Source organism: Zosterops lateralis (assembly GCF_965231275.1).
Source record: "Zosterops lateralis genome assembly, chromosome: 13".
Lineage (NCBI taxonomy): Eukaryota > Metazoa > Chordata > Aves > Passeriformes > Zosteropidae > Zosterops > Zosterops lateralis.
The window spans coordinates 8,367,642-8,634,259 of record NC_139773.1 but is presented as its reverse complement, the minus strand read 5'-3'; the positions used below and the strand labels follow the sequence as shown (position 1 = coordinate 8,634,259).

General features: G+C 42.1%; 6 protein-coding genes and 1 long non-coding RNA gene across 23 annotated transcripts; all 7 read right to left on the bottom strand.

Annotated features, from left to right (window-relative positions):
• Window positions 1-18,067: 18,067 nt before the first annotated feature.
• Window positions 18,068-21,646, bottom strand: BCL2L10 (BCL2 like 10). The gene is made up of 2 exons (XM_083871316.1): window positions 21,235-21,646; window positions 18,068-19,242 (listed from the first exon to the last, which is right to left on the bottom strand). Exons 1-2 carry the CDS (start codon window positions 21,634-21,636, stop codon window positions 19,105-19,107), a joined length of 540 nt encoding a protein of 179 aa, XP_083727442.1. The 5' UTR covers window positions 21,637-21,646; the 3' UTR covers window positions 18,068-19,104.
• A 1,962-nt stretch (window positions 21,647-23,608) lies between these two features.
• Window positions 23,609-45,413, bottom strand: GNB5 (G protein subunit beta 5). Of its 3 annotated transcripts, none has more exons than XM_083871213.1 (11): window positions 44,644-44,813; window positions 41,108-41,244; window positions 39,543-39,584; window positions 38,720-38,796; window positions 37,077-37,209; window positions 33,406-33,549; window positions 30,278-30,369; window positions 30,108-30,156; window positions 27,521-27,617; window positions 26,376-26,542; window positions 23,609-26,048 (listed from the first exon to the last, which is right to left on the bottom strand). In XM_083871213.1, exons 2-11 carry the CDS (start codon window positions 41,198-41,200, stop codon window positions 26,037-26,039), a joined length of 906 nt encoding a protein of 301 aa, XP_083727339.1. In that variant the 5' UTR covers window positions 41,201-41,244; window positions 44,644-44,813; the 3' UTR covers window positions 23,609-26,036. The 3 variants fall into 3 exon arrangements, with proteins under 3 accessions (XP_083727339.1, XP_083727337.1, XP_083727338.1); XM_083871211.1 differs by lacking the exon at window positions 44,644-44,813 and adding an exon at window positions 45,195-45,413 and having other exon boundaries at window positions 23,610-26,048; XM_083871212.1 differs by having other exon boundaries at window positions 23,610-26,048; window positions 44,650-44,813.
• Window positions 45,414-53,738: 8,325 nt separating this feature from the next.
• On the bottom strand, window positions 53,739-87,353 carry MYO5C (myosin VC). Its single transcript, XM_083871053.1, has 41 exons — window positions 87,286-87,353; window positions 84,456-84,566; window positions 83,457-83,622; window positions 83,027-83,171; window positions 82,462-82,618; window positions 81,779-81,922; window positions 80,795-80,876; window positions 80,104-80,211; window positions 79,476-79,582; window positions 78,580-78,845; window positions 78,078-78,159; window positions 77,611-77,751; window positions 76,819-76,944; window positions 76,105-76,188; window positions 75,093-75,227; window positions 74,659-74,756; window positions 73,097-73,183; window positions 72,900-73,011; window positions 71,780-71,991; window positions 70,983-71,148; window positions 70,458-70,604; window positions 69,741-69,905; window positions 69,421-69,514; window positions 68,776-68,839; window positions 67,433-67,613; window positions 66,773-66,866; window positions 65,882-65,945; window positions 65,715-65,795; window positions 65,145-65,325; window positions 64,205-64,298; window positions 63,373-63,424; window positions 63,013-63,178; window positions 62,673-62,760; window positions 61,885-61,980; window positions 60,770-60,924; window positions 59,571-59,660; window positions 58,200-58,350; window positions 57,512-57,794; window positions 56,318-56,492; window positions 55,716-55,796; window positions 53,739-55,457 (listed from the first exon to the last, which is right to left on the bottom strand). The coding sequence occupies exons 1-41, from the start codon at window positions 87,310-87,312 to the stop codon at window positions 55,305-55,307; spliced, it is 5,211 nt and encodes a 1,736-aa protein (XP_083727179.1). The 5' UTR covers window positions 87,313-87,353; the 3' UTR covers window positions 53,739-55,304.
• Window positions 87,354-88,148: 795 nt separating this feature from the next.
• On the bottom strand, window positions 88,149-184,945 carry MYO5A (myosin VA). Of its 12 annotated transcripts, none has more exons than XM_083871041.1 (41): window positions 184,889-184,945; window positions 165,511-165,621; window positions 164,278-164,449; window positions 160,170-160,314; window positions 143,621-143,777; window positions 139,527-139,670; window positions 138,667-138,748; window positions 137,108-137,215; window positions 136,540-136,646; window positions 133,941-134,206; window positions 133,303-133,384; window positions 130,731-130,871; window positions 129,876-130,001; window positions 127,812-127,895; window positions 124,187-124,348; window positions 123,588-123,685; window positions 122,867-122,953; window positions 122,669-122,777; window positions 121,678-121,889; window positions 120,651-120,807; window positions 116,927-117,166; window positions 116,144-116,392; window positions 114,959-115,052; window positions 113,435-113,583; window positions 112,592-112,705; window positions 110,361-110,507; window positions 109,563-109,616; window positions 108,620-108,847; window positions 105,916-106,016; window positions 105,300-105,380; window positions 103,197-103,395; window positions 101,562-101,636; window positions 99,662-99,755; window positions 98,464-98,610; window positions 97,913-98,067; window positions 96,643-96,732; window positions 95,816-95,966; window positions 94,708-94,990; window positions 93,745-93,919; window positions 92,338-92,418; window positions 88,149-91,480 (listed from the first exon to the last, which is right to left on the bottom strand). In XM_083871041.1, the coding sequence occupies exons 1-41, from the start codon at window positions 184,913-184,915 to the stop codon at window positions 91,328-91,330; spliced, it is 5,637 nt and encodes a 1,878-aa protein (XP_083727167.1). In that variant the 5' UTR covers window positions 184,916-184,945; the 3' UTR covers window positions 88,149-91,327. The 12 variants fall into 12 exon arrangements, with proteins under 12 accessions (XP_083727167.1, XP_083727171.1, XP_083727172.1 ...); XM_083871045.1 differs by having other exon boundaries at window positions 110,361-110,504; XM_083871046.1 differs by lacking the exon at window positions 101,562-101,636.
• A 3,147-nt stretch (window positions 184,946-188,092) lies between these two features.
• ARPP19 (cAMP regulated phosphoprotein 19) lies at window positions 188,093-199,677 on the bottom strand. The gene is made up of 3 exons (XM_083871054.1): window positions 199,523-199,677; window positions 194,692-194,814; window positions 188,093-191,355 (listed from the first exon to the last, which is right to left on the bottom strand). The coding sequence occupies exons 1-3, from the start codon at window positions 199,565-199,567 to the stop codon at window positions 191,185-191,187; spliced, it is 339 nt and encodes a 112-aa protein (XP_083727180.1). The 5' UTR covers window positions 199,568-199,677; the 3' UTR covers window positions 188,093-191,184.
• A 2,791-nt stretch (window positions 199,678-202,468) lies between these two features.
• On the bottom strand, window positions 202,469-250,634 carry ATOSA (atos homolog A). 4 transcript variants are annotated; one of them, XM_083870748.1, is made up of 13 exons: window positions 250,550-250,624; window positions 248,481-248,684; window positions 220,556-220,740; window positions 219,517-219,719; window positions 218,929-219,054; window positions 216,811-218,662; window positions 216,036-216,152; window positions 215,012-215,085; window positions 214,122-214,230; window positions 213,272-213,430; window positions 211,391-211,459; window positions 210,337-210,536; window positions 202,469-204,986 (listed from the first exon to the last, which is right to left on the bottom strand). In XM_083870748.1, the coding sequence occupies exons 4-13, from the start codon at window positions 219,684-219,686 to the stop codon at window positions 204,833-204,835; spliced, it is 3,030 nt and encodes a 1,009-aa protein (XP_083726874.1). In that variant the 5' UTR covers window positions 219,687-219,719; window positions 220,556-220,740; window positions 248,481-248,684; window positions 250,550-250,624; the 3' UTR covers window positions 202,469-204,832. The 4 variants fall into 4 exon arrangements, with proteins under 4 accessions (XP_083726874.1, XP_083726873.1, XP_083726872.1 ...); XM_083870747.1 differs by having other exon boundaries at window positions 248,536-248,684; XM_083870746.1 differs by lacking the exon at window positions 248,481-248,684 and having other exon boundaries at window positions 250,550-250,634.
• On the bottom strand, window positions 236,206-238,747 carry LOC310914548. The gene is made up of 2 exons (XR_014591047.1): window positions 238,638-238,747; window positions 236,206-236,936 (listed from the first exon to the last, which is right to left on the bottom strand). It is a non-coding gene; the product is annotated as an uncharacterized lncRNA (long non-coding RNA).
• Window positions 250,635-266,618: the final 15,984 nt, after the last annotated feature.

Below are 266,618 nucleotides of genomic sequence, written 5' to 3'. Positions count from 1 at the left end.
GCCCCATTATTTTGCTTTGCTTGGAAGAACCCGACACTGAAGTACCCTTCATCTCCCCTTTCATTAACTTCTAAAATACATGTTGCACCTGAACTAACTGAGGACACCCCAATGGCATGGAGAGTGGATGTGTGTCCTGCCCTAGCTCCAGCTGCTGAGGGACTCATCCAAGAGAAAACTGACCAGCCAGTATTTTGAAGGATTAAACAGGACAGTGCTAGAGGCAAATCACCATGACCCAGAGCCAAGGGGCTTGATTAATTTAGCTCTACTCCCTTAAACAGTTTATTTTGCTAATCAAGAAAGATTTGGAGAAAATAGATCTGGTCACAGTAACTTGCTATGGTGCTGACACAGGATGCTCACATTTAGTACAGCTCTTACTTGGTATTGCATTTTGACTGAGAACCAGAATGACACAAAAGGTCACATAGCACATAAAAACAGCAGCAAAACCTGGCCAACTCATAGCTCTGGAAACCATATCTAAGCCATGAACCAGCATCAGGGAGACACTTTGTCAGACAAGAATTTTTTCTTCTCTCTTTGAAATGTCACATATTTAATCAATGAACTGGATGAAACAACCATAATTAACACAAAATCCAGGTCCTGACTCTAGAACTGGACAGGCAGTAAATGTTATAGGAAAACTAGTCAGACACAGAACTGAATTTTAAAGGAAATACTATTTTCTAAGTCTATGGTAAGATGATTAGATGCTCCTCTCTCAAGTGAGAAGCCACAAACCCTGTGAAGTAAAAGGTACCTTGAAACCACCACCAGACCTATCAGCGAGCCCCTTTCCTGAAGGAGATCTACAGGCCCACAACATACACACTAAAACACCCTTTGGTGGGATACAGTCAAACCCCACTGGTGTTGGCAGCTGGACAGCTGAGCCATGGGCTGCAGCTCTCATGCAGTAATATTCCCTGATTAGCTAAAGCAGCTTTGAGACTTTACTCCTCAAAACAGCTTCAGTTATCCCAGAGGAGCAAGGAGGCAAGAAAGGTCAATCACTGCCTAAGCAAGACTTGGACACCTCTGGGAGTCCTTTCCTTCTCTTTGTGACAAATAAGGATGACCAAAGCTGGACAAGAAACCAGTGCTATTCACCAGCAGAGCTCAGAAATAGCTGCCCTTGGACTTCTTTTTTGTTTGGTAGTTATCTCCATGTTATCTCTTTGAGAAGTCTCTAGGACACTTCAGAGGCTTCAGATAAGATTATGGGCAGTTATGAGGGGAAGAAAGAATTAATCTCGTGGTATCTTTTTGGACAAACAATCCAAGGCAAACAAGGTTTAGCAACACCTCTGGGATCACAGGGTTTAAGGTCCCCATAGCACATCCTGATGCTGTAAACTCAAAACAGTTTCCTGGTGTGGCAATGTCTTATCTGCTCCGACCTCTTGCTCCTGCTGGCCAAGCCAGCCAGCCAACCTTTTCATGGCAACCTACCCATGAATTGCTGCAGGGATAATGTGATTTCTTCTCCTTTTGCCCTTTTTTTGAGATGTGAGCAGCCATCAGCTGGTGTACCTGGGACTCTGTGTGTCCCCAACACAACCAACACAAGGCCTCCCTGACCCTCTGTGACCCTCATGCTCTGCAGGACCCCAATACAGCTGCTCACCAGCAGACCACTGAAGGAGTCAAGTTCTCTGTCTGAAAGGAAACATCTCCTGCAGAGGAGCTGCTATTCCCAGCATCCCCTTTTATTTGCTTTACTGACACTACAGCCCACACTACACACCTGGTAACACCAAGGCAAAAATAAAAAGAAGGTAAAATTTTTGTGCCCACACAACAGGACCTTTATATAGCCCAGGGGATGAGGTTTTTCACTCCCTTCCTATTTTCCACTTAGGGAGTAAACAGGAAAACCAACCTGGCCTGGCAGCTAACTTGGGAGCACACAGTGTTTTTCTGTGTGCCTCCCCGTGATGCTCCCCACCCTCTCCTGCTGTGCCATGGTCAGCAGGATGACACTAGGTTCAACACCCTATGTCCCCTAAGTTTCCCTTGGAGGGAAACAACAATCTGTGGCCACTCCTGAGCAGGAATGGGGACATGTGGGGCTGGTCTGTGTCTCTGCTGGTGGTGGGCAAAGCAAAGGCAGGAGTGTGGGCACTGCACCACAGCTGCTGGCAGGGTGGGCATTGTCACCTGCCTGTGCCACTGGGAATGTTCTCCTGTGCCCTTCCCTTAGGGCAGTGTGCCCCAACACGCTGGGACCTCACTCTGCCACAGCACAGGGGGCTGGGGTAGAGCTCTGGAGGTCAGGCTGGGGAGCTGGAGGACACGGGCATAGTTCAATTTACACAGGAACAGACATCTGGAAACAGAAAGAGAGAAAAAAATAACCAGCAGTGCCAGCAACAAATGAATCCCTAACTGTGGCAAGTCCTCAGACCCTAAGCAGGCCTCTGACCCACTCAGCAAGACAGCCTTTGTGAAAGCAGTGAGCCCAGTGGTAGCAATATAATGACTTAAGTCATGGTCACAAAGCTGGAACAACCAAGAGGGGGAAGTTTCTTCAAATACCAAAAAGGAAAGTTGCATAACCACTGCCCAGATCCTTCGAGCTGGGCCTGATGTCCCCCTCAAAAATTAGGGTAACTTCCCCTTGCATCAGTTTCCACTGAATGTGTGGTACAGAACAAACCATGGGCTGTGGACCCCATCCACAGGGTGCACTGGGATGAAGGCTGTGGAAGGAGGGTGTCCACCCTGCCACAGCTCAACAGCCTCCAAGAAGTTGCCCATCCTTAAGGGAGTGGAAAAGCAGCTTGAAAACCATTGTCTGCAAGGCTCATCACTGCAGCCAGCTTTGAAGCTGCTTCACTGAGAGGGCCAAAGCTGGGGGATGCCTCCTGTGGGTGCACTGCTGCCTGATGTGAGGCTGGCCAAGGCACTGTGCTTTACCTCTCCCAGGCCTCTCCTCTTGGGCCACTTGGGATAGCAGCAGGAAAGCTTCAAGAGGCTTTGTCAACAAAGCTACAGTGAGTTTAGGTCTGGTTATTTCCATCCCCTTTCAAAAGGGCCAGCAAAAAGCAGAACCGAGGCACAGGCACAAGAGCTCACTGCATACACACAGGTGTTTGCCCAGTGCACAGACGTCTGTGAGAGCAATGCTGTTACCCCTAAGCAGCTGGACACAGTCTCGATTATGAAATTAAAAGGCCACTCTGGTCAGTGTTGCTCATTCTCAGGCACCGTTCATGTGCATGAATCACTGTCCTTCCCTTTGACTCATTTATCACTCCAAAATCAATAATGGCCACATAAGTTTTTCATGTATCAGCCATTAGTGTGACCTTGTGTCTATCTCTGCAGAGGGTATGAAATAAAAGCATTTGAGATCAAAGCAATTGGCACTGAATTTACGCAGCCCTGGAGTCAGCAGAGCCAGCTGATTTACAGCCGCTGAGCTCATACCGCGGTTGTTTTGGTTCCCCAGAGCCCCGAGCAGTTACAAAGCCCTTGTTGTCCTCTTGGGACACAGCAAACAGGAGGGGACTGCTCCGAAAGGATGTTCTTTAGGATTTGTTTATTTCCTTTAGGATGGGGACTACTTTCTTGTCCAGGAGCAAGTGTCTGCCATGCCCTCAGGGATGAGCAAATGTGTCTTCTTCCCCAAGCTCTCCTTCCCATTCACTCTGGTGGGATCACAGCCAGAGCTGCTGTGTCTCCCTCCCATGGCACCTGCCCTGCTGCCACCCTTCACCTGAGCCTTCAGCACTCTACTGCTGCAGAACAAGCACTTCACAGAGCAAAACTTGCTGGAGAACCACGGTCACTGGGAAAGGGGACCAGAAGGACCAAAGCCACTCACCAGGGATGGGGCATGGTAAAAGCCTTTTGCAACCCTTGGACCACAGGCTGAAACCTCCTCCAGCTGATAAGGCAGCCACAGGAACCAGAATACCTACATGTTTTCTGAATGCATTTATTTCTTTTGGGACTAAGACACCAAGAGCCAGGCAGTGCTGCTGGCCAATTACCATCACTATTGATCACTTCTGCATCCAGCTTTCTGGGTCAGGCCTGCTCTAATTTTCATAGAGGCAGGCAAAAGGCCAGTGACCCAGGAAACCACAGTGCTCAGAAATGCCTCTGGGGCACAGTGACAGGTCAACCAGGTCCACAAAATCCAAATGCCTTCCAAATGCTGTGTGCCAGAGGCAGATACACTACTGTCCCACATGGCCCACAGATGAGTCCACACCAAACCCCTCATCAGCCCGTCACAGCCCTCCTAATTATCTCTGCCTAATGCTGCAGCAGAGGCCACAGAAATATTTGCCCAAGGAAAGAAAGTGGTTTATTTTTCAGAAAAAAAAACATGGATCTTTGAGCTAAGTGTGGACATGGGAAGGTAGGTTAGGACACTGCAATGTGAAGCTCCTGTAATAGCAGGAGAAATACAACTTGGACTTCAACAGTTTCAAGACTTCCGAAAACCTGAAATCAGAAATAATCATGCCTACTGGAGACAGCCCTTAATCAGGGATAGTTTAGGTTTTAATTTAAAATCACCTCCTGTTCACATTTCCCCAGCTTTGCATGCAGGGACTGTATCAAATGGCAGCTATCCAAAGCCTCTCTCATGAATGTCGTGGTCCTGGCACAGGGGCTGGCTGAGCTTTGCAGGCTGATTTCATCCACCATTCAGCCATGCTCCCTACAACACTGGGATCTACCTGCCAGGCACAAACCACCCTTCACCACTCCAAAGGCACCCAGCAGGCATCCTCCCTTCGTGCCCTCCCTCTTAGGTGAGGTATCAACCCACTGTGCCCCTCCACCTCCCTCCCTCCCCACCTGACACCAGTGGGTGTTTTTACTGGAAACACTGTGGCACTCAGCCCTGTCACACCGGAATAGTTGTGGCCAGGCTGCGGCCAGGCTGTGGCTGGGTGCTGCTCTCATTACTCAGTCTCTACTGGCTGTTTCTCCCCAGTGACATCCACCCCTTCTTGTTCCTCCATGCAGTTACTGCTTTCCAGGGCAGCTATGTCAGGATGACATATCATGTGTCACACACAGGCACAGCCCTTTTGGCTTTGCCTGGAGCATCTCCCCTTCCACAGTTTGGGGAAGACAGACACAGACTGCTGAGCCCAGCCTGCCATTCCCAGAGCAATCCCACTCTACACGCAATTCAGGTTTGCTGCACATATGCAGCCTATGGCAGATTTGGTACTCAAAGGCACACACCTCTCCAGCTGAGCAAGCAAACAGCCCTGCCCCACTGCTTTGTCCTGCTCTCCTTGCAGCAGGAGCTCCCTCAAAGCCTTCAGCAGCCTAAAAGCAAATGTCCCAACAGCCCCTGTGGCACCATGATGCAGTTCTGGGGGTTTTTGGTCCTTGATAGGCATCAGCTCACAGAAGTAAACATACCCAAGCTGCAGTAGCAAAAATTCCCCAAAGATTATAGGGGATTTTATTCAAGGGTGATTCTGGTTTAATCTTGCAGCTGGGCTTGCTATAAACCTTTGGACTAGACCACGTACAAATAACTCCACCTGCCTGGCTGCCTACATTAGGATTTTGTTATAAAAAATGTCACTTTGACATTTATAATAAAACGTGCAAGTTGAATGCTGAAGGATGGCACAGGGCCAGTGCTGGGCAGCCATGGGGGAGGACAGGCTTCCCCTGCCTGTGCCCGTGCAGGTCACCCTGGAACAGGCAGCCCCTGCCCACTCTGCTGGCACACAGGTGTGGTGGCACTGGAGGGGAGGATGCCCACGTGGCTAACACATAATTGTTCTGCCCATGACATGCTCCATTATGTCCAAAACAGGCACAAGCACAGCCCATGGTGCTGCAGCCAGGCTCCTGCCTTGTCCCAGCAACAAGCACAGCACCTCCAGCAACACTGACCAAATGAGGAAACGTGGCTTATGTTTTCCTCCCTTATGCTGCTTTTTGCTTTTTTTCCTCTGCCTTTTGAAATTGCAGATGGGAAGAGTAAATATTGGAAGGTTATCCTTTGTATCTCATGATCAGATCACAAGCTAGCATGTGACTCGGGAGGGAAAAACAAGTCTTTCCAGCAGATGTCAAGGCAGCGAGCCGGCTCTGCTGACTGCTGTACCTTGGTGTCTGCAGCCAAAGTCAATTCCTGGTGCATCCTTGAGGTACAGAACCTCGTGATTCATCAGGATTTTATTCTAATTAAAGAAAACCCAGATGACTTTCATTTTGGGTTTGCCTATTTAGCAACTCTGTTAATGCAATGTGCAGGTAAGGATAAATAGCAGCTTTCAGCCACTGTTTTGTAAACAGGCTCCAGCCCAGGAAGAGCAAGAGCAGTTTGGAGCCACTCTGTAAGTCATGTGCTGGGGGACTAAGCAAAAACCTCCCACTGAGCAAAGGGACTGGTCAAACAGGAGCCCAGGTCTGACAGCCTGCAAAATGGCCTGTGATGTCTCTGAAGGCCGGGATGGGCATGAGGAAGCCGTTGCTCAGGGAAGCATCTCTCCGTAAGGGATAGGTCTGGTGGTAGGTAAGCCCGCTGCCCTCCCTGACAGCATATGGGGTTTGCCCACTCCCAAAGACTGGAGCTGGGTGCTGCTGGTGTCCCAGCACACACAGGACCGGGGGCAGCTGGGGGCCCTTCCCCACATGAGCACCAGGGTGATAAGTGCTGATCACATCTCACAGCAGTGGCCCCACCACGGCCCCGTCACATGATGGGTCAGCAGTTCGTGGGAAGTCAAAGGCTGAAAGCTTAAAAAAACCCAAGTTACTTTTGCCAAGTCCTTCCCCACAGGAAATAAAAATTGGAGCTGAGCTTTAGCAATTTGGATTTGACCAGACTTATCTCGCCTGGGGCCTGGGGTGAGTTTGTCTCACCGAGCTCCTGACCAAGCATCCAGCCACAAAACCTGGCAGGGAAAGGACATGGGGAAGGGCAGGAAGGGTAGAGACATGCAGGTGACAAGCAAAGGGGGTGGCTGTAGCACTCCTGGAGCCCCACATCAGGACTACTTTGCATGGAGAAGAAAGTCTCTCATGGACTTGCCCATCCCCTTGAGGCTGATGCAAAGAGCCAGCGCACCAGATATTCCCACGGTCGCTGTCCCCATGCCCCGGCTCAGCCAGAAAAGCTGCTCCCAGTGTATGGGACCGGGCAGTGGAACAAGAAAAGGCTTTTGCCCTTCCTTTGCCCAGGCTCCATGGACAATCAGAAGCTATTTTTAATCTAGTTCTTTCTTTTCCCCTGCAGAGGCGCTTGAATGGCTTTCCCCTCGCACACGGAAGCGCAGGGAGCACGGACGTCGTCTCTCATTGTGATGGGAAAGGTTATCGGGTACGAAACAAAAGTGAAATCATCCGCTGGCATTCCTGGGACCAAAATAGCTGCCTGCTTCCAGCACTGACGTTATCACAGAGGAAGGAAGGCTCCGGATACAGGCTGTCCCGCTCCAGGGCTCACGTACAGACCCTGCAGCCAGCCAGCACCAGGGCTGCTGTGAGCAGAAGCAAAATGAGATGTTGTTGCCACAGCAGATTAAAGATAACTTAGTGCATGAGGTCCCAAAGTTGCCATCACTGCCAAGCAGCCACAGAGCCTCACGCGAGCAACACTCAGCAACAGCCCAGCAAAGAAGCTCATTTGCCTCACGTTAATGTTCAGGGCTAGAGTCCTCCTGGGGACAGCACGGAGTGGGGACAGCTGTGGCACATGGACACTCCTAACAGGGGACTCTGAGCTGCTGGCCCCACTGCTGGCAGCCTGGGGGCTGTGGTGCCCTGCCTGCAGAACTGGGTTTGCAACAGGGACATGGTCAGCAAAGGCAAGGCTTGGATACCAGTTCACTAAAAGCATCTTTACTGTTCCACTTATCTTGGCTTTTTTGTTATTGTTTTTTCCTCTAGCACAGATAGATTAAATCCAAGAACCAGAATAGACACAAAGCCAAGTGTATCTATCAGGCCTCTTTGAACAAAGGCACTTAGGTGTTTCTCAACTGAGACTTGTCACAAAACAGTGGCTTTCTGAAAGCAGAGGTTGCTGTCACTCCAGGTCTCTGGCATGGGGCAGCCCAGGGTCACCCTGAGCCAGCAGGATATCCCTGTCTGACTGCAGCGCTGCCCCTGTCTCCTCCTTGCCTCCTGCCTTATTGCAGCCACTCCCATCCAGACATCTGCAAGAAATGCCAGGAAAGTACTGAAGTCTGGTGGAACCCTGATGTCACTGCTTCCAGGAATCTCCTGTCCCTCATGCTACAGGAAACACAACCAACTGGAAAGTCCTTGTTTCAATTTCTCTTCTCCAGGCAGGACTGGGCAGGCATGGCCCCAGGCTGGCCAATCTCTAGCAGCACGCTGTGGAAGGGAGCTGGAAAGGAGGATTGCAGGGAGACACCAACACCAGTTGCTGCTCTCAGTCCTGCTCACCATCTGAAACTAAGCCAAAAGCCTGGGGAAGGGCCACAGGGGCAGGCCAGGAGAGCTGTGGGTGCTTTGCAGATGGAAAAGGCAGCAGCACCCAAGAGATCCTGCAGAGCCCAGGGGAGATGGGAGTGGCTGACAGGTGGCTGGAGCTACAGCATCCACCAGGATGTGGGGAGAGCAGGATTTGGAGAATACAAATGTGCTGAGCAGCCTTCTGTGAAGCCCTTGGGACTTCCAGCCTGGCAGAGGAGCTCCTGTACTGGGCATCTGGGCTCAGAGGTAAACCTCCTCCAAAGCCTCAGAGCTTAAATACCTCTGTGTGAGAGCACTGTCAGGATCAGGAGCAAGGGGTGAGTCATGGCAGTGCTGAAGCTGAGAACCAAGGAACATGGAAACTAGGGGTAAATTTTGCTTCCTTAACACACAGTAGAAGATTTACCAGAACTGTCCAAGGCGTTTTCCCAATAAGCTGAGAACTCCACTGCCTGCCAAACCCAGATTCTTCTCAGAGATTTAAGACTCTTTCTCATTTGAATTGCAGTAATGAACTAATACTTTGAGTGCCTCCAGCTGCCAGCAGCTGCCTTAGACTTAATTGCACCCAGGAGCCTTTCCCAGGAGCTGCAGCAGGACTTTCCAGCCCAGCCCAGGCAGCAGGAGCAGCCCACGGATACTGCAGAAGCTGGTTCATGCAGACCCAAGCATGTCAGGAAACACGAGCCAGTGCTGTCCATGTGGACTCTGGCTGGGATGGCAGAGCCACCAGCACAGGCTCCAGCATGGCTTTCCTGGCTTTGTTGACGGGTAAAGCTTTATCACTGTTAAAACACCGCTTGTTGCTGTGACTTTTCCCCCCCTTCTTAAATGTCAACTTGAAAAGAAAAATTCGGGAAAGGTCACTTACCAGAGAGACTGGCACAGCTCCAGTCACTTGGATAAACATGTGTAGGGTCAGCTGCTGCAAGAGGGGATTTAAAACCAGTTATTTACCTGGTTGAACAAGTGTTGTGTTTCTGCAGAAGAGCGAGACTTTATGTACCTTCCAGGAGGCAATCAATCTCCTCACCAGCCATCCATTGCTGCTGGGATTGTTAACCATTTGGGACACCCAGGTAGAGATGCTTAGCTCAGGATACCAAATTTCCTATTTAAGGGGGCAAGGCCACCCAGGAAAGCCAGGCTTATGCTGAAGAACAGGGACACTGCTAGCCTGACGCTATGGAGAGTTACTCAGCAATTTCACTGGACCCCTTCCTCAGGTGGAACCTCTTGGGCTGCTTTGGCATGGGGCTGGTCACCCTTGGTGCTTCAGGCCAGTTGAGCCATTAATTCTGGGCTGGAAGCAAAGTGCCAGAGACCCCACTAGTGAGGAGCAGTATTATCCATACATGCATGCACACAGAGCAGATCTGAAGCAAGGAGCACTGGGTCCCATCCTTATGGCAGCATGAGACCTGGTACTCCCTTCCCTTCTGCTTTGCCAGGTGGTAAAAAAGGGTAACAGCAACATCCCTGAAAACTACATCTCCATCAGAAACTCCCCCAGCTACCCAAAGGCACAGGTGAGCAGGGGCTGCTTTCGCAATGCAGTCAGCAGGTGTGCTGATAAGGAGCAGTCCCTACAGGCACAGCCCCGTGATGCCCTTTATCTGCTGCCTCTGCACTTCACCTCAGCAGGCACTTCTGCCTCTCACCTGGTGAGTTTCTACCCCACTGCTGAATATGCTGACTGCAGCCAAGGATTTGACTAAAATAATAAACCACTTGTCTTCCTGTCCCAGCCTTCCCTATGGCTTCTCAACAAGGGAAACTTCACAATTCTGTTGAAAAAAATCTGTTGATTTTTGTCCTCGTTTATAAGCAGTATGCTATTTTTGACTTGCCCAGAGTGCTCCATAGCTCAGTAGTCTCCAAACAGAGACCAGAGCACTTCCCATGACTCCATCAGCCAGAGGAGTCTGCTGCAAACTAGGTTTCCAAACCACCAGCAGCTGAACACACTTGGCTGATCAAGGTCCTGCCTGAGAGGGGCACCGTCTCCTTCCCCTCAGCAGCTTCTCACTGCCCAGCATTCTTCCTGCACCCAACACTTCTACAAGGGTCTGGATGAGACCATCACCTCCACAAGCTGGGAAAGCTGGAGTCACTCCAGAGGATGGCACCAACCCCGCAGCAGGCAGGGAATGGCTTTGCAAGTGCCTGCTTCATGGTCAACCCTTGTGGCCAGGCTTGCTGAGCAACTTCCCGGCAGCAGCCCCAGTTTCAGTGGGGAGGAGAGTGTGCTCCTGCCAGACCTTCAGCAGCCCCAGCTCATTCTTCAGAGAGATCAAGCCATGCTGCATGCTGGGCCAGACCAAGAGATTTGGCATAAGAACTCTTCCCACAGCAAAACAGGCACTCAGTCTGTGATCAAGTTTAGCTCAGTTGACAGTGCTTACTCCCAAATAAAAGCTGAGCACACAGCCTGACAGCTCCTAGGCTGCGGGCACCTGAAGGCTTATGTTGACCTTGTAAGGAAACCAGTGCCAGCCAGGGACCCCACGTCAGCCCCATCCCAAACACCCAGCGCTGCTGGAACACAACAACTCATTGCTGTGAGCAGCGCACAGCTCTGTGGCCTCCAGCAGCCACGCGAAGGGGACGCGGCCGCAGCCCTGCAAGGTCAAAGGCATCAGGGCTCTGCTCAGTTGGAAACCACCACCATGAGGCTTTCAGAAGTTCAGCTAGACAGAAGAACTGTCAGCAGTAGGAAAAGGGCAGCTGCTGGTCCTGCCAGTAAAAGCAAAAAAAAAGGAGAAATCAGCCCACCACGGCTTCCGATCGGATGTGACAGCGCTGTCTGAGGTCCTCAGCAAACCAAGGCTGTGTTGCAAGAGCAGCAGGAGACCCAGGAGCTCCCAAGCGAGGGGAAGCGGAGAGCTCCAGGGGTGTGGGGAGTCACCTAAAGCACTCCTGAATCTGCACGAACCCACAGGCAGCTCTCTGTGCCTGTTCACACACACCTTGGGAGGCAGCCCCAGTCCTGGTTACATGTGTGCCACAGCCCTGTGAATGCTCATGGCCCGTCCTGGCAGCCTTCCCTGAGCAAGGGGTGGGTTTTTCCAAGAAAACCAGAGACAGATTGTTCCGTATAGCTGGGGAAACTAAGAGCCTCCAGCATCCCTGTGCTGGCCAGGGAAGATGGCTGCAGGCAGCCTGTTCCCAAACAGAGAAAAGCATTCCCACCAGGGCCCCCACGCCCTTGGAATAATTCAGTTTTTGTGGAATCCAGTCACTTTAAAAAAAAAGGAAAAACAACACAGAAAACCCTTCCGCAGGCCTGCAGCAATATTTTGTCTGTAAATAATCTAGAGAGCAAGGTCACATTCTCAAGCGAGCACAGTGTGGGGAGGGTGAGCAGGGGGCAGAGGGGGATGCAGAACAGGGAATGCACAGCCCCCAGCCCCAGGCACAGCCAGGCTGGGGACCAGGGGAGAGCAGGAAAAGGGAACGGGGGAGGAGGCAGAGCAGAAAAGGGCTCTAGGGGTAAGAGGCAAGATGATTTCACCTTTCTTTCACCAGCTGTCCCTGAAGCAGGGACAAATGCCACCTCCATCCTCCCACACTTCAGCACACCTCACCACTGGCAGGATGGCGAGTGGCACAGAGCTGTGCAGGGGTCAGCCTGTCCTGCTGCTGCTTCGTGGGGACAGTGGCAGCACCTCTACGTGGGCATGAGCTGCCCTGCTCACCAGGGAGCATCCTGCACCACTGCTGCACGGCTGCAATGATGGAACCATGAGCAGCCCCAGAGAAGCTGTGGTGTCCTGCCCCATCCCCTGCAGGGATGGCACAGATGTGCCAACCCTGACACCCCTGGCACTCACTGAGTTTGTGCCAAAGGCTTTTCTGGATTGCTGCTGGAACAGGCTCTCGGTGGCAGCTCCAGCAGGGCCACCAGCACTGCCCACAGCTGCTGGCCAGGCCACAGCACCCAGGCAAAGGGCAGCTACCCCGGAGCACGGGGTGTGGCTTGGTGGTGCCAGCTCGGGCACTTCAAAGCCCTTTGCCAGCCGTGCAGGAAGAGGAACAGGAGCACTCTGGGAAACCACCCACAGCCTGGATCCAGCACAGAGCAGATGGCAGAACAAACAGCGCCGGGATTTCTGTTTCACATAATCTTTTGCCCTGCTCACTCCCACGCTTAACCTTTTCTTCCCATGGAGCAGGACTTTGCTTGGAAAAAGCGACCAGGAAACCTGGAAGGGTTTCAGAGTGGCAGGTGTTCTGCTCTGAACATCACAAAGGACAATACACAAGACCCCAGATGATTTTTTCTTTTCTTTAAAAACAGACACAGGCAAGATTTGTGCTGTTCTGTATCTTTTCCAAAGGAGTTTATGAGTAAATATTTTTCCTTTTTCTAGATGAAGAGAAGGGTGATGCTGTGGTGGCAGAGAGCTGCCTATAGGATTGGCAGTGAGAACATTTAAGGATGGCAAGTTCTTCATGCCAAAGCCACGAGTGACCTGTGCTGAGCAGCAGCCCTGGCAGGAGGGGTGCTCAGGCTGGGACTGCCAGTCAGGCACTGCAGGAGTATGTCCTTCAGGGCATGTAGGTGTTTGGGGGAAAAAAAAAAAAAAAAGAAAAGAAAAAAAAGGGGAAATATTCAAACTTTGCACATTTTATTGACTATTCAGAGCCAGAAAGCTCTGTGGTTTCTGTGGAGTTTTGGGATGGAAACCACTTGCTGACTGGCTGACTACAGAAGGCTTCCACAGCAGGCAGTGGCTGTAGAACAGCCCCACACCCCTGTCACAGGACACTATCACAGCCTGTCACAGCCCAGTGATGCTCCTTTGCATGGGACTGTGTGAGGATCCAGCACAGCCCAGGCAGAAATCCAGCCCCTCCTCAGCAGCCCTGGCACCTGCCTAGAAACACCACCAATCCAGCTTGGGTATGAAATGCTCAGGGAACCTCATCACTTGAAGGCTCCTAGTATAATTAGGTTCCACATTTAAATCTCTGCTGGATATCAGGAAACAAGCATTTGCCTTGCCTGTCAAGCACCATCAGCTTCCAGCTGCCACTGATTACACCAGCACTGTTTTACAAGGTTACTTTACACGCGAGTGGTGAAATTTGTTCTTGCTCATGCAGCAGAATCATTAGAGAGTCATCTCACCACCACCCACCCAGTGCACCACCTGTATGGGCTTGTGCTTGGCACCAAGAGACAGCCATGCCCATGCTGCCAGGGGCAGCACAACTCTGGGTGCATCCCAGCAGGGCCATGCTTCCAGCAGGCAGGAAGTGCTCTGGGAGCACATCCTCTATTTAAGGAGAGGGGGGAAAGCCCCAGGCTGGTGGGGACACAAAGCAGCCATGGGCAGCCAGAGGAGCAAGAAGGTCCAGCCTGTGTGCCAGGAGGTTGGGTGATGAGAGATTTTGCTGGCAGATCCCAGAGAGACAGGAGTTACCACTGTCTGTCCCACACCAACTCGTCACCAGAGCCACATACAGGCTCTGCCTGTATTTTAGGAGTTCCCAATGAGCTCATCATAAAACTTCCTAATTAACGTTTCAAAATTAATTACAACAGCCTGGGATTCTCCTGAAGACAATAATAGCTACAAGGAAGAAGCCAACCAGCCATTAGCAAGCACACTACAAACAGTGCTCTCTCCCCAGCCTTTGATGAAGCCAAGTGGTTTTGCCCTTTTACTATTATGCATTGCAAATTAAAAGTGCCAGCAAGAAGTCCTGGCTTTGGTGTCAGGCTGCAGAGCTCCAGCTGCCATGTCCAGTCCCCCCGAGGTGCAATGCAGCACAGAAATCTCCCCTGTGCTTAGACTGAACCAGGCCACCGTTCCCCACACAGCCTCTTAAAAGGGTTTAAGCCACATTTGATAACAAAAAAAGACAGTACCAGATGGTGCAAGCAGGGTGTGGGGTTCCTGCTGTTACTCACCATGTGCTGAGCTGTTCAGAGACAAACAAAAGAGCAGGTTGGGTCAAACACAGGAACTCCCTCAAGTGAACTGTACTCACAGGTCAGAATCATTAAAGGGATTAAATCAAGAAAAGCACAAACTTTCTGCAATGCCTACAGTGGCTCTCTGCACACAGGCTTTTCCAATGCCTGCACTGCAGTCTCTTACTACAGACCTCCAGATTCACTCATCCCCATGGCCAGCATGGCCCCAACTGAATTAAAGCACTCATTTTAACAGGTTTAATTCTTAACTGAAAGAAATGTGCAGCACACACCAGCTTGGGTGAACATCCAGAAACCATGAGATTGCCACTGGGCAAGTATCAGCTCCAGGCTGTAGTGCTAGAAACTTACCACAGGCTGGGCAGAAAGACACAGCCTGTTTGAAAAGAGACTCTGACAAGGAAAGCCAGGTCCTCTCTTCCACCTCTCATTTGAATTAAACAAATAGACCAAGCCCAGGTAGAGAAAAAAATCCAACAAATTGATCTTGTTAGTTCAGCAGAGTTGATTTTTAGACTTCCTGCATTTGACTTCAAGTAAACCAGGATTTTATGTTTTTATTTTTAACTCTGTTCTCATTTAAAAACTTCAGTTAGTGACAGGAAAATTGTTAAGTTTGAAGATAACATTTAAAAGTGTTCCTAATAATGGCAGCATTTAAGAAGGAATTGCACTGACACTTTTTAAACCTGAAAGCAAGTAATTTCCCAGCTGTGCCTGCTCTCCCCACACAGCACTCTGTCCTGGCAAGGACAACCCAGCTCGAGTCCGGTACAGAAAGCAGCCGGAGAAACAGAAGTGAAACTCAGAAATTTGTTTTCATTATCTAAACAGAATGAGCACAAGAAGTGAAATTATGTGAATAAATGCTATGCACTTGACCTTTTTTCTTTCCAGTGATTCAGTGGGGGTTTTTTTGGCCATCCTATTGCTAAGTCATTTGTAACAGGGCTCTCCTGTCCTGTCCTCCAGGCTTGGGTACCACCCTGCAGAGTGCATGGGCAGAAAAGGACACAGCACCAGCACCAATTCCTCCTGTGAGACGTGCCAGACCAGATTTTTTGCATACCACAGTGAAGCAAGCTCACTAACTGCCATGTAACCATCCTGCAACTCACGTTGAGCTCTAACAGTGCCTAATTTTTTCCAAGTCAAAAAGAAACCCACTGGCCAATTCAGTGCTCTTAAGAAGACTGATGAGTAAATTGCTTTTTCCTTTAATGAGCAGCTGGGCTGCTGCAACAGCACTGCAACCTTGGCCCGTGGTTACAATGGATGCCCATTCAGAAGGGAACTGTGTAGGGAGCAGGTGCAGCACCAGATCATACTGACAGCTCCAGTGAAACAATTGTGAGTCTCCAATACAAACTGGGAACACAGCCTTCCCCATCCCTCAGCCCTGCAAAGGTCTTCATACACAGCACAGCAGGAAAGACTCAAAACTGGTATGAGCAGCCAGGGGATGGAAGAGCCCAGCCAGCACCTTCACTCCTCTTCTCTTCCCTCAAATGCAAGATCCTGCCAGCACTTGGTTGCGCCCCTCCAGAACCTGCAGGAATTGCCATGTGCTGATCTTCAGACAGGATGAGCCTGCTGCATCCACCACAGGCCTGGGAAGCACAACAGTGCTGGAGAGCCAAAAGGTGCTGTGAGGATTAGACACAGCCTTGTACTAAAACACCACCTACTCCCCTTCTGCATTTAAATGAAGGAACAGCAGCATCTTGCTTCCCTTTTCTGAGGCAGAAAAGCAGATGAGCAGCAGTTTTCAATTGAGAAACACATTATTTCATTGAGACAAACTGTCAGGCTGAAACTGAAATAGATTTTTTTTAAAAAGTCAGAAGTAATGCAAATGTAAGTTAGTCTGAACTGCCCTGAAATCAATGGGGCTCCAGTGATTTAAGTGCTGCTCTTCAATCCTACATTCCCATGTCAGGAGAGAGCAGCTTGGGGAGCATGGCTCTGGCTAGGACAGGCAGCCACTCCCTTGTGCCAGGTTCCAGCAGCCTGAGGACCGAGCACAGGCTCCCAGAAGAGACCAGAGCAGCTTGGCACCAGGCAGTATTGCCACTCACTGCAGATTTGCACTGCAGCCTTCTGACTCAGCCATGCAGCTTTCCTGGCTCTTAGAGAGTCCACTACCAGCTTCTCCCAGGCCAAGAAAGACTGACAGATGCTCTTCAAGCTGCACATTGGAAAGGGTCAGGTTTACACCAAAAGCTGATGTGACTTTGTTAAAGGGTATTTCCAGGCTGAGTTTGTTGGGGTTTTTTCACACTTTTCCAGAGCACACTGTAAAAGCCAGCATAAATATCCTCTCTGCTATTGTTTTTGTGGGGCCTGCGAGATCAGATTACACTGAAAATCAAGATACAGATATTTTATCTTTGTTCTGTTTGGCACAGGAGACATTTGACCTCTGTTTAGAGCATTTATTGCCCTGTCTTTCCCCATGCTTTACATCATATATTCCCCTAAGCATCCCACACTTTAGAAACTACTCTCAGTTCCCCCAGGACCAGCCAGCTCACTCCCACTGTAGACAAAGTTTCGGGCACTGCAGCCTCCTGGACAACTGCAGGCAGATGCTCAGAGCACTCAGCTGCCATACAGGCACCATCCCTGCAGGAACTTGAGAGAGGAACCGAGCACAGTCCTGCAACATGGACTCCTAATCCTTTTGCTGAGAGGAGTCAAGCTGGAGTTTAGAGAACTGGAAGTTGGAGAACAAGCAGACGTTTATTCAGAGCCAGCAGCATGAGGGGGAGGACCACCAGCTCCTTCCTGCCCCCGTGGGACTTACCATCCCTGAATGCCCCTTTTTGTCCTCCTCCCCACATCTGTGGCCAGCCAGCACAACGCTGCTCTGTCCAGTGTGAGGCTGTGGCCACTGCACGCCTGCCTCAGGGCCCAGTGGCCAGCAGAAGGAGAAGCAGGGTGGCCACAGTGATGCTGACCTGGCTGCCAGGCTGAGCTTTCCCAAGAGGAAGTCACTTGGGTGCTCTTCCCACCAAGGGGGACCCTCTCAAGGGGCAGAGCTGTGGGCCCACAGGCAGCCAGGGAGGGAGGCTGAACATCAGATCTGCAGCATTTAACAGGCATGAGAGACCCCAGCTTGGAGACAGGGCCATGGGACCATCTTTTAAAAGAGTAAAGCCCAACAGCCTCAAAGGTTACAGCTGCTCAGTAGGACTAATCCAAGAAGGTTGAACTCCACCAACACATTGCATAGATGTCATCATAACATGTATCAGAAACTCCAGTTTCAGTAAAAAAGCATCTATGTGTGAGAGGCAGCAGCAAGTCTTGGCAGAGAAGAAACAAGAGCTCTGTCACTCTACAAGCAGGAGCAGCTCTTGGAGGAGCCTGACTGCACCCACCTATGTTGGTAAACTTTGGAAAGCTTTGGCCTACAAAAGCGCCAGGTTGCTTCCAGTCACAATAGTGAAGATGGACCTTTTGGAGGGGATTTTCCCCTCAGGTTGTGTTAGCTCTACTTTGAACTGCAGGACTGCTTTGAAGACTGGTATCAAACTGCTCTGTTGCTGCACAAGTCCTTGTCTCAGGTCAAAGCATCAGCAATACAGTGAATATAAACTGATGCATTCAGGTAACCACCATAACACTCACTGTCTGAGCAGCAGCACCCATCCAATCTAATAATCAGAAAGGTTTTTTAAAATAAAAATACTCAACATTTATTTACCTTTGAAGTCACCATAGTAAATTGTACACGCTGTGAGTAACCCAGGAACATTATTAAAAAGCTACCAGAAACATAAGGCAATTTGTACAACCATTGAAAGAAATACACAGCATTTTGAAAACAGAGTGAAATATTACTCAAACAAGACAACGTTTGATACGTACAAGAGTGACAAGAACCAGCATTAAGTTTTAAACAAAAATAAAGATGTCATGGCTACAAGTATTATACAGTGATAAATACTTCAAAAATATATTAAGATATATGGAAATTCTCACTTTGTAAGGGAAATCCAGAGAAATTCCAGCCTTCACTGGATTTCAATATACCAATTAAGGTTTAATATTTAAATTCTTTTCCTTTCAGTAGGAACCAGTACTGCAGCCATTACTGTCCTGTATCAATACTTACCTTCTTGTAGTGTAATGAATTCAGCCTTATGTTACATTAAGCCCTAATGCTTCTTGCATCACAGGCACCAATTGCTTTAAATCAACAAATGAGTTGCCTTTTGAATACAAGTGCTGTGCACCACGTTTGAAGCCATAAACCACGTTAGATCACAGTCAATGTTTGCCCACTTTACAGCATTAATGAACGCGGGTTCCATGACTTGCCTCCACGTAAATAAGACGTCTTGAACAGAGGGTTTAGTAGCAAGCCCACCATAATGTTTTCCTAGCATAACATCAAGCACTCAGAAGTTACAGTACATGAACCATGCTAAAGTTTAGGTTACACCTTCAAAAAAGAAAGTCCAGAGGATGTTTGGAGACAACAGGTTTTGAACATGCACAAACAGTGCTCTAGTACACATTTGTTTGTGTCGTTACTGGGTAGCGAGTGAAGCAGTTTATAGCCAAGGATTTGGTGAGGCAGTTTTCTGAGCCAGTTTAAAAATATAGACTTCTTCTTAGAGGGTCTGTTCTATAGAAAATAAAGTGAAATCTGGTAAATTGTCAGTTTTGAGAGTACTTTCCTGGGGCACGATCCGCTGGCGGGCCTACCGCACCAGGAGGAACGCCAATCCCGCCATGCCGATGCCGATGCCCGCCGCGGCCGCCACGATGGCGTTGCCGATGGTGCTGCTCTGCTCTGCTGCCTCTGAGCCGTGCCTGCCGAAGAACCGACAGAAGCCATCCTGCAACAGCAACAGAAAGGACATTGAGTCGCTTAGCTGGCAGTTAAATGGATTTCTTTAGCCTTTGAGCACAGTTTCATCCTCCTCCAGCTCAGCCTCTGTCAGCTGCAGTTCTCTAGTTCAGTCATGGGAGTCTAAACCCACTGCCTTGGGCATAGGCAAAAACATTTTGTGAGAGCCTTTGCACAAGGCAACTGGAAGGAGTAAGCTACAAGTGTTTGTACACTTTGCTCAACAGGCAATTGGACACTTCCTATTGAGATGCTTGGTGTGTCATTACATATTTTTGCCCTTTTAGGCAAGTTTTTGATGGAAGTTGCCAGCATTGTTCTTCCTAATTTAAGTTTCAGAAAGCATCTAAAACACAGGATATGGAAATTTCCACTTTTAAGACAGGAGCCCAAAGGCAGTCCCACCTCAGTGGATGAGGGACTGATTACACACTCTCTTGGAAGGGCCGGGTGGACACTGCTCAGAGCTGACCTATGACAGAGCAAAGCTGGCAGCTGCTCTCCCAGATCATTGTGATAATCAGAAGTGGCAGCAATACAACTCCAGATGGTTGTGTTTGAACTCTGCTCCGCAGATGTCTATGTAAACAAGTTATACTCTTAATTTCTTCCGGAACTTTGTTCTTTACACTTTGATTTGTGCGAACAGGCAATGTGATTTTGCCGATTTTGCCAAGTGACAGTGTATATTGCAGCCAACCACCACACTCTTCTGAGTGCCCAGATGGACCAGTGACCACTGGAAAACCAAGTTCATTTTGGTCTCTGGAAAAGTTAACAAAACCAGTGGCTACTTCCCCTCCTTTCTATTTTTAGTGCTTATTTGTACTGACATAAAGTATTCCACTAGGACTGGAAATAGGAAACGTGCAGTTCTGTGGGATAGCTAACATTTTGTTTAGAAACATAGGCAGAGCTGCACTGATGCCTTAAAAGCTGCACCTTCAAGTGTGCATCTCAAAGGGCAAAATACCCACATCACCTTCCTCCCCAGGCCCGACCTGACCGGCTTGGGGATAGGCAGGAACAAGAGCCGCAGGTCTGGAGGGCGGGTGCCTTAATACACAGGTGTACTTAATAACAGGCACAGCTTTGTGCTCACACCTGGGACAGACCTGTGCCAGCCTGCTCGCAAAATCCACCGGCTGTGGACCCGAGGCTGAATGGCAAACCTCGTCCCCTCACCCTGGAGCATCAGGAGGCTGCAGCATCCCAACGGGACCACAGGCGGGCACCGAGAGGGATCTGGGCACCCGCAGGCTCCCCAATGGCCCAGTGCGCTCCCACCGCATTGGGATGGCCAGAGCAGTCCATGGGGACACACCGCATGTGGGATGGCCAGAGCAGCCCCTGGGGACACACCGCGTGTGGGATGGCCAGAGCAATCCATGGGGACACACCGCATGTGGGATGGCCAGGGCAGCCCCTGGGGACACACCGCGTGTGGGATGGCCAGGGCAGCCCCTGGGGACACACCGCGTGTGGGATGGCCAGGGCAGCCCCTGGGGACACACCGCGTGTGGGATGGCCAGGGCAGTGCACGGGGACACACCGCGTGTGGGATGGCCAGCAATCCATGGGGACACACCGCGTGTGGCATAGCCAGAGCAGTCCATGGGGACACACCGCGTGTGGGATGGCCAGAGCAGTCCATGGGGACACACCGCGTGTGGGATGGCCAGAGCAGTCCATGGGGACACACCGCGTGTGGGATGGCCAGGGCAGACCCCGGGGACACACCGCGTGTGGGATGGCCAGGGCAGACCCCGGGGACACACCGCGTGTGGGATGGCCAGGGCAGACCCCGGGGACGCTCCGCGCGGTGCCGCGCACGCCCATCACCAGCAGCCACACGGGCACGTCTCCCCTCAGGACGAGCCGCCGCACAGAGCCGGGGGCTGCCCTGCCCCGCTCCCCGGGGAGGGGCCGAGGCTCCCGGCTCCCGCCCCAGGCCGCTCCCCGCCGCCCGGTCCCCGCTCACCCATCCGCCGTGCGCCTCCAGCCACTCGCCGCGCTCCTCGGCCAGGTATGTGGCCAGGTGTGCGGCCAGGCAGCGCGGCCCGTCGCCGCAGCCCCGCTCGGCCAGCGCTGCCGCCAGCGTGCCGGCGAACACCACCAGCGCCAGCAGCCGGCCCCAGTTGAGGCCGCCGTCGGCCTCCAGCTGCGCCGCCACCTTTCCCAGCAGCGCGGCCGCCTCCCGCGGCTCGGCCCGCGCCAGCGGCGCGCAGGAGCGGAAGAAGGGCCGCTCCTGCCGCTCCAGCTCGGCCGCCGCCCTCCGCAGCGCGGCCGCCGTGGGGCTGGGGGGCAGCGCGGCGCCGCCGCCGCGGTGCTGGAAGTAATCCTCCAGCAGCAGCGCCGTCTCCTCCTTCAGCGAGCGCGGCATGGCGGCTGCCCACGGCGGCGGCCCCGCAGCAGCAGCTGCCGCCGACTAAGAGGCGGGGCGGCCCCTCCGCCCGGCCCGGCCCGGCCCAGCCCGGCCCGCCCCGGGCGCCCCCTCCTCCGGGGCGGGGCCAGACCGCCGGGCGGGCCCGTTCCCATCGGGAATGGGCGGTCTGCATCCCTGGAAAGGCGTGTGGGGGTGATTCCTGCCGGCCTTGCTGCAGTTTGCCTCAAATGCTCAGTTACCGGGTGCTGACTCCCAGATACTTGCTTTGATTCCTTTTGGGTTTTGTTTTTCTTCCATATCAGTGGCCCGCCCGAACCTGTATTCGGTGCATCAAAAGAGATGTAGGTTTTCCAGGTTCGCTGGGTGAGTGCAGTGTGTATTTACCCAGCTAATGCAGTGGCCTTTGCCTTTTGATGAGCATATAGGCAAAATACAGGATTAGGGCCTTCATGGTGCAGAGGTGGGGCCCGTCACGGTGCTGGTGTGAAGGAAAGGGCTGAGCAGAGCCCTGGGCAGGGGTGCCAAGGACGCCTCCCTTGAGCCCCTCTGTGCCCTGGCTGCCCGAGCACCGCCAGCTGGTTCCCGGCCCATCGAGACTCCCCAAATAGCGCCTCAAGCCCGGTGCAGGCCCGGCACAGGGCACACCTGCTCGGTGCCCTTTGCAGGTGAGGTGCTGCTGGTGGCTGTGCCCGCCCTGTCCCAGCACAGCCCTGGCACCACAGCACACTCTCACCTCTCGTCCCACAGCCGGCTCAAGGTGCCCAACGCGCCAGCACAGGACTGCTTGGCTTCACTCCATCTATCTTGAGATACAGCTGTCTGCATTTTAACATCTCCATTAGAAAATCTAAAAATAGGTGGTTGGAATCAATCCCGTTGCAATTTCTCAGATCGCTATCAAGAATTGGCTTGATCCCTTAGAGTCCCTCCTAAGGCAAACTTTAGTTCTACATCCCCGTATTTGGCTTTTGTTTTGTTTTGAAGCAGGGAAATACAGTCTGTTTATGTGCTAGAGCAGTGGCTGGAATGAGATCTTTACTTTTCACAAGAGCTTTACGTACATGCTTTAAAAACTATTTTTCCTTATGATTGTTAATCCTGGAGCAGGAATTTCCTATTGCATTCCTCACAGCAGGAGTGCAAGAGGGAGAGGCTGCTCTTTCTCTAGCAATATCCTTTTCCACCCTTCCTGTTTATATAGCATTTTTGTTCAACAGGACAGAGCCGTCCGGCCTCAGCTACAGCTCCCTTCTCTCCACACGTTTATGGAATAGAGGTGTAAAACCCTGGGTTTTCCAAAGCCTTCCTGGACAGCCTTTAGTGAGTAAAAAATACAATGGGTACTTCAGTGTCCTGTTCTTGTAAGTGTCATTTATCTGATGGGAAGTTGAGACCCATCCTGGTTCATGTTTTCACCATTACCTCAGGAACAAAGAGGTGATTTTCACAGGTGGAAGGCCATGCACCCCCACACTCAAGTCCAAAGGCAGTGGCCCTGAAGTGCAAAACCCACAGCAGTTCTCCATGCAGGAACTGAAGTGCAAGATGCAATGTCAGACTTATTCTCACTGGATTTGGGTACTTATGTCACTCAGAACAAGCTGGCTCAGCACTTTCCCCAGGCCCTCAGAAGAGGGGAAATGAAACAATGCACCTAAATTAAGAAGGTGCTTTTTTCAGTGACGAAACTGAGCACTTCCACCAGCCACCTTCAGGCTGACCATAAAACCTACACCGCAGCTGGCTACAGCTCAGTTCTCTCCTGACAAGGCAGAAAGCTGAACCTCCAGGTGATCTGCACATCTGGTTTACCCAAAAAGTCACCGCCTGGGCCCTCAAAAGAATTTCAGTGGCCAGCTTTTCACTGGAATGCTGCTGCAACACAAGGAGCTCCCACAAGACATATACTGTGCATTTTCCAATTCTTCCTGGGTATGGCAATAAGGCTCTGGAAACAAAACATTACATTAGCTGCAATCCTTCTGAGCGAGACAACAATCTGAATTCTGGCCTCCTGAATGCAGGGGGAACTGAGATGGCATTTCAGGTACTTTTATGGACTGCTCACTTTCATTTGCTGTGGTTCACCTTGGGTATTTCCAGAAGATATTCCAGAAGCAATTTTCTGGTAGATCTGGATTTTACCCAAGATTTTTGCAGGAGAAATCATTTAAGAAGCTGTGTGGTACAAAAAGTGAATGTCAAAAAAAAAAAAAAAAAAAAAAAAAAAAAAAAAAAAAAAAGCCAAATAGCTACTATTACAAATACCTACACAATGGGAAGAACTACCACATACATGTTCTCAATATGTAAAATACAATTTATTGTATTTAGGCTGTTCATAAGTATCAACACAATGTATTATGTTTGAAACAAACATCTCGCCAATAAATACTATCTAAACATTCATATTAATCTTTTGATCAAATGTGTACAGTGTATTGACTCAATATTGCACAGTGAGTTCTATATGACATTTCCATAGTGCATTCAGTTTGTTACAGGGATAGTTTTGCCACAAATATTTGCAAAGCATCAGAGTTGACTTTTCCAAGTGAAAACAGCTGACCTATATTCCATTAGGGATGGAAGGCTGGTATAAATATCAGTGTCTTAGGTTAACTGGTTATGGATTCACAGAACCTAATGTTTTCATGGATGAGGAGACTTTATTTCTAATATGATCTTTATATAATTGTAAAAAAAATACCACTTGCAAATAGAATGAGGATGTTATCATTAAACTCCAGTGACCAGTGAGCTTGTAAACAGGTTCATTCCAGTAAGCTTGTTTGTTCTTGTTCCAATCTAAATATAAATCATATATATGATATATTCAGAGCTGTACCTCACCCCCCTGCCTTTCAAAGGCCAGGCTGTGCAAGCCCCCAGCATTACTCCAGCTCTTTGCTCCCCATGTGCCTGTGCTCAGGTGAGACTCATTACCTGTTCATATGAGCACACCTGACACTCTCTAGTCCCAATAGTTTTCAATGCATGAATACAGAGAGAATCTCACAACGGTTCTATCATTAATTGTAGCTCATCTTTATCTGATTAAATCTTGATTCTAGAGCATCATGTCTATGTGGGGTGGTCCTGCCAGTCCGTATGGCATTCCCATGCTCACAGAGAGGGCTGGGTGTGCCAGCAATGAGGCCAGCTGTCCTGCTCTCCTGAAAATCAGTGACTCCTGGATCAGATGGACTCATGTGCTCTGGCCAGCATAGTTTATCAAACACTGGCAGGACTGTGGCTCACAGCAGATTTTCAACAGCTCACTGTTACTCACTCTCAAGCCCATCTATGACAAAACCATATCCATGGCAGTGGGAGATGACTGTGAGAGTAAGGACTGTATGATTTGACCTGTATTTGCATGAACTTACAACTGCTCTGACATTGCAGAAGGACCTTAAGATGGGCATATACTGCTTTAATATACATTTAAGCTACATTGCCTTGCCAAAGTTGTATAAACTGCTCAAAATGCAAAGAAGAATCAAGGTCATAGAATGACTATGACTGACTTGGAAAAGATTTGACCATCAGTATAATGGTGCTTAATGCTTAGCGTGTAGTATCCCTTAGTGCTTAGCATGTAGTATTTCTTTAAGTAAAAGAAAATTCACTCACCAAGTGATACAATTAAAAATTTCTAAGAAACTACTGGTTAAGTATTACCTCATGATTATGTAAATCATGTTTATATCCCTCCTCTTTGCTGTTTATCAGTATGTATATATTTAGATTCTTTATATTCAGGTAACAGAGATGAAATACTTACTTCTATCTAAAAAGACAGTAGGAAAAAACAGGGATTGAAGGGATTTCTTTTCTGTACAAAAAATACATTTTTATGACAGCAGCCAGTACCTTCACAGTAGGTCCTTTGCTCCTCTACTTTCCACCAAGGTTCAGTCATCCATAACATCATCATAAAGTATCAGAATTGTTTCTCTTTCCATTTTTCAATACCGAAATTCAATATGCTACTACGGAATGTTTCCAAAGCCTTTTGCTATATCCCGACAAAATCAGGACTTTTTTCTTTAAAAATGAACTAAATTCATGCAAATAAATACATAATGTGCACTGAAATACTCAATTCTATGATACAGGTGACTTTGGAGAAAAGTCCCTTTATAAATAATGAAACTAATTCTAATAAAATAATATAGTTTCAAAAAAAAATGAAAACATTTCATTTTACTACAAGTTGATGTTTGCTATGTGTTCAAGCAGACTACATTTTCTACCTAGTTGTGTTAATCTGTGGGTTGAGTGTCACTCTTTTGGACTGTAGTGAATATTTGATTTTGAGGAGTGGCGTCTTTATGCAGTTTTTGTAGTCCAGGGTTTCAGTCTTCATTTGATTGTGCATACGGGATCTCAGGTTATGCCCAGATCTGTAGAAAGAGAGAGAGCCAAACACTTCTTATGACACTGACTCTCCTATCAAACCTTAAATTAACATTGGTAAGGGGATCACATTAGCGGTACAGAGTATCAGCAGCAATGATATCTTGTAACCCAACAGCAAGATCGAATTTAGCACTTTGATTCTGCTAGCACTTTGTGGGGGATTTTTATTTGCCTTTGCTTTTCGTGTTTTACAGTTTTATACCCTCCTTAGTTCCTCTAGAGCAGTTCTCCTCCAACAACCCTTCCTCCTCACCCCTTTTATTCACCAGTTGAAGAAAGAAGCAGCCGAAGCAGGCTCTCCCGGCACTTACCCGGAGAGTGTGGTCCCAGGAGCCCGAGCAGAAGGCGGTGCCGTCGGGAGAGACCCGCAAGGTGCTGACACGGTTCTCATGTCCGAACAGAATGGACACACGGGACCCCTTCAGCACATCCCAGACATTGATGGTGTAATCGTTATAGCCCGCGAACAGCAGGCGACCTGCAGAGAGAAGGTTTTACACAGTAAGGGCTGAACCTGCCTTGACTGCAGCGGGGCCTCCTGCAGGACATTGATCGCCCACCCTGTGACCACCCTCAGGCCAGCTGTGCTCCCGTGGGACAGCCCTGCCTGCTGCTGTCCCTGCTAAAGGCTGCCACAATTACAGCTGATTAGTCAGAAGCATTGTACATTTTAGTTAAATTACATAGAATGTGTTCAGTCATTAGAGATGGGGGATGACTTCAAATTGTGACACACCGAAGAGCACTTTAACAGCTATTGCAGGGTAATAATGCTTTACACAGACCTTACACAAGAAGTTGAATACAAATGCTTGAATGATTAACAGACAATTTGGTAAGTGATTCACTGCCAACGGGACAAGCTGTGGTGCTTGTGACCATGACAGAGACGTTTGCCTCAGTTCCAGGAGGAGGGCAGTCCACCACCCACTCACCCCCACCCTGGGTGACTGGGGAGCTCTGCATTTGTGCTGAGACAGAAGAGACAAGTCTCGAGCTTATGGCTCAGGATCTGTAATGAAAAGTGGTAATGTCTCTTTCTTCGTACCCCTGTGATATACTTTTACTATTAATCATTTGTTACCCTTTTAAGAACTATTTATGTAAGTGCACTTAATAGTTAGCAACATTTCATGTTGCCTTTGAAATGTTTTTCATTATTATTGTGAAACTCTAGCCCAGCTGTAGTTAATGGCAAAATATTTCCTGCCTTCAGCAGGGCCAGGAAAATACTTTTCATCACTACAACGAAGCAATAGTCAGCTAGGTTATTTGAAGAGTAATTATTTTTGCAGAGACAAAAAAATAAAAGCTTCCATACATTAAATGTTTCTTTGGGTACTTATTACATTCTTGATAACTTTCAAGAATGAATATTTTATCAAATTAAACTGAAAAATTTTACAGCTCCCCTCAAATCTCAACATTAAGATAATCTCCAAAGTTCAAGTCTCACCACTGAGAGAGAAGTCCACACTGGATGCTCCAAAAATGATGCTCTCTTTGGAATAAATTGCTACTTCTCTGTCTGCACGAAGGTCATATAAACGACACTAGGATTAAAACAAAACCAACACACATGCCTCAGTGAATGCTGGAAGCACTGGCTGAAATATTTGGAAAAAATGGGAGTGGGAAGTCAGGCTAACAGACATCACAGGAAGCGGCTGCTTGGCTTTTTTCCTTCTGCTTCTTTCTGCTTCCTCCTTTCCTTCTGCTTCTGGCTGCTGTAACTGGGATCCTCTAACAGGGCTCTAAGCAACACAAGGCTGTTTTGTATACATTGCAGGAAGAACTTTCTTTTTCAAGCCACTTCTCTAAGTCTCCTGCCTATCCTAGAAAGACATGAGTGGTGGGCTTTGGGCCACAGTACCCACTAGAGTCCCCACACCCTCCTGCTTTCCCTTTGTGGTTTCCTACTTATCAGGGCATCCTGCTGCTGGGGAGGTGCATGTAGAGACAATCTTTTAAACAACAGTTTAGCCACAGCTGGAGCCTGGGAGATGAGATCAAATCTCTAATCACTATTGAGAGCACAGACCATGTGGCACAGAGGAGCCTAGATGGTAGTCCTGGCTCTGAGTAAGGCAGGAGAGCAAACAGTCCCTGCCCTTCTGTGAGGCCTCTCTGTTTGAAAAACCTTCGTGAAAATAATTCAAGTGAAATAATACATTTTAATGCAGATCTCTGGTTTTCATTTCTCATGGAAAATTCCAAATCACCTCTAACAACCTATACTTCCTGTTTTTATCATTTGCCAGCAAAATTTGGCTTGTTTGACATGGAAATCATGTATCAGACTTCACTGCCATGCAGAAAGACAGTCTGTTAACCCTGAAATGAAAATGCACTTTTGAAACTATGTGAACTGAAACCCCTCCTCAATAAGTTAAGCTTAAGCAAACACTCACCAGATGGGATTGCTAATATTAAGACTTTACTATTGAAAAATGGCTGGTATTCAAGTCTGCACATAAAGAAGGGGCTGTTTCATTTGCAGGGCAGTGGGGAGCTGCCAGGTATGTGCAGTCCAGGTCTCCTAGTGATCCACACAGATTAATAATTTCATCAGATTGTCCTGACAGGGAGCTGGGGTCACTGCAGATGACAGCACTGTCATCAGAGCATGCTTTTATGGATTACTTCCAGTCAGGATTATCTGTTCCTCAGAATCCCTAAGTAAATAAATCAGGTCAAGGATACCACTCCGTAACCCAGCAAAAACAAACTTCTTCATTTAAAGAATCAGGTAGATGCAAACTGCCAAAACCTCTGTCAAAAGTACAGAGGTGGAATTTCCCAATCTTCTGCTTGAGTCAGGGGTGTCAAGATTGGTTAAAAAAGAAAAAACATTATTAAGAACCTGTGATACTGGGCGTTAAAAGAGAGTGTTTTCACTGGAATTTAATGATAGACAATTCCTCTGTATCACTCCCTCAGCATCTCAAGAGCTCACAGTACTGCATGTATGGAGAGAGCCACTGGGCTCACCACAGGGCTAGAGGTATTAACTTCTAATTGCAGCTTTCAAAACATAAAATCAGGGTTCACTCTCTCCAAAGAGCCTTGGAATATCTCCACATCCAATGAAGACAAAAGGAATGTTTCTGTGGAGTTTAGCTAGCACTGGAGTAGACTCAAAACATGCTCTGAGGGCAGAGTACTTTAGATAAAGTCTTTCAGGTGACTCAGTGTGATGTTTGAATAAAGAGAAGAAATAAGGTGCCAGGTGCCTCCCCATCATCTCCTCTCATGCTACACTGAACTGCCAGCTCAGGCCCTGCAGGGCTGTGGTGGGGCAGAGCCTGGTTCCCCATGGGACACACCAGCTGCAGGGAGAGACATCAGCCCTGAGCATCACTCAGGGGGAGAGGGCAGCAGGAAGTAAATGGCATTTTGTATACATTGTGCTGATCAAATTTACCTGCCAATGCATTCTGAGCCCCTCCTAGCAGATTGCTCATGGATAAGATCCATTAAGGGCCATGTGTGATCTGGAATGACCTGGATGCAGTGACTCACTGCAGTGAAGAGTGTTGGCAGTGAGTCAGAGCCCATAGAGAAGTCTGTGGCCAAGACCACCCTGGGGCTGCAGAGCCCAGCTACCCACATCTGCCCTGCTCTGCCCTGAGTTCATGGCCCCTCTACTTTCTGGGACATGCTACTCCTCCTGACACAAGCTGCAGCATTTCAGATGGTTCCTCCCATGCTGTGACCAAGAGCTATGTGAAGCCAAGTATCTTCCAGTAACACAACTAATTTTAGTCATGAAACTTTAGACATAGAGAATCTGAAATGAATATTTGGACAGTACCTCTTGTAGAGCAGTTTGCAGAAGTCACCTACAGTGTTATGTGATTTTTCCTAGAACATTATATATGGTATTTAATATCTTATCTTACAGGATTAGTATTTCTGCAAATTTGGTGTCACAGGCCCAGTTTAGTAACTAAAAGTCCTCTGTGGATGTGACCTAGTCTTCTAGGAAAACCTGACTTGGAAAGCAACAGAATTTTCTTAAATTAGTTGCTGAATTAACATACCGTGGCATCATCTGAACCAGAGGCAAAAGCATCTCCACTTGGATAATATCTGTGCACAAGTGAAAGAAGACCAGAACACATTACATTACTTGGATGAGGTCAGACTTCAGAAATAGAATTAGCACATTGCTCAACACTGCAATCGTGTCCTCTCCCAGAAACACACTGACCTGACACTGTTGATATCTGAATCGTGGGTTTCAAATGACTGCACACACTGACCAGACCGCATGTCCCAAACCATGGCTTTCTTGTCACATCCCTAGGAAGAAAAAAAAATTCATTTCAGTTGTGCAAATGGTGACATTCACCCCTCATGTGCCTGGTATTTGTCATCAAGCCCACTACATTCAAAGGCTCTGAACATCACAGCTCTGAGAGGATTTAACCAGCCAAGCAGCCCCAGTTGTGGCTGCAGTGGTACCCTCAGCTGTGCAGTTGCAGGTGGGATCAGAACTCCTCATGAAGGCTGGACCTGCCCTGCACTCACAGCCCTGCTCTGCTTGTGCTGCTGCCCTACCTCTGTCTGCAGCCTCACCACACCACAGATCTGCATAACTGACCTGTTCCCTAACCACTTAACATGATCAATATAAAAAATAATACCCAGCATTTGACATTTTATAACTAATTCTTTTCATATACTGAAAGAGAAAATTAAATCAGTGCATCCAGAGAGTTTCTTTCCCAGCCTCCTACCAGGGTTAACCCCTGTCAGGGCTCTGCACCCACTTGCTTGATGGTGTGGGTTGGGATGAGAAAAACAGCATAGCAGCACTTCATCTCATCCTCAAGCTAAAACCTGCTGTTCCAAGCTGTGCTCTGAAAGGATCATTTAACAGTCAATGCTCAGCACCCTGAATTTTTTGGGCAAGAGGCTTGGCCCACATAGTCTACACTGTCCTTTGGGCAAGAACCATCTCACACACGTGGGGCCACGCTCTCAGCTGCAATGTCTCACTGCTGTCACAGTTGTAGTGACAGGAAAAAGAACACGGACTTTGCTTTGAAGAGTGATGGCAGATTTTAATAAACTTGCCCCTGCTGAGGAGCAGGCAGGCTGAGCTGCAGGGGCTCAGCCTCTCTGAGGCTGTGTGGAAAGAACAGGGCAGGCCAGGTGGCTGCTGCTTCTGCTGAGCCAGAGTGCCCTGCCCACCAGACCATGCCACACGTTATTTATTTTAATCAAATATGGTAGCTAATTAAATTAAACAGGCTCTTCACAAGTCACATATTTCTCTCTCTTTTTAAAAAAATTATGTTGTTAAAATGAAATCCTAGTGTTTTTAGTAAAGATGTCATTATTTAAAAGATGTAATGCTCCTTGGCACCAGTTTGTGGTTTCTGCACTGGGGAAACCAAACAGGATAGTGAATATTTTGGATCCAGCATATTTCCCTCTTAAGCCCCACCATAGCCCAAGCCCAGTCCTTCACATTGCTTCCATGTGCACTGTTCTTACTGACCCCTCTGGGAGTTTGGGGGGCAAGACCAATCTGACAAGCTGCTGCTTTGACTCCTAAGATTTTGAAGGAGAAAACAGCCACCACCTGTGGAGAGATGGGCTCCCTGAGTGATACCCAACTCAGCTGAGGAGCCTTGCTCAGAGGGCACTGAGCACAACAGCCTGGGACACAGTGCTGAGCTTACCCAGGAGGGCTGGAATTTTCAGTTCAGTTGTTAAATGTAACAGCACCCAGCCTACATGCTGTTGTACTGACATTGCTTATTCCAGCTCAAGGTTACTGTACCCACAGAGGCACAGTATTCAGGGAATCTCTCTATGCCACCATATCTTCACCATACCTCCACTGTTCTGCCTATACCTGCACTGACATGATGGAAGACAGGTCTTCACTGCAGTGGTGTTTTGCATGTGATGAATTAAGAGAATGCCTGTAAGCACAGACATGCCCAAGCTGCTCTATCAACAAAAGTATGACATATTGTCTTAGCAGTACCAGAGCTGCTTGCGATTCCTTGCCCTATAATAAGCTGAGCTGTTCCCAGGGAGAATGAATCTATCCTTTCTGGGAAGCAAGCTTGGTGACAGGAAAACCCGAGAGAAGTAATGCACTTGGATGGAATTAGCTTTCAGTCACGCTTCAGAGCAGCTGTGCTACCAGCAGTCAAACTGGGCCAGTGTGCTGGACTCTGCTCCTGATGTGCCAGCCAAATTTAAAAGATAGAGAGTTGTAACAGAAGAGGTCCAGGTTTGTTGTGTAGGCATACAGCCATGACTCTGAGCACCCCTAACCCATGGTTGGCACCCTCTGGCACAATTTGATGATGGCATCATCAAATACAGGATCAACCATGGGCCAGTGCTGGTGGGGCTCAGAAACCAGCAAAGTTTCTGGTACCTTCAGCAAAGTTACAGGTAGCAACCAGCCTCTCAACTCCTGCCAGCTCTCATCTGCACACTCACTTTCTAATGTGGGAAAGACTAAGATCATCTTGAAAAGGAGTGGAGCCCCATCCCACTCACCTTTATGCTTGGCCTGCCTCACGGCCAGATTGTGTGCCAATGGCTCAGCTGCCTGGGAACAGTGACCCCTCAGCAGCAGGACATGATTTGGAAGATGCCCTGGGTACTTTCCCAGACCAGTCTAGTCCAGTGAGATTTGTGTGCTCCTCTGCGCCAGGACAGGGAGCAGAGTGTTTGACTGATGAAGGGGCTTTAAATGCCTCTGGTACCACTGGAAGGCACTGAGGACTCAGCAACAGCTGAAGATGTGGCCACACCTCATCTTCCTGCTCCAACTTGCACTGGTTAGCCAGTGTCCAAGTTGCCCCTTGACTCTCAGGACACAGTGGCACGCACGTTATTTGCAACTGCACTTCAATACCCTGAACACAACCTGATGCCTGTCACACCCCATCTGGCTCCAGAGAGCTGGGCACAGGGAAAGGGCAAAGTGTGGGGAGTCCTCTGCTGTTCCAGGCTTCTACCCACAGGGACTCACACCTCCACTGTGGCAGGAGCCCACTGCTCTAACTCTGAGCCTTCCCCTTCCTGGCAGAGGCGTTGTTTTGATCTCGAGCTGGATTGCTTTCATGTGGGGTGGAACTTGCTAAGTAAGCAGAACTGCAGTCAGACTGGCTGGGTGGGTTTGACCCCACAGTCAGGGGTTTAATTTGCTCCAGCTTGGAAAATGTGCTTGCAATGAGTGGATTGCACTGGGGCATCCAACATATATTCCAGCACTCTCTCAATAACATTGTGAGCCTCCTATTTTGCTGCCTTTTCACTTCCATATTCCTTAGTTTTACGTTATGAGAAGAAGCTCCTGCTTACCCCAGAGACAAACGTATTTCCTGTTTCAGAAGGGGCCAGGTCCAGGCACAAGACATCAGCTCCATGACCGTGGAAACTCTGTAGAAGTTGCCCACTCTCAACATCCCATAGAGCACAAGTTCCATCTCCACTTGCTGTCAGGATCTATAGGATGTGGAAAGAAGAGTCATAATACAAGAATCAGCAGATGACCTTCAGGTCACAAAGAAACAACTGACATCCTACACCAAAGGACAGCTTTAATTTAATGAAATACTATGCAATAAATCAAAGTCGTAAGCCCAGTGTGAACCTAATTGCAGTTTATGGGTTTTATTTTTAAGGAAAAAAGGTAGAGTGGAAAGGAGAGTTTTATGGACACCACTATACCTACACCATGTTTCAATAATGGTCTCTTTTGTGTGGTGGGGTTTGCACAACTGACAGCAGTAAGGATCTGCTGGCATTTTCACAGTTTCTAAAAAGGAGGCAGAACAATACTGCTATTCCTGTCTGCCCTTGTGTTTTACTCTATCCATATTTAGGCTGCTGAAATTCAACCCAGGTAAATGGATAAACTCTTGGAGTTAAGTATACCTGTTTAACTCTCCAATTTTTTTTTTCTTTCTGCTTGAAATAGTGATGTTAAACCAAATTAATTTGGCTTAAGACATGGATTTTCTGAAAGGGAAGTAAGCCTGTCTAGACAGTTGTTTGATAAGTCCATCAGCTCCCACTTGTCCTAAACCATTTGTGTGTGAAAGGGCTGGAACATACACTGACTGAACATAGCTCAAAGCTTCCCATCTGCTACAGTACTTGTAGAAAGCACATGTGATCAGAGCTTGTTATTGTGGCTAAATCCTGATGATGCTCAATTGTTCAAAATTTCCCCTTGGCACCCGAAACTGTTATGCAATCACAAATTCTGTAGGTTGAAAGAGTCCCTGTGCACTGGTGTGGAAGGAAGCAAGGGTGAACGTAGGAGGGCTCTCAGTTTTGTACATGGGTTTTTCTCATGGTTGGTGAGGAAACTCAAGTGATCCCAGTGGGTAGTTACAAGTGAAAAACAAAATTCTCTTCAAGAAGAAAATGATCACACAGTCACGAAACCATTCACAGAGTCACATAAAGGTTAAACACTGAACATGTTTGACAGATGCTCCAAAAATTCTTCCCGTAAACAGAGGTCTGCAAAGCTGCAGAACAGACTGTTCTGAATTCTGGAGCAGAGAGATGGTAATGCTCTCAGATGACAATAGCAGAAGAAAGTCCTGACTTGTCTTCCCGGCCAGCTTTTGAGCCTGGATCAATGAACTTCCCTGTTCTCGGGAATATTTGCACTTGGCTGAGGAATAAAGAGGTTCAGCTCTGAGGATTTGCTCCTGTAACACTATGTAAGGGAATATGAAGGGGAATAGGAGTGGCTAAAGGTGTAAGGGAAGGGTCTGTTGGCAACCCAGAGCTCCAGCTAATGCTTCAAGGGAAACGTTATGGACTCAACTTCAAGGTTGCTCCTCAGCCCTGCCACACTTGGGAGCATGGCTGCCTGCCCTATGCAAAACACTTGAGATCCCAATTAACTGCTGCTATTAATATACATGGAGCATTGTCACGTGGGGAGCATTATCACACCACAGAGCTGCAGATACCTAATTTAGGAAGTGAGGCTCCCTGGCTCTCTGCACACTGAGGCAGGGAAGACTCTCTCAAGCAGGACTGGTTTGGGGCACTGAGAACAAGGTGGGTGGGTAACCCAGCCCTGCAGCTCAGGGCTCATGTGGGAACATAATGAGGAGCAAGGGTGGGACCCCCTTTATCAACACCCACACAGCCTGGGAATGACTCTAATCCACGATGAGCCACCCCCAGATCTCCTCTCTTTCCACTGCACTGCCCAAAGCCCATGAGCACAATAAACCCTAAACTCTACTCAGTCTTCCACACCTCTGTGGGAAAAGTGAGCTGTAGTTTAAGACAGCAGTCAGGGCAGAGCTGCAGCCCTGGCAGCACCTAGCAGTGGGCTGGGGGGACACCTCCACCTCATGCTAGAGCTGCTGCTCCAGGATGCCACCACATCCCTCCTGATGCAAACAGGGAGAGCAAAGCTGCTCTGCACACAGCTGGGAAAGCTCCTGCACAACGTACTTGTTGCATTGTGCACCCTCAGAGTTACTGAATAGTTTTGATTCGGAACAGTTTTAATTCTGAGGCCTTTACGTAAATGAAAAAAAGATAATCTGTGATTCTCTAGGATCTGCTACATAACAGAGTCCTAAGAGAAGCTTGGCCAACCTGTTGCTTGTATTTGTTTGAATAATAACATGCAGTGCCATAAGTGATCACTTATAAGCCTAGCAATCACAAGAAAACTTCTTTTTAAAGACTTCAGAAAAATTTCTGACTCCCTAAATATAAAGCACCTTAATCCACCGTGATAAGACAACAATAGTAATACATGACCTTCAATATCAATGCAGTTTGTGTATTTAATATGGAAGAAAAGGACCCAACTTTTCTTTCCTTTTTATTATGAAAAATAAATTGCTATTTTTCCTGTCATATGATTTGATCATTTAGGTATACACAAGGAAAGAGAAAACTAGGTTTATATCTCATCAAAAACATTCCACTTAATTTAGACTGCTCTAATTCCACACAGCTCCTGCACAGGAAGGTCAGGGCTAAGCAAGCCTGAGTGCTGGGTACCTCCACCACTTGTTTCCATGGCAATGGACTTAAATTAGCACCTCAGAGTCATTACAGAAACCAGAGAGCGACAAACAACAACATACTCTCGGCTTCACATGTCCTGAAATAGCAGCAATGAGAGCTGATATTTCCTTCAGAAGAGCTCCAAATATCTGGAAGAAGGGGACATGGTATTCCCTTTCCAGCAGCTCTACTGACATTGAGAGCTATAAAAATGCTCCATTCTGCCACTTATTTTGCTGCAGAGCTGCACTGAGAGGAACTTTAATTAAATTCAGAAACCAGAGAGGACAAGGGGATTATCCTGGCTCCTTTCATCATCTTCCATGTTCCTAGAGAAAGAGATCTTTGAGATATTCAATAGAAAGGAAGGCTGGCTTGGTCTCAGAAGATCTGCATTCAGTTCCTGCCTTTGCCATCACCTTGTGGGCCTCTGTGCTCCACCCCACTGCCTGTGAGATGGGAACAGCATCACTCCCTTCCCTCCAGGGAACACAGCACTGCATGAACAGACAACAGGTATGGCCCTGTGGGGCGATCCTCAAGCTCCATTGTATCACTTGGTACAAATAAAAAACACTCTGAATGAAAGCAAAAGCAAATTTTGCCGGATGTCCGGGACAAAGCAGGCAAACAACACAGTCACCACCAGCTGGCACAGCACCCAACCCAGTCCTGGCTGAACAGTGGTTTTAACTATTTACAATAGTCTGGACTCCTAAAAGCACAGAGAACATACAGGTACCAGCGAGCTCCCTCTGCAGAAGCCACAGGCCTTTGCAGGGACACGGGCTGTGACAAGCATTTCCTTACATCAGCTTTTGCAGCACCTTCATGGCCCCCTGCAAGGGTGTTCCAGCAGCTCCTGCAGGGGCAGGACACAGCCCTGGGTGCCCCAGGAGCAAGGAAGGACATATGCACTGCCCCTGAGTGCAGCTCGTGTTAGGTGATGGTGAGCAGTGGGTAGGGAACACATTTACCTGCATGTCTGAGTTAGTGAAGCTGCAGGCAGACAAGTAGTTTGTGTGCATTGCAACAGATTTCTTCTTTGCAGCCATATTTTCATTTTTTTCAAATGTCAGAGGGTACACAGAACACTTGTTGTCCAGGCCACTGAAGAGAGCAATAATAGCAGTAACAGAGAGAGGAAAACTGGTTAAAACTGCAACGACAAAAGGCGAGTGGTGATAAGGACACCACCTGTCAGTGCTGTGCTGCCAAACCCTTACAAGTACCGACTTCCCTGTATTGTGCAGTGTGGGATCTCCCTGTGCAGGGAAGCCCCAGCTGCCTCACCAGCCTGGCTGCTTTACAGAACTTGAACAGCTGCGCCTCAGTATTTTTCACCCTTATCGAGTTTATAAATGGCACTGAATGAAACCTCACGAAAGTATAAACTGGGAGGTGACAGCAGCCACCTCAGGGTTAATGTTTCACACACAGCCAAACTGCCATTTTTCTGCTGACATCTGTCATTGCAAAGATCACTATTTCAGCATCATTATACACCTACCTTAACAAATGTGACCTAGCTCCTATAGCAAAAGCAGCATAGCAAGTAGTGGGTGTGAAGACAAAACCTTTAGAAGAATTTGGAAAAAAGGCAACAGAAGCACTGACCTCTGTAGCTGCTGTTCTTCTTCTGGATAGTTGCACCAGTTAAGCTGTGTCAGACCCAGGACTCATTTCTAAAGGGTAGGACTCACATCTGACCCTTTCCTAGAGCTGCAGTAGATCAGTCCTGCCCTGGTCCCTGGGATCATGGTACACCACTAGTTGCTGGTTCTGTGCCTTACATTATGTGCAGGGCAATTAACTGACAGCACAACAGAAATACAGAATTAGGTGCAATGTATATGTGCACTCCCTGTCTCTGCTACAAGTGTAAAGACAGAGCTTGCTTGCCATTCTTCAAGTTCCAGTCAAAAACACAGTTTCCAGACTCCTTTCGACACACAATTACAGATTCTGCTTCTCTGCCTCTGTCTACTGCTTTCTAGGTTTGAAGCTGCACACTGAAGTCTCCTTTTGTTTCTTTCTCTAACCCCAAGTTTGCTTTGTCTGTCTGATCCACCCAGTCCTTTCATACAAGATGTTTTGCCAACACTGCATCTCTTTGTTTTTTCCCCTATAGAAACTTATTTTTTTTTTAACCTTAGCCCTCAGAAAACTTGTAGAAGATTATCAAGGATAGGGTTACCTCTCCCCATCCCATCTTACCAGGATCTATTCACATACTGGTAACATTAATGATGAACCTCTTTGACATTAAAAAATGAGCGCAAAGTAAAAACACAATTAAAACCTCTTTCTCTTAGAAAATATATCCAACATAGACAACCACACTAGAACAGGGAAGTTGCATGCATGCAGAATTCCTAACCCATGATATAAATGCTGAAAGAGGACTATTTTCCACACTTACACAACAAATGTTATTGCACTGAAGTCAGTGGAGATAATATGTACCAGCCATTATGGAAATAGAATCAGCGGCACTGAATGTAGACCTTCCACCCACAATCACAGCACACATACTTCTGTCAGCTTCTGAAGCCACCAGGACAACACTGCAACAAATCCAACTTCTCTGTGTAAGCTGCTGTGGAAACTGGGAACTTACCCACAGGCAATGGCACATCCAGATGGGGCATATGCACACGCCATCACCCAGGTACAGGGCATCGTCACCGCGTGTTCCTGAAACACAGCATCCGTCAGATGGGGCCTCACTGCTCTCTAACCCATGCAAGGTAAACACTGGGGTAGTAAGTTCAGTATTTCTGTGGGACATCCTTAGGGTCACTGCAAGGGGTAGATGTTTCCCCCAGCCATAACTCACATGTAAGTCAACAACCCTGACTGCAGAAGGCAGCAGAGCAGCAGGATGGCCGGTCCTTCTCTGACACTTTACATCTTATTTGTGAGCCCCAAACTGATCACAGAGCATGTTTTATTGGGTCATCCAGTGCTGTGAAAGGTCCCCACTGCTGCACACATAAAAGTGTGTGAAAAACAAGTAGTGTTTCCTCATCTGTGTGGTGCAGGGTGCCATGAGGCAGCCCAGGCAGCGCTTGGAGGAGCAGTGGCACCATTTCACAGTGAACACCACAGCTGAAGGATCCCCAGTGATCACACACAGCACCTGGTACAGGGGTGTCCAGGGAAAGTTCCCTGGTTTTGCTGGCTGGGCTTTGCCTCCCTTGCTAGCAGAGGTTGGTCAGACCCTCCCATTGGAGATCACGACAAATCCCAGTGCTCTCACAGGGACTTTGCTCAGAAACAGGTCAAGGGATGTGACTTGCCTTGGGCTCTTTTTTAGGGGTGGTAGTGGAAATCTGCATTTTATCCCATTATCCCACTGCCTCCAGTGACACCTGTGAGCTCTTCACCTCATCACACTATCATTTGCTCCAGGCATAGAATTTTGCTGAAGTTTCACTTACTTTGTTGGTAGTGAAGGAATCCCAGACGATCACCTTCCCATCCTAAATGAAAACACAGAGAAACTGAGGCCTTCCAGAGATGTGGCTGCAACCCTGCTTCCCAGCTTGGAGAAAACTCTGCTGCTCATTTCCTCTCCCCAGTCTGTTATGTCCTTTTGTCTCCATCTTAACAACAGCACAGTGGTCACAGTGAAGCACCAAGGAGACACTTCTCAGTAGTGCTGTTGTATCTACCACAAGAGAAGTGTATCTCTTCTTCACTGAGACAACTCATGTTTGATTAAAAGACCAATTTTTTTTTTAGTTTTCTTTTCTTCCCTCTTGATGGCTTCAGGAGTACTCCTCTCACCTGCAGCACGTGCCATGGACAGGGCCACCTCCTCAGGAACCTGCCACCTGTAAGCCCTCACTTGCCTCACTTGACTGTTTATGGATATTGCACTGTTTATTTATCTTCCCTTTCCAGTCTGATCCTGCTTTTCCCTTTACATGTCACTACACTTACTTCACCTTCAATTATCCATTATACAACCAGCTAAACAGCCATCATAGAACCTTGTACAGAGAGCAGCACAATCACTTGGTGTACTCCAGCTAAACTCATGCCAGCTACTTTGCCTTATGCACATGATATTGTTATCTTCCCTGTATCATGAAAGTGAGATGTTTATTACTGAGTAACAACTGCTTCTGCACCTGGACTTACACAGTTCTTAAAATAAAAGTAAAAAGTGCATTTCAACCTGTCTGTTCAGTTTCTGATCTGTACACTAACATTTTAACCTTTTTAAAAATGTGACATTAAATATTTAAATTACTCTCTTTGTTGAGATCACCATGAATGGTAAAAACTCACAGTAAGTGAAGGTGGTTTGCAATGCAGATTGTCTATTTTTATCCCTCAAGTGAGACCCCTGACAGATTTCATGTAGGTCAATGAACAGCTGTGAGATGCAAGGAGCTCACTCACTGCCATACTGGGCTCAGGAAGAACCAGGGGATCTAGAAAGTAATTATCTCATTACCTCCTCCAGCTTATGAGACTGGTCTTGAGCAGGTGTTAGGACTGTTTCTCAAAATGCCCAACTAAATGCAGTAATTTTGGCAAGATGTCTGAGGCTTTCAAGGTCGTATCAATCATACAGACTGAAGAAGAAATTTTTGTACATAGAAATCTCTAAAAGAATCAACATTTCTTCTCTTTTCCTGATTATTTTCCCTGAACACATAACATAAAATTTTGCTAAGTATTTAATCTGTAAAGAACAAGGAAATAGATGTAGCCTCACATGAGTCTATTTTTTTATTGTAGGAGGGGAATATGGGAAAATCCATGTATGACTGGAAAATAAGTATTTAGGGTATTAGCTACAAGAGGTGTATCAATGATTAAAAGGTTAGATTTACACTCTCTGAAATACATTCCCAATGAACTTCTTTCAGGACACCTTGAAAACACTTACAGAAGTCCCAGGTATCATCTGCTAAGAGTGGCACACAGCATGACCAGAAGATCTGTACAGTGCTCAGCAGCACCTTTGAAAAACATCTGCCCAGCAGCATACCTGGGAAGAGCTCACAATTCTTCTCTTGTCTTTGCACCAGTCCATACAGAGAACTTTGTTTCCATGGCCTTTCAGGGTCCTCCTGGTCTTCATCACAAACTGTCCCAGTGCCTCCACACGCTCTGCCACCTGGTGAACTGCAAACAGCTGATGGTTAGAGATCCCTTCATCAAAGCTCTGCCCTGGCAAATATCTGTTTCTGAGTAATGCTCCTGGAGGGATTAATCCATGAAGTTTGAGTCCATGGTGCAAGCCAATGAGCTCTGCTTCAGAGCTGGCAGGTGGCTAACACCAAGGTGGGCGGCACAGGAACATATTCACCACATAAAGACAAGGATGAATTCACTCAGGGTTGAATTGCAGGGATGCAGCAGCTGAAGCTCTTGCGGCCATCTCACCCAAGTACAACTGGAAAACAGATTACCCCTTTGCCCCCCTTTACTGGGAAATCCTCAGGCCTGAGGGTGACAAACAGCTGTTCTGGATGTGAGACTCCCAGCTGTCAGCACTGTGGTGGTGCAGGGGGATACAGGTACTGGCCACTGGCACTGGTGACTCTGCTGTGCCATCCCTTCTGGTGGCCAGGACACAGCTCTGGGTGAGCAGGAAGCTGGACAGTGGAGTGCACTACCCAACTTTTCAACAGCAACTATGGACATCAAGGACTTCATGGGATGCCCCTTCTAAAAAAGAGGGAAATGGAGGGCAGGCAAGCAACTTTCCTGAGCACCATCCTCTGGTAAAGATGTCAGTTCTTCCATATTTCTTTTAATAGCAGTACTTTCAGCTGATATTCTTAAAAACCTGACAAATTTACATTTCTCTTTGTGCTGACTTTGACATAAAATTCATGCAGCTGACACAACTAAAAGGCCTTTCATAAAACCCTGATGCCTCAAGCTGGAGTCACCTCCAGAGAAAGTGTCATCTGAGGAAACCTATTTGCTCTGCTCCAGCACGTTCATCCAGTGTGGAGCTGAGTAGGGCTGTGATGTATCTTGGCACCCAGGGGCAGCTCTTCACACAGACTTACTTCAAGTCCCACAGCAGAGTAGAGATCCTGAGGCTGGAGACTTGGCACCAGAACTAAAAATTACTCTGTCTAGAGAAGAGCTGAGAGGATCCAGCACTTCCTGTGTTGTGTTGTCCACATCAAAACCTAAGATGATCCAGCTGCTGTTGGCTGTGGGGACAATGTTTGACTCAAATTTCTGAAATAATTGGAGAAGATCAAGTGCTTTAATGAGCTGGAAGAGGAAATCCTGAGTTTTTCACTGCCCTGCTGGAGACTGAGCTCCACATCCCCCATGGCAGGTGGTGCTTTGGAGCTGCCTTGCTACTTCACCCTTCATCACTTTTCTGGGGCTGGAAAAAAGCTCACAGGCTGGGAAGGGCTGTGACAGTGAGAGCAGGCATCCTGAACTTACAGATCATTTCCTGGCACAGGGTCAGTGAAGCAATTTCTGCCCAAGGCAGAGACTGATTTCTAGTGGATTACCTTTTCAACAGCTGTCTTCCAAAGCCACCAGCCCCACAGGCTGTGCCAGAATAATGCTGTCAGCTGAAAACTCTGCTCAGCCAGTCTCCCTGAGTGAGGGGACAAGCGCTGTCCACCATTCCTCAGGATTTGTCCATAAGTCAGAAGCAAGTTTCTGAGAAAGTACCAAATAAACCCACTGAGGAAAAGATACATTTCCTCTACTACTGCTCATAGAAACCTGACAAATGATCCAATCAAAAGACATGAAAACACAGGACAGGAGGTTATTATGGCAGCTGGAAAGAGGCTTGTGTCCAGAATATATCTGAAAAAAACAAATGTTTCACAGACAATAGACAAACTGTTTCCATTATGTCAATGCAGCTGAGACTATGTGAAATTGTCTGGTTTAGCCTCACTGATTCTCTGAGGACACTTATCTCCAACCACAGCCATAATAATCCTGCTCCCGCCCAGCACAGATTGGAGAGTCAGATAGTTCTTTCTAAGCATTCACCAATATGGTTCAAAGATAGTCAAAAATCATGCACTCAGACAAGCAGATCAGCTAAAGCCAGTAAATAGCTTGAGTAGTTTTACAGAGGTCCAGATAAAACTGCCTATTTATCCTAAAAATATTGTTTGGCCTGAACAGGAGGTGTGGAATTGATGCAGATACTCCTGGGTCTTTGATCTTTTCTGTGTTGGGCCTAATGGTCTCCCTGGCCTTAAAAATTCATGGATCAAGCAGAACAAGCTTACACTACATCTAAAATTTTAAGCTCTTGAATTGACTCCTTAAATTTATAAGACTGCAAATCAAAGGCGTGTTTGGCATTTCCTTTTTCTGTGCACATTTTTGAGAGCTGCTGTTCAGAATCAATTGAACAAATAAGGGCAATCCTATTTCAGCCAGCTGTTTGTTTTGGGAACCACAGAGGAAAAGTCATGATCCAAGCAAAAAAAAAATGCAAAAGATACAATTTTAGATTAGGGAAAAGAAAAAAAAAAAAACCCAAACCAACCAACCAAGCAAAAACCAAAAGTGATGCCTTATTCTGAAACTTACAAACTCCACAGAAACAGTACTTGGGAATAATTTAAGTGCAAAAAAGCTCTGATATAGAATCAATGATATAAAATATCATAAGGGAGCATTGTTCTACAGCAGCATAACACTTTTGTCCTAGAAATGCTCTAATGGCTTTGCAAACACAGCTTTCCAATGGAAATTTACAGATTTTACATGACAAAGAATATCCCGTGACTATCAATGGCACACACAGTTACAGTACCACTGCAACCTTAGGTAAAACTTTGTGAGCAAAAATGGGTTTAAGAATATGCTTAAGAGGTCTGTTAAACAAAGACCCTGCCACTTCTGATACGGAAATGATGCTACAGGAATATGGTGAGTTATGGGAATGTTTCTGTAATGAGGACATCTCTGTTTGTTTAACAATTCCAAGTAACAGGACATTCATATAACGTGACTGTCTAACTTAGACAAGAAGATGCTCTATCTATTCCAGAATATAAATATTTTATTGTAATCCTTCCCAACCTGGAAAGCAAAAGTGTTGTTCAGTCTCTCATTCTTACAAAGCACTAAGAACTAAGTCACTGGATACAAGCTCAGATTCCTTTTCAATGCTTAAGGCATGAAAACACATGAAAGAAAAGTTTTAATGACCCACTAATATTACTAATAGAGTGAGCTACATGATTTCAGATGGAAACAGTAACTGACATGCTAAAAAAAAAAAATAAAAAAAAAAAAAAAAAGCAAAAAAGCAAAAAAGCACCTTCAATGTATCATTGTACTTCTGAAATGAAATAATGATAATATAAGGATTTTTTACATCTCAGAACTTGTGAATACCTATTTGAAAAGCTCCATTAACATAAGGTGAGCTCCTTTTTCCTGACTGGGGAGGGGGACAGGGGGCGGGCCGGGCTGAGCTCTGTCCATCCCATCCCTGTTGGGTTATCCTGGATCCTGAGGCCGCAGCTGACAGCGGTGAGTTACACACTGACAGCTCCAGCACTGACTCACCCGCACCTCTGAATCAGCACCGCATCCCTGCAACTTGTTTCCCCGGCGGAAGGGGGGCAGAGGAGCTGCTTTTGGAAACGATGCTCCTTTTCAAGCCCTTCCACACCTCGGCTGAAATCCCGGCCTCATGAAAGCAGATCCCCATCAACTTCCCCACGGCTGGGGTTCATCCTGGCTGCTGACACTACACGCAAAGGCTGCGGGGGAACCCCGGGCTGTACCGGGGGTATTTCAGGGTCCCCGCCCGGCTCTCAGCCCCGCCGGAGGCAGCGCGGCCCCGCCGGGCCGGGCCGGAGCTCTGCGGGCCGGGGATGCTGCGGGGCCCTGCCCTGCCCACGGCCCTGCCCCGCACCCGGGAGCCCTGGGCACGGCACGGCAGTGTCCGGCCCGGGACAGGGCAGTGTCCAGCCCACGACAGGGCAGTGTCCGGCCCGGGGCACGGCGCTGTCCAGCCCGGGGCAGCGCTCCCCGCCCCGGCTCCGCTCCCGGCCAGGCCCGGCCCCGCTCCCGGCCCTGAGGCCGCCCTGTCCGCCCGGCCCGGCCCCACTCACGCTCCACGTCGTGCAGCTTGGCCCGCTCCTCCTCCAGCTTGCCCTTCAGGCTCTCGGCCTCGCTCTTCAGCGACGCCAGGGTCTCGTTCTCGTGCAGCCCCTCGGTTGCCATCTTTGCAAAGGAAGCGGGGAGAGCGGGGATGAGCTCGGGAGGGAGGAGGAGTTTGCCAGCCCGGCTCCCGGGGATGCTGCCGCGGCTCCTGCTGCCTCAGCAACGGCGCCGGGGCCGGCCCGGGCTCCCCCTCCCTCCCGCTGACGTCCAGGCCAGTCCTGAGCACGCACACCGCGGGGACCGGCATCCCCATCGTGCCTCCTGCAGCATCCCGGGGCCGGCTGCTCCAGCATCCCCTGCCCAGCTGCTCCAGCATCCCCTGTCCTGCCCTCTTCAGCATCCCCTATCCAGCCTGCTCCAGCATCCCCTGCCCAGCCTGCTCCAGCATCTCCTGTCCTGCCTGCTCCAGCATCCCCCGTCCAGCTGCTCCAGCATCCCCTGTCCTGCTCTCTCCAGCATCCCCTGCCCAGCCTGCTCCAGCATCTCCTGTCCTGCCTTCTTCATCATCCCCTGTCCATCTGCTCCAGCATCCCCTGCCCTGCCTCCTCCACCATCCCATCCTGCCCTCTCCACCATCCCCTGCCCAGCCTGCTCTGGCACCCCAGTGGTCTCCAGGCTGGCACCTGCCTCACCTCCTGCCTCGCTCCTACACAAATCCTCTTCACAGCCCAAGGCTTCATTACCCCAGAAACACATGCCAGTGGCTTTTTCTGCTGCATATCTAAACTTGTTTGTACAAGTTGCACAATGTGGGGGAAAGAAAGGGGAAAAAAAAAACAAAAAAACATCGGTCACCCCAATGGCATTTTAAAATATCAGACTGGGAAGACAGATCTTGTCCAGGCTCACTAAGTCCCATCTTAGCTCCTATGGGTAGGGGGTACTGGGAGAATCAGCTATGCAGGTCTCTGGCTCAGTTCCTGTGCCAGCAGGACAGATGCAGTGGTGAAAACTCTTCTTTCTACTATGCTTTGAATTCCTGATTTTTAAATTTGGTGTTTATAAGGGTTCCTTTCCTTTTTGTTTCTCTCCTTTAGACAAGCTACACCTTGTACCCCTTGTATATCCTGCTCTCAGATGTGCACATTAGAGTCTCTGGCGTTCCTATCTTGTAATAGAGCAGTTTCCAAAATCCCAAAGAGGGAATGGCCCTCCACCTCGGCGTGGTATGAGCCCAGGGGCTCGGCTCTTTGGGTTCTACTCGTATGAATGTATGCTGGACACAGGGAGCAGCTGATGCTTCCAAAGAAAGAACCCTGGGACACAGCTTTTTGCTCTCTGGGAGTTCCTTGAAAATGTCCCCTTTTTGTTACAAAATTGTCCTTGATCTACAAGGAGTAACTCTGTGCATATTGACTCCCATTGTCTCCCTTTAGCCAGAAAACAGACAATCCAGTGGCTATTGTTCAACCTGGGGATGTGCCAAGATTGGAGAGGGAGATAAGAAAATGCTTGTTTGCAGCTGTTGTTTGGACTCTGGGCACATCCTGGACAAAATATGTATCTCAGAGAAAATAAAAGTCCCTTCCCACTCTGGGTTTAGAAGGAGTGTTGCTGTCTGGGATGCACAGGCTCTGGAGCTGAACTCAGGTCCTGGTCTGCTCATGTCCACAAGGTCCCTTTTAGTCAATGGCTCTGCAGGCAGAACCCAGGTTACTGCCCCAGAATCAAATCCAGTGGGTCTATTTCCAGTCTTCTCACTGTCCACAGAACCTAGTGTGACCTAACCCAAGCCTGGTGGCCACACAGGCAACACTGAACTCATTGATCCAGTTATGTTCAGAATCACAGAAGAAAATGTAGGCAGTATAAGCTATGGGTTCACACACTGCTGGATAAAGGAACATCCTTCAAAGCCCTCCAGAGAAATCAGCACATTGGAAATGCCTTCCAGCATAGACTGTGCCAAGGAAATAAAAACTGAGTATTTTTAAAGTGATACCAGATGAACAGGAAAAAAATCCCTGAGAAACCCAAAGATCTTTTAGCAGGAAAGTGACAGAAAGCTTCTTCCCATGCATTATCTTCAGGTCTGAAAAATTAAACCTACTTATATTAAACTCAGTAATGCAGCTGTGTCCTGGGGGACTAGCAGAGGGAGAGTCTGAAGAAGAAAGTTCATTTTTTGCAGGATTCTAATCTATAATAAATGCCTTATTTCTGACACCTGGTAAGCGTGGAAAGGACCAGAAGTTAAGTCCAACAAAAGGTGTAGGAAATTTCTTTGCCTTGATAGGAACTCCTCAGCTCTCAGGAATTTGGCATAGATAACACCTATGTGTCAGACAGTCAGCATAGTTCTAACAGTGAAAAATCCAGTTTCTTGCCTTACTGATGTGAACAGTCTCACTGCCTTGTGGAATGGGATTAAAAAGTCTACAAAGAAGAGCACAGAAGGTGAGAGTCTTTGGGAACTGTACATGTGCAGGCTGATACATGATACTAATCCTGAGATATTGGGGTCAGCAGAGCCTTGAGGGGACAGGGAAGCCTCTACTGAACAGACTGAGCTGTACAAGGATGTGATATATTGTGTGTATTTCATTGGTTTGAAAAAATATTTTAAAAAAGGTATTTAGTTCATCTGACCAACTCCTGCTAACTGCCCATGCTGTCATTAGCTAACCATGCAAAAATACAGGTTAGAGTAAGGCCAGTTGAGAGCTTTAAATAAAATGAACTAGGGCTGAAATAATTTAGATGATAGCATAGTACTCCATCAACAAGTGCCACACATGGCAGATACACCAGATTGCAGTGATGAGTGATGGGCATCCATGAAAGAAAGTTGGTCCTGCTCTGGTGATAAGAACACTGGGGGAAATGAAGGCTCTAACAGTGTATAACAAATCACTGCCTACCTCAAAAGTCAGGCCTTTAAAGTAAGTTTCCTTTCTCACTAATTCACCAGCTAATCTCCTTTCAAATTGTAAGCTAATTTTATGGTGAACCTAACCAGCAAACCTTGAGTTTCTACTCATTAGCACCAAACTCCAAAGCAGGCAAACCCCTTAGAGGAAGAAGATTATTTTGTCTAAAAGGCAAACAATTAAAGTAGGATGATGTCAACACTGGGAATCAGCAATTTCTAATTTTGTTATCCCTCAACATATGTTGTTTTTGGGGAAATCATCAAGACTGGCTGATGAAAATGCATGTGTGCATCTGCTGGACTGAAATTGGGAGTTGCATGGGCACACTGGGGAGCTGCAGAAAGATCAGCCAGTTAGACACCACAATATGGATGTGCATCCACAAACACAACTGTGGCAAAAGATATATTGATTTAAGCCAAAGCATACCCACAGCTCTGAAAAAGACAATTTAAAAGTCAAGGATAGAATTTCCCTACTCGTGTGTATTTCTGTGCTCGTGCAAAGCGCTCTCTGTGTGCTGAATATTTGCTTTTAAATCATTTAGAAAATATGAAGCAAGCTAAAGCCAGATGTACCAGAAAGCCCCAGACCCCCCTGCAGTGCCAATAGGAAGCCTAACAGGCTGTTAGGTACTGACTCAATTCTTCCTGAAGTCTCAGTCTGCTTCCACCTACCAGCTGTTCCAGCTGCTAAGAGTCTGACGTCCATACTGCCAATAACAGGGAGAAAGTTGCAGGAACTGTAAATAACAAACAGCCAGTTTCCTGCAATTCCAGCATGCATTTATCAAGTCATGCAAAAATTTACTGAATAAATAGCCAAGAAGGCCGTTGGCCAAGAAGGACCTGAACAAAGCAGCAATTTCAAAGTCAGGAGAAGCAAATAAACCAAGAAGGGACTGTCTTTTGTCTTGAGTCATTACATCTAAATTTCCTCCTAAACAAAGTAATGCATGAGAATATGCTGTATCAGCCAGTAAATTGTACACATGTACCACCTACACCTCCAAATCAGTGCTCTCATCTGCCTGTACAACAGTGTTGTGTAAACACAGCTTGCTAAGCCTTTTAGCATTTCTTCAGAGATCATTTCTCAAATAGAACAAACTGTTGGACCCTACTCAGTCATGGCAGAGAACACTTCTGGGGAGGAAACAGTGATGGATGTCTTCTCCAACTGATAATGCACAATGGTTTAGGAAGATAAAATAAAACTACTGCAAGCTGGACTGCAAAATTCCAAAGTTTATAAAAGGAGTTTTGGAGGCCAGCTCTTCAATAGCCACAGAGGTTCATGACCTTAGCTGTGTGTTTCACCTAAAAAAACCCCACTGTGACATCCCTGGAACAGAGCTGAACCAGGAGAGTGGTGTATCACCTCACCACTAATTGCTGGAGCTTAGAAAGCCTCCAACAGAAGACATTGCAGAGCTCTGCAACTTTTCCTCACCTTATCCTCATTGTAGCATCTTCAGCTCTCACCCAAGTACTGCACATAGCCCAGGAGACAACCTGGTCATGAAATGTGGGCACAATGGAGTTGTGACAGACTAGGTGAATGTCATGTCCCCTGTCTCTAGTGAATGACTGTTGTGATGATTTAATCTTTTGTTGTTGTTCTTTCAAAGGCAAGTGGGAAACACTCAAGATCACAGGCCAAGCAGAGCACACATGTATCTCAGAGAAGAGATGGGCACCTAACTTTTGCACAGCAGGTGTGGTACCCTAGGGTAAAAAGCTCGTCGCCATTTTCCAATCAAGAATCATAAAAAGTATCCTTGAACCCTGGGACCACCTCCCTTGTAGGTTTGTGGGAACAGCAGGTGCCTGCAGAGGTGTTTGTTTGACAGCCTATGGGCCTAGCAATGTCTATTTACTGTGCAGAAAAATCCAACTTCCGAGAGCACTGGCACATTCCCCTGTTTCTGCAGCCTGCCCACACTGGCTGATGAAGTCAGTGACGTACCATCTCCACACACAGCGAGCAGTAGCTGCGTTGTTCTGATTTGACAGAGACAGGCCTGAGGGGCTTCTCTTTGGAGCACTTGTCGCAGGGACCAAACACGATGGCTAAAAAGGTCTGGTCCATCTTGGTGGGTCACGAGAGCTGAAAGAGAAGGAGGAGGAAAGCATTCCAGTCCAGCACAAAGCTCCCACCACTGCAGTGCCAGCTCAGGCAGCCCAGGCTGTATATAGACATCTGTAGGCTGGATAATCTCTGTGTGTGACTAATCTCTCGAGCTGGATGAACTGTCACTATATACAAGACAGTCACATGCTCTGCAGAGTCTTTTTTTATGAAGAAAATCATAAAGAAAAACATATATTTAAACACACCATTATAACTGTGCTGTGCATATGGGTTCACTACTTGTGGGAAAGTACTTTTAATTTGTACTTAGCCACTGCCAGCAGGCAATAACCAGAAATCTGCAGCAACAGCTGGACTTCTGAGAAACCTGCACTGATCAATAAATTTTATTTTTCCACTGCATTATAAAGCAGTCATTATTATGCATTATTTTTAAAGCTGAAAAGATGACCTAGGATTTGGTCAGCAGCAGCTCCAAAATATTGTGACCATTATGCTGTTTGAGCAGAAATTGATGCTTCAAGCACACTGACAGCTGGGTCATTACAAATCCACTTTTGTTCTCAAGCCAGGCATCTCTAAGATCAAAGCACTATCACCAACAGAGTATTAGAAACTACTTGAGAGTCAGACAAACAAATGAGAATAATATTGCAGTGTCATTTTCCTCTGTACATTTTTCATAGGGAAAATGGGACCTTCCACCTCTTCTAAAAATGGAAGTTTTAAACATTATTTAGACTTGTACATAAAAAAATGAATTTGTGGTAAACAATCAAAAGTAGTCATTGCAAGAGAGATTTAAATGGAACAAAAGAAATTCAATGACCTATGACATTTTAGAATTTCTCTAGCTGGACATTATATAAAAATCAAACCAAACTTTACTCTGTGTGCTTGTCTCCATCCTGCTGTTAATTCTTATGAATTTCAGGGGACTATTTGAAAAGAAAGAAAATAAACTCAGAAATCCTGCCCACTCTTAAGTCAATAAAAGTTTTACTGTTGTTTCCAGGGTATGCATGACTTCATCCCGAAACATGTGGGAAGAAATCTGTCCTGGAAAGAACTGCACTGTAATAATTTAAAATTTGCATGGAGATTTCAGTCAACAGCCAAAGAGGTTTATATTCCACTTGATGAAAAGCAGCAAATACAGCCTGAAGCTTTTAATGTTTTGTTTTTTTTTTTTTTTTTTTTTGCAAATGTGAACCCGAGAGCAGAAGCTGCCACCCTTTCCAGGGAGCTCCTCTGTGTAGGGATTGCTCAGTGCTTTAAAATGACTGCAGTGCCTGGGCTCAGTTCTGGATCCTTAAAACTGGGCATTGACAACTGAATAACCTGTTATTCCAAGGTTTTCAGAATGAGTGGCTCCCTGAGGAACCACTGATCTTATTTGAACAAAATGTCATCAGTAGTTCCAGACACTTCTGACAAGGATCTATTAGGCCTGGAATAAATACTCTGGGCAGAATTAATCTTTGATAAAATATGAGAATTTGGTGGAGTAATGTACAGGAGGAATCATTCCTGCTATCAGTATTTTACTTCAGATGAGACTATGACACATTACAAAATTCTGCTACAAGAGAAGTCATCAAAAGTTCTGAATAATTAAAAAGCAGTATTACTCCTGAGATAGTATACAAATCCATCACTATGACAATTTTGCAAAGATACTTAAAGCAAAAAGTTCTAAAACCATTACAATTCCCAGCACTATAGCCTGAAATTTAAACCTTACTAGGTTTTTAAAGTTACACTAAAAATTTAAAAATGGTGAATCATTAAGAAATTAATGACTAGTGTTATTACAGAGAAATTCTGCACAATAAATCTTGTAAAATAAAAGAAAATAACCCACCTTTTCAGTGAGCAAGAACCTGGAGATTCTCAAGATGACTAAGTAAGCCCTGAGCAGCTGCTAATGTAGAAAGACAACCTTCCTATTAATTCTACTTAAAGGTATTTAAAGCTCAGCCTCTCCAGTTGCATCACCTCAGATCAGTTACATACTGGGGATTACAGATGATAACAACTTTATTTTAACTGCCCTCTTTTAGAGTATAGAATAAAGAACAGAAATCATTAGGGAAGCCAGACCTTACCTGCCTATTCCATACAGCAGGTTTTTTATAAACAAATATTTGCCTGTTAACAAATATTAAAGTTGAAATTTACTGGAGAGATGACTGACAACTGATTTTTTTCAACTATCAATTTGGTATTCTGACAAACAGCACAGCCAATATTAAGTTTATCTCATATTTTTAAAAAAATTTACGAGTCTTAACAAACTGATCACTGTCCATCTGGTTGTTCCTTGGTTATACTTTTACACTTCTCTTGTTCTAAGACAATAAATTTAAAGTCAATAGGATTAAAAAATGCTGATTTTTTGGCAGTCTTTGAAAAAATTTTGGGGAAATTTATGAAAACATGTCTGAAAAATTTAACAAGTGCTGAAGGTTGCATCTACTATTAAGACTCTATGGAAGGCACTGAATTCATGCCATTAGATTTTGCATTTGGTAGCCAAGGGGATCTGAGGTAAAATGAGGGAAAAAAGACAGGACTAAGTCTCAGCCCAGCAGAGATGTGGGTAAAAGTAACCAGTCCTAATGATTTTTTGTTAGGATATTATGGGAGCACAGGATGAAAAGGACCACCTGGGCTCCTGAGCTCTATTCCCAGAAACTGCAGGAGTCACATCTCTAAACACATCCAAAAATGCCCAAAGCATTTTACAGATCTCTCCATAAGCCACTTCAGTGCTTTCTCACTGCAGTAAGGATCACCATTCAACACTTTCCCATTTGAATGAAGTACCTTTCTCCTTTAGCATCATTCTAGGAAAGCTAACCTCAGTAATACCTTCTTCATGTATCAGCCTTCACTAAAACTGCTCCTTATACTCAGAAGAGTAACAGAGAACAAAAAGAATTTTGCACTTAAATTCTGGCTGAAGGCATTAACGTCAGCAAAAGCAAGATAAGTTTCCGAGAGCATACAGTAAGCTGGATAATTTTAAACTCTGTTTTAAAAATACACTTTGTTGTTTGCATACAGAGCATTAATAGCACACTCCATACAAAGCTCTCAAACTAACGAAGCATCAAATTGTCAGAACAGTTTTCCTTGATCAACAGTTTTTGTCATAACAGCACACACACACCTTGGCACTTCTCTGTGATGTGGATGTCAGGGTGGGCTGTGATTTTCAGCCCAGGTAACAGACACACAGCTCCAGAAAAAAAAAAAAAAAAAAAAAGGGCTGTGCACAACTTGCAGCAACAAAAGTTGCTTCAATTAAACTATTTCCAGAAATTCATGAGGAGCCAAGGACAGCACACAATGCTGACAGGAAGATACACAATGTTAGAGCAAAGCAACTAAATTAAATAAATGTTTATGGCGCAATACAAGACTGGCAGCGCTCACAAATGTTCACATAGTTCCAAGTAACTGCTTTCAAATGATTCCATACTGAAAAGGTAACCATTGCATCACACAAAGAACTACAAATTGATTTAAAACTACTTTATTTAATATGTTAAAATACTAGTCTACCTACATGTGTGATCTTTTGTACAGCTTTTATTGTTATTGAACAAAACATAAAATGTTTCCTTCATATATTTCGACTATATCTCTGTGGATATCATGAGGAATATGACACTGTACATGGTAAGCACCAAGAACACTAAATAGCAAGAATGATTCCCTCTTTATACTTACAGATTGTCTGTGAAATTAAACAAGATGTACTAACACTGTAGTAATAACAATAATACTAAATCAAATAAATTGTTCCTTAAATTAATTCAATTCTTTATAATCCTTTAACTATTTCAGAGCTTTAGTACTTGATTTTAATAACTATGGCTAACAGAGTAGCTAGAAACCCAGCATTAGTTACCTATTTAAGGATAGTCACCCTTGTGGTGAGGTGAATGCTATTTCCCCTGTTGTTCTGACACTAAATAAAGTTACTGTTTTACTCCCTGACCACAGGGAGAAGGCTGAACAAAGCAGAAAAGAGACCATTTCTGCATTTAAGGATCCTGCAGCTGAACTTATGTAAGTAAACGTGAAATGTAAGGAATTAAATTGGTTTATCATTAACACCAGACCACAGCTGCTGCATCTGCTCCCATTCAGTCTCTGGACTGGAGGAGGGAAACCAGCAAAATGAGAAGGCAGAAAGGTGATGTGTGCATGCCCAGTGTATATTCTGAAATATTTTGCCCTGTGAATAGAACCAAACCAGGAGAGGACTCCTGTTTTTCAGAGAATCAAGCTTGTAATTCAAACCTGGATCATAGCATGAATTTTATATCTACCTTTTCTATTACAATAACTGGTATTAAAGCCAAACTTGTCACTGTAGAAAACAAAACTGACACCTGCATTAAATCCAAACTTGCCACTGTAGAAAACAAAACTGAAACCTGTCTCCAAGAAGAGCACCTGAGCCTTTGCTCTGGCCAAAGAGCTGTGTAGAGTGCCTGAATCGCAATGCAAGCACTCAGAGAGCCAGCCAGCCTGCCTACAAAAAGACATTGTATGTTTGTAACAGCCATTCTCTTAGATTGATCTCAGTTCCCCTGTTCACAGAAAAGGTGAAAGCCACTCTCAAACAGATCCAGTATATCAAGGCAAAGAAGAGAATTGCCTTGGGAAGAAAAAAATCCCCTCCCATTACGGGAAGTGAAGGCAAGGAAAATTGTAAAGCAGTAACATCTATCACCTGCCAGTCTTCCCCTCTGACTGCTGTGACAGGGCAGCAATGCAAACTCCTCAGATAAATGCTTTTCTTGTCAGGTTTGGACTAAAAACTGTATGGTAAGCTTTGTGTCCAGGTGATGACATAAAAGTTATTGTTGTAGGACTGAAATGAAGGAAGAAGAGATAGAAAAGGGAGAAGGAAGTAACAAGTCACAATTACTCTACTGTTCAAGTCTTGAAGAACAAGTTTTTAACAGCTTAATTCACTGCACACTCTCATACTATCCACCAGCTGGTGAAATGAACCATGAAAATCTGCTGTCTTTATAGAGTCTCTGAGGAAATACCAATTCACTGGTTTTGTTAAACCCTCGTGAGAAAGCCAAGTTTGAAGCTGCTGGGGACTTGTATCAGTTCCAAAGCATGTGGAGAGGGGGTGAAAGGAAACGTCACTTGAAAGAGATGCTTGGTATCAAGCATCAGCTGTGGAACATCCTCACGGTTGTTTAGCATAGCCTGAAATCAGAACAGAAAGAGTGTGAAAACAATGAATTAAGAATCAAAGCAAAGCCAGTACATTGCTCTCTTCCCATTGCAAATCTTGCTTTTCCATGATGTTAAGCAGATTTGTTCGCATCACTTTCAAGTGTCTAGAAGATGAGCAACTCAGTAATAATGTGATGTAAAGGTCAAGTACAAGTATAAAACATCAAAACTCGTGTGTATGAGGTATCCTGTAAGTTGACTATTAGAAATAGCAGTTGCAGCTCTTACCTGGACTTTGCGAACAAATGATGGAGTCACTCTTTTCTCAAAGTCATCTATCGGAGTGTATGAGTTCAGGATCTTAACTATCTGCTCAAATTACAAAAGACTATTTTAGTGTGTCATAAAAAGGGAGAAGACAAAAAGAAGAAAGCATTATTATGACATTCTTACTGATATTTAATTAAAGCTTCAGTAAAACGTTTTACAGTAAAGAGAGAATTTTGACTTGTCACCTACTGAGTTGTTACATATATGATGATTGCTATGATTCATTTCCAGAGGTGTCAGGAGGATCAAGGAGGTGTAAAAAAAACTGAATTGATTAAGGGAAACAATTAAAAACCTCCTGTGACATACTAAAAAAAACACATTGTGGAGCAAAACTGTGGGATACAACAAAGCAGAGAAGCATTCACCATGGGAGCAGTGAAAATGCTCAAAACAATCAGGAATAATGAGTTAAAATTCCAATTTAACAAGTGATGATGTGAAATGCTGAGGATGCGACTTTTATGAAATGGAAGTCCAATAGCTTTTTGCAACAAATTATTTTAGATAGCTAAGATTCTGCAATCACTGCTGCCAGAAGAAAACAGATGGTTCATTACCTGTACAGTAGAAAGAGATGTGCAGTGCTCACATATTTCCTTGGCATCATCATCTGTGATCTTTTTAACCTGAAGGAGCCAGGCTGCTTGAGACAGGGGCTCCAAAGTTTCTTTGGCATTGCTGCTTTGAAGATTCTTGTCCTTAAGCCATTCTTCCAAGTAGCTGATATTACATCTGGGTTAAACCATGAACAAAGAACAGAAATGTCAGATTCCCCTTGACAAGCAAGCTACTTTGAAGACTGCTAAAGAAGAAATACTCTTCTACTGCTGTATTCAAATTAATACATGTTAAGTTAAACACAATACTTGCAGTTCATAAAAATGAAACAATCAATAGCTTATTGAACTATAAATTAAATCCTTTGAATACTTCAATTTTTGTCTTCATTTACTATTTCTTAAAGCTTGGCTAATAGAAAGTGAGTTTAGCTGTTGTTTCCAGAAAATTACTAATACATACTGGAAATTGTCTATTGCACTGTACAGCATTAAAACATTAATTTACAACTGAGCATGTACAGGAAATGAGAACAATCTTTGCTGTTACAAAGCAGGGCCAGGCTTATAATTTATGGTTATAAGATTTCCTCTAATAATGTTCCCAGATGGGCCAAGATTTTACTGATTTTCCTTCATCTGAGTCTACAGACTGATTCATGGAAAACAAATGAACTATTTCTTCTGCAAAACAGTTAGGAGCACGCAAACAGAGAGGAGCATGTTTCCTTGATGCTTGCAACAAGAGAGATGATGCTCAATCTACATCTCCAAGGCTCTGTCTCAGTGCCTGTCTTGTCACAGAGCACGAAACATGCAAGTCAGCTTCTGTATCTCTGCCAGCCCTGGGACACTGCACCTGTTCACTACAGTAAGGAAGAATTAAAAATACTGATGGTCACATCACAGATGAGCTAGCATGGAAAGAATCCTAACCATGTCTGACTTTAAGCTTCAGACTGTAATTTTCTCTGCCTTTTCCTCCACTAGTGTTTCCATGGAAAGAACAATTTACAGTTGTTATGTTGAGAAAGCTCAGCCCAAAATACGAGGATTTGCTTTTCCAAAGAATTAAAAACGATTGGCTACTTCCAGTGGAACGTCGCAGAATATCCAGTGACTTAGAGGTAAAGGACATTCCATACAAGTGTTAAAAATTCATTCTCAAGCTCGTTGAAGCTTTACTGGCTTTACCTTATCTGCATTCCTTTTCTACAGGAGCACATGTCCTTGCGGAGGAAGAGACTGTTGAGGGTGACAGCTCCAATCAGAAAGAAAAGCTGCTTCACAGCCTGCTTTAGGAGCTCAGAGTCCAAGCCATTCTGACACATAGTGCTATAAAAATAGCTGAGCTGCTGCAGGATAGAGGTCATGGTGTAGGTATCCGTGTCATCTATGCTGGAAGAACGTTTACGGAACCCCGTAGGTTTCAAGCCAGAAATTCCTTGAAGACTTTCATATTCCAGCATGCCTGGTACTGAAATACAACAGACAATAACTGATAAAATCAAAATTCCCGAGGCTCCTTTCAGTTACATTAATTATTGAACAAAACTGCTTTCAGGATATTTTAGATGTTAATTGATACGAGAAAAATAAGCCACTGACAAAGGCTTCCAGAGCATGTAAGTTTTAAAAAGCCTTTTATTTTTGTATGATGTTGCTCAGATTCACAGCATTATCCTACACTAGGAAGTTTTGAGGAAAAAGTCTGGGAATATATGATTCAGTGAAATTTTATGTGCAGAAATACACATGCAAGAACACCTATCTATAAGTATCAGGAGAAAGGAGTGTGTCCCACCCTCTGCCTCCCTGTATAAGCTTTTTTCATGCACTTCACAAGCTACATTTAGGTCCTCTTGGACTGCTGTTGTCTTACCAATTATGTGCTGAATGTTGTTCTCCATTACAATAATGAATTGATGATATATTCGAATGGCCAAATCACTGAGAATTTGTCTGTATTCTGAGAGATCAAAATGCTTCAAACAGTTCTTATTCTGACGTGGAGTGTTATACTTCATGAACTCCTGCAAATGAGTTGTAAATGTAATTAGAAATCACATAGTGTGGTAATTATGAATTGTTACTGCAATGTGTTGGAGTTACTCATTCCATCTCTGGCTGAACACAGTCTCAGAATGAGTTAAAGCTACAGTCAATTTCAATGGATGCTTCCTGTACTTAATTTTCCAGTTTATGCTGACATTTGCTCTGCTCCTTTAAAATTTAAATTATATTAAAGTTTAAAATTATCCAGCCAAAGGAAAGACATGCATAGATGTCAATGAACTTTGGAGCAACTCCTAGATCTCTTAAACAGCAAACTCTCCCTGTTCTCCTCTCATCTCCCACCCCCCCGCCAAAAAAAAAAAAAAACACAAAAAACCCCTCATGAAATAAAAAGCCAATGATGTAGTTGTTTCAGCTATGATGGGAAACAAAAAAATCTACATTGTATTGTTGCAAAGGGATATTATTTTTGGATTTTTCATTAGCAAAGTTCTGACTTCAAAAGTCTACTCCAAATCCTAACCTGTGTGAGGTGTTTAATATCCATTAGGATGTAGATTAAAAGTAAATTCTGGATTCAGAGCTTTCCCTACTGCTGCAACCCCAATTACAGAGGGTTGGCAATGAAGTGTAGTGGGTTTAGGTTCTGTGTGACCTCGGTGTGGCCAGGAGATGGAACACCTCTAACCCAGTTCAGGCCACCCAAGTAATAACATCTCGTTAAAAACACAATGAGAGTTTCCAACTGAAAAGAATTAAAAGGAACTTCTGTCTTGGGATGAGATTTAGCTTAAGCAAGTAAGTGAAATAAGGGAAAAATCTGAACAGTTTATTGTTTTGCTTCTTCCCAGAGGTTTTCTTCTATTTTGGTAGCAGTAGGTGTTTGAATGGCCCTAATTATAAAATAGTAAAGCTGTTTGATATATACATAGCCTGATATCTGAAGTCCAGCTTGAATTAAACTCATGTAGAAAGATTCAAATTAAGCAGCAGTTTCCATGTCATGGCTTTAACCTACTTTAGCACTATGACGTTTCCTTCATTTCCCTTGATCCATTAATTTTATACTGTCTTATTATTTGTATAAGACACATAACACCACTGCAGAGTAATGTGAATATATAAATACCTGGAAGGAACACTGGTGAGCTGGTGAATAGTTATTAATTAATGCTATTTTAAATTCCAATTAAAATCTGCCAAAAGTAATGAAATTATTTTATGAAATCAATCCTACCTCTTCCCCGCTGTACTGCTTCAAACAGTTAAGAAAATGATATGTATTGGAAAGCCAGAAGGACAACATCTCAAAGTCTTCTGAATGTTCCTGAAAATGGTAAGCAAAGCAGTCTTATTATGTATTGTCTGATGAAGTTAATTCAATAATTAAACTTAAGATCATTACAGCGTTGGTAGAAGAGAGCCTATCTATAGCACAAGGGACAGAGAGCATCTGTAAGGTGCTGAACAAATCCCGCTCTGTTTTCAGGCTAACACATAGCAAAGATCCTCCTTTTGTTTGGTAAATACTGCTTAAGTATTCTTATGTGACAGGCAGGCTAAATAATAAGCCTGAACAAATAGTTTTACAATTCTATGGATATGTGGTGTACTGGAGGGCTTCCTGCAAAGAAGTGTGAACAACACCTGCATTCACACACTGAACTACATATAAACACAGTTCTAACTGTCTATCTCTTGTTTTTATTAGCTGAGTAAACACAAGCTTCTCTGATGGATAAACTGCTATAAATTTCTTTGTGTACAAACTTATAGTCATTCTCTGTACAACATGTTCAACTGTATAATCCACAGCTCATTCCTGCCTGTGCTTCCTCCCTGTGTCTGGTGTTTCATTCCATTATAAATCCATAATAAAGCATTCACAGGGCTGAATTTGTTATGTATACAGCATAGCAATTTTTGTTTATAATTAAATTTTGTACACTGGCTGGCAATTTGATTTTAAACGTTTGGGTTCTAGTGCTGCAGTACAGATGACATGTTGAATTACACCAGTAGCCAAGCAGTGCAAAAACCTCTTCACTACCAGCTTGCTGCCAGACCTACCAGCCTTCATTTCTGTCCCTCTGACCTTTACCAGTGCTGAAAGCACAGGTGCACTTCACCTAATTAGCTACTCATTGTAAAATGTAAAATACTTTAAATGGTCTCATCAACAACATCTTGAGTTAAAATAATTTATGTTAATGCATTCTGTGGATTCTGTGTTCAGCACAGCAGAACCTCACCTGGAAACTTTGCAGGGATGCTACTACAAACCTCAAAAGGAGTGTCACTAATGATTATCATTCCCTTCTTAGGAACATCAGCAAATGGAAGCTTTGGCATTCCCCAGGTACCACATATACATCTTGTAAACCTTGTGTTAAAAATCAAAAGGTAGAGTACAGTACAATCCAACACAGCTCCTACCTTAACAACCTGTTTGATGCCATCAATTGTTGCACTCATGAAAGACTTCAACATGTCAGCATCGTTCAGGTAATCTGCATACCTCACACACATGAACAGGATGTGAGCTGGAAGGCCAGGTATCATATTAACTACAACTCCACGTGGCTTTAAATCTGCACAGAGGAGAGTAATCTGGTTTATTATGTAAAAATCCAATTTTCAACATATCATTCCCAAAAAGACAAGCACCATGCTGTTCCTTTCTGCAGTGACCAGTCACTCGATTACTGATTTACTGGTGAAACATTTGTTTCTGAAATCTTCTGTAACAGTAATGCTCACATATGAGTATTCACTATATTTTCCTGAGGAGTAGGAAAGTATTGTAGTGATTTCCAAGGTCCAGCATGGGCTATGCCAGGCAAGACAACTTCAAAAAGCAAATTGCATTTAACTACCCACTGGATGCCCCACCAAATTCCAGCATTGTTTAAGGCCACACCTTTGTTCACAAAAATATAAACATTCACAAGTGAGAAGGAGGTGAGAAGAAAAGGTAGGTGTTGTTAATTTAATAATGGTACAAATGTACATGGAAAATTTGTCAAATTCACTATTAACTGTAAGCTAATGAGGAAAGCTGGTTTGGCAGCAAGACAGACACTGTAAAGTAGCTCAGATGAAGGACAAAATCCTTCTACAAGAGAAACATGAAGTACAGCTCCTTTCAGTGAAGGGAAGATATGGGAAGCACAGACAGGAGAGTAATCATCACACATGGATGTAAGCACTGTGACTTACAGACTTAGTAGATGACCAAGAAGAAAGTAAATTCAAGTCCCTGGTGTGCTCTTGAGATTTACAGCTTTAGAGGTGGATAAATAGTAAGAAAAATAGCAGAGTCAGCATTATGTAGAGTCAGAGAAATTAGTTTTATACAGATAAAGCATTTCTACACTTGAAATGTCTGGCAGTGGAAAGAGAGCAATACAGAGATTTCAAATTGTACTGGTGGTAAGAGAACAGGGAAAAGGCAACTCTGAATGTAAGTGAAATATGGTGCCTTGTAGGCTTTGTTACGGTGTTCCGAATACTGTTGATGACTTATAAAATTCCCAGTTTTACTAAAATACCGAGGATCAGATTTTGAATGATCCTTTCTTCATCCTCTTTTTTGTACTCCATCATTCCAATGTACTCTTTGGGCACAGTGGGTGCATGGGCTTCAGCTGTCGAACACAAAAAACACTGTTAACTTCCAGGTTAATGGTTAAGCTAATGGTCATGTTAGAAAAAACTATTGGAGAAAAGCAGTTTTCTCTGTAATTAAGAGAGTACAGGCCCTGTCCACACTAATGTTCTTATGTTATGGCTCCAAGCATTATGAGTTAAGTAACATTTGTATTATTTATGAACAGCTTCACTGGGGTCAGTGGGATTACTTGCTGTAATAAGAAAAATAAACAGCAAGGTTGTACCTCTACATTAGACAACTTTGCAATGTTTCTGAGAGTATCCTGTAGTGAAGAACTACTTTGTCTATTAGAGCTTTGTCCAGACTAACTTCACATCAGGAATCATCTGCCACTTGAAGGCTCTCATGAGGAGCTCCTTGTCAGATGCAGAGCTCACACTGCTGGCTCAGAGAGAGTTTGTGTGAGGGTGTGCAGTAACTACCATTGCCAGCACCCTGTCCCTCTGCCTTCATCTTTATCACACAGACCAGGTCCCCTATGTGCCTATAATTTAGCTGAGGGAAAAAAGGCTCATTTTTCTGAGTTACTAAATTTCTAACTCTACCCTAAACTCCACCATTTAAAAAAAATATATAAACATATATATTAAAAATGTATGTTTTCTTCAAACAGACACTGAGCATTCAAATCTATTAAACAAAATAAACCACATCATAATATCTTACCTTTTTCAATAGTCTTGGTCAGAGTTTTGATCTGATCTTCTAATTTTTTTATTATTCTGTCTTTCATGTCTAGCTTTTCTTCAAGATCCTGTAATAATCAAAGTCAGTGAGTTCAGAGTAAACACAATCAAAAAATGTTTTCTACTGCTCCATGTTATTGCCACAATGAAAATGCACTATGATGTACTTTTACTTATATTTGCTGGAAGAAACACCTTCATATCTCTTTTTTCCCTCAGTTAGTTGAAGAAACATCCTATCCATACCATGAAATTGTAATTTCATTCTTTATATCCTGCATTTCAGGTACAGTTTCTTAATGACAATTTCATTTCCTCACCATGTTTTCCACAGCAAGTCGAGTTGTCACTTGCTTTATCTTGCTTTGTACTTCATCCTGGTCTTCATCTTGCATCAAACCATTGCTCAGCCCCTCAATTCCTTGGATTGTGTCCTTCAGACTCTCTTTTTCTTTTATGTCTACTTCATTCTGGGCCTCAGTAGATCTAAAAATAGATATGAAGTCTTGTCTCTTCATCTTTTGTGAAAGCACAGTTGGACCATACTTGTCCATTGGTTATTAACTGTACAAAACACTCCAAGGCAAATCTTAAGTGGAATGTAATACCATTAAGAGTTTAAGTGACTCTATTACCACAGCTTAGAGTGACTATATTTCTTATATTAGAAAAAAAATTACCGTCTTTGTGTCCTATCCCGCTCCAGCTCATAGTGCAGCCGATTTGACATCTCTTCCATTTTTTTTCAATAATAAATGGCAACAAAACCCAAAACAAAACAGAAACAACAAAATCAAAGGTATTTACTGCTCAGTATTAGTATTTAATAAATCCTTCTTACACTCATAATTTTGTTTCATCTAATGAAATTGAATGACCTGCCAGATAATGTACCAGAGAAATATGCAACTACTCCATACCACACAGAAAATTACATGGGATGAAGAATTTTGATACTACTGACTTCTTGCACTTGGCAGTAAAACTGCTCATAAATTTTAAATCAGTTGCCTAGGAAGACACTGCAGTTAGAGACACTCCAAATTCTCAGCAGAGTATGTTTTTCTAAACTGAGAAGAATTTTTCCCTCTGTCTTCCACCCTGAGTTCTGCAGCATTCTCTTAAAGTCCACCTCACAGAGTATGAGCCTTAACTTCCAGATGATCTCTCCTTTTTACAACTTTTTCCAAAGGACATATTCCGTTCCACATATTCTTAGGAGAGGCCTATGGAATACATTTGGGGACTTCCAAACCATAGAACTGAATGACCTCAAAAAAAGTTTAAAAAGCACGTTTTTGTACGTATCTTATTCTTTAAGAAGAGTTATTAATCTATACAACACATTTTTTTCATTGCATTTCTTCCATTTAATTAGTAAGAAAGTAAGTAATAAGGCAATGAAGTTGTCATGGAATATTATTAATTCAGCTTTTAAAAGTTCAGTTCCAGGGAATTCATCAAGTTCATCTCAAACAGCTGAAAGACTGGGGACCACAGTGGGACCATTACCTTTCAACTTCATGGTCTGCTCTTGAAGACGGTTTTCAAGATCTAATTTTTGATTTTCAAGTTCAGCAACTTGCTGCTTAAGATCTGGGATCACCTTTTGGAGAAAAAGGAGATTTGTGTATTTCAGCACCTTCTCTCTTTTCAAATCCCTGCAGTAGTTCCTAAGTCACCCCACGACCCCCAACTGCCAATAGTCCAAACCAGAGAGAGGCTCTGGGGGGTACTGCTGCTTCTTGCCTGACTTGTTTAACTTTTCTGGAGGCACCTGCTGCTGGCCACTCTTGAAAACTAAATACTGAGCTAATCAAATTGTTGGACTGGCCCACTACTACCATTGTTCTGTTCCAGTTTAAAGGAAATTACACTATGGCTTTAATTTCCCCAGTTCAATTAACAGCGAAAAAAAAACCCTTAACATTCCATAAAACAATTTAAAAAATCATATCATAAATAACTTTTCCTTTTATTTTCAATTTATGTAGCTGTGTTTTGAAAACACGTCTCCGAATACTTTTCAGAAAAATTATATGGCATGTGCTATCTTTTGGAACAACATCAGCTCCTTGTGTCAGACAGTTTTGCACAGCACCACTTGTCAGGCTCTCCAGCCGTGCCTGTAGCTGGTTTTGGAATGTGTAGCTGCCCTCTGCTGGGGAGAGCCTCAGAACTCTGAGGAGGCTTCTGAGAAAAATCCAGAAATCAGGTTTATGCAAATGAAAAGGCAAAAAGCCCCTGTGAGGCTGTCCCAGCAAGCTGGACACTGAGACAATAAATACAGCTGTCTCCTTACACACTGCCCCAGCAGGCAGGGAAAGAGCCCTTATGGATGTGTCATCTTACATGGCCCCATTTGTGTGAGCCTTGAGATTTCAAAGACATAACCACAATATTTTGAATGCCACAAACATATCTGGGTTGTACTTCTACACCTGGACCTTACCAGATTTTCTGAAGTTAGCCTGCTAACTTCAAGCCGAATGCCATCATTTATGTCATTTTCCTCTCGGAATAATTTCTGTAGATGATTAATATCTTGACTAAGATGTTCAACTTTAAAGTTCAAACCTTCAATCTCCTTCTCATATATTTCTTTCTGAGACTGGAAATGGCTTTCCAATACTCTGTTAAAACAAAAGGGAGAAAGAATGTGGCAGATGTAGAACGACCTTGATTAAATGGGTCAAATTTAATAGAAAGTGAAAACAAAGTACTGTGATTAACACAGAGATATTCCATTACATCACCTGTGCATTAAAGGAGTTGAAAGTTATGCATGATATCTCAGAGGAAGCACATTTCCCTGACTGACACATACACACTTATCTCACTGGCTTGGTAGAAGTTTATTCAACTGATTTTAATCTGCTCAGCTCATCATATAAAGTAGTGTTTGTTCATTTCCTTAACAGAATTTCAGCATTACACTGTAAAATCTGCTAGCCACTGATCTTTCCATTTATCTTCTAGGTCACAGCTTGGAGTTATGGAAGCAGTGAAGAACTGAACTAACCTTGTGGCTTTTTTCAAGCCCTCATAAGCAAACCACAGTTCTCCATCCTCATTTAAGTGTTCCAGATCCTCTGTAGAGAGTCTAGAATGCAAGGCAGAACAATCAGTGTGCAGATGACCATAATGCATTCTTTAAGCTTTTTTGAAGATGCCTTAGAACAAAATTACCTGCTTCTTACATCTTCAAAATCATAACTTTCAAGAAGCTGCTTTGTAACTTCTGACATCTTTTCTGGAAAAAAACCCCACAAAGTTTATAAAATTCATTATTTTCTCTGCATGTTTCATTATAAAGATCAAACCATCCTCTTCCAAAATCTACAACGTTCTTTCCAGGTACTCAGTAAATAGATCTGATTTACCACGGGAATACCATGAGAGATTCAGTTCTACTTTGGGACACGTAGGAGCATTAGGCTGATGTATCACCAATACTGGTTTTTTTATAAACTTTCAACGCTAACTTCCATCTTTCTAGTCTGAATCTGGGCAGCTCCTAGAACTGGACAGATGATCCATCATCTTGTGCTAGGTTACTACATTAAATGCTGCAAATACAGGTTTGCCCTATGACGTTATCATTAAATAAAGTTCACAATAGTAGTGCTTCTTAAGTGCTTCTTAAGCCTCATTGTTTCCAAAGAGAACCCAACTCAGCAAGTTATTTAATCATATTTGACATTATTGGACTTAGGACAAAGGAGAGAGTGAATGAAAACTAGACAATGTATTGTTTACACATATTTGGGTCACTTGTTTAACTCTAAGTGAAGGTTCAATCATTAGTATTTATTTCTAACCACAAAGGAGAAATGTCTGAATTGAGAGTTTTCTCAAAGGGGTACCCCAGAACTCAGTATTCAGTGACCACTTTGTAAAACTGTGTATATATATATGTGTGTGTGTATATATATATATGTACGGGATGGGAAAGAGAACTGAGATTTTGTCATAGCTGACACCCAAGAGATCAGTTTAGAGTGGCCTGGCTCACACTGCAGTTAGGAATTCTCTGCACTATCTGGTGTGTAGCTTACCCCTCACTGGTGTGTAGCTTACCCCTCAACTCTCGCTTCTGTGACTGGGCCTGCTTCTCAACATCCAATTTTTGTGTCTGGAGCAGCTCGATTTCCTTTTGCAACTCGGGTATTTTCTGAATCAAACAGAAATCATATACTGAGACAAGGAGTAGATGACATGGGCTGAGTATCAGTTAAATCATAATTATAGTTAAGAACAAGTTAATATGGTGAAAAGCTTAAAATGCATTGTGTTTAAAGCATCTGGTTCTCAGGCATCAGAGCAGAACAGTAATGTGAGGTACTGAAAAGTATATGTTTGTGCCATGGAACTGACTCAGAGAACAAAAATGTGACTTTACACTAATTGAAGGTTCAGTTTATAAACGACATATATGAAAAATCCCCATAGAAACTAATACTTTCTCAGGAAAAAGGAAGGAAAAAAGATGTTTATATTTAGATTTATAAATATTCAAGCACAATTACTCTTGAAAATGTGCATTTATTCCTATGAGCAGTAACTTGCACTGTCTACTAGAGTGAAAACAATGCAATATAGTGATGTATTAGATACAGCTTCTTCTAAAAATGCACTGGAAATAAAGAAATTAGTGAAAATAATCTATAAACAAAACATGCACATTCTCCACTTGCTTTATTTAGCAAAGACTCCAAAATTAAATGTGTCATGCTTCACCTGTGCTTGTTTTGTAAGCTGTCCTACTTCCATTTTTAAGCCGTCCTGAGTGATAATTTCTTGCTGAATTTGTTGCTGTAGCTGAGCTTTTTCTTCTTGCAGAACCTTAATTTCTCCCTTGAGCAATTCAATCTCCTTTTCATAGTCCTGCTTCTGGTTCTGGAAATTTTTCTCAAGTATGCTAAAGAACACAACAAAAAGGTAATTTTATTCGCCTACATTTGTAAGTGAAAAAGTGGCCAAGTTGCAGAACACTTAAATGAGCCATAATTACTTGAAAATGCTGTCCTACATCCTCAGAACCCACCCACATAATGGATGATAATAGGAGTGGAACATCTCTGTATTTCCTTACAGATAATATAATGACACTAGGATGGAATTCAAGGCAAAACTGATTTTTTTCCACTCAAGGCCCATTCTCTAACTCTGAGTTAGCCACCTGAGCACTTTTCCACTTTTCTCAATTCAACTGCATTCATGGCCACGGTCAGCACTGAAGAAGGACACAGCAAAAGGAAGCCCTGTGTCTTTTTCAGTAAAACATTGCAGGAAACTTTCCATTTTCCACCAGCCCCTACTGGATTGGACTGGCTTCCAGCACAGTACAGGTAATGAGCAAAGCAGAAAAACTAGCAAAAGAAGTCCTCTTAATATAGTCTGAAGGTACTGGCAGCTGAAATCAGACTGAGCTGGAGCACCAGAGCTTCCAGCCCTCAGGAACAGTGACTGGTTGGTCACTTCACACTTCAGAGAACAGCATTTCTCTAGCACTCAAGGTTCTCTGTCTTGTACTGGAGAAGAGTTAGTGGAAAATAAACACTTGATCCAAGAGAAGCATGCTGAAAGCAATAGCCATTTGTTGATAAATGACAGTATTTTTACCGAAGGGGAAAAAAAGGATTTTTCTTTTATATTTTTAACCGAATGTCCTTTACAAACACTGCCTTTCCCTCACACTGAATCGTTCAATTCTGTCCTTTTATATTCACTTCACAGGAGTTCTGACTGGTGTGGCCATCAGCTGCTCTTTCACTCCTGACCAAATGCATGTCCAAAGGAATCATTACCATCAGAACTGGTTTTCAGTTCTCAGAGACCCGTGAAAAGACAGGAAACTGCAAAAGCAAGAACATTCTAATTTCCTGCATATGACTCACTCACAAACAAGAATGTGCTTTTCCTAAACTCTGCATGAAGTACTTCAGTACCAGCACTAATATCCAGGAACATGGACAGATTCATAAATGATGTCAGCATAATACATTTGCAGAAGGAGAAGGAAAGGTGGGAAAGAGAAAAAACGAATGTTGTTTCTAAGAAATAAAATTCAGACTACATACATTCGCTGGTTTTCTTCTTTTTGTACATCATTGAAGAGCTGCTGTGTGAGTTCATCCATTTTCTCTGTCAAAAAATTATTAATATTTCAAAGACCTTCATGCAATTGTGTTTATTAAAAAAGCATGACCATAATGAGAAGTTTTGTTTTAATAAGTAATCCTTAACATATTCTGTGGCTGAAAGTACCCTCTCAAGTGCCAAAATTTATCACAGTACATTTTACAAGTAATGCTATAGAAAAATGATTCTGAAGCACCAAATTCTGCAATTATTTATCTACAGTATACTTGATCTCATGTGCCACTTGTGTCCTTTGAAATTAGATTCCTAAAAGTAGAGTATTAAAGGAAGCAAGGATGAAGCTACACTTTGAAGGAATACATGTGTATGAAAAAGGAAATATAAGAGGAGGAGAGCTTCTGCTATTGAAAGGAGGAGAGCTTCTGCTATTGAAAGAAAAAAAATAACTATTAAATTAAAGGAATTTGCACACTTGTGCTATACATTCTAAGCAAGAGGAGGACCAACTTTCAATTTACTACAATTTCAGCACTTCTATTGCTTTTATTAGAACAAAAGTAATTTACTTTTGCTGACTTTACTCCACCATAAGTCCTCTGAATGTACTCCTTTAGTTACTGTACCTTTCATTTCCTCAGTTTTTTCTTGGAGTTTTATTTCTAAGGTCTCCTTCTGTTCTTGTAATTCTTTATTCTGATTCTCAAGTTTTAAGATTTTCTGTACGTACAAAAAGTAAGTAAAATATACAAATTACAAAGGAGGAAGAAATAGGTCACAGAAGATCTTATATTTTAAGAAGTAGATATGGACTCTCTTCCCTCCCTGCTGCCTCCCCTCAAAAGAGTATAGTTACTTAGAAACTCTCAAATCATGCATTTGATAAATCCAGCAACTGAAAACATTATTTAAAAATAAAAACACACAGATGGCAATTAAAATTTACCTGCTCGCTGTCCTCTTTGTATTTTTTCTCTTTCTCTTCATATGTTCTCTTTTGAGCAGTTAATTTTTCGAGTTCTGATTCAAGTTTCTGAATTGTATCCACATCATTCATGTGAGCTGAAGCCACATTGGTCAGTCGCTCCAGCAAACCATGATTTTCTCTACTCTACAATGAGCAGGACAGGACGAAGGAAAACAGAAACATACACTGAAACTGTTCCATAGAATTTTAAAGAGAGTACCTGACCTACTTCTGCTCACCATCCCTTATCAGTCATGATTATTTCAACCCAATTGTTTCCATCAATTAGATTAACACTACCATTTTAAAGATGATTCGGCTGGAACGGGTCTCAAAAATGAGCTGCAAAATAAACATAATGTTGAATTCCCTGGAATAACAAAACATGTCGCACCAGGGCACTATCTCAAACATCCTTCATCCTAACAGAAACAACCCCATCCAGAGACTGAATGGACTTAGGAAACAAAAAAACCCAGAAAGGTAATTGCAGACTCTTCTCATTTGCATAATTAACCCAAAAATACAAGGAAACCCTAGATGATTCTTTCTACTGTGGGTGTAGAAAGTCTAGTAGTTTATTGTAAAGGACCATAACCCTTACATATTCTCCTGTCTTCTCAATTCAACATCTTTGACTAGAGCAGATATGATAAAAAACTTAGTACAAATCAGAAGCTGACTGCTTCCCCTCACCTGTTCTTCTATCTTTTTCTGCAGTTGCTGAACTCTGTATGAGAGCTGAATGTTCAACACAAAGCGCCGAATGTTCTGGAACCTGCGCCTGGCAAGCCACGCACGGGCGTATTTCTGGAGGATCACAGCCTTCTGCTCCTCACGCATCTTTAAAACAAAGTATTAACATCCCTCTGTAATTATAGCTCAATCCACACCAATTACAACAGCTTGTGAGTCTACACACACTGGTGAGGACAATGCATCTCAGGGAAATATCAAAATACTGAAATATCCAGACTGCAGACACATTTGAGCCAGTGTTGTAAACACAGTAAATGGTCTGCATCCAGTATAAACCAGATAGAGATCTTGGTAAAAAAAAAAAAAAAAAAAAAAAAAAAAAAACAAACAAAAAACCCCCAAAAAACAGAGCAGAGAGAACCAAACATGCAAAAGGTAAAGTATTAGGGATATTTGCCATTGTGTTCATCTTTCTTACAGAGCAAGAGTTGTTTCTGAAGTAAGATTTTTGATAGGCTGTACCTTGCGATACTTTTTTCTTGCTAGGAATCCTCTTGTGTAAGCTTGTATTGTTACAGCAGCCACGTGGATGAGCTGGCAAAGTCTGCGCACGAGGTAACCCCGACAGTATTTCTGAATAATTATAGCTGCCCATGTTTCCTTCAGATTTCTTGCAGTTATAGCTTGCCTTAATTCAAAAGACAATAAAATTTACTTAGGTCACATTTGATTTCTCATGTTCATTGCCTTGGTTGGTCAAATGACATACAGACACACAAAAAAAGAGAAGAAATCAAAACCAGGCATCCATTATCAAAAATAGAGCTTGTTCTTCAACCACAGTGAAAGAGAGGGAGTTATCCACAATTTTTAAATGTGTCCAAAAGCATTTATCCTGATGGTCTCTTTATGAAAACCCCCCAAGCCTACACAGAGCCATCTTTCAGCCTGCTTTGTGAATGCCTGGTGCATTTCCTTTGCCATAATTTGTCCATACTAATTTGTACACCCCTGATTTCTTCTCTGCCTCTGAAGCTTAGCAGAAAGGCCAACTGGGTCATCTATTATCAGCTAAGGACTGAGCTCACAGGCAGACAGGCAACTTGGGAATCTGGGAGGCAACACTGGAAACCTGTTGGCGTACTTTTCTCATATCAGCTGAATAACTCGAACACATTCGAGTTCACAGTTACAATCAAGATGAAATCAAAATACAACCTGAATCGCTCTTTCATACAAACCACACTTTGTGCATTAGCTGGCCCTCCCCTGAGCCTTCAGACAGGCCCCAGGAGGCAATCCCCTGTGCTCAGGGGTACCTGACAGTGCGCTGCCCACGGAGGTATTGCTGCACCGTGACTGCCGCCCTCCGCACGCTCAGGAACCTCCTCCTCTGCAGCCAGCCCCGGACACGCTTCTGGATGAGGATGCATGCCTGCCTCAGCCTGTCTGAGCGCAGCTTCTCCAGGTAAGCAACCTGCCCTGCTCTGAAAAATATCTTTGTCCTCCCAAACTGATACTGGTTATGATCCTGAAAAGAGAAAATAGTAGGTATATTAAGTCTTTAGTTCGTTTTTGTAGAACAGGTATTCTCTTCCTTTTATAAATTGGCACTTCAAGCAAGCTCTGCTTCAAGACATGGTTGTCCTAAATAAAATATCCTCTTTGCCTGCCTTATAGATAGGAGGATGTAGGGGGGAAAACCCACTTAGCAGGATAGACACAGAGAACTACATCAAAAGTTGTACACTCATGATCTAAAATTAAAGAGAGGCTCTGGACTTATCATCAAGGCCTTAAAAGCAACCTCTTCACCTCCTCCTACAAGTCTGGTTCCATGGGCTCAGCAGTACCTTTTGATGAACGTTTCTAGCCTGGAACCACTGACCTGTGTGAGCAAAAACTCAGGGTGAGGCTGCTTTTAAGCTCCAGCTCTCCCCCTTGGCCTGTGCCAGAGCTACTTAACAAGTGTGCCTGTGTCTGGTGTCACATCCCTGAATCTGAACTCAGTTCTGACTTGACTGGGACCAACCTCACCACCACAGCTTCATCTAACAAATAGAAGCAAAGTACAAACCAGCAAATTTTTGAACAGCTCTCCCATATGCTGCATTTACCATCAAAATCCCTCTTGTGCTTGTAATGCTTGACAGATGTACACCATGTACTGTTTACTGGTTTACAAACAGAGGATATCTTCCATTTTGCAAGTGATAGAATTAAGCACAGAGTGGTCAAATTCTCTGTCTACAGCCACATCATGACTGTAGGCAACTGTAGACACAAGGCTACTGACCCACAAGCCTATGTACAACAGGAAAAACTGTAATAATGTAAATACCTTTCCAGTCTGAAGAGAGACACTACCCTTGGCAAAAGAGACATTTTATTACTAATAGGTACTGTAATACATCCATGGGCTGGAGCAGACAAACCAACCTGGATCAGCCGCTGCAAAACAGTCTTGCAAATCTGTTTCTTGTCATTTAAGGAGAGTTCCTGCTGTGTCATAAGAATGCTGTAGCGGCTGAAAAACTCAATATAAGTCCACCTGGAAAATGAGAAGTTAACAAATTCATTTCATTAACACACAACTAGGTATTTTTTGGCACAGAGAGGCTCACTGCTATCCCTACCTGGAAGGGTAGCTCTGTGCACTAATCCGAATAGTTTCCAAAACACCACATGCTCGCAGCTGCTGAGCAACTCTTTTGGAATCAAACCTAAAAAAAAAAGAAGTGTTATACTTTACATTTCTGCTGGGTTTGGCATGCTGTAATAATTAGAACCATTCTACCAACTGGATTTGCATTTCTGCTCTTAGGACACAAAGCTCCCTGCCTCTTACATACATTCTTACTCCACATCACATATAAAAGGATTAAAAAAATAAAAATATGGGCTTTCTGTTTCTTTCTTAAAACCAAAGGAAGACTGTATTTATTTCTCTCATTAAAATTCCTATTTCCTTTCAGTATTAACTGTGCCAGTTCATAGCAGCAAATGGTAAGGAACAGTTCCACTCTCAACACAAAACATACGCAGAAATAAATCTCAGCAGCCCACTAGGAATAAACTCTCTAGGTAGTCTTTAGCCCATTAATTATGAATAAACCAGGATTTTCTCATTAATACTTGTGTTCAAAATTACAAACACAAGGCATGGAAAGGCCCTTTCCTGTTGTGGACAGAGCTGACACACCCACAGAGCACACACCAGTGTCAATTCAGCACTAGCCAAGAGAGCCCTGTGGCTGGCAGATGACTACAGTGCTCTTTTAGAAGCTTATGGTGCACTCTTCTAGTCTAATTCTGACATATTTCTTACATTATCCAAGCTATTTCTGCCCTCACTGCAGAATCATGAGAGCTCACTGCAGTGATAGTGATATAATATCACGAGTAACGTATTTTGCATGGAAAGATTTTGTCTGGCTACAAGAAAATGAACTAACATACTTAAAAGATTTCATTTAGAATCAAAGCTGGCCTCTTCCCTCCTACTCACATATGATAAATGCTTTAATTTCATTTGCCTTCCAGCTGGAAGTTGTCTAACTGACACCAGAGTGCTTCCACAGGTCTGCCCACAAAAGAGACCAACAGCTGCATCAAAGTTAACTCCTACTCACGGGTTAGTGGTTATCAATCTGGTCATAGGAATAACGAAAATTATCTGCCACATACCAACATGACTGTATTAAAACATTAAAATTATACATAAATATTGGGGGAAAATCTGCAGCTGTGTTCAACACTGTTCACACCTTTTCTGACTTCTAAATTTCTTTAAAATATTTCTGCAGACTAAAGGGAATTTCACAAAGACAATGGCAGTGGTTTTTATTCTCTAAATATGAATTGGGGTTAATCCATACTGCATAAGGAAAACACACCTATACAAAATATACATCAACTTAAACCAAAGGAGGAAACCCTTTTCCCTAAAAATGTTCTGACAAATACACAATCACCAGTGTCTAACTTGAAAAATACTAGCTTAAAGGATTTTTATGGTAACAATAATGACACTAAAATATTCCATTTTTGTAAGAAGACAATATTTTTTCAAATTCAGCCACCTGGAAAGGAAAACCATGTTCTGTATGGGAAGTTTCTCAACAAAAAGAACTGAGCTTGCTAACACACCACCACAGTGAGAGAGAAAACCACAGATGAGCACAACTAACATACTTACTCAAAAGGCAATTTCTCATCGTTTGGCTTTATGCATCTCACATAATGAGGAGTGGTTGCATTGAGTGTCACCATAAGTAACGACAAAGAGTTCCGGAACTAGAAAACACCAGACACAAGAGCTTTGCTAATGAAACATTGCCAGTAAAAAATCGAGTCTTAGTGTTTTAAATTATTTGTTATGTTTTGGCTGGACACTGGGAGATGGGGTTTGGATCCCAAATGCAGGAAACTGAAGAGTGTGGCTGTACCCAACCGCCTTTTATATATAAAATAAAGACATCTGCTTATACCCAGACCTGGAGCACTCCTCTGTGGCTCTTGCTGTCCTGAAAACTGGACAGACCCCCATGAAGAGTGACAGGATCCAGTCTCAGGCTGCCCAGCATTTCCCAGCAAGTACAGACACCACAGAATAGCAGGTTTGTGCAGTACCTTACTGCCCACAGTCGTCCGCAGCTGTTTGTTGGGTGATTTCAGAGCAGGTCTGGCAGATTTGATGTTTATAGTTGAACTGAAAGGTGAAATGGACACTGGACTGTCTTGAAAGAAATTTGCACACAGATGAAACTAAAAGTGTGGTGAAAGAACCAGAGTTAAACACTGTGTAACTGCAGTATCATTTTAACCAAAATTACATTTACTATAACATAAAATGCAAACCCCTTAATACTTAGGCCAGGTACTGCTGGATTTTGAACTGGGTATTTAAGCCACAAACAAACAACAATTGTGAAAAGAGTTGCAATGATCCTGAGTCTATTGTGAAGCACTTACACGTTTCACACACAAAACTCAACATCTGTGAAAGCAGCCTGCAAAAGCTAATTCAGTATAAGCAAATATGGACATAAACACAGAGCAGAGCTAAAAATAAGAGCACTTAAGGCTGTATTTTCACAATATGCAATTAAAATTAAGAATATATTTTCAGGTCAGATGAAGATAGCTTATTAAGAGTAATTCTGAAGTCTCAAGGCTGTAGACTTCAAAGGGACAAGCAGATGGGAAGTGGCAGGCACACATAAGACACCTGATGTTTTCCTTGCCCTGGCATTCTCTTAATATCTTTTGAAGAATAAACAAAGGCAGTTGTTAATGATAAACCATCTATCAAAGCTGCATGTAATGACTACAGGAAAGAAAAATAGTTTTTCAGTTACAAGGATTACAAAATACTCTTGAAGAAGATTAAAAGAAAACCCCAACATAACTACCAAAGTAAATGCACATACATGAAGAAGTTGAACACTGTGTTTTTTCATCCTGTATATTATTTAATGGTAAAAATATACACTTCTATAATACTAATAAAAATTGGGATTAAATTAATTTATTCAACCTATTAAAAATCTGTATATCAGAAGAAACATTTCAAAATTGGATCTGAATTAATTCCTGTAAAATCAGGTATTCAGAAGATTAATCATCACTGTTTGTCACAAACCTTGCTCTCTTTCAAGATTTCAACCAATACTTCATGTACTGTATCTCTGTTTTTTTCCAGAAATCCTTCACATTTATATTCTACCTGTGCAAAGAGGTGAAATCATTACCTTTTCAGCAACACATAAACAAACAGTTGGCAAAACAAAGATTTTTACTCTCCCAGCTGTGGTAGCCAAGAGCTCTTTATTAATCTCAAACATGATGGCTGAAACTCTGCTTTTCCCAATTCCATTATCTCAAGATTACATACATGCATCCTGCACATTTAAAAACAGGACAAACTGCCAGAATCCAAATCCTTCTGCCTTCATTAGGAATTTCTTTCCTCCTCTCTTCATTATTTTACCATTTCAAATCAAGGCACCGAAAAGAAATACTACATCTGAAATGTAAATAACTGAGACTAAAATGTGTATAAGCTACAATTATAACTATTCTATTTATACATTCTATTATTTTTCTGCTTTTTTATCTTGATGATTTATTTTTATGCTCTCAAATTCATGATCTTAAGCACTTCTTACATTTAAATGGCCTGTTACAGGCAGTATTACCAATAAATAAATAGCACTACGTATTGGAGGCCAATTTTATAGAAGTTCCAAATAGGTGTGGTTAATAATTAATATTTCCTATTTCCTACATTTGGGTTTTTTCTGAATGAGCTACTGCTAGAAACACAGGGAACAATACTGGGTTGTTTACACTCTACCTTATCAGCAAAGTGCTGAATAATGAAAGAGGTGTTTGACATCCTTGGCTTCTCAAAGAGCGCGTTTTTATTGACAAAATTATTATACAGCTTCTGGAGCCAGTTTTCATCTTTTCCATGAGGCAACTGTAAGAATGAGAAGGGCAATGTCTTTAACAGACTCAGTTGGGCTGTTAGAAGCAGCAGAGCTGCTGCCTGTCAATAAACACAAAATAAAACCCCCCCAGTGAATTACAAAGCCTGGTACAACAACCAGGTTTTGTCTCTTCAGACCCACCATGGCTCCTCATAGCAAATCACTTTTGGTAAGAAGGCTGTGTTAATCCACGAAGTTTGGTATCAAAAATAGTGATTTGTGGATTAACTTAATTTAAACAATATTGGTGGAAGAGCCCCGTGGAGACTGAGCAGTCTGAATTCCTGCTTGCAGCAAGAGGACCAGCAGCAAACTGCAGCTTGACCTCAGTCCAGTAAAAGGATGAGGATCCCACTGCCCTCCTGCCCCAGCTGCTCCAGTCCTGCACTGCCCCCACAGGGAGGAACTCCAGCTGCTGCCTTACTTCTGGCAAAGTTCTGAGATCCAGTTTTAGGTTCTTAATCCTCTAAGAGGAAAACAGAAAAAGTAATTTACAGTCAAAACTACCAAATAGAGCGCAAACATTAATGTTCCTCTTCTGAAGAAAATGCTCTATTTCCCACTGAAAAGGGTAAAATATGGATTACAAGCCCCACTTACAAAAATCTATATAGTTTTTTGGGTTGTTTTTTTTTTAAGAGCAAATATTAAATTACCAAGCATTCTTCATCCAGAAGTTCTAAAATTCCCATTTTAGCTTCAATAAGGTCAATGACAGGCTGGTTGTCATAAAAGTCTATTAAAGTCCATGGGATATCTTCCTTCATGTATTCTTCTTGTTCAAGTTTGAAGACATGCTAGATTTGTAAAAATTATGAAAACATAAAGAAGGTTACAATTAAAGAAAAATAAATACAGTGTTTGCATGTGCACAGCTGTTGTATACATAAGATAAAAATCATATTTTGAAGTATATTATATGTCTGTCTGTAAGAAAATAAACTTAGAAATTTTCATTTATATATATGCATGTTCCTATGTTTACATATAAAAATAAAATATTTTTATTCATTATTGGATAGTCACTATCCAGAAATATCCATCACTCAAGCACAAATAGCATTTACTAATATCCACCCTGAAGCAAAATAAGACAAAGAACTGTAACAAAAAAAGAACATACCAGATTAAATTGCTGCTGTAGTTTTTCATTAGCATAATTGATACAAAATTGTTCAAAACTGTTCACATCAAATGTTTCAAATCTGAAACACAATTCAAATGAGAAAAATAATATTTTGACACCAAAATCAAATGGTAGCATCCCTGAAAGTCTTTGCAGCTATACTAATGTTTCTAAGTTAATTAACTAGTGGTAAGACTAATGAAGATGTTAAGAAATTTCAAAGCTTCCCTAGAAGCTAATGTTACCAGACAAAACAAAGCTAAAAAATCCAGAGTTAAATGTAAAAGTACCATATCAGAAGTTAAATTTAAACCTCATTCACAAAAAAATTACAGCATTTATAGTAGCAGAGGATTTCCACTAATCTGGATGCTAAAGAATTTATATGACCATGACTTTTTAGTAAAACAAGCCCCTCCAAATTCATTACCAGCACAACAAAGTGCCTTTTCCTATCTACTCCAAAGAAAAGGCACTCTGCTTCCAGAGACATTCTTACCCATAAATATCCAAAACACCAATGAAAGTGTGCTGTTTGCCAGGGAACTGCAGGGCTTGGTTAATTCTCTCCACAATGAAGTCAAATAGATGGGAGTAGATCTTCTTTGCCAGAGCATCCCTGGCGTTGGCAGCCTGGGCCCTGGTCATCGGCTTTATCACCGTCTCCGAGGTGGTGACAATCTTCCTGTGGCACAACCACCGGGCCATCTTGTCACAGTTCAAATCCAGAAGCTCACAGAATATGCTCAGATGTTTGTCTTCCGACTTTAAAGAAGATCAACAAATATTATTAGGGTACATTTAATTCTTTAACTGTTGTCCAGACAGTGAAATCCTTGTGCCGCTGACACAGAGTGGGATTTTCACTTTTAGACAGGTGAGGGGCTGTATTTACTTCCTCATCTGGCAAAACAGCAAGATAAGCTAAAGCAAGTAATACTGGAAAGAACTCCTGATATAGGAGAGAAAAACTTGGAATGGATGTTTTGGATTAAGACACTGAAAGAAAGTTACTTTAGTCTATTTTTAGGTGTTCTTGCCTTTTAGGCTTGCACAGCTTGCTGGGACACATTCTGAGCAGCTTTGACTATGCTCTGTTTCCTGCATCCTGCAGAGAGTTCAAAAATGGATTTTCCAGCAGCTGTGGATCAATTGGATATGGGGTACTCTTAGCCACATTTTGCCTTTTAAGAGTTTCTGAACTTGGGAACAGAACAGCATCTGTGTGAATGCTTGCTGTGAATCCACACAGATGGAGATGGAGAAATCAATCAAGTTTAGTACACCAGATTTAATGCTGCTCTGAGCCCCAGATATGAGAAAAAACATTCCTAAAGCACTTCTGGCATAAAATAGAATAGAAAATGTTGGTATCTGAATGAGCTACTTCCTTACACTGATGGATGATCTTTCATCTCCAACAGCTGCTATTTCCACATTGCCCAAGTGCAGGATTGCTGCCAGCATTTTAAAAACATCCATCTGAAAATCCCCCTTCAGACCTAAAAAAACATTCTTTGATTATTTGAAATACGCAGAAACAGTACAATTAATTAAAGTAGAACAATGCTGGGTTACTTGCTTTGTTGTGCAGCCAAGAATTGTACAGCATCTCTGCAGACCATGATGCAAATCCTTGGTTCTGCCAATTTTCTGCCTGTCTGATCCCATGACAGATTGGGCATAAGTTCCTGTACCTCCTCAAGTGCCAGCTCAAGTCTGATTTAGCTTTTACATAACTTTTACAGGGGCAAAGGAGCTTCCAATTCCACTTCTGTCACAGCATGTTCATTTATGGGCCAAGAAGACTCCAGCCCTCAATGCTTCTGAACAGTAACAATTAACAGCACTTGTTAATTGCTCCTGCCCAGCACTTTGAAAACAGACCAACACCACAATGGATAAGCTATGAAAAAAACTATTTTGTTAATTTCTACTAATATTTTGGCTATTTCAGAAACAATCCACCTTTGCCCATTTCAGAAAAAGAAAATCTACTGCAAATGTATCCCCAAGAATTTACCCAGTAAGGCAAATGTCTTCTGAGTCTCCACCATATTTGCTCTGTCATCAACCCCTTCTATTACAGTGCTGCCACCCATTCGTGTGTAGTTAAATTCTTCTGCACTTCCTGTTGAAAAGAAGCAAATCTTGTAATTCTGAAAAAATCAGGGACTGGAGAGAGACGCTTGTTAAAACTTTTATAACACAAAAAATTTAAAGATGCTGTGAGATGACAATGTTTCAGTGATGAGCTGGAGGCCCTATTTTTGCTCAGGGAAATCCATGTGCCCAACTCAGTTAAGCTGACAACAAATTACTATTCATAATTCCTAGAAATATTAATAAACATCTAATAAACAAACTGGAATGGAGACTGAGGAAACAAACACTGAAATTCTGCTTCTCCCAGCTTCTCTGTAGATAAATGAATCAATTCCCTAAGCTGTCGTGGCATCTGTCACTACAGAAAATATGAGAATAAGATTTCCAAAGACACTCAGGTACTTGATTGTGCACTATTTGAGTTACCAGGGATTTGCTACCAAGTTCAAAACCAGCAGGATTAACAGCTCAGTGCCTTAAAAACACAGGTCCTGTTTTAAGGCTGTGAGATTTATGCTGTAGTGCACCAAACATCTTAGCACTTGAAAACCCAGCCTTAAAATGCTGCACTGCAAAAGTGAAGAGCAGGTTATTTTCTTGAGACCTACCCAATTTAAGATGTGCATATTCAGGTTGCATAGCAGATGCACACAACTGATAAAATATATGGTAGTTCCTTTCATTTTCTGACTGTAAAATAAAGCAAAGAGTAATATCACAGAAAAGAATTATTAACAACAAAATGAAGAAACAAACTGAAACACACTTAATATTCAATGCTAATGTGAAGTGATGATAACTGAAGGCTAAATTCTGCTGCAACATAGGTTAGCAAAGAAATTGCTTGTTATTAAAATAGAACATCTTAGCAAGAGCTTTGAAAGTGATACATTCAAGTATCCTTTATTTCCACTGCCAAAATGTGGAGTCCTTTCCCCAAGGATGTTAATAATTTCTTCAGCCTGAACAGTCAACTACTAATAAAACTGTCAAATACTGTAACAAAAAATGTGTAGGAGTGTCAGCTGAGACACTGCCCTGTGGGAACTCAAAGAACTCTCCATTTCCAAACCATCCTTCAGGGCAGAAGATATATGGAGGTATTTCTTGGTGTACTTAAAAAGTTACAAGACTACTAAAAAAAGAAACCTTTGTAAAAACCGTTTTATAAAATTAAATACCTTCTTTAGTATATTATCACAATTAAGCCATAACATTGTAGTGAGTCACATGAAATAAGCCCTGCCCTTATAAAATTTCAGCCAGTTGTTTTACAGAGGCTCTCTCTGCCCTGTATATGCTGTTCCTTTCCAGATACAGTTGGCCTCTGTTACTGTTGTAACCACAAGTTACAGATTTCTCAAATATTTCTTGCACTTACCTCAGGGAATTGTCCCTGAGAAGCATTCTTCACTTAACATAAGGAAGAACATGGAATAAAGTAACTGATCATAAATAATACTAGCTTCTGCTAAAAAATACATCAAATGCTGATTGGATACACTATTCAGAACCTCACATAATATTTTCTGTTTGGAACTAGTATCAGGAGCTATATTGACATTGACTATCTTAGACTTTATTTTACCCACCTGAAATACTACTCTGGATTTCTCAAGCAGGTATGTTCTCATGTTAGCTCCAATGATTTGGTAGCTCCTATCAAAGCTGATTTCAGTGTATTTTCCAAATCGACTGCTGTTATCATTCCGGGTGGTTTTTGCATTGCCCACAGCCTGCAGAAATTATAAACTTTTACAATTTGATTTATTCACATCTCTCAGAAGAATAACTCAGTCAAAAACTTGAGTCAACTACAAGTTTCTAAAATCAAAGATGCTCAGGGATCAGCCTCAGCACTGAGCTGTTACTTGAATTTTGAGGCCCAAAATTGAAGACAAGCCTCAAGTCAAACAGTATAATGCTACATAAACTGAAAATTAGACAAAGTAAGCTTTTCCACCATAAGGATCCAATTAATAAAACCAAACAGCTTGTTTAATATTGTTATATCATCATCTAATTAGGTGGTCAAACAGCACTCTGGAGGCAAACCAGCACCTCCAAAGGGGCACTGGCAAATCAGACAGGACTGGGTGTTCCTGGGGCTGACCACCTCTTTCCATCAGCAACAGTCAGAGGCTGAACCTTCTGACTTAGATATATAACTCAGACAGATAAAGCACCCCTAAAGATTTCAAACAAAATTTCCTAGAAGCTCTCAGGATTCTTCCCTTGATGAGTACAGACCTGACAGACACTCTCCAAAACTTACCTCAGTTATTGGATTGGATGCCAATACTTTATCCTCCACATGTGCCTTGCTGCTTGACTTACTCACAGTGGCAAAGTATCTCATAGTGTACCTTGCAGACACAGTCTTCCCAGCTCCTGATTCTCCACTGACTATAATAGACTGATTTTTGTTATTTCTAAAACCAAATAATCAGACAATTTATGTCAGACATGTCTGAAATGCATGCATAAATGTAGGAATTACACATATGAAACAATGTTTGAAATCACAGCTGTGCCCAACTCTCACAGATCTGTTCCACCTTTCATCCATTCTTCTCTTACTCCTCTTCAGCTGTAACCTCTAGGTTGATGCCATTGCTGTTCACTAAATCAGTGCTTTACCCCTCATCAAGAATGAAAGTAGTTTTGAATCCTAGAAATTCTTCAGCTGGTTAAGGAATCCCTTCTCCTCTAATTAAAGTACATGTTTAAAGATATTCCTAATAGCCAGTGGCACATACACAGTAAAATTAAATGACAATTACCACAGACTGCCACAAGACTTCAAGTGTTATTTATGGACATTAAATAACATACTGAACCTTGCCATTTGCTTGTATGCTTCTTCTGCCACAGCAAATATGTGTGGATCCATGTCCCCCATGTTTTGCCCACTGTACGCATGGATAATGGCATCTCCATATATTGGCAGCTGCTTATAGGGGTTTATTGCAACCAGAATTATTCCTACAGTCAAGTGTACAAAATAAAAGTAAAACACAGATCAGTTACACGAAATGCCTGGTTTTGGCAGCCACAGTTGAAATAATACAAAGTAGCAATATTTTCTAGGTAGAAGATGCTGATGAACAAACAAGTTCATATAAACTGGATATAAACTCATAAAACCACTTAACATGAGTTAAAATACACTTCAGGAAAACATTACACACATCATGCTGCAAACTGAATCAAGATTGATACTTTTTAAAAAATATTTTTTAAAAAACCTCTTCATTTCACTTAGCTTACCACTATATGTATAGATAAGCTTAGACTCCACAAATCGAATTTTAAGATTGTGTAGAACAGCTGGTTCGTGGAGATAACTGAGTGCAGTGAGATCATTTTCACCAACAAGTATGTCAGGATTTCGTAGTGGTGGCAAAGCTGCTGGATCAACAGGGTAACTCAGTTCCTGTCAACAAAAATTACTTGAAATGTCATAAAATGCATTTTGTTTGAATAAATACGTATCTACCTCTACATGAAGTTATAAAGTTGATGAAGCCCTGTCTGATCTTTTATTTCATTGATTCCATAACATCCCACTGAACTTGGGGGAATTGGAGCTGTTTGTTGCTTATGAAAAACAGAGCCTCATTTTCTTTATTTACAGTATTTCGTATTGAAATCTGTAAAAATGTTTAGCTCTCTAAACACAGACATATTTCAAGTACAGATGAGAATAATAGATCAGCATCAACTGAATGAAAGTACAGACCAGATCAGAACTCAAGTCAGCTTTATAACTATCCTTACTTGCAACCCCTCAGTTTTCTTTACAGAAAGTTTAAAACTCACTTCTGGTTTTTTTCAACAAATCCATTTAATCATACCTTTAATACTTGTCTTTATGGAACAGGAATGCAGAAATACATAAATGCTTTCAAAGTATTGAATCTGTAAAGAACTTGGATACTAAAATTAACATCCTACACAAATCATCAAAAAAGGCAACAGCTGGCTCTGTGAGAGAACTATGCCTGCCCTGCACTTCTGATTTTTACTTCAATTTAGGATAAGTTCCAGGGCTTATTTCCAAAGTGATCTTTGAGGTATGTTCTCCATACTAATGTATACAGTGGAACTGCATTCCTCATATTTTTGGGCAGCAGATGTGTACTGTACCAATTTCAATATGATGAAAAAGGGATGTATGTGTTATTTAGATCCCATAATGGTGAGACCTATGTTTCTACATTAACATATCTCAGCAAATCCCACAATAATTCAGGCTTTTCTCCTTACAGTTCCATCTTCTAGTTGCACAAGGAGAAAACGGTCTCCAGCTTTGTAGTTTTTTGTGATTTCCGCAGACTGCCAAACTTCTTCATTATCAGGGATCCAAACCCTATTGTACTGTAGCAGAAAAACAAGACAATAATTAGCTTAGCTACTATCACGATACCAGGCTAGCATTAAAAAATACCTTTTAAAAATCAAGTGCAACCCAATTCCAGGACTTCTGGGGATTAATATTAGTTCTGTACAGCAGGATATATTTTTTATAGTTTTGTTATTTTTCATGTAAGAATAAAAAATGAAAGAAGACTCATTAATTTTAGACATGCATATTCTGCTCCTGTTCAGAGCAGAGTCTGCAGAACAAAGAGCAAGCAGGAAGGTAAGCAAGGGACCAGACTGTTGCCAGGCTCTTCAAATCCTCTAACGCTGAACAAAGAAAAAAAAACATTTAAGGGAGAGACCTTGTTTTCAGGAGGGTTCAAATAAGCAAGTACCAGAGAAAGCATCTCATTTACCAGAATTCAGACAAGTATAGACAATCACTTCCCTGAATTCAAGTTTGGGGCACTGAACTCAGGATGCATTTTGCCACAGGGACATTTTCATAGCCAAGAAAGACTCTGCACAGTTCCCTTTCTTTTAATAGGACTGAAGTGCAACCTCCAAACATCTTTCCCTGCTCTAGGACAAACTTCAAAGACTACTGGCTGGTTTCTTTCTTTACAAGCAATCAACTGGCATACTTTAGCTCCATCCCAGCAAGGTATCTCTGACCTACTAAAGCACAGATATTTGAAAAAAATACTTAAATGCAAGTTACACTGTTTGAACCATTTACATCTCCTATGCTGAAGTTAAAATGCTGAAGCAAAAGCAACTTCTTTAAATGCTCTGCCTGAGAAGCTGGGAAACAACATTCCTTAAAAGGACATAACACAGCTGGAAACCTCAGACAGTGGGGAATTACTTCACTGATGTGGAGTGTGTCCTTCTCATCCTGACAGGATTTGACCAAACAATATCATCTGTCCCTACTCACACAAGAAACTATAATGTGTCCTCTTCCAGCATCTTTCTGTTTTGACAGCCAGAACCCTTCCTTTAATTCCCTCACCCTAGCTATATTCATGGTCAGCTGAAACAAGCTGTTTAAATAAACCTGTGAGAATTGCTGCAGCTGCTTACTTGAGAAATTAACATTAGTCACCATTTCATGGAGTGTGAGCAGACCTAGATACCTTGGGGACTTGTATTCCCTTTAGTTTCAGTGCTGCAACTGTTGGTTTTGGCAAAAATGACTTTTTTCCCTCTCTAACTTGAAAGCAGCCTTGGAAGCTGCAGTAGATCCTCAGAACATGAATGTCTCTGCCCCAAGAATCCCACTGAACCAAGGCAGGTGCCTACAGAGGTCCCTGCAAAGTGCCCTGTACAGCTGCAGCTTCCTTAATTCCAACCCCCAAGGACCAACACCAGACAATTCAGGGTAGGAGGGACTTGCACAAGAACGTTCTGTGAGTTAGGCTGTGTTGCTCAGTGACTTCTCCAGCTGTTTTCAGTATCTCTAAGGACAGCCAGTGACCTTTCTAGTGAGCAACACACCAACCTGGTGCTCATAGGGGGATGAGCAACCGTGGAAACCTCAGCTGCTCCCAGGACACCTCTCTGCTGATGCTTTCAGCATGATGGCATTCATTCACAGAGACATCTTCTGAACAACCCCAAACCACTGTAAGGGCAATGTTTCCATCTATCTGACCAAGGGGACAAAAGCCCAGTTCCACAAGTATCTATTCAATGGCCACATGAAAGACATGGCTAAATTAGCTTTACATTTGTGTTTTCCAGGTTTATCCAACTATAAAGTGTTATTTGTATCACTCCTAGGCTATGCTGATCTCCTCCTGGCTTACAGAAAGTGTTTGTTAAACTGAATTCTTTGTTTGCTGTTATTCTTTGTGAGCTACAATATCACCTCCAAACAGCCTCAGGGGCACACAATGTGCTCCCGTGCAAGGAAACGAACTGCACTAAGTCAAGGACGAGAAAGGGAGGGAGAGGAATGTGATAAAAGCACCGATTCTCCAGGAAAGGCCCCTAGAGTCGCAGGAGCCTCCATTGGCAAATGCACCCAGCCTGGAGAGCTGGCTGTGTCCAAACCCAGCCTGGCAGGTAAACAGCCGGAGTTTGCTCATTTCCGTGTCGGGTTACACCCGCACTCCTTCCCCCCGCACTGCCCGGGGAAGTTTCCCATTAATCCCGGGACAGCCGCGCCGGTTCCCCGCGCCCCCAGCCCCGCTGGAATCAATCCCTGCTGGTGGGAGCAGCCGCTGCGGCGATGGAGGAGCGGCGGGGTTATCAAATCGCCCACACAGCCCTGCCGCTTTGGAGATTTAACGCTAAGCAAACAAACGATACGTCACGACACTCCGGTGACAACAGGAGAAGAGGGAAAAGTTGTGCAGAAGTTTCGGCAGGTGCATTAAGGAGGAACAGTCTTTGCTTTGGGGCCCAGCTCTGCCACACACCTTCAATGTTTGCCCAGGAGAAAGCTCCGAGCCTGAGCGCCCAGGGAAGGGCAGCGAAACCTTCACGTTCCTTAATCGCTGCCGAGAACAGCGAGCCCTGCTCCTGGAGGCCGGGACTCTCACAAAAGGAGTGTTTTTCTCAGAGAGAAGCGTCTCCCCGCGGTGCCCTGCGGTGCCATGTCCCGGCGCTGTGCCCGGCGGGGGCTCCGAGCGCTGCGGCGGGGCTGGCACGGCCCCTTCCCTCTGCCCCAGCCCCTCTGCCCCAGCCTCTTCCCCTCGGCCCCCTCCCCTGCCCCGGCCCCGCTCACCCGCGTGTAGAGCTCGCCCAGCGCCATCGGGGCCCGGCCGCGGTCCGGCAGAGCCGCCGCAGGTTCCGCAGGTGGCCGCGGTCCGGCCCGGCCCCCGCCCCGGGGCGTGGGGAACAGCCCAGCCCGGCCCGGCCCTGCCCAGCCCAGCCCGGCCCTGCCCAGCCCGGCCCGGCCCGGCACAGCGGGCAGCTCCCACGGGCGGCAGATCCCGGCTCCCAGGCACCGTCCTGCACGGCCGGCACCTCGCATACACCTTTAGGGACCGGGAATGATGCGCACACTGCAGGGGTCAGGGGGAGCAGTCCTGACCCAGCAGACAAAACCGACAGGAACATTAATCACCTCCCTACAAAGCACTCTAAAGGAATTTCTGTGACAAGCTCAGAATAAGATAAAGATTAACAACTCTGAGTGCATTTAGTAGGTTTAAAGCGCTAACAGGTGCTACAGACAAATACCCTTTATGAGGAAGAAGAGTCAAATAACCACAGTGCCCTGTTTTACACGCCAAGACCCACCAGCCCTCCCCACCTGACACAAGGAGCTTTCATGGCACACAAGGGAATGTCTTAGCGAACTTACTCAAATTTTATTTCGGGAACAGTTAATATTAGATGACAAAACACCCTAAGCAGAAGTGGGTTACGCTGAACAAAGTATTTCCCTTTCAGCACAGCAGTTTATGGCACTCTGCTGCTATCTGGGTGTGTATTTACACATCCTCAGATTTTAACCACCTCCCTTGGCAGTCAACACCAAGGCTGCCATGGAGGCAGAGAGGGAACCCTGTGACCATCTGGGGTTTGCCAGCACCCAGCTCTGGAGCCACCAACCAACCAACCAAAAAAATGTGAAACAAACTGTACAGTTGTACTTTTATTTGGACATCTTCCAGTGATAGCTATTAGTCTACAGTTTTTACGATGCATACATTTACTAAGTACAACATCAGACACTACAACAGATCAGAGCTCAGGTAATTCTGACAATGTTTTGTTTTTCCTCTATGTACTGTAGTGGCATCAAGTGAAAACCTGTGTTTAAAGGCTTTTACTCACCGCATGAAGTATCAGCATCTTAAAAAACCCAAGTGTTTACTTATAGTTTTAGTATGGTATTTGAAATGTGTTCAGTTTAAATCACAAATGACATATAGACCTTCAAATTGCAATTGCTGGTGTTTCCAAGTTGGGAACAAATGTTGCTGGATATCAATCCACTTTTCAGTGAAGCTGATGCTACTTTTTCCTGTAACAGATTAATCTCATTTAACAGACTTAAGCACTTTTATGTTTCATCCCAGTTTGAAGAGTGAGAAGCAAGTTTTCAAAATTTGGATAGAAGACTGTGTCCTAAACATCAGAATAAAATGATCACTGGAATAAAAATACACCAAACTGAATGAGGTAATTATTGTGCAAAATCTGTAGAATAACTGTATATATTTCTAAGGGGTCATTGACAAGTATTTTTCCAGCATCTGATAAAATCTATCATCTCAATAGATAATAAATTAAAATATAAAAGATATGTCCACATTAAAAGAGCATAACAATGATTCAAAGGAAAAAAAAGAAGTTTTTAAAATAATTCTGCATTATATTCCATGGTTAAAGAGATTTTAGTCCTAACGTGATAGTTATATTATACACTCACACTGAAATTTTACTTCTGAAAAGTGCATGTAAAATACTGCCATGTAAAATGTTAGATGAATTACCAACTACACATCTATTCCAACTCAAAAATATTTTCCTTTAAAACATGTCAAGCAGCATATACTTTTAATGTGATATAAAAGTAATAGCAGTCAAACCACTGAGTTTAAGGATGATACCTATAAATTACTAAACACTACTTTTTTTAAGGAAATGATACAATAAGGCTTTTTACAGGTAAACAAACTTAAAAAATAAACAAAAATACATTTAGGCATACATTTTAAACACTAACGCTGAAGTAGTGGATACATTTCCTGAATTTCCTGTATGAACATACTGCAATGCCAATTGTTTGTTTTTCAGTAGGAGAAAAAAATTGGTAGGTCAACATGTTCTCGTGTGTTTTCTTTCCTACCCTTGTTACTGGATGTGAAGGCTTTGCCATTACATTCTCACAAGTACAGTACCCTGACAGTCTGAAAACGACCTTACACCTTATTTGGAGCCACTTCATAGCAGCCAGAGTTTCAGAAATCAAGTAACATTTGAAAAAGGAGTGTTTGGTATATGATGCAGAGGAAAACAATCTAAATAATTTAGCAAAGATCATTCAGAACCCTTTTACCAGTATAAATTCTTGGAAGTACTGACATGATCCATCAAATGTAAAATGGGCCATTTGAATATAAGATGACACAAGCATCTTAAAATGATATTGACAAAGTTTATGTTGTCTTTATTTCCAATTTTAGCAACCATACAAACAGCATGTCTGCCTCTCAAGTAAAACAAAACTGAAATGTTTCAGTCTGCTTAACAGCAAATCTTTCCTCTGTGAATTTGCAGGCAAACAGAGGAGCACCAAACAGTCTAATAGTGTACCTCTAGGTTATTTATCAATATTGTAAAATAAATTAATGTTAACACTAAGATGCAGATTATTATAATACATTAAAAATATTGCACAATGCAACTGAGCAATGTGTGTGGCTTTATTTTTACACGTATCTTTGAGCCATACACCACAGAACTGGAACCCCTTACGCCAGGCTTCCGCGCTTATGCCTCACATCGTGAAATGTGAATTTTGTATCGCAGATCCAAGATGTGTGAGACAGAAAAATCTTTCCAGTAAAATGTGCAACATTCAAAATAACTCAGTTTCTCATTATGCACTCTGATTTCCAACCATTAAATCAGCATGAATCATAGTCAAGTGACAGCATCATAGTCAAAACCTACTTAACTTTCTTGTTAGTCAACCTTTCTAAGAATGAGAGCCCCGGGCTACTGCAGAAATTTTCTACTAAAGTTTTTCCTCTCATATTCCAGTGTGAAAGAAGACTTTTCTCTGTTGTTTTTTTTCTTTAAGTGGCAAAAAACCAAGAGATTATACTCAAAATACACATTGTCATCTCTGGGGTCTACAAACAAAGAACAACATTAGACAGGCTCTATAACCTAAATAAATACTAAAATCATTACTGACTTCTGATCGTTTGCTTCAAGATCCTGTATTTTTAGCTAACTACTTTTAAAAATAACTAAACATATAATTTCCAGTGTGCTACTTGTGCTTAGTTACCATTTTCCTCTACAGGTGTTACTTGATACAATGTGCAAAAATCCAGTTAAAATAACAGATTGCAACAGACTGTAAATAAGGTTGACAACAAAAAATGAAGTATCTTATTTTTAGTGCTTAGTATGATACTGTCATACATTTAAAACAACAGAATATGCAGCAGCAATTCAGTTTGCTTCGTAAACCACAGTTCTAACAAATGAACACCTAAGAGCATATAGTGAGCTATAAGACTTATCACTACAATTTATGTCAAACTGACATAAATGAGGAAGTGGTTTAAGAAATAACTTTATATATTGCCAGTTTGTGTTTTTCCATTCCAGTTTTTACAAATTAAATGTAACAGGCTCCCACGTGACTGTGTATTCTACTACAAAATGCCTTACTTTCAAGTCTTCCATGTACAGGACTGTGACTGTCCCTATTGGTCCCCACCTATGAGAAGATTACATATGGATTTTAATTTACACTATTTAAATATGTTTACTAAAGATCTAAAAATGTCTCTAGACAGCTGAAGACACAATTTTTGTCCAAGCCCGATTTCCATACCCTGCAAACGTACGAATCAGTGACGTCCTCATAAATGCAATGACTGAGCACAAATGCACATCTTTCTATGAGCATCCAGCCTGTGGTGCTGCTGTGCAGTTTCCCAGCTACCTTAACTACACATCTGGGCTTAGACAGGCTGCTGTTCAGAAAACGTGGGTTTAGTGGCTCACTATGTTTTAACAGGTACAGGTATCAGGCAACTGGTTCTCCACCTAACACTGACAGGACATCCTTGGGATCACACACGTGATATGAAGCCCAGGCCCAGGCTGGCTGGGATCTGGATGGTTTCTAAAGCCAGAGAGGATGGATTGAACGGAAAAGTAACAGGGAAGATGTGTTTAGCATCCATGAGCAACTGAGGAGAGTCCTTCCTGTCTCGCAGACGCACCTGCAAAGATAAGAAAGGGATGGCATCAGCATTTAGCCAGCTGACTGCTAACAGTCACCCTACAAAGATGATCTGTGCTTACAGATGTGTGTGCGCAAACACACACACTGTGCTAATCTGAGCTGTCACATTTACACCAACTGTGCCATTAAACCGTTGTTACTTTGGTCAGCTTCAGTTCTGCACATCTCTCCCTTACAATACAATCTGGGAATACTTAAATTCCCTTCAAAAGAAAGATTTTTCCAAGTATCCACCTTTTCAGTAAGCGGAATTACAGCTTTATTTCAGTTCTACCTCTCCAATCTATTTTATCTTGATATACTGTAATTCAATTTCTAATAGACCAGAAAGTTCATGTTTGTTTCTTTAATTTTGCTCTACTGGCTCCTTCTCTTTGGAGTTTTCAAAACTTTTCATTTTCACCAATATAAACAAAAACAGAAGGGCTAAATTAAGAACTGAGGTATGGATATAGACCTCAGTTTCCAAAGCACAGAACTTCACGTGCAGACATGGGTCTGAGTAAATTTGCATTTCTAAATCTTAGTGCTTGAAAAGTTGTCATACAAGTGAGCTTACATACACAAAGATGAATAAGCACAAAAACCTCTCACCTGAAAACCTCATACATACTGACAGGGAAACTAACACTTTCATGTAAGTCTGGAGGCAGGAACTTGTGATTGCTTAAATTTTAAGGCTGACATCACCTTTTCAATGCTGTTAAACTATGACAGCTAAAAAGCATAGTTTAATTCACTTCCTTGAATGTACTGCAGGATGCAAGTGATTTTGGCTTATCAGAGGTTTTCTTAGACACAGTCAAATGGTTTGTGATGAAAAGATAGACATACCTGTATTGTACGTATAAATGACACCAAGACTCTCTCTTCAAACTCATTAACTGGAGTATACAAATTCAGAACTTTTACAATCTGTGAAGAAGAAAAATCACTTTCAGGTTCATGTTACTGATCAATCAACAGACACATCAATGACTACTAATAACATGATTTTAAAATTAGCTATTTAAAAAAAGAAAATTATTTAAAAGTATCTGTTGTTTTTTTTGCTTTATTGATTAATGCAGAATTCCATCACCCTGCTCAATGCTGTGTTAAATGACTGCCTCCTTCAGAAAATATGCTCTTCGGAGGTAGAAACCCTCAATTTCTACATATGTGATGAAAATACCAAACAATGAGAAGTAACTGATTGTTTTCCTACCCATCCCCAAAACATGATGTATTTCTCAACCTAATTCTGACCCTGTAGTCATGACCTCCTGTAGTCTTATAACTTTTCTGTTTTTCAAGAGAGTGAGCTATTTCTCTAAAAACAGGGCTAAAATCATCAAAGCAAAGAATTACATAAAAATACTTTAAATAATAATAATAATAATAATATGGGTGAAACTTGTAAAACCTATTAAAAATTCTCTTCGTTTTTTTACTATTCCATTTACTAAAAAAACAAAACATTTTTTAAAATGTTAAAACACATTCCTAACATTAGTTAGGAATTCTCACACCTTATTCAATAGAAAACTAATTTTCCAGTAATGTGAATTAATCAATCAAAATGGCTTTATCAGTGCAACTGCTAGTGCTGACACAACTAGCAAGAAATAGGGAAATTTCTTCCTTTTCCTGGTGAGAATTGTTCAGTAAGCATCAAAGATGCTTGGGTCCATTTATTCCTGTACAAGCTCGATGCAAATGTAGCATGGCTTGAAAAAGAAGTGCAATGTATCTGTACAGAATCTGAGTATTCACAAATAGGAGTCTGTTTACTGAGATGCACCTGGTTCAGCCTTTGAGGCTAATGGGTACAGTAACTTTACACTCTTGTTTGCAGCATCAGAGACAACAGCTCTGTTTGAATTGTCCATCAACTTGGCTGGATACCAACCCTGATGGCAGGAAGATCCATTCATACTATCCTAGGCAGAGCTGTCTGGAGTACAGAGGTATCTCTGAATGAAGACTTTTCTCTAAGCATTTCCAAATTCTGAGAGACTGTGTATAGCACTGCACCCTGCACAATCTACTGAGCTTCCTCTCATTTGTTCAAAACTTATCTCAAACACCAGACTCAAAAGGGTCTGGTGCTTTTTCACACCTCCAACTTAATCTGTTTTAGCAAAACAAAGTATGAAACCTCCAATTCATGTGTGACAGCAGTGCTGTCAGGGATAACAAACACAACAGAGCAGAGAGCTGCTCAGGAGGGACAGCAAGACAGACATGAGGATTGCTCACTTGGGCAGTAGTCAGTGCATTGCACATTGAACAAATGGCTTCTGCATCTTCATCCGTCTTCTTTTTTACTTGCAACAACTGTGCAGCCTGGATGAGGGGTTCCAGGGTTTCCTTAGCCCCACTATTCATCAAATTTTTATCACGTAGCCATTCTTCCAGTTGACTCACATTGTATCTGTACAAAGAGGTAAAAGCATCAAGAACGTTAATGCTTGGTTATGCATACATGGAAAGCAAGTGCAATTTCTCTTTCCCAGTGCTGCCTCTTTGTCCTTCTGTGTTTTTCCTTCTTGTTATTTTGTCTTCACATTGTTTTCTTTCAATTAAGGAAGGGATTTTGACTTTCATAACAGTTAGAAACTATGGTCAAAAATTTCCACTAACTAGTCTTTCCCATTTGTTTCTGCTCCTATTAATTGTGTGAATGTGGTAAGAAGAAGGCAAATTAGATCTTATCCATGTTAAAGTATAATGAGGCTTTGGGAGGTAACCTGAGGGACTGGAATGCCCTGGCTAAATTTCCTGACATATGCCAGTAAAATCCATTGGACAAGTGATGTGAAATCCAGATGATTCAGATGGCTTTACTGGTGTAGACAAAGAGAAATCCACTGCACCACCAGTATACGAAAAAAGCACCAGGTATGTTTGCTACTCTCTAAGAGCCGAGGAAGCAATTACGAACATTTCACCTACAGTTCTGATTCCCACTTGATAATGAAACATTTTTGTTTTGCTTCTGCCACATTTCCTTGAATGTCAGGTAGGATTTGGCCAAAGCCAACTAAGCTGTTTCTAACTGAATTTCACCCAAATCAGTTTAACAACATCTGCGCATGTTTGCGTGCGTAAAAATAAATACTCCAGATATCTGCAGCCCCATTAGAATGATACTCAGCAATGTCAAGAGTCCAATAAGATTTCCAGCAGTGCATTGAAGACAACTGTAGCAAGCTGTCCCACCTTATTTGCATTCCCTTGCTCCAGGAGCACATGTCCTTGCGCAGGAGGAGGTTATTGAGCGTTACGGCCCCGATGATGTAGAACATCTGCTTGACCACCTGTTTGATCAGCTCCGGGTCCATCCCATGCTGGCACATCACCGAGTGGAAGGAGTTCAGCTGCCGGATGATGGAGTCCAAGGTGTAGGTGCCCTCATCAGCAATGCTGGAGGTTCTCTTCCTCAGCCCTGTTGGTTTCACCCCTGAGACACCTTGGATGGTCTCGTGCTCCAGCATTCCTGAAACTGCATTTGATGGACACCATTACTGTAGTGACTGAAAACTGCTGATACACAAGCACATTGTGCAAGGCAGCAAAGCAGAGAGAGCAGGCTGGGCTTTCTGCTAGCTACAGTTTACCATGATTTCCAGAAATTGTGTGTCCCGCTATGTTCTGCAAAATCTAAGTTCACAGGGTTGTTACAAAGATTCCATCATGTGTGTTTAAAAGGACAGGAATCTAGCTCAGGAAAGTCCTTTTCTCCTCCCAGGGTCATATGGGCAGTGGAGTCAGCAAACTGAGAACTGTTCCTTTCTTCTAAATATTGTGACTGGAAAGTATCATGAACATTTCTGTGGAAGTACTGTCTGAACAGAAAATGAAAAGTATTCTTAATGAAAAAAAAACCCTCCCTGGCTGTTAGCTTTATCACTGCTTGTGACTTAATTCCTCACTGCTGTCCATAACAACAACAATCAAACATTTTTTTCCATATTAATTTCAATTCAGAGTTCTCATGTACTTGAAGTCTAATTTTTCAATGGGATATTTCCCAACAGACAGGGCAACGAATATCAGATTGTCCAGACAGCTTCTTCCTGCAAATGCCAAGCTTGAATAAGGTATACCAATTTATTCTGGCACTGCCAGAAGAACCAGTCACAGTTTTAGTCTGTCATCTAATTCAACCTGTCCAGAATAGTCTTTGTCATCTATGAACAGAATACCACAAGAACTATTACTGAAACTCTACTGTTTAGGAAGAAATATGAGACACAGCTTCTACCACCGTCACAATTTTCATTTTGGTACTATGTTGTGAAGCTTAAGGAATTCAACTTTGCCTTACCAATCATTGGTTGCAGAATATTTTCCAACACTCGGACAAGTTGTTGGTAGATCTGAATAGCCAAGTCACTCAGTACTTGTCTGTATTCAGCTAAATCAAAATTAGTGAGGCAGTGTTCATTTTGGCGAGGTGTATTATGCTTCATAAACCCCTGAATTCATAAAATAACAGAAATTAATGCTTCAGTAGAGGACAAAAATATTACACAAACCCAGCATTTGCCTTTTCTTTCATGCAACTGAGAAATAATACCTTAAGTTACAGCCCCTCACAATTTTAGTTTGGAACTTTGTCTTATTGAGGCTAATGCTAGGATATCCTTTTCAAGTATGATGCCCACAGCATCTGCTTCCTTAACTCAAAACTTCAGGTCTGTGACACAGGAACAAACACTCCAGCATGGGCATTTTCACCTGGCCAGCCAAAAGCCCAGTTAAGCTTGAAAGAGGAACTGGGCTTGTCAGAGCCTCCAAACATCAACTGATCTGCCATACTATGCCTAAAGGGCTTAATATGGCCTTTTTATAGGGAGTGCAGTGAATCATTGCTAAAACCCATAATGGGAGCTGCCAGATTCTCCTGCTTAATCTGAGCTGGCCCTTTTGGGAGCCCATTGTCATCTTCATCTAGACTCTAGGTCCTGCAATAAAGGGAAGCTGGTTCAAATCTTATATCCCTGTGCTTTCCACTGATGCTGTCACCATCATTCCAAAAGGTGTAGCCATTTCAAGAGGCTATGATCAGATCTTTTATGCAATATTTGTTAAAGAGCAGTGCTGACAACAGTACTGGAGAACAAGAGAGACCAGAGTAAGAGCACTGCTTACCTCTTCTCCACTGTACTGCTTCAAACAGTGCAAGAATCGGCAGGTGTTCGACAGCCAGAAGGACACTGTTTCAAAGTCATCTCCTCTTTTCTGAAGATAAAAAAAACCACAGTTCAGCAAAGGCTGGTAAGAGAAATAAAATAATAGAATGCAAGATACACAACTAAACACTTAAAATAAACTTTCTGGTAGATCCTCATTCTGATGTTTTGCAAAACTTTGTGTATTACAGTAATGAATTAGGAAAGCAAGGGTTTTGGCAAAGTGCCATTTAACACCCTCCCTGTTTTCCTTAGTATTTTTCATGAATATGATTTCCTCCACAGAGGTGATCTTTCTGTGTTTTACAGACCCATCCTAATTGCTCTGGGCAGAAATCAAAGGGCAATGTGACTGTATTCCCAAAATACCCAGTGACTCCTGTGAAGAGCCCAGCGGGGAAGACTGGAATGATAAAGAGCCAGCAGGAGGAGCAGGAAACAACAGTTTTGATGAATGCCACTTACATCATAACCATTTTGGCAGCCTGGTATGGAAAATGAAACAAAACAACAAACTCTTCTCACCAAAGAACACAGGATCAAGTTTATGCTTCTAAAGCACCATAGCATGCACTTCTTTCACTTAAAAATGTTCAAAAATTCCTATGGATATCTAAGCTCCAGCAGGATTGTTTACTAAATATTTTTTCAAAACTTGTAGTTTGATTAAAGGCTTGGCTTTTGACACATCTCTCTCATTTAAAAAATAAAAAGCCATGTAAACATAGAACATATTTATGTTTTAATTATGCCTTCAAGATACACCTGGCCTGAACTCTCCCAGCCAACTCCTTGCAAAGACTTTGGGCAATAACATATTATCATCAGTGTAATCTGCAGATGAAGCAAATGAGGAATCTGTTAACCAAAACTGCAAATGAAACTATTTATTTAAGTGCTCTGAAGAAGATTAACGAAGACTCACTCTGAAAACTCTGACTACCTCCAAAACTTTATAAGCTGAGCTTCAGAGGACGGAGACTATTCAAAACAAAAAGAAGGTAGTTCTTTTCCCATTAATTCAATGCATCTCTGCTACTATATGGATAAAATGCCAGCAGTGTAATTTGTTAATTTTAACACAAGTCTTGGCACTTTAGTGGGAGTTCACTGATTACAAATCCAGAACCAATTCACTGAAAGCCTTTTCCTCATTCTACTAACATAAAACCAAAAGTGAATTTTAAATGAACAAATTTTTTTTTCTAAACTAGAGCAGACTAACTAACCTTTAACACTTTTTTGATGCCATTGATAGTGGAAGTCAACAACGACCGCACTTTCTGGTCATCATTAAGGTAATCTGCATGGCGCACACACATGAACAAAATATATGCTGGTAGTCCTGGAATCAGGTTGACAGCTACCCCACGTGGTTTCAGCTCTTGGGAAAAACAAACACACATTGTCTTGTTAAGTGTCAAGTCATTAGAAGATGTTATATGAGGTAATTGCAACCTCCCCAGTTAATAGCATATACATGTATATATATATATACACCTGGCCTGTGAAAACTCAGAGCAAAACTAAGAGCCAATTCCTTGGTAAAAGAACAGAATAAGAAAATAGAAATGCCTGCTAAAAATATGCAGGCATAATATGTACTAAACTCACCAGGAAGGATAATTAGATTACAATACACATTTAGGAACTGTAGATAAACTGAACACTGTCAAAACCAAGATAAGCTATTCATTTCCTAATGCAAATTCTGTGCTCTCATATTCATTTTTTCTAGTGTATTGAAGCAGAGAAGGCCACAAATGAGAAAGATGCTTACCTAAAATAAGATTCTTGACAAGTTTTTGTTCATCCTCCTTCTTATATTCCAACATCCCTTGGAAGTCCTTTTCTTTCCGTGGAATGTTAACTGGACGAATAGGCTCATCAATGATTTGTCCAGGTGATATGTTCTCCATCTGGCCCACTTCAGAGAGAGAATGAAAAGAAATATTACATTTTCCAGTGAAACCAATACATACCAGAGAAATTCTGTAACATTGCTAAGGAAATTCCTGGCTCCAGAAGGACAGGGAAGAGAATATTAAGAGCAAAAAAAAGAAAACTTGTCGGCTGAGAAAAAGGTGGTTTAGTAAGTGAAAGAAAAGGGGCTGGGAGGGCAGGAGGCAAAGCAAAGGCAATCACTCATGATAAACTCCCACCCCGAGGGAACTGATGTCCAGCCACTCTCACACAACAGCTACCTTGTGTGCAAAAAACCCTCCTGTGGTTCCTGACATTATATGGAATATTCCTTTGGCCAGTCTGGGTCAGCTGTCCTGCTGTGTGCCCATGTGCCCTCCCACCTCAGCTTACTGAGGGGACAGAGTGGGGAAAAAAGGAAACCTTGACACTGCCCAGCAGTGGCCAAAACACTGGTGTGCTCCCAGCAGTGTTATAGACTCAAATCCAAAACTCAGTATCCCACAGGCTGCTATGATGAAAGTTAACTCCATCCCAGTCAGACCTACTGCATCTTCCTGAGTTAATTAGGCAATAAAAACACCAAACTATATTTTCAGGAGCATTTTCCCACTCTGCATTATGTATGAACATTACTGTGATCTTGTCCAGAGAAGTAACTGAACAATATTGTAGGACTTTTTAAAAGAAACACTTAGTCTGAGTAACTAACCTTCACAGTCAAAGGAAAACTGGGTAACTCATTTTTGCCTGGTTCATATTTAGTACTGCTTTTCTCTTGTCAGAACACATATTGTCTTTGAGTAGACACACAAGACAGGAAACATTCCTTTATGTTTGAATACTTTCTGCCTTCAGAGAAACATCAATCTCCTTTTCTCAACAAATCTTCTAAAGGTTCATAAAGGCACACACAGAGGTCTGAGCATACATCCTGTTTCTAAAATAACAGAGGCTAAACCTACTGAAGACCTCCCAACTGCTAAAACAGATGGGTATGATGACAATCAGATCACAAAGCAAACCAAAATCTTTCTCTCAAAATATAAAAGTACCTTCGAGTTCACCGATCTTCTTAGCAAATACTTTCAACTGCTTCTTTAACTTGCGAACAGTTTTGTCCTGCTTTTCCAGCTGCTCCATTAAATCCTGTAAATTAAAATAAGGGAAAGGTTAAGATATGGGAACAATCCTGAACCGTGTGACAGAGACAAAAACAGTGCTGTTAGAGTTATGAGGCAGGGAGGAAAGCTGAACAGAAGTGCCATCCTCTGGCCGAGGGTTGCAAGCTGGTACACTGCCTACAACACAAGCCAAATATTATTAAGTTATATGCAGCATAACAAAGGCAAAGCTCATAGGCAAGTAGATTCTGCAGACACTCAGAATGAGGTCAGTCCCTACAGCAGAAGATATTTTGTGCAAACACATCTCCCTAATGCTTCCTCCCCGGTCTTCCAAATGCCTCACAGAAATTATTTTCTTTACTATTAAACAGCTATCTGTATTTCTGTAAATTTCATTTATTCCTGTCTTTAAGACTGACTCTTTATTCAGACCTATCCACGTTATGAGAAGATGAGAAAGGGATTCATATAAAGACCATAACGTGCACTCAAATTCACCAAATCAAACATCCAAACACCATTTCTTGTGGCGCTCTGCCATTTCCCTTGCTGTCATCACATTTCCTTACACTGTAGCTGGTTTCTTACATGCTTTTATTCTAGATGAATAACATCTAGCACCTAAAAGTCCTATTCTTTTAACAAACTGTATTTGTCCATCAAAGGAACACTCCCCAGAAATCTATCTTTGAATAGTATTGTGACATAAAATAATTGCATAGTTAAAAAAGTGAAAGTTTTTCTAAAGAAAGCAAAACCTCAAGCTCAAACAACCTGAAAGCCATTCCAGGTTAAGTGTTTAAAAGCAGCTTAGAAGAAAAATCTCCTAAGCATGAGGATTATTCTTGGCACTGGTAAGAACATAAGGGATCGTAAACTCTCTGCATCAAAAGCATCATCTGGGAAACTACACCTCTTCTGAAGTACTGGAATATTTGAGTGCAGCATGGGCACAAACCTTAATCATGTAGTAAAAGAGTTTTCAAGCTGATACAATATACTTGAGCAGTAAGATATTAGGCCTGTTGACAACAAAATCAAGGCCATGCTTCACATCCAAAGCATTGCTTAATTATAACAGAAATCCTACTAATAACACTACATACGTGTTGTCAGATAAAACAATTTCTCCCGAAATTAACAAAAATATATACATAAGTTTGACAGACTGTTTTGAGTGTATCAGGGAAGGGATATGATTTCAAAACAACCTCCATGTGAGGATGATAAAGTTCTTTCTATGGTTCCTCTAAACGCATTTAACAGATTTCACATCTCATTCATAAATTCTATTCTTTCAAGCTCACATATGGTGCTGTCTTTAATTACCATGAAAATATTATCTCCAATGTCATTTATCATATTCTGCATTTCTGAAAAATATTAAAATAATAATAAATTCAGGCTATGACTGGATTGCTGGCATTATTCACCTTGGTAAGGATGTGTATGATCAGTCCTCTACTTTTCTGAACTGAATCTAAATGCATCAAAGTTTTGAACTAAACAATAGTTTTGAAAATTGAGCATCTTTTGTATCATGTACCTCTTCTCCAGAGCAGTATTAAGTAGTATTCAAAAAGAAACTGCTTTGCTCACAGTGAAAGGCTCATATTAGTAACAAAACTGTGCATCAAAAAGAAACACAGATTACACAAAGGACACTAAGACTAACAAAAAAAGCAGTGAAGGAAGTAATTGGCATCGTGAAGCTCTCTGCAGGGGGATTTCCTCTGAAAGGGAGAAAAGGAGCCAGCCTGCTTTTCAATTAGTGCTTCAGAAACAGCGACCAGACAACAGAGAAACAGCATTCATGTGAACTACATACAATCATCCGCTTGTAAAGGGAAATCCGGTACAACTGATACTTCCTGGGGTCATCTGCATACAACTCCTCATAAAACTGCAAAAATAGGGACAGGATTGGTTTTCTCCCTCCCTCTGAGACACTGAAACTTCAGTGAGCACTGTACAGATTAAATCAGAATACAACAAGATCAAGAATCTCCTATGTTTAGGTAGTCTAGGCCTTAGTTGTGTTCATGCCAGCACCTCCCAGAGAGAAGCTGATGTAGATGAGCTGCAGAACAGTCAGATCTTTTAAAAATGGGCCATAGTAGGACTGTGAAAGCATGGAATACAACCTTTGTGAGAACAGGGACAGGACATTTTCTTATGCTAATCAAGATGGAATTGCAGTGAACACTACAATTCTAACATGGCATCTGGAAAACTGCAAATTGTTTCCACTCCAAGGCTAGGAGTGGAACTGAAACATTCACCTGGCGTGGAGTGGACTTGCAATACTCAAACATCTGAAGTGAAATACTAAGGAATGAGTCTATATTTAACAAGTAGAATTACATTCAGTATATTTGAAAACAAAGAGAACTCCTCTGGGCTGTAATTACATGACTGTGTGTTGTCTTGGGAACACAATGTGTTGAGTAGGTCTCTGGGGGGAAAATGGCTAAAAATTGTAACATATGACTAAGCAGCAGGAGGGAGCTGCTGAGACAGAAACATTCACCATCTACCTTTGCCAGTGAGAGACTGTGGCTGCTCAGGCAAACTTACACTTTTAGCCATTTCTCCAACACATATCAGCTGAATTATCTGACACTTTGCTCAAAATCTTTGGTATTAAGACAAGACTCCAACAGTGATAACTTCTGTCATGTACATTAGCAGGAAACACTACACCTTGGCTTGTTTGGAGGAAGCAATAATATTCACAGCTAGGATTCTTCTGGCTGAATAGCATGTTTCCCTTTACCAGTAACAAGCCAAACATATTCTAACACAGGTCTCTTTGGAAGACTTCCCAGGAAATGAAGTAGTTCACATAGGATGAACATACTCCTTTGTGGAAGAAGGTAGGGAGTTCCTTCCTTCACACAAAAACGTTGTGCAGTACACGTGGAATACCAACTATTAGCTAAGTGATTTCTATCCAAGTTTCTTTTTATGGAACTATTTCTTTTTTCAAAACATACTGAATAGCTAGAGCTCGTAAAACAGTGAATTATCTGTGTAGCTTCAGGCAGGGAAGAGAGAAATGGGAAGATAAATTACATTAAATAATTAAAGAATTACATCAGAGTTTTTCAATGAAATAAACAAATAACATATTTCAGGGGAAACACCACTCCTTGGCATTATTAGTTTTTATGACTTCCCTGGATATCAACATTCTATTTAGCCATGACTAAACTCACCAGCTGGAAGCTGGGATCCACAAGCTTCCTCCATGCCCCAAACTTCAAACCAATTTCCTGAACCATTATTACTTCAGGAGCAATCACAAGCCTCTCTCTCCCATTAGCTTACACCCAAGAAAACCACTACCCTGGTGCAATTTTTTTTTTTTGCAGGAAGCTGCCATGTGAAAAATGATAAGAACCTAGAGGTGTGGCAGGTCTGTAAGTCCCCACTGCTGCTCCTGCAGCATCATTTCTCTTACCAAGTTCTCATTAGTCAGCCTGGTGATCTCGTGCTGCAGACTGGCTTCAATGCGCGCCTCTGGAGGCAGCTGCAGGTTCTGGGCCAGGAGCTGCTGCTGCCGGTTGTTTTCCTCCTTCAGACTCTGGATCTCACCTCGCAGGGATTCCAGCTCGTTCTCGTGGCTCTTCTTCTGAGACTGAAGCTGAGACTCCAGCAGCCTAAGGAGGTTGAGCAACAGTTTGTGTGAGCGCACTCAGAAAGTTACATCCCCAGTTCTCAGAGGGAGTGTAAAGCTTTAGCTGCTGCTCAGGAACAATTAGCCATGGCTTGCAAAGGAAAATGAAAAAGGCAGAGTACTCTTTAAACCCTTCAGTATGCCTTCTAATTAAATTAGGCTTGCATGATCAAAAAGTGAAGAGAGAGAAGCTAATTGTGACACTGCTTTGCGTTTCCTTTGATTGAACACATACTGTACATGGTGCCACTGTGGCAATAAATGTAAAGCTAAGTCTTCTCAGATTGACTGAAGGGGCTTTAAAGAGGTTTTACCTCTAAACAAATCAAATAGTCTTAGATGAAGACAACACTATGTACATTTAAGCTAGCACCTTGCAATATTAACAATGGAAAATATTTTTAGAGTTGACTTTTTCAGTCAGAAACCATTTAATTGCAAATGCACATAAATAATCTTTATTTTTACATTAAACCCACCATTTTTCAGAGAGTTGTCCTTAATGCATGAAAGGTCAACAACAGAATCAAACTCAGGACTGAAATCCAGGAGCTTTATCCTCTCCATTAACTTGTTCTTTCCCCTTGGGCACATCACATCTCAAATTCTTGTCATTGTGAAATGGGGCTAACAGAGACCAGCCTCCTGCCAGGCAGTGCTGGGGGATCTACTCCTGCTTGCAAGGCACTGTCCAAGGGCTCTGACTCATAATTTTGTACATACACAGGAAATGACCATCCTAGCTAACTACCAGTGTTCAATTAGACAATATTTCAGGGTTTAAATATGCATAAGGCATATTTAAGGAACTTTTATTAGTAACTAGACTGATGAAACACGCAAGGGCAAATAGTCATTTACCTGCACTGCTCTGCCATTTAATATAAAGCTTCTTGCTGTCTAATATAAAGTCTCTGCAGTGCCAGAACAAGAGGCAAAAGGCACAGAGCAAAGCAACTCCCATCCTGCTCTGCAGAACACTTGCTCTAAGTTAGATCTTCACAGGTTTACACAAGAATGTTAGGGGCAGAATGTGTTAGCACCAGAAAAGGAAGGACTTTAGTGAGCAGCAGTCATTGCAAATACCACCTTCTGTAGTTACTGCTACCAAATGCATACACTGGAGAACACCAGCAGTGCTGATGTAGTGAATTAGTTGTCAGGGCAGGACTAGGGAGCATTTTGGAAGTCAGGAACACAGATGAGCACACAGAGCCAGAGCTGCACTTCTTGACAAGGTGACTCCGCCTGCCCCATGAGCAGGGCAGTTTTTGCAGAGACCACAATGATCCCACTGAGGCTTCAACAGCACCATGAGGAACTAAAGATTACTTCTCTTTCTTGGTTATTTTGTGACTTACATTTTGAATCTGGCATGGAGAGACATGGGAGAAAAACACTTAATTTACTGAATTTGAGACACGAAGAGAGTAAGACCATTTCAGTTTGAAATTTAAGAGTACACTGAAGCTACTTAAACAACAGTTTAATAATTACTAAAATGGTTGTACTTCTTTAGACTGAAAAACTGTAAGGAACATCAGTTTTGAAACCTGGTGTAAAGGCACATAAATAGTACATGGCTACAAACACTTCCCAGCTGTGGAGCTTCTGGTATTTACAGTCTACTTTTGTGCAAGTATTCTTATGAATTATGTATTGGCTGTTGTGCCATCTTAAACTTTTTAAATGATAAAATCTGACAAGTGGAAAGCTTCAGGGACTAGGTTTGAGGAAACTCCTAATTTGTATCATTTGTGTTGAATTTTCTAATTGTTAAAGCAGTAGAAGTACTGTAGCTAAAGCAAACCCATAGCAAGGGGTACAGTTAGCTAGAAAAGAAGATGCAAATGAAGAAAAAAAAAACATTCTGAGAAGTCTGGTAACCTGTTGGCTTGTTTTAACCCTTCATAAGCCAGCCAAAGTTCTCCGTCCTCATTCAGCATATGATAGTCCTGGGGAGATTGCCTTTCAAGAAAGGTGTTTAAAAAAATACAAGAGATATACGTGATGGTGATGAGGTGACAGGGTAAGGACATTACACACTACATTACAGTTACTATAAAAGAAACAAAAAACACTCTAAAACAACTTAGCAAATTACTTTTCTTGTTTATGTGTTTTTCTTCTGAATGATGCAATTCAGTTCTCAGTGACAGCCCAGCTGGTTACAGCATTCTGTGCTGTTACAATAAATGCATTGCCACAGACTATTGTGACTACTGTGGTTCAGAGGGTGACAAACCAGCCTGGGGAATGGCACCCAGGCTGGGCCACACAGCAATTAGAGGCTAAGAAGATGGAAATCCAGAAAGCTTGATTTTACATTTCCCCATTATTTCCAAATCCTTTCAAATACTGCACACAACAATTTTACTGATGAAATCAAATTATAACCCCAGTTCTCTAGACATACATGGATGGAACCGACTGAACACAATATATACACAGTGTGTCACAGCAGACCCCAACTGATCACAGAATAAAGAAAGAGAACTTGTACCTGTTTGTTTCCTTCAGTCCAATATATGCCTGTGCTATTTCTCCTTTGTCTTTCATCTTCTGTACGTCCTCCAAGAGGATTGTAGCATCTGTCATTGTATGCTGGAAAAAAAAGATAATTTCCAGTAAATTTAACAACATAACTGTTTCTTGAATCCATGTTTTCTTCATGTGGAACACTAATCCTTGAGTAGCCACATCAAGTAATTGTGGGTACTTGAGCAAGAGGTTGGTCCATAATTTCTATGTCCATTTGGTTTATCTTTTGAAATAAATGTACACAAAATGGTCAAATATGTCTGTCTGCTAAGTGGGTACATATGTTCATATGTTAATCTCTTTCCATTTGTTCATCACATAAAAGGAATAAAATAAATTTCATGGAATGTTGAATTTCCATTTTATTCAAATTACCAGGAACAGCTGCTAATATTAAAACGGAAGCAGCACAGTTTTGACAGATTAATTCTATTAATATTTCTTAAGCATAGCATTGCATGGAGTCTTTCAAAGCTCAAAAATAAGAACTATATGTATTTTAACTACTCTGTCAAAGCAGGAAAGAATTGACAAGAGCTTGAGATTTGCTAATTTACATAGCATCACAGTACCATTTAGTTTCAGTTTTGAATGTTTATTATGGCACTTTCACATTTTCTTCAATAAAACTTGAAATACTTAATAGATTTTTACAGTCACTTTGGCCAGTCTGGTCTGAGTCGTTGCCATGGATTACCACAGGACTTTAATGAGCATAAGAGATGGAATTCTGACTTTTTGACTTTCAAAACAAGCAGATGTTGTTTTCAAGAGCACAATTTTGAAAAGTATTTACAATAACAGCTTTGTGGACATAAATTCTGGAGCCTAGATCTCTATGTCTAGTATGAATTGTGTTATCCAATATGAAAAACAATAAAATACGTAAGCTCCTCAAAGAATTATTCCCAACATCTTTATGAGATCTTTGAGGCTTTTCTACTATTAATTTACTATGGAGTAAAACTGCTGTATCTCACCTGCCAATTTATCAAGCTTTAGCAGTCTGAACATCTGTCATTTAGGGTCAGTTCAGTTTCTTACACCCTTATATGTATTCAACTACATTTTCTAACGCAACATTCAGCAATTCCCATCCAGTGTCTAGAGATGACAATGTGAGTCCACAATGTTTGGTGCTTGCTGAGGATAGCAAACACTCTAAAGTAAGGGACTCCTTTATACCATAGGCACTTAATTTGCTGTGAAATAAAAGGGCTTTGCAAGTTAACAGAGGTCTGATTCTCTGATCACAGTTCTCCCGGCATCACTGTCCTTACCCTTCAATACTCAGCCAGAAACATGCTGGAGCTGATTAGACCAATTCCTAAATCCTTCCTCTCATATTCAGGTTGTCATAAACCAACAGTTCAAAACTGTTAAATCTGCTTGTTTTGAATTACCTTGTTTCCCTGTGCAGAGCATGAAGATGGGGATGCAGAGGACACAGAATTATGGGAAAAGTTTTTCAGTAATACCAAGGTAAAATGCAAGAACATGTAGGTTACTTAAGAGGCAGGGAAAATGACAGCTCGATATTGTTAAGAGTTATTTTAGCATTTTGGAAGTTCTGGTTTATAACTGTAGAAGAAAATGTGTACCTTATCCTCCTGGCAATCAAAATGGGAAGCAAGAAAGAAGAATAACAAAACATTAAAAAAAAAAATCTATCTGTGCTGCAGCTATCCAACATAAAAAACAGAAGCTATCTGCAAACTGGCTGCTGGCCATCCCACAGGTCACCTTCCTATTTCCCTCATACTCATAGCTGCTGTAAATTCAACACATCCATCCCACCACTGCTGAGAACATTACTGAAAGATTTACTAAGTATTTATTTACAATGTTCTAAATACTACAGAAAAAATGTGTTCTATTTTCTTTACAGTCAATCATTTAAATCAAGACTTATACATCTTCATGCACCACAGACTTCCAGTTTACTTTGGACAAATACAGCCATAACTTTGCAGCAGCAAAGGAAAGATGACATATCTGTTCATTCTTTGCTGCAGTTATGAAACATAAAATAGCTCAGTTCAGTGGAAATTACTAGTTCCTTGATTTACATGATACCTTTTCAGGTTGAATGATTCTTATTTGCAAAGCTATTCTTCCCTAACTGTGTCATCAGAGTCAGAGCTTTTTAGAAGACGTGTATTTCAGTGGTAGTAATCTACCCTTCTTTCTATAAAAGCACAGAGCACCTGTCAAGCAATAAGATGGAATTTACATATCTTCAGAGGCCATCTTTAGGAAATGTTACTGACCTGCAATCATATAGATGTAGAACGTTTGTTCCTTTTACTGAACTAATAAGTGAAAAGAATTCCTTAGAATTCCTTTAAATTTTCCAGTCTAGAGAAATGATACAGCTCCCAGTGAAAATTATTTGTGCACTGTTAAAGGAGTCTGGGGGAATCAGACCTTTGGTACATCTTCACATGAGTGCTGGCAGAGAAACCCCAGACTGGCTGATTAATTCAAGCTCCTAATTCAGACTGCTGTGATTCGTGCACTAATAATGGACCAATGGATTACACTTAGGAAAGTTTTCAAACCTAGACTACTTTCTTCTGCCATTACAAGCATGCTATTAATAAATAAAGCATGTCAATGATGCAATGTAGCTCTCCTACACAGTGCAGCTGCTGAGTGTGATTTACCTTGGGCTGAATTGCCTCTTTCTGGCTAACAAGCTGAGACCTGAGGATGAGAACTTCCTCCTTGCGCACTTCCAGCTCTTCACTGACCGAGGTCAGCTGGTCCAGCAGGACTCTGTATGCTGGAGCACCAGGAGCAGTCACCTCTGGAGCTCGTGTCTCTGTCAGGGCCTTCTGCAGCTCATTCAACTCGTTCTTCAGTTTTTTATTCTCAGATTCAAGTTCTTGACGCTGCAAGAAACAGGGACAATTCTGTCACCCAGCAGCACTGCAACACGTCTGTAACCCACAGGTACAAAACTATGGATAGAAATGGTAAAAATGGTGTGTAACTGCAAGAAATCCACCAATCTCCCATGTGTCCCTGGCCTCTTGACTATGGTCAGTAGTGTCTGGGAGGATTTCACTAACAGGACTAAGCTTTTGTCTAAAATGCAAAACCAGAACACACACACATGAATCAGACAGATTTGATAGGAAACAGAATTGCCAACCTTTTTTTCCCTCTTATTCTCCCCTTAGCAGAAAAAAAAAAAAAGTTCACAACAAACAGTGGTCAGCAGGCTAAGAAAATTCTGCATCACTATGAGGAAATATTTTTAGTTTTAGTGGTCTAAGATATGCAGTAATTAAAATAATGTTTTTGGAAAAGAGATCTACATTTATCACTGAATTTTTTGCTCAAATTAACTTGCAAACTGTACTAAGTGTTTTAACAGAGAAGTCCCTCTGGCTTAGGGGATCTTTTTGTTTTGCATCCCCAGCCACACATTCTACCCCTCAAAAGAGCAGTCCTACAATGAAATGACTGCTGGGAATATTTGTTCTAGTTTCTCCAGCTACTATTTGGAAACAGGAGGACTGATGCAATTTTCTATGGCAGCACATACAATTGGTGGCAAGAGTCTTACTAGAAAAAACCCAGAAACCTCAGTTTTATAATTACCTTGAGCGACTCATACTCCAACTCTGCACCCCTTATGGGAGGCCTTTCTTCCTCCTATGAAAGAATACAAACAAGTGTGAAAACTAAAAATCCTTCATTGAGGTAGGAAAACAAAAGGGAAGTGAAATTATTTTCCTATAAACCTGCCAAACACTCATTCTGGTACTGCTAACTGCTGTAGTTTGATTACTGGCACTGTCTCCTTTACTTCTGAGTTTATGACATATAAATGGTTAATATAAATAAAATCACATACTGTCACTGGCAACAAAACAGAGCAGGATGAACCCCAGCATACTAAAGAAATTCACTGGTAGAAATGTAGTAAGAAACAATTGCCAAAATTGGTTTCATAATTTTCCAAGAAATTAAGGAGACCAAATCAGGAGAATTTAAATTACAGTCAGCTAATGTGTCTAAGTCCAGTGCTTTGGCTATGCATCCTGGTTGAAACACTTCTTCTGTCTAAAATGAACAATTACCCATTCTCCCCATCATTTAAGAAGATTTCCTTATGGCTATTCTTTAATAAAAACAGCATTTCAGCCTCTTCTTTTTTTAAAGTGAAGTCCCAAGCACTTTTTCTTCCTGCTGTCTTCCATCAGAGGATCTCAAGGACCTTGGAAAACAAAATAACCAGTCCCTAGAACTAAGCACCAGTACGAAACTTGTCATTAAATAAAGCAAGTGCTAGAGGAAGATAAAGATTTAGTGAAAGCCAGTCAGCATTCACAGAGCTACTGTTTCACAAGAAAGGACACTCTGGTGTCAGCATTTGACCAGCTGCAAGGAGTCCACCTTAGCTTTAGCACGGAGAGCCTGTTCTTCCTTTCTGTCCAGTTCATCCTGCAGGGATTGCTTTTCTTGCTCCAGTTCTGAAACCCGTTTCTGCAGCTTGAGGAACAGAGACATGTCCAGCGCTGCTTTTTTCTCACTAGGCTCCTGCTTTAGAAACAACAGAGAGAAGTCAAGAAGTGTTCCCCTTCCACAGCACAAGTGAGTAAAGATGGGAAACAGACTGGGGAAAGAGAGGAACACAGAAATGTTACTTGATTCTGAGCATTGACTATCTAAAATATTTCATCAGCTATCAAACACTATTTTTTAAAAAGGATTTACTAGTAGAAAATGTTTCTAAGCCTAAAGCCTAGCAAAAGAAAGCACTAGACACTACCTAGCAGACAGGAGGTCTATAACTAAGCATACCTTATAGTCTTACTTGTTTGAAGGGGGGAAAGTAGAAAAAAGAAAAAGTTTGTGGTTAGACTCACCTGGAAAAAACTGTAAATAAAGGCATTTTTGTTTGTCGGTTTAGTTTTCAGTGATTTCTATAGTAAGTTCCTCAGCTAAAGAGAAATATCTGGCGATTTGAAGGTTAATTTAGTGGGATGTGACACAAATAATAGGTAACAGAAAATATATTTTATGCCTTTTTCCTTTTATTGTGCTAATTATACAGCCTATTCTGAGCCTAATTCACTGGCTTTTTCACAATTTTCTGAGCAAGGACCAGTTTTTCCAATCTGAAAGTGCATTAGAAATTGTCCATCAGCCTTTTTGCACTTTATGTACTGAGAAGATCTAAGTATTTACTATGAACTGTACCATAAAATTTTAAAGCCTATAAAAGGAACTTGAAAATTAATATTAATGACTGAAGCAGACATGCAAGCACAGCCATTTCCACTTCATCTCCTTTTACTGTTGAGGAGAAGAGTCATAAACCGCACCAACAGCTCAGGCAAAAGGAAACAGACTTTTGAGTTTTCTGGCTTCACTTGTTTGCCTTGAGGTGGGCCTGATTTTTTAATGTAGTTTTGTATAATTAATCTATATTGTTAGTCAAGAGTAGGAACTGGAGAATTTTGAGGGGTTAAACAAATACAGTGCTGCATTCATTCACACTCTTGTGTGAGCTCATTTCTTCATTTATATTCTAAAACCCAAACCTGGCTCTAGAACAGCAATTCAGTAAGTCTATAAGCCAAAGGAAAAACGGCAGTTGGCTAATATGTGACATCCCAACACATGTAATTGCACTGTAGTTCCCCTGATTATCCCTGATGTAGGAGCATCATCCTGAAACCATTATGCAAGGTGAAAAACCTAAGTGGGAAGGCAAATTACGAAAGAGAGCGCAGAGAGGCTGTGCCAGCCCCAATGCATCAGGACATTTGCATCCAGAGGAGAAAATAATTCTCTGCAGAGGCTTTCCAAAGCAGCATGACAGCCTGTCAAAAGCTACTCTGGAGATCCCTAACCTAGGCAGAGGGCAGACAGGGTGTGCTGTGCCCTGGCTCACAGTTAAGGAGATCTTCAGAATGCAGAGACAACTCTGACTCTGGAAAGTGCCAAGCACAGCTGGACTCCACCCTGAGGGCTCTGTGTTTGCAGTCTCACTCTGATGGGAAGGGCTGAAAGGAAAATCTTATCTTGGAAAATATTATCAATGGCTTGGAGTTGCACCATGAGTTATTTATGGTTATTATTCATTAGCTGATTCAAGTCATCCTGATTCAAGTCATCCTTCTGAACAGTTTTTGAACATCTTCCTGATCATTTTTCCAAACAACCTGGGATTTGTATTGCTGCGTATGCAAAGGAAACTCATTCCATGTAGCTACTAAGAATGCAGCTTTCCATTTCAGATCATTGACTATACAGTAGGCAGCCTCCTCAGGAAGTCTCACTGGTTTTATAAATTCCCACTTTGTCCTGAATAAGTGAATGTGCTTACCAACACTGACAACCAAATGTTTCACAGATGCAAATCAGCTGGACCAGCAAGTATCTACTCTATGCTTACTGTAATACAAGAAAAATTCAAAGCATACTTTGACAGTCTTTTTACAAAGGATCACAACTCACTAGGGAATAAGTGTTCTCTAAAAGGAAATGGAGAAAGCTAGATTAAAGCATTAGATATCTCAGTATAAGGATATGGTGTTCAGAAGCACTTATGAAAAAAAAAGAAAGGAATGAGTTCAGCCATGTGTAAGTGAAAAGTTGTGTGGGATTTTTAACATTACCTCCATCCTTAGAGGCAAGTCTTCTGCTTCTGTGATCTCAGAGCTGAAAGTATATTCAGACTCATTGCTACTGTGAGTTGAATCCGTTCTTTTGTGCCCAGGCTTGGGGATGCTCTGAAGTTCAAATGGAACAAATCAGTACCAGTATATGGTTTTCCCTGTGACTGTCTCTTCACAACCTTTAATTTAACTTATAATATTTGGTGTTATGTCACCGTTATTGAAGTTCATAAGAAAATATTTTTAATTTTGGTCTCTCCAAAGACCTAAAAGCCAATGAGATACAGTTGGCACTCAACTCTATGGAGACAGGTCAGATCTTACACCACCAAGGACTGCTGCAGAAAGCAGAACCAAGCAAGGATGCAGCACTTTGTGGGAAAGAAACACTCAAGTTTACAGGATGCACAGGCAGCAATTTTTTAACTTCCTACACATTCTGTTGAGGAATATTTTATATTCCTGCCACATAGAACATTCCTAGGACTACTTATAATTTATCAGTGGATGAAGATGGTGCAACCAACCCCAGCAGATGTGAATAACTTGAGGCCAAAATAAGGGTGGACAGCCCAAGTACTACCACCAGGAAAGTCATAGCAGAAACACATTCTTCACAGATGTGACAATTAAATTTTCTTTTTAAAATCAACAATAAATTTTAAATGTATTTGTTTTGGCTGAACTAATCAAAATAAACAGTATTTAAAAGGACAAATTCTCTTTTCAAGTACAGGTCACCAACACACACAGTTGACAGCACTTACTACCTTATCCCACTAGACTCTCTGCCTAAACACAGTTGTAGACAGCTTTTGCTTTCTCAGCTGTGGAGCCACTTACCACCATCAGGTTCATTTCATCCTTGAGATCATCGTAGCGCTCCTCCAGGCGGCTGAACTCATTCAGCAGGTTCTGGTACCGTAACCTTTCATCATTCAGGTCCAGCTCCAGCTGCTTTGTCTCCTCCACCAACTTCTTTTCCATCGACTCTGCCAAAGACAGCAAGGATTCCAAGTGAGAATTCCTCTTGGGGAGGGTTTCCTCACCTGAGATTTAAGTTGTCTAAAGTCCTTGGCCCTCTAAAAGTCGCAAGTCATGTTGGTATAAAAAAGCGGAGTGTTCAAGGCCTTGTTTTCAGGTTTCTCATGTTGTTTATTATTTGATATCTCAGAGTTTTCTCCTCTCCCAGCCGAGGTCCAGACAGCGGCTGGGATATGAGGGGACTGCCCACTGAGAGGACGTCACCTCACATTTATACAGATAGTTATGTGTCGGTTATTTACTGTTTTGTACCAATGCCTAGTGCCCACACTAAAAGGGTCATTTCTGCTTTGACCCAATCCACTCTAACTACCTTGTGTCATCACCACCCCAAAAGATGGAGGATGAGGAAGAAGGAGAGGAACACAAGGTACCACCCAAATTCCACCATTTTGTTCTCCATTTACCTCTATTCTATGAACCCCAAAACTACTGAATTTTTCATCTTCCACTGTGCTAAACTACTGTTTTCACATCCTGGTGATTTGCAATTTCTCTCTCTGTGTCGCAAGTCTCTCCCATGGACTAAAATCAAACCCAGTGTTTTCCTGGGCTCTGTGCCAAGGTCGCCGACCCCCCTGGACTGGCTCCACACCCCCCTGTCCAGGGCTCGAATTCCCTTCCTTGGGTCCCAGGTCATCCAAGGGGATCTCCTGGACTCCAACAAATTCCAGCTCTATCAAGCAGTGCATCCATCCAGGCGGTACAGGCCTGTGTCTGCACCAGAGGAACAGCCTGCCATTTGAAGCTGGTGTTTGTGCTTCTCAAGGCAAACACTAAGCCAAAAATATGAAAGGCCCAAAGCATTATTGTGGCAACCACAGAAGTGCTCACTCAGACAAGTTATTTACTCTGCTAATACCTTCTGTAAGTGATTCCAGGAGGAAGGAAGAAGGGGCACCATTGCTGCACTATATAAAAGCAAAATGTGAAAGTGCTTTACACCTCAAGCATCCTGACCCTCCTCATCACACCTCCCTTCATCACAGCCCTCACCTCTAGTGTTAAGCTTTCCTGGCTGCTGCCTACACAGTCACAGCAGCCAGAAAAACTGTAGTAGATAAACTATTAAATACCAGAGCTGCCTTTTAAAAATTGAAGTGCTTTGGAACAGTCACCACCCTAAAGAAGGCCCCCGAACCCTTAGGATTTCATGGAAATGTAAATTGTAAATAATTCCACTGTTTGCAAGTTATTAAAACAAATAAATGAATGCACAAAAAGGAATGTAAACTAAGGCAAATTAGCCCAATCTATGCAGCAGAGTGTCACTTTACAAGGTAACATGAAGTAGAAACCCTGAATGAAGAGAACAGAGCCAACCTGTTATTTCCTTTGCCTGGTCATGGATCCGGCGGTTCAGCTCCTCCTTTTCTGTTTTCAGTAATGAGTTCTGCTCTTTCAGCTCTGATACCAGCTACAGAGATAATAAAATATTTGACTCAGAAAGCAGTTCATCTTTTATCAGTAGCTCTAACAAACAATGACATTTTTGTTGCAACAGTTCAAATACTTAAACTGTTCTTCACAGGGTGGAACTGGTGAAGTACTTTATATCTTCATTTCCAAATTACATTTCTTCAATATGTACCACTGAAAACTCCCCTGTATGTTCTGCACCCCATTTCTGATCAGATGCTAAAATTGCCCTGAAGCACTCCACAGTGCCATGCATTTTTCAGTAAAGTCCCAAATATGTAAATGGCTCATTAAAACAGAAATATTCATAAAATAGTAACATATTTGGTAGTTCTATGGTAAATTCCATTGCATTGGGTAACACTAAAATTTAACATCTTGGCTCTGCCCTAAAGCTGTGTCACTTAACCTGTGTTCAGGTTTTCCAAGTACTCATTTGTCTCTGATTATGGTTACTATGCATCCACTTTGCTTTATCTATTAATATTTTCCCTTATGCTTATCTGATATTGAAATTTGTCACTGCAGCATCACATAATAATGGATTGGCTTTTCTGATACTCAAAATTTGCACCACTATCAGCAAGTACTCCTGACAGAAATCAACCTGTTTGATATGTTTGTGGTTAGCAAAGGTAAGGGGTTAGCTGAAACCTGTCGAACTAGACTGTGCACGTGTTCAATAGGCTGGCAGTTTACACTAGGCAGGATATAGCAGCACCTTTGAATACTGAGCATGGGACAGATTTCTGGTATCTATGTGATTACTCTCTCTAGGTAGGTAAAAATGATTTCTTGTTATGAATGCACTATCTGTAAGTCAGAAAGCTTAAGGATTGGATTTGTAAATGCTTTCAATATCAAAATCTGAATAGACTGGATACATATATTTACATAAAATAAATGGACTTAGCATATTCTTCTACCATAGCTGCAACCATTTAGGTATCAAGCCTATTTAGGACTGTACAGCTATAAAAATACAGTAAAAATACCAGCCACACAAGTCAAACAATTTAGCCTGGGCAAAACCTGCGTGGACACCGGGCCCCTATAAATTCTCTCATGCACCTGAGACCCCATACATGCCTGCTCAGTCTCATGTTTGTATTTGTCTGCCCACTCCTCAATGCTCTTCTTCTCCGACTGTGTCTGGTGCAGCTCCTTGCGGAGCTTGGCAATCTCCTCCTGCAGGCTGATGACGCGGTTGGTGGCGTTCTTGGCCTCCTCCTCACTCATCCGCAGCCTCTCCACATCGCCCCGCAGCTTCTCTGTCTCCGTACTGTACGTGATCTCCAGGCTGTTCATCTTCTCCAGCAGCGATTTGTACTCTTTGTTCTTTGCAAGACACAACACGGACAGAGCAGCTGTTAGAGAAGTTCTGGTTTAAGGGAGCCTTTTCCTTCCCTACAGAATACACCCAGACACGGGAGCACAGGAGCAGCTTCCCCATTTCAAAAAGGTTTTGGTCTGGTTTTGCAGAATTGCTGAATGAGGTGACAGAACAGTCCAGTCTCTAAGCCTGCACATCCTAAACTAGAATCAGATGGAGAGCCCACATACATCAGACACTACCACCCCACCTTCCCCTAAAACAGAGCAACTGACGTGCTTCAAACGCAATACTGGCGTTAAGCGAGTGGGTGTTTTTTCTCAGTTCTGCTGAGAGGAACAAGTGGATGTTTGACTGTTCCAGTTCTACTGTGGCCTCCCCTTCCCTCTATCACTGTTCTTCACCAGAAAAGAGAACTGAGCCCTGACAACGAAAATTCAGTGCATTCTGTGAATGTCCACAGTGCTGAGAGGGTAACCAAAACTTTGACATGTTTTCCCTGAGGAGAACGGGGAAAAGGAAAAGCAGAGAGCTTTCACCTGCTCATCAATTTTCCGTTGCAGCTGCATGATCTTGTTCTCCAGGCCAATGTGGAGCTTCTTGTAGCGCTCCACGGAGCGAGCTTCTATCTTCAGCTTCTTGAGCTCCCTCTTGGCCATCATGCGGCGGTAGCAGCACTGCAGGTACACGATGGCCCTGAGCGTGCGGCGGTAGCGCCGCCGGGCCAGCCAGCCCCTCACGTGCTTCTGGATAACCACAGACTTGTGCTCCCGCAGCATCTGCAGGTAGGGAAACACAGGGCAAAGGGATTAGAGCTCCAAACTGCACCTCTGCAGGTAAACAGAACCCCACAATGATGTACACAGAGACTCCTTCGCCTGCAAAGAGAAACTGCTGGGGAAGAGCAGCAAGAAATGGTTTAAATTAAAAAAGAAAAAAAAGAAGACTGGAACAAGGACAACAACAAGGAGTAAAATGAAAAGGAACCAGAGGGAAAAACATGACAAAAAGAACTGGAGGCACATTGAAGCACCAGGCATTCCTTTAGGTTGAGGTCAGAGCCCAGTTAATTGCAAAAGTACATGGTACCTGTTGGCAGGATTACAAATACAATCTTTTTTTTTTTTTAACTGCAACTTTATCTTGAAACACTTTTGAATCACAGACATATGCTGCATAGAGTCCATCAATACAAAGTTTAAAATTACCACATTTGATATGCAATGCAGTCAGTACTTCATTTCCCAGAAGAAATTGTAGCAGCTGTTAAGAAGTCAGAAGTTTTTGGTTTGTTTCTGTTATTTTGTTTTGGTGGGGTTTTGTTGCCTTTTCTGACATATCTTAGGCTTTCCAGCATGGAAAAATTTTCATCTATTCTAGTAAGAAATTTATAGTGTAGTAATTCCAATTTATTTTATGGCAGAAATCTCCACCATAGCTTTGACGTGTAAAAAAATAATCCATATTATTTAAAAAAAAATAATCTATAACATAAACCAGTCATGAATGCCAGCAACCTTCATCTGTGTGTTAGCCAGAAGTTCAGCTAAGAGGAGTCTACAACTTTTTTTTTTTTTTTTTTGATCCTTCACCCACTAATTCAATCAGAGATCCCCCAGGTCTGGAACACCTGAATTCAAGCAGATCACAGCTATGCAATGGAGAGCCTGACCAAATCCATAAGGTTACCAGGACACTGAGAGCTTTAGGGTTCACTTATTAAAGCTTCTCCAAATAAAATATTGTAAAGAACAATATTTAGGATTTCATGTTAATGCTCGAAACTGATAGTTTAACTATCATAGGCAGTTCACATTCTTACACTGATTTACCACAAAGCTGGTAAGACAGACTAGTCAGGTAGCAATGATTTTATTTTCTTTTAGACTGCTTAGTAAACAAACTGAAATGTGTTAGAAGCATTACAGTTCCAGATCAATGAATTTAAAATTCACTGGCAAAGTGGCAAGACTGTAATACATACAAACTTCCTCCCTTAGCATTTACTTCTGAATTAAAAATGAGACTGGAAATACCAGCATTCAGTTACTCAGCACACCAAAGTAAGGAAGCAGCTCTCTGAAAAGCACAGCAAGGTCAAAAGCCAAAGTCCTTCTGACTGCACACCATGCAGTAGGCATGCCTGCCTCCTGCCTCCTCATACATTTTCTGGAACACTCCTTCAGGTTCCCAGCAGCTGCCTGAACACTGGAATACAACTAGCTTTCAACAACATTTTCACCTCAAGTTTGAAAGCAACAAGTCCTGTCAAATACCTCCATCGCGCAGGGATGGTCCTCATCTGCCAGGGAATTCCCACATCCATGCAATCCAGTGAGGAAACAAGCCACTCCCAAGTGAGGTGAGAGGATCAGGAAGTTACTTTATCTACCAGGTATATCCCAGGAAAGCTTATGCCACAGCCATGGAGCAACTAGGCTTCTTGTCCAGCTGAGAAGCACATTGCAATGTCTCAGGCAGGAGTTTTCCCCAGGATGTGTGAAACAGGTGATTCAACCACATTAAATTCCTTGTTCTGCCCACGTGACTCAACACATGCCCTCTCTTCCTACAACAACAACAGGTACCTTTCACAATCCTAAGGAACAACACGCGCCCCACACAGGGCTGCAGTCAGGGCTCAGCCCAGGTGCTCCGGCACAGGGCACCTTTCAGTTTCACTCGTCCGCAATCACCACCAACTCCACAACAGGTGTTGACCTTCCCATGGCACACAGAGCCTGTGCCTCCCTCTCTGGCCATCCTGCACCTCAGCCTGGGTAAAATCCCACCTCAGCAGGACAAGACAAACACAGCACACCGCAGGGGCACTTGTCAGACTGTCATGTTTTGCTGCGGTGAACAATTCACAGCTCCAGGGGGTTCCTCCTGACAGGCAGGTCTGACCACCCCTTCCAGGGGCTCCTCCAGAAATCTGCCACCTCTATTAGGAGGGAATATAACAGGTTTATTAAACTGTGCTACAAGACAGATGGGCTGTGTATGAGTCATGCGACTAACAAGGCACAGAGAAATATCTCCCATTTTCCTGAAGATTTTAGGTCACCTACTGCTGTGATCCAGGGTCACTTTGTCACATCTGTCAGACCACTGTTAAAAAACACATCTTTTTTAACAACACAAATATAGTTTGTAGTAACAAGAATGCTAAGAATTCCAATAAAAAGGCAAGTAGATGCCCACACAAAAGAACAGCCAAGTCAAGCACAGGGGTCTTAATACTAAGAAATTCTTATCAAGATTTGTTTTTTTTTCCAACTTTCTGGTTAGTTTATGTTAGAATGCTACAAGTGACTGTGTAGAAACTTTAATACAAATGAAAAATATACAGAAACTTCAATTATAAAAGAGAAAGATATGGCACATAAGCATCAAGATGACTTTTGGCTGCATGCCCTTAACATCTACATGCTTGGGAAAACAACACAACTCCTCCAGCTACTTTTTCAGTGATATATTGGCTGACTTATGAGCCTGGTTAACACAGTTCTTGTAGATAAAAGTGCTATGAAACATGCTAGCACTTTGCAGTTTGACTCATAATTCTGTTTCCAGCCCTGTAACCACTGAAAACCAAACATTAATTTCTCAATCAAATAATTTATTCTCAAGAATTATCAGGAAAATATCAATCTCATTAGGAGAGGGTTCTATCAATTTATCCCCACACCAAAACCAACATACATTAAAAAAAAATAAAACAAAAACACTGCATCCATGTGTAACTTTCAATATCCACTTTTTGTGGGAATCTCTTTGCCAACATAATTCCATAAACCATTTCAGAATCACTGAAACTAAGGATGGGAGAGGACCAGTAGTGAGTGCATCACATGTACATTGATGTAAGCAATACTGATTTGGACTCATGGAGGCAGATTAAAGCATGGCAATTTTCAGCATTTATTTTAAATGCCTCAACATTCTATATAACAAGTGAAAAAGTCAGAAATGCTGTAAATTGCTGTTGCATTCCCCACTGGCTGCACTGAAAGTCTAAGTACATCTATGTTAGATGACAGTGAGAACATGTCTAAAATGACAAGTTGATGGCAGCATTAGATAGTTTTAATTTCCAGGTGCTGTCCCTCAGTCCAAGCTCTGGTATTTTGTCAGTGCATCACACCTAACAGCGGGCACACAAAACATTTCAGATTCCCAAGACAACACCACCGAGACGCTTTGTCCTGAAAAGTATGCGGAAATAAAGGTAGAATGAAAAAGTACATTATGATTTCTTACCATTTGGTACTTGTTTCTGACCATGTAACCTCTCAGAAGAGCCTGCAGGGCAATAGTGGCATCTCGCATGCACTGGTACCTCTTGCGCACCACGTACATGCGCTGGAACTTCTGAATGGTGATGGCAGCTCGTGTTCTCCGCAGGAACTTGGCATAGCTAAGAAGAAGATTACAAGCAATACCTGTAATTATGGGATTGAATGCTTGAGGCTGTTTTTTTAATACCCTGTATCTTTAGTTTCTTCTGAATGTTGTCAGTGACACAGTGTATTTACTTGCTATTCTGCTGTGTGAAAGTACAACAGAATGACAACAGAAACCTTGCAAAGCTTTACAAGGAAATGCTTCCACTTCCCCTAAGAACTGTACTATACAACTGACAAGGTAAACTCAGCTTAATTTCTCATCCCCACCTCTCCAACTTTAAAGCTGTTTCCACTATGTCATCCTCCAGATCTACTCTCCTAACCTCCACTAGTAGAAAATGTTTGCTTGTTTTTGGCTCTCACAGTAAGACAAAGTGTCTTGACATATGCCTCTTTCTGAAGGTTGGTTATTATAGCCTTCATCACCACCTCATCTTTGAATAACACCACCTGTATTCCTGCCCTTCTCTCTGGCCCCATGGCCATCCCTCAGAAGTCAATCCAAACAGATCACTGACTGATGAATGGCCCTTTATAGCTGCACCCTTGATGAGGAATGGCTTCTCCAACTGGACAGACCCAGCTGGGAGGGCACACGGAAACTGGGCAATAAGGACTCAGACAGTCCTGCTTTACCTCACCTGCAATGTATCTCCTTAGTACTACTTATTTTCTGCATCATAGAGGCAGGGTGCTACTCAGAAAGGTCAAAAACAGGCATGACAGACACACTCATTATATTCAACTTCCTACACTCCCCTGGAAAATCATTTCCTCTCAGGCAGTTCAGGAAGGCGAGAACAAGTGTATCACATTTAAATGCCCTACTTGTAGGGCTCTGTGCTGAGGCTGGTGTGGGATTTGCCCTGAGCAGTGCTTACCATCGTGCCTGGTACCCTCTGACATGTCTCTGGATGGTAATGGCAGCCCTCCTCATACGTATGTACTTCTTTCTCATCAGCCAGCCTCGGATCGTCTTTTGGATGCGGATACAGGCAGCTCTCAACTTATCTGCCCTTATTTTTTCAAGGTAGGCTACTTGACCAGCCCGGAAAAATATTTTTGTCTTACCAAACTGGTACTTATCCTTGTCCTATTTTCAAAGGTAAAAAGAGGATAAGTTACAGCATTAAATGTTAATGCATAAAAAAAAAAGGCATGAAGGGCTAAATGAAAGCACAGTTAGTCAAGAGGCAAAATTATCTGTGTAATATTTTGAGTAATCTGAGACTTAAATTAAGTAGTGGAGAAGGGTATTTTGTCTGTATGATTCTGTTAAAAAATTAATATAATAAGGCCACAAGCATGGCCCAAGGAGCCATGTGGGATTTTTGCTTAGATGAGAATGCCATAAAGATAATAACAAGGAAGGCTACAGGAGGTGACAAAGGGGCCCAGAAGATGAAAGCAATACAGGCAGTGCACATGCACAATTTTCTGCTTAAATTGTAGCTGACCCCTCTGAACGGTCCATCTTCAACCACATTACATAGTGCAAACAAAGCAGTTGGGGCTTCAGACATGCACACATCACTTATTGTATCAGGACTAGGGCAGAACAAAGCATGCTGCTGCTGCTCAAACACATGTGAAATTTCAGAACTCAACCAGAAAGAGAATAGTATTTTATGTCTACAAGCTGTAGTACTCCTTTGAGGAAAAAAATGAGAATATACAAAGGTACACTGAAAAAAAAATTAATTTTGTTGGCTGTTTGATTCTATGTTGAAAGGAACAGCAGTCAAAGTGCTACAGGATACATTCATGGTTTGGTATTTTGTAGAAGCACTAAAATAGTCTGGCTATGAGGGAGTAAGCAACACTGCCTTTTTTCCTGTGGATTCCAAATGCTCTCGGCACTAAGTCCAGTACCTGAATCAGCTTCTCCAGGACATTTTTACACGTCTGCTTTCGGTCACCAAGGACATCCTTCTGCTTCATCAGAACCCGGTAACGGCTGAAGAACTCTTGGTACGTCCACCTGTCCCAAGAGCAGAGTGTCAGCCCTGGCAATGAACATTACCTTAAAGAGAACTGCAGCTGGCAGCAATCCAAAGGGAGCAAACACACCTGGAGGGGAAGCCAGCAGCACTGATTCGGATGGTCTCCAGGACACCACAAGCTCTCAGCTGCTGCACTGCCCGCTTTTCATCAAACCTAGGTAGGAACAAAGAAGAATGGCTGTAGGTTTGCATTATCTGGGGGTCCTGGTTGTGTGCACACCCAGGAGAGAAGTGGCACACTGGGGAGCAGGGTGGATGTGATGGGTGGTGGATATGGTGCTCCTGAAACTCAGGGGTAACAGAGGACAGCCTGGCTGGAGAACTGAGCCCACAGGCACTTCCTGCTGGCCAGCACAAGAGCTACAGGAGCCTTTGTGTGCCTGGGCTTTGAGAAAAACTCAAAGCAAGTTCATACGTGAAAAAAATATAATGAAAAAGGCTTTGGAATCTAAAAAAGCAAATTCCAACAAAAGTCAAATGAGCTCAAGGATTGCAAACTGTCAGTTACATTTAAAATTGGTAGCAATGAAAATGTTGGAATTTTTTCTCACGTATCACCATAAACAAAAAAATGGCATCAGGAAGTATTTCTCTCTCTATTCATCCCCAAACATCTCCTGCTGTATGTAATACACATCCACACACAGAGTAAATCCATAACCAGAGAAAGCAGACACAGCACTCCATTCCTGAGTGAGCAAGGCTCAGCAGAGCCTTGATCCTCAGTGGCCTTGGACAATCCCCTCCCAACACAGGCTGCTCAAACCACACAGGAACTGGCATCTTACGTGAATGGAAACTTGAAGTCATTTGGCTTAATACAGCGCACATAGTGTGGAGTTGTAGCATTCAGGGTTTCCATTAGTAGGTGAAGAGAGTTTCGAAACTTTTTGAAAAACAAAATGAAAAAAAATAGTCAGGGAATAGTCTCAATAAGCTCAGTCATCTTTAAGATAACCTCAGAAAGCAGATCTGATTTGCATCCTTTTAATTGAATTAAATTATGGCAAAGATATGTGGATATTTTATGTTTGGCCCAATGATAACTGGAACCAAGTTTTCTGGGGATTGAACCGCACTTTTGATTTGAATCAGACAAAGTGGCACATGATCCAAAAGACCCAGTTAAAACTTCTCATCATCCATGTTAAACTTGTTTTGAAAAGCATCAGTTTGGGGTTTGGCACCACAATAAAAAATGGGCTGCCTCAAATTGTTCCCCACAGTGCATTAGTAATTAGGGACTATTTGCACCAAACTAAGTCACAATAAGCTGCACCTCTCTCAAAATCCCAAGGGATCCCATGAGGCACCAGCATACCTTGAGAACTATGGGACAGAAGGTAAAGGGAGAGATTATTTATTAGAGCTACATTTTCAAACTCACCTGATGCCCCACAGTTTTCTTGTGCTCCTTGCTGGCCTGGCCTGGCCTGGCCTTGGCAGGTTTGATGGGCATTCGAGACAGAGGCACACGCCCCGAAGGGGTGGCTGATGTGGGACTGAGGACCTTCTCCTCATCCTGGAATAACTCTGGTAGCAGCTTGAACTGGTATAACAGCATAAAAAATACACAGAGGGTTAGAAATCAGCAAGTGATTGCACCTGTTTGTGTTTAAGGGTAAATTCCAGGCTCAGTTTTTGTAAGAACTGCATTTTTGTTGAACTCCACAGGGGACAATGCAACAAGCAGACAGGCTAAGTGGTACAGTGAGTGGGCCATGATTTAATACCAAAACTTCTGTGGGTTTGATCAGTGAGTCTCCTCCTGAAGATGAAATTCTGATTTGCCTTTTTTTTTTTTTTTTTTTTTTTTTCATATAGCCAACAATAGCTTCCATGTGAAACTGTTAGATATTGACAGCAGTTTCATAAGTTCTGGCTGCAATTATAAATGGCTGCTTTGATCTAAGAAGGAAAGAACAGGGTCCTCTCATATTCCAATGGTGCATCAGTCTCCTTTGTGGTTGAGAGGTATCTGGGACACTGAATAAAGCAGCAGGCAGCAAAGGTGATTCCTGCTTTATCACTCCAAACTGAAATAATCAGCTTTTTTAAAAGAGGAACCATCAACTGAAAAAAAAAAAAAAAAAACAACAAACCTAGCCAAATTTATCTGACTGAGATCTACTGCCTGCCAGTGGGAGTGAAGGAAAAACCTGAAATGTTTTTCCAAATACCACACAGGACTTCTGGTTTCCTTTCTCTAATGGCTACAAAATATACTGATACATAATAGCTGCTTTGAAGTAACTTAAAACTAAAAACAACACCACCAGGTCTTTCTACTCACAACTACAGCACTTCAGAACCATTATAAGAGTAAGAGAATCTGAACTTCTCTACCTGTCCATGAATAATTTTATATCTAGCATCTGTGCATTTTTTCCCAAGAGACAGGAGCATTCATTTTTCAGTACTAGAAACTGCTTGGGCCAAGTACAACCTAAAAAATTTAAAAATTTGTTTTGTCTTATAAAACCTGGTGAGCAGACATGATAATCAATGGAACACACTGCACAACAAAATGGCACCCAACAAAAACCACTTGTCCTGTGGTTGTGCCAGATAGGCTGGGAGAAGTCATCAAATATTGCCCAGTAGCATTCAGCACAGCACTCCAGCACAACAGAATGACTAAGGATGCTACAAAGGTACCCTAAATTCCTGAACTTAAAAAGGAGTATCACAGCTTGGCTATATCTCACCTGAGACTACCTCTGTAGCTGGTGGAAGAATGACATTTCCTGAGGGTGATTTACTCTTCTTCCACTGACTCAACACAGGGTTGAGGATGATTGGGCTACCACCTCCTAGTCAGCTGTCTATGATGCAGTGAGTTGGTGTGCACAGGGAGCTGAGCTACAGAGCCAGGTGTTTTCAGCCTGTACAGAAACTTATTTGAATGTAATATGATTTTTCTGAAGCTCCTCATGCTCCCACACACCAGAGGTGGGGGTAGGAACAGGGTCCCCATTGTCTCAATTGCAGATGGATGAGCTCTTCTAAGCTGTCCACACCTAAGGCTCATTCCTTTTCTCCAGCCCTAGGAAAATCTGCCTGTAAAAATGGACAAGTGCTTATCAAAGGCACTATTTTCACAGACACTGGCCCAGTTACTCCAAGTAGAAGAAAGGAACAAAGTCTGGCCTCTCCAGTACAGGTCACCAATAGTGGAGCAGTGCTGCAATGATCCACACTGTAGGACTACTCCTGCTTGGGCTTGGGTTTTATTATCTTATCAATTTTCTGTGTTTCACAGAACACTAGGATGTTCAAAGAGAGGGAAAACACTGATCCAAGGGTAGATAATTCACGTGATAGAAAACAAGCAAGCAAGCATTTCCTCCCTGTAACTTTTTCAGACAACTTAACACACATGCTGCTAACAGTCTTACAGATAATTTCTTTCAATACAGAGCCACAATAGAAGATTTTACATGCCAGAAGCAAGCATAAAAGCCCAGGATTGTTGCATTGCTTTCATGATACATGCATGGAAACTGAACTACTTCACAGAGGTTCTGTGGGTGGATTTACAGAGAAGGCCAAAATAAATAGTTGAACTCTACAGTGCCTGCCAAGAGCAGTGTGTGTCATGCACTTTTTGGAGAGCAAGCATCCAAGCTGTGTGTGAGAGTGGGCATGGGCAGGATGACAGATGATGCTTTCAATTTAGAATTACCTTCTGTTGGATGCGCACAGCAAACCCAGAAAACATCACCAGCAACGAAATAAAATAAAAATCAGAAATGCAGTTCTACTACAATTACTAACAAAGAGGTGCTGATGAAAAACAAAAATAAAACATTCTTTACACTGGTTTTGGCAAAATTTACCATGAGATGAAACCATGTTGTTTTTAGGGTTTAGATTGAACTGCCTCAAGCTACACTGAGCCTGCCCAAGCTGCTGCCAGGCTCTTACAGCAGCTCTGTCCCCACTGTCTGTCCCTCAGTCACTGGCTGACATCCCATGGAGCCCCCTGTCCCTCTGTCCTGCACAGAGTGGCTGGCTGGCCTCTGCCAGCCCCCCAAAGATACCATCTGCCTCCCCCTCCGCCCCTAGAAACTGGCTTCACTTAAACCACTTCAACACCTCTCCCAGTGGAAAGTCTGCTGTGGTGTTTCATTATCCACATGTTTTAATCATTTCGTTTCATATTATCTGCTCAGAATAGAAACCAAAGAGAAAAACGTTGGTTTTCCTGATAGAATAGCATAATTTTAAATAGCCTGTCCTTGATACCCAGCTTCCTGGGCCATTAGAGCTAGCAAATTCCCAACAGCCATCACTGTGCAATGTCAAGTTAATTGCCTTCACATTTCTGAGAGCACAACCAGCATTTCTACCATTACAAAACACAGATGATGCCACTGAAGGCCTGTTCTATAATATTCCTTCATGCAGTATTTTTCAATTCAGATGTTATCTTTCTTTCATAGATATCAAGGAGACAAGACTGTAAATTCTGGTTTGTGTCCTTAGGGTCTATATATTTTATTCCTCTCTCATTTTGCTTCTGGAACTGAACTTGTCTCTCCTTTAGAAATTTTCTGCTCAGTTGTCATGCCATAAACAAGGAGCTTCTGTTTTCAGGTTACAAAATTAAGGGCTTAACTGTTAAGCCTTCTTCTACCACTACAGTATATCAGAAGTCATTGATGTCTCCACAGAAAATATAGCAAAGTTTTGTGAAAAAGAAACCCTCCTCCCCAAATCCCCTTTCCCCCCCTCAAAAATGCAAATCCAACAAAGGAACCCCCAAAACAACAACAATGACCCAGAAACAGTGAAATTAGTGGCTAAATAGACTGATCTTTCATGGAAAAAAGTTAGGCTATAAGACTTTCTAAATTCATGCAGATAACTAAGTAAAACACAAACTATGTTTAATTTCAGTTGATCTGATACTAGGTGAGAAATTTTTCCTAGGTTTCTAAGAAGCTTTCTGACTCTTAAATCAAAGATTTATTACTGCAAAAGAAGAAGAAAAAAATCCTTATACTAACCTTACTTGATTTTAGGACCTTAATTTGTTCTTCATAAACCGTGTCTTTATTCTTTTCCAAAAAGCCTTCACATTGATATTCCACCTGAAAGCCATCATTTTACAAGAGAAAGTATTACAAGTAATAAATAAGAATAATTTGCATAGAATTCATCAGCTGTAACATCCACAATTAAAACATGATTCTTTTCCCTACTGAAAATATCAGCTCCCAAGCGCATCTTTGTCAAATATAGATCTTCCTCAAAGAGAGTGCTTTCCAGTAAAACATAGAACATTAAAATAAAGAGAGAATTGCTGCTGTTGCATTATACCAGACATATTTCACTGCTGAGAGATGCTGGTGGTAAGGCAGCATGACTGAATGGTTACTGTAAAGGTGGAGAATCAAAGTGTGTGCTGAGCTTCTCCTTCACTGAACTCATCAGGGTTGCAGAGCTGCCTGAAATCCAGATGCAGCTGAGAACAAAATATCTCCCATCTCATTAGCTCAGAGGCAGTAACTACATCTGCCTGCAGATTACTGTGGAAACGGCTCATTTGTGCTCTGAAGGACTAATTTTACCAGAAACAATAAAATGTCTGTATGTTGTGACAATATATAACAACCCTCTGTCACAGGGCTACAGCATCTCCTGAACCAAAGAACAGCCAGCAGCAGATAAAAACCTACCATTTATTTCACTGTCCTAATTCAAGGCTGAAAGAAAACCAAAACTATTGTCAAAAGTCCATTTATCAGTGTTCGCACAATGACACCATACCCTGAGCTGCAAATAATTTCAAGGAATTCCTAGAGGAAAGAGGACAGAGGATGTCCCCAGGGTTTCTCTACAGCTGGAAGCCCACTCTGAGCACTACCTGGGGCACCATCCCTGTTCTTCCTGCGGGAGGCCAGGCCAGGAGAGGGCAGCAGCATCCCTGCCTTGTGTGCAGGAGGACAGCTCAGCACAGACCGCTGACCTGCCAGCTGGGGCTTTATGTTTCCTCCAAGATGTCTGAGTACATTCACATAAGCATACAGAAAACATAAAATGCTGAGCACAGACAGAGCTTAGAGCTTTGCTAGTACCTGCTTGGAGCTACTTTCTGCTTTCCTTGGCCCTTGCTGCTCATAGACTAGACACAGGAAAGCCTTGCTTTCAATATCAAAGTTTAGCCTAATGAACAGATTATGAAACATTAATTAATTCCTTCTTGTTCTCTTATCCACAAAATAGAACAGAACTTGTGAATCTAAACTGTTACAGAGATGTTTCTGCTGCTTTCATTAAGGTAACACTAGATGCAAAAAAGAATAGGACCCTTCTACACATAAATTCAGGAGCCTGGGAGAAACCTAGCAGAGGCAGATAAAGGCCTCCAACCTCCCATGTCAGCATGTGCAGACCTACTGATAAGAATCTGAGAGCTTCTTGAAACTGTTTTTGACAAAGCTGACAATATCCTGAGGCAGCTTTTCTCTATAACAGGACAATTGTATTAAATGAGATTATTAATTTTCTCTGTTTTAACCTGAGGAGTGGCTCAGTTTGACAAGCATTGCGGGCTGAATACAACATGCACTCCACTGAGACACCCCTCAGCCAGCTTCCTGGAAATAGCTGTTCCCTGCACAGCTGAGGTGAGGGTGGGAGCACACACACTGCCCCAGCAATAGAAAAGGCTATGCTGGCCTCTCTCCTCTTTGCACACTGAGATGGCAGCAAGAACGGCATTAATCCCTTGCTGCTCTTCAGCTAAAAGGAGTGGGGTACAGGATTTCCTTTTTTGTACATTTCTGTTGCATAACTGGAATTGACACAGTAATGCTGAGAGCTGCAAATGCACTAAGCTTTGGTGTTTGGAAAAGCGATGGTCAGTGCTTACAGCACCTGGTGCAGTCAGAAGCTCGTTTGTGGCTCTGCACAGCTGCACTTTCTCCTCCTGATCAGGTGTTGGGCAGACACACTTTGGAAGAGCTGAGTAGAGTCAGGGATGCCACTGCCCAGTCTCTGCCTGTGGCAGCGCCAGGATCCCCTCCCACACAGCAGCAGGAAAGCAGTACTACAGGAAAAGTCCTTACCTTGTCAGCAAAGTGCTTGATGATAAAGGCCTTGTTTGACATACGTGGTTTTTCAAAGAGAGCACATTTATTCAAATGGGTATTGTATAGTTTTTGGGCCCAGGAGTCATCTGAGCCTTTTGGCATCTAGGGAAAAGAATACAGAATACATTTAAAATGTCTGGAGAACTTCTCAGCAGCAAAAGCCAGCTCCTGGGATTCCCAGCACTGCCAGAAGCAAGGACACAGTAAGCAGCTGTGTGCTTGCCAGTTCCACACGGGGTACTGGGCACTGGCAGCAGGTGCAGCTGCTGGGACACATCTGACACCAACAATGCCTCCAGTGTCACACACCTGAAAGCAGGGATCACAAAGGCACGTTACCAGACTAAGCATAACTCATCCACCTCTCTTAGAGATTTCTTGTGATGCTCTGTGATAAATAAGAACCCCAGGCTGGGTTTCAACTGAGGCAGACACTCTGAGCCATCCCCTGTACATGGCTTGGCATAAAATAAACCAAGATGAAAAACAAAGGGTGAAACACCAAGCAAGAAGCAATTTGAGGAAATCTGACAGGACCAAGGACTGCACTCACTCATTCCTGGGGAAGAGAAAACTGTCAAAGTCCAAACAAAGTTGATCAGAGACCCAGGAACAGCTACAGATACATGATGGAGAGGAAGGGGTGGGGGTGTTCATTACTAAAACCATTTTTTCTCCTCCTGTAATTGCCAATTCTGTTTGTATGCTGTCCAAATTCTTGCACCAGCAGAGTGTCAAAATGACAACAGTCTGCAGATGACTTTTCCCTGTGAGGCCCAGAAGCAGGACAATTGACAACCTCTTTCTTTATGAAAGCCCTTGAACACACACCTTGCATTCCTCATCCAACAGATCCAGAACTCCCATTTTGGCCTCTATGAGGTTGATGCAAGGCTGATTGTCATAGAAATCAATCAAGGTCCATGGTATTTGTTCCTTCATATATTCTTCTTGTTCCAGCTTAAAGACATGCTGCAGGGCAAAAGGAAAACAGTTTTCTGTGAAATTAAATGCAGAATAAATACATTGAACTCTCAACTGAATTCATCTTGGCACATTAATCCAGGCTGTCAAGTGACACACTGGTTCAACTGAATAAACTCTTTAACAAGTGTATGAAAAATAAATTAACCTTTTTTCCTGGCCTAAAAACAACAGCCTAAATTCAAGAACTCAATATACTCTGCAAATATCCTATCTTTTTACTATATTGTCCAGCAATTATAATAAGCTTTTCTCTTACAAAAAAAAAAAAAAAACAAAAAAAAAACAAAAACACCACAAAACCCAGAAAAACCTTCAAATGCAGGAACAGCAACCTATAAAGTAGGATGTGCCATGCTTTTATGATTTGGAAATTACGAACACTGCTCTATTTCAAACCAAGTTTCACTAGAAATACTTTTGTGTTTCCTTGTAAAAGAACAGAGCTCTATTTCCTCTTAAATGGCTGCTGATTTATTTTTTTTTTCCTAACATGATGCACTGCATTAAAATTTACTCTCCAGCAAAACCTGAAGGAGTATTAGCACTAGAAATCCTTTAAGGAAAATTCTGTGACAGATTTATCTGGTACGAAGGTCAGTAACCATGTAGTTGCATATTTATTCACAAATATTATCACAAACAGCCTGCACAGTTTTAATGAAATGTGCATAAGAGATTAATTAAAACTTCAGGAAAAAACAGAATAAGATATTAAACAGGCAAATTGTGGTCTTAACAGAACAAGCACTTTGAAAAACCAAAAAGACTGCTGACTCCAGTCATTTTTGATGATGTTTCCTCCCCCACTTGCATTTTTCTGCACACTTAATGCTGCTGTGGCAGGTGGATGCGTGCTGGGAGTGCCCCACCACCAGTATGGGCAGGGTCTGGGGGTGCCACAACACCTCGGCTGGGGTGTCAGCCCCACCTGCCCTGAGCTCAGTGCACAGCCCACAGACATCTCACACATCTGCCAGGCAGCAGAAAACTACCCTGACAAAGCTGTTTATCCCTTCATTTCATTATCTGAACACCATCCTCCCCAGCAGTGAGCTCTGAACCGCGCCCCTGGGAGCCATTCCCACCCTGCACCTGGCAGGAAAGCCTGGCAGCCTTCTACTGGAGAGTCATATCCAACCCAAGATCTGAAAGAAAACAGAAACCCGTTTTTTTACTGTGAAGGAACCAGCAATTAGGTGGTGAAAAATGCCTTCAGACCTGGTTTTCCCTGTGGGTGGTGGGCACCAGGCAGGGCAGGGTGGTCAGGCAGTTCCCAAGAGGCCTTTCCACAGCCAGGCTCAGGCTGCTCCAAGCAGCACATGAAAGTTTGCTGGCTGCCACCAGCCACAAGGGTTTCATTCAAAGCAACCTCTCCTCTGTGTGCCTGCATGGCAGCCCAACAGCTCCATGTTCATCAGCACCGGGTTTGGGAACTTGGCAGGACACCAACACAGCAGCCCTGTCACCCCCTCCTTCGTGAGACAGGTGCTTACAGCAATGGCTTGACAAGGAGGGGAATAGGGGCACAGTTATCTTCACTGAAGAAGAGAACCATTACCGCTCTTACAGCAACTAGATTTTGCTGTACAGCTGAGAAAACTCCAAGACACCCTGTGCCTAGCAGTTATGACATCCCACTCACAGAGCTGAAGCCAGCCATGGCCCTACCCACACAGAAAGGGCACACCAGGGCTGGAAAGCCCAGCCTCTGCTCCAGCACCCTGCTTACTCCCTGGCACACTGGGATGAACCAGGGCACAGGGGATCTGGTCCTGCGAGCACACACTGCCAGAGGTAGGATCATATCAGGAGTTCAGAGCTATCCCGGTGCTGCAGCACAGCCTAGCAACAGACCTGGCAGAAATAACTTGCCTCATCATTATGCAGGTAAGATATGTAATTGCAAACGTCACCAAGGCTGAGGAGAGAATCGTGATCTCTCTGGAGGAGGGGGAAGAGCCGCCTCCTGCCACACGTCATTCATCAACTCCAGGATGCAGCTGAACAGCCTCAAAAAATAACCCCAGGGAGGAAGCGCGGGTGGCAAATCTCCAGCAGCCAAGCCGTGCTCTCCCCTGCCCATCCAGGGGCTCCCGGAGGTTATGGACACACCACTAACTCCAGCTTCATCCACACGGTGCTCTCACTGACAGGCAATCTCAGGGTCTTAATTGCCAAGCACTGCTTCTGCCTTATAATTGTTACTTGATCAGAATTTCAAATAGTCCCAGAGCAGCAGTTAGTCATAAAATCTATTTCTAGGAGATAGTCGATCTTGCCCATCCCTCAAAGCCCACGGCCAGGACAGCTGCTTAATAGACTGAAGGAATTCATCCTAACCACTGGGGACCCAATTAGCAGAATGGACCTGGATGAGGGAAAAGGGAAGAGGAAATGCCAGTCATTTCCTACTTACCATATTGAACTGCTGCTGCAGTTTTTCATTGGCATAGTTGATACAGAACTGTTCAAAGCTGTTGATTTCGAATGTTTCAAATCTAAAATATGCACATACTCAAAATTACTAGTGTACTGGAAAAAAAAGATAAAATTACCTCCAAAATTTTAAATTCCCTCCCTCCAGTTAAATTCATTGAACTATTTCAGGCACAAATAACATGCGTTAAGCAAGAAAACACACAGGGAAATGGCAAATTGCACTAGACAGGCAGTTTAGTGATGCTCCCTCTCTAGGCAGTGATGAGGAACTCAGGGAAAGGACTGATGTCTCTGGAGAGCACATTAGTTATCTTTGTCCTCCCTATAAGTGCCACCTTGGAGGAACCTGACATGAAAATTGCCTTGTAACTTTCCAAAATGCAACAGATAAATGAACTACCAACAGCAAAAATGTGAAATCCCACTATAAACATCAAAGTCATGACAAAGATCTTAGTATGTCAAAACTAAACACCTACTTCCTTCAGCTGGAATAAGCAGCTGCTAAGGTTTGGAGTTTTTTTGTGTAATCCATGCAGTCCCAGATAATAAAGACAAGGATGTTTTGCAGTCAGATAATTATGTAAGAGTGTTATACATCTGACAAAAACTCACCCATAGATGTCCAACACCCCGATGAAAGAATGTTGTTTTACAGTAGCATGAAGGGCTTTGTTCACATGATCCACAATCCAGTTAAAGAGATTAGCATAGATATGTTTGGCAAGTGCATCTCTGGCATTGATGGCATGAAGTTTGGAAATTGGCTTGATGTAGGTTTCAGTGGCAGTGGCGAGCTTCCTATGGCAAAGCCAGTGGGCCATCTCCTCGTACTCCACACCCATGAGGTCGCAGAAGATGGTGAGAGGTTCATGCTTGGGCTAATAAAAATGAGCTCGTTAGATACTGAAACAGTACTACCCATAGCAAACATACAATCACGCAGACAGAACTGCCTGCCTGCAGTGATCCTACAATCAGCAGCAACAGCAGCTTCCTCAGCTCTTCCTCCTTCAAAACGTAGCAAGCTCTCTACCCACTTAGCACATTCACATTGCTGAAGTGAATTAGTGAATAAGTTCCCTCGCAGGCATTTATTTTACTATACTTGTGTTCACCCAAATGCTTCACACAGGGAACCTGCAACCTTCAGAAAAATGAATCATCTGGCTTTGCTGGGGTGGACTTGGTATTTTGAATTCTTGAACTGTCCAGGCCAAATGGACAGCAGCTCCTGAGTGGGGCTCTTGACTGCTCACATACAGCTGTGGCAGGGAGTGATGGCCAACGAGGCAAGAAACAAGTGTGGAAGGGCTTTAGTGCTCTGGCCTCAGTACTTCAAGTATTTTCTCAGTGAATTCTGGAGACAAGCACTAAAAGATTGCAGTACACTAATGATGTTCTCTAGCTCTCGAATTGAACTGTACAAGAGAAAAAAACTGAGCTTTGTTTAACTGGGTAAAATCAACCAGCAAGGCTTGTATGTTGAGATGGGTATATAAGATTTCTGCATGAAGATCAGCGCAGTGCATTTACTCCTCAATAAGATATGACACTTTGTGACTAACACGCAAACTGATCACTAGAAATCAAGGAGGACAGACAGGTCTCTCCTCCTCAGGAGCTCCCCTAACACTACTTCCTCATCATGCTCCCGTTGCACCTGGTGGCTCAGCAGAACACTGACAAGCACTGTCTTGACATAGACAGATGGCAGAGGACTGTTACCACATGTCCTACAGCTTCAGGGTACATCAGCTTTAAATATTTCCACATCCCTGGGACTTCTCTGAGGCTTTTTCTAGTTCTTACAGCATACAGGCCCCATGCAGCTACACTTCCAAAATCCAATTAACTGAGTCTGTTTCACTGGCTTGGGAGACAATAATAAAGTAATAATAATTATGAAGACTGCACAAAAGAGTGTCACATTAGGGTTGCTCAAGCTGACATTAAACAAACTGATTGATTGCCACAACAGCACAGGGAGCCCTTTGCTGAGCACCCTGCAGCACCACTGTTCCATCACAGCAGTGCCTCCCAGGAGAGCAGCCTGCATGGCACAGAGCTCTCTGGTGACATGGCTACTGCCAGAGAACAGCACAGCCCAGGTAAAGATGTTTGAGCATTCACCACTGCCTGCCAGGTGTTGTCAGGTCAGGACAGGGCTGCACAGGAACCTGCAGCTTTTTACCAGCTCAGCCAGTGGGATTCCTGCACTGGAGATATTCATCACAACAAAGGCAAGCTCCTAATGTCCTGAGGCTCATCAGCTTTATACCTGTTATCATTAAATGAGCTTTCTTTGTAGTGAAAACCTTTATAAGACACCAAGGAGCCAGACTATTGCTGTGGTTTCAAAGCAGTTATTAGACCCCACAGGCAGGCCGTGTCAGGGCAGGAACACCAATCACCTCTGGCCCCATGAAGGACCTGCTGTCTCAGCTCCAGAAACTGCCACTGCAGATTCTTGAGAAAGGGACTGACAGTGAGAAAAAAAAACCAAAAAACAACTCTAGAAGTGTTCCTACTATTGCACGAAAGAGAGAGATGAAGGTTGTGCAGGCCAGCAGTAGATATTCAAAGGGAGGCAGAAGGAGAAATTGGTCACTGAATCCAAAGAAGAGACCAGCCAGAACTATTTTGTTTCTCATCTCCAGAATAAGAGCCCTCACCAATGAGGAGAGTTTTTCAGATCAGACTATGCAGTCCTTGTTGCTGATTTCCAAGGTAAAAAAGAACTGATGAGACCATGACACTTAGATCTGAGTCACACAAATCATATCTGTATATCCTATGCTCATGTCTAGAGGACTTTGCAGAGCATTTATTTTGCAATTATTTAGGGCATTCTGGCATTTCGTGTCAAAAAAACTCCCGATCTGGCAAAGCATTTACTGTGTGCAGGGAAGATATTAATGTAGGAATATAAAGATCTTGACACCTGCTCAGGACTTCAAAGCTAGCCTGCCTACTAGACTTTTCTAGGACAGATCAATTACAGTTATAATTGTATACCAATGTTACAATAGAGAGAGTACTGTCTAAACCCTCTAAACTGAGAAGAGTTGAATCTATTTGCAAAAAACCTGAAAATGTTAGCAAATTAGAAATAAACCCATTTCCATTTCACTCTTTTTGAGAAAAGGTCCCTGCAAACAAGCAGAAGGCAGACCTGTCAGAGTGCAAACCACGCCCCTCATCTGCTACTCACAGGAACAGTGCAGCTGTCAGAATCCCGAGATGCAAACTCCACGTTGCCCAAGTGAAGGATGCCAGCAAGGATTCGAAAAATTCCCATCTGGTAGGAATCACTAATCCCTGGAAAAGGATGAATAAAATGAATGGAGAGAGCTGCAGCTGACAAAAAAAAAATTATTAAGGCGAGAAAAACTGTGACTGCTGTGTGTGACTTTGACATTTGACAGTTCTAATTGGCTCCACTTCTATCAAAAACGTTTTACAGTCAGATGAAAAAAAAAAATCCATTAAAATGAATCATTTAATTTGCTCTTTCAAAGTGCTTTGTCAGTGACCTCCAGCACTGTATATGTTACACCAAAGGAATCCACCATTTATGTTCACATAATGTGTGCTCCTCTTAGATTTATAATTCTACAATTTAAATAACTTCTTCATGCAGTACAAGTATCTCAGTCCCAAAGTATATCAAACTCTCCTAGTTTTAAATACAATAGAGTATGAAAAAAATATACACAAATAATATAGAAAACATTTGCTAGTGTATTAGATTTAGGATATGAGTGTGATTTACCAATTACCTAGCAAAGTGCAGGCCTGCCTGGTGTTCATCATTTCCTTAGCATCATCAACACCATCAATCACAGGGCTTCCACCTTGCTTCGTATAGTGAAAGTAATTTGCATTCCCTGTAATAATAATAAAAAAATATATTTTACACACATATATGCAGAAATTCACAGTACATCTGTAAAGCTGTGTCATGATTAAGTTGCTCTCGGCAGAATCCATGATCTGACACATGTATATTTTTGCCTTCTGGCTCTTAAGACACACTTATTCTAAAGAGCATTTTTTTCAAGATTTAACTGTGCAAGTAAATATTCTTTAAGCTACCTGGTTCCCATACTAGGTCACCAAACATATTCTCTATCTAACCTTGGTTCAGACTTCCACAATTGTGGAATAATCACTTTGGAAGCAGTTACTCTTCAAGCCTGAACCAACCACCTACACAGTAGCCAGAGTTGAGAGCAGCACGCTTTGGAATTATGTGACAGACATTACTATGTTATTACTACATCAGGTTATTATATTTTGACCATTTCCTTCTCTTTTCTGATTTATGGCCTGGCTCAGCCTTACTGTGATCCATTCAGGTTGAGAAATCGAGGTTGGAGAAGAGAGAGCTTCATACTGCTCTGGGGACAGCACTGGGCTCCACTGGGAGACCAGCAGTCCTCCTGTGTAGATTCCTATGGTTTCACTGGCCATGCTTCCAGCTGCACTAACAGACTCCTTTTCTCCTACTCAGATAAGGTTCCAAGAATGCTGAAAGAAAAGTCTGCTAAATGGCTTCTTCAGTTATAATTACATCAGTTCCTTTCTTTCCTGTGTTAGCAGATGTGAATCCTGAATGTGCCAGGGTGGTGCAGAAGAGCAGAGAAACACTCTAAAACCAGAATGGTATTTCAGAAACCAGCACAGGCTGTGCAGTTTTCCTACTATGAAACCCACTTTTAAAAATATACAGGAAGCACTGCAATTTATACTGAATTTTTAAAATGATGACATGATTGTCTATCTAAGGTCATCATCATGCTTTTCTTTTACAAAGCACCAACTCCTGTCAAATAAGAAACCTTTCTTATATCAACATTTTAATTTGATAAAAGAAAAAATTCCTTCATCTGCTTTTTGATCACCACGTTAGCAGAAATTGTAAAGTAATTGCTACTAACAGTCCAACTAAAAGTACACAGATGCAAAATAAGCTTTTCAGATGCTTATACCAGAAAGGATAAAATTCTCTAGTGGCTGGAACAATGGAAAAAAAGGCTATAAAGAACTAAGAAAAAAGAATTTCACCCTCCAGGACATAGTAAGTCCTATTGATTGCAACTGCAATGTATTAGAGTCTGCTGAATAAACAAATCTGTTACTTTTGTTTTATCAGAAAACCACAAAGTCCAAGGTCTATAATTTTAGTTATTTTCAGTACCTTTTAGTACTTGAAGGTTTAAAAGTTTAGAATTTAAAAACCAGCAATTCTTCATTTGGATCTTTGGCTCAAAAAGCTCAGAGATGCTGCTTTGTCCCTACAATATGTCACACAATATAACAAATGTAAATGTCATACCTAATCGTAGTGTTTTAAACTCGGGCAATGCTGCAGAGGCACAAAGCTGGTAAAAGATGTGGTAATTTCTCTCCTCTTCTGCCTTTAAAAAGAAAGGAATTTGTTATTTTTCACCACTTTAGAAGTGGCAGAAACAACCATGAGCAGAAATGAATTACTATGCATAATGCTTTCACTAGCAATACATTAAGAATACAGAAGCCACATGGAAAGAAGGAAGATAAATCAGCATCTCTCTCTTCCTTCTTGGTTAATTTAATCCATTTTCAACAGCAAGAATCATGCAGACATTTTCATTTAAAAAAAAAAACAAAAAATGGTATGATTTTACTTCTCAGAACTGTAGATTACTATTAATCATAGATCAGGATTGTGTAGGTGAGTAAAATGATTATACTCAGAAATTTTTCATTTTCCAAAAAATAACTAACACTATTTGCCTCAGTATTTATAGTAAGCTGGTAAAGGGAGTATCTTCCTTGCCAAGGCAAAGCTTGAATTTTAAAATGAAGGACAAACACAGCTCAGAAGGTGATGACTCATGGCCAACACCATAATTCTGAACTTAAGCACTCTAAATTCCATACCTTCAAACCAAAAAGAAATGAAAAATACTCTCTTCCAAATAAACCATGTGCTAGATCTGTCTCTTACTTTTAAAATATGCAACAGCTCTTCATGTAACATCCCCACATGGTAGAAACCATAATTATATTTTTGTATCTTTAGGCAGTCAGTCAAGGACAAGTCCATTTTTACTGAGCTCTAGACTGCAAGGTAGGCAAAGATGGAGAGGAAGTGTGGGACAGTGGATTGGTTCAAGGATGACAAAACAAAATGGAGAGATTAATCAGTATTACCTGGAACACCACTCTTGATTTCTCCAAGAGGTAAGTTCTCATGTTAGCACCAATGATTCGATACCTCTTATCAAAACCAATTTCAATGTATTTACCAAAGCGACTGCTGTTGTCATTCCTGGTAGTTTTGGCATTTCCAATAGACTGCAAAAAGGGAATATTGTAAAGGTTTAACAGCTTGTAGAAATTATGACATCTATTTAATCTTCTACATGGCTCACAAACACTTAACAACATTAATGGTGTCCTGGTTTAAAAATAATCAAAAATTTAATGAAGAATGGTCTCTGCCTGGTCAACAAGTTATATCAAAATACAGTTATTTCATTAATGTAAGACTGGGAGCTGATATTCCTAGCAATTATTTCACTTCCACGTAGTCTAATTTTACAGCTAAAAATCCTTTATTGTTCTTTGAAGTCTTTCAAAAGGAAATAAAGAGTCTAGCAGAAAGCTCACATACACACAGATTTCTTTCAAGGACTTAGTAAAACTGTAAGAATTATTTCACCCAGATATATTTATACATGTAGGTGTACATATACATCTATAGTACTTGCAACTTTTGAAAGTCTACCTACTATAAACCCACAGCCCACTCTGTTCCACCTGGCTAACAGTTTATCATTACTAATACTCTCTAATCACCACACTTCCAAACTATTTCTGCAAACATAAAATTTAAAAAAATTTACTGAGCATAATCTAAAAATTAATATGTACAGACTCGTGTCACTTACCTGAAACTGCACCCCTTCCATAGCTTGGTTGCTGACCCAGAGACAGCCCTCAGTGCTGCCCTGCCTTGTGCTGAACTTTCTCAGATTAATTCAATACAGCTTCACACACAGCAAACAATATTTTGTGCTTTTCCTCTACATTACATGTCCTGGAATACCCAGGGCAAATAATGACTGCTGATCCTTCATGGATCCTTACCTATACAACATCCTACCTTACCTCATCAGCATTAGGGTTCACCCCACAACCAGTACCAGCTGGACACATCAGAATTCAAGGCATGCAAATCACAACATGCTGAACTTCAAACCATTTGAAGAAAACCATTTTCTCTTCTCAATCAGACCATGTTTTAGACATCATACAGCAATTCACCTTCTAAAAAATTCTTAAGGTATCTCTGTATCAAAAGGAATGGCATTTGTAAGAAGTGAGATGCAGCACACTGCCCCTCATCACATGGCACTGTGTGTGTGTTACTAAGCCCCAAGTGCACCACTATATCTGTGTCCAACTTTCCCAGTCCATGCAGCCATCCACTGCAACTCTGTACTGAAATAAACTTGAAAAAAACAAATGAGAGCAGGCAGCACTGCTGAGTATCCCAAATCTGCAGCAGAAGGCCAGTGAATGGGTCAGTGCCAGCTGGTACAGCCTGGAAAGTGGGATTAGGCTGTCAGAAACCCCATGGGAGCAGCAGCAGCACGCACACCCTACAGAGCAGATGTCAAAGTGGGCATCAGATGGACAGCTGCTGGAAAGGATCTAGGAACAAACTGCATCTCTGCAGTTCTAAGAAACATCACATTCATTCAAAATGAATGTACTCAAACTGCACTCCTGTGTTTTTTTGAAAGAAGAAAATTAGTGCTACTGTGATTTACTTTGTTGATGGTGGTAGCAATGTAATACTACAAGATTTTGGAAAGCAATTATTCCTTCAAAAGGTATTACTGATAAAAACAGAAAGTCTTTGGGATTATCAGATTGCTTGCCTGAATACATATAGAGCTGTACTATTTGCATAGCTACAGAGGGTAACAAAGAATGAGGGCAGGAGATGACATATAAAGATGTGTTTTAAGACTTACCGATTTCTACATTTGCAATAGGAAAACTGCATATAGTTACTGACTACAAAAGTAGTCACTTAAACAGTTGCTAGAAATGTACAGTTACCTCTCGACATTACTAAGTATTTAGTAGGCTAAGATAAGGTGATGGTAGCTCATAAAATACTGATGTTTAGGTTGTCCAAATAGAAATTTAAAAATAAAATTACATTCTGCCCCTAAGATTTTGCAGTCAGCTTAGCAAATGAGGAGTCTCCAGTTTCTAAAATGAAGTACTCATTTTCTTCCTAAAATATGTGGGTTAATTTGTGTTTCTACTGATTTATCAACTGAAGAATTCAAAACATTAATTATGTTATCATGAGAGTCTGTCTCAACATCAAATTTTTCAACACTCACTCTAAAGCTAATTTAAAGTTCAAGTGTTGGAAGTTAAAAGGATAACTTCCGTCAAATTATAATAATCTTTGAAGCAATTGAAATATATATTTAGATATACCCATGTTCACATAATTGTTATCCCTAGAAAATAAAAATAAAGCAGCATCACTGACTTTTAGTGAATGAAAAAAGGTATAGATGGGAAGCTCTTTTAGTCCTCAATTTAAACTTCCTTGCTTTGGAAATGAATTCAGATAATTAGTGGTGAGCTAATGGCCACTGACTGGGAGGTGGGGCCCAAGGACTGAGAGCAGGATGTTTGCTTTAGGCTTTGAGACCAAACAAAAGAAGTGGTGCAGGGAAAGCTGCAGAGTCTGTATTTCACCCAGCAAACACCCAGGCACAGACCTGTCCTGCAGAGCCCCTCACCAGAGCTGTCACTAGAGGCTGATGGTGAGGACACCTGGTCCCAGTGCTGGCCAGGGCAGGGCAGGAGGAGACTCAGCACCTCGACCCATCAGCCGCACACGGGATGTCAGCACAGCCCCCCATGGGATGTGGTACCCCCTGCAAACACTGCAGCAGGGCAAGCTGTTCTCTGGGCTCAGCTCACACCTGCACAACTGCCACTGCTCCTCAGGGCACAGCCTGGACATGTGGATGAGTCACTGCCCAGCACAACACGGCCTGTTTTATCCCACAGGGAAAATTTCCAAACACCACACAGCACCGCAAACCAGGCACAATTACCTTGTGACAGACACACACAACTGTGATGGGGCAGCTATAGCTTGAGTATCATGAACTCCTCATGCCAGGAGGAAAGGAGGAATAAAACACAGTTAATTTTTTAAAAATACTTGAGGAAAAAAACAATGGCAGTATTTTGCATATCACATTTCACTGGATGCACTCTATTTACTCATGATCTTTCACACTATTGCAGAGAAATGCCCAACATCCACCAAGGCATCAGTGGTCCTAAAGTGTTTTCCTAGGCTGTTCACAGGCATGACTATGTGTGTGCCTATGGACAGAGTTACTTCTCTGCAGAAATTCCCCCAAGACTTTCTCACTGCTGAATCATCTCTTAACATAGTTCCTTAATTTCAGCCACAACTTGAATCTGCATATGTGGGCAAAGACACGAGAAACAATTCAGGTAAGTCTAAGAAATCTTTTCTGCTTGGCTGTGACATCAGAATTAGTCTCTGCTGAGCTTCCCAGAGAACAGAGACCCTGAAGCAGGAGGAATAGTATATGTCCTCTCAAAGTCTATTGCCAGCACCTGCCCTCCAAAGCAAATGGCTTTGGGACTTGACTGCAGTTGGTTACAACAATTTCCAGAACTGAAACGTGAGTCTGAACTAATTATAGCAAAATTTTGCCTTCCAATGTGTTTTTTCCTTTGAAAGAAACTGCATGCATCCCATGTAACTTTGTTTTCTCATTCTCTCTTTTCTAATTTTATTTCCTAAAATTTAACATTTGCTTTACTTCCTTTCAGAGTGCACAATCTGCTGGCCCTCACTGTGTGATGTACAAATTTGATGGGTAAGATCAACAGTTTTGTCCGTTTTGGATACACAAAAAAACAGTCTTCTCCAATTGCATTTGGCAGCAGTCTGGGAACTACCAGTCACAAAGAAGTATTCACATAAAAATTACTTTCTTTGAAATACATTAACAATATTGAAACATCACCTCTCATCTTCTCTCAGTCTTTCATAAATATTACCAAATGATGTCTAAAGCAACTCCTTGTAAATGGATTAAACACAAAAATTTAATGTATATTTGTAAATGTTTTTAAGAAGTGTGGATTGCTCTATTGAATGCTTATGTTTGTCCCAGTAATAACTGCAGATGGAGGGTAGGGTTTGGTGCAGTAGCTCTTACCTCCATGATGGGGTTGGAGGCCAAAACCTTCTCCTCAACATTGGCCTCACTGGCAGATCCACTGACTGTGGCAAAGTACCTCATGGCATACTTAGCAGAGACAGTCTTTCCAGCTCCAGATTCCCCACTGACAATGATTGACTGATTTCTCTCATCCCTGAAACAAAAACACATGTTAATTCCCAGCTGTTCTCTCAAGGACACTTATTCTCTGCGTCCACAGCTTTACAACAACCCCTCCACCATCAATGTTAGCAGCAGAGCAAAAGGTAAGTGCAGGTGGCAGACACAAGGCAGTTAGTTACCCAGCTGCCTGGACTGGACTGCACTGCCTGCCAGCAGGATGCTCCTCCAGGATGGAGCTACTGTGACAGTCCAGCCAGCCAGCAGAGCTGCTTTGGAGAACCTGGCTATAGCACAGGATCTGTTACTGCTATTCACTACGTGCTTCTGCAGCTACTTCTATCCAGAGGCTGTGGCACAGTGCTCCACTAAATTACCAGTGGTCATTAGTAAAGATCATGAATGCCATCTTACAGAGGGAGAAATCAACAGCAGAGTCAGCCACAGAAACCTTTCGTCCCTCTGCTCTAATCACCAGCTTATCCCAGAATTGTTCTGAATCTGAAAAATTCAAGCATGGCTGTTCAGGACACAGAGAGCAGCTCTGGAGTGAAGACGGTCCCTTTGTTGTGAAAAAAAAAATTCTTCTCTTATAAAAAAAATAATTTCCATTTGCTCCTGAAACAATTTTCTCTCAACTCAAAGAGAACTCCGTGCATAAACTCAACTATATGAGTAAAGAACACACTACAAAATAACATAGAAATTAACATTAATTGAGCCTGAAACTTTTAAAATAAAGACCATATGTGCTTTATAAAGCTTTTACATTTTCAAAGCAAATGAAGTTAAAATAAAAAGTATTTTGAAGTATTCCTATGAGTTGGGTAAGCTTAATCCTGTTTTACACACTAACATGAAAAGAGGCGAAAGGAGGAATAAAACTTTCCCCCAAAGCTTTACAGAGCTGGGGCTGGAACACAGAGAGCAGAGCCAAGGTACAGACCAGGCTGTCCTCACAGCACAGGAGCTGTCAATGACACTTCAGGCACCTCCACGTTCAGGCAGCACAGCGACAGTCTGCAGGCCCTGCCAATGGCATCAGGAGATGCTGTGCAGGGAATTCAAAGACATATGTGTGGAAAAACTACCTATGGTTTCTGTAGCCTAAAGGCCTGGCAGAAGATCTTGATTCTGTTTCTGGGATGATTAAAAAAACCCTGCTGATGAAAAAATGAAGCTACTTATCAAACATGTATAAATCACATGTGTTCCTTTTCTGTGTTTGGCCTGTCCACCTTAAAAACTGGTGATTTTGTCTTAAATGGGTGCCATGTGTCATGCTTACATTGGCACCCCAACAAACTACCAGCCCCAAAAGGAAACAGGATTGTGTGCATGTCCCTCAGCATGGCCTCTAAAGCACCATGGCCCCAGAGGCAAGAGCCCTTCCTCCTCCTCCTCCCCTCCTCTCTCCCTCCCAGGATGATGTCAATGCTTGTGACAACCCCAGAGAGATCTCAGACACCTCAGGTGCCTGGCCAGACCTCCCCACCCAGTAGAAGAATGGTGACCATCTCTATCTCCCACCCTGGAGTTAAACACCACTCTCATCAAATCAATTTGGTCCTGCACTGCTTTACTGTGGTCTCTGATGAAACCACTGACCACCTGCTCTCTCCAAGGGAGGACTGGTTTGTGTGGTCATTGATACAAACATCATCCATGTCAAATGACCTATTCTGCCAAATCAAACCAATTTAAGTCCCATCAGATATGAGGGTACTATAAACTGGACAAGACCCCACAGTAACTGTTGATTTAGGCCCAGTTAATCACCTGCGGGCAAAGGCTCTGAGTAACAACTATTTACAGACTCTGCTGCAATTCTCAAGGTGCTACCTATCTTCAAAAACAATGCCAAGCCCTCAGATAAGAGCACAGCTCCAGCACCTACATTGTGCTGCTCAAAGCCACAGGCTGAAGGAGCCTCTGGTTCCATCACCCATCCCTGGGAGAGCCAAGGCAGTGTTTGTCTAACCAAATTAAGGTACCAGTTGAGGCAGAGTTTCCACATTTTGGTAAAAAGAATTTACTTAGAATGACTGAATGCTGCTTTAAATTTAATAGCGAAGTGTTAAGAAGATCAAAGCAATCTAATTTCATGTTCTCAACTTGCATGTAACACATGCAGTAGGTGTGAATGACTACAGCACAGTTCTCACATCCATGCACATCAAGCTGTCAGCCTCAGTGGGACGGTCGTGGGAAAGCAGAACTGTTCAGCTGATAACCCAGGCTGTGCAGTCCAGTCACACACACCCAATGCCAGAGATGTCAGCCTCGGCCACAAGTCTCATCTCTCCCTCTGATGCGACTTCATGGGACAGTGGCCATCAAGCCTCTCTGCAGGATCTTGAGAGAGCTCTGTGTGCCTGGGATGGCTTGCAGTAACACTCTTGTTTCTTCCCCATTCCCCCTCACAGGGTTCACTCCTGGTAGACAGAGGTGTGTGGGAGAGAGCCTGTGGCTCCGGAAGCTTCAGGAGTTATATGGATCCTCCAGCTCAAATAGAGCAGCAGCAGGATGCAGGAGAAATCCAAGCAAATGCCTAAATCCACACCTAAATGGGACAACTGGCAACAAACAATCTTCCCCTCCCACAGAGTTCCTGCAGTGAGTCAAAACCAACCATTCCTTCATAGGATTGGAACCATTCTCTCTTTTTTTCCTCCTGTGCTCTTTCCAATAGAAAAAAGAAAACCCCATGCCATTCTAAAATATAAAACTTCTGGTCTGATTTCAGAGATTGCCTAACACAGGAGATAGGCAACAACATAACAAGCTTTTCATTTGTAGATCACCAGCTGCTTCATGTATTAAATATCATTAAATACATGAAGACTGAGGAAGCTCAAGTCTATGAAATGGATCCTATGATGGTTAAGATTTTTTAGTTCCCAAAGTACAAAAAGCTTTCAGAAAACCAAGGAATGCAAACTCACTCAGACTTCTGACAAAACTGTCAATAAAAAACAAGCTCTTTTGCCAAGAAAGGACATGGAATAATAGATGTCTCATTCTAACTGTCACATTCCTGACGGACATGTGTGGGAGCATGGAAAATACACACTGGTTTTGCAGTCCTTAAGCCTCTTCTCAGAAGTTCCACTTTTACAAAGACAGTATTGCAAAAATGAGTTTGAAATAATTTCTCCTTAAGAACACTGTTGCTAATTAGATAGTTTCTCCCATGTCATAAGATATGAAGACTACTCTTCCCCTTAGCACACACTCATGTGCCCAGGAACAAGAGATCCATTATTATATTCCTGTATAAGTACATACACACATATACATTGCACACATTGGCCTACAGAGGAGTGTTTGCTCTGTGTGAGCTGAAAACACTGCTGCTGCCCTGTCTGCAGTGACTTTCAGTGTCTGCAGCAGCCACAGCCATCCTGACAAACAAAGGGCTCCTCACTGTCTGCAGCCGTGTCCTCTTGCCAGAGCTCCATCCACGCTCAGGGCCGCTCTTGTCTTCACCAGTACATTAATCCATTGTTTTGCCTTAACACACTGTAGTGGCCATCCTCTAGCACATTATTCTTTGTGCTTTTTGGCAGAGAGAAAGGAAAACACAACAAAACGCCCGAGATCACACTGGGCACTTGAAGGAGAAAGGACACTGTAACACAAACCCAAACAGCGGCAGGGGATGAGCTCTCGCTGCCACAACCCCAGGGAAGACTTAGCTTATGGACATCCTGCCACAGGCAGAAAGATATTTAGTCTTGGAGGAGGCTGGAGTGGTCCTGCCAGGCAGCTGTGCCAGCTCAGCAGAACGCTCTTTAAGGACAGAAAACTTCAAAGAAATAAACACCGCAATTAAAAGAAAAATAACAAGTAAACTAGCATCAAAGCCCCTTGGAGGATGTACAAAATGCAGTGAGAATTATTTTTAATGATAGGTATAAGCACTGGTTTGTCTAAAATATAACCTCTGTTTGTGTCAAATGAAATTTTCATAATCAGGCTGCATTAAAAACAAAACAAAATTTAGAAGACCAAAACAAAAGAAAAAAAAAAAGCCCCAGAAAACAAAACTGACACCACCTAAGTTCTTTCTCAGATTATACTACACCTTTAGAGTTATTTTTAGTTAAATCATTAGCCCCTGACCTTTGACCTGACATTTTGAATACTTAACATGTCACCAGTCAGAAAAAAAAGCTATAATTAAAACTTTCAGTCAATGAAACAAGTAAGTAGGGCAACAGCTTTATGTGTGACACCACTTTGCAGCCAGATGCCACATTTCATGCAATACTTCATCTTCCTGCAGTTTTTGCTCTGCATAAAACACATAAGTAGATGATTTTAAGATGAGTATTACTTCTGAATGGAGGGAACATTTTAATTATGCTTTTGCAAACAGAAATGAAGACAAGCAGTCTGGGAAATGAGAGGTGGAGGAGCCCTTTTCCCCCCAAAGGCAGATAGCAATCAGATCCTGACACACACAACTACATCACTGTGATGCACGTTCATGTTCAGGAGTCAGTCAGGATCACATTCAGCTTTTGCTGTTTCTGAACAGCAGAAGAATAAAAAGGAATGACAAAACTACATTAAAAGTGCCATTTTAAGATGACAGGCCCAGACACTTCACAAGCTGAAATGTGAAATGATAGGCTGAGATTGCTTGCAATAGCAGAGGATTTGGTTCAGAAATCTTCTCTATAAATTCTCTCAGGCTATACTTTGGGAATCATGTGAGGGCAACAGCTATTTCTTGATAAATACAAGAATGAGGACACACTGTGGAATACCTAACCAGTAATTTAAAGTGTTCTCTATCACAAAAAAAAAAAAAAAAAAAAAAAAAAAAAAAAAAAAAAAAAAAGCAGAAACAGATTTCTGCATAGGCTGGTAATTTTTAAAGACGATTTAACTTTATCTACAGCATTTTGTTGACAGGCAGTATGTTTATGAGGAAATTCACTGTCACAGTGCCAAAACTGAAAAGATGCAGTCTTACCTAATTCCTGCAAGCTTGAGATTACAGCCTACATAGCAACAGGGGCTTCTTATGCTTTGAATAAACGTCACAAAACTTAACACTGAAGATAATTTCTCCTTAAAGAAGGTTCAGCATTGAGGAAGACAGAGCGCTGCAAACTGTCTTGAGATACCTTACATACAGAAAAGGGTTTTGCAGATTATGAATGAAGTGACAACACACAGGAAACCAGCAAGTGGTTTTAAACACATCACCTTGCCCTCAAGAGGTGAAAAAACCCTTTGTTGAGGATGTGCATGTATCAGGTGAAAAAACCCTTTTGTTGAGGATGTGCATGTATCTTAATGCAAGGCTTTCATAGCACTGGCTACTTGAAATTTTGTATTTTATAAAAATGTATGGTGGATGCTTTCAGAAGAGCTCAGCGTGGAGGAACTGCTACTCTCATGACGTCACAGCTGTCAGATATATTGGAAGCAAGAGCAAGACTGTCACTGGGCACCTCCAATTTGTACAGAGAGCTGCAACAACACTGACCAATCATCGGCAGCTGTCATTATCCAGGGCAGCTTTTAACAATTTCAGCTGACCAATGGAAAAATTGAGGCAAAAAAAAGGAAAACCACTGCAAGAATTGCGACATCAAAGTTGCTGATATTAAAGGCAGAGTTGTCAATTTTCAAACAATTTTCATTCAAGATCACTGCCTCCACTTAAGCTACTTCCCACAAAAACCAAAACAGCTTACTGCATCAAAGTCATCACTGCCACAGCAAACTGTCCAAACAGATCAGGATAATCAAGACATACAGACTGAAAAATCCTTACAGATATCTTTGTTTACCTTCTTCCTCTGTACCAACTGAAAATCTCTCTCTGAAGCAGGAAGTAGGAACACTAAAAGTTAAAAACCTCTCTATCAATACACATTTCAGAGAGGATTAAAGAAGCCCAAAGCTATTCGATTGAATCATCAAAGCACAACACTTTTTTTGTGATTTTTTTTTTGCTTCCTATGACTGATGCATCAGATGTATCACTTGATCTTGGCTTTGAGACTCATGACTCCACAGCAAGTAATGTTAAATAAATGTATATAAGCACATCCCCCATACAAACATCAACTTGGGAAAACGAACAAAAGGAATACAGAATTACTGACAACAAAAGGAATACAGAAATTATTGACATCAACCTCAATACTCCTATCAATCCATCTATACCCAAGCTACCAGTATCTCTCCCTGGAAAAATTGTATCATTAATAGCTGATTTGAAAAGGTTCTGATATGGACTTTGAAATGCTTGCCTGTGATGAACTACTTCAAAGTTGAATTGTCTCCATGTCATAACACAGATGAGAGTGGCAGAAAAGATCAGAGTGGAATATCCTTAATATGTAATGAAGAAAGCAAATAACAGGGCAATTTGATGAGAAGAACATTAGTACTTACTTTGCCTTTGATCCTAAATCATCTGTGTTTGTTAACCTTGAGGACACTGCCAAGGCGCTGATGTTTTTAAGGAAGCTTCTTGTCAGGGTGGTTTGAAGGCCATCCCCTTCAGGATATCTTCCCCTCCCACTGCCCCAGTGTTAAAAGGTTAATTAATTAAATCTCCTGGCTTTTCTTTTTTCCCTCCCCCATTTTTTTTTTCCTTCCCTTTGTGCAGTTGCTGTTGCTTTATTCTTTTCTTTTGGAATGACAGGTTTAGGTTATGGGTAAGGGCATCAACTCCATTCCATATGACCATTTCATTTTTATTTAATCCAAAACAGCCCAAACTGTTGCTAAAGATCCTGTGATCTTCAAAAACTAAAATCCCCTACTGCTTCAATGCAAGTACACAATAAATAGCTTTTATTTAATCTAGCAGTGACAGTTTGGTCTTCTTTATCTCACTACTGTTCTTCTACTGCAGTTCTGTGGTGATAAGACAGACTTGTAAGCCTGAAATGGCTTTACATTTTTGAAACAGTGAATTTTCAATGATCAAAGTACCTGACAAACTCCCGGGGAAGGAACCTGTGACTCAGGGAACATTTGGGAGAGATCCTATTCTCAGTGCACACACAGAAGTACCACTAACACCAATGTGCGTCACACCCATCAAAGACAGAAAAGGAACTCAGTGCTTTGCCATCCTACAGCTGAATTATGGCAGCAGGAGATCCAACCCAAGAAAATAACTTAAAAACTAATGACATTGCTGAAAGGTCAGCTAGGAGTCATTCTGAAATGCTGGCAGGTTTGAAATCTTGCTGTTCTTTCATCAGCTGCAGCTTCTCTGAGAGACACAGGGCTAAATAAGGACCAACAAAAACTTAGTTTCATGTTTTACACCTTAAAACAGATTTCCAAACCTCTCAAGGATACACATACATATATACAGCTGACATGATTTAGTGTCTCCAGCAGTATAAACAAAACTCTGACCAAAGCAAGCATCTTATTTTTGCAATCAATCTCTCAGCATCCCCATTGCATATTTGTGACAGCATATGACCAAAACAACCTGCAGTACCTACAGTCAGAATATTCACAGATCTTTGACAGCATCACTAAAAAAATCTGTTTAATAATGATCATTTCCCTCACCATGAGACATTGGTAACAAAGCCAAAACAAATGAAGTTTACACAATGCACTTAAATCAGTGTGGAAGTGCTAAATATCACTGTAACTGCTTTATTGATGTCCCTAAATAACTTAAAAGTACTGCTGTTACAGGAATCACAGAATCAAAGAATAGAAAAATACATTTAATACTCCACATATTCCAAACAGCTCATTCAGTCTCAGAATAATTATAGGAGAAAAAATTCTGAACTCCTTCCTTGTGAAACTCAGATTTCATCAGGTATCAATATAGAGCCAAGAGTTCCCTGCAGTATTGAATGTTTTGCCAGCTTCACAGAAAGCAGCTTGATTAACTCATTAAGAAATTTAGGAAGGACCTTCCCAGCCACAGGTGGCCAGCCCCTGCAGGCTGAAGGGAGCCCTGTGTCCAGGGGACTGGCACTTCCCAAGGCAGCAGAGAGGATGCACAGCTGATGAATGCAGGCAGAAGAATAAAGCACCAGCAAGACAAATCCATGGTATAAGATGAATAAGGTTTTGCACAACTCATCTGAAGGCTCACTAAAAATATGTCTGATTTCAATAAATGCTGAAATAAACAGTGTTTCCTAAAATTACCAGTGACTGTAAACTTGAAACCAAAACATAGCCACATTTTTTTCCAGGACACTCTTCTCTTTTCAGCACAAAATGTGGTTTTGGAGTGATACAAGGATTCAGCTTTTTCTTGCAGACTCACCAGCCTGTGCTCTCCTCAAGACCTGCCCTCCCAGTCCCCTGCTACAGTAGGTCCCAGGTTCATTTTTTGGGCAGCTGTGCTCCACTTTTCTGTGATGCTCCCACTGTTACAGTTACTTGTTTTTCTAGAAGACCAAAATTGCTTCTCCACTTATCTTAATATAAAAGGCAGCTGTAAAACCCACCAGTGCTGGGAGGTTTAACACGAGCCAGTGCAATATATTTAGCTTCACCTTTGCCTAAGGGCAGTGTTGTGTGGCAGCAAACAAGGCTGTGCATGCTCAGCTGCACTCCTTCAGTGCAAAGGCCTTTGAAACTCAGCCCAGGGCAGGCAGCATCTGCTAGAAGCCATTTTAAAACCTGGCAACTCTACAAACCCAGGATTTGCTTTTCAAACAGAAGTAATTTAACTGTTCAATAAATAAATAAATAAACAAGGAAGAATTCATTCAGCAGTTTTCTAATGCTCTTGGACTGATGGAAAGCAGCAGCAGCCAGCTCCGGGCTGCCTTCCCAGCACCTCTCACACTGAGGGCAGGAGGCAACATCTTGCCCTTCGTCAACCTTCCAAATAAACTATTTTAATCACAAAATTCTTCACAGCCTTAAATAAATTCTGTTATCCCCTGTTTCTGGATTTGGCTAGTGGCCTCCTTAAAATAGGCAAGTTCCCCTGATTTGTCTTCTTACTTTCCAACTGCTTCCAAGCCCACACTGCACAAGCACACCTTGCCATCTTCTCTGCAGCTGCTGAGCTGCTCTCCCTGGCAGGTCACCTCCCCTGCAACCAGGCAGACCTGATAAATGCTCTGCCTTCACCCCTACTACCCTTACCCTTCATTTCCCGAGTTTCCTTCTTGCAGTGCTGTTTGAACAGCAGGCACAGCCCCTCTCTCCCTGCAGAGCCACACCACCATGGCATTCCCAGTGCCAAACCTCCAAATTCACTTGTACTGGCACATCCCCAAAGGTGTGGCCTGACACAGAGAACTGATTTTTCCACTCTCAAAGGGCTGCTGTGTGGATTAACAAGATAACACCTGTAAAACAGCCAAAATGTGCAAAGTGCTAAATAAGAGCCAAGGATGATTATGAGAGACTGAAGTGCTCTGAACCATTCTGTAGCGATGTGATGGGCAAAAGAACACAAAAGTGAGTTACAAGTGCTTTGCCCCAGAAGCAAGCACAGAACAGCAGCCACATTTCTGTCTGTTCCACCTTCACATGCTGTATCCATTGGTTTATCCTGACTACCTGGATCTAACATGCTCTGACACAACCCAGTCTTCACAAATGCCACACATTAACAATTCAGAGAATTCTTCAGCTCTAACTTTGAGTCATAACAATCACTCCTGACTAAGCAGTAAATTGATTCTTTGTAAAAGCATTCACTTTTAATAAGCATGAAACATCAGTCCAATAAAACATGTTCTTTAATCTCGTTTCTAAATATATTTCCAGTTTAACTTGTTTTTTTTAAGCCTAACAGCATTTCTCAGTGACGTCTTTAGCTGCTGGAGAAAAGAGGACGTTCTGAGCACAGGGACAGGAAGTTCAGTGCCTGGGACCACCTCTAGGCTGGTCCAGGGCTGGCCACAGCACACCACCTCTGCCTTGTCTTCTACACAAGCAGAAACTGAGACTCTAGTATTAGAGGAGACAGGCTTTGGGAAGGCTTGTGAAGTGCCTGGAAGACATGAAACCTTCATGTAATAGACATTACCTGGCACAGAGACCCCTTAATGCTGCAGGAAAGAAGGGGGTGAAAAGTGCAGCTCATTTTTGTACCCTGAAAGCATTGAACTGAACTGCACTATCAGTTATGTACTCTATTCTCACTTATTTTATTGTCAAGCTGGTGTCAAGTCAGCAGACACAGGACCAGGACTTCTGATTCAGAACACCCTGCTCAACACCCTGCTTTTGCCACCTTGGTGAGTTCACCAAAGCTGCTCTCCCAATCCCCATGTCTGCTTCAATTTCTAAAGTGGAAGTAAGGATGCTGATTTCCTCTGTAAAGAACTTTGGCATCTGCTCATTGAACGTGCAAAGCAAAGATGAAATAACATTATTATTCACAACCTGAATTCTCATGAGTCTATTCCAGCTGCAAACTCAACCACTCCAAAAGAGCTCAAGTCCTTAAGAATCTTTGTTTCTCTTCAACACAACTCAGTAAAAGCATTCTGTAACACTCTCACAACCAGAAGATGTACTTTTTTTTTTTTTAATTAACAAAATGCACCACTTGCCATTATAATTACATCCAGGAAACACAGCTCTTGACTGTAAAAATGTCAAAAGGTGAAAAGATAATGAATTGTCAGTAACATCTCCCAACACATACAAATGAAGAAAACTGAGGTCAGCACATGCTACAAACCCATGACAGATTGCACTCCAGAGGAGCACAAAGATGAGCCAGCACTATGCAACCCATTTATCTAGGGATTAGTCAGAGGTCACTCCTGCAACAGTTTAGGAAAGCTCATTGCTTAGCTACCAGCAGGACACCTCACATGAACTCCAGCTTCCAGCTACAACCATACTTAACCCTTTTGTTGCCTAAAACCAATCACTGCTTGGACAAATAGGTCCCTTATGTTGTGTCAAGTTGATTCCCCCATCTACCATCTTGTACCTTGTAACATCATAAAATGTCAGGCTCCAAGTATAAGAGACTACTCCAAAATCATCTCATCAGAAAGGAAGATTTTTCCCTTTGCATTCTAACAGTAGGGCCCCAGAAACATCTCTTTTCAAAGCAGATATTTAACTCAAGACGTCCTATATCAAGACCATAAGTGGAGGAAGGCCATTGTGTATTTGTCCAGCACCCACCACAGCAGGCTCTCATTCCATTACTGGATCAGATCTGTGACAGATTGTTAATCATCCCTGCCATGACTTCTGCCAGGGGAAAAAACAGTACCCATTTACTAGGCAGAAGCAAAGCAGCAGATGATCAAATATGCATTTTTATAAGAGGATATCATTTTGGGATGCCTGGGATAACTGGAGACTGTGAGTAAAGATGCTTTCAAAACACCTACTCAGCTGCTCACCAAGCAGTTGTTTTGTTTTTTTGAACAAAAAGTGATAGAAAAATATCTTCCTGTAGGTGAAAGCCACCAGACACACACAGAAAAGCTGACAAAACAGAGAGGCAGCCTGCTTATTAAAGATAATTTAATGAAAAAGCCACACAGTAGCACAAAATAAATCACCATACTTTGTCCAAATAGAAAAAGCAGAACTTTAGAAATTGATGCTTTAAACACTGTTGTTTTCCATGCTGGTATTAATTAAGGTTTATATAGATCTCATCAGTATGCAATTCTGTTTGCAGAGGTTACTTTCAACTTAAGCAATGCTAGACAACCTTACTAATTAATCAGAAGGAAATCTCAAAGTTAATTTATTAAACTGAATCTGCTGTTACGTGCCATCAACCACAAGTAGGATGGAACAAATCAGACCAACAAAGTGCTGATGAAAAACATACATTATCTTAATTACTGCAATGTACTGTCAGTAGGCAGGGGAAAGAATCCTGTGAAAAAGTGATTTTATCCCTAATAATGTTGTTAGGAAACTGATAATCATAAGTCTCATACATTAATGCAATTCTTAACAGTTTCAAGAGTATAATCATCACATCTTACTGCAAACCTTAGAGTTAAAAATGTATTGAATATTCTATTGAACATTATAAAGAAAATGAGCCACACCTGCTGACGATTATGATTCCTATTGAAGTTGTAATTGAAAATAAAAGATAAAATGCTTGGCAACTGAAGCTTTGCTTCAATTTTCATATTACCACAGTGGGGTAACTGAATACTGAACTTGGGTTTTGTTAACAATTTGGAAACACTGACATACAAAAGTGGCATGCATTGCAGCCCAAAGGGTTCAACACATGCCAACACCCACGTGCTGACATTGAGGTTTATATTTCTGGGACAAAAATATATTCTTCAATAATAATTTTCTTCCTTCTACGTCACTCATCTGCCTTAAACAGTCCCAGACCTGTACATATTCACTCAAATGGAGTGAACTATCCATGGACAACACACTGCCATGGCTGAGGAGAGCCCTGTGAGTGCAGGTCCCAGCTCTTTCCAAAAGTACAGCTTGTTACAGCTGTACCTACAGAACCAAACCACTCTGCACAAAAGCCACATGGGCACTTCCCCAGCTGAATGATCCTGCTCCCTCCCACTGGGACACACATTGGACAGAGCAGGAGATCTGCTCCAAACCCTCACATCTGTGGTCTGGAGGCTCACACAACCCAAACCAATACAGTCACTGGTAAAGATGAAGCACTCAGAACCCTAAGAATAACACAATTTAAGTGCAGTTGTAAAACTAGATCATTGCTTATTTTAGGCATAGCAGAGGAAAAGGTGTCTGAAACAAAGCTGTCAGTCTGTGCAGAGGAGATGGAGAGAGCAAAGGAAAAAGATACAAAGACACAGATGACAAGGGAGGAAGAGAAGGGAAGGGGGCAAAGGAAAGAAATAATAATCCGAAACAAGATTAATCTTACGAGCTGTGCATGTTTTCTTGCACCAAAAAAGACAAGAAGCTACCAAGCAAACAGTAACCACTTATTGCACTGTTGGCTATGGATAAAGATGAGCCATACTCCTTCCCACTAACCCTGCACTGGAAACTGGAGATAGAACTCCTGCAGGAAGAGGAAATAAAGAGGCTCAAACACGCCCACCCCTTCCCAGCAGCATGTACCCCATCATTTGGCTCCCACTAGGCAGGAAATGCCACATGCAGGAGTATCTTTATGTGCTGTTTTACACTGCAACTAACCCCAAGCAATTGCTGTGCATCATTTCTCGTGCACAAGCTATACCCATCCCTGTCACTCCAGTGGGCATTTTTGCACTGTATTTGCACTGAAAACACAAGGCAAATATTGAATCACTGGCTTTCCAGATTTCTGCCATGAGGCATTTTCTTTGGCTGGAGAAGGCTCCAAAGATCATTTAGTTAACCATGCACATGGATGGAGTTTCTCAGCTGCAGCAGATGAAGCAATGAAGCTGGAAAGAACAAACTCTAAATCACTAAATTATAAATTAACAAGAAGACCTAAGGAGTAAATATTTAGAAGAGCTCTCTGAAGCCTTAAGGATAGGAGCATCACGACTAATTATTCCAGTGATCATTTAAAGATGGAGTTAGGAAAGATCAGAAACAAGAGAAAAATAAATCTCACCAATTACACACATAAATGCAGATTAATGCCATGTGACTAGCTACTGCATGAATATGCAAGGCACTTATTAAAATGTTAATACAGCAGTCACAGACAATCTGATTTTCATTTTTAAACAGTCAGCTGCAGAAATGTAAAACTGGAGTCCTTTTTCTCTAACTTCATCATTCAGAAGTAAAAGGTGATTTGTTCAGAGTAAAAAAAACATCAGTGAAGTTAAAGGGTGGGATTTAGTAACTGTAAGCAGCAATAGAAAACTAAATTCAATTACCAAAACTGGTATGTTGTAATGACAGAAAAAGTTCTTAAAAACAACAAGCCAAAAAAACACCAAACAAATGGAAAAGCAAATAAACACTGAAAAGCAAAGACAATTAAATTGTTACTTCAGTGCAGAGAAATGTTTTTCAGTTGCATTCTGTGCCCAGATTTCATTTTGCAACTATGAAAGTACTGTCAGTTAATCATAAAAGAATAACAAATTGTTTATAACACAGACACATAAAGTAATTAATTAAATAATTCAGAAGGTTTATTTAAGCTAATCTCAATAGTTATACAATTTCTCATCATTTGTTTCAAAAAGGAACTCCTACCACATCTTGTTTGTTGTTATTCAGGACACAGAATTGCCGGAGGCTGCAGTGAAAGCTGAAGAACAGGTAATTAACACAAAAAGGAAAAGCCACAGAGGAAACTTGAGCCAAAATCTCAGCCCCCTGAGTCTGCCCAACAGCAGAGAATGCCAGTGGTGGCAGACAGACACCTCCACTGCACACGCACACAGAACACAGGTGACCCAGCAATCTGACATTTCAGCACCAGTGAGAGGTAAGCCCACTAAAGACAGGGCTTAGAGTCAGCCAGTGGAGAGAGATCCCTCTCCAACCTCTTACTTCCACTGGTTAATATTAAGAACAAAAATTCTGTGAATTTGGATGACAGCCATTGCTGACTAAAATATCAGACCACTGTACCAAGCCTTAGACATAAAATAAGGTTAATAATTTTTTATTTTGTACAGCTTTTAGAGGCACTTGAGAACCAAGTCTGTTTAAAACAGCATGAAGAAGACACATGAAGATGTGACTATCGTAACACACAGTTTTGCCTTTGTATTTCTACACCAGATTATATGTCTATTTTCTGAGCAGAAAGAAAGTAAGGCAAATATCTCTGCCATTCAACAGTGTGGGTGTAGAGCTGTCCTGGTTTCAGCTGGAATAGAGGCAATTTTCTTCATAGCAGCTGGTGCAGTGCTGCATTCTGGAGTAGTGAGAATAATGTTGACACCACAGTGACACTTTGGCTGGTGCTGAGCAGTGCTCACCTGCAGGCAGGGACTCAGCAGATTCTCCTGCTCTGGCAGTGAGCAGGTGCACAAGGAGCTGAGGGAGCAGAGCCAGGACAGCTGACCCCAGCTGGCCAAGGGATTTTCCACACCCAGGAAGGTCATACCCAGTACACAAACTGGGGGGAGTTGGCCGTGAGGAGCTGATGGCTGCTTGGGGAAAGGCTCGGCATCGCTCCGCGGGTGGTGAGCAATTTTACTGTGCATCACTTCTTTTCCTTGGGTTTTACTCTTCTTCCTTTCTTTCCTTTTCATTGTTACTATTGTTGTTGTCATTTTTTATATTATTTTACTTTATTTCAATTATTAACCTGTTCTTAACTCAACCCTTGAGTATCTCTTCCCCATCCCAGTGCGGGAGGGAGGGAGTAAGCAAGTGGCTGCGTGGTACTGAGTTGCTGGCTGGAGTTCAAACAAGACAAGGGTATTTTTGAAACACTGGCTCTTTTGCAATTACCCTAAACCATGAAACGTTGCACTGAACTGTTTTCTTTTGAAATTATCTATTGCCTGGGTATCGTGGATCACCGTATTCAGAGGTGCAAGTGACGAAGATTTTATCCATTCTAGTTCTCATAAAGATTCTTAAATGAACAGACAGCTGATTTCAAACATGAAGATTTTATAATTTTCAACCCATTCTCCCCTTGCCTTCCTCACTTGCAGTATAGCTTAAGGGCCATCACAAATAATCCAGAGATCTTTCAGTGTTTTACTTGATTAATTTGACCATCAGCTGTATTGCCAACAAGGAAAACTAGACCAACAGTTTGAAGCTCACCAGCGAGGATACCAGGGAGCATCTTGTTAACCAAAGACCACACAGTAGCCCAAAATTTCTTTATCCTAGAAATGAAATATTTCAAAAGCTCCCCAACTGCAGGCTCTTGGGGCTAAGGGGAAGAAATTTCTGATAACCACTGCCCTTGGGTAACAAGTTCATTTTGATGCAACATCTCACAAAATGAGGATTTCCTGCACAGCTGTTGCAGTGTCCTTAGAGACTCAGTTTTCAGGCGCTCTGTGCAATCGTCCCTCTGCTCCCTCTTAATTCCAGTCAACAACAGCCACAGGCAGATTACGTAGCTGGGACATCAGTGACATGACCAGGAGCCTATAATAGCACTCCTAAGCCCAGTGATTTCATTTCTCTTAGTATCACATACAAACACACAACAGCTAAGAACCTGGCCCTTTTCTCCTTAATAATTCACCAACAACTAAAAAGTATCTCCTTATTTTGCTAATCAAATTTAAAAAACATAATTATATAAAGCACAGGGCTAATATTAGACCTAAATACTGATGAGATCTGTGGTAATTCCTGCTAAGTGTCAGTGGCCATGATCTCCACAGCATTTATAAAGCTTTACTGTTCACTAACTTAGGCAACTTTACCCTTGAGAAATGTACTAAAGCACTGGATAAAAGACGGATATTGCAAAATATTTCACAAGCTATAAATTAAAGAGAAGAGCGTCAGCCAGAAACTTTGTTTTATTCCTTTCAGAAAAACAGTGACTTCAAGACTGTGGTCTACAAACCTGGCCATCTGCTTGTATGCCTCTTCAGCCACTGCAAAGATATGTGGATCCATATCGCCCATATTTTGGCCACTGTAGGCATTGATGATATCTTCTCCATAGATAGGCAGCTGTTCATAAGGATTTATGGCCACTAAAACAATACCTACAAAGGAAATTAAATAAAAGGAATTATTAATAGCTGTTTCAAAACAAACCCAAACAAAAATGGTTTTAACTTCAACTATTGTTCTAATCTTTCTAAAAATGTTAAAGAATGACTGGTATACTGACTTCAACAGATATTTATTCTAAATACAGCTCTGCATACGTAAAGTGCCACAAGTTTACTTCTACCCTGCTCTGGTAACCACATCAGGGTCAACTTTTCACCTTTTCTTTCTATCTGCCTTTTCTAAAGCTAGCATGCACAATCCAAAGAGATTCAGAATGTGCAGACTTGAAATACTGTTCAGTGCAGTAAACCAATGAATGTGCATTGTACTTCCCTGTGTTTTACTCTGAATTACCAGTGATACTGTAATTTGTGAAGTATAACTACTAGATGGTCTCATTGACTGCCAGTTTGGGTATGTGCAATGTGTAAACCCTTCAGCTGTTGTGAAAGAATAACATCCTCAGTTTTTGTCATAAGCAACTGTGTATAGACACGGAGTAATTTGGATTCCAGGGCATCTCTGCCAATCAGGAAGGACAACCTCCTGGTGAAAGGCATCAGAAAAACAAACAGTAGACATATTCCACAGGGCTGACACAGAGCAGCATCCAGTCCTGTCAGGAAATTAGGCATTTACAGCTCTAGAAAGCTTCAGAACACCCTCATCTGACACATCTGAGAATGTACTTACACTTCCCATTTTCTAGTTTTTCCATACAAATTAAACACATCATTTTTTTTAATGCCACTCATCACTACAGCAGTTCTAAATTCATGCCACTCTTTTACTCTCCCTGCACAGGAAAACTTAAGTCTTACTCTTTGCAAACTTCCTTGCCACAAACAGTGAGACCTCAGATGTTTTAGGGACAATTCTCTTTTTCATGAGAAATGAGGATTGCACTATCCACAGGGATAATCTGACAAAGATTCCTTATAACTTTCTCTCCTGCAGCATTTACAACAGGTAGGGAAAGTTTATTTGCTCTGTGCAGGGGTGGCAACACCAAACAGTGATACCCAGCTGTGACAGGCATACTGTGAACCCCTTGACATGGTGAGGGCTCCTCATCTCAACAAGGAGAGAAGGGGAAAAAGCAACTCCTCTAAATTTAACTCTGGACATATTAAAACCAGAATTTCTTCTTCTGTAAATGTATTTTGGTGCCTAAGTGTGCTAATGCAGTTGCAGATGGCTGCACAGTGATTACACCAAGCATGCCTGGACAATCCATCCCTGAAGAACCTGCCCCAGAAGCGTTTCCACAGCCCTCAACTTGCTTCTGAATTTACTCAGAGACTCACTCTTGCACACACAGACTTCCTCAATGCTGATCCCAGCTCTCTGCTCTGTGCAGATTACAGTGTGGTGATGTCTATCTAAGAAATTTTCCACGGAAAAAGCTGGGAGAAGGGCAATGAAAGCACCTACAGTCTGGCACTGCTGCTGGGAGCATCAACCAATTTTTAAATCCTTTTATGCATCTATAGATCAAGCAGAAACCATAGCAAAAACATGAAACAACAGAATATGTTTTAGGGAGAGATCTGAGAGACCTTGATGTATTTCCTCAAATACACAGCAAGTTTTATGTCTGGACACGCCCATGTGAGGAGAGTTGGTGTTTTTCCATCAGCCATGATTTCACTGGAATGACTCAGGAGCTCCAGTGAAAAATCTCTATAAACATTTATGCCAAGTTCTAATGCTGTAACGATGAACTAAAAAATAAGAGTGGGGGTTAGGGACAGGAAGTGACCTCAATACTACAAGACTCGAGGAATATTTTGTGTGCCAATTTTTAACATCTGCCCATAGAAAAAGCAGTAAAAAGTGAAATACAGTGCACCACCGAGCTGAGCCTCTCAGGCTTGCAAGTCTCATCAAAGAGACATTACAAAAATCTGTGTGAGACTTCCGATAATTCCCTCCTGCTTTTGGTTAGGCTGGCAAAAATAAACCCTTGAATTGGGAACAAGCAGCCCCATGACAACCCTCCAGCATATTAAAACACTTAACTTCAGTAGCAATCTGTAAAATCTACAAGCAACTACCATCTGGAAATAACCAAAATAAGTGCGTTAGGAATTATTTGCTTTCTGTAGAACTTTGAAATCAGTATGCCTCACAGGGCTATAATCCAGATTAATTTACATATAACTTCTCTTTATCTCCACTAAATCATACTGCTATTTTAAGAAATATGGCCTTTCCTAATCAGATTCATGTGTGTTTTTGTTCTTACAATTACACTAAGTTGAACTCTGGCTACTCTTTGTGCCATCCATCTTTATGCCCAAAGTAAGCTTATCTAGTTCTTTTATCTTGAACATACTCACCCATCTGTGGCGAAATTGGACATAAACGTAAGTAATTTATTAATTCAAATTAAAGTCTGCTCTCCTGCATAGCAGGCAGTACTTTTTACTAATCTGAACTAATCAGCAAGATTCACTGAGTTTTCATCACAGCTGTAGCAGTTTTTCCATGTCCAGTCCAGACATGCCTGTGGGAGGGGGTATGGTGGTATTAGGAGACCACAAAACTGAGACTGAAAACCTCTCACAAGCTCAGGCCATGAGACTGCAGTTGCACAAAAGCCCTTTCACACAAGAGCTTTGCCGTGGGGGCACTTGGGAAAGAAACACAGATCATGTCCATAGTGGGGGAACTGAGGTGGTTTCCCAGTGCTGGGACCACAACATGCACCCTCAGCAGGGGCTGCCCAGAGAGGCATCACTGGAGATACCCAAAACCCATATATTTTAACTGGTCCAAGCCCTGAGAAACCTGATCTAGTCAGACTTGTTTTAAGTAGGAAGTTTCACTGAAGACTTCCAGAGGTCTCTTCCAACCTAAATTATTCCATGCTCCCACTGCATGACTGGATGAGATGTGGTGTGAATCATCACCCACTCCTGTGTGGAGTGATGTCTGGCTGCAAGCAGGGGGTGGCAAAGTCTGATCCAGTCCCCTGTGGTCTGGTCACTGCTGAGAGCAGGACTGGGAACAGATGTGCTCTGCTGAGTATCTGCAGATTAGGAGCAGCCACAGTGAGCAAAATGTGGCAGGATGTTAATGCCTTCATCTGTCCATCACAAAATGTTTAACACACTGCTTGTCTTACTGAAAAGTTATGCTAAAAGCTAGCAATGTATTTTGACTAAAAATTGACTTAAAAAAACCATATGCACACATAGGAAAAAAGCCCAGAAGCATCAAATCTAAATTTTAAGCCTAAACTACCTCACCATGTTTATTTTTAAAACAGACCATTCAGTTGCAATTTTACACTTATGATAAAGTGATTATTTAAGAAACTTTCCTCCATTCTGGCCATCTGAAAATACCACAGGCAATTATAAGTTTGGGTAACCTCTGCTGTGAGTTAAATGTTATTTTTAAAACCAAGATTTACTGTAACTGTAATAAGACAAGCACTGGCTCAAGAACTGTTACAAATTCACTCCTGTAGTTGCCCTGATGGGAAAGCATGAAAAAGAAAATAAACTGATGTCTCCCAAAAGACATGGAGGAGCTCAGTGCAGAGGTAGGCAATTAAAGGTGAGGAACAAAACCACCAAAGAGCAAGGCCAGCTCCTGCACCTGCAGTGTGTGAGCCTCCTCCCACCCACCCCAACCTGAGCAAGCCTAAGGAGAACACCAACCAGACAGGAATCCCACTGGCAAGTAAAAACTGCTGCATACACATTTCATTAACAGAATCCATTGAGGAGTTAGAGGAACATACAGTGAAGTCAATTTCCTCTGAACCTGAATATTCTCAAGTCTATTAATGACTATGAACACAGTGATTTCCCTAAGAATAGTCCAGCATGTCCTATCACTAAATGATTTTAAGTTAAAAGCAGACATATCAACAGATAGCTTTCCTTTCCCTGCCTAGGGCATTCTCTGTAATGATTATTCTCTGTAAAGCCAGTACTTGCCACAATAGGTATAGATGAGTTTGGAGTCTATGAAGCGAACTTTGAGGTTGTGCAGGACGGCAGGCTCGTGGAGATAACTGAGTGCTGTGAGGTCATTCTCACCAACCAGGATGTCGGGGTTCCGCAGGGGCGGGAGCTCCTTCGTCTTCGGGTCGAGGCTGTACTCTAGGTCCTGAAAATCAAATGGACACACTTCAAAGAGCTGGTGTTTAGGTTTCCTCACTCAGTAGCTCCAACTGTTCTTCCCAGCAAAACATGCCCAAGGTAAAAAAAACACACTGCAAGATTTCAGTTCTCTGGTGATTTGAGTTAGCAGTTCATTCTCCAAAAATGTCATTTAATATTTCCCAGAGGGGTTTCCTATATGTACAACAGCCAACTGTATAGAGATATCATCTTTTTAGACTATTACTTAAGCAAACCCCATGCTTTTGCTGCCATATATTTATTAGATAAGCCAAAATACATGATATCATAAATCTAGCCAGCTTTTCCCTATTGTTTTCCTCTTGAGTGGAACAGGCAGGGGAAGAAGATTCCCACCAATCTATAGCCAGCATCACACACGGTAACACAACATAGGAACATTGGCAGAACACCGTGAAGAACACAAACACTGGGAAAAATGCTACTTAGAACTTTTTTCAGATATAAATTCATCTCTAATATAGATCTTTTAATTGCATGTGTCTAGATCTAAAATCACTTTATTTACCTGCTATTTCCATGAAAAAACCCAACTAAAAGGATGTGAGCTGTACATGGACGTCATCATTTCCCAACACAGTACGCAGCATCTTCTTTGTAATGCCTTTAATCCTTGCCTTTTTTATCTTTATTTTTATCTTTATTTTCTGCTGGTTATGCTCAACTTAAAAGTCACAGTTCTTTCTCTGCAACACTGTTCTCCTAGCAACCCTGTCTCCCTGGAATAGCAAACCAGGGCTATACGTTTAATGGCATAAGTAGAAAAAGATGATGCAACTGAACATAACAGGCAGCGGATAAAAGCAACTGATTTTTAATTTTTTTTAAAGAAAGAGCAAAATTGATTTTTGTAACTAAACAGTAAAATTTATCACCCCAAAAAAATGCTGCAGAAAGTGAGTGGACAAAACTAATAGCACACACCTAAATACAGATATATTTTGACAGTAGAGCTTCCTGCAATAGATACATCAGACTCTGGTTGAGAACAAGAACTATCAGCTTACAAACAATACACAGACTTACCTTGCCCTCTTCAAGTCGAAGCTGGAGGACTTTATCTCCAGGTTTATAGTCCTTGAGAAGTTCTGCTGACTTCCATACCTCCTCTGGATCAGGGATCCAAACCCTGGCATACTGTAGTACAACAACAGCAAAAGATCAGTGAGCTTTGGTTGCACTATAGTTAAAACATTGAAATAAATGACATTATTTTTTTTTCTTTTTTAAATACATGTTTAACAGACAAACCCTTAAGCAAGAGGCAAGTTAATTAGTACATCTGAGGTGAATAACCTGTTCTATTGATAAAAGGCTACACAAGCATAATTTTATTGCCTACACAGAGAGAAAAAGGCATTTTCTATGCAGAAGGTATTCCAAGATACACATTCAATGCTGAAAATCTACAAAACAAAAACAAAAACAAAAACAAAAAAAAAAAAATCAGTGCTTTCAGAAAGATCAAAAATTTAGTTATCAAAAAAAATGTGGAGTAACTCTTTTGAGTAGGTTTCTAAATGCATTTGTAGCATAATATTATAGAGCCATTTTTGTCTTCTTTTTCCCCAAAGAGAATACTTTGGCCCATCTGTGTTAATTTAGGCAAAGCTGCCTGATCAAGTGTTAAAAGCTCTTTCCTTTGTAGTTATAAACAGAGCCAGTTTAAAATCGATTATATCCAGAATGCCAAAAGAAAAAAACTGAAAAGATTTGGTTGAGAAGTCCCCCAGATAAAAGAAAAAAACCCAACAACAATCCAGATTCCCACTAATGACCATTTTCATACAAACTTTATTCATAAAAGTGACCCAATGCAAACATATGATTTGTTTTCAAAACCAGCAAGATATTAATATTTTCCAATGAGTGAAGAGACAATTGTTACCTCATAATCAAGAATCAATTAAAGATGTATGGGAACCAGCTGGTTACTTATACAGTCACATGGACATATGAAAACAGCTCAAGCAGAACAAGGAAAAGGCTGTGGCATTTTTAATACATTAAAGTTCCTGAACCAATGTTCTTGCAATGCCTCGAGAGCACTGAGATCACACCACACCCACCACCTTTGCAAACAAAGCAGCTTCTTGGCTCTAGAGGTACATTCACACACCTCATTGCAAAACATTCTCAGTGCACTAACTTATTTCAAAATAACTATAATGTATTTGTCAAAGTGTGGCATTTGATGGCAGAGAGAACTGTATTTGGTCATACAGCTTCATCACCTATTCTTACACAACTTATTTTTGTATAACTTCCTCTGCCGCAAAGAATGATGAAGGGTTTTTTCCCCCACTTATTAACCCAGTTTTCCCACTAAAATTACAAACTGCTTGTTTCTGCAAGGGATTTTCTGAAAGACTTCATGAAAATCTTCATATTGCTGTCTCGTTGCAAGACAGGGCATGATAAAACGATAAAATGAGCAGCAGTTTGGGGAGCAGAACCCGTGAAGCCCCAGCAGAGGGAAGTGCACCTGCCCAGCTGGAGGCTCAGTGTCTGCAATAATTTTGAACTTCAGGAAGCAATTTGTTTCCCATATCCGTGACAATCCTAAGGAACACCACACATGAGTAATTTACAACAGCCTTTTAAATCAATGGCTTGTACCCTTAACACATGGCAGCCTTTAAAGCACTGCCTTCATCCCAAGAGCTCCTGAAAAGCTTATGCCACACACACAAACCAAGTGAGAGGAGAAGGATAATGAAATAAGTAAATAAGACTTCACTTTCATCATTCCCACTACACAGTATGTCACGCTCCCACACCTGGCCCTTCTCCATCATCACTGGGTGTTACTGCCAGCTCTAAGAATCTACTTTACACAAAGACAAGCTTTGCTCTTTGTAGTCAATTTGCGCTGGTGTGGCATCTTTTTTTCTTTGAGCTTTGTTAGTTTCATATGTATTTGCTAGTGTTTTCAGTGCAAAAGTGCTGCATTATTTTATTATTATATAGTCTTTCCCCCACTCCCCAAGAGATAAATTATTTGAAAAATGAAAGATGCCTAAAACAATTCTTCAGTACGTGCTCCTGCCAATCACAGAGCACTGTATGTAACAACAGAGGAAAGCAGCAGCAGAGGGCATGGTCTGGGCACTTGGATTAGTTGTTTTCAGCCCTTCTTTATCCCCAGTTCACAAAGCAAAGAACTTTAAGATGAAATGAAGGTCTGTGCTAATAACTGTATGTGCCATGCAAGCACAAACCCACAGAAACCACATAATAACTCCAAACTAATTAAATAGGACTTGACAGTAGAGGTGCCATATTAAAGTCAAGTAGTATGCTAAAGAACAATGTTTTCTTTCCTTTTCACTTGGTTTGAAACAAACTCTGTAAAACTTCATAAATCATAAACTCGTGATTTCATGTAATAGTAATTTCAAGTCACAATTTCACATCATAATTTGAAATCCTAAAATCAGTAATTTGTAAGATCCATATGTCCAAACATAGCACAATACGCCTGTTCTCAGAATTATTTTATTAAAACAAAACAAAGAGCTAAAAAACAAAACCCTGCCAGCAATCAGGGAAGTTTTTTCAGTTTAACAAAAGATGGTCCAGCACCAGACACAGCTGAAGACTAAACGCATATCACACTTTGACCAGGTTCCATCCCCAAGATGCAGCAGAAGTTCCCCACCCCCAATATTCCTGACAGGATATCCCTTCCAAGGAATTAACAGAAAAGAAAGTAAATGTGAAAGAGGAAAGCCTTTAAATGTTGTCTAGCCAAAGGGATCAGCAGGCTGCGTTCCTTTAGGCTACACAAAATAGTTTCCTGACCTAAGAAAGGCAGCAGCCTGAAAGACAAATAAGCTGAAGCAGCAAATGCTGTATACCAGTTTCTAACTATGTGACCTATGGCAGCATAAAATAGGCATCTTTAATTTATCCAGCTAAAACTGTACATTTTCTACCATCTAGAGAAGGGAAAGAGAGAGCAGAAAACAGATCACCATAGAAACTGAGCTACTACAGCCAGCAAACCTTCCATGACATAACCCTACAGATATTAAAGCCATCCTATGAGCGCTAGGCTGCAGCTTTTCATCTCCAGCACCAGTGCCCAGCCTTAAATCCCTGCCAAAGAAAACACCTGGTAAAAGGAATGGGTGGGAGGAAAGAGAGAGATGTTCCTAATTATAAGTACTGAATCATTTCACAACATTCTCACCTCATTAACTTAGCAGAATGGTTTGCAAAATCAGATTTTCATGTTATCTTTTATATAATCAGTTGATACTAAAATTCCAGTGCTGCCTTGCCTTTACTGGAATCCAACCCTATAGAGGAAAACAAAGCACCAACACTGGTGGAAACAGGACCAAGGGCCTCTCTTGGGAAATACCGTATTCTGGTACCCACTATTCATCTCTCTTTATTTACTAGTATATAAAATAGAATAAGGCTAAAATAAGATAAACTTCTAGAGCCACTGATTTACAAATCAGTCTTCTAAAAAGGGAAGGAAATTCTAGTTAAAAATGACTATGCTGTCTAAAATTCTAGTATTGAAATGACAATATAAATTATAGCAAGAATCAAATGAACTTTAGTTTAATCATCCTAATTATGATCCATGAATACATTACTCTTTGTGGTAGTTCAAGGCAAATTTTGAACCACCAAAATAAAACTTCTGATTGGGGAGGTACAAGTATGACTTACTCAAGGAAAAGGTCAAGAAATAAAATTTTAGATAAATATTGCTACCTTTCTTGTCAGCCCAAACTTATCTATAGTATCACTTGCACTTTATATTTCAGTACTGATTTGGCTCAAATAAATGAGCTTTGCTATCCTTCCTCTGTGGGTATGACACTGGCTCAACATTGATGAATTCCTCTCCTCACTGGAGGTGTAGGACTGGGAGAGGTGTGTGGAGGACACACAGCACATCCTCCCACCTACAGCAAAGGGTTCCTCCAGCCCAGCATCTGCAGGACCACGGCTTCACCTAGACTAGACTGAAAGTCAGAATGAAAATAGAAGGGATACCAAGGAGATGTCCTGGAATTCAGAAGAAAAATAAATAATTAAATGCATAATGACGGGACTATTTCAGATCTCAGTTTCCTGCCCACACTCTCTTCCAGCCTCAGCAGACCAATACAGATAAAACAGCATCTCCAAAATCCCCTGCAAGTGTGGAGTGCTGTACTTTGTTCAAGGAAGGACAAGCTGGGCAATGGTTTTAGACACCTATAAAGCAACTCTGAAAGACTTCACAGCAGAAAACAAACACAGAACTTTTCACACCATACTGGTGGGTCAGAAGGTTGCCTGGATTACTACAATTCTACATAATAAGAAAATATAATAGAAAATCCCAGTATTCTGTCATACCTCGTGATTTCTCTTAGATCACATGAAGAAATCAGCAGACTATAACAATTATCTATCAAATGAGACCATATGACTCACAAAGCCTCTCATCTGAGACATTAACCTCTTGAAGTACTAATTGACATTGCTGACAGAACGGAATTAGCAATGCAAGAGGCTCAGCAGTCTCGTCAGCAAGCAAATAGTTTTCTACTTCCATTGCACAATCACAAACACAGAAGAAGGAGATACAGCTATCTTCCCAGCTCAACAGCTCTTTGGCTAAGAGCTGAGAGAGTTCATTAAATGATCTACATCCTAGAAGGAAAAAGGAAATTTCAACTCAGAGAAAGCTGTTCCAAGTTTCCCAGCACAACCTACACATACAAGTGAACTGGTGTGATTTTCACTGCAGCAAAGATCATCTCTTTTTTTATTTACAGAGAGCCTCAAAAACCACAGTCTTTCACATGTTAACCATGAAAAGAAATATGAGAGACATTGCCCCCCTTCCTTTCAAGAATGACCTTGGGTCTGGGTAGGAATAAAGCAGCTCATTTATGTCTGGATCAAAGAGACACCGCCAACTCTGGCAGCACTAGCTGAAGGAGCCAGTGGAAAAGCAACAGCTGGTGAAAGTCAAAGCCAAATTTCACCAAAATTATTCAATGTGAACTTGTTGCTGACTGAACATAGCCACCTGGAGAGAGCATGCTGCACTGTTAGGCAGGAAAAAGTCTCTGCTAGTAAGGCACAGCAACAAAACAGAGCACAAAGTCATCAAAGCTCACACTGCAGAAGTGTTCAACTGATCTCTGCAAAATGCAAAGTTATTCCAAAAGGATTTCTGAGCTCTGGGATTTCCTTGCCTGGGGTTGCTCTGAAAACACAATTTGATGTTATTAGAACAATTTCCTTTCCTTTTTATTTTCCCTTATGCTTGGCTCACAGTGCCACCAGCAAAGATAATAACACTGAGCCTAGAAATACTTGAAACAGCAAAGTTTAGTTTTTATAAGCTCTACACAAGCAGATCAACAGCCAGCTGAGTAACAGACAAACACAAGTCTTAACTTGACCAGTCTGGATCTCCCACAAAGAGATCACGATCACTCACACAGGAGGCAGGAGCAGGTCCTGTTTCTTCCACTGCTGAAACCACCACAATTTGTGCCATCCATCCTGTGATTCATGGGCAGTCCCAAGGACACTCTGCACTCTGAAAAGTCAGGCAGGACTCCTCTCACATAAAAATCCCAAGTAACCAGGAGGATTGGAAAGTAGAGCACCCCCATGACAAGTGGGCTGCTGCAAAACCTCTGACCAACTCATCTTAGTTCTTCTTAGGGTCAGAGGGAAACAGAATCACTAATTTTGGAAAAAAAAAAATCCAGACAGAAATTAGTTTTCTCAAAGGCAGTAGCACTCTTTGGGTGTGGAACATATTTTCTGTCTTGTTGCTCAGCAACAGACATTTATAAACATCTTGCAGATTTTAAGGACAACTATTTGGAAAGAAAAAAAATTAGAAGAAATTTATATTATGATGTACAGTAGGGGAAATATAAGTGACAATTTGTATTAATGTTTTATCTGAACAACAATCCCACACACAGTTAGCTGGCCTCAGAGGAAGATCAAAAGCCCTGTGTTATTCTGTCTCCCAAACAGTAGCCAGGGGACAGCAGTGACCCAGGCTCTGAGCTACCCCTAGGATATCACCAACTATGAGTTTGCATACCACTGATACTGGCTCTGCAAATCTGGCTCACAGTTGGGCAGGTAAAGCACTGTATCCTTCACCATGCACAGGGAAACTCCTTGAATCACAGCTCAATGAGAAAAAGCCTGTTGTACTTGGGTACTCCATCTACTCTATAAATATCCACTACATTTGAATCATAAGGGTATAAAAGCTTATCCTCCTCCCCCCTTCTTTTAAGCATTTTTACAAGGTATTCTTTGTATCTAAGGCCTGGGGGCTTGCAACAACAAAAGCAACTTCTATGTCATTTGCCAAACACGCCTTGATTGTACAAGGTGCATTCAAAAACTATCAGCACCCCACACAGATTCACTGCAGCAAGGTCTGTATTGTCAGCCACTGGAAAAATGTCCACTGACTTACATTTAGCTGAAACCTCACCTTATTTCAAAGGCATGCAAAAAAAGCTAAATTCCAAACCCAAGATATCTACATACACCGAAATTCAGAAAAAATTACCACCCTGCAAATCTACACCTTGGGCCTGACATCAAGGCCAAAAAACGCAGTTTTACTTTAAACTATCAAATCTATCTAAGAACAGTTATATTCCAAGGTTGTAATGGGTACGATTGTCCTATGAAACATTTTTGAGGAGTTAAAACACATGAAATGTTTAAAAGCTCTGCATTTTCTACACCTTTAAAAACACAGCTTTCTACATTTTATGCTGATTGTACTTGACATTCCCTTCAAAATGCCATGCAGAGGGAGAGACGTGGTTTATAATCAGCTGTTATTAACCTAGACAATACCTCAGTTCTCAAAATGCTGCCCATTCACCCCCTTAAGCTGCTGCCTGTGGGAAGAGCTCTTGTTGGCTCCTGCAGCAGTTCACAGATGCCCTTTCACAGGCTGCTCTCCACCCTCCCCAAGCAGGCAGCCATCCCCAGCCAGTGGCCAGGGCTACATCTGGTCCTCTGTAACTCACTGGGCTTGTGGTGCCAGCAGCACCCACCGGGCAGCAAAGGGAACATTGCATCACTGCTTGGGAACACCCTGGATCTGCCTCCATGGTGCTCTGAGGGGCCTAACCAAAGCTGACTGATCAATTACAGAAAATGAGACATGGTTCACACAGTGGCCTGGCCACTCTGTTCAAAGAGAAGCACATCTACATCCTTCTTAATGTCCCTGCCACGGCCACGAGCCCATGTGGGATGGGATGGGATGGCAGAGAGTGATGTTCTGCACCTCTGGCCTGAGCTCCCCACCTGCCCCAGCTGCCTACAGGTTGCCTCATTCTCCACCAGTCACCAGCAAACCTGCAGTGTAATAACTCACCAAACACGCTCAGTGTAAGAGCAGCACTGCTATTTTATTCCACGCAGTATGCTATTCCCATTTAATTCAGTATGCTTCTCAAAAAAAAAAAAAAAAAAAGGTCATTTAAAGTAAACCAGGCTTAAAAATACACATTCACAGAAACAGCAATGCTGAGGAAAATTTTGTATTTGAAGGAGTTTTGATTTCTAGAGCTGTCAAAGGAATGAATGTGGCTCTGAAGAATCTTCAGAAAAGATGGCAATAACAGTGAGATCAAACCCACCAATGCTCTGGACACTGCTTGAGACACAAAACAGCTGAATAACCACAATAAGAACTGCAAAAACATTGAGCAGAAGTGTGACGCCTACCTCAGACTGAGAGACAGGAAAATATTCTGACTCATGTAAAATTTCATTTGGGGTCATACCCACACAGAGAAGCAAACACTGTATTGCATTTCAATTCATACCACCAGAATGCAGGCCAACAAGGAATTATATGCCAGAGATTTCAAAAAGAAGTTAATTTTAAGTCTGCCTGAAAACTCACAATTCATCCAACCTGAAAAACCTGCTACAAGAATTGTCCAAGAATGGCCACAAAAAATTAAAGGGCGAATGAAACAACTGCAGCTACCCAGAATATTCAGCTTACGAGATATGTTGCACTGAAGAAACAGCATTAGGAAAAGGCTGCATGATTTCATGTTTATGTGCTTACAGTGAATGCTGCTCCAATTTAAAACCTTTAAAATAGTCTACAACTAAGAACACAAAAAAATATTCAACACAATTAACTGCATGCGTTTCTAAATTTAAGATTCAAGAACACTAACACTGTAAGGGCAAATAAAACAAGTGGCTGCAGGATTTTGTTTCAACATCAAGATGATGTAAGCCATAATACAGACTTGACAGCATAAATGCAGAAACAGACATAACTTCCAGACCCCTGATACAAATTCAGTCCAGACTCTTCCGTGCTTATGTCACACAAGGAAATGCTGATTTTACTTCATCAAGTTCCCAGATGGATTTAAGATCTTACAGAAGCTTTCCACAATTATTTTCCCCAAAGTTTCTAGAAACCTCACGGACAGGAGACAGAATCCCTGCTCACAACTCGCAGCCAGCCCCAGTTTAGCTCTGGGTGGGAAGGGGCTGGGAGCTCCTGCCTCACACACACAGCAGGGGAAACCTTCCCTCTGTGTCTGCTCAGCACAGAGCCATCTGCAGCACTGCCATCAGATTATCTGCTGTGTCCAGTATCTGCTTATGCACGATGGGAAAATAAAGGGCTGTACTGATCAGACAGATGCACTGCACCCTGCCCTGCCACAGCACTGGAGTTTGGAACAAGAAGTTACCGAGAAAGAGGTAGTGGAGCCATAACTGCTCACCTAGCTCACAGAGATGAAATAAGGCTAATTTTCTGCTATCTGTAGAACATCTGGAGCATGGACAATTGCTGACATAACTGTGAAAGTTTCATTTAAAAGTTAAAAATTAAAGGAAATATATTTGAGTGTAGATAAGGCTGTACTTTTCTGAGTGTCCTTCCGTAAAGCTGAGCTCAAGTCCAAAAGAGCCATCTTGTTTTTACTTAATCCTAGCCCCCCAAAAAGCCACATTTAAAGTAAAACACCTAACTGAGGTTTTAAAAAGCAAAGATTAACTGGGTATTTTTAGTTAGGCCAACACAGGAGTCCAGCTGAGATGTAGCTGTATCATTAAAACAGAGCTTTTACTGACTTAGCTTGGGTTTTCCAAAGAGAAGCAGTTTTACTCAGCTAACCCAGAGCGTAGCTGCCATCATGGATCAGTGCACACCACAGACACCTTTCTGCTCTACTACAACAGCAAACTGACACCAGTGAAGCACATCTAATGAAGCTACATTTAGTTCCACCAGTTTTTCACGAGACATTAACAGTAATTTGCAGCAAGTCCCCACACAAGGAAACCAGAGTGACCTGATATGAGTGACCTGGCAAGCTCAAACCCAAAACCAGTGAGCAGAGTCAAACCTCCCCAAGAGCTGCCCCTCCTCCACAAGAACTGGGAGAAGCTGTGAAAGCAGAACTGGGGTTGGTGGCCACAGAGCTGCTCTCAAAAACTCCCCAGCAACTCCCCATTTCTTCCCCTGGACTGTCAGCCCTGCCCTCGCCAGCCCCATGAGATGGCACAAGGAGGTGCAGGGGACTGGGAGCACCCTGACCCCAGTGCCCCAGCAGCATCCCACCAGTGCAGTGCTAACCTCACCTGGTGCTGCAGGTTATGGGAAACCTCTGTGCTGCAGAGAGAGGGGAAATTACACCCTGCCACACTAGCTGAAGCACACTTTCAAGCATACCACTTTTAGCCTTAGAGAAACAATTCCATTGCTCTTCTCTACAAGTGTTCTCTCTTTGATTGTGTGCAAAAAGTTCAAATCAGCTTTACATTTCTGATATGTGAGACTGTCACAAGGAAGAAGTGCACTTGGACATGAAATTCTAACAAATTCTGCAATAGCTTCTTCTCTTGCAAGATTTTTTCTAAGTGAGACGATCTCCCAAACAATGAATTTAATGTCTGGCATGTTTGAAATAGTCATGTATGTATCTCCAAGATCATAAGTCCAAACTCAACTTAAATGCTTATTAATAAACTCTTACACTGTAATACTATGATACTAGTAAGCACTTACATGCTTAGCTACAAAGACCTATATTAAGACCAAGAAAACAATTGAACATATTCTACTTACTTTAACATACATATAGTCTAAAACTTCTATTTCCATCCCATATCTCTCGCAACAGAAACTTTCAGAGGCAGCTGGTGTTTCCTTTCCAGGCAAAATAGGCTCAATCTCCAGGGAACAAATTTCCATCTCTCTTGTGTTGGTGTATACTAACTCATAAGGCAACTTGGGAATCTCTCACTCTGGTTTCCCCAGCAAAACAACTGAGGTCATCTGCTTTAAAGATACTTATGAATAACCCATGGAGTCTGCAGAGAGTAACGTGTGACAAGCCATGTTTGGGGCAATGAATTCCCTCATTGTTAGACTGTCTCATAGTATTTTTAGGTTATTTCTCCAGCTCTACAAAGCTCAAGAGTGTCCTCCTGCAAAACACAAAGCAGCTGCAAAATTCTCTTGTCTTGTGATAATCAAATGGAAGAACTCAAGGACACCACTGGTAATTGGAGCAAGAGTTTATGATTTTTCCTGTCCATGGATAAGTACATCATTCAAATGAGAAGTCCCTGTTTTTCCATATTTAGGACTGTCAAAATAGAAACATGCAGTTTACATCTACCCATCCAGCAGCCTGGGAAAACAACATGACAAATCACATGCCAGACTTACCCTGTGGTAGCTGCCATAAACACAGAATGAGGGCTCTTCAAAGCAGTGCTGCTTCAGCCTTTACATTTGATCTTAAAGCAAGGGATCTCATCAGACCACAGAGAAAGTATCGTGGATGAGTCTGATCTCAACCCTCCCCACCGTCTCCTAAGAGTTAAATAAACTCAACAAGCCACATCTTCTATTTGCCAGGAGCAATGTGCATTACCCTAACAGCCTCACCTACCTGCAGCCACACCCTGGAGCAGTGTTAAAGGCAAAAACGGAGGCTTGATGAGCAGTGAGGGAAATGCAACAGCTTTCAAGATGTTCAGAAAGTAGCCACAACTTTCACCAGACAGCATGGAGCTGACAGACACAAAAACACAGCTGCATTCTGCATTCCTGACTGACTTTCCTCCAGTTTAATCTTTATACTGCTCCCTCCAAACCATTCATGATCACTGTGACATCTCATTCATACTTGTTTTTTGGTAATATGTTTGTACCTACTTTTCCCTCAACAATCTAAGAAGCTTTACTCCAACCTTGAGTGGCATTATTATTCAGGGAAAGATTTTGCTATTGTTCCTGACTAACAGGCCAAAAAGACTAAATCCGTGCCACTAAGGAGAACAGGTGTAAACCACAAGATATCTGCTTCTGTAAGTAATCCATTTGCACCTCCTTCAAAATTTATATTAAAATTTGCAGATACTCACTTTAAAAGCTGGGTCAATATCTGCAATCCACAGACATTCAGTCGGAGTGAAGTCTTTAAACTTCATTAGCAGTGCCTAATGTTTCCTGTGCTTACCTTCGAGCTCCTTCAAAGTAAAGCCAGCAAAAGGGAAAGTTACAAAGAGTCAGTGAATTCAAAACAATTTGAATTGACTCCCATGACATTTAGATAACTGGTTCAATTTCATGCCTAATGCATTTCCACTTACTTAAAAGTTTTGATACCAACTTGAACCAGCCAAACTCTTAGAAACATCATCCCTGTTCTAGCATATCTTGAGTGGGGTTATGGTCCATGGAAATAAGCAGAAAGACAGAGTTTGATGAAAAAGTCAATGTCACAGATATGATGTAAATTTCCCAGAACCGTGGGTTTATTTCTGACCAGAACACCATCTTTTCCTGCAACAACTACCTACTATTAAGGATAGATAGGGAATTCCTCCTTTTTATTTTAGCAGCAGAGAAGACAGACAGAAGGTACATTCTGCTGCTCTACTCATTCGAGTAGCTTGCTAATGAAGCATCAGGAACAACAGCCTTGCCCCAACGCTGTTCCCTGGCCCTGGGCCCAACTGTTCAAACACTCACTATCAGAGTCAAGCACCATACACGCAGTAGTAAACACTGCTCCACTACAGTGAGCACAGAATTAGATCAGGCACAACCTCTGCACCTTCCAGCATGCGAAACAAAACCCAGCCAAGCAAAGGAGTTCAGACTCTGCTCATCCCTAACTTCACACGTGCAGCAAGGTAAGGTGACTTTAATCAGGAGGAATAAAACAAATCCCTAACTCACTCTTATCAGAAAAGCTCTTGCTGCTTGACAGAGCAAAGCAAAACTGGGTCCATCATCTCTCTAGCCAAGATGCCTTTCAAACCAGCAACCCCTGTACATGTGCTCATGTATGCATGCAGCTGTCAAAGACCCCAGTAATACAAGCAAAACTTCAATAATTAAATATTTGCTTTGTGTATACTTCACTTTGTGCTGTCAAGGAATGAAACTGAAATTCAATGAATGTGTAAAAATTACTGTATGAATATAATAAATAATTATACATTTTTGTGTATAAATATCTAAAGGAGGGGTGCCAAGAGGAGGGAGCAGGCTGTTCTCAGTGGTGCTGAGAAATACAACAAGAGCCAGCAGGAAGAAACTGGTGGTCAGAAGTTCCATCCTAATATGAGGAAGAACTTCTTTACTGGGCACTGACTGAGCACCGGAACAGGCTGCCCAGAGAGGGTGTGGAGTTTCCCTCACTTCAGATATTCAGAACCACTTGGACACAATCTGGTGCCTCATGCTCTGGGATGGCCCTGCTTAAGCAGGGAGGTTGACCCACTGTGTTCCCTTCCAACCTGACCCACTCTGTCACTCTGTGAATGTCCCCACGGGCCACTCCAAACCCCTCGAGGTCTGCTGCAGGGGCTAATCCAGGCACAGAGCCACAGCTGCACACTGCCTTCCCCCATGGCAGAAACCACCACTGGTTAACCTCACTGTCGCTTCTCGCTTTCTTAAAATCCTGCTAAAAATAGACCGTGCAGAAACACTGCAGCCATGTATACTGGACATTTGTGTCACTTCCTCCAATTCAGCCGGCCCAGTGAGCACATTTCAATAACAAAAATGCTTTCTTTAGTTCAATACAGATTAGGCAATGAGCCTCATAAAGATAGAGACAAACTACTTTGTTAATAGAACACACATGGAGAGAATAAACTCCCAAGGGCCCCACAAGCAAACCCTAAGAGTTGGGTACATCTTTCTATCACTTACAACTCAACCTGGAGCCCTCTGGTTCAACCAAAGATAATCGTGGTGGTCATTACACACATTTTCTGACATAGCAGGAGCTTGGCAGCACTTTATCTGATCATTTATTTATCTAAAAAATAAGAGTAATCCATTACTTAACCCATCTGGCACATGCTATAAAGTCCCTGCAGTAGAAACAGACTGCGAATAACCAGTGGCAGCTCCATGTACAGACATTACTATTGCTGGTGACAATTTGGGGGGGATCCCACATAATCCACTAATATGACCAGGTAAATGTTTTAACATGATACTCAACTGAAGAAACAAGACCAATTATTATAAGTGGGACCTTCACAATTCTTTACATGTAACAAAGAACTCACACAACTTTCAAGATTAGGTCTACAGGAAAAAAAAAAAAAAAAAAAAAAAAAAAAAAAAAAAAAAAAAAAAAAAAAAAGAGCATTTTCAAATATAAAGCTGTTATCACCCCTCCCCAAAAGCCGCTCTGAACGATGCTACACTTTCAGTGCTCCATTAGGACTACAGGATGCACCCTTCCAGAAGCTGAGGCTGTGAGAAGCTTTCACCAAGAGCTTGGTATCTCTTTGACCCCACCAGGGTGGCATCATTTCCTCCTCCAGACACACTGAGCACTCAGGGGAGCAGCTCTGGCACAGAGTGGGCTCCATCTCAAACCATGGCTTGTCTTGCTTCCCAGGGCTCAGTTTATTCTACCAACAGACTGCTGACATGTCACAAATCTCCTGTTGGAAAGCTAAGAGCTTTCTCAGGTTCTTCAGCTGCTGTGGCTGACATCTGACTACAGAGAACAGGTCTTTTTACAAAAACATAATAAAATGTCAAGGGTAGGTTAAACCAAGTACTGTTGGTCTGTGGGGTATTTATATCCTCAGCACCTTCAGTTTAAAGGCAATAGGAATAAAATGGGTGCACACCATCCTGACTTGTCACTGGCAGAGCTGCCATCATGTTTATTCCAGTGACACAGCAGGGTCCCCAAGCAGAGAAGCAAGTAAATATTCCCTGTTCCACTGCTGTGTTAGGTTTTAAGAAGAGGGAGAGTACAGTTATGAATAGTATCCTGTGAAGGCTCACTGCCATGCTCAGGTGCAATTCCTTCAGTTTGATTTCTGCAAGAGCCTCTCTGCTCTGAACTGTGCAACTCCACACAGAGCAGGAGGCCCAAGCTGTGCCTGAACAACTCCCATCTCTGCTCTGATGGGCACCATGGTGCTCTGGAAGGACTAAGCAGTGACCTACTGAGACACTGGTTATTGTTTAATGCTTACAGAACACTTAGATCACTTGCAATAGTTTTGTTGCAAACTGTGGAACATGTAAAATTTTTCCTAAGGATATTCTCTGATGTTTGATCTTTGTATAGTTTCAAGCCTAACCAACAGAAAAGGAGATTCGATCTGTGAAACAGATAGCAGCTAACAAGCTCTAAGTGATGTCTAGGTGATTGAAAGACAAAGTATTTGTTGGTAGAATTGTCCCATTAATTGACATGCTCAGTGATCTCAGGGCTACTGGGAGGTTAACAAAGCTTGGGGAGAAGGACACTGACAACGGACACACAGAATGCAGAATTTAGGGGCCATAAGGACATGTGGCAGAACCTCCAGACAAGGAACAAACTAATAAAGCCAACTCAAACAACTGTGCTGAATCCATTCTGACTGGGTAAAAGGTAATTCCAGCAGGGGCAGATCCTGACCACAGCCACCAACCCAGGAAATCACCAACCCAAAAGAATAGAAAGACTGAGCATGCAATTAGCATGAGAAGCAAGAGAATCATTAACCAATAGAAGACAGAACACTAATTAATAAGGGACCTAGGTAACTTGTAGCCAATGAACATTAAAGCCTTTGTTTGCTAAACTGTATAACTAGTGAGAAGTTTTGGCAGTTGTGGCACTGGCTTTGTGGATTTGCCACCCAGCACCCCTTTCTGTGCACAACTGTAACTGTATTTGACTTATTTAAAGTCAAGTATCTCAACTCTGTGTGTGGATTGGCCTCCTGCACACTGGGTGAAAGAACCTACTTTAAAACAACAGTCTGCACAGCAATATACAGGACTACATCGTTATAGCAGCTTTTCTTAAATCCTAAGAAAAGCTCACCAATAGGCACAGCAATTTTGAAATAGTTACATTTTCTCTCTTACGCTCAGGTTGTTTTTTGCTTTATTTCCCTCCCCACCTAGCACTAACTTACCTAAGCAGAGCCATTACTTGGTCAGAATCTGCCCTTTGCTATTTTTGCTTGCAAGGACCCAGCACAGGCAAAGGAGGAGACCAAGCACTGTAACACCCCTGGCTTCACCCCAGAGCAGCTGCTGCAGACAGCCTCGGAAAACCAAGAAAGGGCCACTTGCAACGCTGGGGACAGCACAAACAGCTTTTGTTCTATGCAGTTTCCTCTGACACTTCCCTAACTCAATTTATTGCTCATAAACCCTCAAACTGAACCATTTCAAGGTCAGCTACTGAATTCAGCTTGCCCAGGCCATGCTCTCCAGTGAAAACTGTTTACTGATTCCTCCGTGTTCCAAGGAATATTTCCACTCACTAGAACTGAAATTGGATTAGGTCCTGTGTTAGGACCAAGCTGGCTGGAGCTGGCTCCCCCTCATCTCAAAGATAATGGAAAGGGAGGAGCACATTGGTAGCAGCAAGAATGAAAATAAATGAATGTCTGATTGAATGGATAAGTAAATAAATCAGTGCACTGTACACAGCCATACAAAAGGTAAACAGACATCCCAAGAGGGCAAGGCAGCATGCTCTAGGAAAGCACAGCATGAAAGAGAAACAACTCAAACCCAGGGAAAAATAGATGGAAACAGAGAACAAAAAATGTCATCTCTTCACTCTGATTTTCAAAGAGGCAGCATAAACACAGTATCAGATCTGTTTTGTTGATTTTTGTGTACAGGTGAGAAGAGCATGTGTTGGGGCTTGGTTTCACACCCCTGAAACTCACCAAGGTGACTTGCAACACAAAACATGGCAGTTTCAGCAGAGCAATCAGATGAGCTCCAATTCTAGGCAGAATATTCTCCCTTGTTCTTAATTTCCACAGAAATCAAATTACACTTAACAAAAGGCAGTACATGGCCTAGATTGTCCGTATCTATTTTTATGGGTCAGCAGAAGTAGGAATGTATCTGTTGTTGGTCAACAGTTACTGAAACTGAAATGGATCAGTGACATCCAAGCATCACTCAGTGGGGCTACAATGATCCAGGAACCACAACAAGATTCTCCCAAGTTTGTTTGCAAAGTCAAAGAACCAAAACTTTCAGAGATGAACTCAGAGCAAGACCACCAACCTGCCAGTGATATATATCCAACAGGACAAGGCTCAAAAGCATAACATTTTTAGTAAGAATGCCTGAGATACAACTCATGGAACAGAATTAAGCTGCTTAACCCCCAAATTAAAGCTAATGCCCTCAATTTGCAGTGTCACTGGGCACAGGAACACAAGATTTCCAGTGGGCATGGTTTGGGCTCACTGCTCACAAGTAGTTTGTGAGTGCACTTGAGCCCTCTAATTTCACTTAAATCCAAATTTCTACATTAACTACAACCACATCCAACTCCAAGGCTGGCTAAATAGCCACCAAATTCTGAAACCATCTGGATGAATCAAAGCAATAGGGCTTTCACAGGAGTGGCATGACTTCCTCCAAAAAATCTGTATCACTGGTTTCTAACAAAAAATAATTTAGCATGAAAAAATAATAATTCCTTTCAGCTATTTCAATATGTGGTTGGGATAGTGGATGCTGTTTTTTATGTTGGTTTGCGAAGAACCCAAATTTGAAGGGATAACATGCTAGGAAAGCTGGATACACTGGAGCACACAGCAGAGAGCCCCACTTGCACCACCCCCAGCTGGAAATAAATCTGTTCTGCCATTCTCAGGGAGCATCTGAAGAAATGATGGATGACAACTTTGCAACACTGCCCATCCAGTCACTGACATAACTTTACCAACCATTGTGTGAAGTCACAGCAACACAGGCACCTGAACAGCACAGGTAGCTGGGATGGGGCATCCAGTGGGAGAGGGTAAGAGAGCTGCCTTTGCTCCAGGGCACACTCCTGCACACACACAGCAGCAACGATGTGCTGAAAATTCATCCCTGACCCTGCTCGTCAGCAAAATATCTATGCCAACACCATATGACAAGAGCTGATACTACACTGGAAGCTCTGGTACTTTAAGCAGCTGCCCTGAATGACAGTCTCTGCTTACCAGTTAAAAAAGATGTGAAACTCACTCTTTCTGTGCCTACATATATCCCTAAAGAGGACAAGAACAGCCTGTGGTGTGAGAGTGAGGCACAGACAGAATCTCACTGGCCTTCATCACTCAGTGAGTCCCTTCTGCAGGATCATCCCTGCACTTGTCTGACTTTGTGTTTGCTCTTTTCACCTCAGCATGCTTTGACCTTAAATCCATTATTGATGTTACCTAATCAAGGATGAGATACTGAATGCTATTCAAGGAGCATGTTGCCATTACTTGAAGAAAAAGCCAGCAGAGAGGGGAGACAGCAGAGTCTCTCTTGAGTGCCCAGCAGGTTTCCATCCCTGGCCTGCCCAACTCTGAGCCAAGCCCTCCTCAGGAATTATGAGGGGCCTTGAGCTTCCCACTGTAACACAGTTCCAAGACAACAGCACACCCACATTTTTGGAACAGCTTCTGACCAAAGGATTCAACTACTTAGTGAAGAGAATTCAAGGTCAGATGAAGTTGGATATATTTAAAAAAAAAAAAAAAAAAAGAGAGAGAGAAAAAAACAAGTATTCTGATCCACAGTTTATGAAGCATTTTAATTCCATAAGAAGAAGAACAGAGAAAGAGAAATCAAAAACACATTTCTAAAACAACTCCTTACACAGAGAAGGTCTGTTGGGTGCCTGGAAACAACCCTGCAGTACCACAGCTCTCTTGACCAGAATGGTAAAATTCATCCCTTTGGGACAGTTCAAAAAGATATTCTTGTATGAGATACAAAACACCAAGGTGTGCCATATCACTGATGAATTTAGGATTCTTTAGGGCTCTCACACTCAATCCCTCCACACAAATACACTGTCAAACACAGGCAAGCAGCCCCTGTTGAAGGGACTGTCTGGTTTGATCTGTCCCAAGGCACAGTCACCGTGCTGTCCCACCACTCCTGAGTGGGAGAACTCTACAAATCAGGTGACCTATTCATGTCAAAACAAAAAGTCTGTTCCCTTTCCTTCCCTGCAGAGTGCTAGACTGGGGACAATTCTGGAGTATTTCACCAAGTAGCTCAAGGATGTAGATGAAGTGCCTTTCCTACCAACACTCCTGGACTGTGCAAGCCTTTTGAAAGTAGCATTTGGAGTTTACCATGTTGTACTGCCCTGCTCAATTCCAGTGACCTCTATCACCCTTTTGCCCCTAGAGACCTGTTGTCTGTTATTTTTTTCAGATATATGCACTTGCTCAAGGCAGAGCAATCAAAACAATGCATTGCCAGGGGTGAAAACAACCATTTCACATCCCAATTTGCAGGCGTTGCCATCGAGATGCCCAGGACAGTAACAGTGTCCAGGCAGAAGCTGATGCGATACTACCACAGAAGACTAAAAAAGATTAGAAAAATGTCTGATTAAGGAGCATATGAGAGTCACGCTGCGCATCACTGCTGACTGCAGGGCTTCTGAACGCCCGCCAGGAGAATATAATCCAAAGGTGCAGTGTCACCAAAAAGCGTAGTTGAATATCAAAGCCCTTCTTGTGCCGTAGCAGGGGTTTCTGCTCCAGGAGCGGCCCGGCGCTGCCCCAGGCGATAACCGAGCTGCCCCGGGCGATAACCGAGCTGCCCCGGGCGATAACCGAGCTGCCCCGCCGCATCCCGGCCGGGCGGGAAGGAGGGAGGGGCGGCTCCCCCGTGGGCCCGGGCCCCGAGCCCTCCGGCGTGGCGGGGCCGTCACCCACCGCCCCCCGTGCCCGCCGGGATGCGGGGCCGGCCCGGGGCTCCCTCTGGGGCCGGCAGTGCTGCTCCCCAGCCCGTTCCCCCTCCCGTTCCCCCGGCCGCTCCCCGGGCCGCGCTGCCCCCGCCCCGCCGCCCCGCGCAGCCCCGGCCCCGCGCAGCCCCTACCTTGGTGTACAGCTCGGAGGCTGCCATGGCGCAGCGAGCGGGCGGGCGGCCCCTCTGCGGCAGCCCGGCGGCGGGAGGCGGGCGGGAGGAGGAGGAGGAGGAGGAAGAGGAGGAGGAGGAGGAGGAGGATGCTCAGGCGGCGGCCCGCGCCATGTTGCTGCTACCTGGCGGGCTCTGTGCATTGTGGGAGCGGCGGGGACGGGCAGGGGCGCGGGGCGGGCGGCGCGGGGCCTCCCACCGCCGGGCGGGCGGGACGGGACCGGAGCCCCGGGCATCGCTCTGTGCCACAGCCGGGATTGCTCCTCTGCCTCCCTCACCATCTTTTTTTTTTTTTTTCTTTTCTTTTTTTTTTTTTTTTTTTAATTATTAGTATTATTATTATTTTTAATTAATTTTTTTTTTTTCTCTCCTAGACTGAACAAATCACTCGTTATGTCATCAAGGGCGTTTATAATTCTGGCTGGTCCCAGCCCGGTGCACCGCCAGGCGCAGGGAGCGGTGCGGTCCCTCCCTTGGCGGCCGCCGCTCCTCTCTCAGTGCGGGCGGGGGATGAGCCTTGTCCCGCTGGATCTACACCTGTGTGTGTGTGTGTCAGCCTGCTGGAGCCCCTGCGTGCTGCCGGGCTGCCATCCTACCGCCAGTTATTGCCATTGTGCACTCGGCATGTATTTCTCAGGTGCCAAGTTTTCCATTTCGGGTTTGTTTGGTTTTTTTCCTCTCCGATTCTAATCCCATCCTTCAAATTGTTTACAGCTCATTCGGCCTGATTGCATCTGTCATTCAAACCGTTACTGAAAGCACTGAAGGGAAATGGGTCCGAACGAGTTCCTTCAATAATTAAGTCAATTTTCACCAGGACATGGAGGTACACACCTTTGAAAAGTTTAACAGCAATGTCAAATGGGAATGAAAAGCGTAGTCCACGTTCCAGCAAGGTCTCAAGGTGACACCCAACTCCTTTAAGATTTGTTAATGACTGTTCTGTACAGCTCAGGTTATGGCAAGAGTTCTTTTGACAGCAAAACTGAAGTTATTACTCTCTCTGTTTTACTTTTCCACCTTGGAAATGCATCCTACTAGTCCAAGTGGTCCAAAATACAAAACAAGTTTGAAATAGGTAAGTTTGCCACACTCCACCAAAGTGCTTTTGATTATTTATCCACTCTCAGAACCCAACTGTTTAGCAAACAGCTGTGTATTCAGTGGGCAGGGTCTGCACTGGCCCTGAAACTCACGGCTACCAAAGAAACAGACAAATCTGTTCACAGAGAAACTGAACCATGAAAGCGATGGGTCAGGAATCACTCATCAATTTAGCAACAAGAGAGAAAACTATCCTGATTCCCAAAACACTCCCAATAAATGTTTAGCTAGATTTTCCTGCTGCTATCTAAAGAGAAGGAGATGGAGAAAGTAGCAAGCACAAACAGAAAATAGCTAAGATGAAAATATGTGGCTTACTAAGAGTTGTTTGTAACAGGTGGAGATATATGGCCTTCACAGCTAGGAAACTAAGGTTAGTAAAATCAAAATAGAGATTTAAAAAACACTTGATTCTGCTGGGAGACTTCAAAACAATGTGAACAGAATTTAAAAAATGCATTCCTTCCCATTTTCTGCCAGTATGTCCAGGTTTACCAACCATGACTGCTGTTGCTGTACTCCCAGCAGAACTGGATATTCACTCTCAGTGCTATAAAAAGCCCAGAACGGGTTCCTGGGAACTGCTGTCCTGGTCAGGGGTGAGGTTTTGGCTAAGCAGTTTGCATAGCTGCTCTTCATCTGTCTGCCAAGGCAATCCAGAGAGATCTATACTAAAGCTACCACTCACCTTTCATGGGCAACACTGGAAGAGTAAACAAATGAAGTTTCAGTTTTCAGAAAGGACCTGGACCTCCCCTGTGTGATGCTTCATAGCCGATATTTTGAATCCTTTCCTCAGGATATCAATGCTAATTTCAAAGTCACTCATTGCAGGAGTTCACCTGGACTGTGGATTACTGATCTCAGCCATTCACAGCCGGAGCTCAGGAGCCAAATGTAATTATAAGCCACAGCAAAAAATAGATATCAGAGTCCAAAATATGCTATGATTTGACACAATTTGCATAAACCAGGATTTCAAATCTGCCATTAAGGACATGAATTGGGGGCATTGAAAGTTGCCAAGAAAGAACCTGTTTGTAATGTATCCAGCCCAAATACATTTAAGATGCATCTCCCACATCAAATATTTTTGCTGGCAAGATTTTAAAAGACCTCATCTCTTACCTTGTACAATATCTCTTCGAAAAAAAATTTTTTTTTCAGAGCATAGATCCCAGGGTGTTCCAGATAACAATGTGTAGGTGATGTAACTGACACAGTCCACATGTAGAACTTTATACTGAATTTTTATGCAAGCAGCTGTCCTATCTTTTTTCTTACATCTGTGTTCTGTTCCTATCTATGATCTGTTCAACTGTGGCAGAGAAATTCCCTTCTCACATAGGACTTCCTCTTCTGTTGTCACACTATACAATAAGTAAGCAGTGAGTTCTCTGCCAAGCCCATATTCTCACACTGCAAGGACCAGGCCTGGAGATTTTAGCTGTAGAAAACAAACAGGGCTGGTTTCAGCCAGTACTGATGGAACAGTTAAGAACTCTGAAATGTAATGCAAGAGATATGTAGGAAGAGAAACAATCATGTACCATGCAGGTATGCAGAGCACAGATGGTGTTACTGTAACCTTGGGGACTGAGCTAACTGTGTAATAAATAACACCCCATGGATCTGGAAGCTGTGCAAAGATCAGCACCCGAGCCTCAGGCTGACTGGGAATTTAGTGGGAATTTTTTCCAGCATTGCGGTTCCTGGAAATGTTGCCATATTTAGGCCAACAGTCTAAAGCAATGCAAACTTCTTTGCACCAAGCTGGTTCCCAGACATCCCCTTCATTCAGTGCAAGGGACCCAAACAATCATCTGTTACGGAGTTTTCAAACAATAAGCTTTAATTGCCTTAATAGAAAAATAAGCACTGAAATATATATAAATGTGATTACATTAAAGTAATTCTGTAGTCTAACATACTAGAAACCAAAGCCCAGTCATATTTTTAATGGTACAGAGTAGCAAGATTTAGGATTTAGAAATTTTCCATAGAGAATACCGAAGTATCCGGTATTGTTTAGGAAACAACAGTAAAGATGAGACAAACCTCCACGGTGCAATAAAAACTAAGTAAATCAATTTATTCTGTATACTATACAATGTGTAAGTTTGTAAAGAACAATTGACATTTTTATCACCTTAACATCTTGACTGGGTGTAAATATGTCCAACAAAATGTACTCCTGTGGCCTTTACACAAACACTGTCCTACTACATCAAGAACAATGAGAGGGAAGCCTTTGGTGTTACAGATTTGGGGACATATCTGTGAAGTTGTAATTAATCCACTTAACTATCTTAAATAAAATGTTGGTGCTATCTGCTATTACAAGCCTACATGAGTACTACTCTAACAACTAAACGCTGTCTATCTTTAAAGGCAAGATATGAAAGGGACTGCCAGTCTACAGTGTGGACAGGTTTTCTTTGAAAAAGGCAATTATCAAATGGTAAAACTCATATAATACATTATGTACATCAGTTTGGATAGCTGAGTTATCTTGCTGGAGTAAGCTGAAAGTAAGCATCGATCTGCAGTCATATTCCATTTACTGTTAAGTGACTACTGGACTTAAGTTTTATACAGTGTATAGAATCAAAATAGCTGTGCCTGCTGCTGAGGTCTGTCAGATGTGAAGGCTCATAATCAGTCACTGACCTAGTTAGTATTACAGTACTTCAAATATACACATGGATAATATATTCATAGCTGAATTTGTAGTAATCTTAGGAACTGCAAGTCACTGAGTGAGCATCGGAAGAGCTTGTGTTGTCCAACCAGCAGGACAAGCTGAGTTGTAGCTAAGTGAGTGGAATGTTTAAATTTAAATGGCTATCTTTTTTAAACCTTCCCAAACATCAAGAGAGCTCACCTTAGGGGGAGCTACAGAATAGTGGCACCAGACAATACACAGCAAGTCACTTTAAGTTCTTCAACATTTGTTTCAGGCCCAATCCTATCAAGTTTCGATTTCATTTATACATAGAAAAATAAAGAGGGATTTTCACATTAGAACAAACATTTATAAAAAGCAGCTTGTTTCAGTATTTCCAGTTTCCTTGTTATTCCTCCAGCCTAATTTCTTATAGAAGTCAAGTAGGTCCATTTCTTCAAAGTGTTCTGCAAAAACCACAAATTATTTGTAATACTAGTGGAGGATAAGTAATAAGGACAGGCTTGACAAAGCCCATCTAACTACTAAAAAAGGGCCATACAGACTTGAAAAAAAATCAGGTTACCGATTTTGAAATTCTCTGGAATTGCTTCTCTGAATCAAAAACATTACATAGACACCGTATGTTCTGATCAAAACAGGACCAAATAAAGACTATTCAATTTCTCTTGACCATTTTGTTTGCCTCTAGAAGAGAGCATTGCAGAAGATATGGGCCAGCATTGGTTTTGACTAGCAGTCCTTTATACCCCAAGACCTTTCTGAATATGTCAGCACAAAGTACAAGCTTCTAAAAACATGCATCTTTAAGTGTTCTTATAATATTCACATTGGTGCTTTGTTTCTAGCAGGCTGTTTCCAAACTTTTTTTTAAAAAAAGACATTTAGTAATCTGATCTTTTTGAAGAGTTTCTTGTTCTCCCAAAGACTGTGACCATCTATATGAAAATCAATTATATTATGGATCATACTCCACTTTCAATATTCTGATTTGATTGAACTAACATGTTTTAAATGCATCAATTCACCTGACTAATATCAACTATGTATTTTGTCTATCTAGTACTTTCAACCTTCATCATAAGCATGAACTGGAGTTTGTCCCTATTTTCTGATATGAAAAGTTACCTCTTTCTCAGTAAGTCATTATAGAAGTACTTTTCCAGATATTTGTTTCCACAAAGTCAATGAGGGGCTGCTGTACAAAGAAAAGGAAATAATTTACTACCTCTTCAGGAGTCCAAGAAAAAAAGAAAACATATCCTTCTGCTTCCAGAAGTCTAAAACAGCCCAAAGACAATTGCATATTGAATGTCAGTGAGCCTAGATTTGGTGTTTGCCACGCAGGGGACTCTCTAGAACAGTAAACTTAGCCATAATCTATGCCAACAGACAGAGCATTTCTGCTTTAAAAGCTTAACAACTGCTGAACGGAAAGGGCACTTGCCTGCAAATATAGGTACAAATTCCAAATTTATACTTGAATGCTGGATATCGTTGTGAAACAAAATACACAACTGCAATAGCATAAGGTTGAGTCAAATGTAAATGCGTTTCACAAATTTCAGGTATATAATTTTTACTTTCAGTAGCAAGATTCTGGGCTCTTAGTTTCAGGACAAGACTTTGAAAGATACAGAATCACTTGTGCTTTGATTGGCACATTATCTGCTTTTTAAAATGTAAAACTAATAGACGTTTGCAAAAGGTTGTGCAAAACTATTGTATTTACAAAAAATGGCACAAGAGTGAATTCAACAGTCTATGCACATGCACACTTCATCCACATCTTCAACAAAACTGTGTCCTAAGCTACGGAACTGAAAAGAATACCAGCTTCAACAGGCAGTTGTCAATAAGCACTAGGTTCACAAGAGTTACACCAGAATGGGCAAATATTGCCCAAGTAAAAACTCTATTGTTAAAGCTGAAACAGGTTTAAGGCCGTTCAAGTTCAAAAGCAGAAACAAAATTCAATCAGAGCCCTGTCTTTGTTTTTATACATGCTTTACCATCTAGCAACTTGTGGTCTAAACCTCTATTTTAGACAACAAACCCAAACACGGAAGAAAAACCCAACACAACTGGAGGTTATATTAAATACAAATATGCTGTAATTAAGATGAAATAACAAAAGCAGAAACATTAGAAGTTGTAAAACTTGCGATGTCACTTGCTGGAACCAGTCCTACACTAGGAAATGGGCAATATGTACATTTTCAAGTAGATTACATTGCTCTAACCAAACTTGTCCTTTTTAATCAGTGCATTTTTCTCAACTAGTCCAAATACTACGTTTTACTCTTAACAGTATTCCCTTACAATAGCAGCACATGCTATCGCTACCTGCAAAGCTGTCAGTCTCATGACTTAGTGTAAGAAAGAAAAAGGGGGATGTGAGGGTGAGAAATAACTATTAAGGAGAAATAACAGGAATGAGAATAATCATGCAGTTCAGCTGTTCTCGTCAGCCAGCCAGCTTGCTAGCAACAAGAGATGGTTTCCGCTGTGGAAGGTCCTGTGGAGTAGGAATATGGTCACCAGTCACTTCTGTCTTGTCAGGAGCTGCAGTAGGCAGTTGCTTATTCTTCATCTTTGCTTTAGCCATGTTGTAATCACCAGAATCAAAGTATTTTTGCTAGAAGACAAAACACATATATTTAAAAGCCTGAAATCTTATCAGATGTATACACTGAATTACATTGTTAAATAAATATTTTAAATTTTAAAAAGTTGTAAAATCTCTGTGATTTGTCAAAGTAGCTCTACGTTGATTAAAAAAAGGTCTTTTCAAGACTAGTAAGCACTGACAGCTGAACTCAACGTTATTGTGAACAGTAATCTGAGTATTATTTTTGCCCTGGTTTTCCCAAAAGCTCATCTCCCACAACTGAAACCTTGGGGTTTGCAAATTTTGTTGCAGTGAACGAGTTCTGGTACACACAATAACCAAACAATGCACAAATTAAAGCTGGAGAACAGAGCCTGGCCTATCACACCAGAGATCAAAGTAGCATCCAACTGTGTGCTAACAAGAAAACCTCCTCTCTGCACACATTAAAACAGTGAAACTGTAATCCCTAAAGTTCCCAAACCAATTATTTAGTGAAATCTACTGTACAGTCCCTCTGAAAAGCACTATGTCAAGGAAATTATTATCCCCCATTCCTTTTTTTTCCTGAATACAAAAGTAAATTAAGTTTTAAATTCCTAGTTGAAAAACAGTGCTCCTTAAAAATCAGCAAATTTTTATTAGCATTACTTTTAAGAGTAGCCAGATTTGTCAAAATATTAATTATCTATGCATGTCAAAGCCAAATGATTATTATTTATCCACATCATGGTAAGATGAGGCATGGAATTTCATCCAAGCTCTGCATAAAGTCTTCAGCTGCTCACTGACACATTTTGCAGAAGAAGTTGTTTTGTTTTTACATCTTACCATGAGGTCTACCACTAAGATACTTGTAACCCATGGTTTTGAACAGACTTCTTATGAGGCAAAAAAAATTAGACTCAGGATTAAGATTTACACCACTAACAATCACAACCATCTCTGAAGGGCAGACCACCCAGTCAGATTTGCGCAGGCTCAGTCCTCAGCCATCAGTACCTGCTATGTGTCAGTGCTTCCAGGCAGCAGCACATCCCCACCACAGCCTTTATCCCTTTATCCCATTAGTACTACCCAGCTGCAAAACGCTCAGTGGCAGCAGTTGCTACACAGCAGTAATTTGAGCACCTGACTTTACAGGCCTTTTCCAAAGGGGGAGGAGGCTGCTCAGACAAGACCTCCTGAAAACAGCTTTAAATGCTCCCTGCCAGAGCCCTGAAGTTACTGGATCTGTTTCTCCCATAGTCTATGATACATCTGAATCACACACTTTTATTTATAAACCTTCCCAGTGCAAGCCTTTTGATGGTGTAATCCCTATTTACACCACAGTGTTCTAGCAGTACCTCTGCAGCCTAGACCTCAAGGTAGAACATAATCTGATTTGGAAAAAGGCTTTCCCATTTTGTCCTTTAAGACTGAAGTAAACAAAAGAAACTTTTAAACAGCAACTAGATAATAAGAGAACCATGTGATCTTTAGATGTGATATAGCTGTTAGCACAAATCTTTCTGTGCAGCTAAGAGTTCTAAAAATGCCTCCACAGGAGCATGATGTAATACTGTTCTCATCTACCATTATTCCAGAGAAAGTGTGCTAGTATGATGTGTGCATCAAATGCAGAACATTTCTGGACAGTAAATATGAATTGGCAGAGTGTGTCCTGGCTGCCAAACCAAAGATGATTTGGGCTACAGCTGACCACAAAAGAATATCTGAGAAAACCCACCATCTCTCATGCTTTAGAATATCAATCCATTTATTCCTTTAACTTATTCCTGTATTTTCCTGATTTATTCTAGCTTCTCACAGATGGCCTGTATTTGATCATCCCTTTCAAAACCAACTATGTCTGTCCAGGTGTCTTCCTGCCAGAAACAGTATCTGAAAGCACACACACCACCCTCACTGTTTTAACTCTCCTCAGGGCAGGCAGCCCTAAGTATACCAGAACCCCAATCAAGTAAAGAAGCCTCCTCATTTAAGAGACTGAGCACACTAAATCAAAATAATAATAAAATAAATGGAATAGTTATTATCACCACATCAGGAACTGCAGGAGGCCTATTATGAATTGGAATCCACAAGTTCATGCCATCTTTCATCAGAGTAGCACAAGTCAATTAAGATGGCCATGGATCTGTCTGTGCTCAAATCTGAAAGTACTTGCTGCAAGAGCCTTTGCATTCAATAGTGTGTAATTAAGATGAAGATACTGTACAGGCTGTCATTGCTGGTGGTGAGATTCTCTCACATTTGCACCAAGTGCAAGCAGTGATAATTCCTTTATGGCTATCAATCCTTACTGAGTGAATGCTGGCCTGTTTTCCTGAGATATCATCACAATACAAACTTACCACTCCCTCCTGTGTCCACACAAACCCTGAACCCAGTGAAGGCTCAGCCAGGCTCCCTTTGGCCACGCAGCACCATAACTCAGAGGGAGTCACCTCACCCACCACCTGCCCAGGCCCAGCAGCCATTAACTCTGCTTCAGACCTTCCAACTTGTGAGACAAAGATTATCCAAAAAAACTGCCAACACTAACAATTCCCAAGAGATGTTACCAGATACACAGAATTAGATCATCACTGAACTCCACCAGCTGGTTTGATAAGGATTTATACTTGGAATCATTACGTGTACTGGAAGGGCCTAGACAACAGTAAAAAAACCCCACAACGGTGTGACAGCAACGAAAGCACCACCAGAAGCAGTGACATTCTGCTTCAGGATTATTCAAAGAACAGAGTCCTAGCATGCCTGAAAGGCATTACATAATCATTCTATGAATAATTAAACTAAAAAAAACCCCAGTCAAATAGCTAAGAAAATAAGAGACAATAGTTAGATGTGGAACAATACTGAAATATTAACTCACTCTTCATCCTTCTATCATTATTTTTGGGTCTGGGTGTATAACTAGAATTATACAACCATTCTCAAAACACTAATGTCAGATGATGCCTGGTCTAAGAGCAGACACCAAATTTTCATGTGCTAGAAATAAGGATAAAAGGAGTGGACACAATTTTGGGGGCATAAGAATGGGCAGGATAAAATCACTACAAAATAAGGATGAGTTTCTATCCCTTGGTGTATACTATGTTTTTTTCAAGTCTATCACAGCAGCTTCTAAGTTTAATTTTTTATAGCAAGTGTGGTTGAGCCACTGATGCTGTAAACAGCTATCCTGCCAACCTGGCATCTGTTTTGCAGAGACAAATTTTCTTGTGTTTTCTCAAAATGTAAGGTTCTTAAGACTCTTATATCATGTAAAGGCCCATGGAGTAGGAAAAAAAATCACAGGTACAGGAATTTTGGATTTTTTTTGTCTATGCCCTGTGGACAATAACTTACTCCTTTTTGAAGCCTCTTCCTCAAGAAGTCTGAGCCTCCTGGCTTTTGGCCCAGATGAGGGTATCTTGCTTTCAATTTTGCTTCTTCAGCTTTTTCTGGACTTAACACCTTATCCTCCATCTCCTGAAAGACAGTGAGTGACACTGTAAGTGAAACATACAATGTATATTTATGCAGAGCAGCTTTGCAGGTGATACACCCACACACTGCTACCAAGTGAGCATAACAATTATCTGATTAGACATTTTCATACATTCTTTCTCAAATGCTGACAGCAACTGTAGGAGTTCAGCCTCCCATTTTAGACACCTTTCCTGGAGATGCTGAAGATGTACGCACTTCCCTCTCAAAGAAAAGCAATTTGAATTATTCAATCTCGAAAAAAGGGACTCAAATAAAACTCTTTTTTTTTTGGTTAAAACAAGGAGTCCACTAAGAACAAACAAATATTGAATAGTGAGCAAGAACCACTGGACTTTTTTTCCAAATGCCCATTTCATCATTTAGTTGCATGGGCAGATTGGCACTTCCACTGTCACACTGATCTCTGTGGCTGCTCCAGCTGTAATGTGTTAATATTCACTGTGAAACAGTCTCAAAACCATGCCTGCTGTTACATTAATAACAATACTGTGTTTCTCTCTACACATCTATAATTATCCTGAAATTATGAGGATGAAGACAGTTGGGTAGTGCATTTGTGTAAAATAAAATGCCTATTTTATGAGCATACTGTAAAACATGGATGCTCAAAATAATAATTTAGAAATATTTGGCAAAACTGCAGTCTGTTCACTGGCCTCTACTTCATACTCATCTCTTCCATGTCCATGTAGCACACTGATGTATGAAGTACAATTTATTCTATTGGATCGTTTCTAAAATATCTTTCATTCAAAATTGTTGGTTTTTTCCAGTATTTGGCCACAACCTTTTTTTTTTTTAATGAAAACCATTCCTAGTTCAGACAAAATGTATAATGATTTGCACTGACTGCTGTAGCACAGAATTGTTATTATCATCTCAAGTCAAAGAAAGACTTTCAGGCAGGAAGTAAGAACTGCCATTGAAACCAGGGCATCATTCATCTATGACTAAGATTTCATGTCCACTTAGAGCTGCTTAGGCAGCCCCTCCATCCTCTTTTCCACGCCTGTCATCATCCTTTGCATTACATCGATCAGCATGACTGCCTGTACTCCCCAGTTAGGGTTAACAGAAACTAATTCAACAGAAAAAAAAAATTATAATTTTTTTTTTTCTCCCCTTTGGACTGGTTTGCACAGCCTGGGTGACCAGGCAGCTGCACAAACAGGTGTGTTACCACAGCAGCAGGGAGGACAGGGACACAGTGAGCAGGGAGACACTTAAGCTGAACTGCTGAAGAACAAGAGCCACCACTACACTCCCCTATCCCCAGGTGCTCTTTGCTATCTCTTATAAACTGCTCCAGGTTGTAAAGGATTCAACATCTTTCTGGTCAGGTGCCTCAGAAACAAGAATTATAACAGATTTAGAATATAACATTATCTACTTGCTCCATTTGGCCAAAACACCTCAAGGACAGCTTTGCACAATACAACAGGAAACTGAATTAACAGTTCTTCCAAGCAGAAAATAGAAACTCTCATAACAATTAAAGTGACAACAGGAACCAATGCTTTTTATTAGATGAAAATGCAGCTAGGCAATACAATGCATAATCCAAACACAAATAAAGGGCAAAGCTCCCCTGACACTACTGGACACAGACCTACACCATTTCTCACTAGGCAATGCCACAGTAGCCAAGCCCACGGCTCTCGTGCGTTACAAAGATCACGCAGCAGCTGCTCTGCTCTCCCTATTGTGGCTCATCAGAATGCCAACACAGACTGGATTTGCTCAAAAGTAATCCTTTCAGCTCAACACTTTGAACATCTAATGCTGAATCACTGGGTACTCACTGCTGAGCCAAAAGACACAATATCTGAGGGGGGCACATTTTGCCACTAAAAGCCAAAAGGACATATTTTTTTAAGACAAGAGGACCAACAATAAATAGCTTATACAAATATGTATCCACGGAGCATCAAAGGAGACATTTATGCAAACTCACAGGGCTGACAAATTATGGCACAGCAGGCAATCCAAACAAAGACCCCGTGTTACGCATCAATGCAGCTCAAAAGGATACAGAGCACGGCCGCTTCTTCTTGGTGACCAACAACAACTAAGACTCAAAACCCCACAGAACACAAATTAAAGAATTTCAATACCACGACTTGGGGTGTCAAACAAAACCAGCTGATGGCAGGTTCAAAAAATACTTAAGACAACAGTTCTTCACGTAAAATACAGTTAAGGTGCAGAACTCCTTTCTGAAGGATACAGGGAGTGCCAAGAATTTAGATTCAGAAAGCAACTCGATGTGTTCATTTGCAGCTCAGAAGCCTCTTAAACCACATTGCTGAGACCTCGGAGAGTTTTCCTGGGAAGATCTCTGCCTGCACGTCCTGCTCTTATATTCTTCTGAGGACCTGATGGTATTGAGCACTCTCCAAGATGTGCTGCTGAGCCCCGAAGACTTTAGTCCAAGCCACTCCTACATTCAGAACATTCTCCCCTGAATTACAGAAGCAACAACCAAGTGACTAACAAATGACTCGGGAGTGGGCAGAAATCAAGATATACCACGCTCTTCTTCCAAGTGACAACCACACAAAAGTTATAATTTTAGTACTCCACAGGAATCTGACACAGCTCATGAAGTCATTAAAATGATCTACCAGGAAGGCAGTAGTTACCTAACTCACTTAACAACAGCTTTTGCTTTTAATCTTTGCAGAGGTTCTAGCAGCATGAAGTTCTGTACCTGCTGGACAACTGACCTGCATCACTAAAAAGAAGAGCCACCAGCCCTTCAAAACTGGTATGAATGGCTCATCTTTAGCAGAAGACATCAGACAAAAAGCAAAACAGAAAATGGGAAAAACATGGCAACAGCACAACACTAAAGCAAACTGATATGGCAAAAGCCAGTTCAGCAACAAAATGCACCACCTCTAAGAGTTTCCTGAAAAATACAAGCTTTCAAGGCAGAAAGAGTCAACCAAACACACATTCTCCTATGTCTGAAGTTCCTTTGTTTCTGAACTTCCCCCTGCCACTGTCCTGAGTTTTCCCACTGAGAACAGGAAACGCTGGTCTTTGGCAGGTTTTCAGTTTGTACCACTGTAGTTAAAAACCTTCCTGGCTCAGCACAGGCTCCTTACAGCATGTCAGAAAGTTTAGAAAAAAAGCTCTCATCCTGAAAACAGTGGCCCAAAGTTCATTTAGGGGCGCCATCTTTTTCAAGCATAGATATGAATAAGTACTGCAAAATGGGTTGTTTATGTAAGTGTTTCAGAGCTAAGCATTAACCGAGTGAATGTTCAGTTTTGCCTACCCAGACAAACAGTTTTATTGGAGGTTGATATTGCAATGTCATAACGGCACTGATATCACAGTATCAGACCTCAACATAATCTTACAGAAGGTAAAGTTCTATTTTATTGATGTTATATAATTTTTCTTAAATACTTTACCAGAATCAAACCAAATTAGGAGAGCAGCAAGGACCTCCCACCTCTCAAATAAAAGGTAATTTCTCCAAGCAGTGCATAAGCCTGACATTTGAAGACTTTAGTGTGAAAGTTCATTAGGAAAATCAGCCCCAGTCACCTGACTTCATGAGAATACCCTAGAAGGCATTACAATAAACTTGCTGCCACATGTTTAACTATGCTCTTATTACAGAGCTATTCTAGGAGTGCTGCATAGGCCAGGGACTTATTTTTATAGGCTTTGAACAGGAACAGTATCCCTCCAGCAGCCTACCTAGCATGAACATTCAGTCACGCTGCAGAGCACACCTATTTAAGAGCAGATTACAGCCCTGACAAGAAGCTGGTTCTGGTTACTGCACCTATTGAGAAGGTATCATTCCATATTAAGCCCCAAAGCTCTACTTGTGCGATTAACTCGTATTAAAAATTATAAATTATTAAACAAAAACTTAACAGTTGAGGTAGATTAAGCTTTTTTTTTTTTTTTTTTTTTTTTTTTAGCGTCCTTCAAAGCAGTACTTGTGTTTCATAACTTCTCCGGATCATAGCCGCGGGGATTGCAACTGGGCTCCCACAGCAATGACAAGACTAAAAAACAAACGGCTTCTTAAAGTCACAGCACGGCCATCTATGAAAACAGATCCCACCTGAGAAATGGTACAATTATTAGCTACAGAGATGACATAAGAGGGGCACCACAAGATAACCCAGCCAGTTATTCTTTCTAAAATCCTTAACCAGCACAGGTATCCTTAACTAGCACAGGTCGCCGTCGTTGTGATTTGGGTATTTCTGCTCCTGAATTGATTACATTAAAAGCTAAACGTTTCTCAGAACTGAAACAAACGTTTATCCTGCGGATTATGGCTGGTGCCCATCCCGCCGCTCGGGAGCCGAAGCCCATCGCGCAGGACGGCGGAGCCCCCGCAGGGAGCGGGGCCGAGGCCGGAGAAGAGCGAGGAGCGCGGCGGGCCCGGCCAGGCCAGCGTACCCCGCCGATGGCTCAGGGAACACCCGCTCCGGGCCATCGCGGGGCTGCGGCTCCCCCGCCTCCAGCCCCGCACGGCCGCGGGCCCTGCTGCGCCCCACAGCCCGGGGCAGGCGGCGCTCCGAGGGGCGGCCGGGCCCGGAGACGCCGCGGCCCGCGGGGTCCGTGGGCTGAGGGAGGGACAGGCCCGGCCGCGCCGATGGAGGCGGGAGAAGCCCCGCGGGGGCTCCTTGTGCTCCTCGGCCCGGCCACCCACCTTCTGCTCCTCGGCCGAGGCGGGCTCGGGGCTCTCGGCAGACATGGCGCCGCGGCAGCGGGACGGCGGGGCCGGGAAGGAGGGAAGCAGGGCAGGAGGGAAGGAGGCGGGCGGGAGGCGCGGCCGCGGCTCCTCCGCGCTGCTGCTGCTGCTGCCGCCTCCTCCCGCACAAGATGGCGGCGGCGCGCGCGACGGAGCGTCGGCGGGGCCAGACTTCCTCCGCCTCGGCCCCCGCGCGCGGGCTGGGCAGCGGGGGCGGGATCCGCCTGCGCCCCGCGCGTCACGTCCGGGGCCGCGGGTTCGAGGCTCGGCCTCGGAGACCGCAGAGACCCGGTGCCCAGCCCGTTAGAATCACAGAATTACAGAAACATGGGGCTTGGGACAGACGTTCAGTATGGTTCACTCCACCCGCACAGGCGTCACTGTAGCCACTAAACCACATCACCGGCGCCAGAGCTGGACGTCTCAGACACCTCCAGGGACGGTGACTCCACCGCCTCCCTGGGCAGCCGGGGAGTTCCAATGCTTGACCGGCCGAACAGTGAAAATTCTTCTAATATGAATGTGAATCTCCTGTGCTTTAGCTTAAGGCCATTTCCTCTGGTCCCCACCCCAGCTCACCACAGCCCCCCAGCCCTGGCTTGTCGAGGCTGCACGGCCTCCTCTGCTCAGCATCGGTAAAGGGGAAAAAACCTTTACTGCTTGGCTAAAGCTAGTTCTTTTGGCCACTTATAGTGACCCAAATATAAGGAGTTGAGCCCTCAGCAGCATTACTTGAGGATCTCATGAATCGCAGACAGCAGCTGACAGGATAGGAAGGCTCAGTCCATTGGAACTTCTCAACAGGACAGTATCAAGTTATACAGAGTATTTTATTCCCTCCCCATCTACTTTTCACTGTCTGGTTCTTGGCTGAAAAATAACCTTCTGTGGACTCTCTTCAAGAGCACACAGGAGAGGTTTAAATAGCCCACCATTAATAAATCTTTAGGGGTCCCTAAATAAACGTATTACGTGAACAGCAAGGTATGGATTCCACTTAGCACAGCTCAGGAGGGCCTAGCCAGGACAGGCTTTGTGTGATTATGGTCAGAAGAACATAAGGGGCAGGTCTGAAAGGTCTGTGAAAGCTGGAGCTGCTAATGATTTTGCCACAGCTGAATTGCACTAAATGCCCCCACAAGTCAGTAGTTGGAAAACGTTTTCTGTGCACCTGAGAGATTCATCCAGAGACCAGGATCATTTTGCTGTGGAGAACCCAAGCAATGTGCATATCCCTCATTCTGAAAGGGATTTAGCCAGGCAGATTGCACAGAAAAAAACAGAATCATAGAATGCACCAGTGGGTTTTTTCCTAATGATACTGGTGGGTGTGCCACATTGGCTTCTAGCAAAATCAGGGAGAAATGGTCTGAAAGTGTGACAAACAGAGCAATATAAAAAGAAGATCATAAGAAGGATGAAGTTCATAGATTTTAAAAGAAAGAAGAACAAAGCAGTGACAGCAGACAAGAATGCATACTTCAGGAATTTCTTTCAAATCTCTTAGGAAATTTATGTGAGGGAAAACAGTTTCAAGGATTCAGCAGTTCCTTAATGCAGTTATTTCTTTAAGGGAATATAATGCAGAGGGAAGATGGGAAATAAATTCAGAACCTCAGAAAAAGCTCAGATTCTTCAATGGCCTCAAATACAAGAAAGCAGCCTACAGAAACTAGGTCAGTTTTTAAGGATGTGTATCTAAAGCAGATCATGAAGACAGCGGGGTACCAAAATATTACTGAACAAAACTTTTAAAAGCTAAAGTGTTTAATGTTTCTTTTTGTTCAATCTGGCATGATGAAGGTAAATAGTGTAACAAACAAAGTATAGCCTCTAGCTAGAATAAGAAAAGACTGGTTTACAGGTTACTTTGATTAGTTTTGGTAAATATTTTCAAATTGGATGAAAAAATATCCTTAAGAGATTGGAGAATGACAGAAGCAATCTCCAGTTAATTACTGGTGATTCATATAGAAACCTGTAAAAAATGAATGGGTTTCCAGGAGTCACTTTTCCTGAATTTGAATAGGAATATAGGGAGGACAGAATACAAGCTATATAATTAGGCTGTCAATAATGACTTGAAAAATCATCTAAAATAAGCACTCGAAAGAAACAGAGTAGCTAGGCAGGAATTCACAGTTGAGAACAAGGGTTTCACACAATCATCTTTCCTTTAAGAAAAAGGAAATAGACCATGTGGAGAAGTGGGTGAAGGTGCCTGAAGTTCCAGATGCCTTCTGGCATTAATAAAGCTTGACACTTTCCCATGCAAATTAGGGAAACTTAATTAGATGAAACTTTAATGTGGTGGATGCAAGTTTGTTGGAAACAGCTATCAACTCTTCAAACAGCAATGCTGTGTTCAGCATATAAATCTTGGGTAGTGAGAGAATAAAGTTCAATCAGGAGAATTACCATTTTGGGAACAAGCAGGTAGGATGTCTCTTATGTAACAAGATGAATGCAAATTGACATCTCCTGGTACTGAAAAACAGCATATTACAACAGGATGCATGAAGAGGACTTCAATCCATATGTTTTATTAACCAACTCTTCCAGTATGGTTGGCACAGAGAGGCCCTGACTGGGATGCTGTGTCCAGCCTCACACACTTTAAGACTGATTCAGTCCAAAAGAAGAAAGCAAAGAGCCAGAATGACAAGAGGTGCAGAAAATAAAGGCTGACTGGATAGTCTTGGGTGGTCTTAGTTATTAAAGAGACTGAGAAGGGAGATCCAAGAACTAAATTGTTTGCTTATACTGAAAAGGCTAAGTAGTATTTAACTCAATTTCAGCAACATTTAGTTGGATGTTAAAATCCTTATATAACTATAACTAAGTGTATATAGTATAGCTAAATGTTATACTTTCTTATGATAAATATTATTTATTACAATTATTTGTTGTAGTAGCCATCACTGGAGGCCCTTATAAACCACTCAAACTTTTACTAAAAATAATTGTATATGGTTGAGCCTATTGAGGAATAAAGAGAATAAACCAATGACATCTCAAAAATTAGTCTAGTCTTAAGCCTAGAAGGTCATGTGGAACTTAGTTTGTAGTTTATGAGCATCCAGCATTTCTCCAGGTGTGTCCCTAATGGAAAGTGTTTACTCAGATCAAGCTGTAAATGGAGAATGACTCAGTAAAATCAAAAAAATCAAAGTTGTGCACAGATAATCCAAGGTCACTTTCATTCCAAATCCATATAGGGACTAAGTGTAGTTTGACTATTAAAGTGAATACAAATTTATTTCCTAGACATGACTTGTTGTAACCACATATTCAAAATCCACACTTCTTTGCTATTCAAAGTAAATTAATGAAGGGAGATGATTCGAAGAAGTCTATTTAAATAAAATTATCAAGATACAAATATTGCATAATGTCAGTGCAAAATAAAAAGTTAATCTACTACAGGGGAATGCTGACTTTTCATTAAAAATGTGTCCTTTCCTCATGCTTTTTTTTTCATCAAGCATGCAAGCAAGCTGTGCACCATGACACAAATAAGTAGTTTGAGGATACATGCTGTTTGCTTATGACTCAATAGCAGCTAGACAGAAACTAGGACACCCTCTTGATATCCTAGTCCAGACCATAGTTCTGTACACAGTACGACTGCAGTTGTGTTTGACTCTTCTGCTACCAAAAGAAACCTTTTCTCAGTTTTAAAGGGTGCACAAATGACTAGATACTGCAAACAATCTCTTCCTGTAGAGTTTTCCCCAATTCTCTCTAAAATGAATGCTAGGTAACCTTTGAAAACCTGGTGTAACAGAGTGGAAAACACTGCTGAAGTGGGGAAAGGACTCAGTAATATCTGAGCTTTGCCCTTTTGGAGCAGCAGTCATTTGCATGTACAAGATAGTTGATAAGTATCATCTGGAAAGTCCAGTCTCCCTTACGTTCCCTGGCAGACTTCCTGGAGATTTCATGATACACTGACTTCTCTCATCTAAGGGCAGTGCTGAATATACAAGATGCACATCCATCCTTTCTCCAGTCTTCATCAGATAAGCACGTTAAAGGACACCTTGCATATTACTGACACTCTAAAAACCTACAGCAAAGTAAAGAACAACACAAATCAAGGTAAGACAGTTGAGAAACTCAGAACTTCCATCAAATGTCAAAAAGCTTCATTTCCATGATTAAATATATAGCTCAAATATAATCAAACGCTTCTAACTTTATTTCTCTCAGTTACACAGTTTAACACGTAGCATAAACTGTTCATCTGACTGGTTTTTTTTAGGAATACACACACGTATCTGAAAATAGTCATATGCCCAGTGTAGCATTGCTAGTAAAACTTCCTATGGCCACCTAGTGGCCTACATGGAATTGACCTATGAAAAATATTTAGGATTACATGAAGATCCTCTCATCTAAAAATAAAACAAAAAGTACAAGTTTCATAGCTTTTGCATATATTTGAGATATAAATACTAATTTGTTTGCACAGTACATCCTTTAACACAATTTAGGAAATAAAATGGGGGAGGGTGCAAATTTGATGTGAGGAAAACTAATGACAGAAAGCAAAATTGAAATGGCCCTTAAGGAAAGAAAAGAAATTGAGGGAGCAAAATGTGAATTGAGTTAATGATCTGAATGCATGAGTAAGTAAATAAACAATCTGCAATGTGGTTGCAAGTGTTATTAAATCTGGATGTGAGAAAAAATGGAAAATGGTACCATTAAAGAGAAAAAACAGCTAAATGCTTGCATAGTATGAAATGTTATGGAAATTCATCTGTTGTCCCCATTTTCAATAACTTAAATGAATATCACTTAAAACAGCACACAGATTAAAGACATCTGTATATATTTCAGATTTCAATATTAATGCCAAAAATACATAGTATGATTTTACATAGGATTTATGCTACATTAGAACACTAAAGACAAACATCACATGAGTATTAAATGAAACATTAAATATTAAATAACTGAAAAATAAAATAAAAAGTGTAAACACTAAACTAACTTGGGAATTTGCTATTGCAACACATCCAATGAAGTGGTTTTAAACAGTACAAAAAGATTAGATTTAAGTATGTTTCCAGTCTACTTGGAATACACAAAGCTCATTCCAGAAACCTTTTAAAAACTGGTCCAGGATCACACAGAACCTTCCTTCTCTTGAGCGCTATTTTTATTCCTTTACACACTTAACTTTATACTGTTGTCTCTACCAATCTTTGCTTGCAAGGAGTACTCAACAGTAAAATGAATACTTTAGTTTGCCATTGTTTGCTAGCATCTTGGTGAAAACTGAGGATTTGTTGGAGATTCAGTGTAAGATTTGAGTTCATATGCAGCGCCGCTATCAACTTCCATGGATTTCCGAGAGAATAGGAGCCTTACATCTCTGTGGAGGTAGATCTTTCCAGATTTAGAACTCTGGAACCTGAAAAGATACAAATATCTGTATTACCTAAAACAAAAATAATCTTTAAAAAATATTAAATAAAATGCACTCTTAAAACATCAAGACCAAAGCATATTTGAACAAGCAAAATTAGTCAGTTAAAATGAAAAGAGAAAGAATATCCTAATGCTTTCATTCTGTTTGTTTCTTTTGACATTTAAAGGTTCTTTTCCTAATCACCAATGCAGTGCACAGCTTTGAAAGTGGCATGGAATATTTGAAGTTCACACTGCCATTATGTACATCGAAGATTAAAGTCATCAGCAATCAGGAATGGCAAAAATACTCTTCAGTGAGCACTCCTGAAAATGTCCAAAGGGTGGCTTTAAGCACGTACAAAAGGGAATTTTCAGCTATATACAAACTGAATATGCATTTCAGTTTCATCAATCATATAGACAGATTTCATTGCTCTCTTTATGAATGTAACACTTGGAAGTTTACTACTGGTTTATACCACACTCCAAATATGAGAGCTTGTCTTGAGAAGCAGTAGGTACTGGGATCTCTGCAGGCAGACAGAAGGATTTTTTTTGCACAAACTAGGGAGCATTTCAAAGGGACTGCAATTCACTGGCCCAATCGCCAAAGCGAACAGTGGTCAATTCCTCAGCCCATTTATATTTTATTCTGCAGCTAAACAGCCTAATTCAGGTCCTCCAAACCTGCAGGAACGTGCCAGTTCCACTTTCCCTGGGTATTAACAACTGTATACAGGGAGACAAGATCTGCATTTCAGAGAAATGTATTCTATAGTTTTCATGTGGCAGAACTCTCTATTTTCCTTCTCTCCACCAGGAAAGGCAGAAGAGCCTAAGGAGCATTTCTTACAGCAGCTGAACTTAATGTCACTATCACTATGCCACAGTGAGAGATAAATGCTATTGCTGCTGCAATAGAAACAGAAAAGCCATTGCTGTTGTCACAACAAGGTGATACCGTGGCAAATGCTGAGAGCAATGCATGCTGTGTTATCATGTATGACAATTTGCACAGATTTTTAATAGGCTTTGATGTATTGACCCCATTGAAGCAAAAGCTGTATCTCTAGAATAAACCTATTCATAATTTGACTGAAATTCTGAGTGGTAGGAGAAAGACAAGTACACAAGATCCATCGAGGCTTCTGAGGAAGGCAGGTTGCAGAAATGGATTCTGTGGCACTGTTCTGTTCAGATGAGTGATGCAGAATAGCCTGTAGTCATCCCCACAGCCAGACAAAGGAAAACTCTGTTCTCCTAGATACAGCTGTCAAGGACATTAAATGCAGCAGGGTCCAGCAGAACGCTCCTACTGGCTCCCACAGAGATCTCATCCATCACTATTTATTTGCTTGGTGCTGTCAGTGTGAAAGCCCTTTACCTGATAAGGCAAAAGGGAGAAGACACTATCTTAAGAGAAGACTATGGAGGAGAGCACAAGGAGGAGTGAAAGAGACAAGGGACAAAGCAAACACCACAAACAGTTAACTCAGAATCTAGCTCATAATGCATTTTAAAAGGAAAAACTTTAGTGAAAGATCTGTTGCAGCAAAAGTATGATTGAAATTAATTCCTATAGATCTAGTTATCAAAGCACCATCAAAAAATAGATCTCAATTCCCATTTTACACATGGATCTTTCAAAAGAATTATTACCGTGGTCTATTTTTAAACTTCTCAGGCTTACTCTTTTCTATGAATGATAATCCTGCAAGACTCCTTTTGCTCAGTAAATAGTGGTTCCCTACAACGTGACTTTTCTGAGCATGACATTTCACAAAGATTGAAGAAGGATAAGGGTAAGACAGCAGCAAAGTTCAAGGGATTCTTCTCATCTCTGCATCCATTACCTATTTTTTTTCTTTTAGACAGGTCTACCCTAGTAACTGGAATTTAAAAATGTTGTTTATACATGCAAATACATTGGAATAATTGAGACAAGCATTCCATACACCCCTGCAGGGTGGTGATGGAGTGGCCAGCATGGAACTGACTCTGGAGCTGTGGTGGCTCCAGTAGTTTTGTGTAGAGAAATTTTAAAAACCCAACACAACCAAGGTCTCTGACAGACCATGTCCTAGGAATAGTAACAACAGACAAATACAGGAATGCCTAAACACACAAATATCAGATACTAGAAAGTCTGGCAGAGGAACTTTACTGAAGAAATGACAAATACAAGCACAAAGTCCCTATATGTATTTTATAGGCTGTCAAAATTCACAAAGAACAGAGTAATTCACAGAAACAGAATAATCCTGAAAAGCAGGATAATCATGAAAACATATGAAGAAATGAAAACATAGCAAGATGTGTTTTTAAGTGAAAAAGACTATACAACACAATCTATAAAATCGGTAAGTAAAAGCATTAGGACAAGGATAAAAATTTCTAGATAAGAAAAAATGCTGAGAGACAAGAAAGATAAAAGCAGCTAGTAAATCAGTAATAGCAGGTATTTTCAGCTTCCCCCAATAAAGGTGTATGCCACATTAGGACAGCATTTTAAAAAAAGTTTCTCAACACCTTGAGGAATCAGTACTTTTAACAACCATTTTCAAGCTTACCCTCCCCACTGAGCCCTCAGTAATAACCCCTGTTTAGTTGTTAAGCAACAGCAGCTATGCTCCATGCAATTCCTGGCATTGTGTCAGTAACTAAGGCTGTTGACCAAGCTTTAAAAACTCGAAAAATGCTGAGCTGTGGGCAGGTTAGCTGTTTAATTACTTTTTACAAGGGTGCCAGAACGTGACCTAGAAACCCACAGATGGTCATCATCCCCACAACGCCAGGCAGAAACGAGGCACAAGCAGAGCTGAGCTCACAGCTCTTATCCTCAAGTACATTTAATTACAAGACAAAAAAATCATTGCTTCACATGCAAAAAAAAAAAAAAAAAAAAAAAAAAAAAAAAAAATTATCCCCAAAGCATCTTCAAAAAACAAACTGCAGGTGCAGCTGTTGGGGGTTTTTAATAACGAATAAAGCTCTGCTGTGTGTGCAAGCTACATTGGGTATCTCAATCCTGGAGCTGTGGGTACAAGTACAGTCTCACAGCACATATTGAACAGAACCTCAAACATACAGAACTGCACGCAGAAGCTGCACACACAATAAATCTGACACTTTAAAGACTGTTGTAGAAAATCTGGCCGCCAATGTTAAGCTCCAGACCTATGCAAGCGTTTTTGCTGAATTACCACTTGAAAAGAAGCTTTCATAATGTGAGTGCTGACAACTGTGATTAAGGCCTCGCAAGCAGATGCGACCACAATGCAGCTCACTGGTGGTGACTTCATTTGTTTTTTTAAACAAAATTTCAATACGTAAGCTTAAGATGCTTGTGCTCAATGACTACTGCAACTAAAACTGAAAGGCTGTTCTAAGTCAACTTGAGTAACAAACAAAAATAAATCTGAATAGTTAAAACGTTTTAGGTTTGCATAACTTTTCAGTAAAGCAGGCTTGAGGAAACTTTGCTGCTTTTAAAAATGAAGCTTTAAAACCAACTTACATGAATGAATATACTACTAAGATTTTTTAAGCCTTCCTAATTAAAATCCATCTTTAGTAAAGAAGGCTACTAAATGGACAACTGAGTCTTTTGTAAAATCATAAGTGCTCAGTATAATAAACCACAAGACAGATCAACATAAGCTACTTTAATATTTCAAGGAGTTCTGCCATTCTTACATTATGAGAAAGGTCCCAGAGTTTGGGTTTATCACTGAAGAAAAAACTTGTGTGGCATACACTGTAGTTACTCACTTTCCAGAGTAAGCAGGGAAGCATCATAATTATGACTTTAGGTTCCCCATCAGAAATGGATGCATTTCCAATTACACATCATAAACCATGAACTGATCCCTACCAGAGGTCTGAAAGCTGAACTAAATTGTACAGGTATTTCAAAATGAGAAGCATCAGAACTGCAACATTTCTGTCTCTCAGCAGATATCAGAAATAGGAAGCTCTTAAAGAAGAGTTCTAGTTGTAACAGATGAGAGAGCAGAAAGCAGGTTTTCCTTCAAATAGAAGTAATTCTTGAGTGTGTCAACAAGAAATTTACAAACTACATTAAAGTAGAAACTGAAAGGGGACACAAGACCACTACTCTTCATGCCGGTGTGCCAGACCCAGCTGGCCACAGACTTTTACCCACTTGCAGCCAAGGCCTGTCCCCTGCTCCTCTGCACAGTCAGATCAACATAACACCTGAACAGAGCCTTCTGTTGGGGCTACACACTTTTTCAGGATTTGCCCCAAAAGAAAAGTTTTAGAAGGCGATTAAGCTAGACCTTGCAAGTTAGTGTAGCCTGAAAGGCTGAATTTCAATCCAGGCTAAATTTTAGAATGAAAACACTGCAATACCCTTCTCATGACACTATTTTCATACTCCAGTAAACAAACAGACTTTTTTATGACTGTCAACTTTCATTTAATGGGAAAGTCTGGCTTAGAATCACTGTTCTAGACAAGGTTGTGTTTTAAAAGTCTGTTGGATAGAAATCAATGCCACTAAATAGGAAAAATAATATGTACCAGAAACAATTGTACAACAATAGAGAAGAGTAAGAGATTTGATTTTGTTCTGCTTGCTCACTTCAGAATGTCAGATGCTGGTGGGTTTCCAAGTGCTGCAGTGAAAGCACTGGGTCTGTGTGTACAGGCATTTCTTACTACAAAAACACAAGCAAAAACTCTGCAAACTGCAGGAGGACAGAGTATATCCATCATTCCCCTTTGTTTCCAACTGCAGTCTCCAGAACAGCCCAATAGCAGCAGCACAGTGTCTGGTTTCAGGCAGTGCTTTGTAAATCATTTAAGGAAGATTGAGTGAATATTTTATAAAGTGAAAGGCATAATCACCAGTATTGCATCATGAAACTGGTATTTACATTTTTGCCACTAAACACTGTATTTTTAGGAGTAGATCAGACCATTTTTCATGTTACAAGCTATTCTGGTGAAGAGGCACATGTGAAGAACACCAGGGCACCTTCTCTTCAGTGATCCTTAGTTTTGGCTTTTTCCCGTATAACATCCACTTTCACTATTTCCTGTAACCTCAAAGAAAGTGCATCGATTCAGCCAGAACAATTTCTCTCTCACTAAGAAAAGATTTAACCCAAATTATTTATTACTTCTTCTTCCTCTACTGTCTAACTTAAAGACCAAGTTAGCATTCATTTTTTTTCTTTTCATTCTTTCTTATTTCTGTATATAGAAAGGTTGGCTGGGAAAGAAATTATGAGTTAAAATCTGGCAGACACTTTTTTGTGGTTTTGGCTTGGGTTTGTGGGGCGTTTTTTTGTTTTATTTTGGTTTTTTAACTTCAAGGAGCTCACCTCAGATGTATGAGGTAGCGTAGTAGCCTTTCTTCAGTCTGGTGACTGTTTTCTTTATTGACAGATCGCTTGACTTCTCGTCTCACAGGAACAGAGAAAGTTCTTTGCCGTAGGAATGTTTGATGATTAGCTGGCATTTCTCTCAAGTCATAGATCACCACAAACATTTTCACCACAGTTTTGTTAGGGTTAAATAAGGTCTGAAAAGACAAACAGTTCGATACAATACTCATTAGAGATGACAAATTAAAAAAAAAAAATAAACCAAACAAATCTAACCCAAACTCGATCTGTCAAAATAGTTCTCTATTGAGACCATGCACTTTGTTTCTGTACCATACAAAAACGTTCATGTAAAGACATTGTGAAGCCTTTCTTGTTTTCAACACTTCAGCTACCAGTAATTCCCATTTTTAAATATAATGCTAAACACAGTCTAATCTGAATGAAACACTAGTATATGATACTCTTACTTTGCTAATCAGCATGCCTGGTTTTGTTTATTTTTCCAGTCAGCTTTTTGTCTACACTGTTTTCCAGACACAATACACTCGCAGGAAGCACAGTGGTGGGCTCCGCTTTTAAACCTGAAATTATGAATGTGTTATCTTGGATTGGGTTCTTAAAAGAAAGAGTCAGTTCATTGGTTCTAAGCAATGACTGTGATTTACTTTGTGGTGCTATTACGAGAGTAAAGGTGGTGTTAAAATATTACAAAAGGTTTATACAATTATTCAATCTTAATCGCTTTAGAAGAATTTCAGGATTTGGACTGTGGCCCAATTACTTCCCAATCACTTTTTCAAAGCCACAGTTGTCCCCAAGTATTCTGAGGCTTCTGGGACTATTTTAAGACTCCTCAGAGCACAGAAGTGTTCAAAGATTGGGAATCCTTTTTGTCCCACACACAGAGATTTCTACTTTGAATTACTACAGTACCTACAGAAATGCACATTTCCACTGCTAGCTTCATGCTCATCTCCAAAAACTCCATCCCTGCATGACTTTCTTGATATGAGTGGTTTCAAGGCACCCTTATGTGCTGAGTACGTACCACTTGTATTGTTCCTGAAGGCGGTACCCGATAACCCCTTTTACCAAGGGACTCTAAAGTAATTACACCCTGCAAAAACAAAACACATATTTAGGTCACAGAGATAAACAAATCAAAATGTTCTAGTCATGTAATTGCATTTATTTGAAACATAATCAGTAATTTATAAAAACTAAAAATAGAGAAGGCAATGCATTTAAGATAGCAGTTAAAAAATCAACAGTAGGAGCCTTAGAGATACTTTGGCAGGCAATTAAAAACTGTGCAGTAAGAGGTACATTCTCCTCTTGAAACAAGATTCAACTTTCCACATCTTCTCCATGTCAGGGAGCTAGGACAACACAGAGCTTTCTTTTTCAAAGCAGCTGGGGGGTTAAAATGAAACATTTGTCTCCTCCTTTCCACTTCTGTATCATCTACAATTGCACCAATAATACTCCAAATCTCACAGAACTCATTTTTGCCTTTCAAAGGCAACAGATGCACTTAATCTTCCATTCTAATCCAAACTTTAGGAAGGATGACATCTGCTTTTGTACCAGCTGTGGTGTGCAGAGCACCCCAGAGTGCCACAGGGCGCTGTGCCGCTGCCGAGGCCACACGCCTGTCACCCTGCAGGGCACCACTGCTGCACCCCACTGCACTGGACTTCAAAATACCAAACCAAACAAGCAACCGACCAAAAAAAGACCCCAAAGCAGAGAAACTAGCTATACAAACAGAAACAATGTTTCTGATGATGGAGGCACTACACCAGTGCTGTATTAATCCTGGGAGACTCAGCCATAATAGCATATTTGGAAATAGCATGTGGAAAAGCCTGAAACAACGAAACCCAGATAGGAAAATAAGCAATGCTACTTTAACCATTTGAGGAACATGAGAATCCCTTTACCTCCTAGAAAATCACATGAAATTGAAAGATGAAAGCAAAAGAATAGATACCTTTTGCAGCAGCTAAGACATATACAAGTTTAAACTCAAAAGCCATTACTAAACTCTAAGCAATTTCATTTTCTGAATACTTTCCAAAACAGAAGGTCAGAAATATGGTAACTGCTATGAATTTAAAATCTAAATATTGGGATACTCAGATGTTCACTGTTTGACTCACGTATTTAAATAAACCCTTTACCATATATTAGATAGACATACACAAACAAAACCCTCTAAAACTGGGTAAAAATGAGGTTCCTTAACAGGCATTCAGAACAAATCCAGCCCCTGATTCAATGCCAGCATACAAGACACCATTTGCTTTTTTCAGAGGAGCACTTTTAGACAGCAAACCCCATGCTGTCATTGTAGAAAGGTGGAACAGAATTAGCACCCAGGGACCGAGAACACAAACATTGTGTCACTGCAAACATCAGCAAACCATGCAGCCTGAGAGTGCCCAGTGTCACAACAGCCCTGACAGTATCTGTTTGCAAATAAAGGGGTGAATAACTTCCAAGTCTAAGGTGTCCATCAGCAATTGCCCCTTGGCCTGCACCTAAGGCACTCTACAGAGAGGTTAGTAGCCCAGAACAGCTGCTTGTTGGGACAACAAAATGTATCCTGTTAAGTCCAGCTATTGCCTCACTGCTATTTTAAGTTAGATGGATAAAAAGAGATGTTGGGTGTTGATCACTGCAGTGTGGGGGGAGACAAATACATTCAGTATCCCAAGATGAGAACAGCTGAATGATGGGGCAGAGAAGTAGAAGGAAAAGCACTAGTTAGGGAACGGAAGAGGGACAGGAGAACTCTGTCATAGGCAGTTCAAAATAAGCCAGATTCCTGCAAAACTTTACTTTCTGAACCCTCTACTCACTAAGATCTTGCTCTTCACCTCCACATATCAGAATTTATTTAACATAAATCCAACCACACACTTACCATGTAAGGAGAGGGCGCATTGTCATCTGAAACGCTGTAGAATGACACTTCAACTGGCAGAGTCATGTGCGTAGGACAAAAGACTCCACTTGCTCCCACCTCTGCTGTGAAACCCTCCACGACACCAAGCGGGTCCAAGCGGAAATTCAGGACAGATTCCTGAAAAACAAAGCACATACAGCTTAGGTTGGGAACACCTCTAATAAAACAGAGCAGAACTAATCAGGAAACAAGTGCAAAAGCCCACAGAGAACTTTATTGCAGCAGGATCTATGCTTGATGTTCAACATATACTATCTGAAAAAAAATTTAACCTAGATTCTGTAACCTTCTCCAACATATTCCACTCCATACTTTACAAGACAGTACAATACAGCCCATTAATGCACTGGCTCTTAGTTGCTGTTATTGGATATGCTACATGAAGTCAAGAGCTGGAGCCTACACTTCAAACACATTCTGTTTAACACACTGATTTAATCCAGCTTTTGTGACATACTAAGTAGACTTTAAGAGTGAAAGTGTAAATCCTTTTTTCTAGGTAAGTACATTATAAATACGAGCAATTACAGGTTATTAAATCTCATTTATGGCAACAGAACATCTTCTAACTTGACCATAGTGGGAAACAAAAGCTTAAGCAACTCATTGTATTTGATCCTCTGAGACAGAAGATGTCTGGGGCATGAAATAAGTGCCTTTACAGCTGGAAATGAAAACAAATTTTATTCAATTCACTTAGGAACTTTTACATTCTAATAATGCTGGAATTGTTCACGGTAATATACTTTTAAAAGCAGTACAGAAGAGTATTAAAAATACCACAAGAATTCTAGAGAATATGCAATACCTCAAAGTTTCCCAGAAGGCTCAGACTTGTTACTGGTGGAGCACTAGAACTGAGAAATGGTTTCCCATGGCTGTCTGGATCACCGTCTCTGTTTATACATTGTTGTGGGCTATTAAAAAAAGACAGAATAAATATAAAGGATAAACACATTTGCTTTTGTCTTCTGGGTATAACCAGCTCTAGAAAGAACAATTTACTTACTGTACCACAAAATGTTTTTCTAAAAAAGTAACAGTTGAACATTGCCTATTAATAATTTAGCAGAACCTTTTCTAGTTAACTGAAAAAATATTTTCACCAGCTTTACATTGTAAGGGATAAAGACAATAAAAAATTGTTCTTTAGCTCAATTAGCAGGAATCAGAATATCACATTATTTTCTCTTGTATGTGGGCACTTTTGTCTCATATTCTGAAATATATCTCATATTTCCAACATCAAACTACGATACCAAAAGCTGTTTATGTTACATGTATTAATGTATAAAAGGTCATGATTGGCCCTTTTAAAAAGTTCTCTGAACAAGTTAAAACAAAATGCTTAACATGTTCAACACTAAGAACAAAATGCAACACAAGAATAACATTGGTTTGAAGGGGAATCAACAATTACCAGCTTTTCTGTCTGAAAACTCAGGTGTATCTGACAGCATGTCTACCCCTGCATGGGACAGAATTCATTCTGCCAGCAGCTCTCATTCCATGGTTATGTCCCAGAGCTGTGCTAACCTGGAAACTCCCAGGGCAACTCAGCTGCTGAGCCTTGTATCAAAACAAGGGTTCTTTTAAAAGCACTTTTTGTCTTTGCTAACATGCTTTGATTTTGCATATAAATATATATACATTATACCTCCCTCAAAAATCTCAATGTTTCTGGTAAATAAAACATACCTTCTTGCAGACAGACATTTCAACAACGATGAATCCAGATCAAAGCACCCAGACTGTGTTTTCCTTTGAGGAACCTCAACAAGGAAAGAAGATGCTAATTTGAAAACTGAACTGCTACCACAGACAATTTTGCCAAGTAAGCACATTTTGCCGAGAATTTTCATGACATTACAAAATTGTAAAAACAGAGCAGAGAATGTAATCCCTATACTTTTTAAACTTAGTGAAGAAAGTTCTAGGATTATTAATGATGAAACTGTAAATTCTGATTAACAGGACATCTTTCAATAAAGACATTCAGGAAGCTGATGTCTCTTTGGAACAGGACAGAATATTACTAATAAACAGGCTGTAACAATTTCCATCCAATTTCCCTGAAAATATGCCCTTACAGGCAACAAAGAATAAATAAAGCACATCATGTGTTGATTACAGGACATCACTACTTCAGTAGTTTTAATAGGAACTACCTGGTTTTTTAAAACTCCCAAAACCTACCAAGAACTGTAACACTTCCCCAAGTGTCTGCTTTATCACAGCAGCTTTGTTTCACTAGGTCATTCCATGACACCTCTGGTTACTGAAGAATACAGCACAAACTGTTCACAGAAACAAAGGCTCTGGAATAATGGGCAATCAGGTATTAAAAACTCACACAAAACCTCCTAAATGACAAAATGTTAACTTACACCTAAAACACTGATCTTCAAAATGCTTCATTTTTGTGCTCTAAAATAGCACCAAAGCATTGTTTCCATCAATTTTTCTAATGACAAGGTTTTGTTACCCTTGATATGATCTCAACAACTACATCTTTAATATTTTCTTTTCCAAAATTATTGTTCAGCCTAATTTACACATTAACTCTCCTTTAAGCATTAATTTCCACTCACAGGAGTATTCAATGTGACACAAATAAATACACACACTTCACCTCGGTATTTTATCAAATTTTATACCATGCACAGACATAGAAGAACAAAGAGTCTCTTTCTCAGCTACAAGAATTTCAAGAATAACTTACAGGACTTGAAAGCAGAGGCAGTCCAGTTCTGGGATGGAAAGCCTTGGTTGAAGTTCCATCCAGGGATCGAAAATTGTGTTTCCGCCATGTGTTTGTGTGTTTTAGAGGTGGTGCTTTCTGCCAGCAAAACAAATTTACTTTGGTAAGGTTATCAATGGGACACTTCAGTGAGCTATCATGGTTAACACTCACTTGCTCTAAGGGAGAAGACTCCTGACCCAGGTGGATCTACATCACACTCGCATGGGAAGAAACATTCAGTGTAAGTTCCCCTTGACTCAATCTACAGTTACACAGACTGCTCCCAAAAAACCACATTCCATACTCGGATGGGTGTATTTCTACCAACCAGAATGCCTCACTGCCCATAGAAACAGCTGTTCATAACTCTGTCACCATGAGGGGAGTAGGACAGTGTTCTTCTCCATGTTAAACTGACGAAGTTTAGGGGAAGCACCACAGGCCAAGTCAGCCCATCACACAGAATCATTTGACGGGTCACTTTGTCAGCTAGACCATGGCACTAAGTTGTTTCTTGAACACCTCCAGGGATGGTGACTCCACCACCTGGGCAGTCCATTCTCATGCTTAACACCCTTTCCATGAAGAAATCCTTCCTGAGTGATTTCAGGCCAAGATGACAATGATAATAGGCTGTTACCTACAAGGTCAGGCTGAAAGGTCCTCTTCATGCTGGCCCTTAGCAAATAGAGGGTACAAGCTATCTGACAAAGGGCAGCTATAGGAATTATTGTCTGTTCCCATATGTATTTACCTGTACATCTGGGTTCTTCTGCCGGTCACACTTAACTACATTGTCTTCTGCAGGTTTCTTCTGAGAAGTGCTTTGAAAGTCAAGGCCTGTTGGGTCTTCGTTCTCATCATGTGCAGTCTTTGTTTTATCTTGTTTGGTTTTGTTTTTGAAACTGTCATGGTCTTTATTTAAATAATTTTCAATACTAACAAGCTGAGTATTTTGCTCATAAATATTTGGTTTTTTGGAGTCTCTATCTAAACACTTGAGCTCATTTTTGTGCAAAGAGTCAGATACCGGCATCACAGTTGCTTTTCTTGTACCTTCAAGTATTCTACATTTTTCTATCTGTAAATTATTACAACTGTCTGTGCCATTGTTCTCATTAACAATTGTTCTTTCTTTAAGTTTATTTGTGCAAATCTGTTCATCAATGTTGCTGGAATTTGAACCCTGTTTTATTCTGTTGGTTATCTGGTCTTTCTGTGCATAACCAGAATGTATTTCCAATTTATCTGCAACTTCAGATTTATTTTCTTTGATACATGATGATGATGATGTGTGAATACTACTAAATGCATGAGAAGTTTTATTTGAAGTCTGATGAAATGCATTTTGGACAGTTTCACTGGGTTTTGCTAAAACCAATTTTCTTCTTGCTTGGACTTTCAGAGAAGTCTTCAATTCTCCATCAAACCTCGAAGGACTGATAGGAGTATCAGGTGTCTTTGTCCCTGATTTACTGCTGTCTTCTAACAAAGAAAAATTTGATTTAGCAAAAGAAACAGAAGATGGCTCCTTGCCTTTCTTCAGCAAATTTTCATCTTCATATGTACTTCGGAAGACTTTTGACGTGACTGGACTAGCCTCATGCACTTTGAATGGACGTCCAGCAACATGGGAAGTAGCTGGATCACAATGAATCAAGTGTTGGGCAATCCTTGCTATCACCTCCTGCCGCTCCTGGAGCAGGGAATCGATCAGGGGGTTACTCTCTCCTGCCGACTGACGGCCACAGTGGTTCCCTGGAACACGGGCATCGAGCAGTGTGACCTCTGGCACTGCTCTAGCTTTGCCTTCACCACCATCTTCCTGCATTGCATTGTCCAAGTTGGCAGCAGGAACAGGGGAGCTTTCCTTGCTTTTCCTTGGCAAGTTTTCCTCCTCGAAAGTACTCCGAAAAGCTTTTGGTGCAGCCGAGATGTTTTCATGTGTGGTGAACGGACGCCCAGCAACAACTGGTGAAGTAGCTGGATCACAGTGAATCAAGTGCTGAGCAATCCTTGCAATGACTTCTTGTCGCTCTTGAAGTAAAGAGCCTATCAAAGGATTGGTTTCTCCTGTGGGCTGATGAGAGCAATGGCTATTTGAAACACGAGAATCAACTAGAGAATAGGATTTAAAAGTTCTGACTGGTGTTTCATGAGGTTGTGTCTTACTGTCTGCTGTGCCATTATAGCACTGAACTTTAGACTGCGATGCCCCAAAGTCAGATCCAAGTCCGGTAGATGAATAAAGCTTTAAATTTCTAAAAGATGTAGTAAATTCAGGCATCTTTTTTCCATTAAGTAGGCCTTCAGGTGTCATTGTCCATGTCTGTTTCCCACGAAAACGCTGTGGACTGGAAGTACTGCACTGCTGAGCAGCACTGGGATCACTGCGCTGATGGAACTTACGCTCTTGCATTCTCTTCTCATAAAAGCTCAGGTTGGTGTGAATACTACAGGTCAAAACTGGGTAGTTGGATTGCCTGGGCAGGGACTGGACGCTGACCCTCAAGGCCACATTGTGAGAAACATTGGGAACAGGAAAGACATGCTCAGTGGGTGTCTGGGAGAACGTCCATTGCAAGTCCACATCTGCAGCGCTCACCCTGAAACAACACCACAGGGCATTTACAAAAATAGCTAAATGAAAAGTTTTTCATTATCTAACTCAAAACAAATGTCTATGAAAAAGCACTAGAAACATCAGCAACTGCTACATTTTGCATAGTACACAAATCCTACAGAACTGCCAAAGTACTGGGCCAACAATATGGCACCTTCTGAAAGCAAGCAGGAAATCAGGAGAGAAGAATGATTTTAAGACAAGCTGCAGCAATCTGCAGATGAGTTTTTTTTTCCATTCCAGGCGTACCTGTAGAGGATGTTTCGGGGAACAGCACCATGTGAAACACTCAGCCACGCGCTCAGCTGAGAGAAGAAGACAAAGGAGCGAACAGCCAATAAAAGGGTCTTCTCTTCAATAAATCTATCTCCACTCCTAAGGCATTTAAACACAAACATGAATGTTGAGAAGGATATTCAGAGACCTGTTAGAACTAGAACATTGTCAGATCTTTGGTCAGAAAATAAAATATAGCTTAATCAAGCACAGCAAAAATTCCTCAAACATTTTGAAGATTCCGGAGCCTGATTTGTTTTTATACACATTAAAACTGACATAATTTGACATAACAAATGTTACATGTTTTAAAAGGACCATTTGCAGCCAGGATCATTACATACTCTGCACTGCACAATGTGCACTGCAGAAATTTCGAAATAAAATTTTGTTTAAAAGACAACTAAAATTGAAATGCTTCAATTTTACTAGCAAACAGTGGTTTTCCTTAGATCAGTCCTCACGGCAAAGAGCCAGTTCAAAAGTACTAACTGATTACTTTAATGACTTAAACATGACAAGATTTTTCCAATTATCAAATAATCCTCATATCCAACTTACTGTCGAGGAACTGGCTCCAAAATCCACCTTTCTAACAGCAATGCATCTTGTTTGATTGCAGGATCGTTTAAATCATTCCCCTCTGTGGTGGGCCCTTCATCACTATAGCAACAGTCTGGAAGTAGCATCACTTCTACCATGATTGGAATATTGTTTTTCCACAGAAGCATAACCTCAGATCTGGTTCGCCTGGCCTGACGACACTGAGGGAGAGAAAAATGTCAACATACACAAGCCATAAAAATACTAGCCAGATTTAAATCTAATTTAAAAGCACATTCCAAAGTACTCAAGAAGGGTAAGGGTCAAATTCTGTTTGGTTTCACTAAATCAGAACTAAGATTCCAGAGCCATTAAATGAAAAAATAATTAACACATCCTTTACAGTTACCATTTGAGCAACTTTCTTTAGGAAATTTGAAAGGCTTGTAAAAACGCATTTCCCCAACCACTGCACTTTGCTACCTTGTAGTTATCTCTCCACAAGGGACCCTCTTGGGTAGACACTCAAGCAGTATCTTTATAAATTCCGTGTCTTGGAGCAGGTTAACTTCTGCACAAATACAACTTAAATTCCCACGGTACTTAAGAACTTTACTAGAGAGATGGGATGCTCCAACCTTACTCCCAAACAGACTGGCTAGATTTGATGTGCTTGTGTTTTTAGGATCACTAACTTTTCAAGAACACCTGGAAAAGCAGAAAGTTAGGGCAAGCCAGCCTACATTTTCTCAAAAGAAACCCCAGACCAAGAATACTAAGTATAATGCTTGTCATTTGCATAATAAAGATTCAAACAGGCACTGCTTTCAGGTAGTCGTGCAGAACTTCATGTTCAAGGATAAAAGGCTTAATGATCTCTCATTTTAAGGACAGATCTATTATTAGTAGGATACTGAATTACATACTCATTTAAATGAAGGACTGACAGAAAGCCATTGTTACTCATGCTTAACTGTGAGTCCGCTGTGGGGCTCTTGGCTGGCTTTAACCACAGGTAGCAAGGACTGGTGACATGAAATGGGTGCCACCACCATACCTGGGCCAGTTTGTCGCTGCATTCATGCTTAGTTGTTGGTGGCTGGCTTGACTGTGCTGGTGGGCAGTGAAAGCCCTCTGTCCTGCCCTTGATGGAGTACTCTGGTGTCCGGCCCTCAGTGATCAGCAAGGCCAAGGAGACCAGGAACTCCTCCGCTTCATACTCAAAGTATTCATCCAAAGTATCTGTCAGGTCAAAAAGACAAAAATTAATGACATTTGCTGTATAACAACTGTTGGCTGACCCTGCAGTTTGTTTCAATTACACTTGAAATGAGAGTGGGCTATAGGAAATGGATCTTTGTGTCAGAATGGCTGCATTCCCCATAAAACCCACCACTCCCCACTCCAGCACCACAAAAGAACTTTCCTCATCTCATCATGTTGTCACTGCAAACAAAGAACATTTTTTTTCAGCCTTTCCAGAAGACAAAAGGTTTCCTGGGCTCTTGTGGGAGAAGTCTGATGACAGAATGACTTGGCATTGTTATTATCATCTGACAGATGGAATAAGAAGCCACAATATATAATAAAATAGATTAAAAATTGAAGAATAAGAAGAAAAAGAAATATTTACTTCTATTATGGAAAAAGTGGGACACAATGTTCTTTAAGATTTTTATTACAACTCCCTCCTGCTGAGAGCAAGGCTTACTTCAGAGGCCCATTTTTAGTTACCATTAACACATAGGAAACATCCTGAAGAAACATACAGAGTATTCATTGTTTTGTACCACGGTCAGTCTAAACTTGTGCAAAGAATGAAAACTCAACAAGTCTCTGTAGACAAAGCAGCAGCTGGCACTGCTCTCCATGAAGAGCCCTGGCACACTCAGTTCCTGCAGAGTTGAGATGCACCATTTTATGGTGTTTTATAGAACACTCTTCTCCTCCTCCTCCCTCATCACGAGGATGTCACCCATCATTCAAACAGATTTAAGTACCACCAGATCATGTCGTTCCCCTCTCTGCTTCAAAACACTTCAAATTTCAAAATCATTTAATTACTGAAGAGGTTACAGAAAACTCTCCTTTTCATGAAAGCTAAAATACATTCACTTCAAAGTCTATTTTAAGAGCAGCAAAGAAAAGCGGGTGGAGGCAGGGCTGCCAGCAGTTCTTTACCTTTATTTTGATGCTTTAGGGGAACAAAAGCACATGACATCTTCACAATCTTAGCTTAAAAGTCCTATGTCATCCACCAAAACTGCCACAGGGAGAGAGTTAATTTCTATTCATGTTTCAATTATCATGCAGAAAGTACCTTTCAGAAGTCTTTTTTGTCTTGGTCCCCTAATAGCAGAGCATTTGGCAAACATTGCAAGGCAGACTTGAGAGATGCATACAAGAATGGATGCATGAAACAAAAGCTCCAATTAAACGTGCAATTATCTGCATATGCAAATCATAAAGTGTGTAAAACCAGCTTTTGCATGTAGATATTTGCCTAGCCCAGGCTTGTACACCACAGACCCCAGGGCTTACAGACTATTTGAAGGGATCTACACAAGGTAAGTAAGAGAAGTCAGCCCACTGCTGAAGAAGAGCCAGAGGACAGATGAATTACCCTGGAGGACCCCATATGGCATGTGAACAATACATTAATTACTCTGGCACGAGTTAAAATGGTCATTCACCTGATGGATGGCAAAAAATATCTAATAAAGGATGCATGAAAGATTAAAGGAATGGTAAATAACAGAGAAGACAAGACTCTTAGGTAGTGATATGAGTCACCTACAAAATTAGGCACCTGCACCTTTTTTTTTCAGCTGGGAGTCTGGTGAACAATAGGTAAGTCGTACTTGGAAATAGGAAAATGGAATTTGAGAAGACTCTGAAAAGCATTTGGATATACAATAGACAAAAAAAAAAAATTGCGGCATTATCTTGCTGCCAAACTCATCTTTGTATGTCCAAAGGCCATGGTAATTTCAAGAAAGTCACAGCAGGAAGGAGTATTTTGCCTACTCTGACGTAGAAGTTCAAGAATCTAGAAAGTGTTCAACAGGAGTGAAATTAATTTAAACAAGAATTGTCTCATGCTTAGCAGACTAAACAAAACTTATTCACCCCTACAAAAATCTGCAAGAAGAATTGTTTTTAGTTAAAATACGTAAAAACAATTATGATTTTTAAGAAAAACTGTAAAGAGTGTGTGATAAAGATCAGCATGTGCCCAGTAAAATGTGATACCTGAAAATTTACACTAGAGAATTTTACGTGCCAAGTAACAGTAAAACAGACATGCCCTTCAATTATCATTAGCAGCTTATCAGATGAAGCAGTAGATTTTCTATTATTTAGCTCTCTTTTAAAGAATATAATCCATATGCTATCAAAATCTTTTGGAGTTGACACAAATTAATGGACAAATCCTATGGCCAGAGTGCTTCTGCTGAGCAGTTAGATTTAGGCAAAATAACCCACCCCTTTTTTTGTATTAAAAAGCCTCTGATATCAAATTTTATGTTGCATACCTAAAGTGCTCAATGCCTTCACAGACATCATAGGTCACTACAAGACATAGACAGTTTAAGGTGTTCAGTTGAAAGATCCAGTGAATAGTAAATAAACAAGATCTAGTGAATAAAGCCAGGTACATATTCTGAAATAATCATCACTCAAGAATCAGATTACACACACAGTATTGCTTTATGGAAACAGACAAAGCTCACTTCCGAGTTCAATTTACAAATACTGCTTCTGTTCCTGTATCAGACCTATTATTTCCAAAGCAACCAGTTTCTTGCCTTAAGAATGGAAGAGAAGACCCAACTAGCTAAAGAGACATATTTATATAATTATATTGGCTGAAGTTACAAAAACACCATGTTGCTTCAAAATAAAAATGACATCACTAAAAAGCCTTGCTGAACTAGGAAAATGCTGCAGCATTATAAGGACAGGGCGAGCACTTTAAAATTATGTCAGTAAAGTAATCAACCAGTTATATGATCTGGACTTAAAAAAAAAAAAAAATAAAGCACAAACAACAACAGGTATTGAGAGATAATTTTTTTCCTACAAAGTTCATGTGGCATAATATCTTTTTTTAGCTCCACTAGATTTATATATAGTTTAGCAACTTCTAAGAGCTTTCATAAAGAAAAAAAAACAAACCTAAAACCATTGAGAAGCCTGGTAATTGTTCCTATACAACAGACACAGATGATGCAAGTTGATGCAATTGAGGACAAGGGTGGAATGACATTTATAGAAACAGCAAACTCAGTGTTTAGTTTAAAAAAGTCTTACTCTGTGTGTGCTGTAACTGTTTGGTTTTGTGTATGAATCAGCCCCAGGACACAACACATATTGTGTATAGAATAACCCCAATCCCATAACCCAACTATACAACTAAGGTTATTGTTCTTCTTCTTTTCTAGCACTGCAACATGCCAAGTATACAGCATAAAATATGCACCTCTGCACTGTCTGAGGTTTATTCTCCTTAAAATAGCAAAAAATCCAATTAGTTGACACAAGTAAACAAGAATCAAAGTAATAAGGCACTACAGCCCTCTAACCAATACATTGAAACTAAAGGTTATTGACTAGGTGGGCACAAGAGATAGCAGCAGGTGTCAGACTACTCTAGGAGGAAGAAAGAGACATTTAAATTTAGACTGCAGCTACTGTGCATAGAGCAAAGCACACAATACTGGAGAACTGAAACCTGAAGGCACATCATTTTGTTTTCCTTTGCCTCCTGCACATACCAACCTCAACAAAGACTGATTTTCTACACCTTCTGGAAAAACAGAAAAACCCATTCAACCAGAAATGTCAGCCTTCAAATCCTTGTCCTCCTACCTCCACTACACACAGGTGCATGAGCACTGGAATACAGAATAAGAACCTAAAATCCCCCCCAAAAAATTTGAAATTGGCTCACATCCTGAAAACACCAATTAAATTTAGTTATGTGGTAGTAGGGATTCACAAATCCACTTAACTGTACCCAAGGACTCTCCAAAAACTTCAGTTAATTGAATTGTGCTCAGCTGACTCCTTTCCCAACTAGGTCATGCTTGTGCAGACCAACTCCCTTCCCTTTCCTATCACAGCTTTTTCTGGAGTAATTACAGAAAATGTTTTCCTGAAACACATGTTTTAGAAGAGCATTTAATCTGTTTTCTAGGCTTAGGCCAGGAAACAGAGACATTTGGTATCACATAACCCATTGTGTTCCAGGTGCCACCAGAAGATGCATCTGGGAGCTGCAGATCCTGCCTGGGCACAGCAAGGCAACAATGGGCCCCAGCAGAGCCTCTCCTGCCCTGTGCTACCCTCCCATCATGACCAGGCTGTGATACAACCACAATCTCTCTTAGTCCATGCTTATTTTATTATCCCAGAACCTCTCATACTGCACTGCTCCCCACAAGTGTCTATGAAGCTTGTCCTCTTCTCAGAAAAACATCATTTTTGCAAAGAGACTTTCTTCAAAGAAAGACAATTTAGTTCAACTGGAAGTATCATTTAATCCTGACCTTTACTGATTGAGGGCTACTTCCTTTGAGAGTCCATGAAACAACTAATAATTGCCTTTGAATATGCTCTGTAACAGCCCAGACCTTTCCTGGAAAATTTTTAGGCACCCATAATGGATTTTGAAGGCCACTGATTAAAAGTAATCACATTCCTATTTTACTTAGAAAGTTGAAACCCAGAATGTTGGAGCCCAGAAAGCAAAATACTTAACAAAATATGGAATGCATGGTGTAGGCTGTTAGGATTCCCAGCTGATGCAATCCCTGCTCCTGCCCTACCCAGGCTGGCCAGTGGGCACCGTGGCATGGTTGCCCACATCTGCTCTCTCCTCCTTTTTTCAAAGGCTAAAAGCATGGCTTAAGCACTTGGATTTAATTTTTGTGCTTTCAGGTCAGGCAATCCCTAAGGAGACACATCAGTCCAAGGGTCCAAAGGCAGGAGTCAGGTACACTGGAGAAAAAGTGGCTGCACTGTCAGCACTCAGAACCCTCCACCTCCCAGCAAGGGCAGGGCTCTAGATTGAAAAAACTACAACAAAAGCTCTTCCTGCAAACCAATCAACTCTGAATAAGTTTTATTACCTTGCTATTCCAAGAAACAGGTTAAAGGTACTTCCACATTTTAAGAGTAAGGCAGGGATTCAAGAAACTACTGTAAAGGAAATGAAACACAATGTAAACGTTTGACTAACAGCTTCTCTTCTGGAATTAGAAACACCTACGGATGCTTTGGTTAACTAATTCCACGTTGTGCTTCACTTCAAAAGAAAGTTGCCCTTGAATCCCCCAAACTCAAGATTCTCTAAATGAGCAGTCATGTTGTGTCTGCATATTACAAACCCATAATTATATCTGAAGTCACACGCTTCAAAAGCTTTGCAATATTAAGAATTTAGGTATAATTTAAGCTATCAAGACTTAAAGTCATGAGATGGCCTACTTTTTTCAAGAAACAAGGTATTAGTTACTTAAACTCAAGCAAATGCAGTGAACTAATTACTCACCTTAGTTTAGGAATAATCCTATATAGATTGATACACACTGACGACTGTGACATGCTTACAGCTCAATATCTTTGAGTTCAGGGACAGTCATTGTGAAAACATGAAGAGAGCAGCACCATAATTCATCTTAATGTAACTGTCTGTTTACTTTTTCCAGGGTGCCAAACTGAACCACCTGGGTATCAAAGCAGTTCAGCTGTAGGCAGAAAATGGCAGCATAGGAATTCAGATAGAATTCAACAGAACTGATGCATACCTGCTATTCAAATAAAATAACAGTATAAGCAATAAAAAACCTCTGGTCCTACTTAGTTTCACCATGAAACAGGAAGAAATTTACCTGCTTCTGTGTTGTTATGCCAGTTTATAACCAGAAAAACAAACCAAAGCACACTTCCTTGTAAGTAAGGGGGGGATTTTTAAAACTCAAGACAGAGCAATGTGGAGCTGATGAAGTTATTCCAGAGTTGCAGAGCAATAATAATCAATCAGTGGCATGAGCTCCACTGCAGAGTCAGTGCTGCATTAATTCCCTGGGTACATGTGCATCACTGCTCATCTCCTGCACGTTCCTGCTGGATGCCTCTCACAGCACCCAGAGCTCATCTCGAGGCAGCTTTACTGTACATAGAGAGACTGATTTTGAAACTGCACTGGGGAAAAAAAAAAAAAGTACAAATCACATTTACTAAAACTTACTCAGGTTCAAACAGCTTAATAAGTACATACATACAAATCTATTTAAAGCTTAAGTTTCCTGCAGTCATCTCAGAAACTACAGCTCTCTGGGAGTGTAAAAGGCAGACTGTTAAACTGATCTGGGTGTTCCCATCTTGCTTCCTGCGTTTTGGCTGACATCCTATTTTGCCATCACCATGCTGCTTACTGAGTCACTTCTCTCTGTCCAACTGTAGCTTCTATTTTTATCTAAGCAACAACAGTTTAATGTGCTTCTTTTGATTTTTTGAATGTGCTTCTTTTGATTTTTTGGCATTAAACCAGATTCTAGGTCCAATATTTGCATTTTGACCAGGGAAACTGGTTTTGTTTCCCCTTAAGTGGACAAAGAAAAGGAATAAGAACAAATGGTATAAGCTGATAGTTCTTGCTCCACAGTGAAATCACAAATTGTAAAGTAGGTCAATCATTACAATTTCTACACTTTAGTAGAAGGAGAGCCATACCTGAAAATATGAACTTAGAGGCTTATTTCCAACATCAATTCACCTGAAGTTGCAAGAGAACATGTATATTGTAAAATACAACTGTCCCACTCTATCCTGACATGGGTACCTGAGTGCTGAAATATCAGTGTAAAGCTGTGAGATTATCAGTGCTGGAATAGTCAGCAGTTTAAAAATAAGCCAGTTGTGGGAAGAGAACATTTTCTTTTTGCTGACCCCTAAATTGAAGGTGCTACTTTGTCCATGCTACCACTGGACAGGTCCTGAAAGCAAAGAGGACTTGGCTCAGTCAATGCCTTTAAGAGCACATCAATTTCTGTTTTCCTTTATATTACAATTTCCTACATTGTGATTACATTAAATGTGACTACACAAAAAACCTGAAGTTATACTATAATGAAACAAAAATGCCTATAAAGGAGCAGACCAAGTAATTTCCATTAAATAATCTCTAGCTTTTTACATTTTTCCCTTGTTTAGCTGATGCTCTGCCTAAGCCAGATTGTGTTAGAACAAACTGCAAGACACAATGCATCTATCTGAACAAAATAAATAAATAAATAAATAAATAAATAAATTAAATCCCAACAAAGCAAAAGGTATATCTGTTTATTTCTAAAAGAAAATAATTAGGAGGAAACATCTCTTTTAGAATTAGTGTGTAGTGCTGAGTATAGAATAGACACTTGGCTGTACCTGGAAGGGAACAGAAGGTTTCTATCTGGCTTTCACTCACCACCAATACAATGATTTACCACCCTGGTAAATATGCTGATAGAAACCTTGCAGAATTATACTGAAAACAAAGTACTGTTTTAAATTCCACCCCAGTCCCAGGGGGTAGCAGGGGCAATGTGGAGGTCAGACCTAGGCTAACTTCACAGGCATTGGCACCACAATGCAAAACCCATCCAAATGCTCAGTTTGGGGAGCTGAAGGAGCCATGTGTCACCCTAGAACAGAAAGCAGAGCACACTTAAGCTTACGGAGTATGTGAGAATTTCTTCCTGAGGTGTTTTCTTGGCAAATAACTGAGCATTTTTTACACTAAAAACCAGATTTTTCCAATACAAAATTTCTATGTATATAAATATTTTCCATGCTTCCTTCACTGATACTGAGGACTTTCATCAAGGCTTTTCCAGCCAGGGGAATTTTGGAGATGAGAATGATGACCATGTTCATTATGATTGCTCATTAACTCAAGGAGTTCTTGGATTTAGCAGCAGCTACCTGGCTGAAGACACAGGGACTGAAGGCCTTCATCAGCTTACCCTATTTCATGTTGGCTGTAAATATCATTCTGCAGTGACTCCACAGCTGCTGCTTTCTTTTCAAATGAAACCCAATGTGTGTTAACAATGAAAAAGCACATCTATTTGGCTAATCCCCACCTCTTCCTGAAGGCCCATCATCCATGTGACAGTTGCAATTGAGTATTGGGAAGTCTAACTCCCAAGTCAAGACAGCCCTTCCATTAAACAGGTTGATGGCAGCTCTGCATTAAATTCCAGCTGTGACAGCATCTTTATAGTACACAAATAAAACTGTGTGCCAGAATTTTATTTCAGGCCTTAAACACAATACAATACAGGATGACATACATAAGTCCCAGTTTTAATTTGTTTAACAATTCAGCATGACAAAGATTCAACTACTTGCAGACCTCTGAACTGTTTATACAGAGATTGGTTTAGAGATGGAAAGCAGTAATTTGCAATAATAAATCACTTTCAGATGTTACTGGAAAACACAGACCTTTAAAAAAAATCCTGCAGTAGGTATTTCAGTGCCTATGAGAGCTGCCAGAGAGCACAGCCCTCCATTTAGAAGACTAGATGTTTGCACCTTTTGCTGACCAGATTCTTGCTAATGTCAGTCAGTTTATTCCTCTGTAATTTATTTTCACAACAGACACAAGGATCTTTGGGCTCAGCATTTACAGGGATAAAGTGTTATCCTTGCCAAAAAATACTGGTTTTTAAAATTTCACCATTAACACCAAAATATTTTCTGGTTGGGGAATTTCATGCTTTGTCTCATCACCCTAAATACTTATTGTACTTAGAGAAGCTTTGGCAATATACTTTCAAGTGCTCTTGTGCTTCTTTTCCTATTAATACAGATAAAATATCACTTTTTTCTGAGGAGAAATATAAAGTAGCTTTCAAAGGGATTTTGAGCAAATTATTTGGAAGAGTCATTTAGTGCCTGACAAAACTGCAATGGGAACAGAAAAATCTCACTGGGAAAGGTCATCTCTACTCCATGTGTGCACAGGATCCATTCTGGTTTACAACCACCAGGCACCAGTGGTGTTGTTCTTCTTCCCTAAAACTACTGCAAGGAAAAGAACTGTTACATCATGTGCCCTCTGCTTCAGACCATAGTTGGACTTGCTGGAAAACAAACCAGAGAGAATTTGAAAAGTGCTGTGAGAGCACTGACTCACTTTTGGGTGGAATGAGCAGGCATGCCACAGCTGCTGGAGTCAGGGAAAGCCCCTGGTAAAAGTACCATGTTGACTTATGGGATCACACTCTATGGAAAACTTTCACTGAGCATTCAGCCTTCAACACAATATTGTTGCCTAGGCAAGTGAGGTTTTATAAGCACCAAAACACACAGCTTTCCACACACTCACAAAACTTTCAACAACCAATGCTCAAACACTCTCATCTTGACACAGCAGCCAGGTGCCAACAGGCCTGACTGATGATTTGTGCAAACCATGCTACTGACAAAGCTCTTGTATGCTGGAAATCTCCCCAAAAGATACCTATCAGTCAGTATCTATTTTTAATAGATATTGCAATTTCTCAGTTTTACTGTGGTTACAAAAACCCTGAACAAAAACAAACCACAGAAGACTGTGGGACAGGGGTGGGCAGAAGTCTACATGTTTTTGAAAAAAAAAACGCACCTAGTCCAATTTTTGGTGAGTCTACTCCATTAAAAGACCAGTAAAAAAAATAAAACCAGGGGAACAACTAAGACCTCTCCCATGCATGGTCAACATGTCATTTCTTCAGGGGCAAGAATTTTGATCATCAACATGTAACACATTTTTTTAAAGTTTTGGTTTTGTTACTTACATTACAAATTTGGTAAGAGGTTAAAATAGATGTTATCAGCAACTCACCAGTGCAGCAAACCCTGCACTGATGCAAAATGCAACCCCTCTCCCTCAAGGAGAGATAACACTCAATTTCAAATATCCTTGTCTTAGAGGAACCTGTAAAAACCAGAAAGTTATGAATGAATGCCAGCACTGTCACCTAGGTCAGCCAATGGCCCTGATCCCGATAAATAAAAGTTAATTTGCATTATTTTAAAATTCTAGAGAATATGACAGTTTGTGCAGTTTTCCACTGGGGTGAAAAGACCTCATGGTCTGGGAATTAAAAATCTGCAACTGCTTGGGCAGTAATGAACTTGTAGTTCAATCCAAATCATCAAAATAGTCATTTTACATGTCTAGACATATTTCATCTGTGCAAGTACTGAATAGCTTGATGTATGCAGCTTTTCTTTCCCCTTGCTTTCACCCAAATTGAAGAACTGACAGGATCTAGCTGAGTGACATTTATCTTGTTACAGATCAGACTGACTTCAAGATTTAAACAAAAAACCAATCAGACTAATGAAACTCTAGAGCACCAGACCTTGGAAAGTACCTTTTTAAAAAACGGGCCCACTTGAACAGTGAAATTTCAAACAGCTTGTTTGCTTACAATATTTAAGTGTCTGCTTTCCCTCTCCCCTTGATTCAAGCATCCTTCCAGGCTTGCAGTGCAGCTGTGAAGGCTACCAGAAACACTCAGCCACAGGGCACCTCACAGAACAAAACAAGCTTATGACAATCCCAGACGCAAGACACTCGTACGGAGTGCCAGAATTAACACCACTGGAGCAGGAATAACAGCGGTGTGCTCATCGTCTATCTGCTCAAAACAATTCTCTCTTGCAGGGAAAGAGCTCCTTTGGGGCTGGCTGTGCTGCTGCTGGCACAGAGCAAAGGCAGCACGGCGAGGACAGCAGGCACAAGGCTCCTGCACGGCGCTGACCTGGCGTCACCCACCGGGCTGCGGCTTCATTGGCTGCACGTGTGTTTTGTAACACCCTGTACTGCCTGTTCCTGGAACGCTCCTTCCTGAGAACCCAGGGCACGGGGCTCAGCCCTCCAGGGCCACTTCCAAGCCAATCTCACCAGCAGCAGCAGCATCCTGCTCCTCGAGATAAACTATCAGTTTATAGGAGAGCGAAGGATCCAAGCCCTGCTCGCGTGCTCTGCAATCAGGTGACCCGTGAGCCAAGGGACACGGCAATAAATTATGAGGAAAAACAAAACACTGCACTAAAAATAGGGAACACCAGCAGCACATGAAGAATAACAGTTTTTACCCAGTCAAAGCTCGAGGCCCTCCCCAGCCTCTTTTGTATCTGGGCAAAACAAATTGACATAAGCAAAGACAGATGAACGAATAAAACCTTACTTTAGTTCCTCCTTGATAATTTGCAACTATATATTTAATTAAAAGTAAACGGCAGGGGAAAAAAAACAAAAAACCCTGAATTTTGGACCAGCAGAAAAAGTATTAATGCCAAAATAAATATCCTATGCAACTTCAATCAGAAAATATCAAAATTACTTTCCTTTAGGCAAAATTGTTCCAAGATGAATTCAGCTCTGATATGCCAAAAAGCTTCACTTCAGCTACTAACACAGTTCAGGCAACATTAAGGATTTGCCCACTTGTCAGGTTTAATAGATCTAATAAATTATTGTGAATGCTCAAGTTAAGCATCAGGTAAAAAAAAAAAAAAAAAAAAAAAAAAAAAAAAAAAAAAAAAAAAAACAAACAAACCAACAACAAAACAAAACCAACCCTTCACAAACATTCCAGAATCCAAGTGCCTGATACTCATAACTTACTTTGTCAACCCTCCCATTAGCAAAAACATTATAAGGAGATTTTCTACTAGAAATCAATAAAGAAAATAAATTTTGTTATTATCAAGGGACAACAATGCATAATTTTGTTGGAGGAAGAGGATTTTTTCTAAGACATAACAAAAGAGCAAGCACAGAAGAGTAGTGAAAAAGACTAAGTTTCCATTTAGAAATATCTGATTACATTGGCTATTACTGTAAACAGCTGGTTTTTTGCAATCACTTATCTTCAAGAACTAATAAAAAACACATCCGAGAGATTTTTAGCACAGAACATTTTATTCTTACCATCTGAATTAGTGGCTGATCTTGAAAGGATCATAATCTGGCATGGGAATCCAGACAACAAGCAACCTGCCCTCTTTATCCCCAGAAAAACTTGCAAATTGGGTTCACTACACCCTCCTTGCTGGGCTGAATCCCTAGGAAAAACAGCATTTAGAGAATTGTTTACAGCATGAGCTGGTTTTCCCCTGGAGTATGGAAAAATGTTTGTCTGAAATCCAAAGATTTTCCTCAGAGATAAATTCCTCGCAGTCCAAGCTGGCAGCAGGCCCTGGCAGTGGGGACTCAGGGCTGGGCACAGCCCCCGTGGATGCCACCACCCTCCAGTGAGCAGATGGCAGGGTCTTATCTCCTGCCCAGGGAAGAGTCAGCACTGCCTGCAGGATTGCTCATGGAACTGGTGTGAAAAAGGCACAGACAAGGTCAAGCCTCATCACCATCCAGCCTTGTTAAGGTACCTCTCGTCAGTGACATATTTTCCTGTTGTTTTTTGTCTCTTAAAACATCTTCTTTCACAACAAGAAAATTACTTTTATTTTTTTCTTCTGCTTTCTAGATCCTCCAGTGGCTTACCACTGTTCCTGTTGTCACCCACTCACTACTGCAGTACACTGGCCTCTGATTACTTTAATCACCAGTCCTTACTCCCCGTGTTGTCCTACACTCTTGATTAAAATGACTCTGATTTGCAGCTTCTCCATTACGGTGATAAAGGCTTGTTAGCCTGTGGGAGCACAGTTTATCTGTCTCTATCAGTATTATCCCTTTGTCTCCTCACAGCCCTCTGTTGGAAGCCATTGATTTAGTGTTTGATACTTGCATAAGGTCTGAGGTGAGGACAGTCTTTTGTTCCATGCTTGTATAATACCCAGGAAAACAGGATAGCCAAGTGTGACTCTTAATTTGTATCACAGATAACAAATAATAATCTTCAGGCAATAACTCCATGAATTTGCTTCCCTTCTGTTTAAGTCCTCTTATGACTGAGTTACACACCTGGAGGATGGAGAAGTCCTTGATCCATTTGACACAAAACACTCAGGAAACACAGCCTGAGAATATAAAAGCTTGGTACACAACTACATAAAGTATTTCCTTTACACTGCTGTAGTCAAAACCCACAAGCATAGATGTACCTCACAAACACAGCAAAAGCTGAGGAAACTACACGTTCCTAACAGCACTGATAAAACAGACTTAGAACAGGTTGTTTATGTTGTATAAGGAGTGACCTGGACTCAAGTTATATACACAGCTCTGGTTTGTGACTTCCCAAATCAAACCTTACCCTCCAGTACTTTCAGGGCCATGAAGTTTAGTCTGTAACAACAGTCCTTCAGATGTCCTACCCAAAAAGAGATACTTCTAGTTTGAATTTAACTACAGTAGGTACAGGACCTGTAGAGTAACCTCACTATAAATATAAGAGAGCACTTGGGGTGCTTCCAGCATCCTGCTCACACAGCCCAAGGCCAGCACCTCAGCTGCACGTGTGAGTCAGATGAGCAGCCACATCCAGCCACTGACTACAGGCTCCACCTCACCTGCACCATGCCCAGGTCAAATGCAGACAGCTCCCTACCTCCTGCTCCCTTTCCCCCTTGCCATGGTATTCAAGCTGCAAGAGGCAATTTTCATGTTAAGTTAAATGGAAAGGACTCAGAGAGATCTGCTCAGGTTATAAATGTCTGCATTTAAACTAATGTTTAAACTGCCAGGCATTTTCAAGTATACAGTACTTCAGACATCTTCTAGAAAGATATTATAGGAACTAGAATGTGCAAGGCCTCTAGGAATTCATATCCACTTTCTCTCAGTTTACTTTTTCTCCTTCTCCAGCTGGTTTGCTTTGCCTTTTAAAATTCATTTTAAAGTCATAAAACCAACAAGTTACCTTCAGTTTCATAAACTTTGCTAACACTGGAAAGTAAAACATGTTAGTTGCCATGGCAGTAGCGAGGAGTCCCTGGGTCAGGATGCAGAGAACTTCTCTTGTTCTGCCTCATCATTTGCATCAAAGTTCAGCCATCTGTTATTAACTATTTAACAACAGTCTTGCTTGTTAGCACTGGTGATTGCTATTTAAGTCTCCCCACCTTCAGCCCTTTTGAAAAATCTCCTAATTAATGTGGAAATTCATCTGAGGGCTCAGTTATCTTTCAGGTAGGATGACCACCATTACTTCAACTTCACCCAATATTCTCCTTTCTCACCAAGAAAAAAGCAAACACTTATGCAGACAACAACCTCTAGAAGCAGCAGCTTTATTGTTAGCCATAAATTTGAAAAGAATTTCATCAGACAGTAGATTATGTGGATGAACTCCAAGACAGGCTATATATCCCTCCCATTTAAGTACACTCCACTATACATTATCTTCCCCAAGTTCCATAGCACCCCTCAATCTTCTTTATCCCATCTTCTTGATACTGCAAAAGAAAAGTTTTGTAATCTTATTTCAGAGGATGAATATCATCAATTCAACCATGTGTTGCTAGCAAGTAAATACTGCCTTTTATCCTCCGGGAGAAACTGAAAATGTTTGTCTACTTCCTGCATACATGAAGAAAACAAAAACTCAGTTACCCATTTCCAAGCTTAGTCTTTTTGAGTTAAAAGCATTTTACCTTATCTTGACTCCACTATCTTCATTTAAATCTGCATGACCTAAAGAAAAACACTAACTCTTTCTGAATCTCATCCTAGGAAAGCAGGCCAGTCTTGTTGCTCCTCACTCATCACACCCTCAGAAGAAAGTGGGAGGCTGCAGAGTGACAAAAGGGAACAATGCATCTGTTTCTGGTACTGTTCCTAAAACTACTTCACCAAAAAAACAAACAAAAAAAATCAGTACTAGGGGCAAGGAAGAGGCCTGCAGCAGGAAGCAGGAAGTCCTTGCTTCAGTCATTTAACACCCTAACATATGCTAAGAGCACTCTGTTCACAGGTACAGCCAGCAAAACTCAGATCCTCCAAAATTACAAAGTGGAAGGAAATTTTGAAAAATACTTATGTGGGATATGGAAAGAGAGTTGCAGGCCATCAGAAGACTAATCCACATGTCCCAGTAACAATCCAGTATTTCCCAGGCTGGTCTTTACTTCATGATGACAAGCAGACCAGCAGCCTGTTGTAAGCACTAGCAATGTCAGTGCAGCAGAACACGGCTCAGAGACAGCACAGGGTGAGATGCCTTCTCAAACTAAAAAGATGAGAGATTTGGTAGATACAACCACACATGCATAGGATAGATCTGATATAATGCCAGGGTGTAGAGACCCAGAACAAGAACCCAGTGTCATTACTTCTGGTTCCAATGAGAATGATGCACCTGAACAGTCCGGAAGTGCTTGAAAAGGTTTTCCCTTTAGCATGTTCAGGAAAATTCTCCATTACAGATATTTGACTTCACAGGTGAAAGCTTGGAGAAACACATCCAGGGCAGCTTTCTGACTATCACACCATATCAACTCGAGAGGCTTGGTTCAACTCCAACAAGTATGTGAACACTGATGGCATAACTAAGCTCAAGATAAATACAGTCATGGGGAAGAACTGTTTAGTACATTTTCTGCCGACATGCAAGGCACCTACTAATGCCACTGAACTGCATTTTTTCCCCAAAATAACTGAAAAACAAGAAAATGAGAAACAAACCTGAGAGTGCAAATGCACTGATAATAAAGCTTTTAAAGAGCATTCAGAGGGAGAAGAGATAGAAACACTCAAGAATTCAATAATTTTATTTTAATGGACAAGACATTAAACATTATAGTATGCAGATTAAGTAGGAGCTGATATTCCTGTAACTTTATTACAACATCATGTCAGTTAGAAATCATACCTACAAGCTGAAAACTTCTGCAGCACTGCTGCTAGAACAGATCTAGCTGTCAGAGTCATTAAAAAAGCACACACACAAAAAAAGCACAGGACTTGTTAGGAAGTGTCCTCAGGTAAGGAATGTAGATTAAGAATTCCATTATTTTATCTGAAATACAGAAAAAGACAAAACAAAAAGCCCAGAACAAACTATTTTCATAACATCTGACCTCTTCTACTGCAGTCTCTTTTCATATTCGTCTTTTCTTTGTGCTACTTGATCTCCCAAATCTTTGATGTTACAAACCATTCATTGTCATCTAAGTGGTGGGTAATTTATCTTGTGGAACTTTGTCAGAACATGTTTGACCACCCAAAATCCTCCTAGCTAGTAAGGCTACCTCCAGCTTCAGTAGGTTTCAGTATTTGCAGTCCAAATTATTGAGAGGGTGGGGTGGAGGGAGAGGCATAAGGCTAGCAGACCAAAGGCAGAGACTGTACTTCTTCCTGAGAAATGCAAGGAGCTCTTGGAGATGAAATTGATGATTGGTGGAGCAGCATGAAGCTCCTCAAGTCATTTTTCCAACGCTATTAACCTTCACCTACAACGCCTGCCCTTAAGTGGTTAAACAGTAACCTGCAAAAGTAAAAAAGTTACAGAAGAGACAATACATGCTTCCCATCTACAAAAAAATTCTGGGAGAGTGGCCAGGCCCATAAAATTGTTTTTAAATTTTATTTGGGAGGATAAATGAGGACATTACAACTCTCAAGCTGTGTAAAAGGCTGAACACTTTAAAATGGACACCAGAGCCTACTATGGAATTTTGAATGCATAAAACAAAAGAATGTTTTTGATAGCTTTAGAATTGAACTGTGTCACACAGCACAATTCAGCTATTTACAAGTTTCCCCACTGTAAGTCATGTTATTAAGCTGTAATAGTCTTCTGTTACTCCAAATAATAAAACATTACAGAGGGTCAAAACTGAAAGGCTTAACAAAATTTCAGCCAAGAATCTAGTTTGCCTCCCTCTTCCCTAACATATGGTAATTTTCCACATAGCAAAATGGCAGACTTACATATTTAAAATTTAATCTATGCAATTATGAAATTTCATTTTGTCCTCTCAAAAATCCCTTACTACTTTACAAAGCAATGCTTCAGTGATTCAAAGCCAATATTCTCACATGGAAAACAAAACTACATTAGTGGAATCATTCCTCCTCCCATGCCAGGAGGTGAGCATCCTATGTCAGCAAGCTCACTTAAATTAGAGTTAAATTAGAAATCCTTTTCAGAGGAATATCAACAAGCTCTAGACACAGGATGAACAAATAAATAAATAAATAGATATTGGAGTATTTGGTCAGAGCAACATTCATATTTTTAGATAACGAGTTTGCATAAAAAACAATGGGAAATAAAAAGCACTTCTGCACAGAGTTCAGTATAATATTAGTTAGGTTTTTACATCATATAGTTGAGCAACCAGTAAGATGCTAATTAAAAATACATATTTTTATTGCCCCCAAAGCTGATGTATTTGCATCAGCTTCATTTGCCCCAAGACAAACAAGTAGTGGCAAAGGGCTGATAATGTTTCATGTATTGTTTCTAGCAGAAATCAAAATACTGTAATAGTTTCCTCCTGCTGGAGGAAAAAAAAAAAAGAGGAGAGAGAAACTTGACCTACATAACAAGGCACAGAAGAAACTCAGTTAAGCTTCAGGGTGTTTTTGGGAGGGGGAAGAGGTTGCTTTTTTTCTCCTAACAATGAAGAGTCAAACAGTTACATATGGCTACAGTAACTACAACTGTTGGTAACTACAGTCTCACTTCTAAGGCTTCAAAATCCTCCCCTCCTGTGCCGGGACATTTAATACTCTTGCCCTAATGAATTAACCGAGTTAATTTTTAGGCTGTCCATTACTTTCCTTTAAGGGAAGGTTAAAAAAGGAAAAAGAAAAATAAAAGGAAAAACAAACCCCAGCTCACAGAAATCAAGCCTCTCATAGGCTCAGTACACGGAAGGGAAGGAAGAGGGTCTGGTTTGGGTTTCTAAAGGAACTGTTTACAGACTCAGCCGGAGAGGCAAACTCCGGTACACTTCAGCACAGGCGGATTCCAAACCACCTTTCACAGACAACCCCCCCCGACAACCTCCGATCCCTCTGTTACACCAGCTTGAGCTTGTCTCACGCCCGGGCAGCCTGTCCGGGCCGGTGCCACCCCCGGCCGTCCTTCCAGCCTCCCCCCGCCGCTCCGCCCGGGCCCTCCCGGCTCCCCCGGGCCGGACCGGGCCGAGCCGAGCCCGGGGCCGGCTGCCGTACACACCTTCTCGGCGCGGCGCGGCGCTCCCGCAGCGAGCCCCGCAGCGCCGGCGCGGGCGGCCGGGTGCCCACGGCATCCTCCACAAAGGAGGCAGAGTAGGGGCGCGCATAGCAACAGGCCCGGGCTGCGATTGGCCCCGCCGGGCGAGACAGAGCCGCCCCCTCGGCCCGGCCCGGCCCCCGAGCCCGCCCGCCGGGGCCAGGTGAGCGGGGCGGGCCCGCGGCACCGCAAACCGAACACCGGCACCACCGCGATGCTGCCGAACCGGGACCGGCGACACCGGCACCGCGCCGCGGCGGGAGGGAGGGCGGTGGTACCGGGAGCGCCGTGCCGGGACCTCTCGAGGGGGTGTCTCGGCAGGAGGCGCTCCCCGCTCCAGGACTCCCCGCACCGGGACACGGCGCTCCCCGCTCCAGGACTTCCCGCTCCGGCCAAAGGCTTCTTGGAGCGGCTGCCCTGTGTGTCCGTGTGCGCTGGCACCGCGCACGGAATGTTCCCGCACAGCACAGAGAGTCGGCCCGAGCTGCCGTCTGCGAGGTGATGAATATTTACATCTGGAGTGGAAAAAGCCGCCAGCCCGTGCTCCTGCCAGCCAGCAGCACCAGCTCACTTCCCGCTGCTGTTTTTCCACTGCTCGGGAGCGGCCGCCCCGCTCCTCTGCCTCTCCCGGAGCGCACAGCGGGCGGGGAGGAGGGTCCCGCACAGCTCCCCCTGCACCGCTCCAGTTCTGACTTCAGTGTTTGTAATGGGCACTTCGGAGGACTAATTTATGAGGTTGCTTCCAGAGAGTAGTGCCTCAAAACAGCGTGTACTATTCTAGATGTAGTCTAAACAACGTACCGGCTACGTTAAACAATTTCATCCCGTTCTGACGTGTTTACAAGTATTAAAGTCAGATGACAGTCACCGTATTAACATAATCAGTGCAAAAAAACCTATCTCACTCTCAGCCTAACCACATCACAAAGCAAGACTAAAACCCTTGTTCTGTAATTAGATACCATGAAACTATGAAAAGTCCGGATCAAACTAGACTACACAACCACATTTAAAATCCAGTACCACTCACTAACCCATTCAAGAGCATGGAAAACATCCTACTTCACAAAATTACTTTTCCCCACTCACATTTTATATACCAGTATGATTTAGCTGTGGTTGCAAGAAAACACAGTCTGTACAAGATTTTTAAGCTGACATTTTATCTGAGGAAGGCCAGATACCTTTCAGTAGTTGGCCCATTTAAAGATCCCACACGCCGATAGTGCCTTACAGAGAGTTAAATGCAAAACATACCATTTCATTAGTCACTGACATTCAAGCTTCCTGTATATTTCACCTGTTTGCTTTCCAAGTATTTTTCCTTCATGGAACATTTACTTCTACGAAAACACAGTCGTTTACACAGTTGTCTTAAAAAGCAATTTCAGGTTTTCTCAATCAAGCAACTACCTAGAGTTTGAGAAAAGTACTCAGACGATTTTCTATGAAACAGTTTTTCAGTATCTACAGGAGGAATGGGAGGGGTAAGAGGAATATTTATCACATTAGTAAACATGGTATGTTTAGAAGTTTTGCTAACAAGAGGCAGGAGCAGCAACACCCAAGTCAATTCCCACGGCGGCCAGCAGAGACAGCAGCACTCAGGAGCCACCAGCTGTTTTTACAGGCCAGCTAACAATGTTCTAGTGATGAGCAGCTGCCCCGAGATGACAGGCATTCCTACCCACCATAATGCCCCTGAGCACTCTCCCCACACTTGAGCTACTGCAGTGCAACTGCAAAGATCCTTTTCACACCAGATATTCTTCAAGTACAGTAAAAGTAGGACAGCTTGGTGACACTCCAGCTTTCAAGCTTACAGCCCTGAACCAGCTGTAGGTACACAGAGCTGAGCTCTGTGCCTGTTTGTGGACAAACACCCCAGAAGTGAATGCGTCCAGCCTAATAACATGCTAAATTTATAAACTGCAATATTAGAAATTCTACCAAAACAAAACTTACCTTGAAGCACATTACTCATTTATTGGATTTCTTACGTTCCCACAAATTCCAGAAGCACAAGATACTTTACATGAGAATATGGTGGCACACAGAGGTATACACAGGACTTTATCCTAGGCTGCATACTTCATCATCATAAAGAACCTGCACTTCAAATACTATTACCATCCTCACAGTTCTAACACTATCAAGATAACCAGGCTGTATTTTAACCCATCTTCTCCCCCACAAATAGAGTAACACTTTTAAAAATAAAAAAGCGAGGTCTTCATAACAATGGATTTCATCCCAACACTTTGGGAGTAAGCAGTCCTACACGTTCCATAAAGCAGGAAATCAGAGCCAAGCATGGTTCATCTCAGTATCAAGTGAATTACACATCAATTCAGAGGCACTTGCCAATAGACATAATTGGCATCATCCCTACATTATAAAAAACACTCAACTTCAACCTTTGAAGGGCCATGCCAAAACACAAGATGTCTAGTAATGAGGCAGTTCAGAAAAACACTCTAGTTCAGATTCCAGTCCTGCCTTGAGCAGGAAAAGCAAGGTGTGCATGTGACCCCTAAGGAGCAAAGCCTGAGTGACTCCACAGCACTTTATGTTTACACAGTCTAGTCATGGAGACAAGCTAAAAATAAAAATACACTTCTACCAACACATCCCTTTCTTGAAACAAACATTTTGGATTGAGTTACTAATTTGCAGAACACAAAACCACCAAGTGCTCTCGTGTAGACAGCCTTATTCCCCTTCTCCCAGTACAGATGCTCAATTCCTCAGAACAAAGCTGAGGTCAGTTCTTGATGCTTGCAATGCATGTTAAAGAGATGGTTAGATATACAACTCACACTCAGTGCACAGTTTTCCTTTTACTGATGTTCAAACTTCTTGAGTGAAAAAGGCTACATACAGTCTACAGTACACCTAGAGAAGTTGAAAGCATCAGATGCTAACTGTCTATCCCACTATGATTTTTAAATCAAACAAAAATTAAAACCAAATAAAATAAAAATCAGTGTGTGACATAAAGCTGCTCAAATTTCATAGAAACTTACACATGAATCAATTTCACCAGCTTACAAAATGCACCCTGAAACATTTATAAAAGGCCACTACATCTTCTCAACATGAAGGTGGGATAAAAGAACATACAATGCACATCGAGCAACCACAATTTTATCTCTAGTGGGTCCAAAATACTTTCTCATAGAAAGTTGTTAATTCAGCGAGGCTCTCACAGGAAACATCCAGAGGCAGCACAATAACAGCCAGTCATGACTGGCCTAAGTTTGGTGAACTTAACTGCCTCATGCAAGATGAGCCAGGCGTGCATTCTAGCAGTTTCACATTGAACTTTGCCTTCACACATTTCCAGTGTTATCAACTATTTCTCCTGTTCCACCTGCATGAACTAGCTATTTGATTTGACTCCTCCACTTTTTACCAGCAGACACCTCAGAGGGCTCCCGCACACCTTGCTTGCATTAGCATGGTGTAGGCAGTTACACTCTGAGTACAGCTGTGGTAGCAACCATCACCCAGGCCTTTCTTCCAGTTCTAGCTCTCCAGATATTTTGTTTCTCATGTTTTCCCCACGGTAAACAAAATTCCTCTGGCGAGTCAAATAGCATGGGCTTCAAAAGGAAGAAGCTGTTTCCCCCTCAAATTAAAACAAAGCAAAGTCATACTTTTCACTAAAAGGCAACTGAAGTGGGAAAACCTGCATAGAAAATATACTTGAAGCTCAACTTTAAAGACATTTACAGCAGAGTAAAAAGGGTTTACCTTTGAGCAGCATGAGTGTTGATATCAATCCCTTTGACCAAACTGCTTTCCCAATCCATGCTGATCTTCAATTTGTCCCTGTTCAGCTCCTATTGATAGGAAACTCCTCCTCTTTTATTCCACATAACTGTAATATTTACTGAAGTTCTTCCCTTCTTGATGCAAGTATTCTCTTCTCCCCGACCCTCAAATTCAACTACTTAATCAAAATTTTTAAAATAAAGAACAAGTAAATAGAAGCCTTGAAGTTTCAGGAGTTTTAAAGACTTAGATCTAACGTGCAAAGAAAATGCACCAGTACTTGCAACTTTACAGAAAACTGCACATTATAAAAAAAGAATCAGCCCAACGTATCAAAACTTTGCTCTCTGTTAACAGAAGTTATGGCAAGTAGCCATCACAGACATTTACTCAGATACTGCTCTTACACACCCTCTCTGGCCCCCTGAGTCTGCAAACAAAGCCTTCCACCAAACTTGCTGACCTGCCTGGAAGTGTGAGTTTGAGCCACGGTTTGTTTCACTCGCGTTGCTGGGCTGGTGCCCTGGCAGGGAATCAAGGAGAACAATACCTGGCAGGGGAGAAGGGCTTCCCATTGCTCTGAAAAAAAGCCTGCTGACCACAGCAGCTCTTCCTGCACCTCTCCTTCTCCTTCCCCTGTCCCTCAAAAGAAACCAGCTGTCATTCTACCTCCTCCCATTGTGGTGCTGACTGTACTGAGGATATGGGGTAATACTGGCCATCTTCAATTCTACTGAAGTTCTCTCTCTTTTTGCCCTTCCTGCCCCCATTATACAAAACAACGTGATACTTGCACAGCATTCTGAGAAGGAAGCTTGATTTGTTGCAGCACAGAGAAGTGTGAAATAATGTCCTAGAAATCCTGAAGGCTCATCAGTGGGCAAAAGGAATCCCTGCATACACAGCAAGTACCATTAAGAGGTTAAACTAGCACAAGCAGTCACCTCCTCATAGTCTCCCTAAAGTAGTTCACTATCCAAAATGGACTCACTTACCAACCTGGTTCCCAGGGATGTTGATGGAAAAAAGATTACTAACTTGTGTAATGTAAAGCAGATGACATTGCTCATGTGCAACCAGAGAGTGCTTATTTCAGATATATTCTCCCTTTTTATGCCTCAGAAGAAAACCCAACTAATTTTTTTCCTTAGAAAAAGCCAACAGGTTTGGGAAACGCCTTGATCATTGCTAAGAGGGAAGCCTAACTGCCCCATGGTTACTAGGTACTGCATACCTGGACAGAGAGAGATTGCACGCCTGCCCACGTCAAGGAAAGTTTTCAAAACAAAATAAATGTGCATGAGGGGGAAGAGGTCCCCTTGCTGCTCTTGAAGAAACAAAGTTGCTCAGAAGATTTCTCAGTGAATCTATATTGTTTGCCTTTATTCATTATAAGGACTCCTACAATCAGCACAGACATGAAAGTGTCATCAGTATTTCATGTATACAGAGTGCTTCCCTCCCCATGTGTTCAGCTGCCTCATGCACAGCTCCCTCTCCAAATCATCCCCATGAGCATCCTCTTGGGGATAATCCTCATCTATTACATCTTTGCATTTTGAGTCAATGTAATGTTGTTATACCATCCCAGACAGCAACTTGAACCAGCTTTGGCCCCAAAGTCAGCATGAAAAATCACTAGCCAAAGAACTGTCTGGCCCATGAAACATAGAAGGAAATTAGTTGGTTTTGACTTGGTCAGGTTAAATCTGAATTGTTAAGAAAAGATGGAGAATTTTCATGATTTACAACTCATTTATACTGTTTACAAGTAGCCTTTATAAAAAAAAAAATCTCTTCCAATCTCAGTGCAGTTCTGATTGCAGAGCAAGAATAACTCACATGGCTTCAGCCATGTGCTTGTAGCTACAGTCATGCCACCCTGCATGAGACCAACAGAAAGAGGAGTAGGTGATGAAAGGGACATCTTCCAAAGTCCAGCTACCTACCCAGGTCCAAGAGGCACTCTTCTGTATTTGCACTCATCCTTAACTGCCTACTAATACATGAAGTTTCAATACTGGGTAGTACAAAGGTAACCATGCAACTGTACATGCACTTCTAAAACAATTTTAACTTAAAAACTGGGTTCTGTCTAAACATTAAATTTAAACAACCTGCAAAGACTGAACAATTTACCATCTCCTTGAAAGACAATTATGTGAGATGCTTTCCAAAATCCAAAAAAAACATAGTTTATCAAGTATCACATTGGAATGTGATACAACTATCACTATATTTACAGTTAAACTGCAAGACTTTATGGACTAAAAGAATAGCTGGACTGTTACCTTAAACTCATTGCTGAGAAGATAAAAGGCTATGGCTGTTTCTTCTCCACCAGTAAATGGCTGCTATTAGTAGAAGTTTGTCAAAATAACAAAAAAAAAAACCCCACCATTTTATAAACAGTGAAGCAGACAGAGCAAGTTCTTTTAACAAATGTCATATAGCTGGTTTGTTCTCATCAGTTACTCTGTTTTCACAGAAGACTTCTAATTTTAATAAGCAGAATTTCATTTGGCAGCAAACTCTTGTGTCTCATGAGAATCTGTATTTATAAATGTTAGCTTATTTTTAAAAACATTTAGAAGTTGGCGGACCTCAGATCCAATAATAGTGTCAACACTGCCCTTAACAACAAAGTCCAACCTAATATGTTTCACCCCAGGGATCTGATCTGGCATGCCAAAATTTCTCACTTCAGCAAGTAAAGAATATGGTCAGAAGGGTCAGTTTATATATTCCAAGCCTATGGGCTTGGCATATCCACAATCCCCAAAATATCCACCCAAATGCCCCTTCAGCAGCATCTGTTTTAACAACAGCCAAAGGCAGCGAGTATGGATGGAGAACACCACACAAACTACAAAAAAATGGTAAAGTTGTTACCAGGATGGTTCTCTCCGAGAAACGGGCACACCATGAAGAACTCTCACTGCTGAACAATGATAAAAGCACAATTCCAACCCAAGAAATACTTTGACAACAGGAAGACTTGCCTTGCTGTCAATAGCTAAATACAAATTCCAGAACAGGTAAGAAAACTAATATAAGCTGGCATTTCAAATTAAAACCTGAGATCTTTCCATTCTATAAATTAATACACTTTAATTTTTTTGAGGCCTAATATTTTTAAAATGTTAAAAGCTAAGGATTCTTCCAAGTTAAGTGCTTGAGGTAGAAATTTAATAAGAGAGTTTATATTGCCATTTTTCAGGAGCAAGGACAGAGCTGTATTGAAAGCATCTTGACTCCACCTTCAATTAAAAAGAAAAGGCTTCTGTTCCTGTTCACTCATATCCTGCATCTATTTATTATCTGTTATCAGGACAAATCTGCTCTCCCCAAAGCTTAGCGCTCGATGGCTTCATGCCTCATAAGGAATCTGAGTGCAGTACCTGTCAGCTTGGTTGGGTCAGTGGGGTTTGTTACCCTGAACAGTTACAGGTTCTCTCTCTTTCTGAGAAAAGCAAGGAAGGTTTGGTTTCATTGGAAAGCAGTCCAGGCAGGAGGAGCAGGCTCCCTGGGCACACGCAGCTCCCCGCACGTGCCCGGCAGAGCCTGTTCCCCTGCAGGGCTTCCTGGGGCAGGCACAGCGTCACCCCAGATCACTGGCACCCAACCTGCACTTACCTGTGGCAACCCAGCCCCAAGCATTGCCCAAACGCCTTTGGAGTGACAACTCCACTGAGCAGGAAGCAGCTCATTTCCAGTTTATGACTTTGTTGACTGGCTACATCATTCCGCCATGGAAAAGTTTAAGTGCTTTGTGACATTTCACTGAGAAGATACTACAAAATTAAAGTGCCTGTATTGCAGTTCAATATAGGACACTAAAACAACACATCCTTTTCCAATATATATTTTCACTTCCTAATCTGCATACTCTGTAGTACATCATCTTTGCTAAAGTTTTCCATTACAGCTTCCCCAGTTAATACAGGGCATATCTTATGCTTATAAAAACAAGGGCCTTACCCACATCTCCTAAATTAACAACCAACTCCTCAACTGAACACACTGGTTCAGCTCACTTCCCCCAGTCCCAGGCCAACTCTCCTCCTAAGAATCTAAATTCCATCAACTGTTCATTAATCTCTCCTCCAGCTCTCCCCACAGATACATCCCAAAATGCCTCAGCTATGTTTCCCACAGGAGGCAGTAAACAGAGTTTTGCTGAACCAAGAGTTACCTCTCTCCATGCCAACCCACCAAATAATGTGGCAGAAGTCCCTTAACCCAGTTACTACAAACAGAGCCAGAGGCACATATCCGAGTTTGACTTGCAAAGAAGGAAGGAGAAGACAAAAAGCAATCTTCAGACTGCTTATTCCTCTCTTGTAGACAGAAAGTCATTTCTGTAAATTAGGATAATCTCAAGAAGGGAATTAATGCTTCAGAAAGTAAGAGAGGACTGCTTTTTCTTTAATTTGTAAGTAAAAACAAAATAATAGAGGAATAAACAAAGCAAGGCAATAAAAAAGTAAGAAAAGACTAGAATAAGGTGATAAAAACCAGCCAGCATGCATTTAGAGACAAACAAGCCTGTCCTCCTTTAACTGATCATTCATGCAGTGAGGGGGAGGGAGGAGGAAGGAGCAATAACTCCCAGCTATTTAGACTATAGTAAAACTTTTGATGTCTTGTAACATTTCCACATTAAAATATGACTATACTGTAGATTCATCTAAACCACAAGATTTTTTCCAGTTGTGCACCAAGTGTACTCTAAGAGTACATAACAAGCCTTCTGAGTTTGGCAGCGAGCTATCACGCTGACATTATGCAATGTTTTCATTAATGTTGATGGTGAAACAGCGTGTTTATACAGTTTATGAACAAAGCTGAGCTGGAAAACTTTGCAAGCGCTCTGCTACAAAGTCTTATTCTGTCTTCCAAACTCAATAAACTGCTGAAGCGACCAGAAGTCATTAGAACGAAGTTCAATAGAAGCAAGAGCAAAGCTCTGTACTTGAGAAAGGAAACAGCAGTCCAAACATGCAGCACGAAGCAGCTGACTAGGCAGCTGTACTGCAGAAACCAAATCGTGATGATATCATGGATCAAAGCCAGGTAACCTGATATGTTATTACTGCAGAAAGAAAAAAACTCAACAAAAACAAAAAACCCAACCAAAACTAACCCCAAACTCATACATTACTCCAAAAACATTGTATGTAAGAAAGGGAGGTAGATCATTCTTCTCCCTGGCACCAGTGAAGCATCAGCTGAAGAAATATGACCGCTGTATTTTAAGATGCTTCAACACTTCACTTTAAGAACGGCAGCACAGGGAAGGTAAAGCTGAGCAGCAGCCATCAGTATTTGATTTACTGCATTCCCTAGATCCAGTACAGACTGTTCTGGGAATGTGCTCAGAGCAACCAGTCCTTCCACACTCAAACCCCACCTGATGGCTACATCCTGAGTGATGCTCATGAGATACATCCTGGGAATGCCCCGTGCCTCTGCACAGCAAAGGAGTGAGTCCACATTTTTACCTGCACTTTCAAAGCTCTCTTCCTGCTCTCTCTCACCCACAAAACTGCTCTGTAGGCTTGCTATGCAGAGCTCCATATTCCATCCTCTCCATACTGCTCTCATATATTACAGCTCTATAGCTGCAATTTTCCAACTCTCCCTCCTATAGAGGGACATAAGTACCTTAGAGCCAAATTCCCATATTTTCTTCATTTCTGTCTATCCCTCTCATCTCCTTAAATTCAAACATTCTGTAACACTTCCCACTGATAAAAACAGTTGCACAATTAGATCGCTTCTTTCTTCTCCTGCATCATCCATCTTTGCTGGGGATAGCAAGAACCTTACTGGTGGTTCAGCCAAGGCTAAACCATACCTCTCTCAATGTGCCTGGGCATTACAACCTTCAGTGCACTGCTGAGTTAAATTCTAACAAGAACTGCATCCCTCTGCTCCAAATTGATTCTGATATAATTATTTGTAAGAACAACAACAACAAACAAAACAAAAAAAAAAAACCCAAACAAAAAAAACCCACACACACACCTGCAAGCCTGTTTAAAGTCTCCTTCTTTATGCTTTACTTGGAATGTGAACTTACAGTCTCCTCAGGATTTTGAGGCTCTGCAGAGAAGTGAAGCCTGTGGCAAGCTGAGTGGTCTGCTTGTCCTCTGCCCTCAGCTATGAATTGGAATAGCTGGATTGGAAGCAGGTGACTGCACACTTGACTGCTCGTGTCCTGTGGTACAGCTGCTATGCAGAAAGCAGCACATGTAAACATTTGCATGATTCGTGCCTCCTAAGAGTCTCTGTGGGCCGTGTGTGGCATTTAGGCAGCACTTTCACAACCCCCTTTGTGCGTGGCATTGCTCTGTTCTATTAGCACACAGTTAAGCTGGAGGGACCCACTAAAATGGCTGGAGATACCCTCCCACGTTTGGCAAGATCCATGATTTATTTCAAGACTTTTGTTAACTATCTTAGAAGCTAATTTCAAGACATAACTTCTGAAGGATTTTGTCCAGTTTGTGGTAAACACTTTATAGTGTATAAGAATTTCAATTTATTATCTCCCAGCTTACTGGAAAAAAAAAAAAAAAAAAAAGAAAAACCCACAAAAATTACCCCAGCAACCTAATAACTTGCTTTCTGTACAAATTTGGTTCCTTCTACACCATAATGGTTTAAAAAAGCATCTGATAACTTATCATACACTAACTGAAAATATTTCCAGTGTTCTAACTCCTTCTTCCTAAAAATTAAAGAAAGGAATACACAAAGGTCATGCAGATGTTGAACTGCTAGATCAGGACACTTTAAAGGTGCAAATACTGACTTGGGTTTTACCTGATTATTTTGAAATATAATTTCACCCTGACAGTAAACAGTTTTCAAACTTCAGTGTCTGCTATCAAAATCTAAAGATTCTAAAAACAACCAGCCTTGCTGCAGTAGATGGTGTGAAGGTTTAGGCAGTTAAGAGACAAGGAGGAAAGCAATGAGAAAGGCCCATTTCAAAACCAAAGTATTTAAACCCCATTAATTTATGATTGCTTCTGTACTATCTGTGCTATCATCACACCATATAATCCTTGCAGCACATAGACAAGAAATCCACCTAAGAGGTCATTTAGGCAGTGTCACTATTAGCAAACATGTCATTGACAAACCTAATTAAGATGTGTATGTCATGTAAGTGTTAGCATTTAATACACGACTATCTGAGCTATATAAAAGTGTTTCTCAAAACACTAAGTGATTATAACAAAAATAGAGCACGTTTTTAAACTAAAGCAACCAGATAATCAATAGAATCATCCAAACTTTAGGAAACATGGATTATTGGTTTTAATTAACATTAGGAATAAGACGATGAGCACTCGTAAGATTTGCTTCAAAAAATATCTTTTTTTAACACGAATCAATAATCACTGCTCCTGTGGATCAAAATAGAAGTCATGACATATTTCCAACTCTAGGGGCATCAGCAGCTGTTGCTATACGGCAAAAGAGCTCAAGTGTTATAAACACATACGTAGACTGCCGTCTTGATTTTTCTGTAAAACCAGATGTCAGTAATCCGGTAAGATGTAACCAAACAATCGTGAAAAAAATTGTATTTCACCGTGCTTGTTATGAAATATCTCCATTATAACTGGTGGAAAAAAACACTGTCGGTTTATAAAACAACACAGATGTAAGTGGTGGTTATTTTCAGGGTGCTTTTCAGCTATATTTGGACATTTCTGCACATCTGCTGGCTTTGTCTGCCGATGCCCGGTTTGCCTTTGGCGGCTCCCGGCTGGGCACCGCAGGGCTGAGGATAGGGCTGTGTGTGACACACGGACTGCAGCATTCCCAGGCAAAACCCTTCGCTCCGGCGCTTGTCTCCCTTCCCTGCAGCCCAGACAATGGCCAGGCGAAGGGCAGGCAGGACACGGGCTGTCACCCCCCGCTCCCCCCGGCATTCCCGAGCCGAGCCCGAGCCCCTGGATCCTCCCCAGCCCCCCAATGACAGGGGAGGGCAATAGAGCGGCAACACCGACACCAAACACCGGGCTGTCTACCCCTACAGACAAAACAAACAAAAAGAAAGGTAGCGATAAGCCCTTTACCTCGTTCCGGCTTCATCTTCCCCGCTGCCTCAGCGAGGTCTGGCAGGGCCGAGGTGCCGTGCGGGTGTCCCCGGGGGGGCCGGGCCGTGTGTGGGGCCGGGCCGTGTGTGGGGCTGGGCCGTGTGGGGGCCCGGGCTGTGGGGCCGGGCCGTGAGCGGTGCCCGGGCTGTGGGGCCGGGCCGTGAGCGGTGCCCGGCCGGTGTCAGCGGCGCCCCGGGAGCGGGCACGGCAGGCACGGGCAGGGCGGGCGGGAGGCGGCCCCGGCGCTACGGCAGCTGGGCCCGCGGGCGGGCCGGGGGAGGCTGCGCGCCGGCGGCCTGTGCCTGTGCCTGTGCCCGCGCCCGGCCAGGCTGTCCTTCCGTGACACGGCGCGGCGCGGGGCTATTTATAACCTGCCGGGGAAAAAAATCCCACAACAGACCTCGGCTCACCCCCGGCCGCGCCGGCTCTGAGTCACCGCGGCCGCAGGCGGCGGCAGCCCCTGCCGGAGTCCCCTCCCTCCCGCCTGCCCCGGGGAAGGCAGCGAGCGGCCCCCCGCCCGCCCCGTCGGGCCCGGCCCCCGCCCCGTCACGGCCCGGCGGCTGGCGGCGGGGGGCAGCGCCGCACCTCCATCCCGGGCCCGCCGCTGCCGCCCGGGCCGTGCCCCCGCCGTGTGCCCGGTCACACAGGCCGCCCCGCCCGCCCGGCGCCGCTCTGCATGGCTCTGCCTCCAGCCCTGCCTCCTCCTCCTCCTCCTCGCCGCTGACTAACTCCCCTCCTCTCCGCCGGGCACTCCCCGCCTCCCGCCCAGCGGGGCACACACATCACAGCCCGGCGGCGCGGAGCGGAGCGGAGCGGGACAGGGCGGAGTGGGACGGGACAGAGCAGCCGGGGCACCGCGGCTCGGCCGGAGGAACCCGCCAAGGGGGGGAAATGCAGCCCCGGCCCGGCAGGACCGCGGGCCCCGCTGCGCGCCCGGCCCGCCCCGCGCTCCTCCCGCCCCGGCCCGGCCCGGCCCACGCCGCCCCACGTGCCCGCGGCGGCCAATGCCCCGCCCGCCCGGCGAGCAGCCCGGTTGTCACGGCAACAGAGCGCGGCTCGGCTCATCACGGCTCCGCACGGTCCGGTCCTGCCCGGGGACACCCCGCACTGCAAACGGGTTTATGGGTTGGCGCAAACGGCACGGTCCCTTCTCCCCTAACCCCCCCTGGTGCAGTGCTGTGACAGTCCGGCTCCCCCCCGGGAGGGCAGCGGCCCCTCGCTCACTCACCCGGCTCCAGGGGGGATGTCTCGGCCCCCCGCCCGCGCCTTTCCCGCGGCCTTTGGCCGGCCTGCCCTCTCCGCCCCGCACGCGTGTCCTCCCAGGCCGGCCCGGAGGAGCCCCAGCCCATCACCGCCGGGGCTTAAATGCGCGATTGTCTGGGCGGCCGCAGAGCGGCGATCCCAGGTGTGAAGTGCCCGCCGGGAGGGAGGGAGGGATGCCGAGCCCGGTGTGTCCCTGCCCCGGGGCAGCGCTGCCCGCCCTGCCCTGCCCGGCCCGGCCCTGCCCGGCGGCGCCGAGCTCGGCGCTCACTCCACGCCGATAAGTGCATTGTGCGGGGGAACAATGGAGTCAGCTGGGCTGCGGTTACACAACCGCCTTAATCCAGCAGAAATTCAGGTTTCCCTGAAAGGGACGAGCCGGCGCCGTCCCTCCCGTCAGGCCCGCCTGGTACAGCAGGTCAGGAGCGGGGCTGGGGGGCGGACCCCTCCTCCGCCCCAGTGCTGCAGGTGCACTGCTAAATGCACCGCAGAAAATGGGAAACAAACCGCCTTGGTGATGGGGATCCCTCTTCCACCGGGTCACAGATCTAGGCCGGCTAAAGCGGCCTCTGGAGAGCAGAAAGAACTGCTCGACAGGCGAAGCTGTACTGCAGAAGAGCTGGAATGTCATCGTACAGCTCACCTGGAGACCGCCACAGCCAGGGCAGGTCTGTCATGGACAGCTCTGTTACTCAGATTTGGACTCGATCAGAAAAACAGATGAGAAAATACAGTGTTCCTCATACTTTTAGATGGTCCCATAGGTGGGATGCACATAGACACTGGCACATCTCCAGTCGTTACGCTGGTCATTCCTTCCACTGTGATTGTTCACAAACATCCCATCTTACAGCCTGAGCCCTATGGAAGGCACTCACTCCCTACAACAAGGTGACTTACACACAGTGTGACTTACCCAAGTCTTCTGACCCTTGCTCATGGCCTAGCCAACTCCTGAATCTTTCTGGTGTGCCAGGATCCCTGTAGATCCTGTATATCCGGGCTTTGCACAGCCACTCTTTTCTCTCAGCCAGCTGAGCAGCCACTGGAGGTATTGCAAAGAATGCAAAGTTCCAGAATAACTCAGATCTGCACTGTTTGGCTTGTATGAACTGCACCTATTTCCCTCTCTCTATTTATCAGTTGTGTATCATTACGCTGGGAGGGTCCTTCACAGAATAACCTGTGCAGTAAACACCTCTCAGTTCAGTCACGGGCAAGTGGGAGGTGCAGGGCTTTGATTTTACACTCTAAGTACATGAGTGTCACTTCTGTTGCTGTGTGACTGCTGCGGACGTGTTTGGTAATTACAGAGCTCAGAGCTCTCTGCCGGATGCAATGTAATTGCAAATGTGGCAATCCAGAATTATAAAAGGAAGAATTTGACTGAGCAATAAATACTGTGGGTGCATGCAGATGAAGTTCAGCGTGACTACAGTGGGCATGATTCAGCCACCTGTCAGATCCTCCTAGTCATCCTAATGAAAAGTCACATCCTTTAGGACACTAATTGTTGCTGTAGGACACTGCAAATTAGTTTGTACCTTGTTCTAATATTGGTTTTACAGCCAAAACCAAATCTGCCTTTCTACTATTTAATTACAATTGTAGCTATTTGGCCATTAAGCTTCACATACTATTTTTAATAGTTTTAAAAGTTTTAATCTCACCTTGGCGCTTTTTATAAAACAGCTCGTCACACACAAATGGACCCCACTTTGAGGAAAATGCTCTCAAAGTACTTTTTCCATTTTAATTAATGAGCCAGCTAGCTTCCCATTACCTCCTAGTTCTTAGGAGTTCGAGCCAGTGGGAAGTTAAGTGCCAGCCTGAAAACCACTTGTGATTAAAAAAGTTTTAAGGCATATGATGAGAGAAAGCCACATCTGGTGTGCAGTCCTACTCTATGTGACCATGTAGGAGACTTCAGGTTCAGCTTCCCCTTTTGAGTCAGTGCATTCCTGGTCCCTGAGAGCCACAGGTTTGTCTGAGATACATCCTTCAGGTCCTGCTTCACTTCAGATGGAGAAGGACTGTTTCCCTTTTATCCACATAGACACATAATTCATCTGAAAAAAAGCAGAACACAAAACTTAAAATGATCACAGATATCTAATTATACAATAAGAAAAGCAAAATAATGATAAATACCCCAAACAAATTTGTGCACTTAGTTTGGGTAAAACAGCTAAAAATGTCCTTGGATCCATAGTTTTCCTCCCAGTCACAAAAAAACCATAAATACTGCATGAATACATGGGATAAGGGGCTTCAACCACAGGAATTTGCTTACACACACTTGGAAATCTTATGAGAGCAATGACAGTATTGAAATGCATTTCTGACCTCAGAAGCTTAACATCAACTTAAATATCCGAAAAGCACATGGTTACATTACACATCACACAAAAGCAGGATTAGCTTAGAAACACAAACAGAACTTTAACTGCCCTCCCACTGCCAAGTCCAGACCAACATATACTTCTGGGAGCACAAGCAGGGACAAAACCAGGTTTCTCATCCATTTCTGTCTCATGGTAGCTTTACCTCACTGTCTAAACAGGTGAGAGCTTAGGCTGTAGCAGCTGTGTGGACAAAGTGGCTCTCAAGTACACACAGTACTTGAATTTTGGTGGCAGCTTCCTTCTTGGTGGACTCCTTAACAGAGCCACTCTATTTCCTTTTCCTGAAATGTGTCAGACCTTTATTTCTCTTGTGAACAGTAGAGCATGTGTGAAACCTGTCTCAAAGTGGCCATTGGATTTTAAAATGTCCTCACTTGGGGCAGCGTGACACAGTGATGTCTCATAAGTCTTTTTCATATAGAAATTCAGTTTAAAAAGAAGCAAAAAACCCAAGATAAATATATGGCTGTTTTCTTCAGCACTGTAGGCTGTTGGCACAGTCCCTGCAACCTGAAACAAAGTGTATTTTAGGTTCCATCCCAAGTGTCTTTTCAGCTTTAGCTGTCAAAGAAGTGATGTCTGATTCAGCAGATCAAGATTCCTGTGATTCCTGGAGACAATTACTGCCTGTTAAATGATGTGGCACAACTGCTTTTGACATGGCTGCCACCTCTGTGGTATAATGCTACTGCAGTTGGGAGAATATTATTGCAAAAGGATGAAGACAATCAGAAATAGACTGGAAGGTACAGTATGAAATGGAACAAATTTGAAATGTGCTAAAAAAACCCTATGAAGAATCAACTATCATTTGTCACCAGTAGTAACCACTGCAAAGAAATGAGTTACGTACTTATGGGAATTTATTAATTCACAACAACTAATAGATTCCTACAAGCTGTTACTGAAACTGAATTATAAACCCTTATCTTAATACAGATAAGGGGATTTAGTTGAGCAGAAAAGAGTTTGTTATTATTCTTTCTCAAGATACCTATAAGCCAAATAGCAAGGACAGCCTGAGACAATTGTCTTCTTTATGTCTACCAACCTTTGTGTTATGCTGTTGGCTTCAGCCTCCAGCACTTATGAGTAAATATTTTAGCCCCAGTGATCTTGATTTAACAGCTTGATTTAAGTTTTTGAGTAGCATCAACCCACTAAGATTTAAAAATACATTAGAAACACCCCAACTGCATTTCCCATCCTTACAGCTTTCAGGTAACCTGGCTCATTATGTCATGCCATGATCCATGAGTGTCATTAGGCAGTCCTCTCAGAGCTCCTCACCTTGCTTTATTCCCCACTGGTCTGGGAGGCAGGAAGACCTTTTGGTGGGTGCTGTAGAGGAGGTTTTCCTGTTCTGTATTCATCCCCAACCCATGCAGAAATTCCTCCACAAAGCTACCCTCCAGCACTCTTTTGAACCCTTAAACTTCTGTTACATTTGTGGCTTGACTCAGGATCAAAGGGAGGAAAGTGTATTTTTCTAATCTTTTTGTTTTGAGTCCCCAGACACGCTCATACAATAATGTCTGTCAGGATGGAATATACTCATGTTTTAGAGCACTACATGATGAGTGCTCTGCACACTGGGTACAGGCTGATACAATTATACTTTGGGATGGGAAGTTCAAACCTTCAACCCAGGATGTCCAATATGCCTGTAACAATACCAGACATTTAAATGAAACAGCCTGATTTTTAAAGGAAAACTCACCTCCAGCTCAAATTTACTTCAGCAGAATTTGTCACTCCTGCAGTGTTTTTAAAAACTACTCCACCTCTACTCAAGTTCCTAATTATGGAATTAGGCACCTAATTTTAGATACTTATTTTCTGGAACTGGTGACCCGTGGCCTTGATTGTCACTCGTTGCATCAGCTCTCCCTGGTGCAAATGCATCAATTAAGACAATGAAGGTACTTCTACAGGAAGGCTGTCCCACGTCTGGAAAATCAGGATCTGTGACAGAGTAGCAGCTGCAATATTTTAGTTTTCTTTCTTAGAAATACACAAATTGTGGTCATAGTGTTAAATATTTTGAAGAGAGTGAACAAACATAGAAAGCGTAAACCAACAGCTGCTCTACTGTTAGATTCTGGTTGTCTTTTAATTTACAGGGATTTTTCTTTCCATGCAGTTCCTACCAAAGTCCTCCATTGTTTAATTTCACTATTAATTGTCCTTTTCAAAGCAAAAACATATAGCTATTAACATGTTCTCACCTGCTAAATTTACTTTTCGAAATCAAATGTAAAATGACATCTTGGGGTTTTTGTTTTTCTCTGTGTGTTCTCTCAAATTCCTTTAGGTTCCAAGCAGTACTTTCTCACTGGAGACACAGCCAACACTAAATTGAGGAAGAACTAGGAGAACAATAGAGCAGTAATTGCACCCTTCTCAGATGGAAAGCTTATTCTCCTCACCAGAAATGATTTCCTGGACTCAATACTTTGCTACGAAACTTTGTTTACATACAGAAGATTCCTCTCGTTGGAAACAACCTGGTCCATGTCCAGTGCTGCTCCTCAAGTTCCCCATGTCACATGGGATGCCCTGTGCCTTCTTTACTCTCCTGGCAGCAGCAGCAGGAGCTTAGCACCTCTCAGGATGGAATCTCTCCTTCTGCCAGTCTTCCAGAGGCTGAGGTCTAGCAATCAGTCAGGCCTCCTTGCCAACAGAAACTGAACCCTTCCTGCATGTCTGTAATTCACCTTAGGAAAAGTAACTTGCATAATCTCTTCTCTATTTGGAGCAACTCCTGAACTGATGTTTCATAAACTTTGCATGTTTCTTTAGTAGCTGATGTGCGATGTGCAATTAGATCAGCTCCAAACGAGAACAGTGCAGTCTCATCTGGAGTGGTGACTGGTAGCAATGGAAATATAGAAATAGGATGGTTAAAACAAAGAAAGGTTCTGTTTTACAAAACTACTAATGAACTGTTCTTTTTAAATGTCAATCTAAGCAGACACCTACTCAGCACGATCATTAAGTTTAATTGCATCAGCACTTGACTAATCAGGCAATAATGCACTCAAAAGCAAATGATTGACTTGTGAATCGTTCATCAGTCTCTGAAAGAGGGGAAAAATATTCTCTTTTACATAGAAGATCCTTTCTGTGGCTGTAATATTCATTCTAGGCTGAAAGCAGGTTTTTGAAATATATTTTCAATGTTTTTTCAAGGGGATTGTGCAAGTCCACTGATGAATGCTAATGTTACACAATGTTTATCCAGGACTAAGCTTGATGGAAATATTAATCAGAAAACATATAGGTTTCCATATTAAAGCTGAAGTTTTTGTAGCAACAGCAGGCCTTGACCAGAAGCTGGAGATGTATGTCTGCCAAGAGAAACAGCAAGATATTGCCAGCAGCAGGTTTGGGGAAAATGGAAGCACAAGAACTGTTTTCAGTCTAGGTCATCTCTCTCCCTTCATCACTGTGTTTACTTCTGAGCAGATACATCCGGGAGCTGTACCCCAATTACTCAATGCAGTGATCCATCAGGAATCCAGGCACGTCATTTGCATTATTTTCATTAATTTCAGTAGAAAGTGAATGCATAACACTTGGAAGGGGGTGATTGGAGTTTTGCAATGCTGTTTTCCTATTGTTAATGAGTTGATCTATCTTGCAATAATTTCCAACACAGTTGTGTGGAAGTAATTGCACCAAATTAATTGCTGGTGTAACTCCATCTGGTAGGAGTTCACAAAGTTCACCTTCTGGTGCCTCTGCCAGCCCTGTTTACTTTCCCTGTCCTACTGCAGCAGCTGGGTCATGGCTTTGCGTTGCACCAGTTTGGTGGCACATCCCAGCCAGCTTCTGCCTCTCAGGCAGCTCCCTCATTCACAGCAGGACTCAGGCTGGCAGCCTTTGCCCTCCTGTGCCTCCCCTGCTACCAGAGCTTGTACCACAAGTAATGTTTACTGAGTTTCCATGGCTCTCTGCAGAGCTGCCACCCGGGTCAGCCTGTCAGGAAGGCCTTGGAGTTGCCATTTTCAGGCAGTGCTCATCCTGTGTCACATTAGTGCCCATTTTGTATGGGAGGCCAGCAGTGAGGCAGAGCCAGCACCCCTCCAAAGGGCCAGCTTGTCATACATGTCACCCTGCAGCAGAGCTGTGGCACCGGGGACAAAACTGACACAGTGAGCATGTGCACAACATGTTAAAGGAGTGCCACAGCCACACTGCTGAGCGTGTGGAAATTACACACGACTTTCCACGGGCACTGTAAATGAAAAGGATAATTCATTTATGTAGAAAAGCAATTACCTTGGTGGAACAACAAGTCCAACCTATAGTTCCACCCAAGCTAAATTAAGGCCACAACTCCTACTAGACTTATGAGAGTAGGGCAGGAAAGTAGCACGTTGTTAAATACAAGGCAATATTTAATGTAACCCCATGCCAGGTTTACAAGAGAAGTCGTGTATCATTTACTAAAGTAGTCAGTGAGTTGGGGCTTATTAGGTAAATGTCAGAGCTATGGAAAACTGCCATGGCCTTGTTCTAAAAATTTTAATCACATCGTTATTAACCATAGTCTATCTAATATATTCGTGGCCTTTTAGTGGCCTACACTATGTGTTAATAGTAAAGACTGAATGGAAATGGCACTGAACAGAATGTGTTGCACATAGTCATCAGGACTGGATTTTTTTCAAAACAGAAATGTGAAATAAATCCAGATTCGGGTTTAAGTGGTTCCAATTTTTTGTGGGTTTATTTCTCTTCATTTTTTTAACATAAAAATATTCCCTAAAACTCCACTCATGAGCTGCTGTCCTGTAATCCTATGACTATAGTGAAGAATACCGAGGCCCACCTCACTTGTTGGCAAGGTCAGTTATATCAATCCTGGGCCCAGCTCCACTGTCTTCATATACCAAATTTCCTTGCTGCACACAAAGCCTCTGTCTCTCACCCCAAGCATAGTGTTTGTAAGCTTTACTGAAGAAAAGTACCTGAAGAAAATTGTACCTGAAGAAAAACAATTGCTTTTTTCAGGAGTTTGACATCCTCAAAGTGAGAGTATAATAGTAACTATAGCAAAAAAAAAAAAAGAGCATTAAAGTTGAATACTGAAAGTCCTGATTGTGCTTCACTAGGTGAAAATAAATAAATATATGTATGAATATAAATCTCTGTGCCTGCCAGATGTCATCAATAGTGAAATCCTTGGTCATATACAAAGGTCAGCTCCTCTTCACACAGAAGCAACTAGAATTTCAGCTCAGGCTGTGCTGGGTAGAACTTTCTCTCCTACTTTCACACCAGGTCAATTATAATTTTAATCCTTACAGTTGATTAGTTCTCATGTTGCATAACGTTATTTGAAGGGGAAGGGAAACTTACATTCATTCAATGATCTCAAACAAAGGCGGTAAAGTATGGTACATATACTAAAATAAATAAATTTGCAGAAACTTATTAAATTGCTCACCTTTGGATGTCAATTAGAACTCCAAACCAAGCAAGATCAGCATATACATTTATAGGGAAGTCAATACTTCCTTAATTAGGCTGGATATTTTTTTCAAACTAGCAATACAGTTGGAATATTGTAGCTATATCTGTGCTTATATTGCTTTTGGCTCTTTCTGAATTTCTTGGTTAATTTATTTCCCTTTAACGTTGTTTGACTGAGTTTCTTTCTTTACACAAAACATGAGCAGCTTCACTGCCTGGAAAACAGAGCCTGATTGTTCTTACACCAGTGCAAATCAGCAGTGATGCCACCAGTCTATAGAATTACATAAATGTAAAGATGACGCCAGAGAGATAGTAATCAAAGCCCTTGTTTCAAAGTTAATTTAATTGTTCTTGTTTCAAAAAAGAAAAGACAAGTACAGAACACATTTGTTCTCTTTCTCAGCTGAAATGTCAAAGAATCACTGTGGTTTTGGCATCTGGTCTGTGTGGGATTTGCACACATGGATCACGTTTCAAAAGCAGGGCCCTAGTCACAACCCATCGTGCTAAGGGTCCATTTCCTCAATCCAGCTTTAAGGAAGGGGAGGGTTTTTCTCCTTTTCCTTGGCTGTCATTAAGACTGCTTTTTCCACTGTCCAGAGCCAGTAGCAAACTGCCATCAGCTGTCAGCAACAGAGCTCCAGCAAGGAACACGTGGCACATTTAAAGCCATTGCCCAGCTTTGATTCACCAAGTCACTCTGCACATTTAAGATTTTTCCCTGTCAGGAAAGAACATTGTAAGACTTGTAATATTTTCACCTTTTTATATAAACAGATATATTGCTTATGAAAATATAAATATAATATGCTTATAAAATATAAATATAAACCTTTATGAAAAAGGTTTACCTTAGGAGGCTGCTGTAGATCACAGCATCTTTAGGACTGCTCTAACTTACAGCAGGTACCTTTCTGACATAAATCCCATGAAGGTGCTTTTCTCTGCATCCTCCATGTCTCTGATCATTGTAGCAATGAATCCTCATCACTGTTTTGCTATCAGCCTTCTGGAATCTCCTCCCTTATGTTTAAAAATCTGGAAGCCAGGTCCTCATTGCGAAGGACCAGGTGGCAGCTGTCCTTGCCAAAGCATGTTCAGCCATGCCTGGCAGAGGTAGGTGGCAGCTCAGGCACAGAGAGTGCTGCCAAGGCAGCTGAGGACTTTCCCCAGCACTGCCCCACTGTGCCAGGCAGGCACCCACTGCCCCCCAAGCCTGAGTGCCGGGCTGGGCAGGGATGAGCTGATCCCTCCCCTGCACTGGGGGATCTCCCCTGCTGGCAGCACACTCCTCCAGCAGCACAGGGGCACCCAAAGGCCTCACCTGGCAGCAGTTCCAGGTGGTTATATAACACTGTAGGGCATTAGCAGGGATTAAACCTGCACTTCTAACACAGGTCGGAGCCACATGATGTGATTGACATACCTGTTCCTCCACCAGCTTTCATTTGGAACTTCTGATGGAGTGATTTAGAAATTACATCCAAATTGAGACATAGCCTTTTTTTTGCATCATTACTCAAACACCAAAAGTACTCAGAGTAGAAGCTTCAGCATATGTTGAAGAGAAAAACCAGAGATTTCCTCACATTTCCCCAAGGTGAGGGAAGATATATTTTCAGGGGAAAACACAGTAAATTACAGATGAGAAGAAGCTGCAGAATCTAGACACGAGCAAAACAGATCAGCTCTGATCAGACAGTGGTGGGCCCCACTGGCCCCCCAGTTCTGCTCTTACCCACAGTTGCCAGGAATGGCAGTGCAGCACTGCCCTCAGAGCTGTGAAGCTGGAGAATCTCAGGGAGGCAGGTGTGCATTTCCTCTCTCTTTTGGTGGAAGCCAAACAGCATTTAATCCTTCTCAAGTATTTGTGTGGAGCTCCCAGGCCATGCAGCACACCAGCTATCATAAAGCCCATCTTTGCTGAACCAGAGGAAAACATGACTCAACATCTGCCCAGCACATGTGGAAACTACAGCTCTAAAGGGTGCTGGAAGATGTTTGCACACACAAAGGTTGTTTGGTTGTAAACTTCCTCCACCTCTGTGTCCAAGGCAGCAGCCAGAGCTGGTGGTGGGCACTCCTGTCCCAGCTGACCCTCCCCTTTGGGCCAGGACAGCCCTGGGGTGACACACACTGTGTCTGCACATTGAGGTTTCGTGCCAGAGGACTTGCAGGAGGCTGAACTCCCAGAGGAGATCTCTGCCAGGTGTGGAACACTGCCTGCTTTATGCACAGGGGTGAGAAAGGCAGTATTTACCTACTGAAATAGCTGGAGTTTAATTATTTATTTTTCATGGCACGTAGAGCCTCTGTTGAGTAATGAGACTCCATTGTGTGCCAAGTGCAGCAGACATGGAAGAGGAAATATTATTTCCATGAAGAGGCTGTATCCTGGAAAGGCAGGGCACAAACACATAAACAGAGAAAGGAATTGCCAACGGTCATATTTTAAAAAATTAAACAAATTGCTCATTCATGAATTGCTGTTATTACTTTTTCACGTACTTTAGAGATTTGTTAAAACTCATTTTCAGTGTAATAATTTTATTAATTAAATACACAGTAAACATAAAAAATGACAAAGGAGTAGCTATGATTCTTGATGTTTACTATGTGGTAGTTTAAGTATTGTCATTGAAAGAAGACAAAAATAGGGAAAAAAACCCATTAAGTTTAGCCAGATTACAGCGTTCAGAGCTACAGGCAGGAAATAAGGAGTCACAGCAACTACCCGTGAAGAGCTTCGTATTTTCAATCATTTGCATTTTATCTGAGAGATAGTCTGGAGTAGCACTTTTTCACTCAGTTTGAGTGTGTTTTTGGAGACGTTGCAGTATGGTTGTATTTCACTGCATGAAAAGACAGAGGTTAAAAATATCCAAAAATACCTGTGTTAGCTGTACTGAAATCAGTGAACCTCAAGGAAAATGTGTGTTGCTTGCAATACTCTGTCCTAACAGCACTTTGAACGTGTTTAAATGGAAAAGCACAATTAGAGGGTTTTAAAAAGGCTCCACCCTGCCCTAACCTCTCCCATGCTGGCTTCACTTGGTGGCCTCTCCTTGGCAGCAGTTCCCTTGTTTTCACTTAACTCCAGCTGCCTCTGAGGTCAGATCCAGATGCTTGTCAATCTAATGAAGAAAATTTGATAATAAAAATAAAAGGGCAGTGTAAGAGTACATTTTGCTAACTTACCAAAGATCAGAAAACCTGAAAGGAATAGCAAAGGCCATAAAAACCAATGAGGAATACAAAGTAGATTACTGGAGGAAGAGCCTCTTTCCTGTGGCTGCTCTGAACACACACACAGTCTTCAGAGTCTTCCACTGTCTGGTTTTACACTAAAATGCCTCAAAACCTCTGACTTTGCCATCTTTTCAAGTTTGCATTTGTCATCAGGTGTTAGCAGATTACATGGACCACAAGTCTCCTAAACAGCCTCTTTTGGTTTATATACATTAATTGATCCTGCTGTCAGCCAGAGGGAGATGCATCACCAGTAGGATAATATATAAAGCTAAGTGCTGTCTTGCTAGGGAGTGTAGAATAATATTCTGATTTTTATAGCACCTTCTCCCTAAAGCCCTCAAGGCATTTTACAAGGAAGATTGAATTAAGCTTGTCAGCACTCTGTATGGGAAGTAAATATATTTTTTTTTATGGTGGAGAAGGGAAACTGAGGCAGTAATATTAAGTCCCCAGCAAAGGATTCAGCTGCATGCTTTCCAGCCCCTTAAACTTCTCACATGATTTAATTAAGCATATACTCAAGTGTTTTGCTGGAATAATGCCCAAGAAAAATGCTACAACCACACTGCCAATTCAGACTACAGCTGGGAAAACACCATGGGCTCCCCATCACTCATTCTGTAACAAGATCTTTTTTATTATTATTCTACTGGTTTTCCTAAAATTAGGATCACATCTTTCAAGTGCCACCTACATGGTGTGTTGCTGCCTGAGCCTGGATGATTCCTGGGATATGACATCCTAGGAGCCTGTTGTGTCTCAAACCTACTCTTTGGTCTCTCTTCAGTCCTGCTTTTCCCAGGCTTGCCTTACCTCTGATCAGACAGATGTGCCTTTCCATCTCCAGTTCGGCTCTGAAAGGGACAAACAAGACCTGAGGTTCTCCTTAGGGCTGGCACTCAGCTGGAGGGCCTGTGGCATCTCCTTGGGGAGCAACATCTGCACTCTGTACCCACTCACACGCAGCTTCTGGGCTGAAATCCTTAAAAAACTGGCAGCAAACCTACATCCAAGTGCCAGATTTGGTCTCTCTGTTCTCCCTTCCCTGAAGGGTCTAATGGCTAACTGCAGGAGCCTGGTGGGGTGGTGGGGCTGCAGAGTTTATAGCTGTGTGGTCATCTCAGATGCTGTCACTCTCCTCCTCACCATGCCAATAGCCACGCTAAGAGCCAGATAAAGTGAACTTGTTTCTGTCCCTTATTGCACATGACTTCCTGCAATTCGGTGTTTGCCAAGTGAGGCACAATGTAAAAAAAAATTAGTGAAACATAAGAAAGGAGCAATCTAAAGTACTTCTAAGGTCAAGTGCTTTGGAAATGCAGAGCTATATAACTCTTCAGGGATTTAAAATCTGGGTTTAATGCATATCCTCATACCAATGACCCTACATAAGCAAGCCTGACATCAAAACAACCCTTTAAAATTAATACACAGATAGTACATCATTACTAACATTATATACACCCTAATTAAAGAGATAAGGAACATATAATTTCTGTTAGAGGTGAATGAGCTAATTACTCTAGGTAGGCCTCCTTCAGAAGTGACACTGAAAAAGCTGCCAACACCCAGTTGATGCAAAGCCCACTAAAATTAGTTGAAGGACTGATGGGTCACAGTCTGCCTTGCTCTGACCACTAATTTCTCCCTCCAGAGGTTTGTGGAAACCTCCACGAACCTGGGAAAACTATTATTAACCCCAAATGTTAATGTCATTCAATAAACTCCCAAGTATCACTGCATTGATTTACAATCAAAAAGAATTGCAGTTGATAGAATTTGGCATGTCTTATGTGCCTTCTGGTTCTGAAGTTTTTAAGGATTATCACCATGACATTTTTTCTGACTTTCACATCCCAACATCCCAAGTGAAAGTTACAGTTCTCATTTGTCTCCCTCTAGACAGTGAGGCTTTAGGGAAGGGGTGGATTTTGTGAGACTTCTGATAAAACTGGAAGCAGGCAGTCGCATAAATCTGAAGGCAAGTTGCTCCTTTGAGCAGCTGAAAAGGATTTCAATGGAGAAGGACAGGTTTGGGAAGATCAGGGGCTGGGGTCAGCCCAGCACCTCATGGGATGGTTCTTCAGCCAGGCTTGTACTTTACAGTCTTTAAACCACCTATGAATAGAATGTTTGGTCACCATAACGAATGTAAATTCATTGCAAAAGGTTCCATATCTGAATCAGGGCAGTTCAGCTGCACTCTGTAGTAGGAGCCTGCTAAAAATGTCTGATATACATCCAGGCCTTTCCTGAGCCTGCTGGCAGAGCTGGGCCTGGAGTTACAGCCCATTCCCTGCATCTCCCCCTGGTGAATCACCTCCTGTTTGAGCCTTGCCCAGAGGGGTGGCTGCACTCCTGGCTCAGCAGAGCCACCTCCTGCATGCAGCCCTCGGCCCCCTGAAAACTGTGGGCGTAAAAGTGGGAAGCAAGTGCAGGAAACAGAGATGTACCCACCTTCCAGGCATCTGCAAGGGGCAGATGGGAGCCCGGCACTTGTATAACCTTGTCCCTGTGCCAAGGGCCTGATCCACAGCCCAGCAGAGCCATGGGAGCTCCTTGGGCCCAGAGATCAAACTCCTTCTGCCTAACTCCATGAATCAGGCCCCAGAGTGCCTCATTTCTCATCAACACTGTGGATATTTGTGCTTTCACCTGCTGTTGTTGCTGCTTTTGCCTTCATCATTACCTCTTCATCTGCATTTTCCTCTTCAAAATGAATATGCAAAATTTCCTTGCACCTTTGTAAAGCACAGGGGCAAGGGCTGCACAGGAAGGAAAGACAATGGCTTTTCCTTCTTGTGTAAAGGAACACTTTTCAGCCCCATTTTTCCCTGGGGCTTTTATTCAGAGTATTTTCTGAGTGGATTTCTTATCTTGTTTACTAACTTTGGGACTCCAGTGATGCAGATAAGAAGTGTGAAGAAGTGACTCCTGCTGGTAACTCCTCACTGCCTTCCCACAGCATGTAATCCTCCAAGGACAAGGGGACAGATCACCACAAACTCCTTGTACATCAAGGAATGTAAACTTGGCTCTCAGCAGAGGTCCCGACAGAAAATGAGCCGAGGGTTTGGGGTGCTGGTTTTCCTTGTGACACTAACCCCCCTGCATTCTCTCATGCATTATCATTCTACAAACCCCTTTATGCTTTTACTCTCTCCACCCACCCCTGCCCAGCAGTGCCTGGGCCCCACTTTGAGCTCAGGTGTGCCCTGGGCAGGTGCCCAGGGTCGCTCCCCAGGCTCAGCAGAGCAGCCATGGGCACCCCGGGGTGTCCCTGCACTCCCAGCCCGGCCGGGCTGCCCTGGGAGCTGACCCTTCCCAGGCTGCCGAGCTCAGCCCTGGGAGTGGCTGCTGTTTTCCAAAGCAAATCACAACGGCCCGCTTGCTATTTTCAGTGGCTGCTAAGAATATGACTAATTTTCTCTTATTCCTGCAAATCCAGCAACCACATGTTCTTTCACTGCCATAAAGAGTAAAAAAAAAAAAAGTCCAATTCAGGATTTAAATTAGATCCAGGAAACCTCTGCTGTCTCTTCCTGTCTAAAAGACAGTTTTAAAATAAAAGACAGTTTGAATGTGGCTTTGCAGTCCCAAACCGCAGCCCCACATCTGTCGTTGGAAGTGTCAAATTTCATGGAAGG

What these genes read in the sequence shown, in the direction of transcription:
- BCL2L10 (XM_083871316.1), bottom strand. Translation starts at nt 21,636, where the DNA reads ATGCCGCGCTCGCTGAAGGAGGAGACGGCGCTGCTGCTGGAGGATTAC. An exon ending in TGGAGGCGCACGGCGGATGG is followed by an intron (nt 19,243 to 21,234) that starts GTGAGCGGGGAC and finishes TTGCTGTTGCAG; the next exon opens with GATGGCTTCTGTCGGTTCTT.
- GNB5 (XM_083871211.1), bottom strand. Translation starts at nt 45,306, where the DNA reads ATGGCAACCGAGGGGCTGCACGAGAACGAGACCCTGGCGTCGCTGAAG. An exon ending in CAAGCTGCACGACGTGGAGC is followed by an intron (nt 41,245 to 45,194) that starts GTGAGTGGGGCC and finishes AGCTGTTTGCAG; the next exon opens with TTCACCAGGTGGCAGAGCGT. An exon ending in TCAGATATCAACAGTGTCAG is followed by an intron (nt 30,157 to 30,277) that starts GTCAGTGTGTTT and finishes ACTTGTGCACAG; the next exon opens with ATATTATCCAAGTGGAGATG.
- MYO5C (XM_083871053.1), bottom strand. Translation starts at nt 87,312, where the DNA reads ATGGCGCTGGGCGAGCTCTACACGCGG. An exon ending in AAAAACTGAGGAAATGAAAG is followed by an intron (nt 68,840 to 69,420) that starts GTACAGTAACTA and finishes ATTTTTTGACAG; the next exon opens with AGAAAATGGATGAACTCACA. An exon ending in CAACATTCAGCACATAATTG is followed by an intron (nt 57,795 to 58,199) that starts GTAAGACAACAG and finishes GTTGTATTTCAG; the next exon opens with TACCAGGCATGCTGGAATAT.
- MYO5A (XM_083871041.1), bottom strand. Translation starts at nt 184,915, where the DNA reads ATGGCAGCCTCCGAGCTGTACACCAAG. An exon ending in TGTTGGATGAGGAATGCAAG is followed by an intron (nt 130,002 to 130,730) that starts GTGTGTGTTCAA and finishes TCTTTTCCCTAG; the next exon opens with ATGCCAAAAGGCTCAGATGA. An exon ending in AGCAGTACAGTGGAGAAGAG is followed by an intron (nt 95,967 to 96,642) that starts GTAAGCAGTGCT and finishes TTATGAATTCAG; the next exon opens with GGGTTTATGAAGCATAATAC.
- ARPP19 (XM_083871054.1), bottom strand. Translation starts at nt 199,567, where the DNA reads ATGTCTGCCGAGAGCCCCGAGCCCGCCTCGGCCGAGGAGCAGAAG. An exon ending in CCTCGGCCGAGGAGCAGAAG is followed by an intron (nt 194,815 to 199,522) that starts GTGGGTGGCCGG and finishes ACTGTCTTTCAG; the next exon opens with GAGATGGAGGATAAGGTGTT. An exon ending in GGAAGAGGCTTCAAAAAGGA is followed by an intron (nt 191,356 to 194,691) that starts GTAAGTTATTGT and finishes TTTGTCTTCTAG; the next exon opens with CAAAAATACTTTGATTCTGG.
- ATOSA (XM_083870749.1), bottom strand. Translation starts at nt 232,514, where the DNA reads ATGATCCTTTCAAGATCAGCCACTAATTCAGATG. An exon ending in ATCAGCCACTAATTCAGATG is followed by an intron (nt 220,741 to 232,480) that starts GTAAGAATAAAA and finishes TTGACCTGACAG; the next exon opens with ATACTTTGGATGAATACTTT. An exon ending in GCAGCGACAAACTGGCCCAG is followed by an intron (nt 219,720 to 220,555) that starts GTATGGTGGTGG and finishes TCTCTCCCTCAG; the next exon opens with TGTCGTCAGGCCAGGCGAAC.